The sequence below is a fragment of the Oryctolagus cuniculus genome, chromosome 8 (assembly GCF_051225735.1).
Source record: "Oryctolagus cuniculus isolate XC-2025 breed Fujian yellow rabbit chromosome 8, ASM5122573v1, whole genome shotgun sequence".
NCBI classification, from domain to species: domain Eukaryota; kingdom Metazoa; phylum Chordata; class Mammalia; order Lagomorpha; family Leporidae; genus Oryctolagus; species Oryctolagus cuniculus.
Genome location: NC_142874.1, coordinates 19,004,251 through 19,292,608, shown reverse-complemented (window position 1 = coordinate 19,292,608; position 288,358 = coordinate 19,004,251). Strand labels below are relative to the sequence as shown.

Genomic DNA, 288,358 nt, shown 5'->3' with positions numbered 1-288,358 from the left:
CAAGTTAAAAGCAAAAAGGCCCTTGTTGAGTGGGGCTATAGACAAAGGTTATGAACAATTATTGAAAACAGCTATGGTAAGTGATTTATACCATGGAAACCTTCCCTGGGCCTTCTACTTTTCCCGTAAATACAACATACCATTTGCCTATGTGATACTAGTTGCTTGAAATTTGTTAATAATTTCTCTCTGTACCACTACAAATCAAACTTTATACATGTTGAACATATACATTAAAAAGGTTTATTCCAAAAAAAAATAATTGAATGGAAAACAACGACCATTTAAAGGTTGTAAAGGCTAGGCAGGACCCTAGTGCCTATCACTTGGTGAATGGTTAAAATACTGCAGCAGCTCAGGTGACCACAATGATGCCAGGGAATATGGTGGAGAAGAAAGTGCCAGGAATCTGTTTCCCCACTTGGGCTGCAGTGAATGGCAGAAACAGGAGGGGGTGCTTGGGAACTTTGTTCTCTGGTTGAGTCTTCTTACTTCTCTAGTGTACATAAGTGCATTCCCCATCAGAGACCACATCTTGAACTTAGTAGGCCACCCATTCCAGCCACAGCACACCCCTAGGGAGGATGTGATTTGTTACATTAGTAGGTAATTTTTTATAAAAGATGTGAATGCTAAATTAATGATTAATACTGTACCCAAGGTAAATAGCTTACTTCACTTCTAACTGCTAAGAGATAATTTGGCATCATTTGGGGGTGGGGGCTATGAGCATTGTTAATCAAATAATAGGTTGTTTGGACATTTTTCATGCATTCACTTAGCATGTTATTATAGGAAGTATCTGACATTGTTTCTGTGGATATTAAAGTATTCAAGCAAATGTAAATGTATCATAACAGACTGCCATGCACTTTTGAGGTTACATTTATTTAAAGGTTAACTGCTCTATAAATCATAGACTCAAAATACTTAGGGAAGGTTACACAAAAAAATTAATCAAGTATAAAAAATTGAAAGATGCATATTGTAGCAGTGCAACCAAAGTAGATTCTGACATTTTAATGAAACAAATGTAATTCAAAGGCAAGAGGCAAACATAAACTGTGGACAGTGGATCAGAGCTCATAGACAATTCTCTGGATTATGTTGAACAGATTGATTACACGGGTCTTCAATGACTCCAAAGAGAAATAATAATATACCAGATAATTATCAAAATTTACATTATATGAATGAAGAACAACAGTGATAACTTTACCTTTTAAAAAACTATCTGAAAAATAAAATTTGGGAAGAATCCAACAGCATCTATAAGCAATGCAACTTGGACTTTTGATGTCAAAGGATTTCCATTCTAAATCTTCCCTAATTAGGTGATTTCATAGAAAGAAACCTCATTCCTACTTCTGAACTAGAGCCCCACATCCTGTTGTGGTACAGTCTGATGGAGAAATGTAACATAGTATCTAATATAAACGATTTTAAGTGGACAAAAAGTTACGAACAACAGAACAAACAAAAACCTCAGAAGTCTTGGTATTCTCAGAAATATTGGAAGCCGATAAACTAATTACAGATTGTAGCAGTAACACGAATTGAAACAATCAAAACAGCTAATAATTAGTCACTGAGGGGAGGGGGGCACTGTGGCGCAGGTTAATCCACTGGCTGTGGTGTCAGCACCCCATATGGGCGCTGGTTCTAGTCCTGGCTGCTCCACTTCCAATCCAGCTCTCTGCTTTGGCATGGGAAAGCTGTGGAAGACGGTCCAAGTCTTTGGGTCCTGCACCTGTGTGAGAAACCTGAGAGAAGCTCCTGACTTTGGATAGGCCCAGCTCCAGCCATTGCCAGCATCTTTGAAGTGAACCAGTGAATGGAAGACCTTTCTCTCTGTCTCTGCCTCTGACTGTGTGTAACTCTACCTCTCAAATAAATAAAAAAAAAAAAATAGTCACTGGATATCAAGTACATCTCAACAATAAAATAAAAGGGTCATTTATAAATAGCATTTGATCATGAGTAGAAACAGCTAATGTGAAATAATATTTATGACTTAGAAATATATATATATGTGTATATATACACATACATGTATATATATATAGGGTTAAAAATAAAATTTATAACTTTAGAAGAGTATAGTGAAACAATTTTGTCCCTGATGTGAATGAAAAGTGTCCAAAAGAACATATCATTATTACTAAGTAATTTGCCATTTGGAAGATTCCAAGGTTCCAGTATTTGAGAGACTACATGAGAGCATCTATGACATTGACCTAGCAATGATAGTATACAAATAATATAGAAGAGTAGAAAAACATTTGCATCCACTTAGAGAAATAAGAGATACAATTTGAACTTAACAATAAAACAAATATTCTGAAGATCACATGACCCTCAAAAACATTATTTGGAGGAGCAAATGAAATAAAAGTGTGGCCATGGGTTAACATAATAATTAGAAAAAGCTTGGAAGCAACAGATTAACAGAACACAAGACCTTGGTCACTTGACATACATATTTATTCCGTATTTGCTAAATAGAATGGCATGTTGGGACTTGAAGGCCAGGGTAACAAGAACATAATATAGAGATGCAGCACATGACTGTGTTGTCCTAAGAGCTTAAAACTTTGGTTAACCGTAGCACCATATACCTAGTATACTGCTGAAGTCTACAGCTCCATTTGTAATTTATTTGTATTCAATTAGACTTTTCTTAACTTAACCATTCCATATGCTTAGATTTTCAGCATTTCCATCTTTTTTAAAGATGCATTTATTAGTTTGAAAGGCAGAGTGACACAGGGTAGAGGGGAGATCTTTGGTCTGCTGGTTCACTCCCCAAATGGCCCCAAGAGCTAGGCTGGGCCAGGTCAAAACCAGGAGCCAGGAACTCTACCTAAGTCTGCTTCTCAGACGATTAGGGGGGAGCTGGATCGGAAGTGGAGCTGCCAGGACTAGAATCAACATTCATATGGAATGCTGGCATAGGAAGCGGCAGCTTAACCCTCTGCATCACAAAGGCAGTCCTGTGTTCCCTCTTAAAAACTGACTGCTATCAGAGAAATAAATTGTGAGTTCGCTCCTTCTCTTTGGGGTGAATGCATCAGTTTGACCCATGGTGTTCTATGTTCCCTGGTGTGCTCCTGAGCTAAAAGTCTGAAATCCTTCATTGGGAGGAGGCTGGGGTTAAGGGTGGGAGGGTGCGGCTCCCTGTGCCTAAAACACCGGAGAATCTCTGGCTTGCTGTCAGTTGCTACTTAGGTTGTTGAAAAAAATCAAATGAGTGAAAGCTGCTTTGGTTAAGTGGTCTTTATGTATAATTATATTCTGTGTTTGCTGTTCATGTGTTGATATCTCAAATCTAAGTCCTGACCTTGAGATGTAGTTTTTCAAAATAAAGCCACATTCTGAGCCTATCAAGAAACTGCCAATCACCAAAGTCAACTGCATACCAGAATGAAGTAAGGCAAGAGCAACTACCCAGATTTCGCTGTTATATTGTGCATAACCGGTTTGAGCTATCCAGAAAATTGAGGGACAATATTTTTTGTATTTAATATTCTACCTGTGTATGTGTGTGTGTGTGATTTTTCTTAATATCAGTTTAAAGTTTTGTAGTGGAAAGTGATATAATTATTGCTGTTTGTTAGCAAGACCAATTATGCACACATAGTAGGAGTAAATAATGTAAAATAAATAGCTGATTATTTTTAAAATAAAGAATAGTTAAATGAACTGCTACATGTCTTCAACTATTTTTAAAAAATTTATCTTTTAAACATTTTATTAATATAAAGAGAACAGATTTTATGTATTTCATAGATAAATTCTAAGTAGATAATCATACTTCCTTTCCTCCCTCTATCCCTCCCTCAAGTCCCCTCCTGTCTTCCTTTATTTCTTTAATTTTAGTAAACACATAATCTCAATATATTTTATAATCACAGGGTTAATGTGCCACTAACCATAATAGTCAACAAGTAAAAAGTAGAAAGACCACTGTTCCACGGGAGTACAGACAAGGGTTAAGAACTGTTTTTATCAAGGTTTCAGTTCCTCAGAACAAAGTTCACTCCATTAGACACAAACTACAGACAATTCACACATTTATTTCCCTGTCATAGTTCAGCACATCTGTATAAAAGAAAATAGCATTTGAGTAAATTAAGACTGGGAACTTTGGATTAGGCCAAGGATAGCATGACGATACTGGGTTGTTTACACCTCCTACCACCAATCTTTCCTACAATCAGATCTTGGCTAATGTAGTTAAACCCTGTAGGCCACCCATGTGGAAGACCAGTGGAGTCCCTAGATCCTGGCTTCAGCAGTGCGAGCGTTTGGGGAGTGAACAAGCAGCTGGAAGATCTCTCTCTGTCTCTCTCTCCTTTTTGTCTCTCTCCTTTTCTAATAAAATAAAAATGAGAAAATTTAAAAATTTAAAAGTCAACACAAAGGACAAACGTAATATACAGTTGTATGCATAGATATTTTGTTTCAATAATTGCACGAAGTGAAAATACCAGTTTATAATGGCATATATTCAAGGATATAATAAATATACAATAAACTCAAACTATAGATTACCTGAATTTAAAATATTAGGGCATATTTGAATAAATTGTGATTTGACACAGTAAAATATGATAATGCTGTTAAAGCAACGTAATCAACATCTATGGACCTATATAAATTTGCACAGTGTTTTTTTTTTTTAAAGATTTGTTTATTTATTTGAAAATCAGAGTTACACAGAGAGAGAGAGAGAGACAGAGAGAGAGAGGGAGATCCTTCATCCACTGGTTCACTCTCCAGTTGGCTGCAATGGACAGAGCTGCGCTGATCCAAAGCCAGGAGCCAGGAGCTTTTACTGGGTCTCCCATGTGGGCACAGGGATCCAAGGACTTGGTCCATCTTCTACTGCTTTCCCAGGCTAAAGCAGACAGCTGGATTGGAAGTGGAGCAGCCAGGACTTGAACTGGTGCCCACGTGGGATGCTGGCACTGCAGGTAGTAGCTTTACCTGCTACACCACAGCGCCGGCCCCGGCATTTTTAAAATGACAAAATAAATGCATAAAAATTGCGGAGTGTGGGCTCCCTTTTTGAAACAAACAGCAGGCATGGGCACTGTGGTGTGAAAGTGGCTGTTTCCAGCCCCAGAACTTCTGCTTCTGATCCCATTCCCTTCTAATGCAGTCTGGGAGGCAGCAGAAGATGATCCAAGTGCGTGGGGCTCTTCCACTCACATGAGAGATCAGGATGGAGATCTGGGCTCCTGCCTTCAGCTTAGCCCAGCCCTGGGTGTTGTGCACATTTGGAAAATGAACCAGGAGCAGATGGAAGATCCCTCTCTCTCTGCCTTTCAAGTCTGTGAACATAACTAAATAAATAAACATTAAAAACCAGCAATAATAAGAAGGGAATCCATTTATGTTAGTATATAATTGTGTAACTGTAGAGAACGGTTTGGATTGATCCTGGCCAGGCCCTTGACTATCCTGCAGGAAAGTATTATAGTGAATTGAATAATAATATTAAAAAGAGAAGTAAGAAACAGGATATGCATGGTATATGCCAACAGAAAATAATTTTAAGTATTTGTGACAACACTATGCTAGGTAAACACTGAATAAAGACAAAAAGTAGAAGGCAGAAAAGAAAAATGAATATATTAATTTGATTTTGATTTGAGATGGCCACCAAGTTTAACATGGAATTTTGTTAATTTTAATATAGCTTCTTCAGTAAAGTAATTAGGGCAAAATATCCTGGGGTTTGTATGGTACAAATATCTACTTCTCAGATTATCCTTCAGTTATAATTTCTTTGTAAAACTCTTCCTTTACCACTTCAAATGAAGTGTGTGTGTGTGTGTGTGACTGTGTGTGTGGCTCTGTGGGAATAAGTGTGTGTGTGACTGTTTGTCACTGTGTGTGCAACTTTGTGTGTGTGTATGAGTGACTGTGTATGTGATAAGTGTGTGTGACTGCATGTGTGACTATGTGTGTGACTGTGTGTGTGACTATGTGTGTGTGACTGTGTCACCATGTTGTGTAACTTTGTGTGTCACTATGTGTGTTTGATTCTGTGTAACTATGTGTGGCTGTGTGTGTGTGACTGTGTGTGATTATGTGTGTGTGACTGTGTGTGAGGGTGTGCGAAGACCCATGCTCCTCCTTTTTAATGATACCATGTGGAAGAATGTTCTCCAGTTGACAGTCGATAAGAAAATGAGTTTTTAACTCATGTACATACAAGAGAACGGATTTATTCAGCAACTTCAGCCTACTCAGAAGAGGTTCCTTCCTCAGTAGAATTCAGATGAGACCCCAACCCTGGTGGTCACCAGGATTTCAACCTTGCAAAAACCCAGCTGCCCAGCATCTGCACACCCGATCACAGATTCTGGGTGATAACAAACGTGCTGTTTTAAGACAATAGCTTTGTAGTAAGTTCGTTTTACAGCAATAGTGAATGCTAACGCAGTGACATACAGTGAGACTGGTCAAACACAGTCAAGACAATGGGATCCAGGTTTCCTTTGTCATGGAAGAGAATTAAAGATACAAAAGAATTAAAGATATAAAAAGCATTTATGTGTTTATAAATATGCATATGGACCTAGATTAGAAATGGAAGTATTGTTGTAAGGTAATGGATTTCAGTATATAGAGATAGAGGCAAGAAAAAGAAATTAACATAGACACGAAGTGTTAATGTGCTTGTGTGAACTTAATTTCAGGAAAATATTATGCAAATCCAAATGAGCAATATTTTGCAAAATATCCAGATATAATTTTCAAGTTTAAATACCATGTAAGTCAAGGGAAAACCACCAAAGAATCATAATAATTAAATGCAACATGTAAGCATGGGTTAGAGCTCTTTGAAAGGGTTCTATTGAGGCAACTGATAAAACTTTTGACAGATTGTGATTATGTACAAGAATAGTCTTATAATTGCAGAAAATATAAACTAAGATGCATGAGGGTGATGAGACAGCACACAGAAAACTCAAATCTTTCAAATCAAAAATAAGTTATAGAGGCTGGCATTGTGACTGATTGGATGAAGCCACTACCTATGTTGTTGGCATCGCACATAAGCACAAGTTTGAGTTCCGGCTGTTCCACTTCTGATCCAGCTCCCTGCTCATCACCTGGGAAAAGCAGCCTGGGCCCCTGTCACCCACTGGGAGACCTAGATGAAGCTCCTGGCTCCTGGCTCAGCCCTGTGCTTGTGGCCATCTGGGAAATGAACCAGTGGATGGAAAATCTCTCTGTCTCTGTCTCTCTCCCTCCCTACCCCTCTCTCTGTAGCTCTGTATTTCCAATATATTTCAAAAACTATACATTGTAGTTGTAAAAAAACATACTTACGGCTAGTTCCTAAGTTGAAGACTGATTCAATTTCTCAAAGAATTTAAGCAGTTAATATTCTTTGAGTAACTTACATACATTTTATACTTTGAAATCTCCTCTTTAGTGTCTGTCTCATTCTGTGTAATCCTTCATAAACAGCTCAAATCATACACAGGTTGGCCTTTGCTTCATTGCAGGAGATAGTTTAACCAGGTTTTCATGAGTTAGCTTGGGCAACCAACTTTCAGTCTTCAATATCAGTTTCCTTGTCACTTGCCACTCAAACCTGAAGCTGATGGTAGACACTGTAAGTATTGTGAGAACAACGTGCTGTTTCTGATATCAGTTTCTGTGTTAGTGTATGTAGGCTCATTGCTGTAACAAATGCATCCCGGGTCTCATTTTCTCAAGAAAATAGGTAATTATGTTCTCCCTCAGACCATAGTGTAATGTTGGTTGGTGCCTATCCTCTAGTATATATCTTAGTCCCCAGCAGGGGGTGTCTGTAGCATATACCGGGCACCTGCTCACAAGAGAGTGTATGTGGGGGCCAGCACTGTGGTGTAGTGTGTAAAACTGCCACCTGCAATGTCAGCATCCCATATGGGTACCAGTTCAAGTTCCAGCTATTCCACTTCCAATCCAGTTTTCTGCTATGGCCTGGGAAAGCAGTAGAAGATGGCCCAACTCCTTGGGACCCTGTACTCACGTCAGGGACACGGAAGAAGCTCCTGGTGCCTGGTTTCAGATTGGCTCGACTCTGACCATTGCAGCCATTTGGGGAGTGAACCAAAGAATGGAAGACTTCTCTCTCTCTCTCTCTCTCTCTCTGCCTCTTCCTCTTCCTCTTCCTAACCTTGTCTTTCAAATAAATAAACCAACCTTTAAAGTGAGAAGGAGAGAGAGAGAGAGAGAGAGAGAAACTTTGGGGCAGGGACAAATCATGAACTACTCGTTCCATTTGCTACTTAGAGTGTGGTGGGCAAACCACCAGGACTCATTAGATATCAGACTCTCAGGGTCCACTTGGGGCCAAATGTACCAGAGCTTGTGTTTTCACAAGACCCCACCACGTAATGCAAATGCAAATTAATGCTTGAGAATTAGTAGTGCATAACACTTGTTTGGACATTCTAGTATTTAGCCGACAGTTCAGAGGTCAGAGCTTTTTAAAGGGAAGTCATGAAGTGTAGCCCAGTTCTGAGCCAGAGAAGAGGAAAAGGGTTGTTGTGAAGTCATTCCATTGTCTTCTTTACATTATCTGCATAGACATACAGGATACGCAGTGAGAAAGAAAGCTCTGATTTTCAGAAGATACATTAAGAACAGATACAAATTTTGGAATCCTCCACTTCTGGTTGGTTTTCTAAGCCATAGAATCAGTAAGATTAGAGACATTAAGTAGAAAAATGAAAATATAAGAATACCTAAAATACAATTTAAATTGTTTGAATATGCCATCTAATTTAGAAAAGAAAATGTAATATTTATGTCTGATACCTATGTTGATGAATAATATATTTAATCAAATTTTAACTTCTATCAGATTCTAATATGTGCATTCTTTTATATTTTCACATTTAAACTTCCTTAAATTGCTGCATTTATAATAATTAACATTCTGGATTTATGAAATGTGATATTCATTTTTCACTATGCAAGATTGATTCAATGAACATAAATGCCAGAGTGGGTTTTTTTGTCTTTCTTTTTGCTTTGAGCTTTTGTTACTTCCTTTTTTTATTCATTTGCATGCATCTCATAAATACAACATTAGGAACAAAAGGAAGAACGCTTGAATGATATATCTTTTGTGAACATTTAGACTTAATTATAACTTATGAAACATAAGAATATTTCCCACATAATACACTAAAATGAAGTTATTCTTTCAGATCAAGTTTTATTATTAAGTCTCATATTACAACTCTTTGAGGACCAAGGTTTTGTATGGGAAGTTAGTGCACAGTGACTCCTGTCATACACTCTTATGTATGACATCAATGATCATCCGAGGTTCTTGACATGAGCTGCCTAGACCATGGAAGCCTTTCGAATCCACAAACTCCATCAGTATTTAGACAAGGCCATAAGGAAAGTGGAAGTTCTTTCCTCCTTTCAAAGAAAAGTACATACTTTTTTGGTGGCTGCTTTTGCCACTGGGGTCTCATCCTCAGAGGTCCTTCATATAGGACATTTTTTTGCCACAGTGTCTTGGCTTTCCATGCCTGAAATGCTCTTGTGGGCTTCTCAGCCAGACCAGAATGACTTAAGAACTGATTCTGAGGTCAGAGTGCTACTTAAAGCGATTGTCATTCTATGAGTCAGCTTTATGGACTGCTTCCCACATGGGGCATTCACTCCTTTTTAAGTCTATCTATTATTATTACCAGACATTTAATCCTATCTGTATGATCACTTACTTAATCCTATCCATATGATCACTTTAACACTTAAAATGCTAATTTTTTATCACCCAGCTTAAAGGAGTTTGGGGTCCCATGGCAAGGTTTTAAACTGTACCCTTGGAAGTAAGTCCATAGGAATGTATGCAGAACTATACAGCTTTATAGTTACTAACAACATATACTTCATAATTATAACTGTAGGAACATGATGACTCTTCCACCATGCCTGCCCTCCCAGCTACACTCCAACCCCCTCATATTCCCACTCTTATTTTTTACTGAGATCTATTTTCAATTAACATCAAACACATATGATTAACTCTATGTTGAGTACAGAGTTCAACAAATAGTATGAAAGAGAAAAAAAAATGCCTATTCTTCAACAGTCAAGACAGGGGCTGTTCAAGTCAATGCTTCTCAAAGTGTCAATTTCACTCTTACAGATTGCCTTTTAGGTGCTCTATTAGTTGTCATAGGTGAGGGAGAACATAAGAATACCAGAGTTTTAGACATAAGTGTTGTATCTATAGTTAAATGGTCCTACAGAATATCTTAGACAATGAATATATTTTCTATGCATTTTACTACTTATTTTGTACTATTTCATCTTCCTCATGTTATACAAAGAACAGAATCATTTAACTAGTCAATAAATTATTAATTCTCAATGAAAGATATCTAAATTTTATGCTACATATATATTATATCTTTAAACCACTGTGAGTTTGAATTTTCAAGTTGAACACTCTTTCAATCACATTTACCTGTGACAATCTCAATCTTTGGGAAATCTGTATTTTATAGATGCTACATGATGTAAACTTTAGTATGAAAATTTTTCAGGGAAATTAAAACAGTTCCAATCTGCTCAAAAATAGATCAATAAATGAACTATAAGTTGGGGAAACCATGCATTTATTTATAAATAGTGTCTCAAAATATTGTGTGAATTTTAGGATGTATTGATGAAATGAATGTCTTTATTATTATTTAGCAAAGGAAACGCAGCCACCTCAAACAGAAAGCTTTGTTTTCTTTTTGTATTTATTTTAAAAGTATACATTCTTTGTATCCCATCTTCTACCTATAACTTCAACCACTCTGTTTCTCTTCTAGTTTGAATTCTCTTTCATAAGAATATTTTCCACATAATACACTAAAAGGAAGTTATTCTTTCAGATCAAGTTTTGACAAGTTTTGATCAAGTATTGACAAGTTAACACTGTACATGTGTGTGGGGTACAAAGTGATGGTATGTTTCATGAATACAATGAGGAATAATTAAAGATGGATATCATATTCATTACTTCAAATAATTATATTTCTGATAAGAAAATTTGAAATTTACTCCTCTAGCAATTTTCCAACACACAATACAATGTTATTAACCACACTGACTATATGGCAGATCTCAAAAGAAAAAAATACAAATTTCTCTTGTCTGAGACTCTGTGCCCTTGACCATCATCTCCTGATTCCCTCACCTCCAGTCCCTGCTAATCACCATTTTACTCACTGGTTCTCTGAATTTGATTGTGTCAGACCACCATGCATAAGTAGGAATGTGCCTAGATAATTTCACTTAACACAGTGAAATGTAAAATGCACATAGATTGTATGACACCAAGAGTGAACCCTAATGCCAACTACAGATGATGAGGGACAAGGACGTGTCAATGTAGTTTCATGGACTGCAGCAAACTTTCCAACGTGATCTGGAATTCTGATAGAGCAGGAGGTTGTCCGTGTGTGAGGAGAGGGTGTGTATGGGAGTTTTCAGTACTTTCTGCTCAGTTTTGCTATGTATCTAAAACTGCTCTCAAAATCAAGCATATTAATTAAAATAATTAAACTAAAAAACTATAATATTGCAAAAAGGGCAGAAGTGCTTGCAGTAAATAATGTCCTGTGCCATAAATGACAGCTGTGATCCTTTCATTACCGTGGATAAAAAGCAACAAATACTGTTGGGACTTATCAATATTCTAAGAAGAGTAAATGTTCCTGTTGCTGGAACTCACACGTGAAACTCTATCGGCAGTTCAGGAGCAAACGTACCGGAGCAGACCTACAGACAACAGAGCTCGCCTCTTGCCTTTGCCGCAGTATGAACACTGACTCAGGTGCCAAGGTCACTGAAGACTTCTTGGGACAGGTCTTCTGTTTCTTGAGTCAGCTGGTGTGTCTAAATAGATTGTGTATCCTTATACAAATTTCAGAGTTACTTTTAAAACAACCTACAAAGTTAATTGACTTCCCACATCATAACCCAGCACTTTACTATGCTTATGAATCAGCTGAGAATCTCACAAATTCTTGGGTGGAGCCTTGAGATTCTAGATTTCCAGTAAGCTCCCAGTGATGCTGGCGCCACCTAGAGGTGGAGAACATGTATAAACTTGTATAGCAAGAGACTCAACCAAGTTCAAAGTGTGATCTAAGTATAGCCCACATTAGAATTACCCGTGGTGATCATTAAAAGACCTCGGAGTTCAAGACTTACGAGACATCAAAGAAGCTGCATTTTGAACAAGGGTCCATGTGATTCTCATGGATGATGGTGCATCAAAAGTTTGTGCAACATGCAATTTAAAGTATTGGTTTATTTTAGTGCCAGCACTTAAAAAAAAATCCGTGCTTATGCTTTTCTCATGTATTATGAAACTCATACTCAATTGCAATTTCCACAAACTTTTTAAAGTCCCTGGTAATCAGTCTTCGAGAACCAGAGAATGGCTTTGCACAGCTCTATAAATTAGTATTCCCACTGTAATAGAGTAAGTTTTTCACTTTCCTTTCAAGTTGTATGTTGAACGCTACTTGGGAGTAACTTAGTAAAATATTATCTATTGCAAAGTCATTTAAGCTTTAAAAGACTTATAAAGTAACAGAGAGTATGGGGTTTAAACCATGTTTGTATATATTATTTGATTTATGGTGCTATTTAATTTTTCTGTCATTTCATGAATTTTAAATGGAAAGAAAGGGAATAACTTCGCTGTTGCTGCAGGCAGTGTTTTGATTTGCAAGCTTGATATCTAAACCCTGATGAGAGCTATTGTGCATCTTTATTGCAGTTTGTCTCTTATTTTAGGAAATTACTTGAGAAATAGAATGTGAACTTTTATAACAACATTCCACTTATTAGGAATTGTGCCTTCAGGCAAACTCTACCTTTCAAGCCATAACCAAAAATCCTAAACATCAGCAAAAGCAGCATCTCCAAAACAGAAAGAGCTATCCAAAGGCACTCGCAGACACATTCACACATAGCGGCACTTACTTAACACTAGAGTGGAACTCACTAATCCACTCAAATACTTATTTCCGTAGCATTTTCAAAGAAGTTAAGGGGAGAGGAGACCATAAAACTTCAAGGCCATTAGAAATGAGGATAAAGGTAAAATGAAAATAGAAGCCACAGAATAAGAGCTAACAACTTAAAGTGAAAGAAAACAAACAATTAAAAATTCAAAGACTTTGCTTTTAAATTAATTGCTTTAAGAACGAAGCAGTAGGAGATCCCAAGAAGGCTGAATAAGGAAGAGATGTGCTGATTTTGATCAGGGGAAGATGACAGAAGGAAAGCAGAGGATATGCATTCCTAGGAGAGATTTGGAGAGAAGTTTGCAGTGGAAATTCTACAGGTAGAAGAGAGACAGGTGAAGAAGTGTGGACAGAGGATGCGCAGCAGAAAGTGGGGACACCACACACACACACACACACACACACAGGAATCCCACACCAGGGGGCAGGAGGAGACACCAGCATTGGAGAGCAAGGTGAGAGCAGACTATGGCAGTGCCACTGGTGACACTGCAAGAAGGAGAACCTTGCACCACACTGACTGAGTCCAGCCTAGAGCCCAGCAGGGCACCATGAAAGAAAAGCACGTTTCTTTCTCTCCATCCCCTTATAAGGGCACTCGGCAAATAGCAGGGAGAAGACACCACCTTAATGTTGTAGAGCCTGTAGTGGCTTTCTCATATGTGACCAGGGTCTTTTACCAGAGGGAAGTATCTGTGTTTCCCACTGACTGGCCTGGACGGTTGGCAGGGGGCAGGGCACCACTTGGGAATGTGAGGTGCTCCTATCCTATCCACTCTTTCACAGGTTGTGCATACAAACTGCCAAGGCAGAGCACCCACAGACCCCTGGCTCTGGGAATGTCTCTGCTTTCTCTGAGGCTGGAGCTGCCTCAGGGGGCAGAGAGGGGATCCTCTGCACCCTGTGTTATGGGATCCTTACGTGCTGTGACTGTAGGAATTCTGTAACTGCAGGATAGGGTACTGGATATAGCTGGGTTTCTAGGCAATCACTATGGCTGGCCTCAGGGGCTCAGAGCTCCCTGGTAGCTTGGAGTGGGTCATTTCAGAGGGTTCCTTGCACACTGAAGACTGCACAGATCCTTTGTGCGGTTCATGTGCCTGCAGGGGTGGGGGTGGTAGCCATTGTGGGCTAACCTTGGACACTGACCACCTTGGAAGAGAGGAGATGAGGCCATGATTGCACCGAGATATGATTACCACCACCCCCCCAATGCACATACCACCTCCAAGCTGACAAGTGTCATCCAGGACTCTTGCCCCACCCACACTTGAGCAGTGGTCAGAGCTCCCTGGACCCACACAGCACACATCTCCAGATATCCACTGAAGGACCAGACACTCCACAAAGCCAAAGAGGCATCGTTCAAAGATAAAAGTCATCAGAGGACAAAATCAATAAGTATTTCCACAAATGCATAAAAATAAATGCAGAGTTATAAGAAACAGGAACAAGGAAGACAGTTTGACTCCCCAAAAGGAACACAATAGCACTTCAATATTAGAATGTGAAGATGAAGAGAAATGCCTGAAAAAGAATTCAAAGTATGATCATAAGATTACTCAGAAAGAGAAACAAATTCACGAGATAAAAAATTTCATAAATAATATGGATGAAAGATTTTGCCAAGAGACAAATATATTGAGGAGAAATCAGACTAAAATATTAGAAATGAAGAGTTCAACAGACATCATTATGAAAGAGTGTGAAGGCAGACATTCTCCAAGTGAAGGAAATCTAAAGCAAACAACAGAAATATTCGTAAAAAAAATAGTACCTGTCACTATTTATAGATAATAACTTTGAATGTAAATGGCCCCAAATTATCCAATTAAAAGATACAGACTGAATAGATTTTAAAAAAAGACCCATCTATTTGCTGCTTACAAGAATCACACTTCAACAACAAAGATACACACAGACTGAAAGTGAAAGCCTGGAGAAAGATACTCCATGCTAATGCAAAGCAAACCCAAGCAGGCATAGCCATCTTAATACCATACAAAACAGACTAACACAAAAATTGTTAAAAGAGTTCAAGGAAGACATTTTTAATGATGAAGGGAACAATTCAACAGGAAGATATGACCATAATAAATATATATTCACCCAGTGCCAGGGCACCTGGCTATTTAAAAGAAATGTTAATACAGTAATAATGGAGGACTTCAATACCCCACTTTCATAAATGGACGTATCAATTAAACAAAATCAACAAGGAAAAAACAGAGTTAATCTACACAATGGACCACGTGGACCTAACTGATATCTATAGAACATTTCATCCTACAGTTGCAGAATATACAGTCTTCTCACCAGTGCATGGAACTTTCTCTAGAACAGACCACATACTAGGCCATGAAGCAAGTCTCAGCCATTAAAAAAGTTGAAATCATATCATGTATTTTTTTCTGAATGTAGTGGAATGAACCTGGAAATTAACCACTTAAGAAACTCTAGAAAATATGAAAACACATGGAGCATGAACAATACATTCCTGAATGAACAAGTAGTTCACAGAAGAAATCGACAGGGAAATGAGAAACTTCCATGAAACAAACAAAGATGACAATATAACATATCAGAACGTATGGGATACAGCAAATGAGGTGTTAAGAGAGAAGTTTATAGCAATTAGTTCCAACATCAAGACATTGGAAAGGCATCGGTATATCTCAAGGTCCTTGAAAAAAAAAAAACAATAAACCAAAATGCAAAATAAATAAGAAACAAAGAATTAAAATTAAAAAGAAATAAAGAAAGGTAAAACCAAAAATAACACAAAAGATCAGTGTAATGAAGACCAGGTTTTTGAAAAACTAACCAAGATTTATACACATCAGCCCAATTAACCAAAAAAAGGTGGGGGAGAGAAGACTCAAATCAATAAAATTGCTATAACAATAGAAATAAAGAGTCAGCAGGAATTACTGCAAACAGGTATATGTTGACAAATTGGAAAATATAGAAGAAATGGATAGATTTCTGGACAGATACAATCTTTCAAAATTGAATCCTGAAGCTATGGAAAACCTAAATAGTTCAATAAACAAGATAGAGATAGAAACAGGAATAAAGACCCTCCTAACAATGAAAAGCCCAGTCCTGGATGGCTCCACTGCTGAATGCTACCAAACTCTTAAAAAAAGAACTAATTCCAATTCTTCTCAAACTATTAAAAACAATGGAAACAGAGGGAACCTTCCCAAACTCCTTCTTTGAGGCCCACTATCACCTTAATTGGAAGATTAGAAGAATAAACATCATCAAAATGTCTATACCACCAAAACCAACTTACAGATTCAATGCAATCCCAAGCAAAATACCAACAACAATCTCTTCAGAACTAGAAAAAAATGCTAAAATTCATATGGAAATACAAGAGACCCCGAGTATCTAAAGCAATCATAAACAAGAAAAACAGTCAGAGGCATCAGAATACCAGACTTTAAGATATACTATAGGGCAGTTATAATCAAAACAGCCTGGTACTGGCAAAAACATATACACATGTAGACCAATGGAATAGAATAGAATCCACAGAAATCAATCCAACACATCTACAACCAACTAATCTTTGACAAACAAGCTGAAATCACTCCATGGAGAAAGAACAGTCTCTTCAACCAATGTTGTTGGGAAAATTGTATCTCCACATGCAGAAGCACCAGACAAGACCCCTACCTTGCACCTTATCCAAAGAGCAACTCAAAATCGATCAGATTGAAATCTACATTCTGATACTGTCAAGTTACTAGAGGAAAACATCAGGGAAACTCTGTACAGGACTTTGCATAGAAAAAGACCCCAGAAGCACAGGCAATAAAGACAAAAACAGACAAAGGGCATTCTGTCAAGCTAAAAAACTTCTACACTGCAAAAGAAAAACTCAAAACTAACAGAACGGGTTATGCAACTGATACAGGATTAATATAAAGGATCTATAAAGATGTCAAGAAACTCAATAGCAACAAAGCAAAGCAATCCTGTTAAGGACATAAATAGGCCGGCGCCGCAGCTCACTAGGCTAATCCTCCGCCTTGCGGCGCCGGCACACCGGGTTCTAGTCCCAGTCGGGGCGCCGGATTCTGTCCCAGTTGCCCCTCTTCCAGGCCAGCTCTCTGCTGTGGCCAGGGAGTGCAGTGGAGGATGGCCCAAGTGCTTGGGCCCTGCATCCCATGGGAGACCAGGAGAAGCACCTGGTTCCTGGCTTCGGATCAGCACGGTGCGTCGGCTGCAGTGTGCTGGCTGCGGCGGCCATTGGAGGGTGAACCAACAGCAAAGGAAGACCTTTCTCTCTGTCTCTCTCTCTCACTGTCCACTCTGCCTGTCCAAAAAAAAAAAAAATGCCATAAATAGGCAATTTTCAAAGGATGAAATACAAATGGCCGACAGACACATGAAAAAATACTTGCCATGATTAGACAGAAGGGAAATGGAAATCAAAACCACAATGAGGTGCCATCTCACCCCAGTTAGAATGGCTCTCACTCAGAAATCCACAAACAATAAATATTGTTGAAGATGTTGGGAAAATGGTACCTTAATCCACTGTTGGTGGGAATGTAAGCTAGTACAGCCATTGTGGAAAACAGTATGAAGATACCTCAGAAAGCTGAAAGTAGACCTACCACAAGACTCAGCCATCCCACTCCTGGGAGTTTACCCAAAGGAAATGAAATCAGCATATGAAAGAGTTATTGGTACCCCTCATATTTATTGCAGCTCAATTTACAATAGCTAATATATGGAATCAATCTACATGTCCATCAACTGGTGACTGGATAAAGGACATGTGGTATAAATGCACCATGGAATACTACACAGTCATAACAAAGAATAAAATCCTCTCTTTTGCATTAAAATTAATACAACTGGGTATCATTACACTTAGTGAAAAAAGCCATTCTCAAAAAGACATAATCATGGGGCCAGTGCCGTAGCTCACTTAACTAATCCTCTGCCTGAGGTGCCGGCATCCCAGTCCCGGTTGCTCTTCTTCCAGTCCAGCTCTCTGCTGTGTCCCAGGAGGGCAGTGGAGGATGGCCCAAGTGCTTGGGCCCTGCACCTGTGTCAGAGACCAGGGAGAAGCATCTGGCTCCTGGCTATGGATCAGTCCAGCTCTGGCTGTGGCGGCCATTTGGGGAATGAACCAACGGAAAGGAAGACCTTTCTCTCTGTCTCTCTCTCATACTGTCCATAATTCTACCTGTCAAATAAATAAAAAATAGATTTATTAAAAAAGACATAATCATATATTTTCTCTGGTATGTAATAGTTAATAAAAATATCAAAAAATGTTTAGGAATGAAATTGTCATTTTGGGATATGATTGTCATTTTTAGTCCTTGATCAGTTATTTGACAATTTGACACTGCTGTGTGTTCACCCTATTCTGCTGATATGAATAAAGATACTTGTCTGTAAATCATTTGAAAACAATTCCAGTGACTGAACAGCCTCATAAGGGTACTTCAGAGATTTGTAGAAAAATGGAATAAATAGGTAAGTTATTTTGGTGCAAAAAATTGTGAAACCCAGTCCTCAAACTGTTTATTATCAAGCATATTTTACATCACAATTTTCCACACCAAAATAAATTTAGCTGTTAATTTCATTTTGTGTGAACCTTTTAGGTGCCTCCATAAATATGATTTTCCTAATTAATTCACATTTTACAAAAGGAATCTTCAATTTTTTTTCATTTTATTTGAAAAGCTGAGGAGTAGATTGGGGGAGGGGAGTTGAGATCCCTCTCCAATCTACTGGTTTACTCCCCAAATGTGCACAACAGCTTAGGTTGAGCCAGGCTAAAGCCCGGAGCCTGGAACTACATCTTGTTCTCCCAGGTCAGTGGTAGAGACATAACTGCTTGGCCATCACCTGCTCCCTCCAAGCACCTGAATTATCAGGAAGCTGGAATCAGTAGTGGAACGCGGAGTTGAACCCATGCGCTCTGACACGGAATGTGGCCGTCTCGAGTGACGATCTAACCACTGTACCAAATGCGTGGCCCTGACTTCCAAAATGCGATCAGAGGAAGACTTCATCTCACACAATCTGCAGTCCCTCTTTACTCCTGGAGCAGGAGGACGACAGGCAAGCGCGGCGGTGCGTTTGTCTCCCAGAAACTGCATCTTGCTAAGCAGAGGGGCCCCCGGGTAACTCACAGGGTCTCCTTAATCAGGCCTGGCAGGTCGGGAAAGCAGAGAATCCCAACACTCAGCAGGGTGAGACAGACCATTTAAAATGGTAATGCACTCAATTGTCATCTTATTTCACTCCTGACATCCCCTGGCACTCACTCATGTCAATCGTTTGATACAGTTTGTCAGCTGAATATCAAAACAATCATGACAAGGAAATAAATATGAACGTCTGAGAAAATACACTCTGACAGCAGCCCCAGCTGAGCGTGCACAGCGGGCTCCTGTGATACCAGTGACTGAGCACCTAGAGGGCTAAGACCCTCTCCTCTCAACCTTCTGTGGTCACTCCTGTTTTGGTTTTCTCATATGAAACACACACATGCACACACACAACATGTAATCAGACAGGAAGCACTTCATTGCTGAACTCATCAATCTCGATTGGACAGATACTCCCGTGTGATTTGGGCAGGGTCTGAGACAGCAGCAAGCCGTGGCGTCTTGGTGATCAGACACCCAGAATCAGAAACTCTCATTGTTCATTTATTGCTTAAATAAGTTTCATCAACACACGGGGAGCAGGATAATTCCATTCTGTAAAGAGCCAGCCTCACTTGGAAGCCAGGTCACTGGTTTATTCATATTCTATCAAACAAGCCATTTTAAAGATCAATAAAGTCAGGAGCAGAGACATTAACTTTCAAACAAATTGCCTTGCATTGTTTTTTTGGAAAAGCATCCATCAACTCGAACAGATGATACTTTGATGTGCAGCACATAAGACTCTCCCTGGTGTCTTTTAAGGCACCAGTAATGAAAGGCTAATCTATCTAACACTTAAAATGCTGATTGCTCCCACACATTCGGTGCCCGCCGTGTGCATAATGCATATGTGAATGCAGCTTTCTCTTCACAGGTCAATAAGAGCAAATACTCAATCACTAAATGGGGGGGAAAATCTTTCCTATTTCCCAGTGCTGGAGGATTACGTCTGCCTTGCCGAACACTCCAGGCAGGATCCTTCCTCCCTCGCAGCTTCTCAACTCTGTGGGCTTCCGTGGCGAGCCACGGAGAGTCAGCTCCTCCAATCCCACTTTCTTTGATTTGCAACATACCAGGTTTCTGCCCAATTTAAGTAGAAAATTGCTCAAAATATCACACAGCAGTCAGGTTTTAAGAAGCTCCAAATTCTCTTAAAGTTTGGAAAAACAAACTGGAACAGGTACCCACACACAAATCTAGACACCGCTGGCAGACACAAAGTGCTGTGAAAAGTCAGGCGTATTCTACAATACACATCTTCCTAAATTCTTCTCAGTAGTTAAGAAGAAGTAATGCTTATGTTCCCTGATGAATAAATGTGCAGAAATCATTTCCTAGAATTTATAAAAGCAGTAAATTCAATCAAAGGGTTGCATGATTAGGCACAGTCAGTCTGCTCTGGTACACAGACAACATCTTTTCCTGGGGTGTAATTTACTTCAATGTTTCTATGCTTTTAAAGATCACAAAATTTTTTGACTCCTCTGAAGAGAGATCATAGAGTGCTTAGTATTTTTTTTTTTTTTGACAGGCAGAGTGGACAGTGAGAGAGAGAGACAGAAAGAAAGGTCTTCCTTTGCCACTGGTTCACCCTCCAATGGCCGCTGCAGCTGTTGCGCTGCGGTCAGCACACCGCGCTGATCCGATGGCAGGAGCCAGGTGCTTATCCTGGTCTCCCATGGGGTGCAGGGCCCAAGCACCTGGGCCATCCTCCACTGCACTCCTGGGCCACAGCAGAGAGCTGGCCTGGAAGAGGGGCAACCGGGACAGAATCCGGCAACCTGACCGGGACTAGAACCTGGTGTGCCGGTGCCACAAGGCAGAGGATTAGCCTGTTGAGCCACGGCGCCGGCCGAGTGCTTAGTATTTTCCTTTCAGTTCCAGTGTATAATCTATAGCTAAAGAAACAGTATTTGAAGAAATAATTGCCCCAGAGAAAAGGGATTCATTCTCAATCTGAGCAAAATTTAAGTAAATGTTCCAGATTAAGTAGCATTTCAAGTCCTTATTATCTTGTAAACTCCTTCGTAGGTTGTAGCTACCAGATTTCCTGTTTTACTCATGGGAATTTAGATTTAGTGTTTTCTTCCAGCTTCCATTTACAATGTGCATGAACTAGTTTATATTATTAAAATATATTTGTTAATCTTCTCTCTCTATTGCATGAAAAACAAACTTGAAAAAAGAAAACAGGGGCGGCGCCGCGGCTCAATAGGCTAATCCTCCGCCTAGCGGCGCCGGCACACCGGGTTCTAGTCCCGGTCGGGGCGCCGGATTCTGTCCCGGTTGCCCCTCTTCCAGGCCAGCTCTCTGCTGTGGCCAGGGAAGGTAGTGGAGGATCGCCCAAGTGCTTGGGCCCTGCACCTGCATGGGAGACCAGGAGGAAGCACCTGGCTCCTGCTCTCAGCGCAGAGTGCCAGCATAGCGGCCATTTGGGGGGTGAACCAATGGCAAAAGGAAGACCTTTCTCTCTGTCTCTCTCTTTCTCTGTCTAACTCTTCCTGTCAAAAAAAAAAAAACAGTTTTGGGTGGAGATGAATACATTTTATTTAGGTTTAAAAGACAGAAACATATCTCAAAATCTGTTACATGTTCTCTAAAGAATATAATTCCATGAAGTTATATTACATTTTATATTTTTTATAATTGAACATAAAGAAGAAAAAAATGAATTTTGACTAATAAAAATCATGAAATGTCTCTTGCCTATTTTTAAAAATTCTAAACAAAGAATTTCTTGGAAGAAATATATAGCTTTGTTTCAAAGAAGTCAGTTCTACAAGTGAGATATGAACACATGTCTATCAGACAGGGTTGTTTTTTAACATGATAATAAAAAGAGGACTGGAGGAATCCAGATGATCTAATTATGGCTCTCTATTGGGGCCAGTTTTAGCATAAAATATTTAAAGCATTTTAAAATGAAACAATTAATTTGAGAGGCAGCGAGCACACACATACACACAAAGAGAGAGAGAGAGAGATGAAAAACAGAGAACAAGGGGTACTTCCCAACTCTAGGTCCATTCCCTGAACAGCTGGGGTGGAGCTAGACCAGTGTTAGCTGCTGGAAACTCAATCCTGGTATCCCACATGGATGGCAGGAAACCAACCACTTGAGCCATCTCCTGCTGCCTCCTATGGTCTGCATCGGCAGAAAGCTGCTGTCATGAGCCAGAGCTAGGTAGGGAACCAGGGTGCTCTGTTAAAGGACATGGGTATATTAACTGCTAGGTCAAATGCCCACCCTAGCAGAAAAGAATTTTTATAGTGATGGTATTTGAACCAAAGAAGGAAGTGACTAAGGAAATATGACTAAAACAAATGTAAACATTGCTACAATTTCTTTAAAATAAGCAGGAGAGATAAAAATCAAATTTTTTAAAAGGGGGTTTTGAAAAAAGAGGCAACTCTATGAAATATGAGAATATATTTTGAGCAGAAGCTGCTGGGGCTGGGCCCAAAGAATGGCACTGCTCTGGCATATCGAGACTTAGCAAAGGGGCCAGCTGGACTAGAATCTAGTGAGGGGAATATGAATTCTAAGAGATTGGCAGGGATAGGAACATGACTCCTTACTTCTCAGGGTGGTGAGAAGTCATTGGGATGTTGGAAATAGGAAGTGACAGATCTAACTTGCACTTTGAAATGTTTATACTCAAGTATTGCAGGAAGAACATTGTAGCGAGACAGGAAGAAAGCAGGAAGGTAAGTTACCAAGATAATGCCTTGTTCTAGGTGAAAGAGATGGTGGAGAATTCACTCAGGGTTTATCAGCGAGAATTCTAGGAGCATCTAGGTTCCAAAATACACTAAAAAAAGTATAAATATTTATTTTTGCTTTATTTTTTCTTTATATTTTTATTGTATCTAGTCTAGTTTGTTTACTTTATATTCATAAGATTAAGCCTACACTAAGTAATGAGTTCAACAAATAGTAAAAAGAGAAAAATCACTGACTCAACAGTAGAAACAAGTACTATAAACAATCATGGAGGCTCAAATGTGGATTTCACTTCTATACGTGACATTCTTGGTTCCCTATTAGTTACCACAGATTAGGGAAAGCATATGGTATTTGTCTTTTTGAGAATTGATAATTTCGCTAAGTATAATAGTTTCTAGTGCAATCCATTTTTTTGCAAAAGTCAGGATTTCATTATTTTTTATAGCTTAGTATTCACATTATATATATATATATATATCATAGTTTCTTTATCCAGTCAAAGTTTGATGGACACTTGGGTTGATTCCATATCTTAGCTATTGTGAATTGAGCTACAATGAACATGAGGGTACAAGATAACTCTTTCATGTGCTGATTTCATTATGCTTGGGGGTAAATTCCCAAGAGTGTGATGGCTGGGTCATATGGTAGATATAATTTCAGCTTTCTGAGGTATCTCCAATCTGGCTTCACAATGGTTGCACTAGTTTATATTGCTAACAGCAGTGGATTAGGGTACCTTTATCCCCATATCCTCACCAGCATTTATAATTTGTTGATTTCTGAATGAGAGCCATTCTAACTGGGATGAGATGATACCTCATTGTGGTTTTGATTTGCATTTCTCTAATGGTTAGTGAACCTTGAGTATTTTTTCATGTGTCTGTTGGCTATTTGAATTCCCTCTTTTGAAAATGCCAGTTCAAATCCCTTGCCCATTTCTTAACTAGATTGTTGTTTTGTTGTTGTTGAGTTTCTTAAGCTCTTTATAGTTCCTGGATGTTAACCCTTTATCAGTTTCATTGTTTACAAATATTTTCCTCTATTCTGTCAGTTGCTTCTTCACTTTGCTGTTTCCTTTGCAGTTCAAAAGCTTCATAGTTTAGTGTAATCCCATTGGTCAATTTTGGCTTTGAATGCCTATGTTTCTAGGGTCTTTTTTTTAAGAAATCTTTTCCTATGCCAATGTTTTGCAGAATTTTCCCAATGTTCTCTAACAACTTGATGGCATCAGGTTATAGATTTAGATAGTTGATACATTGTGAGTTGATTCTTGTATAAGGTGTTTGATAGGGGTCTTGTTTCAAACTTATGCATGCAAAGATTCAATTTTCACAGCATTATTTGTTGAAGAGACTTTCCTTTCTCCAGAGACTGATTTTAGCTCCTTTGTCAAAAGTTAGATGGTTGTAGATGTATATATTGATTTCTGGAGTTTCTATTCTGTTCCACTGGTCTACATATCTATTTTTGTCCCAGAATCAGGCTGTTTTAATTATAAATGCCCTATAATATGTCTTGAAATCTGGTATTGTGTTGCTGCCAGATGTTTTTTTTTATTAAGACTGCTTTAGATATTTAGAGTCTCTTATGTTTAAATATGAATTTTAGCATCATTTTTTTCTAGTTCTGAAGAGATTGTTGTTGGTATTTTGATTGGGAGCTCACTGAATCTATAAATTGCTTTTGGTGGTATGGGATTTTGATTATATTAATCTTTCCCATTCATGAACAGGAAAACAAGCACTTGAGCTATCTTCGATGCTTTACTGGGTCATCAGCAGGGAGCTGGATTAGAAGTGGAGCAGCCAGGACTTGAACTAGCACTGGTATGAGATGGTAGCATAGCTGGTGGCAGCATAACCTGCTGAACAACAATGCTGACATCTGCATTAAAATTTTCAAGTTTAAGATGAGACCAAAATGGAGTTCTCAAGTGCATAGTTGAATATAAAGCTAGAACTTAGAGAAAAATTCAGAACTGAACATAAAGATTTGCCATTCAGTGGCAGGTGTTGTGGTGTAGTGGGTCAAGCCGCTGCCTATGACTTCAGCAGATGAAGAGTCCCAACTGTTCCATTTCTGATCCAGCTCCCTGCTAATGCACCTGAGAGAACAGTGGAGGATGATCCAAGTGCTTGGGCTCCTGCCACCCATATGGAAGACCCAGATGAAACTTTTGTGTCCTGGCTTTGGCTTGGCATAGTCATGGCCATTGTAGCGATCTAGCGAGTGAACCAGCAGATGGAAGACTCTCTCTCTCTCCCCTTGTCTGTCTTTCCCTCTGTCTCTATAACTCTGCCTTTCAAATAAATAAATAAATGTTTAAAATATGTTTGACATTCAGAAGAACCTAGTTCTGAAACAGAATAATATCACTGAAAATGAGAAATAGAGGTGGGGAACTTGAAGAATAAGAATTTGTGCAAGGAATAAATGGCCCTTGAAGAGATTATAGTACAGCATTTAATAAGGCAACTGGACAAGTGTGATAGTCAAAAACATAAAAAAGAAAGCATTTCAAAAATGAGGATTTACATTGGCACATGCCATGGAAGAGTGGAGTAAGAACCAAGAGACTGACCGTTGAATTTAGCAAGAGTGATGTGTGTTGATTTTTATCAAATTTATTTTATTGAACTGAGGAAGGGTAAGTCTCATAGAAGAAGACTATGAAGGTAATTGGTGTCGAGAAACAGGCAATAAGTATAAAGACTTCCTTTGTGGATGAGGAAGAATGTTGAAGACAAATGATGGGAAAATGGAGGGCATTTTAGATGAGTACTATCATGGTGGGGGATTTATATTATCTCCCAAGGAAGACATAATTATTTGATGATGAAATAAAGGGAGTTACAGACATTTAGTGCAGTGGCTAAGACACCCTTGGACCACCACCATTCCATACCTGAGTTATTGGGTTTGAGTCTCTGCTCCTCTTCAGATTCAGCTTCCTGCTAATGCACACCCTGGAAAGTAGCAGGTGATGGATGGCTCAAGCTGCAGTTCCCGCCACCAGTGTGGGGAATATGGATTAAGTTTCCAGCTCTCTACTTCAGTCTCAGTCCAACTCTGGCCATTGCAATCATTTTGGAATGAACCAGTGGATGGAAATGTACATACACTCGCTCTCTCTCATCTTCTCCATTGACTAAATATTTATTTTGAATGATGGGCAAAGTTGGGGAGAGGTACAGAGGCAGAAAAGTTTGCAGGAGAAATGGGCAAAAGATGAGATGATGTCCAGAATATTGGTGGAGTTATTGACTGGGGCAGGAGCAAGATCAGCTTTAGGGCCTCACATTGTGGAGCATCAGGTTAGCCTGATGCCTGCAAAACCAGCATCACATATGAGTGCCCAGGTGTGAGTCTTGGCTGCTCTGCTTCTGATCCAGTTCCCTGCTCATGTGCCTGGGGAAGTAGAAGAGGATGACACCAGTGTTTGGGCCCCTGCCACCTACATGAGGGTGTTGCAGCCATTTGGGGGAGAGAAACAATGGTTGAAAGATATCTCTCTCTCTCTCTCTCTCTCTCTATATATATATATATATATACATATACATATACATATATATAACTGTGACTCTGCCTTTCAAATGAATAAAATCAATCTTTAAAGATTTTTAATTTAAAATTTATTTCATTTATTTGAAAGGCAGAATGACAGAGAGAGGGAGAGACAGAGATCTTTCATTCAATGATTCATTTCCCAAATGGCCACCACAGCCATGGCTGAGTCAGACTGAAGCCAGGAACCTGGATCTCCATCCAGATCTCCCATGTGGGTACAGCGGTCCAAGTATTTGGGCCATCTTCTGCTGCTTTCCCATGTGCATTACCAGGAAAGTGGATAGGAACTGGAGCAGTCTGGATTCAAACCAGTGCCCATGAGAGACATCAGTGTTGTAGGCAGTGGCTTAAAACCACTGTACACAAGACTGACCCTAAAGTAAATATTTTTAAGGAAACTTAAATATTCCATTTTAAAACCTCTCTGTGGGTTCTTCCTTGCATTAATACATGTTTTAGCTGCAATCTGTCCTAGTTTTATGTGAGAAGTAAATTAGTAGAAACACAGCAACATAATAGTTACTTCCTACTATTGCCTATTAAGAACATTTGCACAGTGTTCCAATAGCTTCTTCAAATCTAATTAACCAACTGTTAGCAAGCTTTCACACTGTGTCCTGATGACCATCAATCCCAGATTCTAACAATTACTCAGAACTACGATCCTTCATTAGGAACCCTTTTCTGCTAATTCTAAAAGCTGAGAGCCTGAAGCTTTCATCAGGTCATAGCTACAAGAAGATCTACCTTCACCATTGACTGCTGTGTGCTAGCTATACCCTGGATAGTGATCTTGATGTCACTGGGATTTACAGTCAGTAAAAGACGTGGTCCGTGCTCTCAATGCTGACAATATTGAAAATGAGGATTTTTGCCCTAAACTATTTAGGATTTAAGCTTCTTCAGTTGTACACAGATAAACTTGAAACAAGACTGTTTGGTACATACGTGAACCAATTCTACTTAAGAGGTGGGCAGTATGGCCAGCATCATGGCTCAATAGGCTAATCCTCCACCTGCAGTGCTGGCACACCGGGTTCTAGTCCTGGTCGGGGTGCCGGATTCTGTCCCGGTCACTCCTCTTTCTGTCCAGCTCTCTGCTGTGGCCCGGGAGGGCAGTGGAGGATGGCCCAAGTGCTTGGGCCCTGCATCCGCATGGGAGACCAGGAGAAGCACCTGGCTCCTGGCTTCAGATCAGCGCAGTGCACTGGCTGCAGCGCACCACCGGAGCGGCCATTGAGGGTGAACCAGCAGCAAAGGAAGACCTCTCTCTCTGTCTCTCTCTCTCACTGTCCACTGTGCCTGTCAAAAAAAAAAAAAAAAGAGGTGGGCAGTAGCTTCTCCAGCAGCAGTTACTGTGCAATTTTTGCTTCTAGGACTGAGGGGTCAAAGGGTCCAGTTGACCAAATATGCTTTCGACAAACCAGGTATTGCCCTATAATGCAGTTTGTAGCCTCAGAATTGTGTACCATTAGGGCTGAGACTGATGGATTAGATTGGGGGGGAGGGGGGTCACACTATTTCTTCAGCCCATAATGTTCATCACAGAAGCTGTGCTGAATGCTGTTCGTAGAACAATGCCCTTTGCTACAGGTGGATACTCATTGTTAGGCAAACTTATATCTTATTACTCCCTGTTGCTCATTATTAATCTTTATCGTTCAGTGCAACTGTTAAGAAACATGTGATAAAATAATGTGTTATTATAAGAGAATTGCATAAAGTTCCTGTGAGTAGTCTATAAAATAATATGTGCTAGTGGAAAAGAATTACATAAAATTCCAGATAAATAGCCTATCACAGAAATAGCTGAAAAACAAAATCTAAATTCAAGTTAAGCCAGGGCAGATTTTCTCATCGACATATGTGTCTGTATCTTATATCTGAAGTTCATTTTTATGTACCTCTTGGATTTCAGTTAGCAGTCAGCTATTTCCAAATGTAATGTGTCTACTAGTTTCTGAGAACTAGTAGAGTTTATGAAAGAACTCAGAATTTTCTGAGCAGTAGTGCTATGAGGCACACTTAGGAACTTACTTTCCTCTCTAATCCAATAAAACTTTCATACATCTGACACTAGAAGCCACACTGCATGAATTGCAGGTCTCGCATTAACTTCTCAGGTGCTCGATATTTGATTGTTGATATTTCCTGGAGTGAGCACGGGAGACTGGTGAGGACTTCTACTTTCTTGTATGTGCTGTATTTCTTCTGCAGGATTCCACTTGAACTTGACAGCTGGACTTCATGTTTCGTTAGAAGGATCTATTTGCAGTCCCCTCGGCAACTGAGAATTTTGGTTGTCTCTTTAGGTGTCAGAAAGGAAACTTGGATCATCTGCTTGTGGAAGAAGCATTCCTGTGCAAAACGACTACCTCCACTCCAACAGCTAGCCAGGCCTTTCCTGACCTGGGCAGGCAGCCCAAACTCTGGCCTTGCTGATCCCGCGAACCCCCAAATTTTCCCCTCGGCCTGCTGAAAAGGTGCCATTTGGAACTGCTGGTTCTTGCAGGACTCCCCTTGGACCCCTCACTTCCACATCTGCCCAGCAGAGGGCAGCCTAGACCACTGCCCTGAAGTGGCCTGGTCTAAGTCAGAGTCTTGGAGTCTGAACTTGCTCCCCGAAAGGAAATTCAGTCAGTGGTCTCTCTATCCTTAATGGAATTCCTCAGACAAACAGCATGATGCAGAATAAACGCTTCACACACAAAAAGGACCCCAGCCTGCTGGGACAGGTCACCAGGGCAGGTGAGACACACCGAGGAAAAGACCTAAGGCTTTGCAAACTCATCAGGGTGGGTCACAGGTGGGTGGCTCTGAAAATGAAAATGGAACCCAGCGGGATCCCACAGCCTGGAAATGCTAAAGAATCTTCTTGAATGCGTGGCTCCCTTTCCCATCACTGTCAGTACGGGCGTTGTAGAAACCGCGGTAAAATAATGATCTTGCACAGAACAGTGTCAGAGAGTGACGTCAGCAGAGAGTCACTGAGTGAGGCTCCCTGGGATTTGGGCTTTCAATATCTGCTTTACTATTAGGAAGAATTTTTGGAAAGATATTAAAAAGGTGCAAAGCTTTTGATGAAGTTTATTTTAATTGAAAATTCCTACTTGGATCCGTTTACAGAGTGCACTGGTGTTTGGATGAGTGTGTGTGATGTGGGTGATTGCATCAAGCTCATCATTATATCCAGGCCTTGCTTGCTTGCAGTGACGTTTGAAATTTATTCTAAGAGACAAATCTTACAACTGCGCCACCTACTGGGAAGGTGCGCAACTTGTTACTCCTTACAGGTTACATTAGATGGGACAGATAGGGGGTCCATAACTTGCTTAGAGTATGGATTATGTTTCAGATATTATTACATCACTTACATTGTCATTTAGTTTATTTAATGTTTACTTCATTCTGGACAAGGCTGAGGCAGAGAGATAGTAAGCAATTAGTTCAGTTCCAGCTAATAAGGGAAAAAGAATTTGCAATTCAGATCAAAATCTAATCTTATCCTTGTTCCGAGTGTATTTCCCCCAACTTTCCTTTCTGCATTTTATAGAGGAGTGGGGTTCTGTGTGTTTGGAAATAGTATATGATATATCTGGAATCAATTCTTGTTGATAACCATCCCCAACATGCTTAATTTCTTTTTAAAATTCATTTCCTGAAATCCCATGTGAGACTTAGATGAGAAAAGATAAAAATGCCATCTAGGATGTGAGAATGGGGAGAAACATCTTAAGACGGCAGAGAGTGATGCTGACATAGTCGCAAGAGCCATGGATGGAATTTGGGGAAAATGTCCTTGAAAGGCAATCTGAGGAGAAAGACACATCATGGGATCTTATGAGCATGTGACTACTTGTGTCAGGACATGTGTTTGTGAGGGCCTGGAATCTAATTAAACTAGACTAAGCTAAATGGTAGAGTTGTTGATGGAAGCTCAGAGTAGCGAATGAAACAGAGTGTAGAAACTGAGTCTTAGGGAGACAAAAACACAGAAAATCCTCTCTCTCTCTCTCTCTCTCTCTCTCTCTCTCCTCACTTCTTTTCCATTGCATATTCTAGTAAGTGAAATTATATAACTCTGGGTACTTCTCTGTCAATTATAGCTTTTCCTTTTCTCCTCTGTACTACAAAGGTTTACAGACACTTTGGTCAATAAAATTGAAATACGCCCTGCTGTTGTTTCTCTGTTCTCAGGCATTGTCTTGTTCAGAAATCATTATTATGGAGTAGTTAGAGATGTGTTCTACTCAAACACTGACCCTAGGTGGTATCTTAGCATTCATGTTAAATTATCTGCTACACTTTATGTTGGCTTTATCCTATTTTGTTGTCTTGTTAATGATTTTAAACCCAATCATTTACCCTAACCCTCTCTCAACAGAGCACGTGCCTCTCCATGTGTTTCTTAAATGGATATTTCATTAATTAGAATATTAGAGGTGTAGGCATTAGGCATAGCAATTAAGACACCAATTGGGATGTCCATGTCACATGTCAGATTCCTGCTTCCTGCTGCTGTTCACCCTGGGAGGTGGCAGTTGATGGCTCAAATACTTGAGTCAAGCCACCCATGTGGGAGAGCCTAATGGAATTCCTGGTTCCTCACTTCAACCTGATCCAGCTACAGCTGTTGTAGGCATTTGGGAAGTGAACCTGTGGGTGTGTGGGAGGTTCTCTCTCTCTCTCTTTCTCTCTCTCTCTCTCTCTCTCTGCCTTTCAAAGAATTAAAACTAAAGAAAGAAAAATGAAAAAATTAGATTAGAGCTTCTGGGAAAACAATAAACATTTGCCTTACCTACAATAACACAAGATCCCCAAATTAACATCATGCAAACGATGACAAGATTTATTCACATCTAATGAACAGTGTGGTGTGCATACACTGAAGGCCTCGGGAAGTAACTTTGCACGCTAGATTTACTTTCTATGCGAGACACATCACTTTCTCATCATTAAGCACTATTACTTTGGAAAATAAGAGGTTTTATTTCCTTATAACGTTAGACTGTGGAGTGAAGGTTGAAAAAAGACAAACATTTACATGGCTTATTGTTCTTGGCTTTCATATTATGTGCACATCCAATATTTCATCCTTCTCCACAGGTTTATCCACGGGATGCATGTGGTTGTGCGTGTGGTTTTAATTCCAGAAACTAAAACAAAGCCAAGAGCTGTATTTTTTTTCTCTTTTCTGAATGTCAAATTCACTGAATATCAGGCATTTGTCATTTGTCTGTGAAATCTTGAGCATAAAAGACAGCCTGTTGTTGGTCACATGAGAAAAGATTTGAACATGCTGCAACTTACAGCTCTTTGCCTTTATCTGGAGGAACTGAATTTCTCTCCTATCAAATTTAACATGTGCTAGTACATTCCATGTGCCCTGACCAACCTCTAAGTGAAGGGGAAGCATTACTTTCTCTTTCTGTGTGCTTTAGTATTGGCTATGAAGTCATCAAAATCTACTGTGTGTGAGTGAATTCAAATATTATCACATTACTCTTGACCTGAAAACAGGGTAAATGTCAGACACAAGTGCAGAGCAGTAGTTTACTGAGGTGACAAATCCGTTTAGGAGGGAAATCTAGTCAATTCATATCCACTTTACACAAGAACATGTTGGGGCAACCCTGAGGCATCAACTTTTGAAAGACTTTATTTTAACTTTATGCACAACATTTTGTGAAAATCAATGACTTAAATAATGTGAGAAGAGTCAGAGAGTGTTTACACACAGTCCAAGTAGCTTCCTTTGCTTACGTTAAAACCTATATCCAATTTAGAAGGTTTACTGGAAGGCATGAATTAGAATCTTATTTGTAGTCTACGGCCATACCACCCTGAACGCGCCCGATCTCATCTGATCTCAGAAGCTAAGCAGGGTCGGGCCTGGTTAGTACTTGGATGGGAGAATCTTATTTGTAAACATAAATGTAATTTACTTGTTATCTTCATGACGATCAACAGTTAAAGTCCAAAGATAATGTTCAAATTTTCTTGTTTATGTTCATGTTAGTCTAACCTTCTCCTCACATTTTAAAAACAAAAGCATTAAAGGAAGCCAAATTGACTGATGTCTTCTCTCTCAGTGTTTAATCTGCCAAAGTGATATTGGTTAGGCCAAGGAGCCAAAAAAAATAAAGAATAACTAAATTAGTATTTGCAAATCCAAGTAAAATTTCATTCAAAGGTTAGATTCTAAAATCAATTCATAGGCTGAAATTGAAAACACTCAGAATCAATAGTAAGTAATACTAACATTACAATATAAACAATATAAATTCTGGAGAGGCTACGAAGGAAGGGAAGGGAAGCTTTCACGTTTTGCTGTGGAAGTGAAGGTGGCTAGTCACATCTTCATTAGCTGAGAGATACAGGCAGAGTGACAGATACAGACCCAGAGAGGTCCTCCATCTACCGATTTTCAGTCTGCAAATGCTCTCAACAGCCAGGTTTGGATTAGGCTGAAGCTAACAGCCCTGAGCTCAGTCTAGGTCTCTCATATGGGTGGCAGAAACCCAACTACATGGGTCATTACCGGTAGCCTCCCAGGCTGCACATGAGAAGGAATCTTGAATCAGGTGCAGAACCAGGACTCGGATCTAGGCACTCTGATATGTGATGCAGGACTACCAAACAGTTTCAGCCACTGTGCCCACCAGCTAGTCAGTTTTCAAATACATTTCCACTACCTAGGAAGGGGAAATATATACCTAATTATATTAGGACAATATTGGTCAAATATGTTTTCACAACACCAACTGTGTATGAACATACATAGAGGCTTTGTTTTCTATTTTTTTTAAGATTAATTTATTTGAAGGGCAGAATTACAGAGAAGAAGAGGCCGATAGAGGGGGGGAGATCTTCCATCCACTGGTTCACTCCCCAAATGGCTACAATTGCCACAGTTGGATCGATCTGAAGCCAGGAGCTAGGAGCTTCCTCTGGGTCTCCCATGTGGGTGCAGGGGCCCGAGCACTTGGGCCATCCTTTACTGCTTTCCCAGGCCACAGCAGAGAGCTGGATCAGAGGTGGAGCAAATGAGTCCCAAACTGGCGCCAATGTGGAATACCAGCACTGTGGGTGGTGGATTTACCTGCTATACCACAGTGCTGTCCCCAAAATTTTGCTTTCTAATAGCCCCAAATTGGATACTATTCAAAGTCCATCTAATAGAGTACCAAAACATTTAATGTATAGGAGTGAAATTGACATTTTGAGATTTGATGATTGTTTACAGCCTTTGTCTCTACTGTCGAGGAAAAATGTTTTATTCTTCATGCTATTTGTTGAACTCATTATTTAGTGAAGGTTTAATCTTAGGAATATAAAGTAAACTGAAAATTGATCATTGTAATAATTAAGAGAAGGAATAGGACAGGAAGGAAGAGGAAGGGTGGGAGTGGGGGCGGGAGGGAGATCAGTGTGGAAAGTATCACTGTGTTCTTAAATCTGTATATATGAAATAAATAAAATTTGTATGCCTTAAATAAAGTTAAAAAAGTTCATCAACTGTACAATGTATAAATGTATTCTAGAATATTAATTCAGCAGAACACTAGCATGAATAAAAAATAAAAAAAGTGGACTTCTACTACCTTAAACCAACATAGTGTTGAGACAAAGATGCTGGACCCCAAAGAATTAGTACTAGAGGTGTGCTTCCTCCTAGGATACACAAAACTGGGAAACATGTTACTGCCAATCTAAGAATGCAGAAATTCTGAGTGTGGCATCAAACAATCAGTTGGACTGCACCCACTAGAGAGCTAGGTGTGCAGGGTTGCCCTCGTGATCTGAATTCTGAAAAAGGACTGGTGCCTTCGAGAGAGATGTCCCATGTAGGTCGACTGGTCTGTGCAGAGCTCAGGGCACAAAACACCACATGCTCCCCAAATGGGCAAGAACAAGGGAACTAAAATTGCAAGAATATGCTCAAGGCCAAGTGTGGACTACTGTGACAATACAGGACCCCTGGGAGCCTGCAGAACAATAAAACTTCCCTGATTTCTCTCAGTAGTCCTGGAAACAGAGCTCCCCTCCGGAGACAGGGAAATAAATATACACAACGCTAAGATAGGGAATATTGTCCTTCCCTTCCCAGGAGCCTTTTACTCTTTACCTACCATTAGAACTAGATCAGTATCTATTTGTCTAGTTCATTGCTCTGATGATTCAAAAGGATAATAAAACTTCTGTTATTTCTGAAAGTCAGCCAAATGATTACAGCCTGGGCTGTTTCCGTAGGTCAAGCCCAAGGTGCTAGAATGCTTGGAGAGCTCACTCCTTGCTTGCTACTTTCCAAATACTATAAGCCCATATGTCGGAGACCTCTCGAGAAGGCAAAAGCCAGAGATGGGGTGAAGTGGCCCGGGAATGATGTATTTGCATTGCAAAAAGTAAAGGAAGACTCCCGGACTCTTTTTAAAAAAATCTTTTATTATTTGTTTATTTGAAAGGCAGACTGACAGAGAGAGAAACACGCACACTCACACACATACACACACACACACAGAGACAGAGAGACAGAGAGACAGAGAGAATCTTTCTTCCACTGGTTTACTCCCACGATGGTCACAATGGCCAGCATTGGCGAGTCCAAAGCCAGGAACCAGGAGCTCCATTGGTCTCTCAGATGGGAGCAGGCGCTCAAGCACTTGGGCGATCAGATTTTTGTTGCTTTTCCAGGTGCATTATCAGGGAGCTGGATGGGAAATGGAGCAGCTGGGATTCAACTGGTGCTCTGAAGAGGGATGCTGGTGACACAGGCCATGGCTTAACCTGCTGTGCCACAATGCTGGCACCAGTCCAGGAATCTGTCCATTATCTTTAAGGAGCAAACACTTCCACGTTTCTTTTTACACTGTCCTTTGGGGAAAGGAGCTTCCCTTATGCCTTTCCTCTCCTTAAACCAACGTTCATGACTGTGGAAAGAGATTCTGGCCCACTTAGTATTTATTATAAGACAACTGACAAGGGAGCACTGTTGAATGTAAGACGCCTTCTATTCCTACTCAGGAGAATTCTAATACAGATGAAAATCAAAACCCAACAGAACTCCAAACACAGGAGACTTCATGAGTTCTTTTCCTTACAACTTCAAGAGGTGCTCAGGATAAGCAATGTGGCAGTGCAGGAAAACAGAGAGAATTTATGTGTAAGGTGCAAGAGCACAGAAGAGGATTGGAAGCTGCTGGTAGAAAGACACGAAACCTAGCTGACTGCTGGCAAGCAGCCGTTATACAGAGCCAAAGTCTTGAACCACTGGAAACTGAGAGTAAGCCCTGTCACCCTTAAAATGCAGGGGCAGATTGCGACTGGCAGTGCTATAGAGGGCAAACAAACCAAAGCAGAATACAGTCCTGGAACAAGTGTCTTAGAAATCTGCCACCAGTATGGGAGGCGCAAAAAACTCTCAGGCACAGGATCTGCTGTAGACGTTGGGTAACATTTGGCTTCCATGGGGAGCAGAACAGATAAAAGGAATAAACCTCATTCCAGGAACTGCCTGCGATTGTGGCTTGGTATGTCACCAGCCTAGGCACCATCAGGTAGCAACCAATGACCTCACATTGTTTTCAGAGGCAGAAGGACAGCCAGGGTGACTCCCTTTATATTAAATAGATGCACTCAGAAGTTAAAGCTGACTGAGAATCCTGGGGAAAATATTCCAGCATCCCAGTCTCCATCCTGAGCTCAAGGTGATGACAGCCGATTACTAGCAGAATTGAAGGCACAGTAGCAACAAAGCACCAAACCCACTAAGAAACAGATACCTGGAAATTACTCAGATTCACTCCCACCACCAATGTGCATCCCGCAGAGAAAGGATGTCTGCTTTTTTCAGGTATTCACATGATTTATTTCAGTTTCTACTGTACATACGCACACATAATAGTCTTGAAAGCATCAGGAGCAAAAACAAACAATAAGAGACCTGCAGTGAACCAGGCACCAAAACTATTAGACAAACTCTTCAAGTAAAAAAGATTGACCTGTTAAAGTGGAAAATATCCATGAATAGGTGGGAGGCCATCAGAAGAGATGAAATTTTTAAGAAAATGTTAGCATTTTGTAAAGCACTAAGCAAAAATTATTTTTGGGATCTCATAAATAGACTCAATATGGCTAAGAAATTAATGAATGAGTTTGAAGACATGAATAGAGAATGACAGAACTGAAAAAGAATACAACAAAATGAAACTAAACAAAAAATGAGCTGTGGGACAGAGTTAATGGCCAAGAATTTTAGGAAAAATAATAAAAGATATAAAACTCAGGAAACTAAAAACTTGAAAAGAGATACATGTAGCAATAATAAAACCTCAGGACTATCATAATGAAACTGCCAAAAATCAAAAATAAACAGACAACGTTGAGGGTTACTACAGGAAAAAGACACAGCTCCTGTAGAGGGGCAAAGATAAGAAGTATTGTAACTTTCTCACTGAAATTAAGTAAGTCGGACAAAAGTGGAATGACATTTAAGTGACACATCAGGGTCCTTCAAAAACAACAAAGGCCGTTAACAAGAATTATTTTTTAATTATATATTTGAAAGGCGTAATGAGAGAGAGAGAGAGAGAGAGAGAGAATCTTCCACCTAGTAGGTCATGCCCCAGATGGCTGCAATGGCCGGGGCTGGGCCAGGCTGAACCCAGGACCCTGGAACTCTGTCTGGATCTCTCATGCGGGTGGCATGGATCCCAGCACGTGGGCCGTCTTCAGTTGCCTTCCCTGTAACGTTAGCAAGAAGCACAATAGGAAGCAGAGCAGGCAGGACTGGAACCAGCACTCTGATCCGTGAGGCCAGGGTAGGAAGAGACTGCTAACCTACTACGCCATGACACCAGCTCCAGTTTATTCTTTTTCAAGAGGCGAAAGGAGTGGACACACTTTAATGATTTTTTTTTTTGTTTTATTTAGGTTAGCAAAATTAAGATTCACAAGTGTCTTTACTGAGGACACTGCCTACATATTGTAAACACAGAACATCCGATGCTTATGAAACACCTATTTGAAATAAGTCATTCCTGTGAGTATGCTTGTTTACTGTTTGAGGCTGCTATTAGAGTATAGATATCTAATTGTTGAACTAGCCAAAAAATGGTAAGACAAGACTGCATTTTACCTGTGGCCTATTTTTTATCCTTTGGAGGGTATATATATATATATATATATGTATATATATTTATCTAGATCTAGATCTAGATCTATATGTATAGATCTGTACCTATAGATCTGTATCTATATTATATATAATTAACATATAATTAATAAACATCATAATTATTATATATAATATATGATATATTTTATATTTTACATAATAAAATTTTATTATATAAAATATTAGATATAAAATTTATATTTTATTATATAAAATATAAAATACATCATATATTATATAATATATAATGCATATATAATTATGATTATATTATAATTATAATATATCATATTATATATAATATCATATTATATAATAATATATAATATATGATAAATAATATCATTTTATATATAATATAATATGGTATATAATATCATATTATATATAATATGATATATATAATCCTGAGTGATAACTTTTCCACTTTTAAGGCAATAGCTGTTTCTGCCTAAAAAGTTTATTATACTTGTGGGTAAACTCTAAATTTCAGGGAAAATGTCATTGTGCAAGCCAACTGCTGAAGTTAATGGAAGCGATGCTGGAATACTTTTTTGTTCATTCATCTATTCAGTAAATATCTGCAAAGTGCCCACTATGTTCCCAGTGCTGCTGTGAATATTTCCTCTTTATGGAGCCTACATTTTAGGGACAGGTAATCAAAATTCAGTTAAATAACTGTATTGCAGATAGTGTGAACTGTGATGGTGAAATCAAGAAAGATAAGAGTATAGAGAGTGAGAGCCATGCATCTCCGAGAAGGAGCACTTGAGCGAGAGTTGAGTGATGGGATGAACCAGGCGCCGTCTCACTGATACATTTTTAATGAAAGTTTGTTGGCTACATTCAACTAAGCACCACAAAGTTCACAGGGCCAAGGGCAAAGTCTTCGTTGTGCCCCCAAAAACCTGCTCCTCCCCAGACCCCACACTCGCTGATACCTCCTTTCAAATTCTGTACTTTTCATGCTGCGATTCTTGTTGTTACAACATTAATCCAACAACTATTAGATCAGAGCAGTATTACTGGTACAAAATGGAATGAGATAAGCAGTGGTACCTCTTATTATGATGTAAACTCCAAATGCTAAAGGCACTGATAATCATTTAGGACGATCATATATTGATTTTCCTAATATTCTTTTTGAACTTTGTCATTTTATGATTGGTATAGGCAAAAATAAGTTAGGAGGAACTTTTAGTTGTTAAGTTCTCTTTGAAACCTTTAGAATTCACATGGGGGCTGGTGCTGTGGCCTAGTGGGTAAAGCCACTGCCTGCAGTGCCTGCATCCCACAAGGGTACCAGTTCAAGTCCTGGCTGCTCCATTTCTGATCCAGCTCTCTGCATATGACCTAGAAAAACAGTAACAGATGGCTTAGGTCCTTGGGCCCCTGCACCCATGTGGGAGACCCGGAAGAAGCTCCTGGGCTTCTGGCTCCTGGCTTCCGCCTGGACCAGCTCTAGCTGTTGCAGCTATTTGAGGAGTGAAGCAGTGGATGGAAGACCCCTCTCTCCCTGTTTCAACTCTGCCTTTCAAAGAAATAAATCTTTAAAATAAAAGAAAAAATAGAATTCCCATGGACACTGCTTTCTAAAAATACCAAAAGCTCAAAATCTCACTGTGGAAATGTAAATTGCATTGTGAAAAGAACATTTTTAAGGCAACTCAGTCCACATTGGAGTTAAAATTCTGATTTTTTAATATATGACAACTTAGCAATAGCTAACCAATCTAATCTAATAAAATAGATTTTATTCTGATAAAATGTGCTATTTGACAGAAAATATACTGATTGATTTAACATTTATTTGATCATGTTTTAAGAATTTTGATTTGATCATTTTGGCCTTTATCTATTCTGAAACCTGATTGTATGAGGGAGATGTCTTTCACATTCACTTACCGTAAAGCTGGGGGGGGAATTTTTTTAGGCTAATCCCCAAGGCTAAATTTCGTAACACACATTCTATGTCAGCTAAATGCAGAAGCATTAGCAATTTGGTCCATCTCTAGACTGCTAACAAATAATTTATTTCTATTTATTTAAGGGTTTACCTTGCTAAGGAATACACATGCGCACACACACATACAGCTGAACCTTGAATCATATGTAGAAATGTGTCTATAGATAGACTTCAGGACATTTTCATGTTTTCCAATCTGTTACAAGCAAAACATGTTAAATGTTAACATAATTGCTACTACATATTTTGCTGGACTGCCTTAACCAAGAACTCCAAAAGTGGTCCAATTTATAAATATCAGTCCTTTTCTATGGGATCAAAATCAAACCAATGCTATCAAAACTCCATCTCCTAAGGCAGTCTGAGTCAAATCCAACTAATGGCTCATAGTTTCTGCTGTAAATATTTAATAATGCATTCGTTTCTAGCTGGCAGGACACGATGTCCTGTTCAGGCTGTCAATGAATATAAATTAATCTTAAAAATTAATTCTGCCTACATAGTGGCCCTATTCCTTTAATACTCACACATGCATCTTATCTTTAATGCCCATTGTGGCCCTGCTCACCCTATGGAAAAAGAATTTATTACTGAGAAATCAAATATTATCATAACGAAAACATAAAACAGGAGGCATTGATTTGGAGTTGAGATAGTTGGGTGAATAAGTTGCTGGAAAACTGTTACTGTAGTTTTAAAACAAGTTGATGAGCTAACCGTTAATGGAGACTGAAAAAACATCAACTATTGGGTTGGAAGAATAGTGACCCATGTTTGTTGTAGCAGAGCAATCACAGCTGTAATCTACAGTAACCAAGAAAGAAAATTGTCCAATAGACTTAGCCACCTTGGAAAGATTATTTCAAAACAGAGTATATGAAGTATCAGTTGGACTATTTTAGCTGTGTCTACGACAAGGTAGCAATAAGTTGATGCCTGAACTACTCAGAGTGCCAACAGAATATAGTGGGAATAGTAAAGCACCAGGTTTGAGGTCAGTGTTATGGTGCAAAAGGCTGAGCACTGCCTGTGACACTGGCATCGCAGATGAGCACCAATTCAAGTCCCAGTTGCTCTACTTCTGATCCAGCTCTCTGCTAATGTGCCTAGGAAGGCAGCACAAGATGGCCCAAGTGCGTGGGTTACTGCCACCTACACAAGACACCCAGATGGAGTTCCAGGCTCCTGGCTTCAGCCTGGCCCAGACTCTGCCATTTGGGGAATGGACCAGCAGATAGAAGACCCATATCTCTCTCTCTCCCTCTCTCTATTTCTCCTTGAAACTCTACTTTTCAAATAAATAATCATAAAAATATAAAAAAGGATAGCACAAAATGTGATAGATGAACTTATATACTCTCTCTAAACTCTTTAATCAGTAAAAATTTTCCCAAATAAAAAATCAAAGAAGATCTAAGGGTAACAAACACATCCATGGTTATGGCTGCAAGATCTTTTAAAGACTTTTAAAGACTTCTGCTGGAATTACATTGATATCTTACTCCCTTAAACTAGACAAAGGGCTTCTCAGCATGTTATGTGTGTTGCCCCACTAAAGAATGCCATGTCCCTTGTGGAGAGAGGCCCATCTTCAAAAGAATAGTGGATGGAGCCTGGAGGCCATGAAGTACCCCTGAATCAGCTTCATAGAAAGCTGATAAAAATTTTAAGGGAACTGTGCTTGGTGAAAGTATTACAAGTTTGGTTCATAAGACACTGAAACTCTTCAAAACTAAGTTCTGGGCCTCCCACTTTCTATAACCAGGAAGCAAACTGAGAACGCTACCTGTCTTCTGTTTTGTTTTTGTGCCTCTGTTACCTGTATCAATATAATGAATTACTCAAACAAACCTTTTTTTTTTTTTAATTCACTCATGATTTTGTGAGTCAAGAGTTGTGTATCTGGGTGCTTGTTCTGCCCTGCACCATTTAACTGGGACCATTCATTTGCATTCTGTAGATGGCTGTGCTGACCTGGGAAATTCATGAAAGCTTCACCCACAGGTCTCAGACCATGTTGCTCCTACAGGTGGCCTCTCTATGCAGATAGTTTGCTTGGCCTTCCTCACAGGTCATCTCAGAGTTGGACTTCTTATGCAGCCATTGGTTTCTAAGAGGGATTGGTCCAAGTAAGGGAAAAAAAAAAGTGGCAGCTGTATATTCGGCTCAGCCTAAGGCTCAAACAACATTTCTTTTTCCAAACTTTTATTCAAATCCAGTCCCCATATCCAGCAGATTTTAGAAGACAGGAACCAGTTGCTACCTCTCAATGAGAGACTGACAGAATTTACAGCCATCTTAAATTGACCCCAGTTGCCAATGCAGTCCTTGTCTTATGCTATGTGAAAGATTTCTCAGAGGGCAGATTTTAGAAGGCAAAAGACTGAAGCAGAGGGCACAGTGAACGCTGAACTGAAACTAGACAGTCCTTGCCAGGGAACAGGACAACACAGTGGACTGGAAGGCAATTTGGAGAGCTATAAAGAGATCAATGAAGTAAAGAGCTATTTGTTGGAACTAAATCTTGGCCAAACTCTTGGAACATTTCCCGATGCCAAGTACACAGGATTCTGGCAAGAACTGCCCAGCAAGACTGTAGAATCACTATAGCCAGTGACTATATGACTCTGTCTTCCTTCTGTCTGAATAGGAGTGCCTGTCTCATCATATCAGTGTGTTAGGGACAGGTTACTCGCTGATATAGCTCCACATTAAGAACATCCTCACATGCAACCAAATCACAACTCCGATGCCATCTTTGATTAAGTCTGGGAGTTCTGTGTTATGTTTACAGAAGTACAAACATACTTGCATATGGTCAAAAACTGATCACAAAAGTGACGATAAAGGGGCCAGCCCAGTGGCGGAGAGAGTAAAGTCTCTGCCTGCAACACTGGCGTCCCACATGAGCACTGGTCCATGTCCAGGCTGCTCCACTTCCCGTCCATCTACCTGCTAATGCACCTGGGAAAAACACTGGAAGATGGCCCACGTGTTTTGCCCCTGCCACCCACATGGGGAGACCTGGATGAAGCTCCTGGCTTGAGCCTGCCTCAGTCCTGGGCATTGTAGCCATCTGGGGAGTGAACCAATGGATGGAAGATCTCTCTATCTCTCTCTGTATACCTGATTTTTGAAATTAATAGATCTTTAAAAAATTGACCACAAGTTTTTCTCTCCCAGAAAGGGGGAGTGAAAGATCTGAGAGGCCCTATGACTTGCTTTGGCCAATGGTACATTGCAAGCAGGTCATGAGCAGAGGTTTCGAGGGTATGTAGCTCTTGGAACTTCCTAACTTGACGCACACAGAAACTCTTGGGCCATCACCTTGTGAAGAAACACAGGCTGACATGAATGATGAGAAGTATGTGACCCGGTTACCTCATAAACCAAGTAGATAGTGAGACATGTACAGCTCATGTGAGTGAGATCACCAAAACACAGATCTCAGCCAACTTCTTATTTGGAACTCAAAGATACAAGTGCAATTTCTTAAATGGATTATACTTTATTTATTTTTTGTTTTTTTTGAAAAGGAAATATAAATTCAACACTCTCATTCAACTAAAAATAATTCTATCATGTGATTATAATTGTTGAAAACTACATTTCCCGTCACAAAAGTTTACAGCTTACTTATTCTTGTATTCTATGCCTGCTTTTAGCCACTTGTCCTGAAACTAAAAAAATAATGTGTATAAAAATAGAATATTTTAAACATATATTTAATTAATTCAGAAGGTTTATTCCATTATTTTTTTATGATTCTAAAACCAAAATTATTCTGACAGATACTTCACTGGTGTTTTGAAATTCTAAACTATTAGTCTTGTTTAAGAAGAAAAATAGAAGCCAATTTCACTTTGATTTATATTCTTCTGTAGGGTTTTGTTATCTTTATGACTGTCCCATAAAGTTTTTAATATCATATATGCAGAATAACTTTGCTTCCTTTTAAAATTGCTTCTATGAAAGAACAATGATGTCATTTTAGAATTGAATAAAAGTGTGAATAAGTAAAAGAAGGCACCTCGAGTCTTTATCATCCTTAAAATTTCTTCCAGGCTTATATTCTAGAATTTTAGTGTTTTATAGTACAAGATTCAGATTATTTATCATTCACAGTGTTGTACAATTTATGCTCTACAAGAAAAGTATTAACATATGGAATATTGATTATAATAATAATTGATAATAATAATAATGAGTCAGGATACTTATATCTTTGATGCCTGAATACACTAATTTTATTTAAAATGTTTGGCTTTTAAAAAATTGACTTTATTTGAGCAGAAAGACAGAGACTGGGAGAGCTTCCATCAGCTAAATCACTCCCCAAATACCCACAACAACTTGAACTGGCCCAGCCCAAAGCCAGGTGTTGGAAACCCTGTCCAGATCTCCCATGTGAGTTGCGGGGAATCAAATCCTAGAGCCATCATCTGCTCCCTTCCAAGGTGCTCATTAGCAAGAATCGAGAATCAGGACTGGAGCTGGGACTCGAATGCCAGCACACTGATGTGGGGTGTGGGTATCCCAAGGGCATATTAACCACTGCACCAACCCTCACCCACCCCTTATACTTACTTCAAAATGGCTTCACAAAGAGTTAATTCCTTATGACAGATTTTCAAAAGTATACTATCCAATTTCTTTTGCTTCATAATAAAACACTCAGAATTCCATGGTGTAAAACTATTATTGTCCTCTTTGATTCTACGGTTTAGAAAATTTGGCAAATGATAATGGTACCCACGGTCTCAGCTGAAATACAAGATGTTGAGACTAGTGTGTACTTGAGGCTGGGGTTGGACAGCAGCTATAGGCTAAGAACTTAACCCTGGGTGATTGATCCGTGGGCCAGAAGAATATAGAGATAAGTGGGCAATCTCAGGTAAGAAAAACATTGGTGATGCTAACCATTTGTCAGTAATATTACTATATTATCTATATAATAATTATAATATATAATTATAATATTATAATATTATCTATATCTGTATTTATATCTATCTATCCATCTATCTATCTATCTATCTATCTTGCCTGCATCCATATTGAGCTCCAATTCAAGCCTGACTGTCATGAGCTTCTGATCCAGCTTCCTGCTAATGTGCTTGGAGTCTTGGATGACGACTCCAGTACTTAGGTTGTTGACACCCATGTGGAAGACATAAATGGAAGTTCTAGCTCCTGGGTTTGGCTTGGTCTAGCCCTGACTGTTGAGGGCATCTGGGGAGTGAGCCTGCAGACTAAAGAGCTCTCTCTCTCTCCCTCTCTATCCCTCCCTCTTTCCTTCTCTCTATAACTCTTTCAAATAAAATAAAAAAAGAAATAAATATATTTTTATTATTCCTATCTCCCCCCAATTTTCATTTAAAAGGCATAGAAGTAGAATGACACAGAGATATCTTCCATCCACTGGGTCAGTTCCCAAATGCTCACCATTGCCAAGGCTGAGCTAGTCGGATGCCAGGGTTCCAGAAGTCTAACCAGATATCCCATGTGAGTGGCAGGGGCCCAGGTGATGAGTCATCACTTGCTGCCCTCCCAGCACACACACCAGTAGGAACCTTGATCAGAGGCAGAGTAGTTGGGACCTGATCCAGTAACTCTGATACAGGATGCATACATAGCAAACAGCATCTTAACTGCTGCATCGAATGTCTACACTTCATCTGTCCCTTATCTTACAAAATACATTTATTTTATGTCATCAGAATTTCCTCTCAGTTTTCTTCACATTCTCTGGAATTTCCATCATCATGGCTAGAAAGTCTTTCTTATTCCCAATAAGGGAATTTGCTCATGTTTTCATCTTGCTATTGATGTTATGTACCATTTACCAACTAACAAAACATTTAAAACTGGGTGCTCTGATATGGGTTCATAACTTTTGTTTTCTGCAAAGTGCCAGAGTGTAAATACTACAGGTTTTGTGGACTACAGGAGCATTGTCCCTGTCACATTCACTAGGTTCTGTCATCAACCGCCGGCCCCTGGCCAACTCCAGTGCCTTGGTTTCCAGCTGGGGAACCCAGCGCTGTCCGGAGCTAATCACACGCCTTTCTTCTTAGATGAAAGAGCCCAGAAGTCTAAGCCATGAGCCATGGAGAACACTGGGGTACAGGACTGTGCTCAGAGAACAGAGAACTCCCTGGGAGATACAGAGGCCAGTGAATGGGGAAGTCAGTGACTTACGAATAATCTCTTTCTCGATTTTTTATGGGAGGAAAAACATTCTCCAACATTGCATAAAGTAGAATAATACAACCAAAAGGATAAATTACAAGATTGTGTAACTTACACTGTTATGTTAAAGGATTTCAAATTTAATAATACATAAGCAAGAAAAATATGGAGAAATTTATTTTCATTACTGAGTACAAATAATTCAGGTATATTGATTTTAAATCAGTTCTAACAAAATTGAAGTGATTCTTATGAATCCAATATTAATGTATGTTTCACAGAACACAGTATAACACTGACACACAAGCTAACAAACGAAAGGCAAAGTGAGTGAGTCTTCGAGTGAATTGTAAATAAATTTGAATTTAGAAAAATCTAACATAAAATTTTAAGAAATGAGAAATATATTGTCAATATATTAGGAAAGTTATTTTTAGAATTAATGCACACATGTGAATTTGGAAAGATATTTTTATGGTACATGTTCTTCAAATTAATCACAATATTTTTGGGAAAATGCTGTACTACGAATCATATGAATAGAGCATAGTTCCAGGTCATTAATTTTTATATAGGAAATGACTAAAAATTATCTTGGGAGAGATCACAGAAGAATGAGTATTTATCCTGTATTCTTCACTTATAATCCAAAAGCCTAACTAGTTCCTGAATGTCTTCTTGGAATAAAAACAATTTCTGTGATATAGGGGTCTTGGATTACATTTATCCTTTGGTGACTGTGTGTGCATATTTTTGTGTGTCTGTCTGTGACTGTGGCTGGGCCTGAATTGAGAAAGTAGAAGGGAGAGAAAGAATGCAGGGTTGTGCATTTCTCCTTAATAAACTGTAATTTCTGCAATATGATTCTCAGTCTAGTAATTGTTTTGTAGATTTCTATGATGGTATCTTTATTTCCTCAACTAGAGATGACGTCCATCTGCTCACTCAAGCTTTGATCTGACCCAGTTAAATTCTATCGTTAGCAATAACACTTAGCACTGTGATGATTAAACCTTATCATCCATACACAGTCATCAACTTTCAGTTTATAGGATAATCTTGGTGTTAATGGGAGATACTTCAGTTAATTTAATTTTTCTCTTCCAAATTAAGAAAGGTGCTAGCACCAAGTTTTATTCTGATTATTCACCGTGACTAAAATTAAAACTAAGTCTGAAAAAAATAGGAAGATTCCTTAGATTCAGAACCCATTGCTTAAGTTTATTACATGGCAGAAAGAAAGGTAAGACCTCAAGTCTAGCTTGAGGCAACTCCCTTGCTAATGTTATGTTGTTCCTGTGAGGCACATCTGGGACCCACGACACAGGCGTCATTTAGGTATATCTGTGTGCACTTGCCGATGTGGAGTGGCCTATGACTTTGTCAAAGGATTACTGTTTAATGTGACTGAAATAATACAAATGATTTTAAAACAAAAGTCATAAAAATAAATGTTTTATACTAAAATCCAATTATGCTTCAATTCTACTGATACTGCCATTGGTAAAATACTGTTTTCAGTATTTGCTTTAGGGTCTACCAGTGATGTACTAGACAGGATGGGAGCCAATTGTGCACTTCTCTTCCTATTATACCACAGACTTTGGGAAGTGCTACAGATCATGTTCTCTCACCTCTGGAGAGCCCTTTGTTAAAGATTTTTTTGCCATGGCATACCATAATCTGTCAACTAACTCCCTCTCTCTTTTTCTTTCTTCAGCCTACCACCTGTTTATTTTTTTATTTTTTATTTTTTTTTATTTTTTGGACAGGCAGAGTGGACAGTGAGAGAGAGAGAGACAAAGAGAAAGGTCTTCCATTGCCGTTGGTTCACCCCTAAATGGCAGCTGCAGCCAGCGCGCCATGCTGATCTGAAGCCAGGAGCCAGGTGCTTCTCCTGGTCTCCCATGCGGGTGCAGGGCCCAAGCACTTGGGCCATCCTCCACTGCCTTCCCAGGCCACAGCAAAGAGCTGGACTGGAAGAGGAGCAACCGGGACAGAATCCGTCACCCCGACCAGGACTAGAACCCGGGTTGCCGGTGCTGCAGGCAGAGGATTAGCCTAGTGAGCCGTGGCGCCAGCCCTACCACCTGTTTAAATAAGAAGTACACACACTCCTTAGAATCACAATGGGATTACATTCTGATCATTGTAATGTTATCTTTTTAATTACTATATTAATATATAACTATTAATTAATAAATATTAAATTATACATTTATAAAGTTGTGGCATTAACATTAATCTCTGTTGTTTTAATATTCATATCTATTAATATTTAATTAATATTTTAATATAAATTGAAATCCAATATCTCATACAATTGCTGAAACTTCACAACTCAGAAAATTATTAATAGGACCCACAAAGAATAATCCATAATAAGCAAAAACTTTAGTTAAAATTTGATAATTTTCTAACCAATAATCCATATCTAAAAGAATATAATATCCCACAATAAAAAAACTGCATCTAGGAAAGAAGATTTCAATTTCCAATAATATCAGGCATATAAAACTCCTGATACAAAAATATTACAGATTTCATTTAATTTGAGTGTCAATCTATCAAAAACTCTAGTCATCATAATGATACTTTATAGATCTCAGATGCTTTACTGAAAAATTTTCAAAACTCAGTTTAAGAATTAACACATGGAGCCGGTGCCGCGGCTCAATAGGCTAATCCTCCGCCTTGCGGCGCAGACACCCGGGGTTCTAGTCCCGGTCGGGATGCCAGATTCTGTCCCGGTTGCCCCTCTTCCAGGCCAGCCCTCTGCTGTGGCCCGGGAGTGCAGTGGAGGATGGCCCAAGTGCTTGGGCCCTGCACCCACATGGGAGACCAGGAGAAGCACCTGGCTCTTGGCTTTGGATCAGCGCGGTGCGCCGACCGCGGCAGCCATTTAGGGGTGAACCAACGGCAAAGGAAGACCTTTCTCTCTGTCTCTCTCTCTCTCTCACTGTCCACTCTGCCTGTCCAAAAAAAAAAAAAAAAAAAAAGAATTAACACATGGAAAATCTAGTAGAGGAGTCAGATCATATTTCTGTTGTTACTTATTACATTATAGCACGTGAATTTACAAATTTAAATTATTCGGATCTATAAAAGAATGGCAAATTCATGTACTGAAGCTAATCACGGAAGTCAATGTTATAAAGAGGTTGAGGAGCCCTCCTTCTTTTGGAAGGTGGGGAGAGCCCGGACACACTAGCTTACTCCCTAAACGCCCAAACCACTGGGACTGCGCAAAGACCAAAGCCAGGACATAGCGATGCCGGCCCAAGTGTTTGCCCCTAAAGAACACTTTTTAAATTTACTCATTATTTTATAAATACTGAAAACAAAGTTCCTTTTTTGCACTGACCTTACATTGCAGACACTAGGTAGACAATAAACTTGACCTATTGGATTTTGAAAAATCTTAGAGAGGAAAAGAACAAACTTCCAGGCGTTCTCAGGATTCCTACAAGAAGCCCTGAGCTTCCTGAGAGAATTGTGTGTGATGTTCAGAGAATTATTGCCTTCACTTGCCTCAGAAACACCTGCTTCTTCACAAACAACCAGGGCAAGATGGGCAGCCACATTGCTAGTTATTGCCCTGAGCCAAAATGGTAATACAACTTCTGTGATTTTCTAGAAAAAAGCTAAATGCTTATAGCCAGGAATAAGTGCTTAGGATAAACTATAGTGTAACAAGGGGATTGAATATTCTCATTTCCATTCTTAATATTCACATATCTACCAGCAGAGAGGACTAGAACACAGATGTATCTCTAGTTAAGAGAAGCTGAGACAAATGAGACTCTTTGGCTTCTGGATAGTTCATGTGGCCAAAGAATGTGTGGTTATGATTCATATCCTGAACATTTTCAAAAAAGATTTTGTTTATTTATTTGAGACAGACAGAGAGAGAGGGAGAGATGGAGAGAAAGGTCTTCCACCTGCTGGTTCACTCCCCAATTGGCCGCAACAGCTGGAGCTGGGCCAATCCAATGCCAGGAGCCTGGAACTTCTTCTGGGTCTCCCATGCAGGTGCAGGGGTCCAAGCCACTACTGCTTTCCCAGGCCATAGCAGAGAGCTGGACCGGAAGAGGAGTAGCTGGGACTAGAACTAGTGCCTGTATGGGATGCGGGCATTTCAGGGGGATACTTAACCCACCACGCCACAGTGCTGGTCCCCTTATCCTGTACATTTTGAAGGACATTCTTTCAGGAATGGAGGTGAACAATATTTTCCTTCTGCCTTTTAAATTTAAAAGTGAGACTTTTTTAAAAAGTGTATTTATTTGAAATGAAAAGTGACAGATACATGTATGTATTTGAGTCAATTTGTCCATACTTGATTATTTTAAGTGACATTATTTTAAATCTGCATTTCATTAGACATATATGTATGTGTGTATATAACATATGTACTATAAATATATGTATATATATATATATGTGTGTATATATATATATATAGAGAGAGAGAGAGAGAGAGGGAGATCTTCCATTTTCTAGATCATTCCCCCAAATACCTGCAACAGCTGGGCTGGGCCAAGCTGAAGCCAGGAGCAGGAAACCTCTTCCAGGTCTCCCATTGGGTGGTAGAGACCCCAGTACTTGAGCCATCGTGCACTGACTCCCAGGGTGCTGTTTAGCATTCACAGCAGCAGGACGTGGGCATAAGTCACTCTGCAGTAGTGCAGGGTCATGAGGGAGATCTGCTCCGGACTATCAATCTAAGAATCCCCAAGATGATTTTTAAAAAATTACATTTTCTGTTGTGAAGTAAATGCCCACAAGTGCAATAATTTTACTGTCACATTTTAAACTTAGGTGGTTTATAGAATACATAAAACTGGCGAAAACTTTTGTGATTTCCCCCATGATAAAAAGTGTCCCTCATGTTCACTAATGTTAAAATAAAACCTGTGAGCAAGCTGTGAAGTGATTCTTTTAGAGACAAGTTTAAAATTTGTTTACTGTCTTCTTAAGCATATTATATACACTGATCACAGATATGTGGAGGTGGCTGGTCCCATTTAGGTTGGAACTTAAAATTCATGGTAGAATAAATTATGAAATTCATAAAGTATTGTAGATTTAAAACAATATCACTTACAATAATCAGTTACTGAGAAATTGATTCAGATATTCTGAAAGGAAGCTAATACTTGTCCAATACAGCAAAAAAAGGAATGAGATGAACACTGATTCGCATCAAATGTTTGTGTTTCAGTGCTGTGGCACAACTGGTTAAGCCACTGCTCTGGACACCAGCTTCCCATAGCAGAGTGCTGGCTCCGGTTCCGGCTCCTCTCTGGAAGGCACAGGGAGATGGCCTGGATTCTTGGGCCCCTGCCCACCCACGTGGAATACGTGCCTGAAATTCTAGGCTCTTGGTTTTGGTCTGGCCCATCCCCAGCTGCTGTAGCTGTTTGAGAAGCAAACCAGGAGATGGAAAACCTCTCTCTCTCTCTCTCTCTCTCTCTCTCTTTCTCTTTCCCTCCCTCTCTCTCTGTCTCTGTTCTCCCTTCTTCCACCATCACTATACTTTTTAAATAAATAAATTAATAAATCTTTAATAAAAGAGAAGCTGAACGCCCATGTAAATTGCTCCAGATTTATTTATTATTTTAAAGGAATCCATTCCGTGACTGGGCTTTTGCAGCAGATTAAGGTTGTCACAACTCTGAACGAGTGATAACGTATTGCTGTGAAAAACAAAGCTCCGTGATAGGAGCCACTGCTGTGTTTTTCTAATGCTCAGAGCATCCATCTCAAGAATTGAAATCCCAAGCGACAGGACCCAGCTCATTCATTTAAGTGAATTGGCTGCCACACTTCATGAACTTTCTAGCAAAAAACAATCAATTGAGCAAAGCAGGATGGATGCCCTTGGAGGATTACAAAGCAGTTGGTTTGAGCAGCTAATAGTTTTCTCTAATTTTATGTATGAAATAACTCTTCACTTGTCATGACTTTAATGTTAATAATAACCTACAAACCAATATTTTTATGGAAAGCACTCATTACTACACTCAGTTATCGTTTTTCAATGTTTCTCTATGCAGTACCAAGATCAAAGTGCCTTAAAAGCCACCCTTGGTTCCAGCGGTCACCTCTTCACCCCTGCCACGTCCCTACCACATTTCCTATTCTACTAAGTCAGCCACATCCTTTCCAACCTCTTCATCCCTACAAAACCCCCTGCACTCTCCCACACCCAGTGCTTTCTGCAAATTCCTCCATCCCTGAATTCTCTACTCTCTCCTCCGTCTCTGATTCCTTTAAGCTCCGTTCACTACCAAGAAAACTTCTGAGGTCACTGTCAGGTTGATCCCCCCGCAGCGTGCTCACCCTGGACTTACCTAAGCAGGCAGTGCTTAGAAACAGGCAAATGTCCACGCTGCGGACTCGCCTCTATTTAAGGGTAAGACCGCTGAGTGTCAGTCTGACAAGTGAACGCATGGCCTTTGGAAGGATTTCAGGGCTTGTGAAGAGAAGCTGCATCCTCCCCTCCTCCCTCGTGGGGCTGAGGGGCGGGGAGCCTTTTCCTGTCAAGACATGGATGTGTAATGTTCCATTTGCCCGTGCACACCTGCTCCACTGCAGGCTACTGAGCAGCTCCAGAATCGGCAGGCTGCTGGGAAAGAGAATGGTGAAGGGTGCTGTTTCACGTGGATGGCCGGGGTCTACAGGGTAGAATCTTCTCCCTTGGATGACCTTAGAGTTCTGGAAGTTGAATTCCGTGCCTAGGTGACTGTCCAAGATCAAGGACCAGAATATTGTGTGTCGGGGAAATCAATGACTGAATTTCATAAGGACTTGCCAGTGCATGTGGGAGCTTTTGAAAGTAAACATTCATCAGAGTTCATTTTTAATATTCAGTTGTTTGTTTAAAGTTACCGGCGCCGTGGCTCACTAGGCTAATCCTCCGCCTGCGGCACTGGCACCCCAGGTTCTCGTCCCAGTCAGGGCGCCGGATTCTGTCCCGGTTGCCCCTCTTCCAGGCCAGCTCTCTGCTGTGGCCAGGGAGTGCAGTGGAGGATGGCCCAAGTGCTTGGGCTCTGCACCCTCAAGGGAAACCAGGAGGAAGCACCTGGCTCCTGGCTTCAGATCGGCGCAACGCGCTGGCCGTGGCAGCCTTTTGGGGGGTGAACCAACGGAAGGAAACCCTGTCTCTCTCTCACTGTCTAACACTGCCTGTCAAAAAAAATTAAAAAAAAAAAAAAAAAGAAGTTATGGCTACAACTGAGTGTCTAGGGAAATGTGGAGAATTTAAAATTTCTTGCATTTGAGACATTTATGACTACGGTTCCCATTGAAGGTCATGGGAAAGACTTTTACAATAGTTATTTATATATTTATTCTCTCTGAAAGACAAAGGGAGGGTGGATAGGGTGGAGCGATAGAAAGAAACACTTACCTCCCACCTCATGGTTCACTTCCCTAGTACCAACAGTGGAGGCTGTAAAGAGTTGAGTTCACAGCCAGTTCTCCACCCAGGTCTCACACAAGTGGCAGGGACCCAGCTATTTCATCCCTCACCTGCTCTCCTAGGGTCTGCATCAGCAGGAAACCAGACAGGACTCAAACCCAGCCACCTTGAGGCGGCATGCAGGTGTGGCAAGGAGCATCTTAACTGTCAGACCGAATGCCTTCCCCTGAAAAAATTTTGTTGAACTCTGCCAACTTGCAGGTGCATTGAATCAATATTTATGAATTTGTAGTTGATGAGGCAAACAGAAAATCTCTGAAATCCCAAACCACAACACATATGGCCTTCTCCCCTCTGATTATTTATCCAAATGTATAAACATCTAAACATCTCTACCTAATACACTTAGTCACTGACCACTAAACATACTATACCCTATACTCAAATATTATGTGTCAGGGAAACCTAATATCTAACTGCAGTAATTTTAAATGTTGATGATTTTAAGAATTTTTTATTAAACAGAATTGAGACAAGCACAGTATATTTTGGTTTCTAAGTTCTGGGTTCAAGGGAATATTATAAGTTCAAAAAGCCCAAAGAGAGATTTAAACTATACTAATAGGATTCATGTTCTGTACTAAAAGCCATTTCAGTTCCATTATTCTGCCTCTTCCTAGAACAGAGCATATCAACTCCCTAAAAATGAGAGTTTGGAGAGGGAATAGTTTGCTTGTTCTTCTCAGTAATCCTTGCCAAATCTAATATTTTCTTGAACTATTCTATATCAATTTTTTGCAAGATAAATTACAGACCATAGTGCCTAGGTTACCTGTCTCATAAATTGATGGCACAATAAAATGTAAAGATTCAGAAGGGCTCAAATAGATGTAAAATAAAACATAATAGTTATAATAATATCCATTTTCTTTCTATAATTAAACAAGGTGAACTTACAAAAAAAAAATCTCATCATCAACCCCCCCCCCATACGCAGCCCCACCCCAGACTGCCAGATTCAGTTCCCTATGGTTTAAAATGATTCCACATTTGAATGATTTCTTAACGCCTGCACAATCATCATGGTGGCAATAGCCACCATCATCTCTTTCTTTCTGGACATTTGAAAAATCTTAACAACTTATAATATCTCCCCCTCCCACTTGTTGTCACTGTTCCCCTTATTTTTTTTCCTTAACATCTATTACAATATGATACCACATTTCTTATATGAATATAAATCTTTCTCCACTGAAAGAGTTGCATGAAAAAATATTTTTGTTTTTTAAATTTATTTTTATTTGTAGCTGAATCTTCAACACTTGGAATAGTGTTTGAAACAAAGTAAGCATAAAGACACATTTTTTGAATGCTGACTGAAAAACTAAAACATACTTATGAATATATCCCTTTAATAATAGAAATCAAACCATAAAATGAGATCAAGTAATCATTTCAGATTCTGAAGATCCTAGATAAAATAATAAACCATGAGAAATACACATTTACAAATGGTTGTCTATGATATCATGGTTTATTTCTTACATTATCAAATAGCTTGCTTGTTCATAAAATAAAACTCTTCAAGACTGTAACTCAAGATACCAGAGCAGCTCAAGATGCTTTATAAACTCATCAAATGGTAGTTACCTGAAGAAATGAATGAGTGTACAAACCTGTGCTTGACATATGAATGAGTGAACCTGTGTCTTGAGTGCTTCCTTCTTTACAATGATGACAAAATGGCAATAACTTAGAAAGGAAAACAGATATATGGGAATAAAAATCACTCTGTGTTGGTGCTCCAAAGAGTGATTTTCTAAAACTACAGTGTGAAAACACAGAAAAAGGAACAGCAAATGAAGTTTAGATAGCTATATTTAGTCAAACCATTGCATTTCTCAGTCATCAAAACAGATATACATAATTAACTGACATATAAAACTCTATACGATAGAGGATATGGGATGTTTTATTCTTCAAGGTTGTCATGCTCTTCATTTTCTGTGAGTTAACCAATTAAGAGCACAAATGTGATTGACATGAAAGAGAGTAGCACAGGGCCATTTTGCCAAAGACTGTGACCAGTCCTAGGTTTCCCCGGATGGAACTCAGGCCCTAAGGTCAACTAATCATCCTGCTCTTTTCTTCCCATGTCAAACTTTCTTTTCTGTAACATTCTGGATCTATTGTTATTATGAAAAGATTTATTGAAAGAAGATTATACAAAATAAAATTAATTCATAACTCTATTACAGGGAAGTAGTTAGGTATCAAGACACTTAGTGCTAGACTTAATTAAGTCAATGAATCTATTTATATAATACATATGCAATAAATTGATTAGTGATGCTTTTTAAATTTTAAAATGCCACATCGATTTAGACTGAAAATGGAGCTCATATTCTTTATTCCAACCAGTTCCTCGGGACTAAAATTACAAGTTTCCATTCATAAAAGACAAGTGGCTATTTGAAAGGCTGGTCTACAATGTCACCACTGCACAAAATTCGCAATCTTTTGATAGACTTATCCATCACTGCCAAGCTCTGGAATAATGTGATTGCAGCAATAGAATGAAGGAGCTGTGCTCTGGAAGCACCAGGTGGTTTTGCCTAGTGCAGATGAATTACTGCCAACGAATACATTGGTCATGCACAAAGCAACTATATTTTGCTTCCTCTGATTCAGTTAAATTGCACTATGAATCAGTGGTGCTCAAAATTGGTTGAAAGTCCCATCAAATACAGCAGCAATACCAATATAGGCTCCACTCAGCTTGAAATTTGCAAACTTAAGTTAAATGGCTGCTTTTCAAAATAGGATTATTTTAAGGATCTTTGTTTCCTCATAAAAATTCCAAGATATAGTTTAAATTGTCCAGTATTTTATTTAATCCCCTAAGAGCAAATTTCCTGCCACTTCATATGTAGTATCCCCATTGAATAATACTCATTCATTATTTTAAAAATACATAGCAAATATATGCCAGGCACTAGGTAATCTTCTAGTCATTGGTGAGGCTTGTGAGTAAGGCATAGTCCTTGTTTCTCAGCAAGTTTTATTTTACTGGGGGAAAATAGATAATCCTAGTATACAAACCTCTTATAGAATAATAATTTCCATTGTAATTAAGTACCATGGCTAAAAAAACAAGACAGATTAAAGATTAAGAGTGACAGATGCAGATAAAGACCTTGATAAAATGAAGTTCATGTACAGAACTAACCAAATGAGGAGTGGATATGAGTTGATACAGGAGTTGATATGAGAACAGAGAAAAAGCCTGTGTAGCAGGTACACTGTGCTGTTGAGAAACCAGCTGGGCCGGCGCCGCGGCTCACTAGGCTAATCCTCCGCCTAGCGGCACTGGCACCCCAGGTTCTCGTCCCGGTCAGGGCGCCGGATTCTGTCCCGGTTGCCCCTCTTCCAGGCCAGCTCTCTGCTGTGGCCAGGGAGTGCAGTGGAGGATGGCCCAAGTGCTTGGGCCCTGCGCCCCATGGGAGACCAGGAAAAGCACCTGGCTCCTACCATCGGATCAGCGTGGTGCGCCGGCGCACGGCAGCCATTGGAGGGTGAACCAACGCCAAAGGAAGACCTTTCTCTCTGTCTCTCTCTCTCACTGTCCATTCTGCCTGTCAAAAAAAAAAAAAAAAAGAAAGAAACCAGCTGGGCTTGTTCAAAGGTTGACAAAGATGATACCTTGGTGTAGGTGTATGGGGACAGAGAATGGAAAATGATATTGATGGGAAAGATCTAGGACTAGCACAGTAGGGCACTGTACTCCATCACAGTCTAGGGAGGGATTTTCTTCAACAGTGGAAAGAACTACTTTGGCTTCAGAGGATAGGGAAAAAAAAAAACAAAACAAAACAAAACCTAGGAGATCCTTTCATCAGCTTAGAAAAGATACCACAGTCCTGAGAAATGAGTGGGCAGCAGGGGAGGCGGTGAGACATGCTTGGGTTTGGGTTAACCTGAAAAGCAGTTCCAACAGATTTTGCTGATGGCAAATATGCAACACAGGAGACAATGAAGGCACTTTGGATTTGAGTTCTGGATATCTGGGTGAAGAACGCTTTTAAAATATTTCAGTGTATTTGAGGAGAGAGAGAGAGAAAGAGAGCGAGCACACTTTTCTATCTGCACCATTTAAGCCCTTACAACTTATTCTGAGGGTACATCCTTTTCGCATGAGCAGGAAGCTGCAATCAGGATGCAAAGTCAGGTGTTTAACCCGTGTTCGCTGATATATTATGTGGGTATCTTAACCAATGTATTAACCAGCGGCCTCATGAGAATAGACAAATATAGATGGTGGTGCAGCAAAAGATTTTAGAAAAGATACAAAGCAAACTTCTTCATGTTTCAAATAACTAATACATTGACTATGCTCTGCTAAAGTATTTAAGTGAGAAATCAAATAGCAAAAGGTAACAAAAGGAAAAATGCTAGGATATTTCAAAAAAGTTCATGGAAAAATAAACTTAAACATGTTTATTATTTGGGGACAAAAAAGTGTGAAAGCTATGCAGCTTTTTCATCATACATATTTTCCATGAATTTTTTTAAGATTTATTTATTTTTATTTGAAAGTCAGTTACAGAGAGCGAGGAGAGGCACACAGACACACAGAGAGAGAGAAAGAGAGAGAGAGAAAGAGGTCTTCCATCCGCTGGTTCACTCCCCGATTGGCTGCATAGACCTGAGCTGTGCCGATCTGAAGCCAGGAGCCAGGAGCTTCTTCTGGGTCTCCCATGTGGGTGCAGGGGCCCAAGGACTTGGGGCATCCTCTACTGCTTTCCCAGGCCATAGCAGAGAGCGGGATCGAAAGTGGAGCAGCCGGGTCTTGAACCGGCACCCATATGGGATGCTGACGCTTCAGGCCAAGGCGTTAACCCACTGCGCCACAGCACCGGCCTCATCCATGACATTTTGAAAGACCCTTTTTATGCATGGATTTCCTTCACTAAAATAAACATATCTTTTCCATTTTCATGGACTTTTTGAAGTCCATTATAAATCTTAGCATGTAAAAATTCATGCATAAATGAATATCTCATGATAGAATCTCAAATAGAACTTTCAAAATTAGAGGCAAACTGTTACATCAGTAGTGAAATATCAAGACGTGGGCTATCAGAAAAAGTAATATTTGGGAAAAAACTTAGCTATTAATTTAAATGTAATGAAATAGTGTAAAAATCAAATCAAATCAATGAACTAAGAAACTAAATTAAGAAAGCATTATGCTTATTTACTTACAGAAATATTTGGTTATACACTTTTTTCCAAAAATAGCTGTGTGAAATGGCAATTGGCATTTTAAATTATATGTTCTCATTGTTGCTGTGTTTGAAGATCTCTGACATTGCTAGCTGTCTCGGTGTGTACCTCCCAAGAGTTTCAACTGCTATTGTCTGTTATCCTTTTCTCAAACCTAAAAGCTCTCACATATATATTTTAGATACTACTCTCTCATGAGTGACCCCCAAACAAATAACTAATTCCTCTATTTATGAACTGTCTATTCATTCTTTCATGTTGTCTATTGACAGTAAGAATTTTTTAAATGTTTTATTTTCAAGGGTAAATCATTTCCCCATTTTAACATGCTACTTCCCAGGTTTTCATCTAAAGATTTTAAATCTTATTTTGATATTTAGTGAATTTATATCCCTTTGATTTTTTGATGCATGGTAACAAGAAAAGTTTGAATTTTTATTGTCTTTTTAATTTAAATTATTTTGAATTTTTAAACAAAAACTATTTTTCAACTTACTGTTGTATTTGTTATTTTGATGGTAACATTTTTAATTTGCATTATAGTCAAAGGCTTAAAATCTACTATTTTGGTTTTCTATTTACATATGATTAGCAAGGACTGCTTATCACATCTGTGCAAAGCTGGTTTGGTATTCTAAATAAAGTTACCTTTAATTTAGGAATTAGGTGTGAGACTTGAAAAGATAGTCCTTCTCATCTGTTGAGAATTTCTACTTGTTTTGTGAATCTTTCAAAGTATCCATATGTGCAAATCTGTTTCAGGAGTCTTAATTACCTTTTATTAGTCTGTTCATTTATGCTTTACTTAATACCCTACTTTTCACATTATTGTGTCAATTATTTAGCTTTATGGTGTAGCTGATTATCCTAATGAGTAAATGTTCCACATTCTTTTTCTGTAGAACTCTCCTTTCTTGGCCCTTTGCACTTTCTAATATAAAGTTAGAAATTAGCTTTTTTAAAACTTTTATTTAGCAGATATAAATTCCAAAGTACAGTTTATAGATTACAATGGCTCCCCTCCCCATAACCTCCCTCCCACCCACAACCCTCCCATCTCCCGCTCCCTCTCCCATTCCATTCACATCAAGATTCATTTTTGATTATCTTTATATACAGAAGATCAATTTAGTATATATTAAGTAAAGATTGCATCAGTTTGCCCCCACACAGAACACAAATTGCCAAATACTGTTTGAGCACCAGTCATATCATTAATTCACATCAAACTACACATTAAGGACTCCCCTACATGGGGAGTAAGTGCACAGTGACTCCTGTTGTTGAATTAACAAATTGACAATCTTGTTTAAGGTGTCAGCAATCTCCCCAGGCTCTAGTCATGAGTTGCCAAGGCCATGGAAGCCTCCCCCCCCCCACCCCGAGCTCTCCGACTTTGATCTTATTTTGAAAAGGCCATAGTCAAAGTGGAAGTTCTCTCCTCCCTTCAGAGAAAGGTACCTCCTTCTTTGATGGCCTGTTCTTTCCACTGGGATCTCACTCCCAGAGATCTTTCATTTAGGTGGTTTTTTTTTTTTTTTTTTTTTTTTTTTTTTTTTTCCCAGAGTGTCTTAGCTTTCCATGCCTAAGAGTCAAAGGGATCACATAAACAAGACTAGTGTCTGCTAATACTAACTGATAGAATAAAAAAGGGAGAGAAGAATCCAACATGGGAAGCGGGATACACAGCAGACTCATAGAATGACAGATGTCCTAAACAGCACTCTGGCCTCAGAATCAGCCCTTAAGGCATTCGGATCTGGCTGAAATTAGCTTTTTACCACACATAACGTGTGTGTGTGTGCACATGTACAATTTTAATTTGGATTGAATTGAACGTATCAATTCAGAAGGAATTATCATAACAGTACTCAGTTTTCCAATCCCTAAAACTAGATTTACTTAAGCTTTTTGTAAATTTTTCCAATTATGTTTCACATTTTTCTGTAATTGCATGTGTTAGATCTGTTCCCAAGTTCTATGGACTAAATATCTATATTTCTCCTCAGATTCACGTATTGAAATCTAACCACATTGTGATGGTTTGTTGGGAGTGTATAAACCTCATGAATGAGGTCAGTGCCTTATTAAAGACACTCATGGAGAGATCCTTTGCTGTGTGTACCGTGTGAGGACCGGGCTCGAAGACAGACATCTAGGAAGCAGGAAGCCCTTACCAGACCCAAACCTGCAGATGCCTGGATCTTGGGCTTCTCAGCATCTAAATCCGTGAAGAGTGAATTTCTGTTACCATAATGCTGAATTTTTGGTTGTTTGTTAAACAGGCCAAACAGACTAACATCAAGTATCCAAAGGCTTTTGATGTTATTGTAATTATATTTTATCTTTCCTTTTTAAAAATGTTGCTACTGGTATATAAAAATAATGTTGGTGTAGGTATCTCAACTGCACTGATCTCGATAAGCACACATATTCAGTTTTATAACTTATGATTTTTTTCTTGGATTTTCTACTTAAATGATCACATAGGGAACACAAGATTCATATTTGTTTTCTGATTATCATATTCTCCCCCTTTCCTTGATTTATTTCACTGGCTAATATTTCTAGTACAATGATGAATGAGAGTTATAGCAGGCACTTTTCTTATTCTTGATTTCATGGAAAAATATTTAATGTGATAAATTATGATGATTTATTTTCAAATATTAAAGCAATCTTGCATTCTTAAATTATATTCAAGCATGTCATTGTATAATTCCAGTTTGTGAACATTTTAAATAGTCTTATTTATCCTTATGAATAATACAAGTCCACATTTTTATTGCTTGTTCCAGGATCAAGATTTTAGTGTTATATCAAAAGCAATGTTTAACTTTCTATTCATTGCAAGATTTTGTGTAAGATCTGCATTATTCATTTTCCACTATTTATTGTAAATCACTAAAAGAGTCATCTGAATTTGAGGTTTTCTTTATAGAATTGAAATTAATTTAAAAATCAATGTTATATTATTATCATTTAATTGGCAATACTTTTGGGGTATGGTGTGATAAATCAATACATGCATTCAATATGAGATGATCAAATTAGATGAGTTAGCATTTCCATTGTCTCCAATTTTTTTAAAAATATATTCACACTTAATGATTGTACCTATTTATGGGGTATGGTGTAACTTCTCAATAAAGGTATTCAATATAAATGGACTAAAATAGGGCAATATGTTCCTTGCTGTCATTTCTTTATATTTAGAGTCTTACCACTCCTCTCTTCAAACTTCTCAGTGTATATGTGGTAGTTATTGAGAACAATAGCCGCCCCACCATGCTGTGAACAGGAGAATTCATTCATTCTGCCTAACTGTGTGCATTCAACCTCCCTCTGTCTTCCCACCCTCTGCTTTCCAGCCTCCTGTATTCACTACTCTATGTTGTGATTGACGTTTTTCAGATCCCACCTATGACAGAGAATATGGGACATTTTCTGTGCTGTCTTAAACCTTATACAGTGAGTATGTTTTGTTCACTTTATGTCAGTATGTTTCTCCTCCCAAGCATTTGGTCATTTCAGCAAGTTTTGGGAACACACTGGCCTGAATTTATAACTAACCTGTTACTAGTATGGCAACACAGTATGTATGATTTATATAATTTGATATAGGTTGATTTTTTTATTTATGGTTCAGTATGTTGCCATTTTTTATAATTGTTAATTGCGTTATAAGATTTTGTATTCGGCCATTGTTGGTTGTAGTTTCTTTATTAAGTCAATGTCAGTGTTAATCTTGTGTTTGATTTGCTATAATACTAATTTCTGAATGATTATGGTTAAATCCATGCATTGTATTTTTGTTCTTTTAAATCTAATTTATTTTTATTTCTTTGAGAGGTACAGTGACACACACACACACACACACACACACACAGAAAGAAAGACAGAGAGAAAGAGAAGGAGAGTCAGAGACAAGACAAAGAGACAGAGGACTTCCATGTACTGATTCATTCCCCAAATTTCCTCAATAGCCAGGCCTAGGCCAGGCAAAAGCTGCAGCCAGGAATCCATCTGGTCTTCCAAGTGGGACCCAAGTATGCTCATTAGCAGGAAGCTGGGTTGGAAATGGAGCCAGGACTCAACCCAGATACTTCAGTGTGGGATGTGGGTGTCCCAAGTGATGACTGAACCTCTCACACATAACCTGTCCATGCATTGTATTATTTTTTTAAGATTCATTTATTTATTTGAAAGGCAGAGTTACAGAGAGGGAGAGAGAGAGGCAGAGGGAAACAAGTCTTCCATTTGCTGTTTCACTCTTCAAATGGCCACAGTGACTGGGACTGGGCTGGTCCTAAGCCAGGAGCAAGGAGCTTTCTCCAGGTCTCCCATGTGGGTTTAGGCGCTCAAACATTTGGGCCATCTTGTGCTGCTTTCCCTGGCACATCTGCAGGGAGCTGGATGGGAAAGGGAGCAGCCGGGACTCGAACTGGCATTCATATGGGATGCTGGCTCTGCAAGCAGATGCTTAGCCAGCTATACCACTGCGCTGGCCCATGCCATGCATTGTATTTTTTTTCTTTTTATTTATTTATTTATTATTTTTTTTTTGACAGGCAGAATGGACAGTGAGAGAGAGAGACAGAGAGAAAGGTCTTCCTTTGGCGTTGGTTCACCCTCCAATGGCCGCCACGGCCAGTGCGCTGCGGCCGGCGCACCGCGCTGATCCGATGGCAGGAGCCAGATCCTGGTCTCCCATGGGGTGCAGGGCCCAAGCACTTGGGCCATCCTCCACTGCACTCCCGGGCCACAGCAGAGAGCTGGCCTGGAAGAGGGGCAACCGGGACAGAATCCGGCACCCCGACCGGGACTAGAACCCCGTGTGCCGGTGCCGCTAGGCGGAGGATTAGCCTAGTGAGCCACGGCGCCGGCCCATGCATTGTATTTTAAATCTGATGTTTATTCCTCCTAGTTTTACAGATTTCACTTGGTTTTTTTGTGGAGTGTTTTCTGCTGAAGGTCTCTATACTGTTTTGTATTTCATTGAACTTACTGACTATACTTACTTTAAAATTTATATATGACAAAACTCCATCAGCTATCTTGCATGGGATTCCAGTCAAGATAAGTTTTATTTTGAGTCCTGTAATCAGTTGCATCAGTCATGTTCTCTTGAACAGTGCTCCCATTGTTCATTCCTAGATTTCCCATTAACCACATATTAGCTTTTCTCAACATTTTCTATTCCACATACTTCAAAGTCTCATATTTAATGTGCTCATCTCATTTTTATTATTATTTTATTATGTATATTTCATCAAAACCTTACTTTTCATTATACTTCTAAAAAAGTCATATTATGTTAATGCTTCAAATTGACAGAAATGAAAACAATTTCCTTATGATCGCATTATATCTTCCTCCATTATATTTTTTTAAGAAATGCTATATCTTCCTTCTTAACTAAAGTTTACATTATTATTCATTGATATAATTCCAACAAATAACAGAGGAAAATAGTTTTCTGAAATTAGCCAAATAGTATTAACAAGTTCAATGTGAGTCATATGTCATTGTAGCATAGAACATTATATGGCAAAATTTTGGCTCAAGATAATTTAGTTGTTGTTTTTTAATTGACTCAGCAATTGCATATGTTATTTCTTTAAGCTTGTTAATATCTTATTTGTAACTAATCCTTTTAAATGATATGGATCTATCTAATAGTTAATATGAAATGCAAGATAATATAATTTAGATATATATTCTAATTACCGAACTTGTGATAGCTTATCTTAAAGAGTGCACATGGGGGTGCAAATACCTCTTTCATATGCTGATTTCATTTCATTTGAGTAAATTCCCAGGAATGGGATAGCTGGGTCATATGGTAGCTCTATTTTCAGATTTCTGAGAGATCTCCATACTATCTTCCACATTGGCTATCTTAGTGTATATTCCCACCAACAGTGGATTAGGTTACCTTTTCCACACATCATTGAAAACATCTATTGTTTTTTAAATTTTGGATGTTAGACAGTCAAACTGGAGTGAGGTGAAACCTCACTGTGGTTTTTATTTGCATTTCCCTGATGGCTATTGATCCGGAGCATTTTTCCTTGTGACTGTTTGCCACTTGTGTTTCATCCTTTGAAAAATGCCTGTTCATGTTCTTTGCCCACTTCTTAACTGGATTGTTTGTTTTGTTGTTGTCAAGTTTCTTGAGCTCTTTTTAGATCCTGGATATTAACCCCTTAAAGTTGCATAGTTTGTAAATATTTTCTTCCATTCTGTCAGTTCACTTTGTTAAGTGTTTCTTTTGCAGTTCCAGAGCTCCTTTGTTGGATGTAATCCTATTGCCTATTTTTGCTTTGATTGTCTGTGCTTCTGGGGTCTTTTCCAGAAGTCTTTGCCTATGCCAATGTCTTATAGTTTCCCTTATGTTTTCCTCTGGTGCCCCATCCCCATGTTTACTGCAACTCAATTCAATATAGCTAAGATATGGAATCAACCCAGATGTCCATCAACTTATGACTTGATAAAGAAATGCAGTATATATATATACTGTGGAATACTACTCAGCCACAAAAAGAATAGAACCCTGTCTTTTGCAATAAAATGGAAACCATTAAAACCATTATGCTTAGTGAAATAAGCCAGTCTCAAAAAGACAAATATCACGTTTTCTCTATTATGTGGCAATTAATATAGGATACCAAAAAATGCAGAAATGAAATGGATATTTTGGGACATGATTGTCATTTTTAGCTTTTTTTTATACTGCAGGGGAACTATGGTCTTCCTATTTTTCTGTTGAATATTATGATTAATGGCAAATTAATCCTGTGAACATAGAATGGATTAAAATTATGTCTTTGCAAAAACTGCTGGATGAAGGGGGGTTTGAGGGGATCAGAGGAGTGAAGATGGTATGGTTATCTTCTTGAAACTGTACCTATGGACCACATGAAATCTGTTATCTTTATATTAATAATCTATAAATAATGCACATTTTGGAGGCTGAGTGTGTGCTTTCTTATAAATGAACATGTTTAAAACTAGAGATTTTTAAAAGTAATTTGAGCTTTGACATTTCTAAACCAGGATTTCCCAGTTAAGTGCTACTGACAATTTAGGACCTGATAATTCTTTGTTCTCAGGTGAGACATAGCACCATCAATACCACTCCCACCACTTGATGTGCACCATTCAAATATTAACCAAAAATATATGCTGACATTGTTGACTGTGTTCTGGGGGACAGTATCGCCCATGGGTGAAAGAACTGCCCTAGACCAGTGCATTTAGAATTTCACTAAGAAATAGTAAAGGGGAATGTGGTTACAAAATCTGTGATGTCATTGTTAGGTGTCAACATAGTCATGTCATAGTCTCTGGCTATCTGGTCTAACATTGGCCCAGTTCCTGCTGTGAAGGCATTTTACAAAAGTGACTGAAGACCAAAATCACTTTACTTAATCAGAGAGACTATCTTAGGCAATCTGGGTAGCCTGATCTAATCAGTTAAAAGGCCTTGAACAGAGGTTTTCCTGAAGAAGAACAAATTCCACCTGGGAGCTTCCTGGGAGCTTCAGACCTACCTGGGTTGCCCCCACTGTCATGTAAATCGTTTTATTTCCAATATAAATCTCTTACTATATATAGTCAACTCGTACTGATGTTTGCATTCCATTTAGTTGCCTTGAATGCTGAACTAGCAATTACTGAGTTATTGTCCCTATGGGAAATACAAGATTAAGTTCCAACAAGGCCAGATTTTCACTAACAACGCAATCCCTAGACTGCTTACCTGTGTGTTTCCATTTAAAGACTCCTTATTCAATATATATTGTTGATCCATTAACATGGCCAACAGCACTGTAACTCATGCCTGAATGAAGTTTATCTAACATGGATTTTTCCATCAAGCTCTTCTTGTCCTTATGAACAGTAAACAATTCTTTAGCATTATGTTTGAGGGCCATTTCAAGCAGCAAAATCACCAACAAAAGCCCCCAAAATATGAAAAAATGTGCTATTAAATTATGGAGTAAAGGGTGCTTGTTTACAGTTTGAGAAAAGTAAGGAGACAGCAAGGTGTCCCCCACTTTTCACCCCTCTGTAATGTGTATATTAGCTTAGCAAAGCTTTTGCTCTCCTGTGCATGCAGATGTTGGTGAATGATCAGGAAAATATTGTGAATGTTGATGTTTTGGTGATAAATTTTCAGGAAAAAATGTACAAGTATGGAATCAGAGATTTATAATGAGAGTATGTATTATAGTAATTCTGTTACTCTGGTAGCACTCTGGATGAGAGAGTTCCTTTCCTACATCTATATCACAAATAATTTCCTGTGAGATGAAAAAGATGAAAAGGTCTTCCGAATGTTATGCTTTGAACATAGTGGTCCCCTCTGAAGCTCACATTGAAATTTGGTCTCCACTGTGGCAGGGATGAGAGATGGTGGGGTCTTAAAAGCTGCTGAGTCATGTGGAGGGGTTGATGCTTTCTGGGAACTGAATTGTGAACTGATTCTGCCCCTGTGTTCTGCCTCTTCTGCGCAAACCCACTTGCCTTTCTTCGTTGTGTCATGAGTTGAAGCGGTACGAGGCCCTCACTGGTGTCATGCTATTAAACTTCCAGCCTCCAGAACCAAGAGCCAATATAAACTTTTTGGCTCTCCCAGTATGAGGGATTCTGCTGTAGCCACAGAAAACAGACTGAGAAAAAGCAATAAAAATAATTCGTAAGTGCAGCGAGATCAAGAAGCCGAAAATCTAGAATTAGACTAAAGTTATTGATGTTTTTCCTTTTTAAAAATTTTTTGGAGGTGGGCATTTGGTCTAGTGATTAAGATACTGCTTAGGTTGTCTGCATTATACGGAGTGCCTAGCTCCACTCTCCATTCTAGCTTGCTGCTACTGCATACTTGGGAGGCAGTACAGGATGGCTCAAGTAGCTGGGTCCCTGCCACCCACAGAGAGATCAGGATTGAGTTCCCAGTTCCTGGCTTCAGCTCCACCCACCTGCCCAGGTTGCATGCATTTGAGGACTGAGTCAGCAGACTGACAGGAGATCTCCATCTGCCTGTGTCTGTCTCCTTTGTCTTTCTTTCTTTCTTTTTTTTGACAGGCAGAGTGGACAGTGACAGAGAGAGATAGAGAGAAAGGTCTTCCTTTGCCATTGGTTCACCCTCCAATGGCTGCCGCGGCCTGCTTGCTGCAGCTGGCACACTGCGCTGATCCGAAGGCAGGAGCCAGGTGCTTCTCCTGGTCTCCCATGGGGTGCAGGGCCCAAGCACTTGGGCCATCCTCCACTGCACTCCCGGGCCACAGCAGAGAGCTGGCCTGGAAGAGGGGCAACTGGGACTGAATGCGGTGCCCCGACCGGGACTAGAACCTGGGGTTCGCCGGCGCCGCAAGGCGGAGGATTAGCCTAGTGAGCCGTGGCGCCGGCCTCTTTGTCTTTCAAATAAAAGTAAAATAAATAAAAATAAAGTTGTTTTAGATATTATCAAATGTAATTTTTTGTGAGTTCCTTTCCCAACATTAAAAAAATTCAATTAAAAAAAAGAGAAGATATTATTAGATTGATGGGATACACTTAAGTCCCATTTTGTCAGTCTTTTTTTTCAAGTGTTAGAAAGTGACTCAGTATAGCCAAGGAATACCATAATGAATTTGAAATGGTACAAACAGGCCTATATGGGTTAAATAACAAGAGGACATTAGTCATAATCTATTTGTTTTCAATTGGTATCTAATGAAATGATAAAAATAATCCATTAACAAAATGGTTAATAAATTAAATTACCTACATCTCGCCTTTCACATGTGAAAAATCTTCTATATGTTATTATCTCTTGGGCGCCATAGTTAAGCTTTGTTATAATCTTGAAACCAATGATTTTGTCTCCATTTATGAAAGATTTTCAGTAGAGAAACAATTTTGCTCGCAGGCAGAGTTTCAATTGTGATTAAGTTTTTCACACTTAATCTTTAAGCCCATTTATCCTAAGGGCAAAGCTCTTACCAGAGAAGAAATTCTGCTATATTTTTTAGAGTCAGAATTTTAAAGAATATATAAAATTAAGGAAAACTGTGTGATACTATTGCGCCTCACTCCAAGATAATGCTACACACAGGGATCTCTTTTCATCCCCAGAAGAGCACTCCTCATAATCATGATGTCCCTGCCAAGGTCAATCCACATTTTCAAGGTCAAATGAGCACCTGAGCCAGAAGAAGAGAGTGGTGAGGGCAGAAGGCAAGCAAGTCCAGTTGGTCTGTTTCAGTCTGTACCTCAGAGAGAATCAAGAGAGCGCTTGTTTAACACATAGTCAAGAACCACCGAGAATTCAGGGACAAAGTGATGCAGATATCAGGGCTGTTTCATCTTTTATATTTGCTTGTGATTAAACCCATGGGGTGGGTACACCACAGACCTCATTCTGTGGATTTTCAAAAACAAAAAAATTTTTTAAAAAGTTGAAATCTGCACACAAAGAAAGGGTCCTCAAAAAGTCCAAAGTGGAAGTGTGCATTAAAAAACAATTCAAAGATTCCAATAATAATTTATACCATAATAAACTTATGTTTTAATTCCAATTTTTTACTACCCTTGTTTGATATTTATCAAACATATTTAACAGTAACTGGACTGTCATTTATTTTAGATCTGGTATGTTAATTCAGATTTCTTGCACTAGTTTTGTCAAAAATTGGGGAATGAAATCATTAGGCATCCCTAAAATCAGAGTAAATATTATAGTTGAGATGACAGTCATTTTTAGTATTACACACTTTTATATTCAATAACCTTTCAATATTACACTTAGCTTGCTTTGAGCTTATGCAAATAGCCAAAATACTACAGCATACACTTCTTTTTTTTTAGATTTTTTTTAATTTTTATTATTTTTTGACAGGTACAGTGGACAGTGAGAGAGAGAGAGAGACAGAAAGAAAGGTCTTCCTTTGCTGTTGGTTCACCCACCAATGGCCGCCGTGGCCGGTGCACCGCGCTGATCTGATGGCAGGAGCCAGGTACTTATCCTGGTCTCCCATGGGGTGCAGGGCCCAAGCACTTGGGCCATCCTCCACTGCACTCCCGGGCCACAGCAGAGAGCTGGCCTGGAAGAGGGGCAACCGGGACAGAATCCGGCGCCCCGACCGGGACTAGAACCCGGGGTGCCGGCGCCGCAAGGCGAAGGATTAGCCCAGTGAGCCGCGCCGCCGGTCCAGCATACACTTCTAACATAAAATAAATTCAGATTGTTTCAGAAATGACATCTAGTTATTCCCCTGTGATTGGCTTAATTGATGGTATTTATCTCCAAATTGAAAACACTGTATACTAATAATATTAATCTGTCAAGTAGGATAGTTTTCCAATTTCAAATAGATCAAAATTGTATACATACAACAATTGGAAATTAAACAAAAGTTGCAATGTTGTTTTTAAATGGGTGAAATATTTGAGTCCTAATGAAGGGTAATACACACAGCGTAAGAATGAGATCTAAGTCCACTCTTTCAAAATTTCATTATTGTGATAATTTGGTTCCTTCAGGCCATTTTCTAACTGGGATTTCTCAGAGTTAATAAAATCAGCTTTTCAACATAAGAGTACCTCAAAAATTAGTGGAAAATGAGATTTAAAAAATGAGTTTATTTTGGTGAAAAAAAATTGAAATCTATGCAAACTTTTTCATAATTCACATTTTTCACAAATCATTTTTGAAGATTTATTTATTTATTTATTAGAATGGCAGAATTACACAGAAAGGGAGAGGGAGAGAGAGGGGTGGGACAGGGAAAGGAAGGGAGGGAGAGAGAGAGAGAGAGAGAGAGAGAGAGAAATCTTGCATTTCCTTTTTCACTACTAAATGGCCATAATGGTTGGGGATGGGCCAGGCAGAAACCAAGAGCCTGGAACTCCATCCAGTTCTCCCACTTGGTTTCAGGGACTTAAGGACTTGGACCATCTTCCACCTCTTTCCCAGGCACATTAGCAGGAAGCTGCATAGTGCCTAGAAAAATCAGGACTCCAGCCAGTGCCATATAGGGATGCTGGTGCTAAAGGTGGCATTTTAATGTGCTATAGCACAATTCTGGCCCCTCATCAGTTTTTAAAGACCTGCTGAATATTTGCTTATTGTTAAACTTTTACCAAAAAAGTAAAATTTTAAGAGGAAATAACATCTTGAATGTTATTTGATTTTATTACAATTTTTGTCAAGCCTACCCAAAGTAAACATCTTTCAATCCCCAAGTACCTGTATGTTCTGAATAAAAATGTACAATTGCATAAATTTAAAACCATAATAATAAATGTGCTTTCTGTTGTTTCGTATTAAGAATTTTAGAATGTCCTGGGAAAGTTCCTGTTGTGAAAGAAACGAAAGTCTATATTCTCTCTGGGCAATCCAATTCAGTGATTCACTTATATTGTTGCTGCATAATTATCAAGTGCTTTCTTTTTGAAAAAAAAAAGTATTTATTTTTTGAAAGAGTTTCAGAAAGAGAGGGATAGAGAGTAGAGAGAGAACGAGAGAGAGAGAGAGAAAGAGAGAGAGAGAGAGAATTGATCTTCTATCCACTGGTTCACTTCCCAAGACAACCACAATGGCCGGGGCTGGGGCCTCTCTGAAGCCAGGAGCCAGGAGATTCATCCAGGTCTCCCACATGAGTGGCAGGGCCCCAAGCGCTTGAGTCTTCTGTTGCTGTTTCTTAAGTGCATTATCAGGGAGCTGGATAGGAAGTGGAGCAACCAGGACTCCAACTGGTACCCACATGGGATACTGTCTTTGCAGGAGGCATCTTACCCCTCTATGCCACAACAATGGCCCCTCAAATACTTCCTTAAAATAAAATGTATGAGCCTTATTTCAGAAAGAATTCTTAAAATACTTCATAATTGGTTTCAAGAATTTGAGAAGTATGATGGTACCTCCAAAAACTTGTCAGAAAATAGAAATTAAAAAGTGATTTGAAAGCAATGCATGGATCTTCATAATACACACTTACTATTAATGTACTTGGTTACTCCTCCGCCTGCGGCGCTGGCATCCCATGTGGGTGCCGGGTTCTAGTCCCGGTTGCTCCTCTTCCAGTCCAGCTCTCTGCCGTGGCCCAAAAAGGCAGTGGAGGATGGCCCAAGTGCTTGAGCCCTGCACCTGCATGAAAGACCAGGAGAAGCACCTGGCTCCTGGCTTTGGATCGGCGCAGTGTGCCAGCTGTAGCAGCCGTTTGGGGGGTGAACCAACGGAAAGAAGACCTTTCTCTCTGTCTCTCTCTCTCACTAACTCTGCCTGTCAAATAAAAAAAAAAAAAGATATTATCTCATTGAATTCTGATTATATCTCCATAAGTTTATTTATTGTCTGGTCGATTGATTTACCTGTTTGAAAGGAAGAGTATCAGAGAGAAGGAGAGACAGAATGGAAGAAAGAGATATTCCATCTGCTGTTTCACTCCCCAAATGGCTTCAAAAGCCAAGTCTGGGCCAGGCCAAATGCAGAATCCAGCAAGTCCATCCTGGTCTCAACATGAGTAACAGGGGCCCAAGTACCTGAGCCGTCTTCTGCTGCCTTCCCAGTCGCATTAGCAGGGAGTCAGCTTCACAGCAGAGGTGCTGGGACACAAACTGGTCCTGTGCTAAGGGACACTGGCATCATAAGCAGTGGCTTAACTTGCTGTGTCACAGCACGGGCCTCAGTATATTGAGTTTTATCATATCCCTGAGTACAAATAAAGATATTGAGGTTGAAAATGCCCATGCTTACATGGCCAGTCAGTGTTAACCCTGCAGATATTATATATATACTCCACAGTCCAATCATGCCTGATTTCTCAAATGTCTACCTTGGTGTAATTTCCTTCTTGGTGTTAATATCATCACAAAGAATCAATATCAGTGATTCCTTAACACATATAATGGAATATTATAGACGTTATACCATACAAATTTGAGAAACTGTTTTGAGGTAGGTATCATTTTTAATTATACCACATATGGAGATATTGAGGTTTTATAAGGTACCTGACTGGTCCAAAGCCACTCTGGTATATGATTCGGTCTAGATGCACAACCAGGAACTATTGCTTCTCTATTCTTCCCCAATAGGGAAATCTATCTTCCAAGAACTTAATGGACAGTTAAATTTCTGACATTCTAGTTAACTAAAAGCCAATGTATAACTTTCATTTTATTAGAAATAAGTCATGCCGTTAATAGTATTTTTGAGAAAAAGTTCTCAAGAACTTGGAAGGCAAAGAGGTTTTAGTTTACAATAACTGGTACCACAGACTCCATTCTAGTAGATTATTTCCAGTAGAGTGTGAGTGGGTGGGTAGGTGCTGCTGGGAGTTGAGTGAGACCACACTCTGCATGTAACAGAAAGAAAGCAAACACGAAGTTTCCCATGAAGCTAGTGTCTCTAAAGTTTTCATTAAAATTCTGTATCTTCTTATATTAACCAGCAAAAAAGAAGCCACCAAGATTTAGAGTCCTAAAAAGAAAACACTAACTTCAACTTTTATACTGTGAGAAAAGAGTGAGGAGAATGGGTGTGCACCATTTGCTGTTCACTAATTTTAAAGAATGAATGACAAACCACCTAATATTTGATTTGTAGAAGTCATTGTCAGGTAACATAAGAGAATTAGCATGTTCAAACCTATTGATTACTTCCTTGGCTAGTTTACTGTGATGATGTAAAGGAGTAACTCAGAAAAAAAAAAAAAAAAAAAACACGGAAAACTACATATCCTCTTCCATCCTCAATTCTTTCTTGATTTGCAAAGTTGACGGTGGTGTAAAGCTTATAAAGTACAGCAAGAAATGTTACAAAGTGCTTGAAAAGAAACTGAGGCTCATTAGGTCGGAACAGGGACTCAGCTGATATGGTCAAAATCGAGCTTTCTGGAAATGGAAAAGGAAAGGTATAAAACACGATGGAGCTGTGAGTGACAGGGAAGCAGCTTTCACACCATTCATCTATAGGCACTGGACTAACTACAGACACAAAGACAGATACATGATTTTTCACAGAAAATATCTTTTTTTGGTTTAAAATTGCTTGTAGCAATTCAAATATAAAGAGGCACAAAGCCTCCAAATTTCATTCAACTTCTCTTTCAAAAAGTATATTGACTATTTATGTGGATGGTATTCTCTACATGTCTGGAAAGCTAGGAAAGCTAAAGGGTAGCGTAAAGCATAGTAAATACCCATCATATGCATACACACACAGACATCCTACACGTATCCATACGTATGGAGGTACTTATAGAAGTACATAGAGGCCAGTGCCGCAGCTCAATAGGCTAATCCTCCGCCTAGCGGCGCCAGCACACCGGGTTCTAGTCCCGGTCGGGGCGCCGGATTCTGTCCCGGTTGCCCCTCTTCCAGGCCAGCCCTCTGCTGTGGCCTGGGAAGGCAGTGGAGGATGGCCCAAGTGCTTGGGGCCTGCACCCCATGGGAGACCAGGAGAAGCACCTGGCTCCTGCCTTTGGATCAGCGTGGTGTGCCAGCTGCAGCACGCCGCCCATGGTGGCCATTGGAGGGTGAACCAACGGCAAAAGGAAGACCTTTCTCTGTCTCTCTCTCACTGTCCACTCTGCCTGTCAAAAAAAAAAAAAAGTACATAGAACATTGAAAAAAATTGAAATCCATCCACAGCTGACATGTTCCAAGAATCTTTTGAAAGTCCTCTCATGTATACAAAATATTTTATATACAAATACTTTGTCTCTAAATTATGTGTTGGATTATATACAAATTTTCTTGGACATTTGGGCCAAGTTTGGACACGGAAAATACTGCCAGTATTAGACTGAAATGGTAGCACTGACTTTTGGAGGACCAAAAGCCAAGAAATAAGCAAAAACAATTCCACATGCATTTACCTCTCCAAAATAACCATGAGAAAGAAGGCTATGCAATTTAAGTAAAATACGTGATACATTCAATGACTTTTTGAAAAATAAGTGAAAGGCAAGTTTTAGCAAGACTGAAATACACAGGCAGCTGTACTACTCACTTCATTTAATTTTACTCATTAAGGAATCCTCTCTGTCTGATTAGGAGTCCATTATATAAAAGCAAGCCTTCCCGAGGTCTGCACGCTGTCACTGTGTTCTTCATTAAGCTCCACTTGGTGTGGCAAAGACGGAGGTAAGAGTTCTGACAGCTGAAAGGAATTATTCTACCTGCGGATGCACTTGCATCCCTCTGGGGACCGAACACAGTCAATGTTAAATTTATTTCAATGAACTCAATGGGGATTTCAGTGAATCAGAACAAATTTCAAGTCAGTGCTCCAACGTTGGCAACCAGAATGTACAGTCTTGGTTTGCTTCAGCCGATTGAAGGAAAGCATTCCCTGTGTGCTAAAATCTAATATGCTGTATGCGCTAATTACAAAAACTATCATGAACCAAAGTGAAAAGGGGAAAAAATTATCTGAATGTAATGGCAAGATGTGCATCGGGCGTGAACAGTGAATAAGGATATTATCTCATTAAGGCTTGCCCTAAGAAATAGCTTTCCCCTAACAGCTGCTTATTTCAGTCTTAGGGTGGAAGGAAAGACACTTGAAGCTCTCCAGATAAGCTCTGGTAGAATCAATTCAATTATATTATTTCATAGAGAAGATGGAAACTGAGCAACCTCAATTGCAAAACCCCATCTGGTAATATCAACTCAATTTGCCACTCACTGCATTTACAGCTTAGCATTTAACTCCAAGCCATCAAACAGCCAACCAAGGAGTTGTCTGGCAATCATCCAAGGCACTTGGGAATCAACTTTGTTAAAAATTGCAAGACATTACAAAGAGGAACAGGCTAGTGTACGTGTTTTCTAAGGTGATTAAGTATTACACAGACTGTATGTGTATAAATGTATGTGTATGTCAATGGTGCACCTAAGAGCCTATAACTTTTTTTTTTTTTGACAGGCAGAGTGGACAGTGAGAGAGAGAGACAGAGAGAAAGGTCTTCCTTTGCTGTTGGTTCACCCTCCAATGGCCGCTGCGGCCAGCGCACTGCAGCTGGCACATCGCACTGATCCGAAGCCAGGAGCCAGGTGCTTCTCCTGGTCTCCCATGGGGTGCAGGGCCCAAGCACTTGGGCCATCCTCCACTGCACTCCCGGGCCACAGCAGAGAGCTGGCCTGGAAGAGGGGCAACCGGGACAGAATCCGGCGCCCCGACCAGGACTAGAACCCAGTGTGCCGGCGCCGCAAGGCGGAGGATTAGCCTAGTGAGCCATGGCGCCAGACAAGAGCCTATAACATTTTTATGAAAATCCAACCTGAATATGACAAGATAATTTTCAGAGATACTCATGAAATTAAACAAAACAACAAAGAAAAATTCAGAGAGCAGAACCTCAAAAATGAACCCAATGTGGGAGGCCATCCAGTTTCCTCCTTTTGCTTTCTTTTCAGATGAGACTTCCATTGCACTGGCAACCTCTACATTACAGTGTTTCAGTGTCCTGATGCCACAAGCATCACCAGGCTGAGCCGTGCTGTGTCTTTATATGTAAGTCACTCTGCTTACTTAACCACACGCTCTCTTGGTAATCTCCCAATTGATCTGTCTATGTGTACTAAGACTGGGATGATAGAAACTTCCTGGCTTCCCCCAGAGAACCATTTCATCTGTGGAAAAGTCACCATAAACTCAACTAACTTGTCAAGGTCAAGTCTGAAATTGTCCACTTTGCTCAGAGTTCAAGTCGGGTGTTATTATGAGCATGAGATCTCAGGTGTCTTCCGTTTGTCAATGAACCTGGCCAATATATCACATGAAAAGGTTTAAGTAGCTCATCAATCACCCTAGATTCCCGGTCTGAATTCCAAATGACTGAACAATATACAGATGAATCAGGCTACTGGGGCGTAAAGCACTGCTTTACTAAACATAAAACTAATACCAGTTAGGTGACTGGCCTAGTAGTTAAGACACTGGTTGGGACGCCCATGCCTTACATTAGATTCCTGGGGTTTGGGACCCAGATCACTCTATCATTTTTGAGAGACCTGGATTGAGTTACCAGCTCTCTGCTTTAGCCTAACCAAGGTCCAGCCATTATAGCGCATTATCAAAGTGAACCCATAGATAGGAACTCTCTTTCTTGGATCTGTGTGTGTGCATGCATGTGTGTGTGTGAGCATATATGTGCCTTAGTCTTCCTGCCTCTCAAAAACAGAAACAAAATTATGAACCCATGCTCATTATGGACTTGCTAGCCCTTTGCTTGGCTTGGTAAATTTATCAGGTGATAGATATTATCAGTGTAGAACGACCAGTCTTTGTTCTTGTGCAGATTTTGTTTAGTTCCTGTACATGAGAGATAACATAGGTTATTTGTGTTTCTGTGTCTGATTTCACTTAACATGATGTTCCATCCACTCTTCTGCAATGACAGAATTTCATTCTTTTTATGGCTAAATAATATTCCATTGTGTATAAAAGCTACGGTTTCTTAATCCACTCATCTGATGATGGACTCCTTGGTTGATTTCGTCTTGTCTATTGTGATCACGGCTGCAGTAAACAGAGTAATGAATATCCTGGGAGACAAGAGGTGGTAGTTAAAGTACTTGGGTCCCTGACACTCACGTAGAAGACACATCTGAATTTCCAGGCTTCCTGTTCCAACCTGACCCAGCTATGGGCCACTGTGGGCGTTTGCAGAGTGAACCTATGGAAGGAAGATCTCTCTTTCTCTCTCTCTCCCTCCATCTGTCTCTCTGTATCTCTTTTCCCTTCAACCTTTCAAAATAAAATAAAATAAATGAAATGCTTAAAAAATAAAAATAAAATACGTCATGTATTTTACCTTGTTTTTCATATTCATCTAACTTTTTCATTATGATTTGTATCATGACTTCCTGCAGGCCAAGTCATCTAATCATTGTATAACTAATTTTATTTCTGTCATTTTTGCTTTTGTTTGCTGCACTTTTGTCTTTGATGGACAATTTCTTCTCCTGATTATAATTTTTTATGATGTCACCTGGGCTTTTTGTCAGAAGTCAACCTAGGCACTTCACATTCTGTGCTTGCACTGAGTAAGAGATGCACAGGTTCCAGTCACTGAAAGACTAATAGGACAGGTTGATTACTGAGTATGATGAACACTCGCTGATTGCTCAGTGGTTTGTGGACTGAAGAGCTAGCAGTGAAGTTTGTGCTTTATGCAAATACTCATACTTAATACACCATGGGAACGGAAATAGGAACCATGCTGTTGGCAACTGGTGTTATTTAACTAAATTGTGGTAACAAAAGTGCACATATTGGACACATCCAAGAGAGTGCAGCTTGGCCTATATAGCAATGACACCAAACAAACAAGTGAGAAAAAGAGGATTCTAGCCCTAACCTACATGAACTGTCTGACCTGTCTGAAAGTGAGATGCTCTCTGTACTTGAAGACTCTTCCCTTTGGAAGATGGTTTACACAGTGTAGTGACTTAGAAATTTGTTTTACTTTACACAAGTGGAACAATTAGCATTCTCGGGTGCTTAACGATAGATAATGCCTTGTTTACTCTCTGTTATACAGGGTGGCTCCCACAACGGACATGAGAAGTGTGAAGTCTTCTAACTCAAATATTAGCAGCACAGCAATATTAAAAGGTGACATCCTGACACTCCTAACGTGCTCGCCGTCCCACATAGGGTACAAACCAACACGTGTCACATACTTTGCTTTGAAGCCACTTTGATATGGGTTCCAAGAAAAATTTCTTGTTTTCTAGTAACTGAATTTAAAATGTTGAAGCTACATGACAGCAACGAATGGACAGGAGAGAATGATGCATTCTGGAAGTCAACATCCAAGATGCTGACACAGTAGCTGTACAAGTATATGATGGCTTTCCCCTTGATTCTTACTGTTTCCACAGAAGAGACAATTTTTCAGTTTCAACCAGGAGCAAACGACATATGAGAACATTCAAGATTCTTTGCTAACTCATTCCCTCCCCACATCTCCAGAAGGTATAATATATTGGATCAATGAGTTGGGGCAAAGAAATTGAACTTTATCTTTGGCCCCTTCTGGTTTGCGTTTTAAATATTTTACTTACTTATTTACTTATTTGAGAGCATATGGACATGCAAGACAAAAAAAAATAAAAAATTTCCATCTGCTGGTTCACTGCCCAAATGCCACAACAGCCGTAACTAGAGCAGGCTAAAGCCAGGACCTGAACCCTCTGTGTCTCCTACATGGATGGGAAGGACCCAAGTAATTGAGCCATCCCCTGCTGCTTCCTAGAGTACGTGTAAGTGGAAAACTGCCACAGCAGTCAAAGCAGCGAACTGAATCCAGGCCCTCCAGTGTGAGATGTGAGTATCTTCACGGCTGGATGAATTGCACCACAAAGGGACAAAGCTATATTGCAGTTCTAGTGTCATTCATTCAAACTACATTTTGGAAATTATGATGTCCTTTGTAATTCCTAAGAAGCCCCCTAAGAAAATACCTTATTTCCTGACATATGTGGCAAGGCAACCTCTACTCTGTAGCCAAAACTGGTAGGATTAGTGAGTGCCTGGCCAATGCAGAGATTGGTATGAGCTCTTCTGTCCATAGATGAGAAGCTGCCTTATCACTTTCGTGTTACTAATAAGCCAGTGTCTGGGTCTCCAACATTTTCTGAGTCCTATTTCTCAATGGTTCTGAATACAGAAAGAGAAAAAGGATTATTCTTTTGCTACCTAGATCCTCAGCATTAACGAACTTCCTAAAGTCTAAAAAGAAGAGTGATGAGTTAGGATAGCAAAAGGGCTTATTTATATTTTTAGGTTGAAAAATCAAGAAAACAAAAGAAAACTGTCCAGGAAGTTAAGTTTTAAATGTGAAATATTTTGGAGGTGAAAACAGTTCCTTTGGAGTTCTGATTTTTTTTTTCAGAAGGGATGTTCTAAGAGCAAAGGGTAAAAACTTACCATTTTGTTAAAAACTTCCAGAAGAGTGTCTTGTCTCTGATAAATGTGCAATTACTATTGTTGAATCAGCTTATCTGATTTAACAGTTTGTCTTCAACTTTTAAAACTTTTATTATTTTTTGCATATGAATCTGCCTTAAGTGCCTATATTTTAAACTTTTCCCAAAAAATGTACACCAGGAGGATACTTCCAAATTTTTCAGTAATCAAGAGTAGACATTATGTCAGTGTCATTCACATTTTAATGTGCATTTAGATATTGAAACAGATTTGTAATTACAATTCTGCATTTCTTCTAGTGATAATTATACACAAGGTAATAAGCTATAAAAAATGTCCATGTACTTTCTAAATCAAATAAATAAACTGAAAGGAAATGGCTCTTAAAAAAAGTAAAATGGGATTAAAAACAGTATTCAAGTACACAATTTAAAATTTAACCTAGGGCAGAGCATTGTGGGGAAGCTGGTTAAGTCGCTGTTTGGGATGCCCACATCCCATATCAAAGTGCTGCCTGGAGTTCTGATGCTCCACTTCCAATCCAGCTCTCTGCATATGCTCGGAGGAAGCCACAGATGATGGCTCAGGTACTTGGGTCCCTGCCATCCACTTGGGAGACCTGGGTAGAATTCCAGGATCCTGTTGTTGGCCTGGTTCAGATTTGGCTGTAATGGCCATTTGAGGGGTCAACTAGAGGATGGAAGATCGATCTCTCTCTCTCTCTCTCTCTCACCTGTCACTTTGCCTTGAAATAAATAAATAAATAAATAAATCTTTTAAAAAGTTTTTAAAGCTGGTTGTAGAAGGAACACTCCTCAACACAATCAAGGAAATTTATGACAAGCCCATGACCAGAATCCTACTGAATGGGGAAAAGTAGGAAGCAATCTCACTGAGATCCGGTACCAGACAAGGATGCTCACTCTCACCATTGCTATTCAATATAGTCCTGGAAGTTTTTGCCAGAGCCATTATGCAAGAAAAAGAAATCAAAGGGATATACATTGAAAAGGAGAAATTCAACTACCCCTATTTGTAGATGACAGGATTCTATATATAGGGGATCCAAAAGCCTCCACCAAAGGACTACTGAACTCATAGAACAGTTTGGTAAAGTAACGGGATATAAAATCAACACCAAAAATAAAGAGCCTTTGTATACACAGACACTACCAAGGCTGAGATTGATCAATCCCATTCAGAATAACTAGAAGAAAAATCAAGTAACTTGGAACAAATTTAACCAAAGATGTCAAAGATCTCTAAGATGAAAATTATAAAACATTAAAGAAAGGAATAGAAGATAAAAAAAAAGGAAAAAATCTTCCATTTTCATGGACTGGAAGAATCAATATCATCAAAATTTCCATTCTTTTGAAAGCAATTTAAAGATTCAATGCGATGCAAATCAAAATACCAAAGACATTCTTCTCAGATACAGAAAAAATGATGCTGAAATTCATATGGAGGCAGGAGACCTCAAATAGCTAAAGCAATTTTTATACAACAAAAACAAAGCCAGAGGCATCACAAAACCATATTTTAAGACACACTACAAGGCGGTTATAATCAAAACAGCCAGGTACTGGTACAAAATAGATTGGTAGACCAACTGAACAGAATAGAAACACCAGAAACTAATCCAAACATCTACAACCAACTTATATTTGACCAAGGAGCTAAAACCAATCCCTGGATCAAAGACAGTCTATTCAACAAATGGTGCTGGGAAAACTGGATTTCCACATGCAGAAGCCTGAAGCAGGACCCCTACCTTACACATTACACAAAAATCCACTCAATATGGGTTAAAGTCCTAAATCTACAACCCAACACCATCAAATTATTAGAGAACATTGGGGAAATCCTGCAAGACACTGCCACAGGCAAAGAGTTTTTGGAAAAGACCACAGAGGCACAGGCAGGCAGTCAAATCCAAAATTAACAAATGGGATTGCATCAAATTGAGAAGTTTCTGTATGGCAAAGTTCTGTATGGCAAAAGAAACAGTCAGGAAAGTGAAGAGGCAACTGACAGAAAGGGAGATATTATTTGCAAACTATGCAACTGATAAACGATTAATAATCAGAATCTACAAAGAGATCAAGAAGCTCCAACAACAAAACAAACAACCCAGTTAAGGGATGGGCAAAGGACTTAAACAGACATTTTTCAAAAGAGGAAATCCAAATGGCCAACAGAACATGAAAAATGCTCAGGATCACTAACCATCAGGGAAATGCAAAAACCACAGTGAGGTTTCACTTCACCCCAGTGGCTTTCATACAGAAATCAACAAACAACAAATGCTGGGAGGATGTGGTGAAAAAGGTACTATAATCCGCTGCTGGTGGGAATGCAAACTGGTGAAGCCACTATGGAACATAGTATGAAGAGACCTCAAAAATATGAATATACCTACCATATGACCCAGCCATCCCACTCCTGGGAATATTACCTGCACTTCCATGTTTATTGCACCTCAATTCACAACAGCTAGGACATTGAGTCAACCTAAATGCCCATCAACCGAAGACTGGATAAAGAAATTATGAGATGGCCGGCGCCGCGGCTCACTAGGCTAATCCTCCGCCTAGCGGCGCCGACACACCGGGTTCTAGTCCCGGTTGGGGTGCCAGATTCTGTCCCGGTTGCCCCTCTTCCAGGCCAGCTCTCTTCTGTGGCCAGGGAGTGCAGTGGAGGATGGCCCAGGTGCTTGGGCCCTGCACCCCATGGGAGACCAGGAAAAGCACCTGGCTCCTGGCTCCTGCCATCGGATCAGCGCCGTGCGCCGGCCGCAGCGCGCCGACCGCCACGGCCATTGGAGGGTGAACCAACGGCAAAGGAAGACCTTTCTCTCTGTCTCTCTCTCTCACTGTCCACTCTGCCTGTCAAAAAAAATAAAAAAAAATAAAAATTAAAAAAAATAAATAAAAAGAAATTATGAGATACACACTCTATGGAATACCACACAGGGGTAAAAATAAATTAAATCTGGTCATTTGCAACAAAATGGATGAATCTGGGAAACATCATACTTAGTGAAATAAGCCATTTTCAAAGGAACAAATACCCTATGTTCTCCCTGATCTGTGATAACTAACAGAGCACCTGAAACGAAATCTGTAGAAGAAGTGAAAGTGACACTCAGAGAAGGGGCTGACTTAGCTGCTCTTGTCTTGACTGTCAAGGAACAGCTTTGTTTGTTTGTTTTTCTTTTTTTTAATTCATGCTATTTGTTGAACACTTTACGTAACAGAGTTAATCATATGTGTATAAAGCCAACTGAAAATAGATCTCAGTACAAAACAAGAGCCAGAATAAGAGAAGGAGGAGGAAGTTTGCAATTGTGAAGCTGTATATTTCTGCACACATTCCTACAGACTTACTTCTAAGGGTAGAGTTTAAAAATTTGTTATGGGATCCCAATTCCCATTAAGCTTGCTGGTAAAAATGCCATCTTAATTGTTAAAGTGATCATATTAAGTGTTAAAGTGAATATACAAACAGGATTAAGTGTTAAAGTGATCGTATAAATAGGATCGAGTGTTAAGAGCCTCAGTGGTCACTGACATCATACATAAGAATGTCAATTGTTAAATTAACAACAGGAGCCACTGTGCACTAACTCCCCATGCAGTACCTCTGACCTCAATGAGTTGTATTTTGAGAATTACCTATAAAACTAGTTCTCAAACAAGTTTTTTGTGTGTGTATGTGTGTGTGTGCAACTGTTGAAATATTTACTTAGTGCCGGTGCTGAGGCTCACTAGGCTAATCCTCCGCCTTGCGGCGCCAGCACACCGGGTTCTAGTCCCTGTCGGGGAGCCGGATTCTGTCCCGGTTGCCCCTCTTCCAGGCCAGCTCTCTGCTGTGGCCAGGGAGTACAGTGGAGGATGGCCCAAGTACTTGGGCCCTGCACCCCATGGGAGACCAGGAGAAGCACCTGGTTCCTGCCTTCAGATCAGCGTGGTGCGCCGGCTGCAACACGCCAGCCGCGGCAGCCATTGGAGGGTGAACCAACGGCAAAAGGAAGACCTTTCTCTCTGTCTCTCTCTCTCACTGTCCAAACTGTCAAAAACAAAAAAGAAAGAAAAGAAATCTTTACTTAGTATAGAGGTGGTCTTCTGTGTAGAAAGTTAATTAAAGATGAATCTTAATGGAGAATGGGACTGGGAAGGAGAAAGGGGTGAAGCGAAGGTTGAGTGTGGGTGGGAGGGAGAGTATGGTGGAAAGAACAACTATATTCCTAAAGTTGTACTAATGAAATTTGTATTCCTTAAAAAATAAATTCAAATAGAAGTTTTAATCTCTGATTTAAAATCTTTATTTGTGTGAATTTTTCAATATAGCCAAAAATTTTTCTCTCTGTATAGTCTTATTAAAAATAAGACTATGGAGCTCGTCACTAATATACAATCTTAATACTATTAGAAAATTTAAAAATATAAAGCAAAGTTTACTCAGATCTACTTTTAAGTGAACAAGGTAAAGTAAGTTGTATTCAACAATCACAAAAGTAAACGTGTTGCTTGTGAAAATTCTTTGAACATAACAAAAATTGTCACCTTTCTTATCATTGGTTGTGACTCTCTGCAAATAATACAGAAGCTGGGGTGTAGCCCAGGGGATAGCACTTGAATGCTGGTTCTCCCAGCCTGGGGGCCAGGACTGCCCAGTGCTAAGTCAGGCCTCTGATTTCCCTGAATCAAACCAATGGGCAAAATGTTCTCAAAGCAGAGTTTGTTTATTTCGCTTCCACAGAGTCTTCTCCAGACTGGTGTTCAGTGCCACATGGAAAAAAGAGCATCCAGTGGTCCACTTTAACATAATTTTTCCTCCCAATACCTTGGGAGAACAAACGTGATAAAATAAGCATTTATTCAATGCAAGTACTAATTCAATACCCTTCCTGAAAGAGATTAATTTAGGAACTATATTTAAAAGACACACATTTCGTAGAAAGCAGTGAACTCCTATTCATTGTGCTCTGCTTCAAATCCTGCTGTGATTGGGATCTTGATGATGTGTCGTTAGTGTGTGTGTGCTCAGCATTATATATTTCTGATCACATAAATACTTTATAATTCCTGTATTTTTTGACAGGTGGTGATCGGTATGGATTATTTGCAAGGATTTTTTGTTAATAATGTTGGTAATATTTGACCATCTCATTGATTTAGACTCTGAACAGACTAGTGTAAGATCACACCACCATGCTGCATTTCCAAGCAATGAAACAGTGATTTTACGAAAATATATACTCTAACTTATTCCTTTTGTGATATAAAATTGCACATTGAGTGAGCTGACATAATTAAATTGCCTGTGTATCTAGATGACTTTTTAATAATAAGAAGAAAGCCCTGGAGCACTTAAATGATTTGGTACATTTGTTCAAACAAGGCATTCAATAGTATCTATTCAAATTCATTCATTCTTTTGGCTTCTGAACAAAGAAAGGTATTATTAGCTGCTTAGAATGATATTTCATGCAGTGAATTTGTTATTCTTTCTCATTAAAATGCTACTCACTGGTTGTTGCAAGTATCATAATTCCAGAGCTACCTGTATGTTACAGGAGTATTTCTCCTTTCCCCTCACCTCACAGGTAATCATGCCTACATCCACTACCATTGAAAAACAGTCATTCTCAGCTTTAATAACGAATTGGAAACCACTCATTTGATAATTTCCAGCATATGGTAAACCTATAACTCTGCATACTTCATGCCTGCATCCTTAGAAATCTATTTATTTATTTCATCTACAAATATACTGAGTGACTACATGCAATATTTCAGAAGCAGCAGAATAAAATTCTCCTATTCACTAAATTTTTATTATGATAGTATTGACTTCTATTTCTTTATTAGGTTGCATGCAGAGAAGAAATCTGTTATATTTCTTTCCAAAAAAAAATAATATTAATCCACAGAACTGAAAGATTTGTAGGATGTTAAAAGATACTGCACTTAAATTTTTCAAAAAAGATAAAAATTATGTTTGTTTAATGAATCTTACAGACCAGTTATGTGGCCAGAGAGCTGAGCTACTGTTTGCAATGCCAGCATCCCATATCAGAGTGCTAATTTGGATCCTGGCTGCTTTGCTTCCCATCCAGTTTTCTGCTACATCAGATGGTCCTAGTACTGGAGCTTCTCTCAAGCATGTGCAAGACCAGGGTGGAGGGTCTTGCACCTGGTTTTCTCCTGGCCCAGACTTGACAGTTGTGTCCACTTGGGGAGTAAGCCAATAAACAATGGAAGGAACTTCTCTCTCTCTGTTACCCTACCTTTCAAATAGATAAATTATTTAAGTTTAAGAAATTTCAAAATTTTTAACTTACGTCAGCTTAAACACAGTGCATTAACAGTTACTATGCCTATTTTTAGAAGTCCACAGAGAAATCTTTAAAAAATAAATAAATAAAAATTGGAGGCTGGCACTGTGGCATAGTGGGTAAAACCTGCTGCTTGTAGTGCTGACATCCCATATGGGCACCGGTTCTAGTCCTGGCTGCTCCACTTCCAATCCAGCTCTCTGCTCTGGCCTGGGGAAGCAATGGAAGATGGCCCAAGTCTTTGGGCCCCTGCACCCATGTGGGAAACCTGGAAAAAGCTCCTGGTTTCTGGCTTTGAATTGGCACAGCTCCAACCATTGTAGCTGTTTGGGGAGTGAACCGCCAGATGGAAAAATTCTCTCTCTCTCTGCCTCTCCACAACTCTGCCTTTCAAATCAAATAAATAAATCTCAAAAAAAAAAAATTCCATAGACCTCTCAGATAATATATTTTCTATGAAGACTACAATCATTTCTAAGATGAATTAAATTATAGCTTTAAAGGTAAGAATAAAAAACAATATAGTCACCAGGAAAGTGGTGGATAAGGAACTCTGAAATTGTATCCCTCCAGAAAAAGCGTTGTAGACACTGGGAAAAACTAACATTGTCAAAGTGAGGAAATGCTGAATTTTTTCCAGACCTACTATAACAATATGGTTGATGCTTACTCGGGAAACAACTGGATGTTGGTAAGAACAGTGAGACTGGTAGCATTTTAACTTACCCCATTTCAAACTCCCACTTTCCCACTCAGTGGCAGTGTTGAAAAATATCAGCTTCCTTTCCAGTGACAGAGGAACAGATTGGGCATCGCTCACGTCGAAGTGAAGCTATTTGTTTTGACCTTAATGGGGGCTCCTTGGAAGACTGGCTCAGTGGGTTTACCATTCTTTCGCCTGACTCAGAACTTGCCCAGTGCTAAAGTTGCTACTCAGAAAGAAATGAGAGTTTACACATGTTGAAAACATTTGTAGGCAAATGTTTTAGACTTGAGAGAACACAGCTAGGGCAAATAATAGAACGGTGTAAAACTTGGCAGAAATAACTGGGAGGCCGGCGCCGTGGCTCAATAGGCTAATCCTCTGCCTGCGGCGCCATCATCCTGGGTTCTAGTACTTGTCAGGGCACCGGATTCTGTCCCGGTTGCTCCTCTTTCAGTCCAGCTCTCTGCTGGGGCCCGGGAGTGCAGTGGAGGATGGCCCAAGTGCTTGGGCCCTGCACCCCATGGGAGACCAGGAGAAGCACCTGGCTCCTGGCTTCGGATCTGTGCTGAACGCTGGCCATGGCAAACATTAGGGAAGTGAACCAACGGAAGGAAGACCTTTCTCTCTGTCTCTCTCTCTCACTGTCCACTCTGCCTGTCCAAAAAAAAAAAAAAAAAAAAAAAAAAGAAAAAAAAAAAGAAATAACTGGGAAATAAACATGGAGTTTGAAAAATTCTGTACAAAAGGATCAAATTTCTAGAATTGCCAAATTATAATATAAAAATTGTTCAGTATGTAACTGAAAATGAAAGGGTATACAAAGAAATGAGGGATAATGACCCATTTTCAGAGGAAAGAGAGCAATCAATTGGACAAAAACATTAATAAATCTTTTCATGAGTTAAATAACTAAAGAAACACTGTCTAAAGAAGTACAATAATGTATTAGAATAGTATTTCATCAAGGGGGAATGTTAATACAGAGAGAGAAATATCAAAGCTGTCAAGCAGGAGTTATCCAATCCAGAATATATTAATTGATATGAAAAATTTAATATAGGAATTCAACAGTGAATTCAAGTAGAAAGAAAGAATCATTGGAACTGAAGATAGATCTTTTGAGTTCGTCCAGTCTGTGGAACAAAAACAAGAACAGAGAAAACTGAAAAAAGTCACAGATTTGAGTGCCAAATTATGTAGTCTGAGAATTTCGAAACAAGAGAAATGGAAAACAAGAGAAAAAAATAATACTTGAAAAATATTCTGCTAAAGCCCAAATTCATTGAAAAACATTATTTACATTCAGAAAAGCTTATGAAGCTCAAATCAAAATAAGTTCGAAATATATAACTAAATTCTTCACAATCAAATTGTCAATAGACAAAAACAATAGAAGAATCTTGAAAGCAGCGTCAAATAAGGTAATCATCACACACGTTACGTGAGGCTAATTCTCAGTAGGAGTAACAGCTGATTTCACATCAGAAAACCTACAGGCAGTGGAATGAAAAATTCAAGGCACTGAAAGAAAAAAAAAACTGCATACAAGAAACTGGTACTGGGAAAAATGAATTTTCAGACAAAGGAGCAAACAAGATATCCTCATATTAAAACAAAGTTTGTCACTTGTAGATCAACCCTACAATGAAGGCTACAGGGAGCTCTCCAAGATGACATCAACCCAAATCTACATAAGGAAACTAAGAACAACAGTAAAAGTAACTGTATAGGCAAATACTAAAAGATTTTTGCTAGTAAGTCCTTTTTTATATTTTATCTAATTTAACGGACAATTGCATAATGCAATAATTATAAACCTATACTATGGCTACACAATGTATGTAAATAAATTTATAATATAAGCAGCACTAAACAGGGTCAAATCTATACTGTTGGTTTTTTTTTCCCAATTTACTATTGATATTAATATGCCATTTATTCTACTTAGATTGTTATAAATTATGGTGTCATTTGTAATTCCTAAGAAAATAACTAAAAAATTATAGCAAAAACAATGACAAAGGATTAAAATATTGCATTGTAAAATATCTATTTAAAACAATATGAGACAGTTAAAAATGAATGAGGAACCAAAATATATAAGGAATAGACAACAAAAAGTGAAACGAAATAAATAATCCTTTCTACATTAATTACCACATTACATGTAAATAGATTAAATCCTCATATTAAAATGCAGAGTTTGTTGGAATAGATAAAAAAAAATCTAATACATGCTGTATACAAGAGACTTATTTTAGATCCAAAGACGCATAGAGATATTTAAAAAATTGAAAAAATTTATATTCAAACAAAAAGGATCTGTAATGCTTATGCTTAAGTTGTATATAATAAACTTCAATATGAAAATTGTTATTAGAGAAAAAGAAGGGCATTGTTTAATAATACAAAGGTCAAACTATTAAGAAAATACAGCTACTGTAAACATATATGTAAATAACAATATAATCTCAAAATACATGAAGCACAAAATGATAGACATGAACAAAAATAATCTTCGAGGGGCCGGTGCGATGCAGCAGGCATTATTTGCCACACCAGCATCCCTATCAGAATGCCAGTTTGAGTGTTCTGCTTTCAGTCCAGCTTCCTGCTAATGCAGGCAGGAAGGCAGTGGATGATGGCTCAACCGTGTGGGCACCTGTCACCCACGTGGGAGATCTGCAAGGAATTCCTGGCTCTTGGCTTCAGTATGAACCAGCCCCAGCTATTGTGGGCTTTTGAGGAGTGAACCATGGGACAAAAAATTTCTCTCTCTCTCTCTCTCTTTCTGCCTTTCAGAAATATAATTAAATAAATCTTTAAAACTTAGTAGTTGCTTGAGACGCCAATGACTTTTTTTTTTAAATAAGGAATAGAAAAACCAGTATGAAGAGCAGCAGGAAAATACAAGGGATCTTTAAAAACTTTGTGAGAAATGTGTATTATAGAAAACTATGCGGGAATTTCAAACTTTTTTTGCACCAAAATAAAATTTATTTTCCAGTGTCTGTCTTCATGAACAACTGTACTGTCATAGAAATCACCAATCAACAGAGGCCAGTGTTCTGGCGCAGCGGGTAAAGCCACCGCCTGTACTGCAGTGGTTTGAGACCCAGCTGTTCCGCTCCTGATCCAGCTCCGTGCAATGTGCCTGGGGAAGCAGCAGAAGTGGCCCAAGTGGGAGACCTGGAAGAAGCTTCTGGCTCCTGGCTTCAGTCTGGGCCAGGCCTGGTTATTGCAGCCATTTGGGGAATGAACCAATAGAATCTCTCTCTGCCTTTCAAATAAATAAAATCTTTTGAAAAAAAACGGCCAATAATCCATGGAAAGTTGTTCTACATCATAAGCCACTGGGGAAACACAAATCAAAACCACAATAAGATGCTATTTCCTATCTTCCAGCATATATAAATATATATTTATATGTTATTTGTATAGTACATGTATATGTGTGTGTATTTATTACATATATGTATATTAATATATATTTATATATTTATATAAAAGTTGGTGAGTGCACAGAGAAATTGGAACTCTTATACCTTGCTCATGGGAAAGAATAATACTGTGTGGAAAAACAATCAGTGAGTTTTAAAAAGTTAAACATAGAATTACTGTATGCCCAGCAGCTCTGCTATTACTAGGTACACTCTTGAGAGAATATACTTCCGATGTTAACCCAGAAGGCTGTAAATGGTTATTCCTAGAGGTATTTTCTACAGAAATCAAAAACTGAAAATAATCCAATTGTCCATGATCTCAGAAATACACATAGAAAACTGTAATGTACAGCCTTACAATTGAATATCACTCAGTCCTAAAAAGTAATCGCATGGTATGGATAAACCTTTAAAAGTTACACTAATTTAAAGAACTTAAAAGGTAAAATATTGTGATTCCACTTGTATGAAATGCTGAGAACACACAAATTCATGGGGACACAGTTATCCTTGGATGAGGGAAGTTACAGAGGGTGAATTTGGAGCTGATTACATTAGACTGATTACATATTCCTTTTAGAATAATGGGAACACCATGGAATTAGATGTGGTGATGATCACTTAGCATGGTGAGTATACCAAAAAGCATTAAGTGCAGAGCGTTGTCCCTCAAGAGCCATGGAGATTTGTTTAATGTACAGCCTGTACGTGCACCTTTTACATCTATTTGGGATAATCCATTACATACTCTACTTAGAAGTAACTTACTTAGTACTTACTTAGAAGTACTTACTTGGTAGTAAGTACTACTTAGAAGCAATTTCAGAGATGGTAATTAGTTTATGACTAATGATAATCTGTTCCATTTTGTGAAGTTGTATATTTTACAGTTTTCAATAGTCTTAATCCTTTAGGATCAGTGATTGAATTCATTATGAGTCCATGTGTATTCATATCCAATTCACACTTTTCTACTTTGTGTTCATCATCAACATGAAAGACTATTGGTTCTAGAAATACACATGTGAGTATTTTTTTTTGTCTTTTGGTTCATAGATATGTATATATATTTGTTATGCTACAGCAACTCACATATATTTATATGTTTGAGTATGAACTCACTTTTAAAATTTCAGGGAAAAAGATACAATCAAACTGGAAAGTATATGCGATAAATAATTTTGAGGAAAAGTGTCAAATATTAAAGTTAGATAAGAAATAAAAATATGAATCCCTTGAGGAAGATAAGAGATATAAATATTAAGTACTGTAATTAAAATACAATCTTCCCTAAATAAAATTTTTAAATAATTTGGAACTGTACAATGAAAAAGAATCCACTTAGTAAGCATTCTAATCCATAATAACCAATAGCAAAACATATTCAAAAATATTACTGAATGTTAGAAAGGGAAATTGTTCTTTGACAACCAAGCTTATAAGGAAAATTAAAATGAGATTATCTAGCACTTTCAACAGAAATGCTACATCAGCAGAAAAAAAAGTAGCATACTTAAGAAACTCGGTGAAAGAAAATGTAACCCAAGCACTTTATATCCAGGAAAAATTAACTTTTAAGTATAAAGAGCACAGGTGAAATGCTGTGGACATGAAAGAACTCTTTTGTTCCTATTATGTCTCCCTGAGGGAAATACACCAGAGGTATTAGCATAAGGATCAGGGATGAGTGCTAAAGTTACAGTTATTTGAAAACCTAAAACTAAGTTGGGGGTAAGACTGAAAGAACATAGTGTGTAGTGCAGTGTGCAGTGTTTGTATAACACTGAAAAACTAGGTAGAGGAAAAAATGTCAAAAGGCAACAAAAAAGTGACTGGGGCCCACGCGTTCTCCCACTCCCCTTAGTCACGGTCTCAGGTATTGGTGCTGGTGTGAGCAGGCGGTGACGTCCAGGTGAACATAAAGTGTGGGAGTTTGAAGTTGATGGCCATTTATTCATTCCCTAAGAGAGTTTTTCAAATTTAGTTCATACTCAATAAACATCTGTTTAACATCAGTTGTACAGCTGACAATGCTTATTGCTATGATTCACAAAAGAAAATATATCACCAAAAATAAAGCCTCTAATAAAATTAAGTTTAAAGTGTGAGCTGGTCTTACACCTTTACCCAGCAGATCAAAAAATACGAATGGTATTTAGGGTATTAATGAGACTGGCTTTCATTCAGTTAGGCACTGTTCTCTTTTCCTCATAGCATAGGAGGTATCTGTGAGTAGAACATGCCTGACTCCTGTTAGAGCTGGTATTATTTTTTAACGTTTACTTGTTTTTTTTTTTTTTTATTTTTAATTGAAAGATAGACAGACTGAGATTTTGCATCTGTTGTTTCACTTACCAAATGACTGAAACAGGCATGGTTGGACCAGGCTGAAGCCAGAAGCCAAGAACTCCATCCAGTTTTCCCAAATGAATAGCAGGGAGCCGGCGCTGTGGCTCACTATGCTAATCCTCCGCTGAGCGGTGCCGACACACTGGGTTCCAGTCCCAGTCGGGGCGCCGGATTCTGTCCCAGTTGCCCCTCTTCCAGGCCAGCTCTCTGCTGTGGCCAGGGAGTGCAGTGGAGGATGGCCCAGGTGCTTGGGCCCTGCACCCCATGGGAGACCAGGATAAGTACCTGGCTCCCGCCATCGGATCAGCGCGGTGCGCAGGCCGCAGCACGCCAGCCGCTGCGGCCATTGGAGGGTGAACCAACGGCAAAAGGAAGACCTTTCTCTCTGTCTCTCTCTCTCTCACTGTCCACTCTGACTGTCAATAAATAAATAAATAAATAAAATGAATAGCAGGCATTCATTGTCCCATCCTCTGCTGCCTCCCAGAGTGCGCATTCGCATGAAGCTGGATCAGAAGCAGAGTAGCTAAGACTCAAACCAAGTACTCCAAAAAGGGATGCAGTTGTACCAAGCAGAGACTTAAACCACTGATCCTAACACCTGCCCCATACAGCCAGCATTATTAATAGTCGTTTGTCTCAAACTAAAACCTCTAGCCATCCAAATAATTTAATTTAACATATCAAACTTATTCTGGAAACATTTTGATCACTAACTTTTTACATTTCTACAGCTTCATAAGAGTTCAAAGTAGCAAAATAAAATATATCAGAAAGTCATAAGATGATTTCCTTAGTAAAATTATATAAGGATAATAACTGAGTCTTCCTAAGAAAAAAAATAACTGTATTGTTTGGGGAAAGCCCTTGTGAAAGCTGACTTACAATTGGGCCTTAACAGAGAAACAGTACTTTGAATGGTTAAACACAAAAGTAACACATTATATACATGGGACACACTGGTACTTTTCAAATCAGCTTTAGCACAAAGCAGTACTTCAAAAACTCTGTGGAGAAATGAAATTTAAAGATAAATTCTTGGGGCTGGTGCCGTGGCTCACTTGGTTAATCTTTCGCCTGCGGCGCTGGCATCCCATATGGGTGCCGGGGTCTAGTCCCAGTTGCTCCTCTTCCAGTCCAGCTCTCTGCTGTGGCCCAGGAGTGCAGTGGAGGATGGCCCAAGTGCTTGGGCCCTGCACCCACATGGGAGACCAGGAGGAAGCACCTGGCTCCTAGCTTCAGATTGGCGCAGTGCGCTGGCCATAGCAGCCATTTGGGGGTGAACCAACAGAAGGAAGACCTTTCTGTCTCTCTCACTGTCTAACTCTGCCTGTCAAATAAAAAATAAATAAATAAATAAAGATAAATTCTTATGCTGGAAAATAATTTTGGGAGCCAGTGCTGTGGCATAGTAAGTTAAGCCTCTGTATACAGAGCCAGCATCCCATATGGATATCGGTCCATGTCCAGCTTCTTCTCTTCCAATCTAGCTCTCTGTACCTATGGCTTGGGAAAGCAGTGGAGGATGGCTCAGGTGCCTAGGCTTCTGCACCCATATGGGATACCCAGAGGAAGCTCTTGGCTCTTGACTTTTGATCAGCCCAACTCCAGCTATTGATGCCATTTGGGGAGTGAACCAACAGATGGAAGACCTCTCTCTCTTTCTCTATGTAACTCTGCCTCTCAAGCAAATATTTAAAAAAAATTTTGAAATCCACCCATAATGTTCAATTATGTGCATTCCTCATGAACTTTTTGAAGACCTCTTGCATGTATGAATTTCAAAATTTTTTGCATCACAATAAACTTGCCTTTTAAATTCATTCTTCCTTCATTCTTCCGTAAGTTTTTTGAAGTACACTCATAAAATGTAAGCATTGATTTATTTATCATCCCTTAGACAAATACAATTAGATTCATTACTTTCTAGTTAGCACAGTGTTTTTAGATCACAATTATATGACACACAGCAAGTATTTTGTGATTTAGACATAAGGGCTAGAATTTAGTTGCATTGTCTGATTTTTTGCAGTACCAGAACAAAAATGAAAAACAAAACGATTAAAAAAAATCATGGTCCTCTTGGAATTTATTTTCTTATGGAGTGAACAGAAAATCAAATGAGTAAATAAGCTAATGAGGTAATTCATAACTTAACTATAAAACTACAGTATGTTACTTGAGAGAAATATGTGCAGAACAGGAATATGTGCATAACAGTGATTCCTGAAGCATAAAGGAAAGATAAAACAGGACATGGGAGGAGAAGCAGTGATTCGGTCACAAAAGTCAATAGGGTGACTCCGTGACCCCGGTGATCCTGGAATAAAGATATGACACAAGTGAGATAACAGGCCTCAGGAAGACAGAGAATCAAGAGTCAAGTGTTCGGGGGCAGAACCCTGTCTGACCAGGCTCAAGGAAGAGTGAGGAGGCTGGTGTAAAGGGAGCAGGGGTGATAGGAATCTGGGGTGGAGACAGCGGTCATGGTCACTGTAGGCAGCTATTCTCCCCCTCTGGGTACAGACCATGACTTTGATGCTGAGTGAGATGCTGAACCAGAGTACACTATTGAGTACAGGAGCAGCATGCTCCAACCTCAGTGCTAACAGGATCATTTCCTTGCTGCACATGGATGCACTACAGAGTGACAAGGGCAAAGACAGGAGGACCAGAAAGTGAGCTATCACCAGAGGTGACAGCACATGCTGTGGGGTGGCCACACCAGGGGAGAGGTGAGTCTGTTTGCATAACACCCAGCTGCAGATTCACGATGGAGCTGAGAGATTACCTGGAGGGACGCTCCTCTGCACAGGCTCCTTCCGAAGGCGGATTGTGTCCAGAAAGGATCTGTTGGCAGGGAGCCACAGACACAAAAATGTATACATGGGGGCTGTGGGTGAGGAGAGCTGGGCTGGAGGGCAGTGCAAGGTGGAGGACTAAAAAGGAAAGAAGTTTGAGCCATGAATCAGTCTATGAAAAAAAATTTCCGAAGATGAGGTTTGTAAACTTCTGAGTGTAGAATTTTTGTTCTGATTGATACCAAGTCAGAAAATTCCCTCCTGTCGGAGAAGCGTTTGATAGTGCTGCATACAAAACTGTTTCAATTTTATAAAAAAGATCTTTTGATGGAGACAAGTGCTTGGCACAGCTGTTACAAAACCACCTGGGGAACACGTGCCCCAGCACCCCGTATCTGAGTGCCCGCGGTTGGGTCCCTTAGGGTTCCTCCTTCCTGCTAATGAGCACCCTGGGACGGAGCTAGTGATTCTCAAGTACGTGGGTCCCTGTCCTGACGTGGGAGACCTGAATTCCTGGCTCCTGGGTCCAGCCTAGCCCCAGCCTGGCTGTTGCCTGTATTTGGGGAATGAGCCAGTAGGTGGAAGATCTCCATCCCTCTGTCACTCAGATAAAATGAAAATAAATACATAATAAAATTTGCAAACAAATTCTTTAAAAGGAAGAATATGAAATAGAATTTCATATAATTTTTGTGTTTGTATTCAGAAACCTATAGCATTTTTACAAACAGCAAGCATATAATTGTATTTGATCTCATACATTTTACGTATTCACAGGAAATAGTTCAATGAAAATGACGTAATGCACCCCAAAAATAAGGTTACCATTGGTAAATTGGGTAATGAATATCCTCCATTCAAGAAATATCAGAAATTTTCACATGAACATTCAGATGCCTCTAATTTAGTGTTTTATATGAAGGAAAAATTTATGAATATAATTCTAAATTCCAAAATATTATTCTGGAAAATAAGCAATCCAATAAACTTAACATTAAATAGCATTGCCAAGTTTAGATTAGAATCTGGAATTAAAAATTTTAATTTTGAAGCAAAAGATAATTTTAAATTCAATTATTTTGAGGAAGAGTGAACTGTTTTCTTCTCTTTAAAATCAACACTGTGAATTATTAATAAGCATGAAGCCAAAATTTCTAAGAAACAATTGCTATCAAGTTGTGTCAGTGGAACCAGTATTGTGGCACAGCAGGTTAAGTAGTGGATTAGGATGCCAACATCCCTTATCAGAGTGCTGGTTCATGTCCGTTCCATTCCAGTTCCTGCCCAGTTTTCTGCTAATGTGCCTTGGCAGGCAGCAGAAGATCACCCCAGTACTTGGGCCCTTGCCACCCAAGTGGGAGACCTGGATGGAATTCCTGGCTCTTGGCTTTGGCCTGGCCCAGAGACCTGGCTGTTGTGGTCATTTGGGGAGTGCATCATCAGATAGAAGATTCTCTCTCTCTCTCTCTTGTTCTATCAAATAAACAATTTTTTTAAGAAGATATATCAGGTAGTTCCTTAATAAAATAAAATAATTACCTGTGTTTCTTGTCAGCTTTTAAAATCTTATATCATATTATGATTTGTTTTTTGTTGTTGTTGTTGTTTGTTTGTTTTTTTTTTTTTTTTTTTTTTTTTTTTTTTTTGACAGGCAGAATTAGACTGTGAGGAGAGAGACAGAGAGAAGGGTCTTCCTTTTCCATTGGTTCACCCTCCAATGGCCACTGCAGCCGGAGTGCTGCGGCTGGCGCACTGCGCCGATCCGAAGGCAGGAGCCAGGTACTTCTCCTGGTCTCCCATGGGGTACAGGGCCCAAGCACGTGGGCCATCCTCCACTGCACTCCCGGGCCACAGCAGAGAGCTGGCCTGGAAGAGGGGCAACCGGGACAGAATCCAGCGCCCCGATCGGGACTAGAACCCGAGGCGCTGGTGCTGCAGGCGGAGGATTAGCCTAGTGAGCCGGGCCCCAGCCATACTATGATTCTTAATGCAAATAAATATTCACGTATGTACCTAATCTTATTTTCAAAATTTTGCATGTTGTTTCTTGAAGAGACCCACCCAAACAGAAAAGGTTCAGGTTTTATAATATCCAGATACACCCCTAGTACTTGACAGTAGAGCTGGTAAGATTTCCTGTGACACTGAAATGGAGAAAAAGAAAAGAATTAAGAACATGTCCAATCTACAGAGATGCGGGAGAGTGGAAGGGATTGCAGGAATAATCAGGAGTCCTGTTTCCCTTGTGTTAATCTTCAGGGTAACTCTGAGGTATGGGGATGTCAGTAGATGGTGTAGAATCCTGGGCAGAGGCTCAGGTGTGATGCATGGATTTGAGAATCACCAGCTTACTCGTGGCATTTGAAGCCATGAGACTTGAAGAGACAATATCACAGTGAGGCAGCACAAACTTCGATCTGTGAATCTGAATATTAACAGAGAGATATGGGATGGAAATATAAATTTGAAGGTCACAGTATAAATGTTTTTTGTAAGTCTAATTGACATCATGAAGAAAAGAAGATCAACAGAAAAGATTCACTATCTGAGAACTGAACCATGCGTGAGCAAGTCACCTTTCAAAGGTATGGGTGATCACGAGGAGGCACCAGAGAGGTGAGCCACATACCTCACCAGGTGCCAAGGTGCAAGTCAGGACTCCAATTCCGAGTCCAGCTTCCTGGTACTGCAGATCCTTGGAGGTAGTACTTGGTCGTTCAAGCAGGTGGGTCGCTGCCTTGGCCGTGAGTGAACCAGGGGTTTCAGCTTGGCCTAACCCTGGCTGTTATGGGCATTTGGGGAGTGAGCACATAGATGCGCATTCTCCCTCTCTGTCTCTCACAGTCAAATAAAAAATTAAAAGAAAAGAATTATGCAAGTGAAACACCTGATGCCAGGGATGGAGGACAGAATGGCTGGAGGGGCTGGAAGGGATGAGGTTCAAGTTCCCTGGCAGCTGGGTAGAAGGCAGAGTGGAAGGACACAGAGCAGGTGGGAAGCTGGGTGCACAGTGACAACTTGGAGGGCTTGTCTCTGTTTTCTGCTCTCTCTGTGAGATAAGAAATGAGGTCATCAGCTGAAAACAAGGAATGAGGGCGTCAGAATTTTAAGGACAAGAGTAAAAATGAGCACTAGTTATCTTCCCTTTGGTGCTAGATGCTTTGGAATTTATCCAGCCAGTGCATAGAACTCTCTAAAAATGTCTTGTTTCCAGTGATTTTAAATCCTCATCTATAGGAGAAAAAAAAAGCCATTCCTAATGCAGTCCTTCCCTACATCAGGTATTATGACTTAGAAGTGCCTGCATTTGTATTTTAAAGCAAAACTATTCTGGGGCCAATGTTGAGGTGTAGTGGGTTAAGTTGCTGCCTGCGACACTGGCATCCCATACAAGTACCAGTTAGACTCCCTGCTGCTCCACTTCTGATCCAGCTCCCTGCTAATGTGCCTGGGATAGCAGCAGAAGATGGCCTAAGTGTTTGGGCCCCTGCACTAACACGTGGGAGACCTGAAAGAAGCTCCTGGCTCTTGGCTTTGGACCTGCCCAACTCTAGACATTGTGGCCATTTGAGGAGTGAACCAGCAGATGGAAGATCTCTCCCTCTCTCTCTAACTCTGACTTTCAAATAAATAAACTTTTATTAAAAGCAAAACTATTTTGCCCTTTGAAAATACATGTAAAGAAATACTACCTGATTTTATGTAAGATTCTACAATTTTTTTCCTATATTTATCGTCTGGAAGACGATATGAAATATTTAAGATGCTATGCCTTGAAGTCATGACCAGTGGAGGTGCTCTGGGCCTCTGACCTTTTTCATTTGCATGGTTGTTAACCTCCAGACACAAATGATTTTTTTGAAGGAATATCTTCAATTTTATGCAGTTTTTGAAGTTTCTTTCTTTCTTTATTTTTTTACCTGCAGGACCACCAGCTCTGTGTAATTGTGGTTTACATGCTAAAGGTAATATAAATGAACACATAAATATATGTGTACATATTCAAATACATGTAAACAGCCATCATAACCACAGAAAAAAGAAGGAGGTAGGATTTGCCCATTTCAAATGCTAGAAGCATCCTGTATAGTGCATACTAAGAAGTTATAAATTTATAATATGAAGCCATTGTGGCTTGAGGATAAATATTCAGTACCTGGTATTACCTGATAAAGTCATACATATGTATAGCTCCATTTTATGTGATAATTACTGAATCTAGCTTTAGCATCTGCCTTTACCAGATAAACTGAATTTATTATTTTGAATAAGGCAGTCACAATAATTCATGGCCTTGTGAAGAATTGGCAAACAAAAGGTTCATAAGGGAGAGGAAAGGTGAGTAGGAAATTTCATTAGAAATTCCATATAAAATCACAATGGTCCACTTTATGTAAATTTTTGAAATTGTCCATTGCATGTTCAAATTTTTAACTCTCCAGGATGAAGTTAAAATAACGCTCCGTCCAGAGACATCTGGAGGATTGCAGAAGTACCCATTTTAGCCCTTGAATTTTAAAGTGACTTTTATCGTATTTCAAAATAGCTGTGCATCCTCTCTCCACATTACCAGCAAACAACTGAACATGTTTCTCTATTTTCTGCTCAAGTGCTGCCCATCTAAAAGCAAGCAATAAGCAGGAAAATGTATTTTAGTGATGAAAGATAAGCTGGAGAAAGCAGCCAGCCATTCGGACACACGGGCGTAATAAATCCACATGCATCTCCACAGAATTCCTCTGCTTGGAGCCATCAGTTGTCAGCTGAATCTGTAAGCTGCCTATATCATAAATACTGCGTTATTTTTCCTTCATAGAGCTCAAAAACTCGACTTTATCTCAGACATTTTCCTAAAGACTGCCCATGCCAACATTCAGATTCATGATTTTAGCAGAATTTGTCATTCCTTTTCAGTGCTGTCGAATAATATATAAAAGTAAAATAACTGCAAAAAAGGAAAATATTAAAATATTTGAAAAAATAAAGATGAACATTTAATCTTAAAATAGGGATGCTCATTGCAGTTAATCATAAAGACAGAAAAGGCTGTATCTATGAAAATTTATATTTACTAAATATAAAAAGAAAAAAAACTTCCTATGTGCTAGAGACAAAGTTTAACAGGAAGCCAAAAAGGAATTGGAGATATTAAGGATCCACAAAATATATACATAATCTTAATACAAATTAAGTATAAAAGAGAATGAAAGAAAAAACTCCTGAGTACCTTTCTCTGAAGGGAGGAGAGAACTTCCACTTTGACTATGGCCTTGTCTAAATAAGATTGGAGTTGGCGAACTCAAGAGGCTTCCATAGTCTTGGCAGCTCATGACAAAAGCCTAGGGAGATTACTTACGTCATAAATAAGGGTGTCAATTGTTAAATCAACAACAGCAGTCACTGTGCATCTACTTCCCATGTAGGATCTCTGTCCTTAATGTGTTGTACTATGTGAATTAACGATATAACGCATACTGAAACAGTATTTTATACTTTGTGTTTCTGTGTGGGTGCAAACTGTTGAAATCTTTACTTAGTATATACTAATTGATCTTCTGTATATAAAGATAATTGAAAATGAATCTTGATGTGAATGGGATGGGAGAGGGAGTGGGAGATGGGATGGTTGTAGGTGGGAAGGTGTTTAAATGGGGAAAAAGCTGCTACAATTCAAAAGTTGTACTTTGGAAATTTATATTTATTAAATAAAAGTTACAAAAAAAATTAAAATGTAAAAAAACTCCTAAAAAGAAGAAAATTCTCTAATGAATATTTAACTTTTTTCATCAGTTCATTAAAGACATAAAATTTAAAGTAAGAATGCTTTTTTCTTATTCCTTCAACAGCATTCTACAAATGTGAACATTAAAATACACAGTGTTCATTTGTGGTCCAATGACATATTGGTAACAATGCATAATGTCAAAACTTTTAGACAAACAATTTTCCAACAAGTCTAGGAATATTGTGATCTTTTGGACTAATAAGTATATTTTTTGAAGTTTAGTTTATGGGAAAATAATAGACACACACAAAAGATGGTATCTCATGGTAGCTTTTAATCTATATTGGGATATAAGTCACTGTCTTGTCAATTTCCTTTCTCTCTCTAAATATATATATATATAACTGAATTACAGACAAATACAATGTAGGTAAAGAAATGTTATGTTCTTTGCAAGAAGAAATTGAAAATTAGACCTTTCCACCATTTTGAAATCTCTCTATTTCCTTCAGAAGTTCCAGACAAGGTGTCAGCCTTTTGAATGCTCTTGGTTTTGCTTGTTCATTTCAGGTGTTCATTTATTTGTGTCACTTACTGTATGCCAAGTACTCTGCTAGGCATTGGCAATAGAGCATCAGGTTGGACGAGCTGGATCCTTTTCCTCCTAGATCAGACATCTCCATATAGAACAGAGGTTGGAAAATCACAGCAAGTGAAGGATGACTATGAAGCAAAAGTTCCAAGTGGTAAAGTATCACTAAATAAGCGTAAGTGAGGTAGTGATGGTAGAGGGAACTACAGCATGAAGAAACTGGGCTTTAAATAGGGTCTAGGGAACACAGGTGGCAAAAGCTGAGAGGGTGATGAGAAAAGAGACATTCCAGACAGAGGGGCTGGCTCTAGGCTTTAAGAGTAGAAATGAGAAGAAATTAACGGAAATCTGTAAGGTTACGTCTTAGGGGGAGAAGGCAAGGGGCAGTAAAGCTCCCCCAGCGTCCACAGACAATCAAGGGCTGTATCATATATGACCTAAGCCATGAGGGGTTTGGCTCTCACTAAAATTTTTAATGAGAATCCACTGGAATACTAATTATAAGAAATTCAAAGTATTTTTAAAACTGTATTATAAAATATTTCTTTTTTCAGAATTTAGGAGACCAATAGTAACTTAGCTCAATAGTCCAAAGGCAGAATGATTGTGATTTGGGCCAATGTGATGGAATTGTGAATGGTGGAGATAGACTCATATTTAGAGGAGTGACAGGGGTACTTCCTTTTTGTACAGGTGGAATTACAAGCGATTGACAAATCAAGCAGGAATGAGAAGGTTATCACTGAAACAATTGTATATCTGTAAGCGCTCTTTAATGTGATATGGAAGATTGGGAGGGGTAATAATTATTAAGAGCTCAATTTCAACTATATCTGCTCTTAAATGATTGGAAAACATGAAAGGTTGAATTCCAAGAGTGAAGCCTACATGCAATGCAAAATAAGTTTGGGTTGGAGGTATGTATTTGTGACTATCAGCATTTTTAGGAACATGAGTCTGGATAGGATCATCTACAGTGAAGATGGAAAAGGAAGTGTTACAATGGATACTACGGAAATAAAAAGAATCATCAGAAATTACTACAAACAGCTATAAACCAATGAATTGGAAAGTCTAGAAGAAATGGATAGATTTCTGTACACATATGATTTACCAGAATTTATATAGAATATTCAAATAGAACAATTGCAATACAGATACCGAATCCATAAGAAGGACCCAGAAAAGTACAGGACAGAAGGGCTTCAGTGCTGAGCTATGGAATGAAATCCCTTCATTTGTAGTAAAATGGATGCAAGTGGAGACCACTATGAAATAAGCCAGTCTCCAAAGGACAAATAACACATTTCCTCTGGTTTGCGGTAACTAATACTTAGAGTATAACAATAAACTCAAGTTTTAGGAGCGAAATGGACATCTTGGGATGTGATGATTGTTTGACTACACTTCTGCAGGATGGCCGTCTTTCTATTTTTTACTTGTTGAATCTTTTTTTAATAGGACAGTTAAGCCTGTGCTTATAAAATAAATTTTAAGAGAAAAAAGAATTCTGTTTAAAAATGTACAGTACTTAGATCCTAAGTTCTGTAACTCTGGAACCTATAGAAATACAGATGTGTTATCTCAGCTCCAAGTTCCCCATGTTGTGGCCTGTGCTGTGGCACAACTTGTTAATCTGCTGACTGGCATGCTGTCATCTCCTGCGGGGGTGCTGGTCCCAACTCCTCTGCTTCCAATCCAGCTCCCTGCTAATGCTCCTGGGGAAGCAGCAAATGGCCCAAACGCCTGGGCCCCTGACACCCAAAGACGAGACCCAGAGGAAGTTACTGGTCATTTGGGGAGTGAACCAGCAAATTGGAGCTTCCTCCCTCCTTCCTCTCTCTCTCTCTCCCTCTCTCTCTCTCTTTCTCTCTCTCTCTCCCTCCCTGTCTCATCCTCTCTGTGTGTCACTCTACCACAAAATAAATGCAAGAAATACAATAAATCTTGTATTAATAGCCCCTACCCTCATAGCTTGACTCCTAAATATGAAATATTTGTAATAGTGAAATATTTTAATATTTCTTACTTTAAACTATATATAAAACAATTAAAACTTAGCTAGGTTGACAAACATATATATTAAATATCCAATGCAATCTACAGATTCAATATGATCCCCTCAAAATACCAAAGATATTCTTCTAACATAGAGAAAAATGATGCTAAAATTTATATGGAAACACCAGAGATCCAAAATAGATAAAACAATCTAAAACAACAAAAATAAATCCCTAGGAATAACAAAACTAGATTTCAAGGTATACTAGAGAATACTACTGGCCCCAAAATAGGCATGTGGATAAATGGGGCAGAGTGGAAACCCCAGAAATTAATCCACACATCCACAATCAACTAATCTCTGACAAATGATCTAAAATCATTCCCTGGAGAAAGGACAGTCTCTTCAACAAAATTGTTGCAAAATTTCATCTATGCATGCAAAAGTATGAAACAAGACCCCTACCTGAGAGAGAGAGAGAGAGAGAGAGAGAGAGAGAGAGAGAATCTTCCATCCTCTGGTTCACTCCCTAAATGGCTGCAATGGCTGGAGCTGGGTCACTATGAAGTCAGGAGCCAGGAGCTTCTTCTGGATCTCCCATGGGGTTCAGGGGTCCAAACACCTGTGTCATACACTGCTGCTCTCCCAGGTGCATTAGCAGGGAGCTGGATCAGAAGTTGAGCAGCCGGAACTCCAACCAGTGCCCTTATGGGATGCCAGCACTGGAGGCGGTGGCTTTACCCGCTATGCCACACGCTGACCCCATTATTGTGTTATTTCAAAAGACTTTTCTTTATGTTTGAATAGTCTCTTTTCTGCTTGGTACAGTCTTTTATTGAGGCTTTCAATTCTGTTTTATATTTGACTTACTGATTTCTTCATTTCCAATATTTTTGCCTGGTTCTTTGTAAAGATCCCTATCTCTGTACTGAATTTCTTATTCATAGCATGCATTGTTTTCTTGATTTCATTCAGTGCTCTCTCTGTGTTCTTTTGATTTCTTTTAGCATGCTTATAATCATTCCATTTGATTCTTTATCATCTTTTTCACCAATTTCCTTTTCTTTTGGAGTCTGTTATTAAAGTATTATTCTAAACAAAAATTGAAAATAGAAAGTGACACAATTTTCATTTAGCAGAGATTTTAATCGTTCAAAATAAAACATTTTGAAGGACTATAATTAGTAATTTAGAATGTGGACAAAATGGATGCCTTATTATAAAGGAATTAATGACCAAATATTGAATAGATTAATAATTAATATATGAATTAAAATAATAGTTTAAGATGTCGTGAGGTCTAGTTGGTTTTTCATAGTTTTGTTAAAATTACAATTGGCAGTGGGCTCTGTTCTTTATAGATTTTTTCATATGTTGAAAAAAATGGGACATCCGAGGCCGGCGCCGCGGCTCACTAGGCTAATCCTCCGCCTAGCGGCGCCGGCACACCGGGTTCTAGTCCCGGTCGGGGTGCCGGATTCTGTCCCGGTTGCCCCTCTTCCAGGCCAGCCCTCTGCTGTGGCCCGGGAGTGCAGTGGAGGATGGCCCAGGTGCTTGGGCCCTGCACCCCATGGGAGACCAGGAAAAGCACCTGGCTCCTGGCTCCTGCCATCGGATCAGCGCGGTGCGCCGGCCGCAGCGCGCTGGCCGAGGCGGCCATTGGAGGGTGAACCAACGGCAAAGGAAGACCTTTCTCTCTGTCTCTCTCTCTCACTGTCCACTCTGCCTGTCAAAAAAAAAAAAAAAATGGGACATCCGTTCATGCCACTTTAGCAATATGCAAAAACATTAAAATTAACTTTTGACAAGTACAGTAAAGGAAGATCAGGTTGTGACATTGTTTGTGAAAAAAGATGAGAAATTCTAAATGAAGAACAAGCATATCTATTTCTCTTTTTTCAAGGTACAAAAATTAGTTTTATTATTAATTTCCAATAAATGAATGAAATCAAGGAAGTAACTGCATTTACAATAGCATCAAACAAAAGAATAATCATTTCTTAAGTAAATAACAGTGATGACCTACCAGCATGAGGAAGATTTCAATCCTGAAGCAGTAGTTTGCAGGTGGTTTTTCCCACTGCATTTAAAAAACTCCACAGCATACAGGTTATAAGACCCTGTTTGTGACTATAATGCAGTAAGTTGAAATCTATCAGGATTTATCAGGGATGTATTTTCAGAATTTAGGAGAGGCACGTTGGCCCTTGAGGTTTTATAAACAGCATGACTTAATTTTTAAAAGATTTATTCATTTATTTGAAAGGCAGAGTTACAGAGAGGGACAAGGAGACACAAACACACAGGCACAGACACAGGGTGGGGATGAGAGAGAGAGAGAGCGAGATCCTCCATCCAGTGGTTCACTCCCCAAAGTGCCCCAATGACTGGGGCTGGGCCAGGCGAAATCCAGGAGCGAGAAGATTCCTCCAGGTCTCCCAAGTGGGTGCAGAGGCCCAAGGGCTTGAAGCATCGTCTGCTGTTTCCCAGGTGCATTAGCAGGGAACTGAATCAGAAATAGAGCAGCCAGGACTTGAGCTGGTGTCTATATAGGGTGTGACAGTGCTGGCACTGACAGCATCATTTTGAGTGGCATGAGCCAGTCTCTATCCTGACCAAGCCTTGTCCTGCTGGCAAGCTTTATACTCACAGCTGTAGGATGTGGAGGAAGCTTGGTCTTCACCCTGTGTCCTCTCTTCAGCAGTCATGGTTGGGGTAACTCTGGAACCTTTCTTGAGGTGTCCAGGGTCTGTGGCCCAAATCTTACAATTGCAGCTTTGTGATAAAATGCACAAACATCTTTCAACTCTGCTCTGCCATGTCAGCATTCTACCAGGACTAATTACCCTTCACACTGGATTTTGCCAAGTTTTATGGGAAAAGTTCACAAATGATCCTCCTCTCCCAGAAACCAAACTTGTTTCAAAGAAGATGGCTTGCAAGGAAATAATTTTGGATAAACCAGCCATTGTCTTTCAATCTATTGCCCTTATTTGACTCAGCTCCGTATAACCACAGCTCACTTTATCAGTACCTCCTATCATGTCAATCCATTACATATACAAGCAAATTGCTGACATCCTGAAGAAAATGCAGGAAGATGAACTGATAGGTACATAGGACAGGAAGTACTGTAATTAAGACCTGGAACTCTCCCAATCACGTGAGGACCATCATGCTGGTATCATAAAGCACTACGACTACTATTCAACACTTAGTAGTTTTGAACATCAGGGCTGAAGGGTGGTCTCGAGAACTGGTCCCTGGATGACTTGGAGTGGCTGAGTGATCAAGGTCTGAAACATTCGTTCAAAACTCCTCCCAAACCTAGGGAATTCTTGCCGTTCTATTCCGTGGGAGAACCCTTCTGCCAGGAATGCTTCGTTTGAGGATTTGAAGTCTGCTGTTAGTGTTCATTTGATTCACAGGAAAGATGGTATAACCTGAGAGTGCCAGGAGGCTGGTAAGACCTAGAAGAAAGGTTACACTTTGAAAGGGTGTTGGCATGGCTACAGCTCCCCATCACCTCATGGAGTATCTAAGGAAATTACAACATTATGATATGCTAGTAAAAAACGTCAGTCTCTAAGAGGGCACACCAAGATAATTTTGGAAGGATTCAAATGCAATAATTAACATAGTTAATATAAGGCTACCTCAACAGGTTCATGGAAAATTAAATTAAAAGGTAAGTATTTTGGTGCAAAAATGTTGAAATCTATGTATAACAAGGGTTTTTGAAACCCTTGGGTTTTATACATAGATGTATAAAAAACCCTTGTTATACATAGATTTCAACATTTTTGCACCAATGATGAAAAAACTATACATGCGTTTCAAATTCTTGTGCCAAAATAAATGTATCTTTCAATTTCATTTTATCTTTGCCATATATACAACTCTCCTTCCCTTGATCTTATGTTTCGTCTAAAAACATTTATTTCTAGAAGCATCATAACTTCTGAATAATTGCCTTGGATGTATCTAGAAATCATAGTCACATTATGCACCCACATGGTCCTATGGTACTTGGAGTCCATTTATTTTGTACCTACACCACAGTGATGACACAAAACATAACCACATTGGCTCAGAGCACCTGCAACAAGATAGCTTAAAGGTAAAAGTAGAGCCTTAGACTGGAGCCATAACAGCTAGGAGAAGACAATGACTTACAATTGATATCACCTATCTCTTGACACACTATAGAGCTCAAAATGTTCCCAAATTCCTCAGAAAAGCAAACTGGAGGGAAACCAGCAAGGATAGACTCATGATATGCACCCTAGTCAGGGTTTTGCCATTTCTCCACTTCCCTTCTCCTGGGTCCCTGTGAGATAGTAAAAAGCAGAGGAGCACCTGCGAACAACAGCACCATTCAGAATGTAACGATAGTGCAATCCTATCAGTGAATAGTGAATGCAGGGTCAGGACAAATGCTGTTGCCAAGTTCTAAATCTCATATGTTTTGTGGGTGATGTTAAGAGAGTAGGCACTTCACTCTGTCTATTTGGATGATGCTTCCTTGCACATTCCAAGAGTAATCAGAGTCATCCCTTCAAGAGATTTCAATGAGATTTGTAGATGCACTGTCGTTGCTTCCACAACTGTATCTCCACTTCCATACGATTCCTGGAGTCTTAAGGCAGTTGGCTTGAACAACCCTGGATACCACAATCTGGAAATATGTACTAGACCTACACTAATGCCAGTGATACCAGACATAATGTAGGGATGTTAAAGGATTTTGCAGATGTAATTACAATTTCAAATCATAAGACCTTGTAAGATATTATCCAAAAGGGATAATCACATGAGCACGTTAAGCATGACTTTAGAGTTAAAGAAGAGTCCAAAATCTGAAGCAAGAGGAGGGCTTACAGAGCTGTTGCTGGCTTTCAGACAGTGGACGCCATGTGGCAAGAAATTACGGCAATCTCAAGCTGCTGAGAGCAGCCAGCAGCCAATAAGTAAACAGGCACCTCAGTTCCCTGCACAAGCTTAATTCTTCCACATACAAGAACAAACTTGGAAGCAGATTTTCCCTGGAGATTCCAGATAAGTCCAGGCAACACCTTGACTTCAGCCTTGATGGAGAAACCAGGCATGCCATGCCAGATTTCTGATCTGTGGAACTGTGAGCTAATAATGGTATTGCTTTAAGCTGATAAGTGAGTGGTAATTTGTTCTGTAACAATAGAGTACCAGCACAGTACAATATCACAAGGATGGTATCACTACTCAAACTTCAAATAAGTTGCAATTCCAATTAAATTCTAAACATATAATTTAATAATACTTTACAAATTAAACAATAGAATGAAAAGCTAGGAAAAGGCAAGCTAAATTAAAGGAGAAAAAAATCAGTCAGTTATCAAGAACTATTGTAAAGCTATAATAATTAAATTGTTATATTGGAATAATAGACAAGTATTTGTAGGTAGCATTGCAAAGAACCCTCAGGCAGAGAAATATGTATACACGAATTTAGTATACACAGAATTAACACACATATAAATGAGTTAAGAATAAAGTATTTTAAAAATATTGTATTAAGCAAACTGGATTTCAATAATGAAGAAAAAGTGTGATTCAACCCTCAAACAATGTATAATAAGTTCTAGTTATTTTAAATATTTTCATTTAAAAATCAAAGCCTTATACCCCTTACTAAAAATCTAAATACACTTTATGGTCTCCATGGGATAGGAAAACATCCCCTCTCCCAACCCAAGGAAATTATATATATATATATATATATATATATATCATGATATAAACAGCTTGTTAAATATTACTATATTAAAATGATAATTTTACAAGAATGCTATCAATCAAAATCATGAGTAACCAATATCTAAAATAATAGTTAACTCCAAAAATTACTAAGCAAATGGCAAAAAAATGCAGGGAAAGCAGGAATGGTTAAAATACATATACAGAAATACAACAAATAGTAAGTAGAAAACTGAAAAATGAAATAACAAGAATTACTTTTCACATAGCAGATAGAGAAAAAAAATCTAAAAATGCCAAAGATTCATAACAATGACAGAATCTTTAGATTCTGTAAATGTAGGAGAGGTGCACATTGTTGTACCTTTTTGCAATACAATGAGATACTTTTTAACAAAATTAAAGTAGTCACGATTTATGATCTGGTAATTTATCTCCTAGGTTTAAAATTTTGAGACACTTCTACATGTACTCTAAAACTCTTCAAGAATGGCCATTGAAGTGTTACTTCTCATAAACATTTATCCATAATCTAAACATTGAAAGAAAAAGCAATACATAAAATATCAACTATTTATAAATGGGGTACTACATAACAGTAAAACAAAAACATAAATAAACATGAATTAATAAACCTTGCATATGTCTTACAAATAAGTTGATGAATGAAAACATCAAAATTAGGACTTCTTGAAAAAATGGTTGATTCTATGGCACAAGAGTTGAGGATACTTCTAAAAGTTTGTGGAAAGTGAAATTAAAAGATAATTTTGTTACAAAAAATTTGACATCCATGCACTTCTTTCATATTACACATTTTTAAAAAGTTATTTTTTTCATTTGAAAGACACAGTGAGAGAAAGAGAAAGAGAAAGAGAAAGAGAAAGAGAGAGAGAGAGAGAGAGAGAGAGAGAGAGAGAGAGAGAGAAGCCATCTACTGTTCACTCCCCAAATGACTGCAACAGCCTGGGCTGTGCCAGGGTAAATCCATGAGCCAGCAGTCCCATCTGTGTCTCTCACATGGGTGCAAGGAACTTAAGTACTTGAGCCCTCCACCACTGCTTCCAACACACATTAGCAGGAAGCTGGGTCAGGACCACAGTAGCCAGGACTTGAACCAGCACACAGAAACAGATTGTGAGCATCCCAAGAGATGGTTAACCCACTGTGCCACCATACCTACCCCTCATACAACACTTTTGCATGTGAACTTTGCAAAAATCCCTGTGTATATGAAATGACCCTGGAACACCTTTTAGTGCCAGAACATTATGGAAGCACCACACAAAAAGAAAGACATCCATGACAGTGAAGTTAAAACAAAGGGACACAGGAGCCAACTGAAAGATTGGCCCCAGTTCAAATATTAGGAGTAGCCCAATAGTTTTGGATTGTATCTAAAATATACAATCCATATACACTGGCATAAGAAATCATTGAATATATACATAGAGAAAAAAAGAAAAACCTGAATTGCAGCAGAAGTACAAAATTTATACTACTAACTTATTCTCAAGGAGAGAGAACTAACCTCTACATTGTAGCTGTGTGTATTAGTCTGTTTCATGAGTTTAACTTCTTTGAAAGGAAAGGTTTATTTCAGCTTACAGTTTACAGGTGGCCCATTGCCCACCATCTCTAGAGGCTGTTCATGGCAGGTATGGAGGAGCAATCACATGGTAAGCTAGAAAGCAGAAGGAATAGCCAGGCAGAACTTGAATTCAAATAATCAATCATCCCTCAAGGACAACCCTCTGAGGGAATCCCCTACTCCCACGTCCTGAAGACCTCCTACCAGATCCAGCTCTCTGTTGCACAATTAGATCAACTCTCCATCAACTCTTACCATCAACTGTTACCACTAAGACCCCTAATCCACCAGCTGTTACCACTAAGACCACAGGGTTTAAACTTCTGCGTGAATTTTGGGGAGACAAATTCTCCTCAACCCTTCACGCTGCACGTAAGAACTTCCATCCAAAGAAGGGTAAGTATGGAATGGGAAAGGGGGGTGGGTACTCTCTCATGGAAAGAAGAATCAGATGTGTCACTCCCTCAGCCAGGTGGCTAGGGTGCAAATAATGTAGGAAACTGGGTGAGATTGTTCTGAAAACATTCTGCATTATTTTATCAATTTTCTGGTAAATATAAACCCATTCTGAATAATCAAATGTGTTTCTTTTAAAAAATGGAAAAAGAAGGCCAGCGCCACTGCTCAGTAGGCAATCCTCCACCGGCACACCGGGTTCTAGTCCCGGTCGGGGCGCTGAATTCTGTCCCCTGAATTCAGGTGCTGAATTCAGGTGGCAGCGCACCTGCTGCATCTGCCATTCAGGTGGTGAACCAATGCAAAAGGAAGACCTTTCTCTCTGTCTCTCTCTCTCACTGTCCACTCTGCCTGTCCAAAAAAAAAAAAAAAAAAAAAAGGAAAAAGCAGAATAATTGAATATGGTTCTATTTTTAAAGAAAACACATGTATTATAACATGTAAAAACTACCAAAGTGGAGACATGTATATTACCTTAAACATTTTATATTTCATTATTTACATAATTTCCTCTGTCCTTCCTTGCATTATTTAATTCTTATAATTAAAATATAGGTCATGTTTGAAGAAAAAGGAAGCTCTGCCAGATATCCCATGAATAGGTAATATTGGCTAATTGTTGACCTGAACCACCACCAAATTACTGACCTGATTTACTGATACATGTTGTCCAATGATGGCCAGAGCATGCAAAGCAGGAACTGAGATGGAAGCAGAGAACAAAGAATGAGTAAGGACATTCCCTACAAGAACAGGGAGCTCATTTGGGGCAACTTACAGACTACCATATCAAGGCAGGTGGGCAATCTGATCAACAATACTGTAGAAAGGGCTGGGAGTTTGCTTCAGTGTTTAGAGTGCCACTTGGAAAACATATTACAAGTCAGAGTCTGTGTTCAAGTCCAAGCTCCACTTATGATTCAGATTCCTGCTGATTCACATCTAGGAGGCAACAGGTGATGACTCAGGGACTTGGTTACCTGACATCCATGTGGGAGACCTGGATTTAGTTCAGGATCCTGGATTTCACCTGACCAAAGCCCCGCCTGTTTTGGACATTTCAGGAGTGAACAAGGGGATGGAAGATTTTATGTGCATATGTATGTATATGAATATATGTACATGTGACTATATATGTACATGTATATATTCAAATAAACTTAAAAACATAAATAACATGAAAATAAACTTAAATATATAAATAAAACATTCAAATAAATAAACTTAAGCACATCAATAAAATTCTAAACACTTAAAGAAAAGGAAGCTATGGCGAGATTTTTTCCCCAAGAGGAAGTAGATGGAGCAAATGTCATGCATTCAAATTCCACAGGGAGCTGATGCTATACTCCCTCACATATGCTTTAGGAGCTAGCCCCTTAGGCATTCTCGTGGGCTTTCTGACTTTATCAAAAAGAGTTATTACAGCACTTAAGCCTTATGACCTGGGAGCAGTGCCAGCTAGATCAGCAGGTGGTTTGTGTCCTTCTGAATTAGGAAGAGAGGTCAAAGCCGCGTGAGGAAGATGGCATCGCTATGGTTTGCTGTCACACATGAATGTGTTCTTTTTCTTTCACATCCACTGACATTGTGGCAAGGAATTTAAGTAGCCCTGTTTAATAGTTAGATTTATATGTAATAGTTATGACAGCGCTGCAAATTTTGACCCACTACAGCTTCATTGCTTTGTAGAATATTTACAAACCGAGCAACTGAGACATTAGGTTTTGGGGTCTGCATTGTGGAATAGCAGGTTAAGCTGCCGCCTGCGACAACGGCATCCCATATTGGGATGAAAGTTTGAGTCCCAGCTGCTGTACTTCAGATCCAGAACTCTGTTAATGCCCCTGAAAGCAGGAATGATACAAGGGTACTTTGACGCCTGCCACCCATGTAAGAGATCTGGATTGATTTCCAGGTTCCTAGCTTCAGCCTGATTCAGCAAAGGCTGTTGTAGCCATTTGGGGAGTAAACCAGCAGGTGGAAGATTCCCTCTTCCTCTCTCTCTCTCTCTTTCTCTTCTCTCTCCCCATCCCAACCCCCATCCCTCTGCCTTTCAAATAAAATAAATAAATCTTTTTTTAAAGACTTTTGGTTTGCAGATCCTTTTAAGTAATTTTTGTCTATCTATAAAAACATTTCAAGCAGTTGAAATATTACCAGTATATGATCATTTGTAAACACTCTGTTACAGGTAATCTGACTGATTTTCTCCACCTTATCGCTATAGAGCTCAAGACTGTACAACCTGAAGTGTGGAAGAAGTAAACATTTTCTTATATCCGCCACTCAAACTCACTTTCTAACATAGACTGCAGAGAACAGCTCTGTGGTTAATGGGCCATCCATGTAGTTTTCTAAAAGCTTCTGAAAGCCTTTTGAAAAAAAACAAGATAGGAGCAAGGTGCTTGTATTTTGTCAAGAAAAAAGGAACCTGAGAATCAAGAGAAGGAAGGGAATACAGACTGGGATTACAAAGACGGCTCTGCAGAATAGACAACCTGTCAATTATTTAAGACTGCTCTAAGTGGACCTGACAGGTCATTACTAACGACTTTCTCATGGTTAAGTGCCCCTGGGGAATATGAATAAGCTGATGCAAGTCATTTGTCTAAAACATCTGGTTCAAGATCATTGTTATCTGACCCAACTGGAAAATACTATTAATTAAAAGCCAAAGGGATGAACACTTCTGTACATTACCAATGCAATATGATAGCAGGATATTCTAAATGTGGAATTAGCTTCATTGGGTCAGTCTCATCATGTTTTGCTCTAGTCTTATTAAGAAATTAGCTTTGGGGCTGGTGCCATGGCTCACTTGGTTAATCCTCCACTCATGGCACCAGCATCCCATGTGGGTGCCAGGTTCTAGTCCCAGTTGCTCCTCTTCCAGTCCAACTCTCTGCTGTGGCCCAGGAGGGCAGTGGAGGATGGCCCAGGTGCTTGGGTCCCTGCATCCGCATGGGAGACCAGAAAGAGGCACCTGGCCCCTGGCTTCAGATCGGCACAGCGCTGGCCATGGTGGCCATTTGGGCAGTGAACCAACAGAAGGAAGACCTTTCTCTCTGTCTCTCTCTCTCACTGTCTATAACTCTGTCAAATAAATAAAAAAAAATAGCTTTAAGAACATATTGGATGAGGGGGAGTCAATTTTCTAAAGCAAAGTTTTGTGCATTTATAAAGAATCAGGAAAGTATATCTTTTGTCATGACAATGGTTCTTAACCTTTTGGTAAAAGGTGATAAATCTGTTCAAGAATGTGATAAAAGATATGGTAAATTTCCATGTTGACTATAACATGCAAAGACATGCAGGCAGTGTTTTACAAACAATGTCTTTGTGGCCAGGTGCTCCTGAAGATGAGCAAGGATCTCAGATTAAGAGTGTGTTATAGAGGAACTTGTTGTGGTATAGCAGGTTAAGCCACCATTTGCTATGCCAACCTCCCATATGGGCTCATGTTGGCATCTCAGCTGCTCCACCTCCGATCCGGCTTCTTGCTGATGCACCCAAGAAGGCAGTGAAAGATGACCCAAGTTCTTGTGCCCTTTCATCCAGAGGAGAGAGCTGGTCTGCAGCTCCAGCTCCTGGCTTCAGCCTGGCATAGCCTTGGCTGTTGCAGCCATTTGGGGAGTGAATCAATGGGTGGAAGTCTCTGTCTCTACCTCTCTGTAACTCTGCTTTTCAAATAAGCAAGTAATTATTTTTAAAAGTGTAAGATTTTTCTGAGTTGTTGAATTCTGGAATCTATTGTAGGCAATGAATGTTTCTATGATGGCATACAGGTATATAAATCTTAAGTAAAACAATTGTGAATATGAGCACAATGCTGCATATTATGTCAAACCTTCACATGAAACATTTAGACACAAAATAAATAAATTTAGCTTTTAAAAGGAAAGAAATGTTGGTTCCATGATAGAGAACAACAAGTTGTACTGAAGTTCTTAAGGGACATTGTTTTAATATTTTACCTTGAAAATTTTTAAAAAGATTTATTCATTTATTTGAAAGGCAGAGCTACAGAGAGGCAGAGGCAGAGAGAGAGAGAGAGAGAGAGAGGTCTTCCATCTGCTGATTCACTCCCCAAATGGCTGCAATAGCTAGGATGTTAAACTGATCCTAAGTCATAAGCCAGGAGCCTCCTCTGGGTCTTCCACACTGGTGCTGGGGCCTAAGGATTTGGGCCATCTTCCACTGCTTTCCCAGGCCATAGCAGAGAGCTGGATCGGAAGTGGAGCAGCCAGGACTCAAACCAGCACCCATATGGGATGCTGGTGCTTCAGGTCGTGGCTTTACCTGTCACAGTCCCGGCCCCTTATTTTGAGATTTAATGTGAATGAGAGTAAAAGGTTTTCTAAATAATAAATATACAAAATATATATGAGGATATTTAAATAGTCAACCACATATTAGATGTATAGTCAATGTATATAATATACTTGTATTTATTATTATACTTTTATTGTATTTATTGTATTTAATATAATTATCTGTCAGAAACAAGATAATTACATTAATTTTGTTTAAGAGATTTTAAAACATCATAAGAAGCAAATTTACAAGTAGGAGACTGAACCAAAACAGAAATTAGATGTCAAAATCGATCTTTATAGCTATATATGCCTATACCTAAAAATATGAGTATGTCTGTCAGAATGAAAGATTTCAATCTAAGTATTGTTCAGTTCCAACAATATTAAAAGTATTTTATTCCTCACTTGACAATGTCCATGGGAAACTTGCAACTTGTCAGACACTGTACTAGGAAAGGGTGATGCAGAATTAACCTAAGCAGGCAAGACTCCTTTCTTCATGGAACTTGTGTGGAGTTCCATGTTGGAGGAGGTGGTAGAGCTAAGCTTTGTGTCACCTAAGCTTAACCTATTTGTCTAAACTTTTCTTGAACCCTTTGCCTTAGCCATTGTTCACAATACCAAGCACACACAAGCCTTCTTTATATCTTGCCTTTTTAAGTTTCTCCTATTTGGTGTTCTTGGGAAACATCTTTTCACGCTAACCTGACACCTACCCATAATCCTATGTACTTCTAGCTAACTTCAGTTTTTCAGGTCTTTTTTATATTTTGTCCTCAAAATTACTTGAACTTTTATAGTCTATAAACTTTTTGTTTTTGACAGGCAGAGTGGACAGTGAGAAAGAGAGACAGAGAGAAAGGTCTTCCTTTTTGCCATTGGTTCACCCTCCAATGGCTGCCGCGGCTGGTGCGCTGTGGCTGGCACACCGCGCTGATCCAAAGGCAGGAGCCAGGTGCTTCTCCTGGTCTCCCATGGGGTGCAGGGCCCAAGCACTTGGGTCATCCTCCACTGCACTCCCGGGCCATAATAGAGAGCTGGCCTGGAAGAGGGGCAACCGGGAAAGAATCCGGCGCCCCCACTGGGACTAGAACCCAGCGTGCCGGCACCGTTAGGTGGAGGATTAGCCTGTTGAGCCAGGGTGCCGGCCAGTCTGTAAACTTTAAATAGTCTTTACGTTTCAAATTATTTGCCCAAAGTCTATTTTTCATTGAGTTCTTAATCCATAATGACATGGACCCAAAGGCCTAGAGAAATTCTAGGAACAGAGTGGTTATTTGATAAAGGCCTAAAGAATAAAAAAAGGAGACTCTGGATAAGTGAGTGATTATGTAACATATTATTGTGGGGTTGTAATTTGTAGGAGCTTTGAAAGCTTTGTGCAAAGGGTGAGACCTCTAACGGGAATTCAGAGATCTGTAGGAGATAGATGACATTGCTGTCATGACTAGCAAAACTGAATGCAGTGCTGTATATTAGATGTCATAAAAAACACATTTGCTTGATGCTTCCACTCATCCATCCATCCCTCCATCTATCCATCTATAATTTACATTCATTAGAATATATTGAATGTCCAATAAATAAGAGTGCAATGTTCTTTCTTTTTTGTAACATTTTCTAGGAAACAACACAGGGGCTGCCCTATAGCAGAGATTTGACAATTTATTTAACTGGATGAATGGTTACACTAAGTTAGAACGATAGAAGTGAATAAAAAGAATAAAGTCGAAGATCAGGGTAAAGAGGATTGCAATGCTGTGTTTTCTAAAATACAACTGTTTTGACCAAAATAACCCATGTTGAATATTTACACTGTATAAACAGGATGGCATTTTTAGAAGTCAGTCTGTTGTTCCCTTCACTAGATATCTTCACATGATAATGTAGTTCTTAGTTTAAATATGTTGAAAATACATACAAATAAGTAGCAACATAGACTCACACATTTGCAAACATTTAAAATCAAAACAGAAAAACAGTCATCATCTGTTCCTTTCTCATTATACCTTAATTTGGTATGCAAATTGCACGGCTTCTACCCATACCTAAATTTTACATGGCAATTTGCTAATCCAGTTTATGTAATGTAGCGCAGACATAGACATTTATAAATGAAAATATAATAAGATCTTATTATGATTCCTGATATTTTATTAGCCGTTAATGAGTGTGATAATTTTCCAAGATAAGCAACCATTTTGAGATATATATATATTTATATATATATATATATATACACATATTATTTGACAGGTAGAGTCATAGACAGTGAAAGAGAGAGACAGAGAGAAAGGTCTTCCTTATGTTGGTTCACTCCCCAAATGGCTGCTATGGCCAGCGCTGCGCCTATCCGAAGCCAGGAGCCAGGTGCTTCCTCCTGATCTCCCATGCAGGTGCAGCCCAAGCACTTGGGCCATCCTCCACTGCCTTTTTGGGCCACAGCAGAGAGCTGGACTGGAAGAGGAGCAGCCGGGACAGGATCCAGTGCCCCAACCGGGACTAGAACCCAGGGTGCCGGCGCCGCAGGCGGAGGATTAGTCAAGTGAGCCATGGCGCCGGCCCTTAGATCTCATTCTTGTGCTGTGTGCATTGACATTCATTAGGACTCAAATATTTCACCCATTTAAAAACAACATTGCAACTTTTGTTTAATTTCCAATTGTTGTAGGTATACAATTTTGATCTATTTGAAATTGTAAAACTCTCCTACTTGACAGATTAATATTTTTAGTATACAGTGTTTTTAATTTGGAGAGAAATACCATCTGGAGATACCATTTGGAGATAAATACCAGGCACCCACATGGGATGCTGGCGCCACAGGCGGAGGATTAACAAAGTGAGCCACAGCGCCGGCCCCTGTGTTTTTTGATATATAGTATATGGAAAGTCTCAGCTCCATCCACCAGGATGTAAGCTGAACAAAATCAAGATTAAGGTAACAGAACTGGTTCAAATCAGTTAAATCCAAAATGGTGTCCAGATTATGCACTACCTTTCCTCCAGTCCCATTATACCCTCATTGTGATGCATTAACAGAGTAAAAACCTCTCCCCCTCCTGCCATCACAGGTTACAATTGCCATGACAACCTACAGAAATGACCACATAAGGGGAGAAAAAGAGGTGGATCCTTAGTTCTGGAAGTTGCCCCCCACCCCTTTTCCAGAAATACAATGACTACTCAACCCAGATAATAACTTAGCTTTCTGGACCCCATAAACTTCATTTGTAAAGAGATTGCCACGCTAAGAAGAGAGCTACTGCCAGAGGTAACTTGCCCCACAAAGCTTCTGGCTTGACTAACGAGACAACTCTACTGCTCATTTCCTGCCTTCCTTTTCCCAAACTTGATTTTCCCACTCAGAGGACCCACACCTTTTCCTTTTCTTAGTCCAAGACTATCTAGAAACCTCAGTCACGTGGCCACCGCCTAGAAGGACATTCTTTGTGAACTCTTGTGTGTGCATATATACCTAAAACTCATTTTTCTTATTACCTGTCTCATATTACATGTGATTTGTAAGCCATAACCACTGAAGTAGAGGAAAACATTTTTAACCTCCTCTATATGAAATATAGTCAGAGTCTCAGTTCTTCCTGCTAGATTGATCACAAAGCATGTGAGTGTGCCACATGCCTCAACTTGTCAAGGAATTGGTAATAGTAAGGAACGGTCTCAATAAGTGGTTGGAGGAGTTACTGTAGAACCCCCAGACTGGAGATGTCTGCCCCACATGCAGAAAGCCAAATCACTGGCATTGAGATGCTAGGAGAAAGGAGGTACTTATTGCAATGTTCATAACTAGGAGCCAGGCTGCTGTAGCTCAAGTTGCAGGCTCCTTGTGGGGAGAAGGACAAAGCTTCTTATAGATTTAAGTTGGGTCTTGAGAATGGATGTTCAGCTCATACCTAAGTTTCTGGTTGGTCTGCAGTGTTTGGGCTTTAGCCATTCTGAGGACAACATGCAGATGGTAATTACTTCCTGCCATGGGCCTGGAATTTCCCTGAGAAGATACCCTTTGAGACCATACCAGCCATCGAGTTGGTAATCATTGGAGAAAAAAATGACCACATGAGTCCAGTGATGGCTGCAGTACTCCCTCAATTCAGTAAGTTAAATTTAGTAAGAGGCCAACTTGCAATTAAAAAAAGGTTAAAACAACAACAACAACAACACACACATGCACACACAACACAGGACAAAGACACCTTACACTAAGGGAGAGAGGCTGAGAGGCAGGGGCCTGGTGGTATCCAACATTTGCATTCAAGGCCATGTATAGGGGTTCAGTTTCACTAACAGGTCAATGTAATGTTTGACGTAGCTTGACTGCCAGTGTGAGATAGTAATAGGAAATACATATATCTTGGTCTCTGGTTCCAGCCCTGAGCACAGATCACCTAACACCTTTGTAGTTTTCTGAGTGATAGGGGTGCTAGAAGAATCTTTGATCCCAATATTTTATTCTGGCCCAATCTCCTGAGTCACAATTCCTAATACCCTACTAGATGGGGGCACTAGGAAAATCACTTTGCTGTAATACTTGGCCTTTGACCCCAGTTCTTGACCCAGAGTTCCTAAATCCTTTGGAATTTACTGGACACCTTTTTTTTTTTTTCCTAATGAAACAACTCATAGTGGGCTCTTGACTAAGGTCTGGTCACCAGAACGAGATAACCATGATTACAAGAGTAGGTCATTCAGTTATCCCGCTCCTATTCTCCAGAGATGGAAGAGACACTGGAAATAAATAAAACCTCCATAAAGTTCTCCAAATTTAAGGGTTCAGAGAGCTTCCCAATTGTCAAACATATCCTTGTGCTGGGACAATGGTCATCTCAACTTCACAAGGACAGAAATTTCTGTGCTTAGGACTTTTCTAGACCTCACATTGTGTAGCTTATCTGGCTTTTTTATTCTTTCTTACCTTCCCTATCATTCAACTGCTACATGTAAGCAAAGTATTTCCCTGATCTCTGTGACTGATAGAAAATTAATTGAACCCAAGGGGAAGGCAGAAAGACCCCTGATATAGCTGGCTGGTCAGAGTATAGCTGATGATCTATTACTTATGATTGGCATCTGAAATGGGGAGGGAGCGGTCTTGTGGAACTGAACCTTCAACCTTTGGGATTTGACTCTGTCTTAGAGTGTTGGAATTAAGAGGAGTTATAGAGTGGAAGTATCACTATGTATTTCATACCACTATGAACTACATGAAATTTGTTCAACTTATATAAATTTAAAAAAGAGGTGTTACAATGTTCAGAATTTAAGAGGTTCATGTTCTTATCTCTGACATATGAAAGAACTCAAGGACAAGACATAGATAAAGCTTAGCAGAGGAATTAGATTTACTAGCAAAGTGAAAGTACACACTTAGGAGGGAGTAAACCCTTTCAGGAATGGACAAACATTTCCAGGAATTTGCTGACTGGACATTTTCTGGCCTTTATAAGAAGTCTTGGAATTTTCATGGCATTCATGGCACAATGGGAGTGGGAGTGTCAGCCATGGTAATTTTATTATAATGGAATTATAATAGGCTATAAGTTGTCAGTGCGACACAGTAAATAGCCATGTTGATATTTTTGGCTGGTGCTATTTCTGGGCAGCAGCTTTGCTATAATAGCAATTTCAAGTTGCCATTCATGGGATGAGTTTGAGCGGCAACCCTAGCAGGAATGGTATTTCCTCCACCTCTTTCTTGGATACATATCTGTCTCTATAGCTATAGCAATAGGACTCCCAGCAGGCATTTTCTAGAAAATTATTGGGAACTGGGGAAGTACTTTTCCACATCAGATGTCGGAAGTGTTATTTTAAATGGTGAGTCAGAGTAGAAAAAACACTTTGTTTTTTCTTATATTTCAGAGCCAAAAAAAGGCACCTTTTCAACAATAAGAATTTAGTCTGATGTTTAAACTGTGGCTTTAGGCATCTGCCTTATGGCTTCTTTTTGCTTCTGTATTTTATTCTGTAAAATGGATATATTAATACTGTCTTTGTAAAATTGTGACAAAAAAGTTAGATAATAATATATTCAATATGGTTAATACTGTTTCCAGTCAATGACAATCACTAATTGATATTTAGTTTATATTAGGACTATAATTAACTTTTGCATTTTAGGCTTTATAAAGACCTTCCATAGATTTACATAAACCCCAACAAAATTAACTTATTTGTACAATGACTATTGCTTTCTTATCTCAAGGCTTGTTGTTAGAGAAGGAGCTATTCCATGACAAGTTGAATTTATGTGACTCCTCTGCTTCTGCTCCTAGAAAACAAGGAAGTTTAAAGGAATCCCAAACTTGCAATAAAACCCTCCCTTTTCCTATAGGACATGGACAACATCCATGCATTCCCCATTCTTTCTTTATGAAAAGATCATAACACAGAAACCATGCAAATGCCCACTCTTTGGCTCATAAATGACTAATTGAATTGCTTTTTACTGCTTCAGAATATAACCCATGATGTTAAAAGAGGTAAAGAAGACTGTAATCAAGAGGAGGCCATCACTATAGGTGTGGAGTCCTATGAGGTGTTGCAGTGGGAGAGAGAGGTGGAACCCAAGCCTATGCGTGTGACCCTTTCTAGACAAAGAGCAAGGCAAGGGCAGTAGTTGGAGAATTACTAAAAGGAACATCAGGGTCAATGGGGATTCTAGCTGAAGGCAGGCCAGGGAGATGAGGCATCATTTGGAAGATGGTGGAGGATGATGAAACTGATCAGACGATGAGGATGATCCGATATTGTTGATGGGGAGTTCTGCTGAAACTGGTGTAACAGGAATCTTCTTCCTAAAAGCAGATAGCGCAGTGGTAGACAAGAAGACCAAAATCTGAGCCTCACTGAACAGTGGATTCAGAAGGAGCCTAGTGCAGGTTGGTCAAGGAAAGAATATGGATCAAAGGGAGCAAAATGCTTGTAGACAAAATTTGGTTGGCTTCCCTCCTTCCCCCAAGCCCTTGAACTCAGGTCAATCTCAATTGGAAACAGCAGATAACTTCCACTATGCCCACGTTAAGGGCCGCTACCAGAAAATAAGCTGGCCACAAGGTAAAACACTCTTTGACCTACCATCCAATCAAGACACTTTTAAAACCTTTCTTCTCCATAAAACAAAGCCTCTCTCTGGCTAATTCTTGAGACTTTTGCAGGTCTGTAGCCACAGTGTTTTTCCTATTGCAATAATCTCTCCTGTATAGGGCCTCCACCATCTGCCTAGCAATGATATTTTAAAAGAAAATCTGTCCTTTCTAAGTATGAATTTTTTTTGGTTACCTGTTATAAGTGTGGGTGAAATCAGACATGACCCCCTAATATCTACACAAAAATGTGGCCCTTTAAAGTTTCCCAGAGTGCTATCTGGGGTGCCACATATGCTACCGAAATTTGGGGTGCCATATGATTTCACCATGAGCTTATTAATAAATCTGCGATATTAATAAGCCCAAGAGTGTTCTTGCCTAATATTTAGAGGAGAATTCTAAATACTGGCACAGATAAACGAGGCAGCATAGTACATTTTAAGCTTTTATTTAGTGAGGAAGGTTCATAAGAGAGTGAGAGCTTTATTTAAGAGAGAGAGGTGAATGGGGGTTCATACTGAGCACCAGGAACCAGCCACGTGGATGAGTATCTAGGCCAGGAAGCCTAGGGCACATGGCCTGAAGGCCATGAGCCCTGGAGGCACAGGGCTACAGCAAGCCCGCCTCCTGCCAGACACTCTGTGCCCCAGGCTTTTAATCTACTTCCAAAGGGGAGTGGATAATTAACCTGATTGACTGGTTGGCACCCAGGTCTGGCCAGGTAGGGGCATGAGGTCACACAGGGGCGTGGCGAAGGCTTGGTCTTCCAGTTCACAAATCTAATCAATTTTAGCCTGTATGCCTGCCTACTTCAAGGGGAAGTAGGGCAATTTTCTATAAAATAAACTAGAAAATATACATACTTTATTTTGCTTCCTCTTATAAGAGAAAAATATGTTTTCATGGCCAAGACAGTATCCACCTTTAAGTTTTGAGTTTGAAAGAAGGAAAATGCAAGATGGCTTCTCCATACAGAGTCGCGCTATTGCTCAGAGGGCTTCTAATGTTCTTTGGTTCTTATCACCTGCTTTTAAAGCATATGTGACGTGACTCTTGGCTCACCCTTGGAGGCTGGTCTCACTCTTCCCTTCTACCAGTGTGATGGGCATAGGTATTTTCATCTGTATTCTAGGTTCTTGTCCCCACAGAGATAAGAATCCAAAGCACAAGCATCCACATAGTGCCCAAGTGAGAGAGAGCAGGATTTATTTAAAATAGAGACACAGTGAACATACATTCACACATGGAAAGATGACATCATGAGTGGGCCAGAGAGTTGCCCACGAGAAGTAAGGGGGAAAAGAGGAGGCCTGAGAAGGATCCCCAAGCATGGCAAGTAGCAAAATAAGGCATCTCGCCTGTTATTAGTCTATTTTATGTGGTGGTGGGGAGTGGCTTATGAGAATTTCTGGGATCTATATAGTCCTAAACACGGAGTTTAACTTCCATGTGGCCATGAAGGCATCTCTTCCTTGCTGGTCCCCAGTGAGACACAGGTGCATCATGGGAAGGTGGACATATTAGATTGAGAAATGAAGGGATAAAGTTACAGTGGAGGACTGGTAAAAATTCCTGTTGTCTGGCGCATAACAAATTTTCCCAGGCAGACAAATCAATTAATTCACAGGATTTTTTTGGGATTCCGCTTCCGGGCGAGGTTCACCAGTCCCAACAGGGCGGGGGGAGGGTCTGGGGAAGTTGCATGTCAAAAGTTGAGAGGGCTCCTTTTATAGATTCGGGGGTTAAAGGTTGAGGCAGGTCTGATCCTCACTGGTTGACCTTTAGGCACCGTGGGGACCTTGACAAGGACTTTTCTTCCCCAGAAGTGCGGATAGGGACTTTCTATTCCCGGAAGTATTATAGGCCTTCCCTCCTTGTGGATCCCAAAGCTACCACCTAGTAGTACCTAACTCCCTGCCTAATTTCACAAGGACTAAGACAAGAAATACACAGGGTGTTACTTAAAGCAACTGTCAATGAGTCTGCTGTTTAGGACAAACATTAAGAGTGTCAATTGTCACTGTGCACTAACTCCCCATGCAGGACCTCTGTCCTCAATGAGTTGTTATTATGGAAGTTAACTGTAAAACTAATTCTCAGTTTTTTTGTGTGTGTGTATATGTGCAAATTGTTGAAATGTTTACTTAGTATAGAGTTGGTCTCCTGTGTGCAAAGTTCATTGAAAATGAATCTTTATGGAGAATGGGACTGGGAAGGGGAGAGGGAGGAGGAGAAGGAGTGGGAGTGTGGGTGGGAAGAATAACTATATTCCTAATCTTGTACTTATAAAATTTGTATTCCTTAAAAAATAAATTAATCAATTAAAAAAGAAGTACATAGGGACATTCCAGAAAAAAAAAAATCTGCCCAATAGGTAGCGTTACTGCAGATGTTTCCTGAAAATGTGAGGTATTATAGAGGATTCTAGTGCCAAGAAGCAGTTTAATAAAAAAATAGATATCAATTTTTAGAAGATTCTCTCTCCCATCTTGTTCCTCCTCTACATCCCTTTCATTTCTTTGAAGTGCACACTTTTGCTATGCAGAACAATTCAAGAGTTTCTTATCCCTACCACAGACTCAACTCTGGGAATCCCATACCTATGCAACTCATTAATGGTCCTGCTAATCTGAGATCTATTTACAGTAGAGTTAGTTCCAACCTTTAGCAACACAAAACACTGGCAAAATGCTTTGAAAGTACAGACTCCCAAACATATTAGGTAGTAAAGAGGCAGAATCGTTAAATAAGCTAGGGGCCATTGGCCTGAGGCTATCTCCATATTTTCAAGTTTCTACATGACAAGCTGCACCCTCTTTTTAGCACAGAAACTCAAACCTAACTTGGGAGAATGCTATTGTAGCAGAAAGCAGAGGCTCAGTCAATCATAAGCACCACCGTTCAGTCAATGACAGACTGATAAAACGATGCCAAGTAAGGCACTTGCTCTTTGAGAGAGAAAGCAAACTATTTATGCATTTTACCTCTACCTTCACACTACAAAAACTCACTGCTTTGTTGCCTCAGAGCCACTTCTGGATTTGAATGCTGCTAAATTTATGAATCTTTTCATGCATGTATAAACTCAGCTCAATCTATTTTGTCTACAGTTTTTCCTTCAGTGGTTTTTGGAATCAGAATTGATATCCAAAGGAGACTTTCCTCTTCCCCAACAATGAGTAACCAAGAAGCCCATCGTACTCAATGCTGAAACCAAGCCCTTATGGCCTGGGGGACTAGGCTGCCTCCGGCCTTCTCACCAGGAGTACCTCCTCCTGGGGTTGGCTGCCCTCATTCCTACCTGTACACTCACAATCCCACTTTAGATAAATCCTGCTCTCATTTTTGCACATTATTTATGCCTCTGCTTTGAATTCTTATCTCACATGGGACAAGGAGTTGGAATAAAAACAGGAGACACTTTCCTAAAATACTTACCCAGTGCCTTGAATTCAGGTGCTAAATACTGCCAGATCCTACTCTACCATGGTCTCAGTCTCCTTCCTTCAAGTATTCCTTGCCCTGCTTTCATTAAAATTAACTCTGAGTTGAGGGTGTGGTGCAACCAGCCCTCCAGGATCCCTAATCCCCTGTGGATAGCATCTTGATGCTGGGCCTTGTCTTGAGGAGTTTCTTTCCCAGGAACTCCAGGCCTGTAGCAAAAAGTAGCCACCACCTCCACATTGCCCCCAGACTGACTGAAGGGTGCTTTGCCATTATCAAAATTCCCGGGGAATCAAAGCAAGGTCATGAGCACAACCTTAATTCCAGCCGCACGCTCTCTCCTTCTCTCTCTACTACTCTCAGCCTGCTAACCTTTTAACTCACTTACCTTCCCACCTCATGACGAAAAGAAAGCAATACAGAAGCCTTCTAAAATTAGGCCCTTAGAACAACTAACTCTGCTTCGTTAGCCTTCTTTAGGCCTTGGTCATTATTGAGTTCACCACAACAGTGAACATTTTCCCTTGCACGGGAAAGCTTCCTCTGCTACCCCAGAAATTTTCTGAGGCATTTAGTACTTTCGTTGGAAGGCAGGATCTGGGACTTCCTGATCTTTGAAGCCAGATTAGACTCCAATATGTGCCTGTCTGCCTTAAGAAATATTTGCAGCTACTTATTTTAAGAAGCTTTTGAAAGACCAAATTTACATCTATAAAAGAAATTTCCATTTGTAAGGCTGCTTGCCCCTCTGCACCAGGAAAGCAGGACAAAATTACTACAAATATTCCTAAGGAGCTGATGGGCTAAAATCTGTAGGACATGCCTTGCCTTTGTTTAAGGTGTTTTCCCTGTCTGTAAGCTGGACTTTTACCTGCACATTTATTTCTTTATTTTGGAAAGTAATGGTTTTTAAGTTTGAAATCTAAGTTCTGTGTATTTGAGATGTGAATTTTCTATGGTCTCCCACCTAAGGCCGTCAATTTGAAAATGCAAATTTGAGGGAGATGACTCATCACAAGAAAGGAAGAGAACTATTTGGAAAGGAGCAAGCAAAAATCTCAGTATTTTTCAGAAATCTTAGTGTTAGTCATCTTGTTCCTGAAAACCAAAATAATGGGGACAAAGTCTGAGGGTAAAGAAAAGACATAGAGGGTTAGCAGACCCTCCAGTCTCCAGATCTACCACCATCCTGAATAAGGGTGCTCTGGGATGTTTAGGAGGCCACAGGGAAGCAGAATTCAGGAATAAGGGAACAAAGGACACGCGCAGCAGCAGCATGTTGGCCGGTGGCCAGGTGATAAGGGGCTAGTTGGAGCTGCAGTGCTTATCCAGTCCAGTTACAAGGTCAGCTCAGGTCCAAGTTCCTCAGTGGTCAGCAATGTCATACTCTTCAGAGATTTTGATAATGGCAAAGTGGGTCTCAGGGCTTTCTGTCTTGCACCCAGAATTCTCCTATAGAACATTGTTCATGACAATGCTGTCCACAAGTGTCATCTATTATCTCATGAGTCCAGCGATTAGAATCCTGTAGAGCCATCTCCACCACTCTCTCAATTCAGTGAGTTAAGCTAAGAGAGATTGGCTGGGAGACTGGGGCCTGAGGTTTTTCATTCAAGGCATTGTTTGGGAGCTTGCTTTTAACCTAGAAAGGTTATTTTTTTTCTTTTGTCCAGAAACACAGTTCAGATCTAACTATTCTTCTAGAAACTAGCAGGTTTTGTATTATTATACATAGCCCCTGATTAACAATTTAAAATGGAGGCGATAGCATCTTTGTCTCTGTGTGTACGTCTATAGATGTCTGTGTATGTTTCTGTATGTCTATATCAGCATGTATGCTATTTATAGCTTGCCTACCATCTGTGTGGGTTTCAGGTCCTTGGATTTAAGGAACTGTGGGTCCAAAATATTTTTTTTAAAAAGATGCATATCTACTGACCATACATACATATATTTTTCCTTTGTAATTATTTCCTAAACAACACAGTGTAACAAGTATAAGTGTATTTCAAACAGTTTGTGGAAAATAGAATTAAAAGCGATAACAGACTTCTCCATTCAGCTCTGTTTTCTCAGGCAGCTACTGAAAGCATGTCAGTGAGAGCAGGTACACTCAACTGGTCTTCCCATTCATGTTCAGACGATTACTGTTGTAAGAACTCTCCATTCAACTCTGAGAAAGAGAACATTCATTGCTCATTATAGGTCTGTAGGAGAAGTGGCAGATCACAGTGAAGCCCAAAGCAACCTCTCCATTTCGAAAGAGATTTGTAAATTTTTGGAGTTAGGCTAATTGGGGGAAGAACTGGACAAAGCAGTGACAGAACATGACAGGTGCAGAGGAAAGGGATTGGGGGTGTTGTTTGAATAGGTATTGGCAAGTGACAATTATGGGCTATTAGTATGTTAGACAGCCCCTAAAGCTTACCATGAAGCATGGAGAGAGGGGGTCCTCTGTTGTCTCTAGTTTCAACAGTATTAGATTTCAACAGTATTGTGTGAGTGAGAACAAGCTGTCCCTAAATTGCCTGTGTAGTATTCAAAAGAAACATCTAGTGAGCATTATCTGAGAAGTGGTGGAACACTTTTATTTATTTATTTTGTTAACTATCAGGTCAGTTTGACACAGGGGACATGCACAAAGGTATGTTTTGTCTTAGCCACCTGCAGCAAACTGGATGACTCCTTTGCTCTGTTTTTCTACCTCATCATGCATCCCTAAAAATGTCCTCCTTAAAGACAACGAGCACCCTTCTTGTCAGCAGCCTCTTTTCAGAGACAAAACCCTCGTGTCTCTGACAGTGCTTGTAGACAATCATATCCTAAAGGAAGTAATCTCTAACCATTGAGAAATTTTCCCCTGGTAACCCAAAGCTACTTTTCAAGCCAAACCAAAGTATGCACATTGTGTATTGAAATTTGGATGCGAATTTGACCACTTTGGAATACTTCCAAAGACTCATTGTAAGTTGTTGGACTTGGGTTTCCCACGAATAGGTCACTCATGTTCTACCCTGAATAAACTTCATATTAAACTTTTTTTCAGATCCTGTTTGTTTTCATCGACACTGTCCTGATTGATTCTGAGTCCCTCTAATCAGAACTTGATTTGCCAGCATTTTTACATACAAGCCCCCTCCGACCTAATCCATAAAATCTTTCCCCAGGCCCCTTATCAGACTCCTTACCTGATCTCCTTGTAATAGCTTTCTCTCTGCAAAATAACCTGGATTTGGTGATTGGTCTTCTAGCCTACAAATACAAATACACCAAAAGACAAAAGACAAAAAATACACCAAATGCCTTTGGTAACACAATGGCACTGCTGGCAGAACAGGAAGTCCTTCCTAAATGTTTGCCAGTGATACACCAGCCCCAGTCAGAGAGCTGGACACAGCCTGTGAATAAAGCAGCTCCAAGCATGTAGCTCAGTGATTCTCCAAGGCTTTCACCTCTGGTACAGTGGTATTTCTCTCTCTGTCTCTGTCTCTGTCTCTGTCTCAGTCTCTGTCTCTCCCTCCCTTCCCTCCCTACCTCCCTCTCTTTTTTTTTTTATCTTTTATTTAATGAATATAAATTTCCAAAGTACGAATCATGGATTACAATGGCTTCCCCCCCCATACCATCCCTCCCACCCACAACCCTCCCCTTTCCCACTCCCTCTCCCCTTCCATTCACATCAAGATTCATTTTCGATTATCTTAATATACAGAAGATCAGCTTAGTATACATTAAGTAAGGATTTCAACAGTTTGCTCCCACACAGAAACATAAAGTGAAAAATAATAGATGATTTTTTTTAAATGATGATGAAATCAGATCAGACCTATTGTCATGTTTAATCCCAGTGAGAGTCAAGTTGGGAATTGATAATTTCTTTTTTTTTTTTTTTTTTTACAGAAGATCAGTTTAGTGTACATTAAGTAAAGATTTCAATCGTTTGCACTCCCATAGAAACACAAAGTGAAATATACTGTTTGAGTACTCATTATAGCATTAAGCCTCAGTGTACAGCACGTTAAGGACAGAGATCCTACATGAGGAGTAAGTGCACAGTGACTCCTGTTGTTGACTTTACAAATTGACACTCCTGTTTATGGCATCAGTAATCTCCCTATGCACCAGTTATGAGTTTCCAAGGCTATGGAAGCCCCTTGAGTTCTCCGACTCTTATCTTGTTTAGACACAGTCATGGTGAAAGTGGAGGTTCTCTCCTCCCTTCAGAGAAAGGCACCTCCCTCTTTGAAGACCTGTTCTTTCCACTGGGATCTCACTCACAGAGATCTTTTTGCCAGAGTGTCTTGGCTTTCCATGCCTGAAATACTCTCATGGGCTTTTCAGCCAGATCCGAGTGCCTTTAGGGCTGATTCTGAGGCCAGAGTGCTATTTAGGACATCCGCCATTCTATGAATCTGCTGAGTATCTCACTTCCCATGTTGGATCACTCTCCCCTTTATTTATTCTATCGGTTGGTGTTAGCAGATACTAGACTTGTTTATGTGCTCCCTTTGACTCTTAGTCCTTTCATTATGATCAATTGTGAACTGAAATTGATCACTTGGAATAGTGAGATGGCATTGGCACATGCCACCTTGATGGGATTGAATTGGAATCCCCTGGTATGTTTCCAACTCTACCAATTGGGGCAAGTCAGCCCGAGCATGCCCCAAATTATACATCTCTTCCCTCTCTTATTCCCACTCATGTTTAACAGGGATCACATTTCAGTTAATTTTCAACACTTAAGAATAACTGTGTGATAATTACAGAATTAAACCAGTCATATTAAGTAGAACAGACAAAAAAAATACTATGAGGGATAATGTATTAAGTTGTCCATTAGCAGTCAGGGCTATGCTGATCAAGTCACCATTTCTCATAGTGTCCATTTCACTTCAGGAGGTTTCCTTTTTGGTGTTCAGTCAGTTGTCACCGATCAGGGAGAACATATGGTATTTGTCCCTTTGGGACTGGCTTACTTCACTCAGCATGATGTGTTCCAGATTCCTCCATTTTGTTGCAAATGACTGGATTTCGTTGTTTCCTACTGCGGTATAGTACTCTAAAGAATACATATCCCATAATTTCTTTATCCAGTCTACCGTTGATGGGCATTTAGGTTGGTTCCAGGTCTTGGCTATTGTGAATTGAGCTGCAATAAACATTAGGCTGCAGACCGCTTTTTTGTTTATCAATTTAAACTCCTTTGGGTAAATTCCAAGGAGTGGGATGGCTGGGTCGAACGGTAGGGTTATATTCAGGTTTCTGAGGAATCTCCAGACTGATTTCCATAGTGGCTTGACCAGTTTGCATTCCCACCAACAGTGGGTTAGTGTCCCTTTTTCCCCACATCCTCGCCAGCATCTGTTGTTGGTAGATTTCTGTATGTGAGCCATTCTAACCGGGGTGAGGTGAAACCTCATTGTGGTTTTGATTTGCATTTCCCTGATTGCTAGTGACCTTGAACATTTTTTCATGTGCCTGTTGGCCATTTGGATTTCCTCTTTTGAAAAATGTCTATTGAAGTCCTTGGCCCATCTCTTAAGTGGGTTGTTGGTTTTGTTTTTGTGGAGTTTCTTGATCTCTTTGTAGATTCTGGTTATTAACCCTTTATCTGTTGCATAGTTTGCAAATATTTTTTCCCATTCTGTCGGTTGTCTCTTCACTCTCCTGACTGTTTCTTTTGCAGTACAGAAACTTCTCAATTTGATGCAATCCCAATAGTTGATTTTGGCTTTGACTGTCTGTGCCTCTCGGGTCTTTTCCAGAAACTCTTTGCCTGTGCCAATATCTTGAAGGGTTTCTCCAATGTTCTCTAATAACTTCATGGTGTCAGGACATAGATTTAGGTCTTTAATCCACATTGAGTGGATTTTTGTGTAAGGTGTAAGGTAGGGGTCTTGCTTCATGCTTCTGCACGTGGAAATCCAGTTTTCCCAGCACCATTTATTGAATAGACCGTCCTTGCTCCAGGAATTAGTTTTAGATCCTTGATCAAATATAAGTTGGCTGTAGATGTTTGGGTTGATTTCTGGTGTTTCAATTCTGTTCCATTGGTCTATCCATCTGTTTCTGTACCAGTACCATGCTGTTTTGATTACAACTGCCCTGTAGTATGTCCTGAGGTCTGGTATTGTGATGCCTCCGGCTTTGTTTTTGTTGTACAAGATTGCTTTAGCTATTCGAGGTCTCTTGTGCCTCCATATGAATTTCAGCATCATTTTTTCTAGATCTGCGAAGAATGTCTTTGGTATCTTGATTGGGATTGCATTGAATCTATAAATTGCTTTTGGGAGAATGGACATTTTGATGATGTTGATTCTTCCAATCCATGAGCATGGAAGATTTTTCCATTTTTTGGTATCCTCTTCTATTTCTTTCTTTAAGGTTTTGTAATTTTCATCGTAGAGATCTTTAACATCCTTGGTTAAGTTTATTCCAAGGTATTTGATTGTTTTTGTAGCTATTGTGAATGGGATTGATCTTAGCAGTTCTTTCTCAGTCATGGCATTGCTTGTGTATACAAAGGCTGTTGATTTTTGTGCATTGATTTTATATCCTGCCACTTTGCCAAACTCCTCTATGAGTTCCAATAGTCTCTTAGTAGAGTTCTTTGGATCCTCTAAGTACAGAATCATATCGTCTACAAAGAGGGATAGTTTGACTTCTTCCTTCTTGATTTGTATTCCTTTGATTTCTTTTTCTTGTCTGATGGCTCTGGCTAAAACTTCCAGAACTATGTTAAATAGCAGTGGTGAGAGTGGGCATCCCTGCCTGGTGCCAGATTTCAGTGGAAATGCTTCCAACTTTTCCCCATTCAATAGGATGCTGGCTGTGGGTTTTTTATAAATTGCTTTGATTATATTGAGGAATGTTCCTTCTATACCCAATTTGCTTAGAGTTTTCATCATGAAAGGGTGTTGAATTTTATCAAATGCTTTCTCTGCATCAATTGAGATAATGATATGGTTTTTCTTCTGCAGTCTGTTAATGTGGTGAATCACATTGATTGATTTGCGAATGTTGAACCATCCCTGCATACCAGGGATGAATCCCACTTGGTCTGGGTGGATGATTTTCCTGATGTGTTGTTGTATTCTATTGGCCAGAATTTTATTGAGGATTTTTGCGTCTATGTTCATCAGGGATATTGGTCTGTAATTTTCTTTCAGTGCTGCATCTTTCTCTGGCTTAGGGATTAAGGTGATGCTGGCTTCATAGAAAGAATTTGGGAGGATTCCCTCTTTTTCGATTGTTCTGAATAGTTTGAGAAGAAATGGGATTAGTTCTTCTTTAAATGTCTGGTAGAATTCAGCAGTGAATCCATCTGGTCCTGGGCTTTTCTTTGTTGGGAGGGCCTTTATTACTGTTTCAATTTCTGTTTCAGTTATGGGTCTATTTAGGTTTTCGATGTCTTCATGGTTCAATTTTGGTAGATTGCATGTGTCCAGGAATCTATCCATTTCTGATAGGTTTTCCTGTTTGCTGGCATACAGGTCCTTGTAGTAATTTCTGATGATTCTTTTTATTTCTGTGGTGTCTGTTGTTACGTTTCCTTTTTCATCTCTGATTTTATTGATTTGGGTCTTTTCTCTTCTTTTTTTAGTTAGTTGGGCCAATGGGGTGTCAATTTTGTTAATTTTTTCAAAAAACCAGCTTCTCGCTTGGCTGATTTTTTGTAATGTTTTTTTTGGATTCAATCCTGTTAATTTCTTCTCTGGTTTTAATTATTTCTCTTCTCCTACTAGATTTGGGTTTGGTTTGCTGCAGTTTTTCTAGGTCCTTGAGGTGCGCTGAAAGCTCATTTATTTGGTACCTTTCCAATTTCTTGGTATAGGCACCTATTGCTATAAATTTGCCTCTCAATACTGCTTTTGCTGTATCCCATAAGTTTTGATATGTTGTGTTGTTGTCTTCATTTACTTCCAGAAAGTTTTTGATTTCTCTTTTGATTTCTTGAATGACCCAGTGTTCATTCAGGAGCATGTTGTTCAGTCTCCATGTGTTTGCATACTTTCTGGGGTTTCCTGAGTTGCTAATTTCCAGCTTCATCCCGCTGTGGTCTGAGAAGCTGCATGGTATGATTCTAATTCTTTTAAATTTGCTGAGACTTGCTTTATGGCCTAGTATGTGATCAATCCTAGAGAAGGTTCCATGCGCTGCTGAGAAGAATGTGAAGTCTGTAGATGTAGGGTTGAAAGTTCTGTAGATATCTGTTAGATCCATTTGGGCAATAGTGTTAATTAAATCTGCTGTTTCCTTGTTGATCTTCTGTCCGGATGATCTGTCTATTTCTGAGAGTGGAGTATTGAAGTCCCCCAGTACTATTGTATTGGAATCTAAATCTCCCTTTAAGTCCCTTAACATATCTTTTAAATAGACCGGTGCCCTGTAATTAGGTGCATATACATTTATAATAGTTACATCTTCCTGTTGAATTGAACCCTTAATCATTATATAGTGTCCCTCTTTGTCTCTCTTAACAGTTTTTGTATTAAAGTTTATTTTGTCTGATATTAATATGGCTACACCTGCTTTTTTTTGGTTTCTGTTGGCATGGAATATCTTTTTCCAATCTTTCACTTTCAGTCTGCATGCCTCTTTGTTAGAGAGATGTGTTTCTTGTAGGCAACAAATAGTTGGGTTGTGTTCTGTGAGCCAGTCAGCCAAACGGTGTCTTTTAACTGAAGAATTCAGACCATTAATGTTCAATGTGACAATTGATACGTAGTGACTTTGCCCTGCCATTTTCCCGAAAATATTTTCTAGTATATGCTTTGAGCTTCCCATGCTCTTTTACTGGTAGGTGTTCTTCCTTTCCCTTCTTTCATATTGATGGCCGTGTTTCTGTGTTTCTGAGTGTAGCACATCTTTAAGTATCTTTTGCAGGGCCGGAGGAGTGGCCACAAAGTCTTTCAATTTCTGTTTGCTATGAAAGGTCTTTATTTCACCTTCATTCACAAATGAGAGCTTGGCAGGATATAATATTCTGGGCTGGCAATTTTTCTCTCTTAGCACCTGTGCTATGTCTCGCCATTCCCTCCTAGCTTGTAGGGTTTCTGATGAGAAGTCAGCTGTGAGTCTGATTGGAGATCCTCTGAGAATAATCTGACGTTTCTCTCTTGCACATTTTAGGATCTTTTCTTTATGTTTCACTGTGGTAAGTTTAATTACCACGTGTCGTGGTGAGGATCTCTTTTGGTCATGTTTATTGGGGGTTCTATGAGCTTCCTGTACTAGGATATCTCTGTCCTTCTCCAAACCTGGAAAGTTCTCTGCTAGTATCTCACTAAAAAGGCCTTCCAATCCTTTCTCTCTCTCCATGCCTTCAGGAACTCCTAGAACTCGAATGTTGGTTTTTTTAATAGTATCCTGTAGATTCCCAACAATATTTTTTAGGTTTCTAATTCCCTCTTCTTTTCTTTGGTTTGACTGTATGTTTTCCTGTGCTCTATCTTCTAAGTCCGATATTCTCTCTTCTGCTTCACCCATTCTGTTTTTAAGGCTTTCTAATGTGTTTGTCATTTGATCTATTGAGCTCTTCATTTCATTTTGATTTCTCTTCACTATAACACTTTCCTGTTCTACTAGTTTCTGAGTTTCATTTTGACTCTTCCTTAAAATTTCGTTTTCACGAGAGAGATTTTCAATCTTGTCCATGAAGGATTTCTGTAGTTCAAGGATTTGCTTTTGAAAACTTCTAAATGTTCTTATCATAAATTTTTTGAAATCCGTATCTTGCATTTCTTCTATCTCATCATCTTCATACTCTTGGCTTGGGGTGTTTTGCTTATTTGGAGGCATCATAGTGTCATCGTTGATCTTGCTCCCTCTATTTCTGTGTTTGTTACTCGGCATAGTTAATTCTTCTTGCGTCACTGTGCGTTTTTTTTTTCTTTTTTTTTTTTTTTTTTTTATACTGTGTCCGTGTTAAGTGGACTGCCTGCTGTTGGAGGAGCCTTGGAGGCTTGAGATGGGTGCGGCCTGAGAGCTCTGCCTGGTTCTTCCTGGTTAAGGGTGTGCAAAGGTGACACCCTCAGGTTATGCGTGGTAAATCTCTCTCTTTTTATTTATTTATTTATTTTATTTATTCAGGGGGTAAGTAACACCACAGGGCAGGGCTGTGCAGAATTGATGGTATTTAGCTTCCAGTCTTTGGCTCCTCTGGACTCCCACTGGGTTGCCTAGGCTACTGAATTGTAGTGACTCAGTTCCTTAGCTCTCCCCCATTGATATGTAAATCCAGAGAGGAGGCCTGCTCTTCGTCTCTTGGGAATTCTTCAAGCCTTGCAGCCTTGTAACCTTTGCAAGGTTAGGGGGAAGATAAACCCCAAAGCTTTTTTTTTCCTTCTTTCCGGTAGTGAGTTTGCTGCACTTTCCGGCCCCCCTCTAGATTCTGACCCCCGTTTCCCCACCAATGTCTTGGGTTATTGAGCTCACCTCCCCTTCCAGCGCCGATGTGTGGACTCGGAGCCCTGAGCATCCCAAGTCTCCCCGCTGTTGTCTGTGTGGCATGCACTCCCCTTGGAGCACTGGCGTGCAGACCCTGGGGCTTCTGCGGCTCGGTCCCGCGACTTGGCTTCCGCGCGGTGGGCGACCTTGTTCTCCTCTCTTTTGTTTGCAGTAGAAAAATGTCTCCAGGTGAGTAATCTCGAAAGGCCACTTTATCTCCTTCCTTGACTTTGTATGCCCCTATGTGGGTCCTGTCTAACCCTCTATGGGTTCTGTTGGGGTAAATCCCCAATCTCACTATTTGAGGCAGGACTGGGTTTCACGGTGGTGAGAACACTTGCTGAGTCCTTCCAGGACCCTGGTTCTATTGTACTCCAACCTTTGGTGCCTGTTCTTTGTTTAGCATCTGCTACGATTTGTGCTGTGTTAAGTTGTGTACTTTTTATGGAATCATAAAAAGAAAATTCTAAGAGCGCTTAATTGACTTCATAGCCCCTCCTCTCTCATCATGGCCCCAGCTGCACGGCCTTAGGTAGCTCCTCTGTTTCACTGTCTGCTACGTGGCAGGGTGGAGCCAGTGGTGGAAGCCTGGCCTAGTTTTCCACTAATGGATGATGTAGAATAACAAAGTTAGGTAAGATTTGATGTGTACGTGTGTGTGTTATATGTGTTGCATTAGTTACATATAATATTTACATGATAAAATACCATAAAGAATTATATTTTGAATTGACTTACACATCAATGAGTGCTCACATAAATTAAAATTGCTAAATTAGTCCAAATGCCTTTTGGCTCATGTGACTTAAGTAAATCTTTGACAAATAAATTTGTAAATTTGTTGGTAAAAAGAAAGTGCAGTTTTTTTTTTATGATCATTAACATCCATTTGTGTCTGGGGTTGATAACCTAGAAAAATGATGCTTATCAAAGCTGTTAGATATTTAAAATCATAAAAGCATAATTTTAATCTAAACACAAATGACGGGGATGAAAGAGCAATGTGGTTGGTGTTCACTGTTTCCTGGGAATCAAGTACCACAATTCAGCTTTGGGGATTTTCTTTTGACAGGGACAGATCCTGGGTTTTGGTCGCTAGACAACATTGCTCCTGGCTTGGCCAGTTCAGATAAATTCCTTTACCTCACAGCTCAAATCATTGTCTCCCTGTTTCCATTGGCATGTGTGCTAAACAAGAACTCTTGGGTTTTCTGCCTCATTATAAACACACGATGGATGCTGGTGTAGGTGGCATTGTTCCACCTCTGGGTGGTACTGCCAAAGTTAATTGGTTAAAATTAGAGCCCTCTATTTAGTTGGCTTCAAAGAAAAATATGCATATATAAACTAACTATCCTTTAAACTGTTAAAGTGATGGAAACTGAACTAAAATATTGCAAGTTTACATGATCTGTGATAATCTTCAGTTAATAAAAACTAGTGAAATTCTGTTTAATCAGAACAGGTCTATATTCAGAGTTTTGGACATCAAATATGCACACACACAATTTTTAATTTATATCTGGGTTGATTAGTTATGTAGGTTTATGCCATCTTTTTTTGAGGTTTAAAAATACAGAACTATACATTCTACCTAAGAATAAATGTTGTTAGAAGAAATACACTTATTCATGTATGTCAAGCACATTTTAAAACTAAATCAAACAAAAGGATTCATATACAGGGTTGTATAATAATTGGAAAATATATGTTGTGAAAAATCTATGAATATTTTTCCAATTTTTTGCACCAAAATAAATTTATCTTTTAATTATTTTTTTACAAAATCTAATTACTTAACATTCAAATAAGGTAAAAATGGCTAAAAGATAAATAAATTGATCATTAGCCTTTTTTGGTGTGTTAACACGTATACTTTAAAAAAAGTACAAAAGTGAAAAATGAGCTACATAATTTTCTGTAGCCTTTGAAGTCTCTCTTTTGATTATCACTTTGGTTACATGAATAGTGTTATTTAAAAGTGATTTGTGATGCCATTTTAATCAAGTGTTTTGAACTTTTGATATTGATAAACTTCCCCAAATCGAGATATAAGTTAAATCTTTTGACCTCAAACTGGTATAGGGAGCTTGCAGATGGATCCCTGATTTATAAAAATAGAGGCAGAAGGAGATTAAAATAATTCAGCATATTTGATATGTTAAAGTGCATGGAAACCATTGTCAAATAACATGTAATACTGAAACTTCTTTAATTCACATTGTATGGATACATTGTTAATGTACTTTATATATTACATGAAATTCCTAGAAATCTGATGGTTCTAATATAACCCATCAGTCATAATTATAGTTGTTATCTTAAATATTGTCTGTCACAGAAATAATGAAATTTCTTTGTCAATTGCCTTATAATGATCTCTCGTCAAACCTTTAATTATGGCCATTTTAAGTCTTGTCATCCATAGACAGTTAATTATTTTACTCTGATACTTGCATGAAAGCTATTGCAAGCAATTATAACCGAAAGTGTTTCATCTTATGAAAGACTCAAGGAAAGAATTCTCATAAGTATAGGTTTCTGATAACTTTAAGATCAAACCATGGCACTAAGGATTCCAAAACTCTAATGACTAAACTGACTGACTTACAAAACCATTATCAAGTAAAACATGAACTAACTGAATACCCAGAAAATTCTGTGGTAAATTTCATGTTTAGTAAAGCTGGTACTGAAATGTGATGATAGGCAATCACAAATGAAATCCATACATGGTGCCCTTTTGCATCACTATCATTCAATATAATTCTGGAAATTTTAGTCAGATCCATTAGTCAGAAAAATAATCAAAGGCATACAAATTGGAAAAAAAGATGACAAAAATATTCCTATTTTAAGATAACATAATTCTTTATTTGAGGAATCAAAAACTCCACTATTAGAATTCATAAACAAAAGTTGATAAAATTTTAGGATACAAAATCAACTTACAAAAATCAGTAACATTCTTATACACTTACAGTGCTCTGGTTGACAAAGAAGTTACAAGTTCAGTCTCATTCACAGTCATTACAAAGCAATTAAATACCTTGGGATCAATTTAGCAAAGGATGTGAAAGCTCTCCACAACTGAAATTACAAAATGTTAATGAAAATTATAAAAGAGACACAACAAAATAGAAACATTTTCCATGATCATGGATTGTAAGAATCAGCTTTATCAAAATGTCCATACTACCCAAAGCAATTTGCATATTCAATGTGGTTCCAATCAAAACACAAAGGAAATTCTTCAAATATCTAGAAAAAAAATACTAATGTTCATATGGAAACAGAAAACACCCTGGAAAACAAAAGCAATTCTAAAAAATTTAAACAAAGCTAAAGGCATCACAATACCAAATTTTAAAGCATACTATAGGGCTGTTATAATCAAAACAGCCTGGTATTGGCACCAATTAGACATTTAAACCAATGCAACAGAGTAGAAACCTCAGAAAATAACCTACCACAACCAACTAATCTTTAATAAATGAGCTAAAATCATTCTCTGGAGAAAGGACAGTCTCTTCAACAAGTGTTATGAAATGATGAACTTCCACACACAAAAGTATGAAACAAGACCCATACTTTATAGCCTATACAAGAATCAATTCACAATGGATCAAGGATCTAAACCTGAGACCTAAAACCACTAAATTACTGGAGGGAAGCATGGGAAAAATACTCTAAGACACTGGTGTAGGCAAAGACTTCTTGGATAAAACAACAGAAACGGAGGCAATAAAAGTAACAATAGATAACCGGGATTACATCAAGCTAAGAAGATTCTGCACAGGAAAGGAAACAAGCAACAAAGTGAAGAAGTAACAGATAGAAAGACAATATTCACAAACATCCAATAAAGGGTTAATATCCAAACTATACAAGAACCTCAAGGAACTCAACAACAACAAAAAGCAATCAAGTCAATAAATGGGAAAAAGATATGAACAGTCATTTTTCAAAGGAGGAAATCCAAATGGCCAACAGACACATGAAAAATGCTGAGGATCACTAGCCATCAGGGAAATGCAAATATAAACCACACCTCACCTTAGTAAGAAGGGCTGTCATCAAAAAAAATTAATAACAATTGCTGGCAAGGATGTAGTGAACAAGGTACCCTAATGCACTGCTAGTGGAAAATAGCAGCACAATTATTATGTAAGAATAGTATGGTGACCCCTTCTAAAACTGAAAAAAAACCACCAGATCTACCATATGACCCAGCCAACACACTCTTGGAAATATATCCAAAGAAAATGGAAGCAGCATATTGAAGAGTGACCTGAAATCCCATGATAATTGCAGCTCGATTCACAATAGCTAAGATATGGAACCAACTTAGATGTCCATCTAATTGGGTAAAGAAAATGTGGTATATATACATGATGGAATGCTACTCAGCTGTAAAGAATGAAATCCTGACATTTAAAGTGAAATGGATGCAACTGGAGACCATTATTCTAAGTGAAATAAGTCTTACCCTAAAAGAAAAATACCACATGCATTCTTGTTTTTAATAGTGAATATAGAGAGTATAAATACTATGTGGATGTCGTATAATTTGAAATATAGTTATAAATTGTGTTTCACTGAATCATACCACATACATGATGATACACTTTCACATGTTCAAAAAAATAGAAATGTGGAGAATAGTTAGAATTCTTGAGGTATCATTAACCCTTTCTTAGTTTGAGTGCTGGATATGAGTGTGATCAGATGGCAAAAACCTCATTCATTTGTACACTCACGTGCATTTCTTGGGATGTATATTGTACTTTGATAAAATGCTTAAAAATTAAAGGGCTTACTTTCCATAATTTATCACGGAACAAAGTGATACAAATAACTGGTTTAGTGACACTTGTAAAATTGATAAAAATGGTTATAATTAATGTATTGTTTGTCAAACATATAATTCTAGCAAGATAATTGGAACTGCAGATGGTATATTTTTGCTACATGATCTATGATTTGAGCATTTACAGATGGATTTCATTCAATTTTCATCTTCAATGGGTTTTAACACAGTCTTTTAATAGTTTGTAGGTTCTCCAGCAGGAAAACTTGTGCTAGGACAATGGTTACCAAATTAATAACAAAGGTATTTCATTTATGGGACATTGCTGGAGAAATCTTCACTGATAGGCAAGCTATTTTATGGACAAGTTATAAAGCAGTTAGGTAAGGTGTTACAAACATAATAATGACATTATCATTATCCCGGTTACTCTCACTCTTCTGTAAAGGTCAAATGGACAAATGGCATTTAAAAATTGAAAAAGTTAATTGAATTGATTGTATTGGTTTGGCCAAAGGTATTCCTATAGGCCCCGATGGCAATTAGATCCACTCCCATTGGGAAATATAGATTTACTCCTTATGAAACAGTTACTGGAAGGCTTATGGACTAAGAACATATTATCATGTTATACAGTTCTTGGCTTCAGCCTGTCCCAGCCCTCACCATTGCAGCTATTTGGGGAGTGAACCAAGATGATTTCTCTCTCGTTCTCTCTCTCTTTTATTCTCTCTCTTTTTCAAGTAAATAAAACAATTCTTTTTAAAACCATCATTTAATTTGATTTTCCATGAACTTTTTAAGCATTCATATTTTTCAGTCTTATAAATTCTGATAAAAAGTTTCTTACCAACCCTACCTCATTAAAACTTCAATACTTGGGAACTTGATCACATACATATCAAGAAAGCAGATCCGGACTCTTGAAAATGTACGCTGTTGAAGTCATAAGGTGCAGCTGACCAGGTAAATCTTTCCCAGAATTAGATGGAATCATGGATGTGTACAACGTTCCAAAGATCAACAACCAAGTCTTCCCTTCTCTGCCATCATAAAAAACTTATCATTGTTCTTTGTTTCTTGCTGTCACAATCCTGTCACTTACTTTCTTACACTCACTGAAAGTCATATCCCTACCTTTTAAGCTGATAACAAAACTCTAACCAAATCCTATCTGGATGATGCTTGTGGAAAGTTTATTATGCTTCCCAGTATCAGGAACCCAAAACCTGGGGGCTATCTATGTGGGGTCAAGTAATTGCTTGTATAATATAACTGGGTTAATTCTGCATGGTCCCTTTTCACAAAATGTGGTTATACACCCTTACAGCCTGCCACAGAAAAGTCAATTTCTTCCCAGACCTTGTTTCAAGAAGTGTGCTGAGAAATAGGCTGACAGATTTAACTGATCTAAGCTCAAATGCTATTATGTAGCCCTCTTTTCCATTCCCTGAGGATCCATATTGGATCTGAGGAGAGTTTGCCTGCTTTGTTCTGCTTCCCCACTAGTTTGGATCTTATTTTCTAGCTTGATTCCCTCCTGCCTTCTGAATCGCTTCTCCTATTGGTCTATACAATACTTGCTATAAATAGAAGCCAAAATGACCGTCAGTAGAAATTAGCATTAACCCTGAAACAGATAAAAATAAGCTAATGTCAGCTGGAGAAAAACTCCAAATGAAGGCTCACTCTTGGTGGTAATGAGGTGCCAACTGTGTGGAATTTGAAACTAATGCATAAATTGAGAGAAAGTCAGACTTTTTGACTAACTGGAATTCCTAGGGTTTTGTATAGGTAGAAGTCACCCTCCAGAAGGTGTATGACAGCATATGTGTTCAACAAAAGTAGTTACTGAATATTATCAGGCATCTTTAGATTTCCTAGGGACTTGCATATGGCACTGAACAAATCTAAATGCACGTATCTTTCCACTTATTATGCTATTGTTTAAAGTTTAATTCAAAAGGTGGTAATACCACTTTTTCTTTAGGCATTGCCAACAAATGCATTGAAGAAATTCTTTTTGGAAAAGGAGTACACAATGTATTTGTGATACTGGATGACAGTTTGAAGGCATTCTAAGTGGTGGCTAACTTGCCCCCAAGTTTTCTAAGCTTAAGGCTTCCTCAAGTAGGTGTCTAGGTCACTATGCTTGTGTTTCCAAGCTGATGACAAACACGGTTGCCTCTTTGGCTGGGCATTTGGTGCAGCTGTTAAGATGCTTCTTGGGTTCTCTGCATTCTATGTCACAGTGACTGGGCTGCAATCCCAGCTCTGTTTCTGACCCCAACTTCTGCCTATGCAGACCCCAGAAGGAAGTAAGTGATGGCTCAAGTGGTTGAGTCCCTGCCACTGGATCGAGTTCCAGAATTAGCCCTGGCTGTTGTGGAATTTTGGGGAGTAAACCACCAGATGGAAGATTTCTGTGTGTGTGTCTTTCTCTCTGCCTTTCAAACAAACAATTTAAGAAAAGATTCCTAGGCAAATCAGATCATTCTACAGTGGATAATAATCCTTAATCACCACGAATTCCTAAAGATTGTGACCAACCAGACTCAAATACTGTTAAACTACTTACATAGCCGGAGATTTGATTTTTTTCAATTTGATCAGTTGAGCTCCGTTGCGTTCTTGTGAAGCATTGCACTGTAATCTCCTGGAATCACCTTCCTGCTAATCATCACAGTCATCTCTCTGGTCAACTCTGTCCCCTCAAGAGTCTTAAAGATTTGTGTGCCACCATCCAGTGTACATTAGTCTCACTTTGACTAGAATGGAAAAAACAGGAGTCATGCAACTGACCTAACCTCAGGACTTGTGACCAAATGAGTCCATTATGATGATGACAGGGAGTGTTACCAAGCTCCAAGCTTCTGAACACTGCCATTGGACAGAGTGCCCAGTGCTTTGACATTCTACATATTGGACTGCAACCTAATTTAGGAAGCTAACAAACCAAAGTCTAACTTAGAAGTGCTTTAAAAAAAAAACAGAGAGAAGAGTATTGGACGATTACAGGCTTCACACACAGGCAGCCAATGATCATGCTATTAGTCTAAATAAGACAAATACCTAGTGATAACTAATCAAGCTGTTTCTCTATTCTATTTAGACTACAAAAACTTACTACCAATAATGTGGAATAGAGTTCCTCATTCCTCTGCAGGTTTTGTATGCTGCATCATTCACTAATCCTTTAACAATCAAACTACTCAATTGGTCTATGTTTTTCTTTTAATATAGAACTCATTCACTTCCCTTTCATATAGATAAACACAATTATTGGTGTAATATGCGTTATTTCAATGAATTATTTCACATATTTGCAATTTCCTTTTTCTTAATTTTTAATTAAAATCATTCTGCTTATTTGACTGTATATATTTTTTACAAATTTATCTCAAATTTGAAATAAATTAATTTAAGCTGAAGTAGGGAATAGTAATTTTCCAATGATTAATTACACCTTGTATTTCCTTTTTTTTGAGTTTGAATATTAATTTTTTATTTGACAGACAGAGTTAGACTGTGAGAGAGAGAAACAGAGAGAAAGGTCTTCCTTCAATTGGTTCACCCCCGCAAATGGCCACTATGGCCGGTGCTGCGTTGATCCGAAGCCAGGAGCCAGGTGCTTCCTCCTGGTCTCCCATGCTGGTGCAGGGCCCAAGCACTTGGGCCATCCTCCACTGCCTTTTTGGGCCACAGCAGAGAGCTGGACTGGAAGAGGAGCAACCGGGACAGAACCGGCGCCCCAACTGGGACTAGAACTTGGGACCTATATGCGATGCCCGTGCAGCAGGCGGAGAATTAACCAAGTGAGCCATGGCACCGGGCCTGATACCTTGTATTTCCAAAGTAGATTTTCCATTTTTTTCTTCACTGAATTTGACTTTTCCAGGGTCTGTTGGAAAAGGGATGCCTCCTGATTCAGGTGAGTTCCTGGGGGTAGTCAGGCTGAAAGGACCATGGGAACATAGAGGAGCTCTAGCATTGCTAAAAGAAGATTCTCGTTTTCTTATCCCACAGACTCCATTCTCAACCTGTGCGAAGTTTTGGCTGTGTTCCTCTTCGACAGCTATCGGATTCTGCTTACAATCACCTGATCTTGCGTCTCACAGATACTTTCTCCCCTGAACTGAACCAGAACATCTTCATGCGCCCTCTCCTTATGCCATTCTTCCTTCCTACAGAGCTTCCTTTAATTCATTTTCTCTCTAGTTCCAAAACTTACGTTCCATAAATTAATGTGTTTCTAACATTTAAATCCAAGGATCAAATCATAGTATTTTTTCTTTTAAGTCTTTTTAAGCAATTTTCATTTTCCTTTTAGCTCTGCCTGTTTTCTTTGTGGTTATATTATACTGATATTACATACATATGGCATCTTAGATATACGTGGAACATCCCTAAATTATAATTCTCGCTATGCAGAGAACCCTGAACTACAATGTAATGTGCATGTAGAAGGTAGTACTTCTGACTCAGGCTATGGATTACAAAATAGATTTATTATTTCTGGAGTCTTTACATTATATACCCAGATATACTTCTTTGTTTTCTAATTAGTGAGTTTTAGATATATTTGTCAGGTATTTGTTAAACCTAACAGAAAGCCCAGATATATGATTTATGTCATATGACTTATTATCTAATTGTAATAGTATTTCCTTTTAATTTATAGCAGCATCCCTCCACCTCCCTCCATTCAGATAAATTAGATAATCCTATAGCATTCATCTGTAAAATTTGCTTAAGAAATTTCTTAGCACTAGTTTTCTCTCTACTCTCCAATAAAATTGTTATATTTAAAAATAAAAATTGTGTTTTTTTCAGATAACCAAATATATGAATTTCTTTTGCTATCTCTATTTTCTTGAACTAGACACTCTCCAACTTTATTATATTATTTTGCAAAAACCAAATGGAAAATAAATGAATATGGCATTATAATAAAACTGTGCTTGTATTGTTCTTATGGGTAATAATCTTTATTCACAGTTTGGCTGTGAAAACTTATCTTGCCACTCTGCAGAGAAAAATGATAGGAAACAGTAGATAAGATGTGTTTCTAGAGATAAATCTTCCTTATTCTCAAGCATTTGCCCCTCTCCAATGTCTGTCTCTGAATTGATCACTTCATAGCTCATCATCACTTCATAACTCATCTGTGAGAGGCATCACAAGAAACTTAATTGCTCAAAATGTGAATGATACTAATGGAAAGGAAAAGAGGAGGCTGTGTTCAAGCCATTAAGTCTTCAAAAAGCAGCAGATGCTGCCAGCAAAAAAATACTCTAGAGACACATTTGACAGTTGTGCTCAGATCACAAGGAGGTTCCTCTGAATCAATTTTGCAGAGTCCTCATATAAATTGTAGAGAGATTGCATATTAACAAGTGGGGTTGACATTCGGCAGAACAGGGACAATAATGTTCCATCTTTACAATCTTAATTTACTGATGTGAGCAGAGCTGATTCCTGTATAAGATGTCTCACCCTTATCAAATCTTCACACTCCACATGAACCCAGTTGCCATGACTTGCACCACTTTATCTACCCTATCAACCCCTTACATCTCTGGCGATCTTACTACTCCAAGTGCTCAGTGAAGTGAGAACAAGAGGGGAAGACTGTACATGTGACAGTAGCATATTCCCAGCTAAGTCCAGATCTGTGGCAAAAGATAGAACTGGAGAAAGGAATAATGGAACTGAATGCCAACACAGTCAAGAATCAGGATGATAATGTGTATGCTGATGGGGTTCAGGAGTGCTGCCACAAATACTCACACTGACAATTGAGGAACTGCCAGAAGCAGAAAGCACTCTGACCTTCTCCCATCATTCTCCCCAGTAGAAATGAATTTTCAGAAAAGAATTTTCCGATGTTCCTCTACAATGGGTCTTTAATCCCTCATGGACTCTTCCTATCCCTAGAATAAAGGAACAAAGACAAGGAGATGCAAAGAATAATCTGAATAAACAGGATTTGATAATCCCCCCTTAATTATTTTTTGTTTTTGATTTGTTGTATTTTAAATGTAATTCTTTAGTTGAAAGGCAGAGACAGAGAGAGACAGATATCATTCATTAGCTGGTTTACCCTCCAAATGCCTGTAATGGCTGTGGCAGGGCCAGACCAAAGCCAAGACACCAGAAATCAATCTGGTTCTCCTATATGGATGGCAGGAACCCAAGTACTTAAACCATCACCACTGCCTTCCAGTGTCCACATCAGCAGGAAGCTGGAAGTGGAGTCAAAGGCTGCTATGGACCCCAGGCAGTTGGATACGGGATGGGTCATTCTAAGCATCTTCTCAACTCCTGGGTCACATGTCTGCCTTCCTCAATTTGTTACCATTAAGTCATACCCTTTAGTCTTCCAATATTATTTCTGCATGACTACCCATAAAAACCAAGAGATTTTAAGTGTCTTTGGGTCTTCATTTATGATGGCTCCATGTCATATCAAACTTAAATAAAGTTACGTGTTAGTCCTTGTTAATATGACATGTGTTATACTTGGTCATAAATCTTGTGATGGAAGAGAAAATGTCTACTTCTCTGCATTTCCAACTTGTATTAGAGAACAACCTGCTTTAGTAGATCTGAGTTAGTAGAAGGGACTTCCAATAATGTTCGCAATTTTCTAATTATGAAGGCACTTTAAAAATTTTAAAGAAAAAATAATTTAGAAATGAACTTATTTTTTTACAAAAGTATTTGAAAACCAAGTCTAAGTTCCTCATAATACATATTTGCCATGAATTTTTGAAGCTCCCTTGCATCATCACATTGAAAATGAAACATGAACTCTACACAAAAGAAGCAAATTATAATTATTTTCCTAAAATATTCATTGCAGCCTTTTGTTCAGTGCTGTATTAAATGCTGAGGACTTTGTAATGAACAGAATTGCCAAAAATCTCTATCTCTTTGGTACTTATTTATATCTGGGTGTGGGTTAGGTGCACATAAGTGCATGTCTGTCTGTTTATCTGTGTATCTATCATCCGTCTACCTATATCTGTATCTATCAACTCCATCTTTCTAGTATCTACCTATCATCTATGATGAGTACTATTCAAAAAGTCAACCAAGCATAGAATGAGAAAGTGTGGAAATGTGAAGGATTATGGCTGGATCTCATTTCTAAATGGGCCTTGAAATTGATCTCACTGAGTTGGTTACATCTCAATGAAGGCAGTGAGGAAGTGAGTCAGAGCCATAGCTGAGGAAAGACCACTCCAACTATAAGAAATAGGAGGCTCAAAGGCCTTGAAGTGTAAGAACAGCTGGTATATTCCAAAAGTCACAGAAAACAGCATAGATGAAACTATGATTTCAGAGAAGGAATTAAGCCCATTGAAAGATTTTGACTTTTATCCTAACTGATCTTTAAGGTGTTTATTTAAAGTAGTAAACTTGTCACTGAAATTTTCGTAAAAATAATTTATTCCTGTGGGGTTTTTTTAAAAGATTTATTTATTTATTTGAAAGTGTTACACAGAGAGAGGAGAAGCAGAGAGCTAGAGAGAGATGTCTTGCATCTACTGGTTCACTTCTCAATTGACCACAATGGCAGGAGTTGTGCCGATTTGAAGCCAGGAGCCAGGAGCTTCTTCCAGGTCTCCCACGTGGGTGCAGGGGCCCAAGGACTTGGGCCATCTTCTACTGCTTTCCCAGGCCGTAGCAGAGAGCTGGATCAGAAGTGGAGCAGCTGGGTCTCGAACCAGCGTCCACACTTCAGGCCAGGGCGTATAACCCGCTGAGCTACAGTGCTGCCCCTGATTCCAGTGTTTTAAAAGGACCAAAACATTGTAGGAGTATGAGAGAATTTCAAAGAGTTTGTGGAAAATGGAATTAGGTAACTATTATTTTGGTGCAAAAATGTTTGTTTTTTTTCATAGTAGTACATTTTCCATGAACTTATTGAAGACTGATCATGTATGTCCATGAGGTGGGGGAGAAAAGTGTTAAAGGCTTAAGGAAGGAAAAATATTAAACAGAAGGAAACCTAGAGAGGAGCTGGCATCTGACATAATGATAGGATGCCAGGTGAGACACCTGTATCCCCTATCAGAGCGCCTGAGTTTGAGTCTCAGATCCAGTTCCTGATTCTGGTTCTTTGCTAATGCATACCCCACGAGATAGCAGGTAATGATTCAGGTCGTGGACTCCCTGTCACCCATGTGGGAGACATAAACTGTGTTTCTGGCTCCTGGTTTCAACCTGGTCCAGCCCTGGCCATTTGCAAGCATTTGAAAAGTGAATGAGGAGATGGAAGCTCTCTCTCTCTGCTTGTCTCTCTCTCTCTCTCTCTCTCTCTCTCTCTCAGACTCTGCCTTTTTTTCTCTCAAATAAATTGATAAAATTTTATAAAAGATAGGGAAAACAAGAGACCGAATGAACAAAAAAATATATTGCAGAACTCTGTTATGTTGCTTTGATTTAATCAGCATATATTTGAGATGGGATAATTCAGTGTTGTGCTGTTCTCCAGCCATATTAGGCTGAGAAGGTGCAGGTGTATTATAGGAGTAGAGCTGCATTTAATCAAGATGAAGATTTTCTCAGATCATTAGCACAAAGGATGAATTGTGATGAAGTCAAAGATTTATATAGAGGATTATCAATAATAATCTCCTATAGAAGGCAAATAAAGAAAGGGAAGGAAAGCCACAAGATATGAGAAACAAAAGGGTAACAAGATTCAAGGATTGTGGACCTGTTAACAGAATCAGCTGAGAGCTGGATTATTGGTAACAGACACTGTTAACACTAAGGGAGAGACAACCCTCAGCACGTAGGATGCTTGCAAGTGAGATTGTAGTGTGTGAGGTATAATTACCTGAGAGCTTCCCGTAGCGTGGAAGACAGGCTCATTAAAGGAGAGTGGGCCAGGACACTGGTGGGTTTGGGCTACTTTCTCTGCTGAATGATACCCTGTGTTCTTTTAAGAAACTATGCTTCTACGTCTTGATAGCTGTAAGATTCTGGTAGAATTGATTTCTTTCACACGTGTAGGGATGGCCCTCACGGTCATCAGCCTCCATGCCATGGTAGTTATTTCCATTTCCAATCAGAAATAATGCAAATGACAATAAGTGCTCACAAAATTTTGTGGGGAAAGGAAGCGTTAACTCTGTTCCATAGTAACTACAAGAGCTTGATATGAAGGTGCCGCTGCAGAATTTAGACCAACACGAATTAGAGAATCTGAATCCTTGGGATCCCTGGACTGAACCCCTGGACCAAGCCTTGCCTGAGAACCATCTCTGAATACTTCAGTCATGACAGTCGTATATATTGTATATATTCTTTCCAGTATTAAGCCAATTCGTTAGCCTGGTGATGAGAATTTTCTGGAGTGTGTGAAATTTTCATTCTGTAGAAGTTGTATGGTATCAGCTAATGTTACCCTGAGCTAAGAATAGAAGATGGCTTCAAAAATAGTTTTAAAGAATCAAATTATAATGTATGATTTACTAACAAGTTGAATCAATCACTAAGCATGTCAGAAGATAAAAATTTAGAAACAAAAAATTAGACTGCATTGGTAATGATAAAGGAAATAGGAACATTATGCATTTCTTGGCATAATGATTAAAGTAACATTTTCTTCCCGTTTGTCCAGCCAGTTAATTGGGAGTTTGGAGAGCAGTCTGTTGATATAATTATTTCCCTGTGAATGGATATCTTTTTCATCCTTTTAGAAATAACATGGTACACAGTATTATAATATGAAAAGGAGAAATGAGTACAAGACCATCCGAGAACATGAGCATTTATATTTAAACATGAATAAACCCAAGAATAGTGACGTACTTATCAAGGAAATGTTAGGAAGTGACCTTGGCTGTAATCTCTAATTTTGTGAATACCGCTGCAGTTATGCCCATACATGAGCATTGTGCAATTAGCCTCATTGTGAAGCATTCCTTTAGGAGTAAAATTTCAATTCATATCATTTCTTACCTGTTGTTACTTTTACCACCTGAGATTAATGGCGGGCTTTATTTAATATATACGAGCAATATTGTTAAATCAACAACAGGAGTCACTGTGCACTTGCTCCACATGTAGGACCTCTGTCCTTAATGAACTCTACTATGAGAATTAATGGTAAAACTTGTCTTCAAACAGTACTTTATACTTCGTGTGTCTGTGTGGGTGCAAACTGTTAATATATTTACCTAGTATAGAGTTGATCTTTTGTATATAAAAATCACTAAAAATTAACCTTAATGAAGAATATAATGGGAGAGGGAATAGAAGGTGGGACGGGAGTGGGAGTGGGAAGGCGAGTATGGGGGGAAGAACTGCTGTATTCCAAAAGCTGTACACATGAAATTTATATATATTAAATAAAAGCCTTCTAAATATATATATATACATATACATGATCAATAAGATAACCTTTTCATCATTTTGCTGTAAATGATTCATAAATCCTTAATAACTATTAGGAAATATTAAATAATTATCTTACCAAAAAAGATGAAAATCTTTACTGGTGAATGTGGTATATGCCAATATATTAAACAGTGTCCTGTATAAAGTATTTTCAGCTTTTGGGTTTGATCAAAGTTTCATATCAGTTGATTATGTTGACACAATGCACTACAGAAAGGACAGTGTTAGCTTGTGAATGAAAAGGTGGTGCTAAGCTTAAATCATAAAATTAGAAATGTCTGAATGACTATGTAGATATTTGGAAAATATTTTAATAGATAATTTTTATAAAAATTAAAATTGCTACCTTTCACTTGTTATATTTTTAATTTATACAAGGTGAGCAAATGTCATGTATTTCATATATACAGACTAAATGGCTCTCAAAGTATTGGCGACTCTTAGCTTTCCACAAATGATGTTTGGTAGTAGACGTTTTATGACAGTCTTACCAGATACGGCTCTAGCCATGTAAAAGGAGGTCCTTGGTCGCTGTCTTGCCTTCCCCTTCCAACGAGTCTGTTCCCCAGCATGCCTTTGACCAAGGACAGAAACAGACCCAGGCCCACCCCCACCTCGAGCTGAGCTCCTCCAGGTGTCCTTCCATTCACAAGACTCCTCAGAAGAGTGGCTGTTCAGGGGAAGGCCATGTTAGGAGGTTTTATGTGATGAAACCAACTCTCATCCTCATGAGAGCAAAGTCTGAAATGATGGGGAGAATATTACACAAAGTGTGTAGTTTTTATTCCCTCCAGATGAATCTAATGTTCCTATAGTCTCTCACCTCACTTCTGTGCACACAGCAAGTCCTGAATTGATGAGGCAAGGATTTCAGACAGAGATATGACATGATATGACATGATATGATATGACATGACATGACATAACATAATATATAATATAATATAACGTAATACAATGTATATTCTGCTCAGCCAATCTATTCCTGCTTTCCAAAGATCTGTAGCTAAAATACATCTCTGACATGCTTTCCAGGTACTAATATATATAGTTAGGCTGTTTCCAGGAACATGAAATGGTCTGTAAATAATTCTGACTGGCAGGAGCTCAGGGATCTGAAAAAATTCAACACATTCCACATGACCATAAAGAAAAAGAAAAAAATGTGAAAATGAAAAAGATAGAAGAAAAAGATCAGTTCAAATGAATTGCTCTGAAAAAAAGAAAAAAGAAAACGCCCATTTGAAAGACGTGGTGACAAAAATGTCTCGGCATCATCTGCCAATCCCTAATCCTAAGGACAACCACCCAGCCCATCACTGCATCAACCTGACAGGATCCATAGGGAGGGAGAGTGTGGTGGGTGACATGGAGGGAGGAGTGGGGTAGGATTAACAGCTCTTTCTGCCCCTTGGACCCAGCACTGACATAATTGTCTTGGAAGGTACACAAACTCCAGAGAGCAATTTAATTTTGGAGTAAGCAAGAAGTCTGTCTAGGATGCACTCATAATTTTCCAGGAAACTGATTTTTTTTTCCCTAGAGGGAGCTCTTTCCAATGAAAATGGCCCAGCAGTTCAATCTGCTGGGCCTTTTGGGGATCATTCAATTCTGTACAATTCCTGTTCAACTCATTGTTTGTAATACACGAATCACACTGAAAAAACACATCTCTCTCTCTCTCTTCCATGCACTGGTCCATTCCCTAAATAGCCACAACATCCAGGGCTGGGCCAGGTCAAAGCCAGGAGCAGGAACTCCATCCAGGTCTTTCACATTGGCTGCAAGGGATCAAGTTCTTGGGCCATCTCCTGCTGCCTTCCCAGGTGTATTAGCAAGAACCTGGATTGGAAGCAGGGCAGCCAGAGCTACAACTGACACTCCGATGTAGAATACAGCAATCATTGGCGGCAGTTTAACCTGCTGCACACCAATGTGCCCCACCTCCTTTTTTCTCTTATATTCCCAAAAATATTCTGTAAACCTGAAAATAGTTTTGTAAGGCTCTTACATCCATTTTTCTGGTAGGTGACACCTGTCCCAACCTGACCTGCTCCACCACCTCTCACTTCACCCACTTTGAAACTGCAATTCCAGCAGCTCAGGGCTTGGGAAGTATGTGCAAATAGGGTTGTGTCCTCAGAAATTCAGTGTGAAACCTCACTGGGTTCTGAAATACCTGAAGACAAGGACACAGTCACAGGATGTTTTCCTGCTAAAATTCCAGTAAAGATATTTATTTTTATCACTGATAAGGTCCTACTTTTTCTTCATGTATCAAATACTGTATTTCCCATGGGCTGAGTGCTATGGACACAGATGGAACAGCCAGCTTCGCCGCTCTCGGAGGGCAGCTGAATCTGCAGAGGAGACACAGGCACACAAAGGATGGCATGGCCGATAAGCTTAAGGTATATGAACAAATTATGCTTCCACCAATGGTACAGCAGTTATTATAGCACTTAAAATCTGGAAAGGGTACAAATTAATCATTTTTACTTCTTCGAAAGGTTCTAAAAATGATGCATTCTTAACAGCAACCACAGATCAGAAGCAGAAGGACTGTCCGATGTGATGTGACGGCTGCAGTTATCAGTGTAGGCGGAGTAAGTGCTGCAGAGAATTCAGTGAGTCGGGGCCTGTGTATGTGTGCACCACCTGTCACTCCCTTAACAGCTCTGATCTCAACCAACTCCTTAGAATATTATTGCACCATTTTTCAATCTCTGCCTGTGGAAGCTTAATGCAGTCACTGATGCTTTTTCCCCCAATCTGAGTTAATATAGACAAGCATTTTTTAAAGCAGCCCTAAGGCCAAGGAGAGTATTTATATCCACCACTATTCAGAGAATAAAAGAGCCAATAAAGCACTCGATAGATTTTGCACTTTTCCCATTATGTTTCTGGGCTTCCTGTGGGTATTCTATGAAAGACTGTGGGTGTACTTAATCAAGGAAAACAGCATATTTCTTATACCACTGTGTGCTAGCAACGTTTTCATTTAAACAGATTTCTTGTCAAGTGATATTGAAGTTTCTAAAATATTTTCTTTGTCCACTGGAACATGTACAATGACGCCAATGTATTGGTATTCATTAGCCACATTCAATTAATTTTGATAGACTGGGAAATGCATTGAGGTTTTCAACACAGAGCTTTTCCTCTTCAATATAAGAATACATGAAACAGAGGCACGGCCAATACAGCTCAAATGCAAGTGCTAGGAAAGCTCTAAGGGAACATCGGAAAGCAAGTTTCCCTAACTGTGGGAGCCTGGATTGTCCCCTCTGCTGTGCTTCTCATTGGTTACTGATTTCCTCAAGTTCAGTCTGGAGGACTTTTTCCTCCTGAAGCCTCCTGGCATCCTTGACCTTCATATTTCCAAATCAAGATAGACATAGAAGTGATAGACAGATGATACATTAGGTAGATGATAGATCAATATAGATTATAGATGGCTAGATGTGATAGATATATGGTACATAGAGAGATGATAGCTAGCTAGCTAATAGATGGATAGATATGATAGATAGATGATAGATACAAAATAAGGAAAAACTAAATGCTGAATGTGTCAACATCTACAGAATCAAAAGTACTTATAGAATTTGTTTTTATGCAACCAAAAACGCTTAAAGAATTGTTTAGGTAAGGAATTCCTTACAGTCTCACCCAATCACTAGCAATAATGAAAAGAAAAAATGATATGTCGGGGGAATAAAAGACAAACATTGGAGAGCATAGAACTCACATATTTCTATGCAAAAACATTACAATTCATAAATCTGCTTTGATTTATGTAGGATCAGGGAAACTATTTTCTGAAATACTCATTTCTTCCTCTGCTTTTCATCTTGAATTGATATGATGATTCCAAAACAGATAACTGGGCCGGCACCGCGGCTCACTAGGCTAATCCTCTGCCTGAGGCCGGCACACTAGGTTCTAGTCCCAGTCGGGGAGCGGATTTTGTCCCGGTTGTCCCTCTTCCAGGTCTGCTTTCTGCTATGGCCCGGGAGTGCAGTGGAGGGTGGCCCAAGTGCTTGGGCCCTGCACCCACATGGGAGACCAGGAGAAGCACCTGGCTCCTGGCTTTGGATCAGCGCAATACACCGGCTGCAGAGCGCCAGCCTTGGCGGCCATTGGAAGGTGAACCAATGGTAAAGGAAGACCTTTCCCTCTGTCTCTCTCTCTCTCTCTCACTGTCTAACTCTGCCTGTCAAAAAAAAGAGAGAGAGAGAGAGAGAGAGAGAGAGAGATCTTCCATTGACTAGTTCACTCCACAAATTCCTGCAACATCTGGGCTCACTCAGGCTTATGCAAGGAGCCAAAAACTCCATCCCAGTCTCCCCCATTGGTGGCAGGGATTGAAGTACTTGAGCCATCACCTTCTGCTTCCCAGGTGCATTAGCAGGGAGCTGGATGTGAAACAGAGTAACAGAGACTCTCACCAGGCACTCAAACTGAAGATGCGGATGTCCCAAGCAACAGCTGAATCCACGGCACAACACCTGCCTCTAATTTATTCTTTATGTGCAAACCTAATGTAAGACAAAGAGAAAAACAGGTCCTGCTCATTTGACTTAGAAATTTATAATGTTGCTGTTATGGTGAAAAGATGACACCAAAAAGCCACCCCTTTCATAAAAATGTATACTTTATTTGGATAATATTAATTAGGTTATTAGGTTAAATTTTCTAATATGATAACCTTTTCCTCTGAAAATTTTAGCAAACAGAACTAAATACAAGTCTTCCCAGAGGCTATGTGCCTTCAGTTACAAGTCACAGAAAAGTGACAAAGCTTTCCTACGTGACGTCCCTAACGGATGCTTTTCATGGGTGGTTGGCAGGAAGATAAGGAGAGGGACATTAACAGCCTCTCCTCTATTGGTTTTAGTCACTGATAAACACAGAGGGGATATGACAAGTAATCCTTGCAGTCAAATCCATCGGACTGTGGAAAAGTGAAAGCTCTCTTCAGAAACAGAACTGAAGTTGGAAAATTTGTTGAGTTTTGCCAAATTCAAATATTCATTTTCCTGTCTCAGCTTTTTGAAAACAAAATTAAACATCATGTGTTAATCTGGGCATGTTAAGGGAGAGAAGACATGATTATGATTTTCAGCTCAAGAAACAGGCTAAATTCTGTATGAAGAATGAAATACCTGCACCAACCTTTGCATTTAGAGAATAATGCAAGGCATAAAGTTAGCTTTCTAACACAGGGAAAAACATTCACGTTTATGAGAACAAACAGTTTGTTCTTCCATCACCAACTCTTGTTTTACTGTATTTTGAATATTGTGTTTAATGATCCAATGTGATTCACTGGACTCAGCAGCATAACAAACTTCGTTTCATCTGCAAGTCCAAGTTTCATAATGGCTCAGTATTCAAGGGCATCTTCTGTCTAAATAATGGGCATGCATTTAAATTCCATGAATGTTTGGTGTCAAATCCTGATCAAAGAATTATAAAAAAAATTCCCATGGCCTATACCTTAAAATCAGTACGAAAGATTTGAATTATTTAAAAAGAATTATAAGAATAAAAAATGAATGTTTGCAAAATATGAATAGCAATAAAATGATAGGATTGTGGAATTGAGATGCTTAAATAAAACAAAAAGAAGTAAAAAAAAATAGACATTTACAACACTCTGTTGGTCTAGTACCAAGGAGAATCAGTATAAGTGGAGAGAAAACAACCTCATTATATACAGCAGAGCTTGCTTTTTAAAGTCTGATTTATTTATTTATATGAAAGGCAGAGTTACAACGAGAAGGAGAGAGAGAAAATCTTCCATCTGCTGGTTTACTGCCCAATTTGGCTGCAACTGGTGAGATAGGGCCACACCAAAGCAAGAAGCCAGGACCACCATCCAGGTCTCCCACATGGGTGCTAGGGGCTCATCTTCTATGACATTCCCAGAGCATTAACAGGGAACCGGATTGGAAGTAGAGCATCCGGGACTCAAACCTGCACTTGTCGCAGGTGGCTGCTTCACCCACTGCAGCACAGCCTTGACCCTGAATCATGTGTTAATTATTCTCTCAGTATTTGCAGAAGGCAACTGTATGCATCAATCATGCTTCATTCGATGTCAATGATTCCAAATGTCACCTTCCTGTCCCGAGAATACAACATGCTTATTCTTTTATATGTTTCTTGTGTTTTCCTCTGTTTCTCAGTCCCTCAGTATCTGCCAGATTCCTCATCCTCAGCCATCTCTTTCTCTCTAGCTACAGTTTCAACAATACAGTCAACAGATGGTAATTCAGCACTTGCCACAAGCTCCAGTCAATGAAAATTCAACATTACAAAAAAGTCCCTGCAGTCATGGAATTTATATTGAAGTGGCAGAAAAATGAAGTGAACAATAAGCATTTAATTTGAGTTACTGATGGGAAGGAAAAGGTGGTGGTTTATGGAAATAAAGAAAGAGTAGTGAAAACATGAGGGCACTATGTTTATGGAAGGTTGATCTAAGGAAAAGAGGAAGTTGCCCGTCTCCGATCTAGAGGAAGAGTGCTCCTGGCACCTGGATCAGCAAATACCTGAGCCTGAGGTAGGACAAGAGCTAGTACCACAAAAGAGGACAGGGAAAGCGCAGTGCAGGGTCATGGCTGTTGGATCACTGTACCAAATTCAAGTTCTCAGAGACCTTACTATAGTCCTCAAATATGGAAGGGGTCTTGCCATTTCTTTTTGCTCTGAAACTACCAAAGAAAATTCTTTCAAATTGGAATCTAAATTTTAAAATAATCTGAAAATGATATTCTAATGATAATAATCAAGAGATTACTGAGATTAGTGGTATAATCTTTCCAGGAAGTCGTATTTGGAAATGATACATATTCATTGATTAGCTCCATGGACACACAATACATGACATTAACATACAGATACTGGCACTGAAAAAGAATTATAGGATAAAGTTCTTGTTCTAAGATAAATTCCACCAAGAAGAACTTTACCAGGTAAGCGCATTTTCTGAGGGAAAATCAGACAGGCACTGAATCTCCCTTCAGACATGTAACACAGTCCATTGAAATAGTTGCTGGTAACCCTTTTCCCTTCTGTTATGAGACTTGTAAGGTAAAAATGTGCCCTGGTTCATGGGTGTGTGCCTGCCTCAGAAGAAGGGAGAGCATTTTAAAATACAGCAAGCATTCAGTAACTACTTGTTGAAAGAATGAACCCATTAGAAAACAAAGCTATGAAAAATAACGACTCCGATTCTGTCTTACAAGTATGGTGGAACACTCTGTTGGGCCCGGCGGTGATGCAGAAGAGCGCTGAGGCTGCAGCTGAGCAGCGTCTTGAAGGACCCAGAAGAGTTAGTGGGAGAAGGGAGGACATGGCTTCTGTAAAGCACATGGTTTCTAGAACACAGGCTACTCCAGGGCATTTAATTCATTCTCTGTTACTTGAGCCAGGGGAATCTATAAGAAAATGATTTGTGATCAAGAATCGGTTTACGTGTCATGACAAGGAGTTTGCATTTCATACAGAATGCGACAAGGATTGATGGAAGAAATAGTACCCTTGCTTTGCCAGTTCAGCAAGACCAATCTAGTGGGAATAAAGAAGATATTTTGGAGGGGCTTGAACCTGCTTAGGAAGTGTTGACAGTTACTCCAGATGAAAATCACAATGGGGAGCCTGTGTTTGTCCTAGCCCTCAAGACGCCATTTAAAACAGCTGAATCCCACCTGGATTAAATGCCCCCTCTCCAACCCCTGTGAAAGCAGACACTCAGAGGCAGGGGTGATAGCTCAAGTTGTTGGGCTCCTGTTCCTGTTACCCACAAGAGAGAACTGAATTGAATTCTTGGATCCCAGCTTCAGATCAGCCCAGCCCCAGCCGCTGGGAGCATTTGGGGAGTGAACCCGCGGTTGGGGGTTCCCTGTCTAGCTGTTGATCTCTCTTTCACTCTCTCTGTGTCTCTCAAATAAATATATTTTTAAAAACAATAAAATAAAGAAATGGAAATAATAAGGGTGATGATAATGGGTGGAATGAGCAGAAATAAGTTTAAAGGACACAATCAGATGTGATAACTGCATATTGAGATTAAGGGGACAAGGGAAAAAGTTGTCTGAGGTGATTAGCAGGTATTTATTCCTAGTTTGCCCTGGATTTATCTCCACGAAATGGAGAGAAAAAGAAATCATTTCTTTCTTGACCTGTAAACGCCATTTAAAAAACATTTAGAATCTCTATGGTCAAGCACTAGCTGTTTGTGATCAAATCTCTTACCTTCATTTTCTTTTGTATCTATTCATTGAATTGGGAAGAAAATCAATGAGATGATGGATGAGAAAGTTAATGTTAATGTTAAAAGTCACAAAAGCTACAAATTTGAGTGCCTTTATCACTTCATTATTTTTCTCCACTACTTTTATTGTCTGTCCTATCTTGTAAATTTGGTTTTTAGTTAAGCTTTCTCACAGTGGTCTGCCTATATTTTTCTTCCTTTTTCTCTCTTATCCTTTCTCTTGCTTTTAACACAATTCAGATTAAGCTAACAAAGTTTTGATGGTATCTTGAGTAATTTTTCCTCCCTACCAGTGAACAACCTCAATATTTAGAAAAAGTTGCACTAAGTGCATATTAGAATATCTTAGGCCGGCGCCGCGGCTCACTAGGCTAATCCTCTGCCTTGCAGCGCCGGCACACCGGGTTCTAGTCCCGGTCAGGGCGCCAGATTCTGTCCCAGTTGCCCCTCTTCCAGGCCAGTTCTCTGCTGTGGCCAGGGAGTGCAGTGGAGGATGGCCCAAGTCCTTTGGCCCTGCACCCCACGGGAAACCAGGATAAGTACCTGGCTCCCGCCATCGGATCAGCGTGGTGCACCAGCCACAGCGCGCCGGCCACGGCGGCCATTGGAGGGTGAACCAACAGCAAAGGAAGACCTTTCTCTCTGTCTCTCTCTCTCACTGTCCACTCTGCCTGTCAAAAAATAAAAAATAAAAAAAGAATATCTTGTGCACCATTATCAAGAACACAAGACTATATGTATACTAACAGTCATAATAGTCATACAGACTGTGTCACACAGCATGGATTTTAGTATTAGTAACAATGATGACAACAATAATAAAGTAATATTTTTGGATTGCAACATTGTAGGTACTTCGCATTTTTTCATTAAACTCTCATGGTAATCTACGGACAAGTGATATTGTTTTAGTTTCATTTAGGTAACAAATCTTTGAAAAATGTAGATAGTATACCTAATACATGAAGTGAGGATTAAATTCATGTATGAATGTCTCCAGACATCCATAATAATAAATGCTTCTAGCATATATTTTCAGCCACAGAAATATTCCTACTGGGTCAAAAGGATATTTTTCTTAAGTTATTCTCTTCCTTTTCCTAAGTGCATGAATTCTGTAAATATTCGTTTGACTTGGGATTCTGAAAGATGCTAGCAGAAAGCAACAACACAAAGATATGCAATTAAGTACCAAACAAAGGTATATAAATTCTGTGTAAATAAATGCAAAGTATTTACGTGAGATGTATTCAAATAGGAGGAATGCAGTGCCATTCATGTGGGAGACATGGATTGAGCGAGTTCCCCACTCCGGCTTCAGCCCAATTATTCCAGGCATTTAGAGAGTGAGCCAGCAGATGGGATCTCTCTCTCTCTCTCTCTCCCCCTCTCTCTTTCTCTTTCTTTCTCTCCCTCTGTTTATCTCCCCCCCCCAAGTAAATAAAAATTTTAAATGAAACCAGATGATTTTGCTGGACTAAAACATAAATGCACCCAGTTACATAGTATGTTCAAAACAAACCAAAAAATTCAGGGCGATGAGAACACCACTCTCTTCACCGTGGGCAAAGCACGTCCTGAAGACTCCTCAAAGGTGACAGGGGCCTGCCCGTTTAAATCAGGGAGTCTATCAGAACCACCTGCAGGACCTACTGACACCCTGTGCCCAGAGTTTCTGACTCAGCAGATTTAGGTGGGAGCTTGAGAGAATTCACATTTCCAGAAGGCCCCTGGCCAATGCTGCTTTTTCCTGAACACTCCATGCTAACACCTTTTATGCTAACCAGTTTCTAGAGTCTCACTTTTCATTTACAATAGTTCTCTAGAAATATGCTTGAAAAATTGCCTATGGTGGAAACCTTTAACTTCTCATTTCCTACCTCTGTCCTCATAATTGCCTTTAGTTTACTCATAAAAATGGAATGTATTCCTGGGTTCTTCCTGTGGTTTGTTGTCTAAGATTTTAAAATTTCTATGGCCCCATATAAAAGAACAGTTACAGATATCAATATTGAGAGAGAGAGAATGTAAATTAATTTATTCATACCAGGTTTTGCAAGTAAGGTAATCCCAAATTTTATTTTCTACAAAATGAAGGAGAATCTGATGAAAAGTCACCTGATGAATTTTTAAAATTAATTTTGGAGGACAAATATGAAGTCAGCAAGAAGGAATTCAAACTTCTTTAGCAACACTGCTATATTTCTCTTTATCTTGTATCATCAAAATTTGTCAGTCTATTTTTATACAAAGAAAAATAATAATAGAACTGGTGGAGACAGCATTGTGGCACAGCAGGTGAAATTGCTGCTCTTGACACATGCATCCGACATCAAAATGTCCGTTCAAGTCCCATCTGTTCTGCTTCAGATCCAGCTCTCTGCTAATGAGTCTGGGAAAGCAGCAAAAGATGACCCAACAGCTTGAGCCTCTGCCACTTCTGTGAAAACCCAGAGGGAGTGCCAGAGTCCTGGCCTTGGCGTGACCCAGTCGGTAACATTCAGAACCTTTGTGGAATGAAGATGGAAGATTCTCTGTGTCTCCCTCAACCCCCACCCCACCATGCCACTCTGCCTTTCAAATAATAAATAAAAGTCAGACTTATAAAGAGTGATGGGGACACACACACAGAGAGAGAGAGAGAGAGAGAGAATCTTCCACCTGCTGGTTCATTCTGCAAATGGCTAGATCAGGGCTGGTTCAAGCTGAAGCCAGTAGCTGAGAAATCCATCTGAGTCTCCCACATGTGCAGCCTGGGCCCAAGTTCTTGAGCCATCCTCCACTGCCTTCCCAGGTTCATTGGCAGAGAGCTGGATCAGAAATGGCATAATTAGGACCTGAACTGGCACCCATATGGGGTATTGGCATTACAAGTGGTAGCCTAACCCACTGTGCCACAATGCCAGCCCCATGTCAGGGTCTCTTGAAGCAAAGCATTTAAAAAACAATGCAAGTTCTATTTTTCTTCTTCATATCTTCTCCCTCATCCCACTTCCTGCTAACATAGACAAACTCTGCTGCTCAAAGTTCGAAAATGTAGTTTGGTAGTGGATATTAGAGAATGTCTTAATTGTGTTACCCATAAAATCAGATGAAATCCTTTATCACACATCTTGCATTGATCCGGATTTTTCTTGACTTCCATGAAATGAAGGGCACCATGAAGCCAGTGAAATATGCTAGGCCGGCGCCGCGGCTCACTAGGCTAATCCTCCACCTGCGGCGCCGGCACACCGGGTTCTAGTCTCGGTTGGGGCACCAGATTCTGTCCCGGTTGCCCCTCTTCCAGGCCAGCTCTCTGCTGTGGCCCGGGAGTGCAGTGGAGGATGGCCCAAGTGCTTGGGGCCTGCACCCCATGGGAGACCAGGAGAAGCACCTGGCTCCTGGCTTCGGATCAGTGTGGTACATTGGCCGCAGCGCGCCGGCCACAGCGGCCCCTAGTGGGTGAACCAACAGTAAAGGAAGACCTTTCTCTCTGTCTCTCTGTCTCACTGTCCACTCTGCCTGTCAAAAAAAAAATATGCTAAACCTCCACTGTAAGTATCCTCTCGTCTTACCTTCGGCATAACCCTGATTCTAGAGTCAATTCTCACTGCGAAAAGGCCAGGTTGATGCACGAGAAAGATTATTATCTTTACATAACAGGAACTCTTTTGCAGACTGCTTTCCAACATTGTATCTTCTCCACCCCCATTAAACTGCCTTCCTGTGCATTCATTTTCTGTAGCCAAAAGAACAGCTGTCTGCAGCCTTTGTGACTCGAGGCAGCACACAGTTAGATTTTGCTGCTCTGTAGATCAGAAGTCTGCCAAGCTAAAATCAAGGGTCTCCAGGGCCTGGGCTATTCTGGAGGCTCCACAAGTCCACTTGTTTCCTGCTTGTTGAGGTTTTGTCTGAATTCACTCCCTTGTGATCAAGGTCTCTGCTTTCTTGCTGGCTGTGAGTAGATATCTGTCCCCAGCTTCTAGAGGGCACTGAAGTCCTTGGATCATGGCCCCCTTTCTTATCTCCAAAGGATGCAACAGATAGTAAGAGAATCCTGTCACACCTCCTTGTCCAGCCCTTCTGCCTGTCCTTTCTCCTTTTAGAAGCCAAATGTTTAGACTGGGCTCACTGGGGTATGCAAGAATAGCTCCCCATTCCAAGGCTTTTATCCTTAATCCTATTAACAACATAAAATTTCCATTAGGCACATATGCAATTTAATCTCAGACTTTCAGGGTTAGGAAAAGGTGCCATCGCTGGGGTTTTCAAGGTTGTACCTTCAACCACAAATCCGAGTTTTCTTACCTTTTTTTTTTTTTTAAGATTTCTCATTTATGTTCTTTGCAGTAACTCTGTATATTAAGGGTCTCTTCCTGCACAGTGGACAGCTTACTGAGCCAATGGGCAGGAATTCATGTACTTTCTGCCAGGAAGCACCTCATCTTGTCTCACAAAGGAAATGCATCAACCCCAATTATAGTCAACGCTTCCATCCCAAGCCACAGTGTGAGAAGTGGGCATTGCACAAACCATTGTGAAATCATTCCATCAATATTGCAAGAAGGGGGATCCTTTAGCAGCCATTAATCTGTACAATCTACTTCACTATGGGTGAATTCAGGACTATTTAGACTTGATCACTTTCTGGGACTTAGGTTCCTAAGGTAGGAATGACTCTCTGGAGACGGGCATGTGGCACAGCTGCTTAAAGTCCCCACTTCAGGCACCGCATCCCACATCAGAGTACTGGGTGTGAGTCCAGGCTGCTTTGCTTCTGATCAAGCATTCCTGCCAGTGTGTGCCCGGGAAGCAGCAGATGATGGTCCAAGTGCTTCCATTTCTGCCACCATGTGGGAAACCTGTACTGTTGCTGTGAACATGGTGGCACAGGTGTGTATAGTGTGTTCATGTCTTCTGGGTATATACCCAGTTGTGGGAGTACTGGATCATATGACAACTCTACTTGCAGTTTTTTCTTTTTTTTTTTTTTTTTAAGAAATCTCCAAACTGTTTTCCACAATGGCTGAATTAATTTGCATTCTCACCAACAGCGTAAGTGCTCCTCTTTCTCTACACCCTCACTGGCATTTGTTACTGTCTTTTGCAGTTCAGCCACTCTGACCAGGGTGAGGTGATATCTCATTGTGGTTTTGATTTGCATTCCCTGATGGCTAGTGATTGTGATAGTGAGCATTTTTTCATATATTTGTTGACCATTTGTATTTCCTCTTTTGAGAACTGTCTTTTGAAGTTCTTTGCCCATTTTTCAACTGGATTGGTCCAGTTTGACAAAATATGAAACAATGTTTGGTAAAACTATATTTGCAAGAATACTGGTACACACAGACATTTCTTTCTGTTTTTGCTTTTTTTTTTTAGGTTTAGTTTGCACATACAATGACAAACTTGCATTATTCATCTTTGTTTCCAGCTTATTTCACTCAACAATATGTCCTCCCATTGCAACCATTTTGATGCAAAAATGCACAATTTCATTCTTTTTGTAACTGAGTAATATCCCATTATTTATGCCACATTTTCTTTATCCATTCATCTGATGATGGACACTTTGATTGATTCCTTATTTTGGCTATAGTGAACAATGCTGCTATAAATATGGTGATGCAATTTTTTTTGTATATACAATGTGTTCATGTCTTCATCTAGTTGTGGTTTTGCTGGATCATATGGCAATTGTCTTTCTAGTTTTCAAAGAAATTTCCACACTGTTTTCCACCGTGGCTGCACTAATTTACATTCCCACCCACGGTGTATGAGAGTTCCCCTTTCTCCACATCATTTCCAGCATTTGTTACTTTCTGTCTTTTGAGTAATAAGAAATCTGTCTATGTGTATTTCTTTTATTTCTTCTAATCATTTGCTTGAAAATTCCAATTTTCATTTGTTCTGAGCATTTGTAATTGTTGGAGCATTTTTATATTTGCCTTAGAATACTTAGGAGATAATTCTAATGGGTTATTTTAGTTTGGATGTTTTAAAAATTTTTACTTTCTTATTCAAATTCAGATTTTTTTTCCTGGTTCTTACTAAGTTGAATATTGGTGGGTTGTATCTTGGGCATTGTGAGTGTTAAGTAGTGAAATTCCAGTTCTTATTTAAATCTCCCTCTTTAGCAACTAGACAACATGTTAGGGTCAGAATCTATACCCTGACTCACTTTGTGGACTGTGGTTTGAATGTCGATTTGGCTTTCAAAATCATTGCATGCAACTCTGGCCTGTTCCATTATGTGCTGTTTAGAGGTCAATCTGTAAACCTGATGTTAGATAATAAAGTGGTTCAATTTGCAAACTTTTACTCTATTGCATCTGGTAGGTTTCACAGTTGGCCCACACAGAATTCTTACCAGGACTTCATATCTAAGTTTGAGTCTAGATCCTTAAGACGTGTAGGATTTGTGTTCTCTTCTCCAATAAGAAAGTCCATACACTTTTCATGTTCATTATTTCTTGCAGTGATTACTGGGGAGTCTTTATGGATGCTCTTCTTGCTTTTAAAATTTCCATGCTTCAGTCTACAGCTTACTCTTAAATCAGATTGATCACTCTTAAGACATCTGATCATAATACTCATTTACTCCAGATCCTTCAATGGTTTCCCACTTCAATTTGGAGGATCTCAATATAATTTACATGATAGGGAGGATGGGGAACCTTTTTTCTGCCAGGGATCATTTGGATATTTATAGCATCATTCTCAGGCCATACAAAACTATCAACTTGAAAATTAGCCTGCAACAGACAATGTATAAATACATATATTGTAAGCAAGAAATGTCATCCAGCTCCTCATTTTCTATTTTCTAGACAATTTGCTAACACTTTATATAAAGCTCCTAGAAAACCACTTCTCAAGGAGGTAATTTGTTTAGGTAATTATATGATTTTGCCATCTCCTTTAGTTTTTCCCATTAAATACAGCTTTCCTCTGAGAAAAAAAAAATAGAAGCTTGCTATAGATTTATTCAATTTCAAGCCCTGCCTAGAGTTGCCCTAACAGGGTCAGATCAAATGACTTTGCAGATCTTATATGGCCCACAAACTGGATAGGCCCCTCTCCTGCATCATTTATCATCTAGGCTTTCTTATTTCTTTCACCCCAGTCCTGTTTTCCTACACTTTATCCCACCATAAGGAGCTACTTTTCTCTTTCTAACGTGCCATAGTTTTGCTTCTCTTTGGCACCCACCCATAACTCTCACCTGGATAGACACAACTCACCCTCCAATTAAAGTGGACATTTCCAACTCCAGAAAAAGTTATCCCTAGCTAAGTGTTCCTGTTAGTATTTCTGGATAACACATAACATAGCACTGTAATTTAATTTAAATAATGCTCATCCTTGATAAATATTGCCTTTCCTAATAGACAATAAGCTTTAATGAGAAAGTTATAATTTCAGTATATTTATCACTATATCCCAAGAATCTGACACATCAGGAATCCAAAAAGAATTGAGTGAATTAATGCATGAATGAAAAAGGATTCAGCCTGGATGATTGAGCATGTAATGTGCCACTGCCTAAGTAAGGTAGCCAAGTAGGGGATGACTTGATGATTTGACTGGGGCAATGGCATGTAACCATTTGAAATAGGCATGAGCACTCTGCACCTAACAAAGTTTGCCTTCAAGGGAAACCATTTTCACCAAGGTCTAACTTGGGGATTTTTCAGAGCCTAACTGACCTTAGGTTTGGGAAACAAGCTCTCCTATCCCACCTAAAGATTCAGGGAACTGACCTGTGAGTCGACATGCAAGAGGCACAGAGACACTGAAAATGAGATTTAATCATATACCTGACAATGCAAGTTCTTTCCCCATCTTGCCAACACATAACTGACATCCTATTTATAGCAGATTTTTTTTTGTCAATGCATTTTGTCAAGCGTTAAGCAAAAAGCTGAAAGTTGTATTAAAACTCAAAAACGGTTTGAAGAGTAATAGCCAGGCTCAGTTATATGGCAGGAACTTTTTAAACTATGATTAATTTGCCAAGCGCTCTAGTGGATAAAGTAGCCAGCATGCAAGAACATAGCAACAATGCAAGCAGAGAGATGGAAGACACAAAAAGGAATACTAGAGATAGAAAACATTGTAACAGAAATGAAGAGTACCTCTGGCAAGCTGCCAACGAGATTGCCTACAACTGAAGAAAGAATAGCTGACCTTAAGGATAGGTCAATAGATACTTCCAAATTTGAAACGCAAACAGAAAAAAAAATCTGGAAAAATACAGTAGAGAATATTGATGAGTTGGGAGACAACTACCAAAGGTATAACAATACATGTAACATAAATTCCAGAAGGAAAACAAAGAAAGGAACAGAAGCAATATAAGAAGGAATAATAAAGGAGAATGTCCACAAATTGTCAGACACCAAATCACAGATCCAGGAAATTCAGAGAGTATCAAAGAGTGAAAACATCAAAAATAATACATATAAAAATAATATTCATTTTAGAAAGGTAATGATAACAGCATAATCTTTTTTATTTTTTTGACAGGCAGAGTGGACAGTGAGAGAGAGAGAGACAGAGAGAGAGAAAGGTCTTCCTTTTGCGTTGGTTCACCCCCCAAAGGCCACTTGCTGGCGTGCTGTGCCCATCCAAAGCCAGGAGCCAGGTGCTTCTCCTGGTTTCCCATGCGGGTGCAGGGCCCAAGCACTTGGGCCATCCTCCACTGCCTTTCCGGGCCACAGCAGAGAGCTGGACTGGAAGAGGGGCAACCGGAACAGAATCTGGTGCCCTGACTGGGACTAGAACCCGGTGTGTCAGTGCCACAGGCGGAGGATTAGCTTACTGAGCCGTGGCGCCGGCCAAAAGTATAATCTTGAAAGAAGCCAGGGTACAAAAATCAACATACCTATAGTAGGGAAAGGATAAAAATTATATCCGCCTTCTCCTAGAAACTGTCAAGTACAATCAGAGGGGAGTGAAATATTTAACGTTGAGAGAAGAAAAGACACCCACCCAGAATTTTGTGTCATGTGAAATTATTCTTCAAAAGGGAAAGAGAAATAAAGATTTTCTCAGATAAAAATTGAGGGAGTTTGTTGGCCAGGGACCTGTCTTGAAATGAATGTTAAAAGGATTTTTTTAGAGAGAAGGAAAAGGTTGCAAGTCTGAAACTCAGATCTACACAAAGAAAGGAAGAATGTCAGAGAAGGAAAGTGAAATAAAAAAATCTCATTCTTTGAAAGCAGAGAAATTGGGGGTGGAGAGCGAGAGAGAAAGAGAGAGAGAGAATGAGAATCCCCCAATCCCTGATTCATGCCCCAAATAAACAACAGAAGAGTTGGTTCACAGTGAAGCCAGGAGCAAGAACTCCATCCAGGTCTCCACATGGGTGGCAGGGACCCAAGCACTTGAACCATCACCTGTGGCCTCCTAGAATGCATGAGCAGGAAACGATTGGAGGCGGAAGTGCCAGGCTTTGGTTCGATGCTCTGGCGTGAGATGCAGGCTCCCTGAACAGCAGCTGAATCCCTGCTGAAAATGAGCAGCAGTGTGTGCTGCATGCCCATCTGTTTTTCTTATTCATTTAAAAAACATGTATTCATTAGTTTAGCAGGGGAGAGGGGAGGGAGGGAGGGAGGGAGAGAACTCTCTCATCTTCTTTCATTCCTCAATTGCCTGCAATGACTGGAACTAGGCTGGTGCTGAAGCCAGCAGCTAAGAACTCTGTCCAGGTCTCCCACGTGGGAGAATGAGCTCAATTATTTGAGCCATCACTGCTGCCTCTCAGGGTGCACATTAGCAGGAAACTGGAATCGGAACCAGGAGTTAGAGCCAGGAACTGAATCCAGCACTCTGATGTGCAATGCAAGCACCTTAACCGAATAAACAACATAACAACTCATAGATTCATTAATACTTTAATGAGCCCAGCTCAAACTCATCTAATTCTCTCAAGAGACAAATAATTGACTGATGTTTTCCAACCTCCTAATGTTAGAAATTAAAATATGAAAAATGATGTTATAATTGGATGTGGCCTATAGATAATGATAATCTCAAAACTTTGCCTTTGCTGTTCTATGGAAAATTAACCTGCAGCTGGGGCTGTGGCGTAGCAGATAAAGCAGCTGCCTGCAGTGCCAGCAGTGGGGCCTCTGAACCCACGTGGGAGACCCGGAAGAAGCTGTTGGCTCCTGGCTTTGGATCAGTCCCGCTCCAGCCGTTCTGACCATTTGGGGAGTAAACCAGTGGATAGAAGACCTCTCTCTCTGCCTCTGCCTCTCTGTAACTCTGCTTTTCAAATAAATAAATAAATAAATCTTTTTTTAAAATTAACCTTTTAGCTAAATTTGTGTTCTTATTGTTTATTCTTTCTTTTTTTTAAAAAAAAGATTTAATTTATTTATTTGAGAGGTAGAATTATAGTCAGAAAGAGGGAGAGAGACAGAAAGAAAGGTCATCCATCCGCTGGTTCACTCACCAAATGGCCACAATGGCATTGTTTCCCAGGCCATAGCAGAGAGCTGGATTGGAAGAGGAGCAGCTGGGACATGAACTGGCAGCCACATGGGATGCCGGTGCAGCAAAGGCTTAAACTACTGAGCCACAGCACTGCCCTAACCCCAAGGTTTTATTACCCAAAGTTATGAGACTGGGTAGCTTGAGCAGTAGGTGCTGAGCAGTGAGGATTCTCTGAGCATGTCTTCCTTAGAGGAAGATTGAGACCACGGATAAAGTTACTGGGGTATGGGCAAGACTTGGTCTGTCTAATACTGGGCTCTTCCAAGGTGTGAGGCGGCTAGTCTGCTAGTGGCTGCTACATTCCTTTCTGCAAGTGCTTTGTTTTCCTTAGGCCCCTCACACACCAAGTAGTTTCTAACTTCCTACTTAACTAAACTGTCAAATAACTTTGGACATTCTCTTTGTCATGGCCCTGTGTGTAGACCATATAGCCTAGGTGTGTAGGAGGCCATATCACCTGGGTCTGTGGAAATTTGCAACTGTAAAAAAAAAAAAAGAAAAAAGTACAAACTCTGATGCTTGCACAATGATACAATCACCCAGCATTGCATTTCTCAACACATATTCCCAGCATTAGCAGACACTTGGCTAAGTGTAAGGATACTGGCTTAGTAAGAGCAAAAGAGCTGTTACCTCTCCAAGACCCAGAAGTAATTTAGGGAAGACGCTGGTACAGAGCATAAAGGAGACACTGCAAGCAGTAACTTTTGGCTCAGCAGTACAGTGAGTCTCAGGTTCTTGGGAGGGACAGAGCTAAAGCAATGGCAATCTGGCCTCATGTTCTCCCTCCCTCCTATTTCTTCACTGAGGTTTTCCACTGGGAATCAACCAGGTCAACTTCTTAGGGCGTGGTGAAGAAGGGTGGAAAGAGCAATTAGAAGAGAGGTCCAAAGACAGAACACATGGCTGCAACAATCTGAGTGACTTCAGTATGCAGGGCCTCCAATCAGCCATTAGGAAAAATAGATCCACAGTGACCTTCAACCAGACTTAGCAGGGTGTGTGGTTGTGTGTGTGTGTGTGCGTGAGTGTGTGAATAGGAAAGAAGGAAGGCACAGCTAGGAGTTCTCACACTAAAACCCGTAGGATTGCACACATATGTGGTCACACACACGGGAAATAAAGAGAAAAAGTATGAGTGGAGTTTAACTCTTTTTTTTCCCTAAATATGCAGATGTCTGGTGTGATTTGATCCAGGATCTAAAGCTGCCTTACAAGTTTATTGAATATTTCCAGAAAACAACAAAGATACCAAGACTTCATCCATTTGTTTGCCAAATCGTTGTCTATAAATAATTAAGTGGGGAAAGGTTTGAATGCAGCTGTCACAAGTTGAAAAAAAATGGTATTCAGATTGGGAGGATATCTTTTGCCCAAAATTATTACTACTATTTTTTATAGCTTAGCATATTTTAGAGAGTAAGGGGAATACACAGGAAGGTGAGGGCTTTATAAAAGGGAAAAGGGGTTTAGAAAAGTGAGCTAGGCAGAGAGCAGGCCAGGAGCCATGTATGAGAAATCCACAGGCTGGAAAAGTGGCATGAAATACAAACTATGCAAGTAATATTAATGCCTATTTTATCTGATTGATTGATTGATTGATTGATTTGGAAGATAAAGCTTAAAAGACAGAGGGAGAGAGACAGAGACAGAGAGAGATAAAGAGAGACAGAGACAGAGAGACAGAGACTATCTTCCATTTGCTGATTCATTCCTCTAGATGACTGCAAATGCCAGGGCTGGGCCAGGTCACAGCCAGGAGCCATCTTATCTGGTTCTCCCATGGGTGCAGGGGCCCAAGCACTTGGGCCATTTTTGCTCTTTTCCCCAGCTCTTTGCAGGGAGCTGGACTGGAATTGGAGTAGTCCGGACATGAGCTAGTGCCCATATGGGATGCCAGTGCCACAAACAGTGGCTTCACCCACTATACCACAACTCTGGCCCTGTACAATGCCTCTTTTAATTCTTGTATTTCTTTTGCAAATATTTATTAAATACTTTAAATAGATTAATGACTTTTGCTTGGAAACATAATGTCACCTAATTATTCTTTTTGCTAACTGCGATATCCCAAGTTGTTTTTGAGTATTATTCTCTCTGTTTATCATAGTCAGGAAAACTTAGGAGAAACTTTGAAATAGGGGAGAAAGATTACTAAGTAGCTGTCTTTTAGTTATTTTTCCTTTCATGTTGTCTGAGATATTTTGTAACTCTGTGAAATTATAAAAACTGAAAATATGGCAAATATTTTGTCCATAGGTATATAAATAAACTCTGTCCAGTGGAAAGCAATTAATCATTTCTCACAGATACTGACCAACTTTGCCCATATGGTATTTGCAAATCCAGTTCACCATTCATCAATACCTACTACTACATGTGTACTTCAAAACCTTCCTAGGAAGTTGGTTGGAAATATACTTATACAGCTACAAATCTGTTGAGATCCATGCCCAGTTTGTTCCTAGTGCACATTTTTACATGAATTTTTAAATTTTTATTTGTTTAGTTGAAAGGCACAGAGAAAATGACCTCCCACCCTCTGGTTCACTCCACAAATGCCCGCAACAAATGGGAATTGGATGGGGCTGAAGCTGGGAGCCTAGAACTCACTCCAGGTCTCCCTCATGGGTGTCAGGTCCTCACTCAGTCACCTGCATCTTCACCACTGCCTCCTAGGTCTGCATTCGGAAGCTGAAGTCAAGGAACACAGCCAGGCACTGAATCTGGACCCTTAACACTGGACAACTGTACTCTAATCAGCGTCTTAACTGCAAAGACAAATGTCTGCTCAACTTGAACTTTTTGAAGACCGCGTATGGTTTTGTGAATTCTCCTTGAAGCCAGTCGCTAAGTCTTGCTGTTAATTGATGTGCTCAATGAAACCTTTGACATGTGTCTAGTTTGTGTTTGCAAGAGTGTTATCATTTTGTTGCTTAAAGAAGTATCCTTGGCCGGCGCCGCGGCTAATCCTCTGCCTGCGGTGCCGGCACACTGGGTTCTAGTCCCGGTCGGAGCGCCAGATTCTGTCCCGGTTGCCCCTCTTCCAGGCCAGCTCTCTGCTGTGGCCTGGGAGTGCAGTGGAGGATGGCCCAAGTGCTTGGGCCCTGCACCCACATGGGAGACCAGGAGAAGCACCTGGCTCCTGGCTTTGGATCAGTGCAGCGCCAGTCATAGCAGCCATTTGGGGGGTGAACCAACGGAAGGAAGACCTTTCTCTCTGTCTCTCTCTCACTGTCTAACTATGCCTGTCAAATAAAAAAAAAGAAAGAAAGAAAGAAAAAAAAAGAAGTATCCTTCACTGATAGCCTGATTAAAGCCCAAGCTTGTGAGTGAAGTGGAGAAGACACATTGGTTTCTCAAGCAGCTGCAAAGGAAGGGGCTGATTCCCTGGAGGGTGAAAGAAGGATTGCTCAGCGGCAGTTCAGTAAACATCAATTTAAGCACCATAGGCTTTATGTGTCAAGTTGATAAAGGAAACAACTTAAAACGACAAACACACACAATGCTTCTTAACTTGATCTGTGGTTTTTATGATCAACGGCGGTACTTAAAAAGCCTGCTGTGTAGTACTTCGAAAATACCTCCGAGAATGACAGGGTATGATTTCCCTTCTCTTTTTATGATACAGAAAAAAGTAATTTTATTGTTGTTTGAATATTTTTATACACATCCTTCACGCTTGGGCTCCCTTATCATGAAAATTGAGGGTTTCCTACTGTTCCATACTGTTATCAGGTTAAGGAGAAAAGGTTTACATCTCATGCAAGATTAATTAGGTCTTTGCCAAGTTTGAACGTGTTGTCTATATTGTGTAGGCTTAGAGAGAACTTGGCAGCATCGTCAATCACTTTCCTATTTGCCCATGTACAAGAATGTATAAAAAATCTGAAGGCTAGCTTGCTTTGTGTATAGTTACAGCAAGAAATATTTTCCTTTGAAATTTTTTTGATTTTGTGTAAAATTAATCAACAAGTAACTTTGATAATACTCCAAGGGTTCAATCTATATGGAATGTCAATATTAAAGTAAATAAATAGGTCCCACACTGTGGTCCAGTGGATTAAGCTGCTGCCTGCAACACTGGCATCCCCTAAGAGCAGCAGGTCAAGTCCCATCCAGAATCTTAATAGTGCACCTGGGAAATCAGCAGGAGATGGCATGGGTGTGTGGGCCCCTGCAACCGATGTGTAAAAATCGCTTGAAGCTCCTGGCTCCCAGTTCTGGTTTGGCCCAACCTCAGCCATTGCAGCCATTTGGGGAGTGAACCACCAGATGGAAGTTCCCTCTCCTTCCCTCTCTCTGTCCCTTCCTCTTTCTCTGCCTTTCAAATAAATAAGTAAATCTCCTTTAAAATGAGTTAATATAGTCTAATCTGTGTTCTTTAACTCATGTATTATGTTTAATGACTTAAATTATACTTAGCTGAGATGAGCAATTACAAATAAAAACTTAGATACATTCAAAGATTGTTTAGTAAATGGCACTTGGGTTTAAATAAACAAAAACCCTAATACATGGTTTGGATTGAGATCTGATAACCCATTTGAATAGACATAATATTGAAGGAAATTATATCATTACATGCTAATGACAGATCTTGTTAAGCATGTCAGTAGGGGGCCGGTGTTGTGGCCTAGCTGGCTGGGATGCCACCTGCAATGCCACATCCCATATGGGTGTTAGTTGGAGTCTGACTGCTCCACATCCACTCCATCTCCCTTGGGATGCACCTAAAAAGCAGCAGAGATGGCCTAAGTCCTTGGGCACATGCACCCATATGGGAGACCTGGAAGAAGCTCCTGGCTCCTGCTTACAGGCTGGCCCAACCCCGGCTGTTGTGGCCATTTGGAGAATGAACCAGCAGATGAAAGGTCTCTCTGTCTGTCTGTCTGTCTCTCTCTCTCTCTCTCAAGTAAATAAATAATTCTTTAAAAAAAATTTCAATACAGCAAAAATAGACTTTCCTCATAGCTTGGCTGCTAAGGAATAGGACAAAAACATCATTTCAATCTCATTTCCTATAGACTCTGAAATTTTGAATTTATTGGCTGATGAAAATAGGCATAATCCCTACCATTTATCATTTAAATAAATTGTGATTTATTATGATTGACCCCAAAGGACATAGTGACCTATCAAAATATTTTCAGCTGCCAGATATGCAAAGCCAAGACACTCTGGCAAATAAAAAAAATGTCCTACATAAAGGACCTCTGTGGGAAGACTCCATGGAAAGAAGTGGCCACCAAAGAAGGTTGTACTTTTCTCTGAAAGAAGGAGAAAACTTCCACTTTGCTTATGGCCTTGTTGAGCTACTGGATCCAAAAGTTTTCCATAGTCAAGGCAGCTCATGTCAAGAGCCTTGGGTGATCACTGATGTCATACATAAGAGTGTTATTTGGTAAATAAACAAGAGTCACTGTGTACTAATTTCCCAGGCAGGACGTCTGTCCCCAAAGAATTCTATCATGAGACTTAATAGTAAAACTTGTTCTCAAGAATCACTTCCTTTTAGTGTATTCATTGAGAATATTATTATGTCCCATAAGTTATAGTCCTGTCTATAAGCTCACAAAAGATGTATTATTCTTGGGTTCTTTTTTAAAGATAATTAAGTTTTTAAAAGGACAAAAGGGGGAGGAAGGAAGGGAAAAGAAGGGGAAAAAAGCAAAATCACCTTCGAGAAGCAATAAATTGAACAGCCTTTGTCTAGACTGCTGAGGAACAGTTTTCTTAGTTTTTTTTAATTTTCTTTTTTTATATCTTTCTTTTTCCTTTTCTTTCTTGGACTAAACAGGAGAGGCAGGAGGAAGAGGATGGGAGAGTGAGCGGGAGGGTGGGTATGGTGGGGAGAATTACCATGTTTCTAATGTTGCATTTATGAGATACATACAAAAAGCAAAAGCAAAGTGAATGAAAACAAACAAAAGTATTCTCAGCACCAGAAAATCATTTCAATTAATAGTGTCGTAGTGTAAGTGCAGTGAACGGTAGCAACTTTGTTCCATTTCTTGTGTGGATCTCAATGACTCCCAGTCAGTTCTGAGTGCAGCCAGGAATGTAGGAGCATTTGAGGCTGATGAACAGGGAATGAAGAACAAATAGCTCTGATCTGTTGACTCTGTTACTCAACTTTTCTTTGCTTGGGCCACACTAATAGTTATTCTCAAACTGGAAGACTATGATTCAGAACAAGTCTTATCATAGGGTAATCCAAACTTAAAGCATAAAGCACATATGTTTACTGGTAAAGGAGAAATAGGACATCAGTCTCCAGCTAGACTTCAGGCCAGAAGGTAAGTTTGGGATTGGCTGTTTCTATTTGTGATATTCATCGATGTAAAATTGAGCTCAAAACTAAGGTGCTAATTTAGCCAAAACCACAATTGTTTAAGAATAATAGGCCACTGATCTCCATTATAAATGGAATAGTCCCCCACCATCTCTTTGGACAGATGTCCAAGGAAAATGTCATGGTTTCTGTTTCCAGGGCAAAGTGTATATGTCTTCACAAGCATTTAAAAATTTCAGATTCCATGATTTGGTGTGCATAGTTCAATACAAGGCTAAGTACAAATGACAGATCTATTTTAAATATCATTCATCTCTTACCACACACATTATCTTAGTATACATTAAGTAAAGATTTCATCAGTTTGCACCCACACAGAAACACAAAATGTAAAATACTGTTTCAGTACTAGTTATAGCTTTACTCCACATTGGACAACACATTAAGGACAGATCCCACATCAGAAGTAAGTACACAGTGACTCCTGTTGTTGACTTAACAATTTGACACTCTTGTTTATGGCGTCAGTAATCTCCCTAGGCTCTAGTCATGAGTTGCCAAGGCTATGGAAGCCTTTTGAGTTCGCCAACTTCGATCTTATTCAGACAGGGTCATAGTCAAAGTAGAAGTTCTCTCCTCCCTTCAGAGAAAGGTACCTCCTTCTTTGCTGGCCCTGTTCTTTCCCCTGGGATTGCTCACAGAGTTCTTTCAATTAGGTCTTTTTTTTTATGGGGCATGTACTCTATAGAACACTATACAGCAGTCAAAAACAATGAAATCTGGTCATTTGCAACAAAATGGAAGAATCTGGAAAACATTATGCTGAGTGAATTAAGCAGTCCCAAAGGGACAAATATCATATGTTCTCCCTGATTGGTGACAACTTTATCCCTTTTAGTTTTTTGGTTTTTTTTTTGTTGTTGTTGTTCTAGTACTATTGGTTGAACTCTGTAATTAACACACAATTATTCTTAGATGTTTAAATTTTAACTGAAAAGTGATCCCTGTTAAATATAAGAGTGGCAATAAGAGAGGGAGGAGATGTACAATTTGGGACATGCTGAAGCTGACTTGCCCCAAATGGTAGTGTTAGAAATGTGCCAGGGGATTCCAATACAATCCCATCAAGGTGGCATGTACCAATGCCATCTCACTAGTCCAAGTGATCAATTTCAGTTCACAATTGATCACACTGATAGGTCTAAGAGTCAAAGGGATCACACAAACAAGAATAGTGTCTGCAAATACTAACTGATAGAATCAAAAAGGGAGAGAACGATCCAACATGGGAAGCGGGATACACAGCATACTCATAGAATGGCAGATGTCCTAAATAGCACTCTGGCCTCAGAATCAGCCCTTAAGGCATTCAGATCTGGCTGAAGAGCCCATGAGAGTATTTTAGGCATGGAAAGCCAAGACACTCTGGGAAAAAAAAAAGACTTTATCCAACTTTTAAAACATGTATGCATTTATTTAAAAGAGCAACAGAGAGAGAGAGAGAGAGGTAAAGAGAGAAATAAAGGGAAGGAGGGAGGAAGCGAAGGAGAGAGAAAGAGAGAGAGAGCAAGAGAGAGACATTGTCCATCCATTGATTCACTCCCCAAGTGACCACAACAGCCAGTGAAGGGCTTTGTCAAGAGCCAGGCACTCCATCTGGGTCTCCAATGTGAGGAGTAGAAACCCAAGCATTTAGGCCCATTATCCACTGCCTTCCCAAGAGCATAGCAGGAAGTAGGTTTGGAATCAGAGTAGCTGGCACCCAAACCAGCACTATGATATGGTTTAAACAGTGGCTTAATAGGCTGCACTGCAATGCCAGCCCCTTGTTCAATTTTTGGTAACATTTTCATGCCATACAGAAGTACTTGACATTGATCCTTTCATGTAAGATTGGATTATACCTTATCAATAGGATTTCATTTAAGAACATATAGAATAGATATAAATTAGCTATAAACAAAATGGTTATATATTTACATCAACATGGAAATATATCTAATACACACTAATTGAAAACAGAAAGCAGATCTTAGAATGGGTGTCACAGGATACTCAAATCATTCCAGCTGTGTTTTAAATTGTATTGAAAGAAATGAAACAGTAAGCACAGATTTGTCCACGACATCCTCTGCGCCTGTCACACTCATTTGCTCCGTCCCTTCTCTCAGGCTGTTTTTACTCTAAGCATCTTTCAGGTGAGAGGAAGGAATCCCGGCAGCTCTGCAGAGTGATGCTACTTTTTGTTGAATGACAAACTGCTGCACTGCCCTTATGAAGTTGGCAGATAATATCTAACCCACCACAGATGCTGTGATTGAAAGCTGTCTGATGGTCAGACATTTAACCTCAGGCAATAACTTTCTCCCAAAACGTGTTCCCCACCAGCGAGCTACAGATTGATGGAAGCCTAATAATTGCAATCAAATTTTCCCCAGGGCAGGCTGCCAACACCACTCCCATTTATACCCAGATTATTTACTGACACCTGTTATAATCCCCCTCTGAGCTGTTGGGCCTTCTGATTGACTGAGGGCCTGCTTCCCGGCTCAAACTGCATTGAAGGAAAAATGACTTTAAAAAATGTCTTTAGAAATGGACCATATTTAAGGCGATGAGTTACATGGCTGAGAGGAGGCAATGATACCAAAACATTTGGTAAACGTCCCCTTTGTGTATTCTATTTGGCTTCTTGCCTTCTTTTTTAAAAATTAATTAATAAGTTATTTTACATGCAGAAGGCTAGGGCATCTGTCTCCTTTTTTAAAGATTTATTTATTTTGAAGGCAGAGTGTCGGGGTGTGTGTGGGGGGGGTGAGCTTCAATCTATTCATTCAGTCCCCAAATGGCCCTAACAGGCAGGGCTGGGCCAGGAGTCAGGAACTCTATCCGGGTCTCCCACATGGATTGCAGGAGCCCAAGCACTTGCATCATCTTCCACTGCTTTCCCAGGATACATTAGCAGGAAGCTGGATGGGACATGGAGTCGCCAGGACACAAATGGGCACTCCAATATGGAATACAGGTGACCAAAGCAACAGCCTAACCTGCTGTGCCACAATCCTGATCCCTGGTAGGGCTTATTCCTCACTAGCCAGAGGAGTTAGGAGTTTATTGGTGATTTTAGTGAAAATGCCTTCAACAATTCTCTTCAACGGGATGAAAAGTAGCTAACAGATGCTTATTAGGGAAGAGTTAAACTTCGGGATATCAGGTGACTCACCAAAGCTGGAAGTCCACTGTTTTATTGTGCTTCTCTCTCCTTTGTAATAATTATACACTTGGAGTGATATATCATCTACATATGTGTCAACAGCTCTAAATATTGATGTCCTGTGAGTAGCATGTGACAATATGTAGAGTGTTTTGTAGTTCTAGCTATTTGGCCTCTCCTTCTACCATACAAGTGTTTAGCTTGTGATCCTCCGTCTTCAAACCTGCATACTTTTTCCATGATCCTCACTGTCAGCACAAGATCTTGCTTGCTCATGCACCGAAAAAGTAAAGGAAACTGAAGGAAGTTTTCATGACATCCTACAGTCACATCTTCCCACCTGTGCCCACTGTGCATCTGTTACTTGTGGCCATCCATGGTAATACAGGTGTGTTCCTCTGTAAAGCCAAGATTTCCATCGTGTCCCAGCTTTCATTCCTCTTCTCTACTCAGGAATATTCCTCAAAGTGTCTTCTGCATATCTTGTGCGTCATGGATTTTTTCTTTTCGTAAGATTATTGAAGTCAGCATACAGTCAAGTCTTAACTTTCTCAGAAACCAATGAAATATCTTCTTTGGATCACACATATGCCTAAGTGTCCACACCTTCATCAGATCCTCTTTGATATTTCTCTGTAACCCAGCCCTTCAATGCTGTCTAAAATCCATTTCACCTGAGTTTTTGGGCTTCTTATTCCAATGCAGCTGTTTCCTTCTGATTCTCACATTACTTCCAGATTCCTACCTCAAGGGAAAGTCACAAAAATATCATCATATTTGGTCTAAGAGCAGCATTTGGCTCAACTAAGTGGTCCTTTGGAATTCTTTCTTCAGTGGAATTCCAGGATGATATCCTCCTCATACAAATAAGGTTGGAGCTGCAAGAGTAACACTGTAGGAAAATTAGATGGGTAGATGGAAAGGATCTTACATGCTTCCTTAAGAAACGTGGATTTATCTGTGAAGCACCTAGCACAAAGGAGAATTTTAAGCATAAGATGACACAATAGGACTTGTTTGAACGGCATGATTTTAAGTGTAAAAAGAATTTTATTTGAGAAATGCATGCACATGATTAGGCATGCAATTAACTTTCTCACTTTCAACCAATGGATATAAAATTAATGTGTTGTGAAGTCAGAAGACTCAAATGTGTAGATGAACACAGCCATCTTCAATAGGGCTCAAAACTGAGAGGGAAGCCAAGTATAAGAAACCGTGAAAGATCCATGGAAATACATTTTCAAGTCAATACACTGCTAATTAGAGTAATAGAATAAGTATTTCAACAATTATGTCTACATTGTTTCCAGATTCAGGCTTAGGAATGGGCATACATTCCTGCTAACATTGTTCAAGAAACTGATGCTCAAACTTTGGTTTGAATAACATTCAATTTAGGACTAAAAATTTTGAAACTGTGCTTGGAAATTACAGATTTTTTTTCTTAATATTTAAAAACCAAGTGTCCAAATAACGATATATGAAAGACCAGTTTATTTTCTGAATAACATGAAAGATTAGTTTAGTATTAGAAGACAGTTTGTAGCTCATTCAAAAACAATTCAATTGACTCCTTTGCCTATCTTAAAAAGGTAAAAATTCATGAGGTCAGTTGAACAGATTTCATGGAAACTTTATTATGAACCCATGTTACCTGCCTTACCTCCTTTAATCCTTGTGGTATATATTATTTTCATTTTCCCTCTTATATTGCTGACCATGAACAGTTTTCCCAAGCTCATATAAGAAGATGGGGAGATAGAGTAAAATCTAGATCTCTTTGCTCTTTATATATAATCTGCATCTATCAGACAGCACAGGCATTCATCCATGAATATAGCATAACTTGCAGTTCATGGATTTTATATACTGCATATTGTGAAAGAAAGACTGCCAAATGTTAGTATAGCAGACTAAGGATTTTTCTCAAGATAAACTGAAGATCCAGTATTTGAATGGTAAAGCTCAAGCTAGGAGTTATTTACTGTAGTGATAGCCACTGAACTGCTTAGAGAATGATTTCAACCTGATCCTCTCTCTCTCCTCTCAATACACACACCCCACTCGTCTCAGCCACTATTTCTCCATGACCGTGTGATTTCCAGGGACATCTCTGTCATCCAGCGTGACCGGCCCATGCACCATAAGTAATCGTCTGTCTCTGGCTATCCCAGGCCTGTGCCACAACAGTCAGAGTATGGTCCCTGAATTTTGTAGTTTGGAGAAGCAGACCTAAGAAAGTTACACAGTCTCCCTTGGAGTTGAAGCTGTGGTTTGTGAAACATGAGAGTGTCGGTCACGTAATGAGAAATATTGGTCACGTATCACTTAATGTTGTTTTATTAAAAAGTACTCTTCTGCCTCAGAAACAAATGTAAATAAGAGGCCCTGAAAAACAGGGAAAAGAGAAGCCCTGGTGTGACTTATGGCTCTGGTTCCAGTTGTTTCTGTGTTTCCTGTGGCTTCTCTGAGAAAATTTCAGAAAGCTGTTTTCTGAATGTAATTAGGATAAATGTGGAACACTTACTACTCACACATTGCAGAGTGGGTCCTAAGAGTTAGAGGTTGGAGATAAAACACTGGGTCTTTCACAGCCCAGAAGAGAGAGAGGCCTTGAAAAAGAAGCTAGGACTACACAAATGCAAATGAACTGTTGTGGGGAGTAATGGACATTGCACCTTCATCTAGGCAGTGGGCAGATTTCTTAAAAATTCTCATCTTCTAAATAGGCACCTGTGGCTGAGGATGAATTTACTTCCTAAAACACCAGTTAATGGAAAGGCATCAAGACGAGGATAAAAAGAGTCTCCTGTACACGCACAGATATATTCCAGGCAAGAATTCCCATGAGTCCACCCAGTAGTGAGGAGCACGACCATAAATACACAGCCATAGTCTTTATGCTGATTGGGATTATCAAAGTTTCATCTCCCCTGTATAAAGCAGATACTTAGATATTAAAATAGAGAAATCTGTACTCATGTATGTATGTATGTGTGTTTCTTTCATAGGTGAGTACCTTAAAAACGTTTCTGGAAAAATAGAAATGAAACATAAGTTTATTTTGTTATTAAAAATTGAATCCTATGGATAATTTTTGTAATATAAATTTCCAAGAAGTTTTTTAAGATGCCTCATATCTATGCACACTCATCCACACAGTCCTCATGAAGAAGCCTGACACAATGAGAAATAAAGCTTGAGAACTTGACAAGGAAAAAAACTGGTGAATAAACTGTCCTTACAAAAATCCTTGGATTTGTGTCTGACATCAGTTTGATTTCACACTTGGAAACATATACACACTGAGTGACACAACACACTAATTGTTCAACAAAGCTTTCTAGTGTGTATTTATAGTTACTTAAAATTGACTTACTAACAAGTACTTGTATGAAAAATGTATTTGAAAATTTGTCCCTACTGTAAAGCCAAATATTTTGATTTTCAACATTTTAAACTAATGTTTTATGTGGGAGCTAAGAGAGAACTTCTGCTTTGACTATGGCCTTGTCTAAATAAGATTGGAGTTGGTGAACTCAAGAGGCTTCCATAGCCTTGGCAACTCATGACAAGAGCCTCGGGTGATTACTGACACCATAAATTGTTAAATCAACAACAGGAGTCACTGTGCACTTACTCCTCATGTAGGATCTCTGTCCTTAATGTGTTGTACTGTGCGAATTAACAGTAAAACTGCTACTCAAACAGTGCTCTATACTTTGTGTGTCTGTGTGGGTGCGAACTGTTGAAATCTTTACTTAGTATATACTAATTGATCTTCTGTATATAAAGATAATTGAAAATGAATCTTGATGTGAATGGGATAGAAGAGGAAGTGGGAGATGGGATGATTGCAGGTGGGAGGAAGGTTATGGGGGGAAAGCTGCTATAATCTAAAAGTTGTACTTTGGAAATTTATATTTATTAAATGAAAGTTGAAAAAAGTCAAAGAAGAAACAACAAAAAGGAAAAAAGGAAAAAGGAAGAAATTTCTGGGTGTATCAGTACTGGTACAGTTTTGTAAAAATCTGTTTTATACTTTCATAAAACCAGTGGTTAAGAATGTTATACCACTATAGTTTTTTTTTTTTTTTTTTGACAGGCAGAGTGGACAGTGAGAGAGAGAGACAGAGAGAAAGGTCTTCCTTTGCCATTGGTTCACCCTCCAATGGCCGCCATGGCCGACGGACTGCGGCTGGTGCACCATGCCTATCTGAAGGCAGGAGCCAGGTGCTTCTCCTGGTCTCCCATGGGGTGCAGGGCCCAAGCACTTGGGCCATCCTCCACTGCACTCCCTGGCTACAGCAGAGAGCTGGCCTGGAAGAGGGGCAACCAGGACAGAATCCGGCGCCCCGACCGGGACTAGAACCTGGTGTGCCAGCACCGCAAGGCAGAGGATTAGCCTAGTGAGCCGCGGCGCCGGCCCTTAATGGTCCTTTGATTTGGGGCTGGCACTGTGGCGAAAAGGATAAAGACCTCCACTTCCAATCCAACTGTGTTATGCTCTGGGAAAGCAGTAGAAGATGGCCCAAGTCCTTGGGCCCCTGCATCCCTCGTGGGAGACCCAGAGGAAGCTCCTGGATCCCAGCTTCAGATCAATGCAGCTCCAGCCATTGCGGCCATTTGAGGAGTGAACCAGCAGATGGAGGACTTCTCTCTCATCTCTGCCTCTGCCTCTCTGTAACTCTTGCTTTCAAATAAATGAATAAATAAATCTTTTTTTAAATCCTTTGATTTGGCACCACTGTGGGCCTTTCTGATATTTAACAAAAGTGTCTATAAGTCACATTGCCTGGCAATGCCCTAGATTCAATATTGGCTCAGAAGCCACTTCTTAACTTGGATAGCACCTGCCACCTGGAAAAGTTAAGAATGTTCAGAAAGACCAAGTCTTGGCCCTCTTCTAACAGTCCTTCCTCAATTCATCTTCCACTTTCACATTTCTCTCTAAGTAGGACAAAGGAATCCCTGGTCATAGTTCACACTTTCCTTGGGAAGTTCCGTGGCTGGGTCACACAGGGGATCAGGCACATTTCTACTTTGCACTTTAGAGAAGGCAGTCATGCTGCTCATCTTTTGAGTATCCAGGCTTGCCTCCCTGCAGTTTCCAATAATACATTCCTGGCCTCCTTTTGTGACCTAAGAGAGACACTGTCCTTGGTGTTCAGAATTCTAATTGTCTGATGAGGCCATGCAAGTTTTCTAGAACATTCTTCAAATTCCTTCTAGACTCCACTCACTGCTTGCTGATGCGAAGGTCACCACCACATTTAGGTGTTTGCTGGGGAAGTAGCAAATCTGCCAGTGCTAAAATTACGAGTCGTTATCTGTTGTGGGATAACAAAACGTTCCATACCCTACCAACTTAAACAAGCAAACAAACCTACCAAAAATGTCTGGGCAGGCATTGGACGTGCCATTAAGATGCCTATTGCGATGCCTGCATTCCACAGAGGAGTGCCTGGGTTTGGTTTTTGCTCCACTTCTGATACTAGATTCCTGTTCCTGTGTACCTTGAGATGCAGTGGTAATGGCTCAAGAAGTTGGGTTCCTAAAGAATAAAAATGCTGATATCTGCCTACTACTATTGCTGTAAGTGTTACACCATCCTGCATATCTGACCCAGGAAATTTTGTCATCACCCAGTATTCAAGAAGCTCTAACAGACTTCTCAACTGAGAAGAATCTCAGGCTCTTCATTGTTTTGATAATAGTTTTTGCAGATCTATTAAATTTTGATAAAGTCCTTTTTGTAGCGCCACTATTTGGATGTTCTTCTATTAAGTTTCCCATCCTTCATCTCCTTTTGAGGTAAGATGATATCTGATTCGGTTGTTTTAGACTCCAGTGACTCAGAAACCACTGAGTGTTCCCACTTAATGTGTTTATGCATGTCATTAAATGGAAATAAAAACAAAAACTAAATTGTCATTTGAGAAGTTTTCTACTCCTATTGGTGTACTTTTTATTCTACTCATGTTCCCCTTCTAGAAAACACCAGCGATTTAGATCATGTGGGAACAACTTACACATAAAAACATTCTGTGTGTATTCTCTGAAGATTTGGAAAACTGCCATTTACTTGCAAAATATTTCTGTACTGAGGAGCACCTGTGAATCCTGGAGCACAGCCTGAGTGTCCCTACAGGTCCTGTACACCCAGTGAACACCTGTGTGCTCGGCCATGAAGCCAGTGACCTTGTGCCAAAGGATGGTGAACTTGGCAGGAAGATTGCCATTGTATGACAGAAGCCTGGTGATGGCTTTGAGAAATGATTACAGAGGTATTCTGCTGGGAAGTTCTTTTGTAGGTGAGCATGATTTTTATCTGCTACACATCCATTCACTTAACAGAGATTACCATTTTATTGGTATGGTTCAGTTGAAAAAAAAAAAAAAAAAGAACCCACCCTAGGCATTCTGAGTAGAAAATAGAGAATTAAACAGGGCTTCCAAAGCCACTGGGAAGGTAGAAGAATGAAATTCAAAGAAGTCGTTAGGAATTCCCAAATGGTAGTGGTATCAAAGTCACTATCACCAATGGAACTAGTCACCAGCAGAGAAGATGCCCACACCACAGATAAACATTTATGTCTGCCATCACCCAATGCTGACAGACCTGCCGACAGCAGCATAATGGCATTGTATTTCTCTTCTGCCTACCAAATTTTGCACAATTACCTCGACAGGATAGATTCTAACCTGATGTCCAGAGAATCTAAATCTCAAAGTTTCCAGACTTTATATTCCTACAGCATAAGGAACAACTTAAAAGAGTGAGGATAGTAGTATCAACAAATTATATCTAATGGAATCTAATTTTTGTCATTCTTACAAACGTTATTCAAAAACTAAGGGTGTGGCCCCTGTGGTGCAGTGGGTTAAGTCTCTGCTTGGGATACTGGCATCCCACATTAGAGTGCTGATTTGAGTCCAGCTACTGTTTCTGACCCAGCTTCTTGCTAAAATGTCTGGGAGCCGAGATGATGGCTCAAGTACTTGGTTCCTTGCCACTCACATGGGAGACCTAGATGGAGTTACTGGCTCCTGATGTTGGCCTGGCCTAGCCTCTGCCATTGCAGCAATTTGGGAAGTAAACCTCTCTCTCTCTCTCTCTCTCTCTCTCTCTCTCTCTCTCTCTCTCTCCCTTTCAAATAAATCAATGATTCCTTTTAAAAACTATTTAGGGGGAAAATACCTAGATTTTTTTTTTATGGGATCAGTGTTTCACTACTGCTCCACTTCTCATCAAGCTCCTTCTTAATGCACCCAGGACAAAAGAGGAAGATGACCCAAGTACTTGGGCCTCTGTCACCCACCCATGTGGGAGACTAGGATGGAGTTCCTGATCCTGACTTTTGGCTGGTGCAGCCATTTTGGCGTGTGAACCAGCAGAAGGAAGATTCTCTCTCTCTGTGGCTCTCTCTTTCTCTCTCTCTCCCTCTCTGTTCTCTGCCTTTCGAAAAATAAATAATCTTTAAATAATTTTTAAAAGAACAGCAATAAAAATGTTTTGAAAACAATTGATTATGCATAGATTTGATATTTAGTAATGACAAAAGATAAATACTAATAAATAGGAGGTATGAATCCTATCATCTATGAAGTTTTGTATAATAAAATTCAAATTATGTATAAATAGAATAAGATTTTATACTGTTTCTTTCTTTTTAAAAGTATTTATTTATTTGAAAAGCAGAGTTGCAGAGACAGAGGGAGACAGAAGGAGAGACAGAGACATCTTCCACCTGATTCACCCCCTAAATGGCCACAAAAGCCAGAGCGAGGCCAAGCTGAAGCTAGGGCCATTTGGTGAGCATCCCCTTGGGACACAAATATCAACTTAGACTGTTCTGAAAACTCAACCCATTACATTTATCCCATATTTTTGGTTATCAGTCTTCTTATTTGTCTTCCCAGATCCTGGGTTATATATAAATAACTACTGGTTCTTTACATCCAGCTATCTCTATTTTTAGGAAAGGGGAGAAATAAACTGTTCTGCAATCCTTCCTCATGGAAGTTACCTTAGCCAGTGTCCTTTATGGCTCACACAAATGAGGCTATAATATGGAAGTAAACCATTTTCAATTCATTTAAACATACCATGCAGAATTTTCTGTAAGAAGCTTCATTTATATCTATCTATCTACCTATCTATCTCTGTATCTATATCAACCTATCTATATATTATACTATTTATATTTTTATACTACGTGTATATATATATATATATATGTCTATTCTTTTAGTTAATGGTGAGCCCCCCCCCCCACAAATACATGTGTATATTGAGACAAGCAGTGGACCAGATCTCTAGTTAAATCACAGAGTATACCAACAAATTTTTATCCTGAAACACACTTATGCCTTGAGTATCTATTTGAGATAGATTTCTTTGTGCATAACTTCTTGAATTGTAGAATGCTCCCAGGTGTTTCTGGCTCTGTGTGAAGTTGCACAATTTTGCAGTGTCATTTGCTTTGATTTTCTATTCCAGGCTTCTATCATCACTATTCAGCACCTCAATCACACCATAGGTACATCAAACACCATAACACCTATTGAGTCACATGGGTGAATGGAAAAACAATATAATTTACAGGGTTAATACCAGTTATGTAACCATTTCTTTCTTTGCATCCCTGTGAAAGTTGGCAAATATGGGTCAATAGTAAATTAGGTTAAGGAAGAATTCTAAAATGTTACATCTTTATTAGGAAAAGGTGATGCAAATCATTAAAAGGACTATCAGGAACAAGTGCATTGACAAATTACATTGATAATTACAATGACAGGATTAGAAAGATGAGAAAGGAAATGTTTGGAAAGTCATTTAATTAGGCCAAGTAGGAAATGTTAGGGTTTATAATGAAGGCCATGGAAACAATAGTTGAGAAAATGAGATTCAACTGAGAAGAGTTAAGATGAAGAATAACTTGACATAGTGAGTGACCAATTATGAAAGGAGAGAGAGAGGTGTTGAATACGATGTCTAGACCTGACCTCATGTTTTGACAATTGATTGGCTAATGGTGTCCTTATCAAAAACAGAGAATGTAGTACAAAGAGATTCCAAAGCAAGGCTGAAACAGGGAAGCATTACATTTTTTTACAAGACTTTGATGTTTTAGGGGACATTTTCTAGTGATGTGAGGCCAGAGGAGAGAACTGAAGTTTGAACTCTTGACTTAGAAGTCAACAGTATTTGACTATTGGCTATTAAATCAGCAGAAGTTAGCAGCATATCCTTTAAAACTGCGAAGCTGCTGTTGATACACATTTAATACTAGTGATGTAGATGTTGTTGGAAGTTTATTGACTCTTCCCATTATTACTGATGATTTCATCAATGTCTTCACCTTCATTTTAATATACCAGGAGATTTGTGGGTCAGGGATTTGGAGAGGGCTCAAATGGGCAGTTTTTGTTATCTCATGCAGTTACAGTCCATTCTAGTTATGTGAAGGCTGTGCTGTGTTGATGTCAAAGTTGGCTCACTCACATGGCTGCTGGCTGGAAGCTCTACTGTGCAGTGGACTTGTGAAATCTTGTTCACAGGGTTGTGGCCTCAGGGTAGTTGGAAATCCTACATGATAACTGAATACTCTGTGTGTAATGGTACCAGCACAGGGCAGAGTTCCTGCTGGTTACATTCTATGACCTAGAGTGAGACTCCATGCAACTTCACTGTCTTGAATTTATGACTATAAATGAATCACAAGTTTCAGTATAAATACCAGAGATGACATAGGTCCTCTTTGCAGTGGAATAAAGGTCAAAGATGTTGGAGATATGAAGGGTGTTCAAAACATCCTTGGAAAACATATACTGTGAAATAATTCTACAGGGATTTCAAAATGTTCAAATACATTTACGCTTTACTTCCATTTTGCACAAACTTTTTGAAGTACTTTCGCATGTTTTAAACCTGGCAAATTACCATCCCACATGGGGCTTCTTCTTAGTCCTCTTACATTAGTTTTGTATTAGGTGGTAACGATAGCCCAAATTCAATGGCTTGAAACATAATTATCCCACATTTCTGGAGGTCAGGCAGCAGTGACCACAGCTTGTGTTCTTTCTTGCTGCCATCACAGAGACTCAGTTCCTTCCTTTCTGCCTTCCAGAGGCCTCCCACGGCTCTTGGCCACATTACCATGACATCGGTGTCCTGTTTCACATGCCCTTCTCTGACTTTGACTCTGATTCTCCCGCCTCCTCTGATAAGAACTCTGGTAGTTATATTAACCTTCTGGTTACTGCAGGGCCATCTCCTATCTCAAAGATTACAATAAAATACGTAAAGCCCTTTTACCCCATAAGTTAACAAATGCACAATTTCTAGGAATTAGGATGTGGACACCTCTGGGTAGGATCCTTGTCTGACTCATCACACCCATCGCTGAGGAGATTTGGACTGTAGCTCTCCATTCTCTTCTCATCTGCAGGGTTTCTGGTGGGAAATCAGCTGGAGATCCTCTGAGAGTAAGCTGGTGTTTCTCCCATGCATACTTGATAATCTTTTATGCTTTACCATTGAAAGTTTGACTATGTATGTGTCACGGGTAAGATCTTTTCTGATCATGTCTATTAGGATTTCTATGAGCTTCCTGTATTTGGATGTCTCTTTCTTTCTTTAAATTAGGGAAGTTTTCTTCCATTGTTTTGCTAAATAGTCCTTGTAATCCATTCTCTCTTTTCATACCTTCAGGAACTCATAAGACCTGTATGTTTGGTCATTTGTATAGTATCCTATAGTCTCAAACATTATTTTCAATATTTCTAAATTTTTCTTCGTTTTTGTTTTTGTTTGAGATATTTTCAAGTATTTGAAAGCTCAGACATTCTTCTGCATAACCAAGTCTGTTTTGAGACTTTCCATTGTATTTTTAGCTTGATATATTGAATTCTTCATTTCTAATATTTCAGTTTGATCTCTCTTTAATATCTCTATTTCTGGGCAAAATTTATCATACATATCATGTATGGGCTTCTTTTTTAAAAAAAGATTATTTATTTGAAAGGCAGAGTTACAGAGATGCAGAGGCAGAGAAAGAGACAAATCTTCTATCCACTGGTTCACTCCTCAAATAGCCACAATGGCTAGGGCCAGGAGCCAGGAGTGTCTTCCAGGTCTCCCACTTGAGTGCAGAGGCCCAAGGAATTGGACCACCTTCCACTGCTTTCCTAGAAAGGGAACTGGATCAGAAGTGGAGCAGCTGGGACTTGAACCAGCATCTACATGGAATGCAGGCATGGCAGGCGTTGGTTTTACTGGCTACGCCACAGCACCAGCCTCATGTATAGATTTCTTTACCTCATGAATTTGTTTCTTTGTGTTTCTACATAATCTCATGATTAGTGTTTTGAATTCTGTTTCAGGCATTGCATCCATCTCTTCACCTTCACATTCTAATACTGAAGTGTTGTTGTGTTCCTTTTTGGTAGTCACACTCTCTTCCTTTGTGTAGTTCTCTGTTTATGTTTAGGTATTTGTGGAAATGTTGTTGGTTTTCTCCAGTGATGTTTTTATCTCTGAACCATGCCCCCGGGGCTTAGCAGAGTGGATATCCAGAGGCGTGTGCTTGCTCTCAGAAGTTGGCTTCTCCTGCGGTCCCCAGCTGCAATGATCGCGGGTGGTGTCTCCTCTCACTGCTGTGTGCTTGTGTTGTCCATGCAGCTCCACAGTGTCTCTCAACTGCACACTTCTCTCCAGCTCCCCCTTGGGATTGCAGTTCCTCCATGCTGGTCAAAATCAGCATGTCTCTCTCCTAATCAATCACCAGTCTATTTTCAGTCTTTAACAACGTATCATACACTGTTTCCTATTTGGATTAAATCTGAGTACTTTGGTGCTCAGTATAAATGCATACATCTTTTCATCTGGGTTTATTTCTAAAGGACTAAAACACTTGAATTGGCTGAAGCTGCAGAATCCACTTATTTTATATGTTTTTAATTTAGTGTAGTGAGTCTTCAGTCATGATGCAGTTATATACTTCTCTTATTTAAAAGAGATTATTGGATCCATTTGCATTTGCATTCACCCAAAATAATTTTCTCTGTTTATAACAAATGGCTTAGGGACACCTATCTTATTTCTGCAATAACAAAAGTGATGGAAGTTGAGTCCAAGTTCCACAACCACAGAGTGAGCTAACGGTACTTCTTTCATCTCATAGTATTGCTGTCAGCATCAATGCATAAGGTTTGAAAAGCCGGTTTGTAAACTGAAAAATGCCATATGAGTAGTAGACATTATCCCTAGTACCACTTTTCTTTCAGTGCAACTAATTTTCCTGCTAATCAATAAAGTGTCATATTTATGTCTCAGTGTAAACACCACTCCCAGGGATAACAGCCTATGCTTTCAAGGCACAAGAAAAGCCTAATGCCATGCACACAAAAGAATAGGGCTCAAGGACTGACATTATCCATGTGGAGAGGACGTTCTGAAGGTCATGACAGAGCAGTGATTTATCACACACTCAGCCTGCTTTCTGTCTGCAGGGCACAAGCCATGTTTGTATCTCATTACCTTTAGCTACACTCTCTTGTCTTTGGGTCTTTCATTCAGGGTGACCTCTAGCTGCTTTCACCCTGGGGAAACTGATAAACTTGTTAAAGATACAGATTTCTGTATTCCAGTCTTGGAGACTTGGATGGAGAGGACTGTGAGGAGGGAACAGCAATCTATAATATTGATCTGCACCCGGATGATTCTGACGCTGTCAGTAGAGGCACCGGGAAGCAGGCTCCCATTAGTGCCATCACGGAGTCTCCTCTTAGTGTACTCATAAAAATAGAAGTAAAATTTATTTACAACTCAATTTATGGATCTGGGTCAGTTGTCTTCATGCAATTCCTACACCACTTTGTGAAATGTTCTTAAGTATATTCTTTCCCTAAGGGACCTGTCTCTGAAAGCATCATACTAGAACTATTTTTTCTCCAAGTTTCTCTATTTGTGTATCTGTGTGTATTATTTCTTATTTTCATTTCTATAAATGTATTTTTTTAAAGTTCGATAGCTTTTTTTTTTTAGCATTTTGTGACATGTACTTCATAGAGTAGGACATACTGTCATGGTATGATTCAATGAAACAATATTTAAAACTAATGGCATCATCACAATTTTTATATTCTACATATTAGCTACCACAAATAAGAGATAACATGTAAATTTTCTTATTTCACTTAGCATAGCTATTATTTACTAAATGTTTCCTTTGTATTACTTTAAATGGTAGGTGGACTTTAAGAGAATACTATCTTATCAAGAAATAGAATTTTTAACATCTCTATATGGTTTTGCTAGAATTCTGTTAGTTATTCTATGAAATATGTGGTTAGTCTTTAACATTTTTTCTCCATGGAAATCTTTAGTAAAAGGTGAAAGATTTTAGTATATTTTCTAATATTCATGTGTAACTTACTTTCAATCTGTATCAGTATCATATATCAGTGTGTATATAACCACATCAGTGGTTTTGGGAAAAAGAAGTAGGAATATATTTTCTATATAATTCTTTAGTTTCTTGCACAGAATGTATGGATTTTACATACCACCACTTTGGCAAGGTATAAGCCAATTATAACTACTTGCAAAGAGTTTCAAATATAGGCCAGCGCCGCGGCTCACTAGGCTAATCCTCCACCTTGCGGCGCTGGCACACAGGGTTCTAGTCCCGGTCGGGGCGCCAGATTCTGTCCCGGTTGCCCCTCTTCCAGGCCAGCTCTCTGCTGTGGCCCGGGAGTGCAGTGGAGGATGGCCCAAGTGCTTGGGCCCTGCACCCTATGGGAGACCAGGATAAGTACCTGGCTCCTGCCATCGGATCAGTGCGGTGCGCCGGCCTCAGTTCGCTGGCCGCGGCGGCCATTGGAGGGTGAACCAACGGCAAAGGAAGACCTTTCTCTCTGTCTCTCTCTCACTGTCCACTCTGCCTGTCAAATATAGAATCTCACAATCTTTCTACAAGGTAAACATTACTTACAGAAGGGAAATTTAGCCCCAAAATGGCTATCTTGACAAAATTCACACAGAATGTTAAGCCACTCATTCTCTTACCAATTTTGCCTATAGCAAGTGTCCTGTAGTGGAGGGATGGTTTGGAGCCAGGAAGGCTGTGCCTCTTCTTCCTTTTCTTTTTTTTTTTCTGTTTTGCCATCATGATCACTTTATTATTTTTTTCTTTTTAAGGAATTTATTACTAGACTAAATGTTCAGGACACAACAAATGCATGATAGTTACTACAGTACAATTTTCATCAATTCTCACGTTAATGTTATATTTAAACAAAGAGAACAGAATCAAAGTAGCCCATAGGTACAAGTCTAAGAATACAATGATAACTCCTTTCCTCCCTCTTTCTTGCTTTCTTTAAATTTGTGTGATAGCATATTTTTAATTTACATTATAGTCAACAAGTTAGTACTCGACTAAATAGTCCAACAGGTAAAACTTCAATAAGGATTTCAAGAGGTGAAAAACCATAGCTCCATAGGAATATAAGAAAGGGCTATCTATAAACAGCATTCAAATGAAACGATGTCCATCTGACTCGTATATAGTCAAACTGAAAATAATCACAGATCATTAAGACTATTTTAGTATATCATTTTAAATCATTGGTTTCACAAACACATAAAACAAAGCTTGACAAAACTATACTTTCAGCAATATTGATACAGATGGCATTTCTTCCTTTTCGGGGGAATATTATTCAGCCATAAAAAAGAATGTAATTCTTTCATTTGCAACTAGAGGATCTCATACTGAGTGGAATAACTCAGACACAGAAAGACAAATATCGCTTGGTCTCCCTCATGTGTGGGAGCCAAAATTTAAAAAAGAAAAGCAAATCTCCTTTTTCTTTCTTTCCTCTCAGCTGGGTAAGCTTGTATGCAAATCAATGTACTCACTTCCCCCATCTAGGCAGGGGACGATATTATAAAAGGAACATTAAATGCTGAATTAGGGAAGCCCAAGGTCTTCAGCCCTCTGCCTTCTCTTAAATATCCTTCTAGCCACACACAGGACAGGCATATCCTTTCCTCATCTGTATCTCAGTGGCCTGGAAAACAATCACTATAAATAGAGTTTTGCAGTCTCTCAAGACACAAAACTTTATAAAATGCAACTCTATGTTTAGCAAGTTGCTGTCTTGCTTATACACTAATATTTTTTTTCTTTTTGACATATTTATTTATTTGAAAGGCAAAGCGACAGATTTTCTATCTGCTGGTTCACTTGCCAAATGGCTGCAACAGCCAGGCTTGGATGAGGCTGGGACCAGGCTGAACCAAGACTCAAGCAGTCCTTCCAAGTCTCCTACATGGCTAGCAGGGCCATCTGCTGCTGCCTTCCAGGGCATATTAGCAGGAAGCTGGATTGGAAGTGGAGCATCCGGGACTCGAACCCACACTCTGAGAGTGAATGTGGATCACCAAGCTGCACCTTAACCCTCTGCACCACAGTGCCCCTCCTTACACAGTAAGACTCTAGGACCAGAAGAATTCATTAAAGGAATAGTTGTAGTAACAAACTGCATCACTGGGTATTAATGTAGGAATGATCAATGTCTAACAGTCACAAGATAGTCAAAGCCATGAGCCATAAAATGATAGAAACATGCAATTTGAAATAGGTAGTTGAGTCACAGTTTGAAATCAATTCGGAATAACCATATAATATATGGATTAAGCTGATTCTCTGTGCCCTCAAAAAGCAAAAATGAAAACAAACCCAAAAAATCCAAATTCACATTTTCCTGAATAAGAATTAAACAGTTGGAACAGTCAAGTGATCCATCTACTTAACTCACTCCAAAAAAAAATATATATATATAGCAGTAACCATAGTCTCTACACCCCAAATATTTAATAATATAGAGCAGAGCTCCTTATCTGAACTAAATTAATGTCTGCTGGATGTGATGACCTTTCTATCACATTTTGTTATGTGATCGTCCTTAGTGAAATTTTTCTGATGTGCCTATACCTTTCAAACTGCAGAGGAGGAGGCCGGCGCCGTGGCTCAATAGGCTAATCCTCCACCTTGCGGCGCCGGCACACCGGGTTCTAGTCCCGGTCGGGGCGCCGGATTCTGTCCCGGTTGCCCCTCTTCCAGGCCAGCTCTCTGCTATGGCCAGGGAGTGCAGTGGAGGATGGCCCAGGTGCTTGGGCCCTGCACCCCATGGGAGACCAGGAAAAAGCACCTGGATCCTGGCTCCTGCCATCGGATCAGCGCGGTGCGCCGGCTGCAGCGGCGGCCATTGGAGGGTGAACCAACGGCAAAGGAAGACCTTTCTCTCTCTGTCTCTCTCTCACTGTCTAACTCTGCCTGTTAAAAAAAAAAAAAAACTGCAGAGGAGGAAAAAAAGCCGACAGGAAAAGGTCACAGCAGAGCTGGTGTGCAGCTCCAATTTCAAGGGGATGTGAAATTCACACACTGAGTGCCTCTGGATGGCGTCCATGAAACTGTCAGGAGAAAGCAGGGGTCTTTAATGATCACAGGCCTCTGTGTTCAATTGAGTGTGACTAGATGAAGCCAGAATTCAAACTCCGTCTCCTCGGTGAATCGTCTACTGATTGAGATGTAGCTCAGAGAGGGGAAAATCGTCCCGAGGGAGGGCGATTCTGCCGAGAAAGCAGGAGCAAAGCCTGCTGTCAGGCTGGGGAGTGAGCCTGGGCTGGGAGCAGTGCGGAATCCTAATGCTGTCAGTGAGGAAGGAGAGGTGTGAGAGTGCTCAGGTGCTTTCCTCTGTGTGTGCCAGCTGTCCCAAATACTGGATAGGAAACACCTTTATTTCCCAAAACTTCAACAGAAAGTCATTTTCATTTCGGCAAACCATGGCATTTCTAGAAACTTCTCATCTTTTTATTGGACCTAACATTCCCAATAGAACACATTACATAATTCTGAACAAATCAGTTCTCACTGAACTAGAAAGAGACAGAAATGGGCAATACTAACTCACCTTGTTTCGGAGCATATGTTGTGTGTTCATAGTCAAACTCCATCTCACCATGGAACCTCCCGTTTTGCTGATAAAGATGCCAGGAGTGCTAGAGCATGAAGGTCATCTGATCCCATGCATTTTGTCAGATGGGAGGACACTAGGAGCCTAACGTTCATTGTAAAGAACCGGCACATCAGACACAGGAACCCACGTGTCTTTCCTGCAAATCTAATGGTTCACCCTCCAATGGCCGCCACGGCCAGTGTGCTGTGGCCGGCGCACCGTGCTGATCGAAGGCAGGAGCCAGGTGCTTCTCCTGGTCTCCCATGGGGTGCAGGGCCCAAGCACCTGGGCCATCCTCCACTGCACTCCCGGGCCACAGCAGAGAGCTGGCCTGGAAGAGGGGCACCCGGAACAGAATCTGGCGCCCCGACCGGGACTAGAACCCCTTGTGCCAGCATCGCAAGGCGGAGGATTAGCCTATTGAGCCCCGGCCCCGGCCACAGGGTTTCATCTTTATGCAACCTTGTTGGAAGGTCTAGAAAGAAGACCATGTCAGGGCGCGTACACAAGTCATTGGCTCCAGAAAGGGTGGTCTCCCTGCCTACAGCACCAACTGAACCTGGGGACTTGTTAGAAACGCAAATTCCTGGGCCCCCTCACAGACTTACTAAATCAGAAACCTTGGTGGTTGATGTCCAGAAATCCGGGCTTAGCACCTCACCTCCCCAGGTGATAGTAATGTGCACTTAAAAAGCCTTTTAGTGGAAGTGGTTTAAAGAAACAGTGTTTTGAGAACCACTGATACATGCAATAAAGCTTGTTACCCTTTAGACTTTCGCTCTTTCCATATAGATTTTACAGTCAACTTGTTAAATTGTCTAAAAAGGAATTACTGTTGTGCAACATTTAAATTGGCATTGCATTGATCTATTGATCAACTAGAAAACTGACCCATCTGATATTTGGCATTTCTATCCAAGAATATGGGATACATCCCATTAATTTAAGTATTGCTTAGTGTTTTTAAAAAATAAAGTTTATGCAATTTTATCCATAATAGTGTTGCCAAAGGTCTGTCAAATTTGTTGCTATGTACCTTGTTTCTTTGTTTGTATTTAACATATTTTCTATCAGTTTGTACTCACAATGTTTTTTATAACCTAACCCTAAACTCGGAACACTTCCTTAAATCTCCAAGACATTCAAACTATTTACTGGCTATTAAACCCAGTGATGTCTTGATTAAAAATGATAATAAAAATTCCCTCTTTTGGATTTTATCCTTTTAAAATAAGATATTAATTATCTTGAGAGGTAGAGAGATATAGAAAGATAGGTGAGAGAGAAAGAGAGAGAGCTCTCATTTACTAGCTCACTGCCCAAATACACACAATGGTCGGGAATAGGCCAGGCATGAGGCCAAAGCCGGGAGCTTGGAGCTCAATCTAGATCTCCCATGTGTGTGGTAGGGACCCAACTATTTGAGCCATCATTATTGCTTTCTGGTGTCTGAATTAGCAGGAAGCAGGACTTGGGAATGGAGTTAGGACTCGAATCTAGGCACCCTAGGAAGCAGATGTCTCAATTGGTATCTCAAGTGCTAGATTAAATGTCACTCCTCCAAATCTTGATTTTTAAAAGAAATGCCTCTAAAATTTAACCATTATTAACATTGTTAATTCTAAGTTGGGAAGGGAATAGTCTTCTCAGATGAAGTTGGCACCTATTATCATGTAACTTTTTAAAAGATTTTATCATAAACAATTCAATATTCTGTTTTATTTGCCTTAACCAAATACTCAGCCTATGTGGCTTAACCAACAGAAATGTACTTTCTCACAATTCTGGAGGGAACAAGTCTAAGCTCAAGGGTTGGTGGTGAAACACGTTCTCCTGGTTTGATGAAGACAGCACCTTCTCCTAGCGTCTTCACAGATGATTCTCTGTGTGTGAATGGAGAGACCAAGAGATGCCAGACATACCCTCTCTGGTTTCTCTTCCTGTTCTTAAAGGACCTTAATTCCATTGGATTAGAGCTCCACCTGTATGACCTCATTGACCTTTAAAGGCCCAAAACAGTCACATTGGAAATTGGGACTTCAGAACATGTACTTCTATTTGGTTTGTTTTCTAAATATTTCTTTAGTTAAAAGATAGCTAGGGAGAGGGAGAATGAGAGAGAGAGAGAATCCTCCACCTGCTGGCTCACTCCCTAAATGGCCTTAACCTCCAGAGCTGGGCCATTCTGAAGCCAATGTCCAGGAGCTTCTTCCAGCAATTTGGAGGCCCCAGAGGGAAAAATGCTATGGGTTGAAAGATCTTTCAATGGATCCCATGTGTTCCGTTCTCCCATGGAGGTGCAGGGGCCCAACTACTACGGTCATCCTCTGCTGATTCCCAGGTACATTAGCAGGGAACTGGATTGGAAGTGGAGCAACCAGGACTTGAACCCGTGCCCATATGGGATGCACAGGTGGCGGCTTTACCAGCTACACCACAATGCCTGGCCCAACACATGTATTCCGTTGAAAGATCTTTCAACCCGCAGATTTTTCCCTCTGGTCCCCCCAAATTGCTGACTTTCTCACTTGTGAAAGGCATTGTCCCCCACCCCAAGAGTCTTAACCCATTTTGGCATTATCCCAAGTCCAATGTCCTTTCTAAATGGCATCTAATTCCAATGTGCATGAGATTCTGGGTATGATTGATGCTTTCTGAGGCAAAATTCCTCTCCAGCAGTGAAATTAGACAAAATCTAGATGATAAAGCCATGGGGCAGACATTCCCACTTGATAAGGGAGAAAGAAGAAAGGGGGGATGGGGCCCCAGCAACATTAGATTCCATTCAATTTAATCTGATCTCATCTAGTTCCATTAGATCTTGGGCTCCAGAATCACCTTCTCTGGCTGGTTCTCTATTCTCTGGGCCCACAGGAGCAATCTTGTCACCATGAGGCCCTGGGCAGCAGCTCAGCCTCCTTGGCTCTGAGTGGTGGCCTTGCCTCTGGGGTCTGGGTGGGGGGCTGCTTGGCCTGCTGAAATTGAAGAGCATGTCCACCCTCTTAATCCTAGGAGAGAACAGTCTTGCACCCCTGGTCTGAATACTCTGTGTCTCTGGTGGCCATGGCAATTGTTATGATCCCTAAATCACCATCATTGTCATTGTTCCTGTTGTAGACAACTCTATTGTCCATCCTGTAGAATCTTTGAAGTCCAAGTCTTTGTTTCATTCATCCTGTCTCTGTCCCCTTTAGTTCAAACTAGCAGTGTCTCTGCTGACATAAGCCCATCTCTGTTCCTGGCTTCTGCCAAGATGGCTGATTAAAATCATGGGTAGGGAGTAGTGGCCTAGTGGTTAAGATGCCCGTCTCCACATCAGAGTACTTGGGTTTGATTCCTGGCCCTGGTTCCTGACTCTAGCTTCCTACCAATGCAGATCCTGAGAGGCAGCAGTGATGGCACGAGTAATTGAGTTCCTTAAATCCATGTGCCAGACCTGGATTGAGTTCATGGCTCTTGACTTTGGGCTTGGACTAGCCCCACTCTTTGTGGACACTTGAGGAAGGTGAGTGAACCACTGATGCCACCCTCCCCCATTTCAAATATAAAAATTTGAAAGCTTCTTTGTGTCGCTCCCCCTCTTCATGGAGGAACGACACAGGACCCTGCGCTGTTCTTTCGTCTGCTCGGCCCTCCCCGGGTTTGCTGCTGGTTCTTCCCGGGTTGGCTACTATCCCTTCCACCTCCGTGGAAGGGCAGTTCCCCCTGGCCACATTCCCCACTTCCGCAGGGGAGCGGCACACCGCCGGCCGGCTCTCTGGGGGCTGCACAGGTGTTCCCCTTAGATGTTCCCCTTAGATGTTCCCGGTGCATGCCGTCTCTCTCCTCCTTTATAGTCCTCCTCCGCCAATCCCAACTCGGCTGCCCACACGCCGAGTACGCTGCTCTCCTCCAATCAGGAGCAAGTCCTACAGTTTATTGGTTGAACTGGAGGCAGCTGTGCGGAAGCTGTTTACTTCTCTCCCAGTGCCATATTGTGGGAGAGCAGATGCATAGAATAAGTCCTAATTCCAGTAACTCAGTCTAGTCCGGTTTGCTCCCCACACTTTGAAATCATGGTACTTTTCTATATGGAGTGACTGTCTACTACACCTTGGTGTTCATCCCAGATCACACATCCTCATTTTATAATATGAATAGGCTCGGATTCTTCATATTCTGGTTCCTTTTTTGCTTAATGCTGCCTTCCATGTATCTCTCACTTCTTATATTTTACTATGAAACATAAGGAGGAGACAGGATGCAATTTCTTAAATTCATCGAAGCTAAATATACAATGTCATTGCTTGCAATCCTTACTTTCCACAAACACTGATAATAGAACACAATTCAGCCACAATCTTTGTCTCTTTGTTACAAGGACCACCTTCATGTGGTTTCTGAAATCCTATCTCTCATTTCCATTTGAGATTTTTACCAGCATATCCTTTAATTTTCCTATTTCTGCCATAATCAGTCCATGATGATGTATGCATTCAAGATGATAGGAGATTTTTTAAAATTCTGTTTCTTTCTCAGATTTCATTAAAGTCATCTTTAATTTTGATGTTTCAAGAAACATCTCCATCAGTGCAAACTAGGCTTTTTCTACCGTGACCCTCAAAACTCTTCCACCTACTATGTACCACCTAATTCCAAAATCACTTCCATATTGTTCAGTATTTGTTACAGCAGGATGCCACTGTCAGTTAGAAAAATGTATATTGTTCAGGAATCTTGGAGAAACAGAACCAATCAGCAAAGAGGTTTATTGTAAGGGACAGGCTCATATGATTACAGAGTTTGGCAAGTTCAGTGTCAATGTCCAGGAAGAAGCTGTTGCAGAATCAGGAAGATCTTATGTCCAGTTTGAAGGTCATCAGCCAGGACAATTCTCTCTTGCTTTGTGGAAGGTCACATTTCACACTGTTTAGGCCTTTGACAGTTTGGATGAGACTCACCCAAATCATAGAAAGTGATCTTGTTAATTCACCTTATCAACTTCAGTGTTAAACTTCTGCAAAGACACCCTTACAGAAATACCCAGAATGATGATTGACCAAATGTCTGGAAACAGTGCAGTCCAGTAAAGTGGACATATAAAATGAATCACCAAAATGATTTCTTAGTGGGGGCAGGGATTGAGCCACAGCAGGTGAAGCTGTCATATGCAACACTGGCATCCCAAATTAGTGCCATTTTGAGTCCTGCTTGCTCCATTGCCATCCAGCTCCCTGTTGGTGCACCCAGGCAAGCAGCAGAAAATGGCACAAGTACTTTGGTCCCTCCCATTCAGGTGGGAGACCCAGATGGAGTTCTTGTTTCTTGTCTTCGTCCTGGGCTAGCCATAGCCATTGCAGCCATCTGAGGGAGTGAATCAGCAAATGGAAAATATTTCCCTCTCTCCCTTTCTTACTGAAACTCTGCCTTTCAAAGAAATACATAAATCTCTAAAAATGATATCATGGAGCTGGCGCTGTGGCTCAGCAGGTTAAAGCCCTGGCCTGAAGTGCTGGCATTCCATATGGGTGCTGGTTCTAGTCCTGGCTGCTCCTCTTCAGATCCAGCTCTCTGCTATGGACTAGGAATGCAGTGGAAGATGGCCCAAGTCCTGGGGCCCCTGCACCCATGTGAGAGGCAAGATCCTAGTTTCTGACTTTGGATCAGCTTAACTCCGGCCATTGTAGCCATTTGTGAAGTGAACCAGCATATGGAAGACTTCTCTCTCTCTCTCTCTGTCTCTGTCTCTGCCTATCTCTATAATTCTTTCAAATAAATAAAAATAAATCTTTAAAAAATATATAATATTCTTTTGTAACTATTTAGAGAAAAATAGTGTTTTGTATACACTATGGTTAGGAATTATATTGATATTGTTTTTATTATGGAAATAAACTTAAATTATCCATACTATGTTATCTTTTTGAATACTTTTGGGTTTATTTTGTCACACAGATTTCATATAAGAAAAATTTAGGATGCATTTTCCCTTTTTCTTTTTCCTCCTCTTTAATTTCCTTCTTTTGTTCTTTCTACAAGAGTTTACATTAACATTGGCATTATCTGTGTTTGAAAATTTTCATGTTTTTATTAGAAAAGCAACCTTGAATGTTGGTTTTGTTTTTGGAACATTTTTAACTTTTGATTCAGTTTATTTAATCATTAGTCAATTATCTAGGTTTCTCATTTAGCTTTAAGTCAGTTTTGCTGTATTTTCTGTAATTTTTTTCTAAATTTTCAAATGTATTACTGAACCTTTATTTGTAACATTTTCTTAACTTTTTAAACATGGATTTATTTTTATTTATGCTTATTTAAAATTTTCTTAAAGACTTATTTACCTACTTGAGAGGCAGACTGGCTGAGAGAGCTTCCATCTGCTGATTCACTCCCCAAATGCCAGACACAGCTGGGACTGGGCCAGGCTGAACCCAGGAGCTTGGATCTCCATTAGACTGTCCTGTGTGGCTTGCAGAGATCCAAGGATTTGGGCCACCATCTGCTGCCTCCAAGACCCATTAGTAGGGAGCTGAATACAAGCACAAGCTAACCTGTACTGGAACCAGCCCTCTAAAATGGGATGAGTGGCCCTACGGGCTGCTTAACTCACCGCATCACAGTATCCACTCCCATATTTTTACTTGTGTTCTCTGTTTTAACATTCTTTAAATTACACATTTTGCTTTTTGTTAATTATATTTTTACTTTTATCCTTGTTTTCAGTATAATCTTTGTTTTGTAATTTATTAGCTTTATTTCTTTGCTACTTCTTTCCTTCTGTTTTCTTTGTTTACCCTGAAGTTGCATTTTCAAAAATCTTGGGATGAAGAGTTTTGCCCAATTATTTTTAGTTTTTTTTCCTAGTATAAAATTTTAGAGTTGTAAATCTCTCTTCCATTACTTTTTATCATATTCCATACATTTATTATAATATATTTAGTTCAGCTGCTCTAAGTTAGTCTTTGTTTTTTAAGATTTACAATTTACTTATTTAGTTGAAAAGCAGTTACAGAGAGAGAGGGAGAGAGAGAGATCTTCCATCCACTGGTTCATGCTCCAGATGGCCACAAGGGCCCAGGCTGGGCTCCTCTGAAGCCAGGAGCCAGAAGCTTCCTCCAGGTTTCTCACATGGGTGCAGGGGTCCATGTTCTTTTGCCATCCTCTACTCCTATCCCGGGCACATGAGCAGGGAGCTGGACTGGAACTGCTAGAACTGCTGCCCATATGGGATGAAGGTGTTGCAGACTATATCCTCAATGCCACAACTCTGGCCCCCTAAACTAGTCTTTCACTAATTTCATATTTGACTATCAGATATTTGTATGGCTAATAAGAGAGTGGTTCATTAATGTTTTCCTGTCATTACAATCACTTATTTATTTGTTAAATTTTTGTTTGCTCATTTTTATTTTTCTTAAAGGCAGGGTGACAGAGAGAGCGCTCATCTGCTGATTCCTTCTGGGGCTGGGCCAGGCCAAAGCCAGGATCCAGGAACTATATCCAGGTCTCCTACGTGGGTGGCAGGGGCTCAAGTACATGAGACATCAGCTGCTGCCTCCCAAGATGTACATTACCAGGAAACGGAGACTGGAAGTGGAGGCACAGCTGGATTCTCGGTACTCTGTTATGGAAAATGGGCATCACAATGTCTGCTCCCCTGCTTTTATTTTAATACTAAGTTTTGATCTGCCTATGCGGTCAGGGCAAAGGGAACTATGTTACATGACTTAAGCCTGCTTTTATCAGAGCTTCATATCTGAGTATTGGGCGTGTACTAATCTATCAATGGATTGCTGTTTTTCCTATCTTAAAGCTATCTTGAGATTCCTGAAAGAAGGATGATCAACATGATTGAATACACAGTGCTACCAAGTCCTAGATCATCACAAAAATAAAGTAATACCAGATATTATTCCAGATGCTAACTATTTTCAAGAGAAGAAAAATAAAGGAAGCTGTACTACTCAACTTTTGTCTTCTGCACTGGAAAGTGTTATTAAAATTTCAAAATTTGGAAATAAAGCAGGAGAGTGAGTGTGTATCTTTCAGTATCACCAGTTAACACGTGCCACAGAAAGATTATATGTTTGTCTGGCAGAATGCACCCATGCTTGACTTTAATTACTGTTTTATTGGAACCCATACAGTCTGAAGTTATTTCGTAACTTCAAGTTCTGCCTGTTAGAGAAGATAACCATGAAGGTTCCAGCTTACTGCCTTACAAGACATTAACCAGCCTTGCATCTATCCCAGCCAAATTTTTCTAACATTATTTCTTTAAATTGCCTGAAGTATTCAGGTCTTATCAAAACCAGTTTTAACATTGTAAAACTTCCCTTACTTATAAATGAACTGAACAAAGAGGGGGAGGGGGAGGAAGAAAAGCAGAGAATGTCATGTTCTTAAAATTGTATCTACAAATCACACTGAGTTGGTTAAAATTGAATTAAAGAATAAAATAAACATGTTTAAATATTTGGTGTGCTTTAATACAGAATATATTTTATATTTCTGGAAACATACTGTCAAGGATAAACTTATACCCAAGATTTAGTCAGTGATGAAAACCATAGGTGACAAAAATTTGGGGAAAAAAAGTCCCAAAAATATCTTTCCCACATCATCACATAAGCATTAAAAAACTATGAATTGAAATTAGATAGCCTGATAGATACAAATTAAGAAAATGGAAATTAAAAGTGGCGTTTAGAAGAATGTTGGGTGCACCTGTGGTAAAACAAGTGCTCAGCTGCCCTGTGAAAGAAAAGCTGCACAACTATGCAGACACCTATGCAGCAAAGCACGTTTTCATAAAACTTAAACACAAACAGGCTGTCTTTTCCGGATGTAGGATGCCAATGTCCTTTTAAACCTTTCTTGCTGTTAATTTCCTGAATTAAGACCTCAAAGTTAGGGTCATAAAATTCTGTCACATAGATGAAAGTCAGTACGTGGAGCAGAGGTTACAAGAGTATCATGTTGTTACATATTACTATGAAATGTATTTCTGCTCTTAATGATGAAAACCAGAGATTACATTAGTGGCTTTTCTTTCATAGCTCCCGTCCGTCAGTGTATGATCATTCAGGGTTTTCGTCTTCACACGACAAAAGTAGCTATATGGGAAAGATCTTTGGTTTTAGTGTAAAATTTAATATAAAATACTATTTTAACTTAAAAGTATTTTTGAATGAGTTGCCCAAAATAAATGGATTGGATAACTTGCAGACCCTCTGTGCGATCTGGTAAATATAACAGTTAATTTTGGGGAAAGAGGTTTGGTGCAGAGACCATGATGTAGTTGGGATGCCCACATCCAACATCAGTGGCTCCAGTCCTTGCTCCTCTGTTTCTGTTTCTGTTCCCAGCTCCCTGCTAATGTGCACCCTGGAAGACAGCAGGTGGATGGCTCAAGCACTTGGGTCCCTCTGCTGACATGGAAGACCCACACTCAATTCCTGGTTCTGGCTTTGGCCTGGCCCAGCCCTTGTTGTGGGCATCTAGGGAGTAGGCCAACAGAATGAAGATCTCTCTCTTCCTCTTTCTGACTCTCTCTTTCCCTCTCTGCCTTTAAAATAAATGAAAATGAAAAATAAATAAAGATTTTAAAGTCAATCCTGTGATTAATATCTGATTTTTTAAACTTGCAAGTCCTGGGCTGGAACTGACTTTACAGGAATTCATCATTTCATCACTTGGATTATCATTGACATATTTAAAACATTTTCAAGTAAGATGCGAAATTCAAGGAAGTTACATTAGTAAGTAGTGTGATCATTTCAAAGCAAGGGAAAGATAAGCAGTCAAATAGAGAATAGATATTATGGATAGATGTAGTTTAAAAGGCACTAGTAGATATTTAGAGATGCAGTTATTTTCAGTGCCCACTACTGTTTTTATAAATAAAGTTGTACTGGAATCCAGCAGAGTCCATTAGTTCACATATTGTTTACAGCTGACTTCATGCTGCGGTGTCAGAACACGGCAGGAATAGAGATGATAGTTTTATTATGTTATATACTGTATCATATTGTCACTTAATGGAGGCACAAGTTCCCCCCATCTTTCAAAATCTCACTGTAGGTCTGCCACCCACTAGTTTCTTATGTTTTTAAAAGATTTATTTATTTAATTTGAAAGGAAGAGTTAAAGAGAAGGAGAGAGAGAGAGGGTGAGAAAGAGAGAGAGAGAATCTTCCATCTGCTGGTTCACTCCCCAGATATTCACAATAGCTGGGGCTGGGCCAGGATGAACAAGGTGCCTGGGCTCCTGATCTCAGCTGGGCTAGAGTTCTTTCTTCTCACACTAGATGAAATGCTTCTTTGACTCTCTCCACACCTCACAGCCTACTGAGGTATACTGAGGTATTCTGAGGCAGGAGTGCTCTTTGGTAACCTGGATGTAGTAAATCCTAATATCTGTGATTAATCTTGGGTGGACCACAATAACTTAGGCACATGACCAATCTTGGTATATATGAACTATATTCGGTGGTAGGGGACTTATGTAGAAAGAATAATTGTAATTGTGTATTTGTTTTATTCCTTGTGAATCTACAGTGTCTTGCATCCTCAATTTTAACTGGGAATAAAAATAATTTACTCACCACATCAATGTTTGCATTCTCAGTTCTTGGTGTCATAGACAAAATTGGAGATATTATTGGTTGAACTTGTAGTAATCTATAGTTATGCTGGCAAATATCTTTACTATGAAATGTCATCTTGCATTGGGGTCACTCTGTCCTTCACCTGTCATCATTGAAATGGTCCTCATGGGTATCCAGACAATAAAAAATCCAGCTCCAAAATCCCACCTTAAATAAATTGTTGTACCTGGATTTCACAGTAGCAGGTGCTGAGACAAATTTGCTGCATGGTATTGAGGATTAACACCTGCACAAAGAAGTGGAAGTAATCAGAAATAAGTGAGGAACAAGCTGAACAGGCATGTGATCTGAGAAAGGATTGCTCAACCCAGTGGAGAGCTGTTGAACAAGTATTGCCCATCGGATCATTCCTTGTTAAGACAAAATGGGACTCTGTAACTTCGACTTTGCCCAGATGCAACATTCAGGCTTCCCTGGGAAGACTGCAGTATCATTTAGTTCTCTTTAGTTGAGTCAGATTCTGAAGAAACTGTTCACTGCCTGTACTCCCCACAACTGGCAATGCGTCATCCCTTGAGGAGGGATTGGGGCCATCTCTGTATCCTCCCTGGTGGTCACGTATGTTCTAATGCTGTCTGAACATCACTCACCTGAAGAATCGTTCCAACCTTTCTAAAGAGGAGAGAGCCCACTGAAGCAACTGCATCCATTTCCAGGCACATATTTACTGGGATGCTTATCAAATATATTGTATTATATGAGTAAAGAGTGAAAGATAAATACATTCACCCAGATTTGTTAACTACTTCCTTATCAATTTTCAAATTTTCATTCACTATCAAAAAATAAATGTGTCCATTAAATAATGCCTGGAGTGCATATAAATATACAAATACACACACAACACACACATTTATTTATTTCAGGGAATAGGACATCCATTTTCGGGAGCGGACATGTGCCTGAGTATTTCTTCTCTGTAGCTCATCTATGTTACCTCAGCCAAAACTAAGAGAACAGGAAAGGCCTCATCTAACATATTTATGCAGAAAGATGAACTATTTCCAGCCATGGAGATGTATCAGGATCCTCACACTGATCATCTCTCGAAGAAGAAAGGTAAAGTTAGAGGTAGAAAATGCTTGGATTTCACAAAGAGAAACTGGACAAAGAAGAACTTTAATTACAATATAGATTACACATAAGTAATTTAAAAGGTCTATACATCTTTCACTTTTTTTTAAAGATTTATTTTATTCATTTGAAAGACAGAGTTACAGAGAGAGGTAGAGACAGAGAGAGAGGTCTTCCATCCGCTGGTTCACTCCTCAGCCGCAACGGCCAGAGCTGCGCTGATCCGAAGCCAGGAGCCAGGAGCCAGGAGCCAGGAGCCAGGAGCCAGGAGCCAGGAGCCAGGAGCCAGGAATTTCTTCCGGGTCTCCCATGTGGGTAGGGGCTCAGGGACTTGGGACATCTTCCACTGCTGATGTAGGCCATAGCAGAGAGCTGGATTGAAAATGGAGCAGCCAGGACTAGAACCAGCGCCTATATGGGATGCTGATGCTTCAGGCCAGGGCGTTAACTTGCTGTGCCACAGTGCCGGCCCTGAGATCTTTCACTTTGAAGACATCACGAGATGATAAATGTACAAAACACTACATAAGTCATGACTTGTCCTATTATCTGATACCACAACATCCATGCAAATGTAGTCCCACAAAGACCTCTGTGTTTTGGACGAGGAAACTACATTCCCAGATTTGCTCATATTTCCACTGCTAGTAATTCACATTCCAAATCCAGGTACACTGGAGTACAGAGTTCAAGCATTTTTAGTAGCATTTCCAGTATTTAGGTGTGCTCAGCCAGAAGCAGAAACTAAGGGGCCTACTTAATTTGCTTACAATCACTTATAGATCTGGTTTTCTGATTTCTTTAAGCTAACATGTTTGTTTTTTTTTTTAATTTTTTTGTTATTTTTTTTCTTCTTTTTTTAATTTTTTTATTTATTTTTTTTATTTTATTTGACAGGCAGAGTTGACAGTGAGAGAGAGAGGCAGAGAGAAAGGTCTTCCTTTGCCATTGGTTCACCCTCCAATGGCCGCCGTGGCCGGCGCACCGCGCTGATCCGATGGCAGGAGCCAGGTGCTTCTCCTGGTCTCCCATGGGGTGCAGGGCCCAAGTACTTGGGCCATCCTCCACTGCACTCCCTGGCCACAGCAGAGAGCTGGCCTGGAAGAGGGGCAACCGGGACAGAATCCGGCGCCCTGACCGGGACTAGAACCCGGTGTGCCAGCGCCGCAAGGCGGAGGATTAGCCTGGTGAGCCGCGGCACCGGCCCTTTAAGCTAACATGTATTATACCTCTCACATTTTAGCACCTGGGTATTAGTTTGTTATCCGAGATTGGAATTGATAAACTGAAAAATTCTGTGGGTGATGGTAAAGTTCAATATTAATCACCCCACAATGCAGATGCTACACAATGATTATTATTGACTCTAATTGGTGGTTGACAAAGGAGACACACACACACACAACATACAATAGGCCCTCCTGTTTGAGGTTTCATTTTCTGCAGATTCAGTCATTTGTGGTCAAATGCAGTTAGCAAAAATAGTGGAAAATCCCAGGATTACACAATTAATGAGTTCTAATTTGCACACCATTAATGTAGCATGATGAAATCTTGTACCATTATGTAATGCTTTATCCATTTTAGTATTTTTTTGTTCTAGTACCATTGGTTGAACTCTGTAATTAACACACAATTATTCTCAGGTGTTTAAATTTTAACTGAAAAGTGATCCCTGTTAGGAATTTGGAAAACATTATGCTGAGTGAAATAAGCCAATCCCAAAGGGACAAATACCACTTGTTCTCCCTGATCGGTGACAACTAACGGAGCACCAAAAAGGAAACCTGTTAAAGTGAAATGAACACTATGAGAAATGGTGACTTGATCAGCCCTCACCCTGACTGTTGATGAGCAGCTTAATATGTTATCCCTCATAGTATTTTTTGTTTATTTGTTCTACTTAATACTTTTGGTTAAATACTGTAATCAATACACAATTATTCTTAAGTGCTGAAACTTAACTAAAAAGTGATCACTGTTAAATATAAGAGTGGGAATAAGAGAGGGAAGAGATGTGCAATTTGGGACATGCTCAAGCTGACTTACCTCAAACAGTAGATTTAGAAACATACCAGGGGACTCCAATTCAATCCCATCAAGGTGGCATGTACCAATGCCATCTCACTAGTCCCAGTGATCAATTTCTGTTCACAATTGATCTAATGATAGGACTAAGAACCAAAGGGATCACATAAACAAGAATAGTGTCTGCAAATACTAGCTGATAGAATCAAAAAGGGAGAGAATGATCCAACATGGGAAGTGAGATAAACAGCAGACCCATAGAATGGCAGATGTCCTAAACAGCACTCTGGCCTCAGAATCAGCCCTTAAGGCATTCTGATCTGGCTGAAGAGCCCATGAGAGTATTTTAGGCATGGAAAGCCAAGACACTCTGGGAAAAAAAAAAAAAAAACTAAATGAAAGATCTCCACGAGTGAGATCCCAGTGGAAAGAATGGGTCATCAAAGAAGGAGGTACCTTTCTCTGAAGGGAGGAGAGAACTTCCACTTTGACCATGGCCATGGCCTTGTTTAAATATGATCAGAGTTGGTGAACTCAGGGGGCTTCCATAGCCTTGGCAGTTCATGACAAGAGCCTAGGGTGATTACTGATGCCATAAACAAGAGTGTCAATTTGTTAAGTCAACAACAGGAGTCACTGTGCACTTACTCCTCATGTAGGATCTCTGTCCTTAGTGTGCTGTACATTGAGATTTAATGCTATAACTAGTACTCAAACAGTATTTTTCACTGTATGTTTCTGTGTGGGAGTAAACTGTTGAAATTTTTACTTAATGTATGCTAAACTGATCTTCTGTATATAAAGAGAATCGAAAATGAATCTTGATGTGAATGGAAGGGGAGAGGGAGTGGGAAAGGGGAGGATTGTGGGTGGGAGGGACGTTATGGGGGGAAGCCATTGTAATCCATAAGCTGTACTTTGGAAATTTATATTCATTAAATAAAAGTTAAAAAAATAAAAAAATAAAAAAAAAGAAATCTTGTACCATCGCAACACCCCCTGGATGTGAATCAACCATTTTCCCAGCATATCCACACTGTGTCCACTACCTAACTATTAACCATTTAGTACCCTTCTCAGCTATCAGACCAACTATTGTGGTGTCCCTGTATTTCTGACTAACACTCAGCTTATGTAATACTGGCCCCAGATCCTTAAAGGAGTGATCCCAGTAATTTGAATACACACAGAGGGTGCCATGGAATGTTTCTTGCAAGTCAAAAGGTGATGATCTTGACTGAGCGAGAAAAAAATCATATGCAACGTTGCTAAGATACACAGTAACAATAAATATTCCATCTGTGAAATTAGGAAGAAGGAATCTGTCTTAGCTTTGCTGTTACACCCCTTAGTGTTAGAGCTATGGCTATAGTCATGGTAAATACCTAATTAAGATAGAGAAAGCATTAAATTATAATGTTCACTATTACCTTTAGTTTCAGGCATCGACTGGGAATCTTGGAATGTATCCTCCATGGATAAAGGACTACTGTATGTTATTACGTAGTATAGGGGAAGTTTATATGTATATATTCACATGTATGCACATATACATATATGTTCACATATTTCAGTGTAAAGAGAAAATGCACTTACATAAGGAACTTGAACAAAAGTGGGAAGATAGAGAACATTATTTAGATTGCTAAAATGGAGCATATATGCCCTTGCTATTCAGTAAGCCAAATCATAGGAAATATTTTAAGCACATACTCAAAACAGGTGATTAAAAAACTCACATTTTCTGTCATAACGTCTTAATTTGTATCAGAATAAAAAATGAAGAGAATAATAAAACTATGATTGGTGTGTGCCGATTCTCACTTCTACTTAACACACAGCAGTAATCACAAATAATTAACAACCTCTCTGTTCACTTGTTTTTGTGTTTATAAATATTTAGCCATTTATTCTTCATTGCTTCTTTATCAAGAACCAATTTTAGGCTACAAAAAGAGTATTCCTTCAGTAAGCATAAGCAATTCATTAGAGTGGATATTGAATGATCAAAATATGAAATTGATCAAGTTATAACCTAAACACCTGTCTTATCCAAATTAGCTTAGTGGTTTGGACTAGCAAATAACATTTACTTGGCCAAGATCCCTTAGATTGCATCCCCCCGTTGCTAGACATATGGTAAAAATCTATTTATCATATGGATGGGGTTAGATCACTTATTAACATTTTTACTATTTCTTATTCAAGAGTTTACTCTGGGTTGTAATTGAGCCTGGGAAGAGACTGGGTGAGGGAAACTTGTATTACTTTAAATTGAACCTACGAAGGACCGAAGCATTTGTGTTCTGACTATTTAGCAGGCTCAACACGGTGAGACAGCTAGTTCATGGCTGCTGCTGTAAACACTGGCACGGATTCTGTGATTCCAGCCAACGAAGCAAAGCCCTGCTGCTGTGCCTTGGTCAGAGGGGTCTCAGAGAGAACCTGGCTTTCCCAGCAACGACCTGCAGAGGTTTCCACACACAACACGGAACTGTAGATTTAATGAGAGCCAGTTGGGGACACTAAGCAATAAGATACAGGGAATCTTTGGAAAACTTCTTCTCCATCCCTGGCCCAGAAAGAACCCTTTTAAGGTCTATCACTTGACGTGATTGCTTGGAAAGTTTTCGAAGAAATTGAGTAGCTTGCTACTTCTTAGTGGGTATGGAATATTATCAGACACTATTTCTTTAAAATCCCTACTGATCTGATGCAGAGTTACCCACTTGCTTTATTAATTAAAAATACTCTGCCATTTTCTCCATTACCAAATCTTCCCTTTCACTATCCATGTTATTTTATCTCAGAAGTGTGTATTAATCAACTTCTGTATGTTAGTAAATATTCAGGATACAGCAACAAAAATACTCAGAAAACTTACATTCTAGCAACAGAGCAGAAAATAAACAAATGAGTATATATACTTTTATGTAGTCATAGTGAAGAGCAATGAATTCTGTGTAGAAATTCTCAAGGACGTGACCATGGACCTTTGGCCTAAATAAATCAAGGGAATGGGATGAATGACTATTAGAAGGGAAAGACAACCAAGAGGAAAGAGCTAAGCAAAGGGCCTGTGGCATCTGTACATTTCACATTTCCACAGGAGCTCCTGCTCCTGATGTTCTTGCTGTAGAAGTGCATATTAGGGGCCAGCGTCGTGGCACAACAGAGTAAGCTGCCGCCTGCAATGCCAGCATCCCATATGGGCTCCCGTTCTAGTCCCAGCTGCTCCACTTCTCATCTAGCTCCCTGTTAATGCTCCTGGGAAAACAGGGAGGATGGCCCTTAGACGTGGGCCCCTGTATTCATGTGGAAGACGTGGATGAAGCTCCTGGCTCTTGGCTATAGACTGGCCCAGTCCTGGTCATTGCAGCCATCTGGGGAGTGAACCAACAGATTCAGATTCTCTCTCTCCCACCTTTCCCCCTCTGCCCCCTGTAACTCTAACATTCAAATAAATAAAATAAATCTTTATTAAAAAAAGAAGTGTATAACTAATGCCTAAGGACAGAGAAGAGAAAACATAGGCAAAATGATAGCCCAATTTTTCACAAAGGTCCCATTAATCTTTTTCAGAATGAGCTTCTCACATCTCAAATACAGTCAGCGCATCACTAAATTGCTATGAGCACATATATTTCTGCATAGCTGATTAAGCTATATTCTTCCAAAATATTTTCTTATATGCACATCTCTTTGTGACTGAGAAAAAGATATGATAATCTGTGGTTCTCAAAAAGTAAATGTAGCAAGTTTCTATTAAATCTGCGTTACTCTTACAACAGGCTGAAAGTATTTGCCATCCGGCACTCCCTGGACACGAATGCCAATGTGGTGTCAGTGGAGCCATGAGTGGTTTATAGGCAGTAGAGAGGGGGCCAATACGCATACCCAGTGTATGTATTTCCTGCTTGACAGCAGTGATTACATGGTTCCCTGTTCGGATGTTTCTCTCTAGTCAAGTCAGATTTTGTGATTTAATACATATTTATTGTGTGCCTGCTGTATGCCATGCACTATGTCAGACCACGGGGACACAGTGGCGAATGGCACAGGAGAACCTCCGCCTCTGGGAGGGAGCTCTGTGAGCTCCATGTTTTGTTCTTGCGAGTCCACACCAGACAGCAGCTGTGATGGGAATCTATTTTGTAAAGTGATAAAAATGTGCAGATTTATTAAATGTCAATTTTAGGCATAGAGATAGGAATTAAGACAGCCACTATGGATTCAAGAATTCAATTTAAAAGATTTATGCTTTTTCTCTTTCCATATGAATAGCAATATAAAATGCCATTTTTCAATAAAATGGCATACCATTTTAATAAGAGAAAATATTTTTATGGATAGACTCATTCTAAGTTGTAAAACAGTGTTTTCATTGTGATGCTCAGCATATCCTAACAAGCATTAATTTAAGCCTTTTGTTTACAGTTCCATTACTATGCCTACTGAAATATTTTTCATTAGCAAATGTTTCTAATTGGCAATACAGTAACTCTGTATTGCTTTTTCAGAAGTTAAATAAATCTACATTGGTTTGTTTATTTTCTTTCATTATTTTTTCAGGCAGCCTTACAAAAAATTTTATGATCAGAGATCATTTATGATCACAGATCAGAGATGCCTGTGAATTCTTGGTAAATCCACTGCAGAATCGAAAAACTAATTTCAACCCTTGTCTCTATTGTTGAGGAACAGTGTTTTTTCTTATTATTATTTGTTGAATTCTTTACTTAGTGGAGAGTTAAGGTTATGATTATAAAATAAACTGAGAGTAGCTGGTGCCATGGCTCAATAGGCTAATACTCCACCTAGCGGCGCCAGCACACTGGGTTCTAGTCCCAGTCGGGGCCCCGGATTCTGTCCCGGTTGCCCCTTTTCCAGGCCAGCTCTCTGCTGTGGCCAGGGAGTGCAGTGGAGGATGGCCCAAGTGCTTGTGCCCTGCACCCCATGGGAGACCAGGAGAAGCACCTGGCTCCTGCCATCGGATCAGCGCGGTGCGCCGGCCACAGCACGCCAGCTGTGGCGGCCATTGGAGGGTGAACCAACGGCAAAAGGAAGACCTTTCTCTCGTCTCTCTCTCTCACTGTCCACTCTGCCTGTCAAAAAAAAAAAAAAAAAAACAACCTGAGAGTATGTCATTGTAAAAATTAAAAGAAAGAACAAGAAAAGGAGGAGAGAGGATGTGAATGTGGGTGGAAGAGAGGGTGGAGTGGGAAGTATCACTGCTCCTAAATCTGTGTATATGAAATACATGAAATTCGTTCACCTTATATAAGTAAAATATGAAAGAATAAATAAAAAGAAAAAAGAAACACTAATGTGAGCCAGCTAAACAAGGTAAGCATTGGAGTGAAATTCATGGACATTTTCTCAAAGAGTTAAAAGAACTTGTTTTGCATATTCAAAAGGATCATTCTGGGCTACCTTCCTCTTGACTTTATCAAATTTTGATATTAAGAAATGTTATTTCAGCATTTGTTTTAGAGTTGGCTGTTCTCCAAGAAATTGCTTCTCTATTTGTTATTTATTCAACTGATGTTTAAAAGGTACATACTCTGTTTGGGGCACCAGGACTATAAATGAACAAACAGATTACATATGGTTTTTATCAAACTTCCTCTGCTGAGACAGATTCATGAACAAATAATTACACTGATAAAGGCAGGTACTACTACAGTCATATACTTTTGTGAATCAAATGCATTTTTATTGGGTTAGATTATGATGCAAATCCTATGGTCAGAAACATTTTTTAAAACATAAATGATGTTCTTAAGGAATAAAAGAAACAAGCAGTTGGAATATCTCAAGAGCACAATATGGAGGCATACTCTCAGTGTACCTTAACAAGAGAGGAGGGCACGGTGTACCGTCCAGTTCTCAGAGGATGCCATTTCCAAGTCGAGTCATCCAGGGCGGAAAGCTTACCAGGTGAAAAAGCAGAAGGAAAGCAATTGCAGCAGATGGAGCCCTCCACATAATAGCACAAAAGGAAGAGGCTTGGGACGTTCTGGAAGCTACAGGTTCATCTGTATGGCTGCAGAAAGGGAGTGTTTTTTAGCCAGTGAGCCTTTTACTCTAAAATAGTTTTTGAGGGAGCTGAACTGAACAGAGGGAGAGAAGGGAAGCAGTTGTGGTGATCCAGGAAAGAGATAATGATGTCCTGACTTATTACAGATGTACCGGTACATCAAGAAAAACAAGTTAGGAGATAATATAGACAAAGAGTACCTCATACTTGGTTAGTAGTAGGTAAGAAACAGAGATTATCAGGAAAAGTTCTTAGTTTTCAGGAGCTGTTCCTGGAAAAACTGGGAGCACAAAGGTATAATTTCTTGAGTTATAAAATTTTCAAAGTGCATGCATTTTGGATATTTGATATATTTTAATAGGGAGACTGGAGATAAGCAAACATTAAGAGGAAGCAGGAAAGAAGGAAAATATGGCTAACCACACTGAATACAACAGAACAAACAGGTGAGTGGTAAGAAGCTAGAAATTAGGCCTTGCATTTCCCAATTAGGACTCTTTTTTTTGGTGAATTGTGAAAAGGAAGTTCAATGGAGTAGTGAAGAAAAATGTAAGACTGTACTACAACTTCAAAATGTATACTGTCTTTTTGAAGCCTAGTGGGTTTTATGGAAATCAGGAAGTGAATTCTCTACATATTACATTTTTATCTAAATATAAAATTTGACATATATTAATCTTAAAAAACTGTGGCAGAAATTCAGTGTAAAGATGGGGAAAAGCTGTGAAGCTAGGGGAAAGCATTCAAAGCATAATCAGAGTAGGAAGGGGGGATTCAACTCTGCCTGAACAAGTTGATGAGTGCTTCAACTATCTAGTCCATGTATCACCTTTAAAACTATTTAGTAACTTGGGGCTGGCACCTTGGCTCACTTGGTTAATCCTCCACCTGTGGCACCAGCATCCCATATGGGCACCGGGTTCTAGTCCCGGTTGCTCCTCTTCCAGTCCAGCTCTCTGCTGTGCCCTGGGAAGGCAGTGGAGGATGGCCCAAGTGCTTGGGCCCTGCACCCATATGGAAGACCAGGAGGCGGCACCTGGATCCTGGCTTCAGATCGGCGCCGTGGCAGCCATTTGGGGAGTGAACCAATGGAAGGAAGACCTTTCTCTCTGTCTCTCTCTCTCTGTCTATAACTCTACCTGTCAAAAAATTTTTTTAAATATTTAGTAAATTGCGACATAGTCAGCTTTGTTTGCCTTCTTTTGCTTTTCCTGTTAAAATGTGAGGTATTACCTGTAAAAATGTGAGGTATTACCAGGGCAGGATCTCTCTTGTGTTGTCCTTTGCATCGTGTGTCTAATCCTGCCGCGTCTGGCCCAAGTATATCCACTTGTGACACAATGAAAGACTGGAAGACCCAGATAGGACATCAAGCTTCCCAGCTTGCAAGTTGAACCCAATAAATTCTACTTTCTACTGAAAGATCCAAGTGCTAACAGCGCATGAGTTTTCTATCCTCTCAACTCAATCCTGGTAATTGGCTAATGACAAACAATGAGTGAATACTAACTTAAAGAAGGAGAAAGAAGAGGGCAGATTTCGTGTGCTTACTGAAGGGGTAGAATGTGGGCAGGGTTTTAGAGTTTTGTCTGATTCAGCATCCTCCTAAGAATGCGTCCTGAGCTACTCTCATCCCACTCATTAAACTGCTCCTCAAGTAAACACCTACTTTATGCACTTAAAAGGAAATGTTCCTCTAAAGCAGTTTCTCTCTCAGGTCTTTTGGACTGGTATCTTCATTAGATGGAATTCATGTCAGTCTTCATTAAGTGGTAATTAGTGTTGGATGATAAAGGCATCATGAGCAAGATGGGGCAACACAAAAGAGATTTCATTGTCTTAAAACTTTCAGTGTCTGTAATGGCGTTAAAACACATTTACGTCTTCTTTGGTCATCTACAATCAACAGAAGGAAATCGATCATCTTCACTTGAATATGAGATGGTCTTAGAAATAATTATAACCAATAGTATGAGGTGGAAGTGATGCTCCATGACTTTTCCTAAGTCATAAAAGGTTATTCTGTTCCCACTGACTTTCTCTTTACTGTTGAGATGGCCCATGAAATGTAGTCATCACATTCCACAAGCACAAGCCAGTCACATGTTCGTGTCTAGCAATGCCTTAGCTGAGATTTCAGCTGATGAACTACAAGAACTACAAGAAAGATGACCCAGTGATGGCAGAGGTGATTCTGGTCCCCAGCCTCTGTCCAGCCCCAGCTAATGCCGAGCAAGCTGTCTGTATTAAAGCTTTGTTGCACTGCAAGTTCACAAGCAAAATAAATGTCATTGTTTAAGCATGGAATTTTGGAGACATTTGTTAATGAACAATAGATATTTGCCTTCCATTAGCTAATGATATAATAAGATTTGCAAGAGAATATTCTGGGGTGGGTGTTTGGTGCAGTGGTTAAAACACAGCTTAGGGCATCTGCAGTATGTATCTGAGAGTCTGGTTCAAGTCCTTCCTTCTCTGTTTCTGATCCAGCTTCCTGCTAATGTGCACCATGGAAATCATAAAGCAATGGCTCAAGTTCTTGGGTCACTCCCACCCACATTGGAGATCTGGAGTGAATTCTGGGCTCCTGAACTAAACCTGTCCCAATCCTGGCTGTTGCGGGCATTTCAGGAGTAAACAATCTCTGTTGGTCAGTCTTCTGATCTGTTTCTCTCTCTCTCTCTCTCTCTCTCTCTCTCTCTCTCTGCCTTTCAAAACAAATAATTTATTTTGCTAGGAGGAGTAAATTATACATTATTTTGTAAAGCTATTTTCTTATCCATTCTTTTTCTGTAAGCATCACACAGTAGTAGCATACTGTAGGGCAAAGTGAAGGAACTAAGCCTTTTCTTTGTTCTGAAATTTTTGAATTAGTAATTTTTTAAAAACTTTGCTGTGTGTTATATGGGGCTTTTAACTTAATATGTCTACCATTTTCTTCCATGAGTTTCAAGAATTATAACACTAAAATGTTGCATTCATTCAACAGCCCAGTTACTTCCATTGCATTGAATAAACACACACATACACACATTGTTTTTTCACTTTCTCTTTTGTTAAGTGAGACTTGGGTAGAGAGTATAAGTTATCCCAATGTGATGTTTGGATTTATTGAGAGAATTTTATGGACAAAATAATCCAAGAATATCATAGACACTGTATTTTATTTTATTTTATTTTTATTTATTTATTTTTAGGATATCCAAGGCTTTATTTTGTAATGCAGAGGCCACACCATGGCCCCAACCCCACTTCCCACCCTGCACTTCTTAAATGTTTATCACTCTAGGAGACCCAGCAATCCCCTTCATGATCTTTTGAAGATCATTGAACTGGAAAATTATACCCTTATTTCTCTTAAACAGATCAATAGCATTACTTACAGAATTCATTTTACATAGATAGCAAAAGTTATACTAAAATTTTCACTAAACTAATTTTATATTTTCCTTGCTTCAGTTTCATTGCTAAACATCATCACAATGCCTTCTGGTTCTCATTTTCTTGCTGCTCACAATGTCCTTATCTTTCTCTGGATCTTCTGCCTGTCTCGTGATCCCTCCTGTTACTCTCTGCTCAGATTTACGCTCCACAGAGTCTGCACCAGGCTTGAGATTGGTCTTTCTGGATCTCAGACTCATCACCTCTGTATTTCCAGTTACTCCTTTCTGATTCTTCATGGAGACTTCTACACTTCTCCCCTCCACTTTCACTTCTGTTGTGTTATGCATGGGGGACGCATTCTCTCTTCCAGATCTCAAGCACATTCTGTTTTTACTGACTTTGCCCCTGGATGTAAGTTTCTTGGCTTCATCATCTGGTTTTTGTAGCTCCTGGCTTTCAGAGACCTCATTTTTCTTTATTTTAATAATTTCTTCTGGTATTAGAAATGCAGGTCTTTACCCTTCTTCCACATTCGTTTTATTTTGGCATCTGCAACGCAAGGACATTCCCTTATTGGGAGCAATCGAGTCTTCTTCATGTTCCTTTTTTGTAGCTTTCATGTTTTCGCTGTTCAATAGGAACTGTATTTTAAACCAACAAATAGTAAATATCTCCATGAAAATATTGGATTCTGCCAAAGCCAACTTTTTTTCACCTATGTAAAAGAGCATAATACAGTCTTTTAATATCATGTGAGTCTCATTCTGCATTGGTTATCAGCAACTTTCCACCCTCACACATACATTCTTCCATGAAATTATATACATTTAAGATGTTATTCTGCCTTTGCTCTTAAAAAGTATTTTTCTTTTGAATACGGAATGCCCACAGCACAAGGCCATTTTCCAATCTCGATTTCCATTTCACAAAGTCACAGTGATAACAATAAGATTATACTTCCTGTCCTGTTTTAGAGCCTCAATTTAAGTTTACTTATTTCCCATCCTCTGTGTGGTGGCTTAGAGATGTTGAATCCATAAATATACTGAAATGATAGAACCTTAAGCCATGGTTCTGAAATCCAATTTCAACTCACAGATGGTGTTTTCCAACACAGACAGCTCCTTATAAATTTTGTTTTCTTGTCTATAGACTCCAAGCTCTAGGATAGTCTTTTATGAAGTTGAAAACACTATACAACAAGAGTTCATTAGACCTATTGGTCTATCCTATGTTTAAGACTAAGATTACTGAAAGATCACACTATTCATTGTTTTTATTTTTTCCAGGCATTAAAGATTCACTTTCTTAACTTTAGTAAAATGTTGTAGCTTGTATCTGTGCAAGTTATATAATGTTTGTACAGTGTGATATCAACTAAGAAAGAATACTACTTAAGACAAAATAATTTTATATTAATAAAATGGAATCCTTTTATGTTACTATTATTTATAGGGCACCCATGATTGAAAGAGGAAAATGACTTATCATGATGGAACAAAGAATCAATTTTGTTAAAATCTAGGCAGTATATTTTATGAGAAGTCAAAAGATAATTAGCTAAATGGATTGATGAAAGGACAAATATAATTATAGTAATATTACATGCGTAATATTCCAAAATCGCATTCCTACCTTTATCTTTCTATCAGCTCTTAAAACATCTAAAATATTTTGCAGAAGCTATTGTAACCTTAAGAAAATTATTTTATTAGTTGGAGAAATATATGTTGAATATCTCTTGTAACAATTTTTTTCCATAGGAAATAAAGAATAAATAGGAAAATTCCCTGACATCCTTAAAATACATTCCAGTAAAGGATATAGAGAAAAATGTATAAATGAGTTAAGAATGTAATTTCAGGTAACATTAAATTCTGAGAGACAAACACACACACACACACACACAGAGACAGAGAGACAGAGAGAGAGTTAGTGAACGAGTACCCAGGACTTAGGTTTGCGGTTGTGCATCATGGGGGAAGGCAGCAGCCACAACCCATCCAGACAACTCATAAAGCCTATGGCAAAAAATGATAGCTGAACACACATTTAAATCATGTGTAAAACTAAGCTTTGCAACAAAAACATTGCCCTTTAAGCAAAGAGAGAAGTTATTGATGTAATAGAATGGCCTTGAGTACAGATGAAGCCAAAAAAACAGCCACCAGATTGGCAGCAAAAATGGAAGCTGGGAAAATATCTGGAACACAGCATGGCATTAAGCACAGGGCCTGGAGCCAGCTTAGTCCCAGCTCCACTATTGTGTAAGGCTGAGCAACCAGTTTAACCCTTCCGAGTGCTGCTGTTCAGTCTGTCCTTTGGAATCAATGGTCCGCCTGCCTCCCTGGGTCATCATGGCGAGGGTGAGGAATGCATCTAAGAGCCTCCAAGGACAGAAGGTGCAAGAACGCTCTGTTCTGCACCAGTGATGGATGAGGTCATAGAGTTAGGCAAAGACCAGATTATGCAGTTCCTTGTGGGCAATGATAAAAAGTTTGTATTTTTATTCCGGATGTAATAGCATTAGCAATTCCAAGCATGTGATGAATGTGATTTGATTTACATTTTGAAAAGATCGCTTCTCTCTGTGTGTGTGCTGAATAGAGAAGACAATATGAGGTGTGGGGTTGGAACAAGAAGCAAAAACACTGTTTCAATAATCAAACTAGAAGTGAGGCTGGCTTATGCTCTAGTGAAATTACTCTTCAGGTTTCTATTTTCTTGGCCATAACTTTGATTCTAGGCTTGAAAAATATCTCCTGGACACGGAGATCAGTTGTCAAGGAACAATGGAAAAACATGATTCTTTAAAGCATAAGAAATCTATCTTGATTTGGGTCCTACACTTGATATTAGTACTCTGTATTAATTTAATATTTATAACATATAAATATTTATACAAAATTGGTCAGTTACATGAATGACAATGGAGGTAGTCTCTAGTTCTAAAACATTATGATAAATTTTATTTGGAGTTTTCAAGTACATTAAAATGTAAAGAAAGAGATAAAATGTTATAGATTATTTTGTAAAAATAGACTTGTAAAATGGTCAACTTAAATTTAGCTTTGATATCAAAAGATTTTTTATGTTTGAAATTGAAACTTCATGTCCAATAATTACTCTTTATAACCAAGTGATTTTTTTCATGTTTAATAAAGCATACATAATTTCTTAATGCTAGGGTCATGTATTGGATAAGAAACCAAACATTTCCAAAATTTGCAATCAGCAAATTGAATTGTTCAATTGCTTTTAGAATGACATGCTCAGGATGACAGCCTCCCAAGCCTGTCAGTGTTGAATATCGATGTGAATTTACTCCTGAAGCCCGCAATCCCTCACTGGCATCTGCAGCCCATCGCTCCTTTCCCAGTACAGCTGTCACACTGCTTCCTCCTCCCACTTTGTTCTCCATCTCTACCTGCTTGGCCAAGACCAACAATGCATCCTTCTACATCAATTGCCTCTGGTTTGTTCTTAAAGTCATCTCTTTGTCTATTGATCATTAGGGTACTTTATGGAAATATATGAGCACTTTAACCTTACTAATAAAAATAATTTAAGACCCCCCTGTATATTAGAGGTGCAATTCCTTCTGAGGCTTTACATTTCCTGGTTTCTCTGATTAAACCTCAGTATCAAAGATATATTTCACCAAATATACAGACATTTTTCATTTTATTGCATGTTTCATGCTTTATGCTTTTACTCAATGATTACATTAAAATTGTAGCTATAAAACTTTTAGTATTGCACCATAGTTATTTAAAACACTGAATTGTCAAAGGACATTTGAATCAGAAAACCTAATATTAGGTTACCCTATTCTGAGTAATGAGTTATTGAATGGTGATCCATGTTTAATGTTACATAAAATATCAAATCTGTTTTCTTCCCATGGTACTAGAGATGTTGATGAGTAGTAGGAAACATACAATTATTAGCTTTATCTGAACAGTATGTATATTTTACTTCTATTATCATGTTTACTACTTTTTTAAGTGGTAAAGTTAACTGTATTCATTGTATAAATCATTTCTAATTATAATCAAATATATTTTTAGGAAAACATTCATGATAATCTTTTTAACCAAAAGTACTCTTGAAGAAAAATAATAGATACTATTAACATTCAAAAATGATTGTGAAATAAAATTTATGAGAAAGCATGGGCATTAGGGTCATTTTAAAAACATATTCCAAAAATTTTCTGAGTGTCATTAGAATAAATGTGTTAAAAATAAAATGATAGAAAAGAATCTATAATACTTTTTGTAAATTAAATTGAAATAAAGTAATACCATTATTATAATACTCCATAGAAGATTTGAATTGTGCATTTTTTGAAATTGCAATATAGTCAAGCTAAAACTATTTCAGTGATATCTATTATCATGTTATCTTGAATACTAAGAGGCAATTTTGGTCCCTACTATGAAGAGAACATTCCTGGGTATATTAGCACTTCTGTCTTACGATAGAGGGTGTGATTACTTTCCCAGTTTTATATACTTTCTCCTCCTTTGCTAAAGTAGACTATAAAATAATTAGGCAAGGGACAGAAACCTCAGAGGCAATTTTTCTAAGTGTGAAACAATGGCATCCACAAAAGTTAGAAGAAATAGAGGCAGATGTCATTGTGGCACAGAGGGTACAGCTGCCAGCTGCAACACAGGCACCACATATGGTGCTACTTTATATCCTAGCTGCCTCACTTACTATCCAGCTCCTGGCTAATGTCTTGGGAAAAGGCCTGAAGATGGACCAAGTGTTTGGACCCCTGCCAAACATGTGGGAAACCTGGAAGAAGCTCCTGGCTCCTGTCATCTGCCTGGCACATATCTGACTGCTGTAGCCATCTGGGGATTGAACCAGCAGATGGAAGATTCTCTCTCTCTCTCTCTTTCTCATTCTCTCTCTCCTCTCTCTGCTGTTCTCTTTCTCTCTCCGTAACTGTGACTTTCAAATAAATAAAATGCATTTCTAAAAGAGAGAGAGAATCTTTATCTGCAAAGTTTATAGAAGATTCTCCTCTTGGGGTGGACATTTGACACAGTGATTAAGATGTCCTCATCCAATATAGGGGTGTCTGGGTTCAAGTCCTGGCTCTGCATTCAATCCCAGCTTCCTGCTAATGCACACCCGGGGAGGCAGAAGGAGATGGTTTAAGTACCTGGGTCTCTTGCACCCCATGTAGGAAACATAAGATTGAGTTCCATGCTCCTGGCTTTGGCCTGGCCCCATCCTGGCTGCTGCAGGCATTTGAGGAGTGAAAAAAACTCTCTATAAATAAATAAATAAAATAGCTTCATCTCATTTTTTGGAAATTATTTTGCTTTCAAGTTTTAATAATATTTAAACTAGTTAAAGACTGTAAGTTAAACTATATATAAAATATTACCTTTCACCTAAGCTTATTCTCTGCAGATATCAAATTACAAGCATCGGCCGGTGCTGTGGCTCACTTGGTTAATCCTCTGCCTGTGGCGCCGGTACCCTGGGTTCTAGTTCTGGTTGGGGTGCTGGATTCTGTCCCCGTTGCTCCTCTTCCAGTCCAGCTCTCTGCTGTGGCTTGGGAAGGCAGTGGAGGATGGCCCAAGTGCTTAGGCCCTGCAGCCACATGGGAGACCAGGAGGAAGCACCTGGCTCCTGGCTTCGGATCGGCTACCCGTTTGGTTGATAGTTTTTAAAATCAGAGCAATTACCTACCAAAACACAGAGATCATATTAAAATGGTGAAACTCCTTAAGCTTGTATTTAAACTTATTTTCATAATAAAAGCTCCTGAGCAGAATCTAAATGATGAACAGGTTTGAACATGTGTGCATGTTTGGATAAATAATTCTGAATTCATTTAAGGAAAAGAACTGTAAAACATTAACTGTAAATCAATGTTGCATAGGTTGTCTCCCTTACCAAAGTGGAAATTGCTACAACATTTAAAGCATAAAATTATACTAAGGAATAAGTGTGAGATTATGGACTGAAGTTTTGTGTAGCTCCGCATTAGTGCAAAATTGTCTAGATGCAAATGGGTTTGTGTAGATTAGTGGAGGTGCTAAGCTTGTTTACTGATGATAAGATTTAGAAAAGTGCAAGCATAAAACTCCTTGTTCTACTTATAGCACAGTCAAAGCAAAAGTTGCCCCAAAGTTAACAGTCAGGAAGGACTTTCTTGAAGCTCTTGCAATAGGGCACAGAGGCCACAGCTCAGTCTCAACTCATCTCAGCCGAAACAAAGGGCAAGAATTTTAAAGGGCCAGCGTAGGAGAAGGAGGTAGGATCCCAGGCCATCTGCGTTTGCTAATTGGCTTTACCCAAAGGAAAAGTAAACTTTCTCTTATCTTCATAAGATGCAGTTTTATAACTCGGAGCAAGGTATCCACAGAAGTTCAGCTGCTACCCAACCGCAGGACCTGCGAGACAGGTGCACCATCGTCCTTGATGATTACATTTCAAAGCCATGGCTCCCAGGTACTTGGGAAAGACAGTCCTGGATTATAAAATTGACAAGAGCCTTCAAAAGAGATTTACATCTCAAAGTGGAAGGAATGAATTTACAATTACAAGATTTTCTTTAAGGTAAAAGCTCCAAGAGAAAAGAGTCCTGGGTCTAGCATGAGAAGAGATGGTGTCTAAAGTTTGGTCAAGCTGAAGGAATTGCTAAGGACTCCGGGGTTAACATGCACACATGTATTTGCACACACACACACATGCACACATGCACACATCTGTTCCAATGTATTTATAAAACAATGATAATAGCAACGGCTAGGTGCTGCACTTCCACTCTGTGATGTACTAGTCTAATCCTCAACTCAACACTAACTCGTGTGCATCGTTATTCCCATTCTCAAGGTAAGAAAGCAAATCGCAGAAGCATTAAGACACGTGTAATTTGCCTTCAGACACCAGGCTTGTAAAAATTAGGTGTCTGTCGAAGCACCCTTGACGGCAGGTTTTGTTAGTTACCTTTGTGTATCTCTAGTGATGACGGAGGCCTTTTCTGTTGGTTGAGAAAGCAACGACAGAAGGGAGGCCTTCTGGAAGCTGGAGTAACTTCTGTGTCTTCCTCTCCAAGCACATCGAGAAGGAACAGCTGTGTTCTCCTTCCACACCTTTGGAGAGGAGGGTGCTGCAGGGCGAGCACAGGTGAAGAGGGAAGGACTCTCTGACACGCACCTCGGTGAGTCCCTAGGAGTAACCAGGAGATCTGGATGAGCCCTGAGGAGTCTCTCACATTAGGGTATTGGACACTCCCATCAGCCCCTTCTTAAGCCTGTTAGGCTAAAGAAGACGTTACTGGTGGCATGCAGGGAAATCATTGGCTGGCTTTACTCAGATTTCTACAAATGATCATTTGTATCCTTCCTCCCTGTGATGCAAGAGGTTCATCAGCGTTTAGCCAACTGTATTCTTGTTGGAGATTAAAAGGAGTGCAGCTCTCTAAGGGTGAAATGAACAACTGAACCAGCTTCAGCTGGAGAACCTGTACAGGGAAAACCCTAGAGGTCGCTCTGCAGCCAGTCCCGCAGCCTGCCTAGGGCCCCGCTGCAGCACAGGGAGTTCACAGCTCCCACTTCCCATCAGAGGGTTTTCTTCCCGCTGTTCTTACAGGGAGCACTGTGGGAAGATTAGAAGATGGAACAAGAGAGAAGCTAGGAGATTTCCTTACGTCTTTTCTCCCTGAAGAAGGACTGCTGGTGGATGCCTGGTCTCTATGGATTGAAAATAGCAGGTTGGGGAAGAATTCACCCATGTATAATCAGGAGGTAAATATCATAGAACACAAATATAAAACTGAAGCAATGAAGACAGAATGGGAGAAACAAATTGTAGAACATTTGCCAGAAAGTGTTGCTATGCAGCAGGTAAGAATGTTTAAATACAAAACACTATGACTTTGTTTAAATACAAAACACCATGACTTTTTAAAAACAGTGAAGTGAAATGGTATTTCGCTCAACAAGAAAGACACCAGTGCTCCATACTGGAGTACCTGTTCTGGAATCCTGGCTCCATGCTCCCCAGGTGGGCGACCTGGATTGAGGCTGTTGTGAGCCTTTGCAGAGTGAACCAGCAAATGATGGCTCTTTGTTGCTTTGTCTCTTTCTCTCTGATTCCCAAATAAATTTTGAAAATTAAAAAAAGATAGTATTGGAATTACCTTTACTTAAGATTAAAAACAGGTGCAAATCAGTGATATATAGATTCTGAATCCAAAGTAGAGATGAAGAAACAGCAGGAGGAGTAGAAACAACACACTACAGAGCTCAGCAACAACACACTACAGAGCCCAGGAACTAAAGGAAATAAAAATAAAAAGCATGGCGAATTTAAGAACATGCTCCTTTTTAAAAATGTTTATTTATTTGAAAAGCAGAGAAACAGAAATGGTGATCTTCCATCAGCTGGTTCACCCCCTGAGTGGCCACAACAGCTGGAGTGGGGGCTGGCCCTGGCCAAAGCCAGGAGCCAGGTGCACCATTCATGCCTCTCACACGGATGGTAGGGACCCTTCAGCCATCTCCGCTTCCCCCAAAGCTGTGCATCAACGGAAGGCTGGGTTGGAGCTGGGGGCAAGAGTTGATCCTAGGCACTCCAAAATGAAATGCAGGCTTCCCTAACAAAAGCTTAATTCACTATTCCACAATGTCTGTCCCAAGAGCACATTTTGTGATTCTGAAAACTAAAGGGAACACTGCATTAAGAGAAAGTGAATGTAATATAACTGAAATGTGATCCCTGTTAAACATAAGAGTGGGAATAAGAGAGGGAAGAGATGTATAATTTGGGGCATGCTCGGGCTGACTTGCCCCAATTGGTAGAGTTGGAAACATACCAGGGGACTCCAATTCAATCCCATCAAGGTGGCATGTGCCAATGCCATCTCACTATTCCAAGTGATCAATTTCAGTTCACAATTGATCATAATGAAAGGACTAAGAGTCAAAGGGAGCACATAAACAAGTCTAGTATCTGCTAACACTAACCGATAGAATAAATAAAGGGGAGAGTGATCCAACATGGGAAGTGAGATACTCAGCAGACTCATAGAATGGCGGATGTCCTATATAGCACTCTGGCCTCAGAATCAGCCCTAAAGGCACTCGGATCTGGCTGAAAAGCCCATGAGAGTATTTCAGGCATGGAAAGCCAAGACACTCTGGCAAAAAGATCTCTGTGAGTGAGATCCCAGTGGAAAGAACAGGTCTTCAAAGAGGGAGGTGCCTTTCTCTGAAGGGAGGAGAGAACCTCCACTTTGACTATGACTGTGTCTAAACAAGATAAGAGTCGGAGAACTCAAGGGGCTTCCATAGCCTTGGAAACTCATGACTGATGCATAGGGAGATTACTGATGCCATAAACAGGAGTGTCAATTTGTAAAGTCAACAACAGGAGTCACTGTGCACTTACTCCTCATGTAGGATCTCTGTCCTTAATGTGCTGTACATTGAGGCTTAATGCTATAATGAGTACTAAAACAGTATATTTCACTTTGTGTTTCTATGGGGGTGCAAACGATTGAAATCTTTACTTAATGTACACTAAACTGATCTTCTGTAAAAAAAAAAAAAAAAAAAAAAGAAAGAAAGAAATTATCAATTCCCAACTTGACTCTCACTGGGATTAAACATGACAATAGGTCTGATCTGATTTCATCATCATTTAAAAAAAATCATCTATTATTTTTCACTTTATGTTTCTGTGTGGGAGCAAACTGTTGAAATACTTACTTAAGGTATACTAAGCTGATCTTCTGTATATTAAGATAATCAAAAATGAATCTTGATGTGAATGGAAGGGGAGAGGGAGTGGGAAAGGGGAGGGTTGTGGGTGGGAGGGACGGTATGGGGGGGGGAAGCCATTGTAACCCATGAGTCGTACTTTGGAAATTTATATTCATTAAATAAAAGATAAAAAAAATTAAAAAAAGAAAAAAAAAGAAAGTGAATGTAATATAAACAAAACAATCATCTTCAAATTAGATTTTGATAGAAATTTGGATTTGAAGTATGAAAAGCACTTTGGCTAACCAAGTAGAGAGAACAAGTTACCTATAAAGGAGAAAAGTTTTCTGCTAGAAATTTCTTTCTCCCAGTGATTAAATGTTAGAAGGCAGAGGGAGAACTCCATAAATCTTTTAAAAGGAAAAAAAAAGTCTATTACAGCACTATTCACAATAACCAAGAAATGAACACTAACTGTCCATTCACCAGTGAACAAGTAAAGAAATGTATATATACATAGTGGAGTATTACTTGATTAAAGAAAAGGATGAAATCATGTTATTTGGAACTGCACGGATGGAACTGAAGATTATGGTGTCAAATGAAATAAGTCAAGTACATAAAGACAAATATCACACAATCTCACTCTTATGTGGAGTCTAAAAAAAGATGTGATCTTATAGAACTTAAAAATATAATGGTGATGGGATGGGTGTTGTGGCATAGCAAGTAAGGCAGCTGCCTGTGATTCCAGGATCCCACATGGGTACAGGATTGTGTCCCAGCTGCTCCACTTCAGATCCAGTAGATGGAAGATTTCTGTCTTCCTCTCCCTCTCTCTATGTAATTCTGACTTTCAAAATAAATAAATAAATATTTTAAAAATATACATAATAGTGGTTACCAGAGGCTGTGGAGGGAAGTGTGAAGAGGGGGGAAACTGATTGATGACTACTAAGTTATAGCTAAATAAGAGTAAAAAGTTCTGGGGTTCTATTTCACAGTAGGGTAACTGTGGATAACATTAATGTACTCCATATTTCTCTATTAAAAAACACAGGATATAGGCTTTTGGATGTTTCCATTATAAAGAAATGTTAAATTCTTTAAAGAATGAATATATTTACCATGACTGAATATTACACAATATAGACATGTCATAATCAACATCTAGAACCCCATAAATATGCACAATATTGTCTGGCAATATTTTAGATCCTCTACTGTAATAAGATAATATTATTTTGAACTAATTTTAGTAGCATCTCAGAACAGAAATATCAGAGGTACATTTTCATAGTAATATATAAGGGGCATCAGAAAGGTCATGAAAATGCATATTCTCTTTCAATTCCACTTTTTTCCATAAACATATTGAAGCCCCTTGAAGAGACTTTAAATAGTAAATATAAGCGATTTTCCAAAAAAAAAAAAAAAAAACGGAAAGTGTGTTTTATGAAAAATCTGCATGGATGTCAAAACTTTTTTACACTAAAATAAGTTTATGTTTAATTCCAAATCTCCAAAAACTTAGTGAAGAACCCTCATATAAAATTTGAGAAATCTGGCTCAAATAGTTTCGAGGAAATACTTGAATGACAATATCATTGGGAGATAGAATGTGGCTCCCCAAGATGGCAGCACAGCAACAGGACGAACCAAGTCATGTGGGGCAAAATAGATAGTTACAAAAGAGAGAAGATACACCCTGGAGATAGGCCATGGGAAATTCAAGATGGGAAGCCCAGGAGGCCAACACAGACTGGACAGGTCCACCCTGAAAGAGAAAATAAGAAAGAGAAGCAGAAGAGACTCAGTGCAGGCATGGGTGCCAGCCTCCAGCATACCATGTTAGGCAGGAAATTGTGGATCCACAGAGCTGCGAATAGCAGCAGGAGGGGGAGATTGGTGAGCTGCTTTTGAAGTTCCACACGGGAAAAAAAAAAGAGAGGGTATAGAAAAGCAAACAGGGGTTGGCGCTGTGGCCCAGTGGGTTAAAGCCCTGGCTAGAAGAGCCGGCATCCCATATGGGCACCAGTTTGAGTCCCAGCTGCTCCTCTACTATAGCCTGGGAAGGCAGTGGAGGATGGCCAAGTCCTTGGGTCCCTGCACCCGTGTGGGAGACCTGGAGGAAGCTCCTGGCTCCTGGCTTTGGATCAGCACAGTTCCAGCCTTTGTGGCCATCTGGGTAGTGAACCATTGGATGGAAGACCTCTCTCCCTCTCTCCCTCCCTCCCTCCCTCCCTCTCTCTCTCTCTCACTCTCTGCCTCTCCTCTCTCTTTGTAACTATGACTTTCAAATAAATAAATAAATAAATAAATCTTAAAAAAAAAAAAGAAAAGAAAACAGAAAGGTCGTGCACTCCCAGTCCATCTCCTTCCTCCCCTCCCCAACTCAGACCTGCAGCCTGCCAAGAGAAGCCATCTTGAATGGTTACAATTATGAACATAAGCCTTAGCCTCCTGAGCACACACCCATTAATTGCTGGGGCCACCCCACCACACCCCCAACCCAGGAATGAGGTCCACAACATTTCAGAGTAATTTCTTCCACACCACACAAGTCATACAACAAGGAAAAGTCCTGAATATTGAAAACTTGAGCCCATTCCATCAACCATTGAGAAGCCAGCTGGGGTCTCAGCAGTGGGGGCTAAGTGCACCAAAGTTCATACCTGCCCCCTATGATTGAAGGTTAAGCAGGGCTCCAGTAGATGGCTCTCTGTGCTTCCACTTGAAGCCCACAAACACATAGCAGCTCATAACAGAGAGAAACCTCACAAGAGAAAATTCCTCAGATAGATACACACACACACACACACACACACACAGAAAAACAAAGCAAAAGCCCTAAATAAGAATAAGGAAGATACTATGAGCCCCCAAAGGAACACTCTTCAATAATAGAAGGTGAAGATGAAGAGATTGAGGATATGCCAGAAACCGAATTCAGAAAATTAATCATCAGATTACTTAGAAGCAAATTCAGAATCTAAATGAAAAGTGCTCCCAAGAAATTGAGATATTAAAGAGAAGTCAGAATGAAATACTAGAAATGAAGACTTCAATAGATCAAATAAAAAATGCAGTGTGAAGCTTAACAACAGAATAGGTGAAAGAGAAGAAAGGATATCAGAACTAGAAGACAAATCTCTGGAAATATTACAGTCAGACAAGAAAAAAATAATAAATTTAGAAAACTAAAAAACAAGGTTGGAGATCTACAAGATACTATCAAGCAACCCAACATACGGCTCCTAGGAGTAACAGAAGGAGTGGAAAGAGAGAAAAGACTAGAAGGCCTTCTTAAGGAAATAATAACAGAAAACTTCCCCAATCTGGAGAAAGAAAGAGACATCCAAGTACAGGAGGTACCTAGCACTCCCAATAGACACGACCAGAAAAGATCTTCATCACACACATTGTAGTGAAACCCACAGAGCACCTAAAAGGATACTTGTAAAAGTGAAATTGACACTTAAAACAATGACTTGAACAGCCCTTGTCCTGACTGTTGAGGAAGTTTACTTTTTCATTTTATTTTCTTTCCTTCATAATACCATTGGCTGAACTTTTACCTAACATAGAATTAATCATATATGTATAAAGTCAATTGAAAATATAACCCAGTAAAAAGTAAGAGTGGGAATAAGAGAGGGATGAGGAATTTTATAACTGTAAAACTGTATGGTTCTGCATACATCCCTTTGGACTTACTTCTAAGGTTACAGCTAAAAGCTTCCATGGGACCCCAAATCCCATTAAGCTGGTTGGTAATAATGCCATCTTAAGTGTTAAAGCGATCATATTAAGTGTTAAATTGATCATATAAATAGGATTAAGTGTTAAAGTGATCATGTAAATAGGATCAAGTGTCTGGTAATAACAATAGATAGAATTAAAAAGGAGAGAATGTTCCAACATGGGAAGCAATCCACACAGCAGACTCATAAAATGACAATTGCTCTATATAGCACTCTGACCTCAGAATCAGCCCTTAAGGCATTCTGATCTGGCTGAAAAGCCCATGAGAGTGTTTCAGACATAAAATGCCAAGATACTGAAGCAAAAACAAAAACAAAAACAAACAAACAAACAAAAAAAAAACAAACCCATGTCCTACATAAAGGATCTCTGTGAGACCCCAGTGGAAAGAAGGGGCCATCAAAGAAGATGTACTTTTCTCTGAAGTGAGGAGAGAACTTCCACTTCGCTTAGGCCTTGTCTAAATATTGACAGAGACTGTGGATTCAAGAGGTTTCCATAGCCTTGGCACCTCATGTCACAAGCCCTGGGTGATCACTGACATCATACATAAGAGTGTTAATTGTTAAATTAACAGCAGGTGTCACTGTGTACTTACTCCCCATGTAACCTTTGTCCTCAATGAGTTGTACTATGAGTATAAACTTTAAAACTTATTCTTTAAGAGATTTTATATTTTGTATGTGTGTGCAAATTGTTGAAATATTTACTTGGTATAGAATTGGTATTCTTGTATAAAGTTAACTGAAAACCAATCTTATTGTAGAATGGGACTGAGAATGGGAGAGGGAAGAGCAAATGAGGAGGAAGTAGGGTTGGGAGGGCAGGAAGAAACACTATATTCCTAAAGATGTACTTGTGAAGATTATACTCATTAAAATAAAAGTTTCTAAAAATAAATAAATAAATAAATATTGAAAAAATATCAGGGGCTTGAGAAAATTTGAGAATGAGAAAAGGTCCTGACTTACATACTGATGAGTTAATAATTTAATCAGATAAAGGTATTATTGCGCAGATGAGAAAAAACTTATTTCAAATAGGTTGTTTTTAAGGAATTTTTTATATAATTACTTTAATATTCTTATTTTCATATGCAAAAATTATTATAATAAATAACAATACTACCTTGAAATTATAGTAGCCAATCATTTGAGACCTGATCAACCCAGATGTATGCTGCCACTTGTGATATTCTCATATATCAAATCACTGGTGTTGGTTGACTCAGCTTCTATACAAATAAAATTTTTATTCCCTTATTCACGTGACCAGTGTTGGATAATTTGACAGCCTAGCAGATACACAAGAATATTTAGGACCTTGGAGATCAGCTTCTATCAGCACTACAAAACAAATACTAAGGAAAAAATTATCATCAGAGTTGAGAGTCTACTTATAAATCAGAGGCAAGGATAATTAAATTAAATGCAAAAAAAATAGATAAAGAGTCTCTACAAAACCAGATTTGGATGTAATAGCCAAATTACCTAATTTAATAATTTTATGTTTGTTTCCTGTATCATTTTAGTTATATCAATGCTCCAGGAAATTATTGTATTGCTGTAAGTATAATTTTGCTTTCTGTGAATGGTACATGTTTTGCCTAACAGCCCCATATTCTACGCCTGGTAGCTTTGTTTTGAACCGCTGTCAGTCATATGTCACATGAAATTGTTATATGAAGAAGCATATAGCCTTCATGAATTTGTTAGTATCTCTGAAGGGGATCATTGTGATTTAATTGACTTTGGCGGCCTTTTATAAACTGTGAAAGGAAGTAGAATGATAATGAGGAGAGATCCCCAAATATCTCTTGGGTGCTTAATTTTTCAGACATTAAAAAAGGGCCCAGTGGAATTAACTTTACTAAATGCTTTATTTTTCCAAGAGGGGGAACTGACAGGCCAACATCAACTGTGAGGATCTGAGGTACTATCCTGAAGGCAGGCATGAGCTTTTCAAGATAACAAATTGTGTTCCAGTTGTCTAGAAAGAACCAATCACTATTTTGTTTTTCTAGAGATCTATTTAGGATATGGTGGACAGGCCCAAAGGTGACACCTAAAGAATCTCACCTGCTGATGTTTGCAACTTTATGGGTAACAGTTGTTGACTTAACGTCTGTTTTATCTAAGTACAATGTTCCTTGGTGTCTTGGTTTCCATTTTCATAGAATATGTTTTTCCACATATTCTTTTTTAGCCTTTGTGTAAGTCTTTAAAGTGAAAGCTAACATGAGCCTTTTAAAGGTAACATTTTTTGGATGATTTTCTTAACCAATTTTGTCACTTTGTGTCTTTGGATGGGAACTTTTAGTCTATTTACATTTTTCAAATATTTTTTATTCACTTGAAAGGCAGAGTTTCAGAGAGACAGAGGGAGAGGTCTTCCATGCACTGGTTCATTCCCCAAATGGTCACAATGGCTGGAGTATGGCCAGTTCTAAGCTAGGAGCCAGGAGCTCCATCCACGTCTCCCACGTGGATGCAGGGGCCCAAACACTTGGGCCATCTTCCACTGCTTTCCCAGGCCATAGCAGAGAGCTGGATCAGAAATGGAGCAGCTGAAACTTGAACAGGCACCCATATTGGATGCTGGCATCACAGGCAGCAGCCTTACCCACTACGCCACAGTGCCTGTACCTATGTTTATATTTAAATTAATTATTGGATGATAAAATTTACTGCTATAATTTTCTTGTTTCCTAATTGTTTTGTGGTTTTCTGTGTTCTATTTTCCTTGGCTAGTCGATGATTTTCTATAGTGGTATGTTTTGATTCTTTTTTCTTTATTTTTTCATGTCTTTATATGGTTTTGCTTTGCAGTTACCATGCAGGTTACCTATGGAGGCTTAAAGTCAATCACTCACAAGAACCCTACATTTTTGTGTGTTAACACTCCTAATTTCATTATTGATATCATAATTTACATCTTTTATATTATCTACCCATTACTTTAGCTATATAATTAGCTGTCACTACTTTAGTACTTCTGTTTTCTATCATTTGCTGTAGTTATTATACAAAATCACTACATTATTAGAGTACTCTGAATCTATTTACCAGTTTTACACTTCCATAAATTTTCATGTCTATAAATGTTCTCTTGTTTCATATTGAAGAACTTCCCTTAGCATTTCCTGTAGGTCTACTGGTGATTAACTCCCTCAGCTTTTGTTTGCCTAGGGAAACCTTTGTTTCTCCTACATTCTTGAAGGGTATCTTTAGTAGTAAAGTATTCTTGGTTGGCAGGATTTTCCTTTCAATTTTGATTATATCATCCTACTCTTTCCTGATCTGCAAGGGTTCTGTTAAGAAATGCATTCATAGTTTAATGTATATCCTATTGTATGTGTTGAGTCCTCTTGCTGCTTTTAAAATTATCTTTAACTTTTGACAATTTCATTATAATGTATCCTGGTGTTGTCTTTTTTATTTATTTATCTATTTTTCATTGAAGTTCTTTGTGGACTTTGGGGCCTTGGAAACTAGATGACCAAATCTTTTCCAAGATTTTGGAAGATTTCTTCCTTTTTTAAAAAAATAATATTTCTGCCCTTTTCTCTTTACCCTCTCCTTTTGAGACTCCTATAAACTATAATTTGCTTATTCAGTGATATGTCATAAATCTTCTAAGTTTTCATCACTCTTTTTTATTGCTGACTTAATAATTTTAAATGGGTGGTCTTTGAGTTCACAGATTCTTCTGTTTGATCAAATCTGATGCTGAAGTTCTCTGTTTAACGTTTCTCATCACTTGTTTTACTTTTTCAGCTCCGGAATGTCAGCTTTTTATGATTTATTTTATCACAGTCTTGTGTTCATTATTGTTGCCCTAACTTTCTTCTCTAGCTGTGTTATTTTTTAGCTTGATGAGGTTGCTTAAAACAGTCATTTTGAATTCATCAGAAAATTCATAGATCTGCAGCTCCTTGGGTTTTGGTATAGGAAAATTCTCTTTTGGTGGTGTCATGTTCTTGGATTACCTTGCTTCTTAATGTCTTGCATTGCAGAATTCTTTTTATTTGAGAAGCACTCACTCACCAGCTTTGGGAAACACCTTAAGCAGTCAGCCCAGACAGCAATGCTAAGGTTCTCTTAAACATTTTCTCCACGTTTCTTGGGAGGCTGATTCTCAAGACTGTGTGACTTTATTGCAGCTTGCAAAGCTAGGCTGGGGAATGAGAGTCTCTGCTTGTTTGTCATGGGGTGATTCCTTGAGATGTTTAACACTGTGTACCTTCTCCTTTTCCACAAAGTTGAGCTGTCCTACTGCTGCTGCTCACAAGTCATCTTCAAACATTCACACTTTTTGGGGAGTGTAACTGCAGCAGCCAGTACAAGGGGAGATGAGGTGAGGTTTGCAAAGCCTTAGGAGGGGAGGTCTGCAGGAGACTCAGCCCAAGTGCGGATCTCCTCATGGAGACTGTAGAGTGATTATTAGGATACACGTTCCTCTGCTGATTTTTAAGACTTGAGAACTGAGTCTCTGCCTCTTCCTTGATCACAGCCTCTCCCAGACACTCAGACTTGAGGATCCCTCTAGTAAAAGAGAGGTAGCCATGTCTACAAAATCAACACAATGAGGATAGGTGATGGCAGAAAACTCCTGTTCTCCCCTTGCGCTGACTTCACCTTGAGGGAGGTCCTATTTTGGAAAGATGGTAGGAATAGGAAATATTTTCTGGAGTGTAACAATTATCAATACTCTCTGTCTTCTGATTTCTTGCAACTTTTCATGTGCTTTCTTTCTCTTTCTGTTTAGTGTTAACCATAAACAAAGATTTAATGAGCTTATGACTTCATTTTCTCAGTTTATACCTACTTCTCTAGACAATCATTAAAATAACTAAAGAAAATTACATTTTAATTCTCCTTGCCCTAGATTCAGTGGGAGGTTTCCAATCAGAAATGAATTTTGTAGGAAGAATTTGTTATTAGTATGATGAAGCTTTAATTAAAGACAGTAAATGAAGACTGAAGATTCTATTGTTATAGTTCCTTGTAAGTATATTGATAAAATATTATCTCACATGGAAATATATACCCTTTGCTGTAAATAACACTTTATTTTTAATTAGAAAATTTATTTTAATGGTGTTGTGTATATATTATGCATTTACATTTTATGGCATGCTGGTTGTTATAGTTTTATTGCACTTTGTAGTGGAATTTTCAGTTTCATTTCTCTATTGTCAAGTAGAATGGCTTACCCAGCATTTTAAATGAAAATGTTATAGAATGCTATGAACTATTACTAGAGAGAGCTAATTATCTCAAGTTCATAATCATTTATGTCACAGGTCATCTACAGTAATTTGGAGAGTTAAGAATTAATTATAACTTTCTAACTTTTTGCAGATAAATACTGTAACTATTGACCTCTTGGTGGTATTATAGTAAATTATTTTTTTTTTGTTTTTAAGCATGTTACCTGGAATTTCAGCTATAAGCAGGATAAATTTTGTATTCATGAAATCCTTACCATCTGGTGGCTATAGTATTTTCTTTTTTTTTAACTTTTATTTAATGAATATAAATTTCCAAAGTACAGCTTATGGATTACAATGGCTTCCCCCCCATAACTTCCCTCCCACCCCCAACCTTCCCCTTTCCCATTCCCTCTCCCCTTCCATTCACATCAAGATTCATTTTCAATTATCTTTATATACAGAAGATCAGTTTAGCATATATTAAGTAAAGGTTTCAACAGTTTGCACCCACATAGAAACACAGAGTGAAAAATACTGTTTGAGTACTAGTTATAGCATTAAATCACAATGTACAGCACAATAAGGACAGAGATACTACATGAGGAGTAAGTGCACAGTGACTCTTCTTGTTGACTTAACAAATTGACACTCTTGTTTATGGCATCAGTAATCACCCTAGGCTCTTGTCACGAGTTGCCAAGGCTATGGAAGCCTTTTGAGTTCACCCATTCTGATCATATTTAGACATGGTTGTAGTCAAAGTGGAAGTTCTCCCCTCCCTTCAGAGAAAGGTACCTCCTTCTTTGATGACCTGTTCTTTCCACTGGGCCACTGGGACCTCACTTGCAGAGATCTTTCATTTAGCTCTTTTTTTTTTTTTTTTTTTTTTTTTTGCCAGAGTGTCTTGGCTTTCTATGCCTAAAATACTCTCATGGGCTTTTCAGCTGGATCTGCATGCCTTAAGGGCTGATTCTGAGGCCAGAGTTCTGTTTAGGACATCTGCCATTCTATGGGTCTGCTGTGTATCTCACTTCCTATGTTGGATCGTTCTCTCCCTTTTTTATTCTCTCAGTTAGTATTAGCAGACACTAGTCTTGTTTATGTGATCCCTTTGACTCTTAGTCCTATCATTATGATCAATTGTGAACAGAAATTGATCACTTGGACTAGTGAGATGGCATTACCTAGTGTTATTTACTCAAAAATATAATGAACTTTATTTTGCACTTAAGATTTTGGGCTCTTAGGGAATTTTGATTTGTGACTTTTTTCTCTGATTTTGGAAGAAATGGCAAAAGATGTTTGTGCTGAATTGCGAATTTATGTTTTTTTTTTTCTTTTAGCACTTCTATGTGGTTAAGTCATTGGGCTGATAATAAATAATGGTAAAGAATAATAATATTTATGGATGGGTGTTTGGCCTAGCAGTTAATAAAACAGTGAAGGTACCCATGACCCATATGAGAGTTACTGGGCTCAATACCTGGCTCTGGCTCCCAATCACAACTCCCTGCTAATTCAGATTCTAGGAGGCAACCTAGTGAAGGCTCAAGCATTTGGTTTCCTACCACCAACATTTTAGAAATGGATTGAGTTCTAGTTTCCCAGCTTCAGCCCAGCCTAATCCTGTTGTTGCAGGCATTTGGAAGGTGAGCCAGCAGATAGGAAGTCTCTGTATCAATTCCCCCGCTGTCTCTCTGGACCCTAAATAAATAACATTTTAAAAAAGAATAATAATAATATTTGGCATCTTGTCTTTTGCCTCTCCCTATTCTTTCTGAACCCTCTCAGCTCCGAACTGATTATAGGTCATGACATTGAGTCCGTTAATTGACAATTTATGTATAAACCCTGAATGTAGTTTGGTTTTTCATATCATAACCAGCCCATGATTATAAGAATTTTGTAGTTTAAATAATTTGTCACCTAATAAAAGTTGATTTTTAATATTTCAAAGCTCTTAAGCAAATTCATTAAGCTGACAATTGTGACCACTACCAGATCAACTTTGTGCATTCTATACTTGCTATGGGTTGAAGTGAGCTATTAATCAAGGTTTAAAGTTCAATCATTAGTCAATGTGTTTTTTCTATGTGTTTAGGAATGCCTATAAAATTGTTTCACTTTAACTTCTTTTCCAATCAACTTCATTTCTCTGAATAAAAGCTATGGAGAAAGCACTCTCTAAAGGAATCGTTAGATCAAAATGTGTAGCTGTTAAAGAAACTAAAGCTGATCACTCTCAAGGGCACACAGTCCCATTTTCCCACAACCGTGTGCTTCCATAAATGGGTAAAATGCTTTGAATTTTTAATGATGACATCTATGGAAGAACTCCCAAAGGTAGCAAGCACAGAGTGACACAAGCTGCAGGGTCTCTATAGACATATGCGGGGACAAGACATCTGTGAAAGATGCTTTTCTCTAATACCGTGGATGTGATGACCTTTAAAATGCCTGCAACGTGAATTTTAAAATATATGCTGAGAAACAGAGAGTGAAAAACAAAGTCTGGACTTACTTTGGTCTCATAAAGTCAAGAAAAGTGCTCTCTTACAATCATCTCAACACGTTCTTGTTGACTCTGTTTATGGCTTAGATCTGTCCTGCACAGTGATCAATGCAGGAAAAAGTACAGCAACTCTGTGAGAAAGAAGTAGACTAGTAGGGCTGGCATTGTGGCATAGCCAGTGAAGCCACCACCTGCAACATCAGCATCCAAATAGGCACCTGTTAGAATCCTGGCTGTGCCACTTTCAATGCAGCACCCTGCCAGTGGAAAAGCAGCTGACGATGGCCCAAGTGTTTGGGCCTCTGCACCCATGTGGGGTACTCGGAAGAAGCTCCTGACTCCTGGCTTTGGTCTGGCCCAGCCCTAGCCATTGCGGCCATTTGGGGAGTAAACCAGTGGATGGAAGAGGTCTCTCTTTCTGTCTCTCCCTCTCTCTGTGTAACTTTGACTTTCAAATAAATAAATAAACCTTCAAAAGCAAAAAGAAGTAGACTGGTGTGGATATTGTAGCACAGCTGGTTGGCTTGGAGTGCCAGTGAGTGTTCCAGCGGCCAGACTTCCAATTAAGCTCCCTGCTAATGCATCCTGGAAGACAGCGGATGATGTCTGAAGTGCTTGGGCCCTGATACCTGTGTGGGGACCAGATTTAGTTCCAGGCTCCTGGCTTTCACCTGACCCAGTCCTGGCTGTTTCAGGTATTTGGAAAGTGAAGCAGCAGATGGAAGGTCTCCTCTCTCTCTCTCTCTCTCTCTCTCTTTCTCTGTCTCTATTGTTCTGCCTTTCAAGTACATGAGAATAAATAAATAAACCATTTAAAAGAGAAGTAAAGAGTTACTGAAATGGCTTAAAACAATAAATCTCAAGAAATACTGGGTAATGTCAAGAAAAAGTGTTTGAATTGCAACATTTAAAAATAAATAAAAAGACTAGAAGCCATTTTAAGACCTTAAAAGTCAAAAGAAATACATTTTTGAAAGCCAAACTTCTTACTGTATTTAAAATTACAACTGACATCTTAAGAGAAATGTCCCTGACTTTCAAACACTTGACTTTCATATAACCCACACTTTCATACATTAAACTTTGATGCTTAAAATTTGCATATTCATGAAAAGTGTTGTTTTTCACACATCGTTTGGAAAAAATAACAATTTAAACCCTATCTGCCAGCCTCTGCTACTGGAGAAAAGGCTTGTGTCTCATTCAGAAAGAAAAAAGGTACTTGTCAGCTGTTGATATGGCCAAGAGGCTTGCGTGTGGTTTAAGCCCCCCTATGCCACTCACCCGTCCTGGGTGTGTGTCATAATTTTAAATCACACTTTTTATATGGTTTCAAGTCTGCCATATATAAGTCCTCTCACAGTCTAGTTATAAATAATTCGATAGAGCCAGCCTTTAGTTTATAAATGCATTAAATACAAATCAGAAGCAACCCTTACAAATGCAAATCAACCCTGGCTAATTTGAGTCATCATATACTTTCATCTAAAAGGTATTTCAGGAAGTTTCTCTCTTTATACACTTCATGAAAATACTTTCCATAGAACACCAATTATAGCTATTCCTTATAACAGTAACTACTTGCCCTGACTCCATCACCTACCACTCATCCAACAATCATGTCATAATAACCATGGACTGTTTTGTTTTGACACTAATAAATGGGATATGAAATTTTCACAAATCACAAACATTTTCTTTGTCCAAAGTACTAAGGAAAACGGTGTCTTCTTATTATTTTGAAATAACAATATGCTCTGGATTGGTTTCACTTTAAAAGAATCCTAATAGTAACTCCACACACACACCTGCAATGCAATGGATTTGTACAAAATACTTTCTTTATTCTTATGCTACACTAATTCGATGGTTCTGAGTGTAAGAACTTTCATTCTCTCCCTCCAGTGCTTAATTCATTGCTTCCCTTATTTTATTCTGTCCATACTTTTTCCTCAAATTCAGAACTGATATTGTTTCTCTAAACCCTTTATGAAATATTGATGGAACCCTCCCCACAATGTTTCTGAGAGATGCAAGCTCCCAGTTAGTTGGTGAATTTAATCTGCATTGCTGATTGCCAGAGGAACCAGTCATGGGAAACAAGAGAATCAGCCAGCCAAATGGGACCTAGGCTTCTCACAGGAGCTATGTCCTATCTTTACTGGCATGAAAATTGAACAAAAGCCTAACCACCTGATGTGAGAGATAATTTTATACGTACATTTTTCTGGAAATCCCAACTGCAGGCAAAGTCCTTACGCTCCAGAGAAGTAGCCCTGAATTGCCAGCACTGGGAGCCAATCAATGCCCTGCAGATGCCAGAAGTCTACTATCCACCAACATCCCGCCTCATCCCATCTGTCAGGGGAGCGGAGATGTGGGAGCTTTCCAGCCTTGTGGACGCAATGTGCTTAACGTTATGTGACGTGTTTCTCTCTCTTCCATCTGGGGGAGTTAGGGAAGGTGGTTTCTCCTTCCCCAAGTCGAGTGAATGAGAAATTCTGCACAAATCCTTCTCCTCGAGGGTGAGAGTGATACAACATTTTCTTGGTGGATTGTGCTGACATAGGAACTGAAACATCCACCCATGGCCAACAGAGAATGCAGAATATGAAAGAGCTCATGGGAGAGTTGGGATTGTTTTCTGCACCCAGCCCAGAAGTTAGTAAGAGTGGCATGTTTACCAAGGGTTATTAAATTTCAGGTGCACAAGTCAAGGTAAAGTCCAATGCCATCTTCCATTCTACAGCTGTCTGAAGGCAAGTGACCTGTCTTCAATGGCCCTGCTAGCCCTCCCTAAGGAGCCATCTGTCATTCCCATCTTAAATTATATGCAAAGAGGGCCTGGCATTCTTGCAGCTTTTCTTTAAGGAGCCTGGAAGATGGTGGTGAGGAGGAAGCCACATGTCTACACAGACAGCTACAAATTCAAGTGACTTTTAGGCCCATTTTGGAGAAGGATGACGTCTACATACCTGTGAGAACAAAGGGACCCAGGGAGTTACTCTTTGGGAAATGAGGTTCTCAGGCCATGAAAAGCAAAGCCACACCGGTCTTTGAGCCAAAGAACTCAATTGCATTAATTCATAGACGCTATAGCATAGTCAAAGTTCTGAACATTACACAGATGCTGACAGAACCAGAGAAAGACCGTGGACCTCTTCCCAACAGCACTTCCAACTCAACATGAGAAGGCATCTCATTTTTTTCACACCTCCTCTCAACTTCAGATACGTAAGTCTAGAGAACACAAGAGCAAATATCTTGGAATCTGGCTGTACCCATCTTTCTGCCCTTCAAGCAGCTGAGGACATTGTTAGTCTTCCCTGGGGAAAAGGGTGCAGTCAGACTTGATTTGAATATGAGACCAAAGTTAGAAATGAATGAATCTGAGAATAAGCATAGTAATCAGACTAATTTGTCCTAATAAATCTGGAGACAAGATAGTTTTTAAAAAGCCAGGGAATAAAACAAAATAAAAGGGGAGATGGGTGACAAGCACAGGATGAGAGAGAGAAGCAGTGAGGACAAGAGATAAAAAAGAGAGCTGAGACGGGTTACATATGTAGTAGAAATTTAACACATGGATTTTATCTGTACTTTTCAGAATTTCTGGTCCCTGTTAAAAATCTTGTTCAGATAGTAGCTCTGGAAGGAATATGTATTGGGATTTTTGAAAAAGAAATGAAAGAAGTAGTCTAGTAACAGTGTACACGGTTCCGGAACACTGGTCTTACAGATTACACAGAACTAGAGGATTTGCACCATAATCAACAGTCTGGTAATGCCCCACCCTGCCAGGTGCTGGATGCATTTGGAAGGAAAGGAGAAGACCCTCTGTGCCGCTATGATCATATTAGCTCCCTCTCACCAGGCAGAGAGGTGGGACTATTAGGAAAGAGCCTGTGGAACCCAGGCTGTCATTAGTCAATTCTCTCCCAGAGCCTACTCCGGCTTCCTTAGCCAAGTTTTGCCTCAAGTCCTGAAGCAGCAGAAGAAGGAAGTCCTGAGGCCATCATCACATTTGCCATGTTTCGTTCCTTTGGACATTTGCATTCTATTTGTATGCTCTGCCTGCTTTCTGTGATCTGCTATTCTAGTAACTCTGCCCGAAAAAAAAAAAAATGAGATTATTGTGACATGAATTTGCACTTCGTGTGCCCATGCTGGGTCCTAATGAATCTGCCTTCCTCTCCTAGGTGTGCACAAATCATCCGTTTAATAATTGGATTTAGAATTGTTTGGTGAATTGATGTCAAGGTCACGGACATGTAGTTTACACAATGCACCTGCCTTCCTCCTCAGAGGATCAGAGCAGCCATATCCAGCACTGCTGCTTGCTGTGACTCCCACAGAGCCTCTGACAGTGATCTCCCTGCAGAAATGCCCCAGTGCCCCAACAAGCTCTTGTGTGCACCTGGAGAGATGAACTCACTTAAAATTGAAATTCTTCATCCACCTCAAGTTTAAATTCACTTTCCTCAATGTTCCTTCAAACTTTTTTTATCATTAGACTTCCATTCTATTTAGAGAAGAGGGATGCACAATCAATATATTGATATTCACTTTGTTGAAGGAGAGATTGTAAATCACATAATCTGCCAATTCATCAAGGCTTGGGGATGTATTCAATTATGACTCCCCGCACCTGCTGCCACACGGGACTTTGCTGATAAAGAGTCATTTGTTACTTGGCTTTGTGAGATCCAACTTAACCAGAAGGATCCTGCTGATGCATATATGCAATGCTTATTGATACATATTTTTATAGACAATAAAATGAGTATGCAAAAATTTCAAGTTTAAAAATCCACTTTCATATACTCAGATATTAGTCTTACAAACATGTGAAAGAAAATGAAGTATGATTCAAAGTCAATCTTTTTAATTGTCTAAAAATTTTGTCTAGAGCAGGCATTTAGCTCTGTCCTGGAGCATCCCATATCTGAATGCCTATTTGAGTCCTGGCTGCTCTGTTTCCAGTCCAGCTCCCTGTTAATGTGCCTGGGAAAGCAGTGAAAGATAATCCAAGTGCCTGGGCTCCTGCCACCTATATGGGAGACCCACATGAAGCTCCGGGCTCCTGGCTTCAGCTTGGCCCAACCTTGGCCATTGAGGCCATCTGCAGAGTGAGCCACTGGATGGAAGATTCTCTCTCTCTCTCTCTCTCTCCCTCTCTATCTCCATCTCTCTCCATCTCTCTGTCACTCTGCCTTTCAAATAAAATAAATTTTTAAAAAGCTCCCTTCACTATTTAACTTTCATTTCTTTACTCTGCTCAGCAGAATTTTTCCTTTTTCTTTTTCTTACACTTCATGCATATCAGTGTTGTCTCTTTTGGTAGAATTTCCCGTAACATCTCAGACTGCGCAATATGGTTTGATAAATAGACTGAGCCAGCTTTTTCTTTTTGCTTTATCACATCCAGTGTGGAGTTGTAATGGGAGATTGTATTTCTATCCATGGAAGCTCCAGATGTTAAAAACATGTCCCAATATTGACTTAATAGAGTGATAGATGGTGACTGCACCAACTCATCCATTCAAACTCCTCCCCTCCTCACCTGGAAACAAGAAGCTGTTGCATAGCACTTTTTAAATAAATTACTTTGCTTTAAAAGCTCATTAATTTTAAAAGAATTGAGAGTTTCAAATTTTATAAAATTAAAAACCCACTGCTCCCTGTTTTTATTACATTTTTATGGTGGTAAAAGGAAAAGTCTGACTTTTCATATATTTAGTTCATGCTTTGGAAAATAAAACTCAAATTATCAAGTGAAAAAAAAGCAAGAGTATACTACCTATACTGAGCTTCTCAAATAGTCAGATATAATAAATTCTTTAAAGGTTAGGGGTGAGCATTTGGCTTAACATTTAAAATGGTGATTGCCAGCTGGCGCCGCAGCTCACTAGGCTAATCCTCTGCCTTGTGGCGCTGGCACACCGGGTTCTAGTCCCGGTCGGGGCACTGGAGTCTGTCCCGGTTGCCCCTCTTCCAGGCCAGCTCTCTGCTGTGGCCAGGGAGTGCAGTGGAGGATGGCCCAAGTGCTTGGGCCCTGCACCCCATGGGAGACCAGGAGAAGCACCTGGCTCCTGCCTTCAGATCAGCATGGTACGCCCGCAGCAGCCATTGGAGGGTGAACCAATGGCAAAGGAAGACCTTTCTCTCTCTGTCTCTCTCTCTCTCTCACTGTCCACTCTGCCTGTCCAAAAAAAAAAAAAAAAAAAAAAAAAAGGTGATTGACATACTTCCACCCATACTGGAATATGGAACATGTGAGTGAAAGTGCCATCTCTAATTCCAGTTCCAGCTTCCTACTAATGTGCGGGGGGGGTGGGGGGGCAGCAGGTAGTGGTTCAAGTAGTTGGGTCCCAGTCACTAATGTGTGAGGCCTAGTTTGAACTCCCACTTCTTGGCTTGGGTCTGAACCAACTCTACCATTGTGGACTTTTAGGGAGTAGACCAATGGAAAGAGCTCTCTCTCTCTCTCTCTCCCTCCCTCCTTCTCTTTCTCTCTCTCTTTTCCTCACTGCCTCTCAAATAAATTTAATTTTTAAAAAAATTTTTAAAAGTCAAGCAAAGAAGATAGATACTAAGCTGATTTATAAATTATAAGCTATAACCTGATAATTATTACAAAGTTGAACATTCTTATCACTTAAAATGCATTTGAAGATATGAAAACTTGACATAGATATAACATATGGCATCTAAAAATTTGTATGGAGTAATGAAATTGAAAGGCTTTTTCCTCATTAATAATTTGCAGTAACATCTGCCTGTCTTTTCTAAAGTCTTAAACATGACATACAAATATCTCAGTTTTCTTCATGATTTATCTAGTGTAACTTCAGGTAATGGATATAAAATACCAATCAAATGAAAGACAATTTGTCACTGGACTATAAATCCATGTATTTATAACATCCCCAAAATGGGAACATTTTAAAATATTGATGACTATTTAAATGCATTTCAACAAGTTCATGGAAAATTCAATTGAATCATAAGTTTATATTGGTACAAAAATTTTTAAATCCATACATAGTTTTTCCATAATACATCTTCCACAAACTTTAAAAAGAAAGATTTATTTGTTTATTTGAAAGAGAGAGGACACACAGAGAGAGACAGAGACAGAGAGATAGAGATAGAAAGAGAAAGATCTTTCACCCAATGGTTCACTCCCAATCTGGCCACAATTGCCAGTTCAGGGTCAGGCCCAGGAGCCCAGAACTCCATCTTGTTCTCCCATGTGGGTGGCAGGGTCCAAGTACTTGGGCCATAATGACTGCTTCACATGCATAAATAAAAGAAGCTGTATCAAAAGCAGGATAGGAGGGCCAGCACTGTGACATAGTAGGCTAAGCCTCTGCCTTGCAGTGCTGGCATCACATACAGACATGGGTTCTTGTCCCAGCTTCTCCACTTCTGATCCAGCTCTTTGCTATGGCCTGGGAAGGCAGTGAAAGATGGCCCAAGTCCTTGGGCCACCACACCCATGTGGGAGACCCAGAAGAAGCTCCTGGCTCCTGGCTTCGGATCAACTCAGCTCTGGCCACTGCAGCCGTTTGGGGAGTGAACCAGTAAATGGAAGACCTTTGTCTCTGTCTCTCTCTCTTTCTCTGTAACTCTAACTCAAATAAATAAAATCTTAACCCAACTATACCACAACACTGGCCCTTTCATGAAGTTTTTGAAGAAAACTGATATTTTTATGTATGCTTCCTCGTTATTTAAGGTCTCTGCTGAATCTCATTCTTTCAGATATATTTCCATCAACAACCCCATTTTTCCTTTATCTTCATTTTTCTTGCTATTCAGTAGTCTATTAGGCAGTTTCTTTTTTTTTTTCTGTTTTAATTTCTTCCCATCAGTATATGAGACCTGAGAGTAGTGGATTCTTTCCTTGTGAAATGAATACAGAATCATTTTTAAAGTGGGTGCCATGGACATATTTATTGAATGAATGCATAAATGTATATTAGTTGTAAGAATTATCTTAAAACATTTTGTTTTATGTTTTATTCAAAGTCAAATTTCCACCTAAGGCAAAGCTTCTAGCAAACATCTCTAATTATATTATAGAGGTCCTTGCAAGTGGGTAAGACGAACACTTCTGTGCTATTAAATATAGGATAAGTTTTGTGCTACACAGCAGACTCATAGAATGGCAGATGCCCTAAACAGCACTCTGGCCTCAGAGTCAGCCCTTAAGGCATTCGAATCCAGCTAAAAAGCCCATGAGAGTTCCTCAGGCATGGAAAACCAAGATACTGTGGCAAAAAAAATGACCTAAATGAAAGATCTTGGAGGAGAGAACTTCCACTTTGATTATGGCCTTGTCTAAATAAGGCTGAAGTTTGTGAACCCAAGAGGCTCCCATAGCCTTGGAAGCTCATGACAAGAGCCTCGGGTGATTACTGATGTCATAAATAAGAATGTCAATTGTTAAATCAACAATGGGAGTCACTGTGCAATTACTCCCCTTGTAGGATCTCTGTCCTTAATGTGTTGTACTATGTGAATTAATGGTAAAACTAGTCTTCAAACAGTACTTTATACTTTGTGTTTCTGTGTGTGTGCAAACTGTTGAAATCTTTACTTAGTATATACTTAGTTAATCTTCTGTATATAAAAATAATTAAAAATGAATCTTAATGAAGAATGGATGAGAGAGGGAGTAGGAGATGGGATGGTTTGTGGGTGGAAGGGTGGTTATGGGGGGAAAACTGTTGTAATCTAAAAGTTGTACTTTTGAAATTTATATTTATTAAATAAAAGTTTAAAAAAGAGAAAGTTTTGTGCTAAAAAGTGTATATACATTAATTTATTTAATACAATAGTTGAATTGAGTAGATAGTGTTGAGATTCCCCTCTTGCCAATAAAAAGAAAGCACTAATGAGGTTAATAACTTGCTTAGCTAACTGAGCCAAATGGCAGAACCAGAATTAATACTTCATGTTGTGAATAACAATACACAGACACAAACTATGTCCCAGTCCATCCTACACTTTTCAAACCAATTCAGCTTTCTCAACCTCTCCTTATGGTCCAAAAGCACCATTTGCAGGTACAAAGACAAAACATGATAAAGAAACTTAAAAATCTGACTCACTTAATGCCAGATCAAACAGTTATGCGTATTAGCTAATGAATAACTAAATAAAGTTCTTTAGATCCTCCAAGTAATGTGTTTCAGATAGAAATTAGCGAAAGCATTGCCAAGTTGCTGGTTCATTTGTCTGAGCAATCAATTTTTGCTATTAGTAACCTGTATTCCAGGTATTGAAAGCCCTTAAAAATCAATGGATATTGCTTCATTTTAATGGTCAGGCTTTAGACTATCTAGCACAACTTAATAGACTTTCAATAAGGTGATAATTGTGGACAAAATTGCAATGGAAATTTACTCAGTGATGATATATTTTCATTATGTCTGTGCTCACCGAGAATTGTTACCAGTTCCATTTTTTTTACATGTAGGGCTGTAGAAACAGGAGATTATAGGTTGGAGTTAATGAGCTATTAAAGTTTTATGACAATAATAAACCATGTTCCTATTTAAAGGGCAGAGTTTCGATATTCAAAATACCACTGGCCTGGAGAATCTGATTATATTCTTGGTCATGTTTTTTCAAGACTTGTGTAAGAAAGAGTTTATTCCTGACTTCTATGCATTGAGAAATGCAGTTATCAAAATCATTACCAAAATATAAGTGCCGTGCATATGTTAGGAGACTCTGGGACCCATGTCTAATTTGTCAATTCAAATTATCACCAGCAGAAAGACAAAGACAAGTCAATGATTAAAAGAAGGGTGGCTATGGTGAAAAAGAAAAGTAATTATAACTTTTCCCTTGCTTTGAAAGGATTTGCACATAGAATTAGTCACCAAATTCTAAGGACAATAATTCATAATCTCTCCCAAAACAAGATGAGGTGCTTCTGCTTTAGCCCTGTATACTAGCTCAACCTGGTTGAACTTACAGGTTGGTTGTTTTTAATATTTGCTTATTTATTTTAAAGGCAGAGTTACAAAGAGGGAGAGACAGAGAAAGGGAGAAATCTTCCATCATTGGTTCACTCCCCAAATGGCCACAGAAATTCTAGGCTGAAGCCCAGAGCCTGGAACTCCATCTGCATTTCCCACATCAGTGACAGGAGCTCAAGCACTTGGGCCATCACCTACTGCCCTTCCAGGTAATTAGTAGGAAGCTGAATTGAAAGTGGAGCAGCTAAGACTAGAACCAGTACTCATGTGGGATGCCGCCATCACAGGCAGTGGATTAACCTCTGCATAACACCTGCCCAGAGCTACTTCTGACCTTGAAAATGTTGGTTTCTTATTCCTTCTCTAAGCATTTCCTTCTGTTCTCTTTTTGGACACAATACCATACTAGTTTTCCTCTTAGCACCTTGTATGATTCTGTTTGTCTTTTGAAGTCTTACCCTTATATAGTCATTAAATGCTGAAATTTCTCAAGCATGGCTCCTAGAACTTCTTTTCATTCTATTTACTCTTTCTAGACCCACGACATCAACATCTACCAATAAACTCACTATACAGAAATATACATCCATAGTTCACAATTATCATATCTTTAGCATAAACTCACATTACAACTTCTTACTGGATATCTCTTTTCTGACGACTCACAGGCAATCTAAATTCTATTATTCCAGGAGTGAACCTGTGATCTTACTTCCAAACCTCATCAACCTCCAGTAATATTCCTCTCAGTAATTAAAATCACAATCAATCCTGTCACTTGTAATCCTTTTACTTCTCCCTCTAATTCCTCATATTTGATTCAGCCCCATGTTGTACCAACAACCAAGATGTGCTACATCTTAGATTTATTTCATTGTTTCTATCAATATTGCAGTCATCCTAGTCAACTCTCTTCTGATCTTTCAAAACTGTCTCCCAGCTGTTAGCAAACACATCCACAGGGATTCTTTCTTCTAATCTCTTATCACCAGTGCAAAGAATGGTTATTCCAGAACACAGATCAGATGTCAGCAGCTTGCTTAATACTCTTCAATGGCTTCCCTATAGGATCCACTTAGGAAATCAAAAAATTGTCATAGGCCTTTCAGAAAAGATTTGCTGCAGGAAACTGGTTATGGTAGTATTTGAAGACTAAAAGTGAAAAGCAAATTGAGAAAAATCCAGATTTTAATGACTAAAGGAAGCATCCAATACCTCTAGAACCTAGGAAATACAAGGAGAGATTTAATTGTGTGAGAATTTGAGGGCTCAGAGGAGTAGTCCTATTGGGCCCTTGGTCACACCTCTGGGAGGAAGCTTCACTAAGCTCCTCTAAACAGTAACAGCAGAAACACAGGATGGGGCCCAATGCTGCTGCTGTTTCCTAGAGCACAGGAAGAATGCCGTATCTTCCCTCTTGCTACCTTCCAATCTCCCTCTATCCTGCTTCCTTAATTGCAGAGTCTAGAATCAAAAGGCCTCCTGGCAACGCAGAGTAGGCAGAGAGAGGGTATTCCATTTCTTTCCTTTTTTTGAGATTTATTGATTTGTTTGAAAGGCAGAGTTGCAGAGGGAGAGAGGGAGAGAGAGAGAGTAGAGACAGAGAGAGCTCATTCATCCACTGGTTCATTCCCCAAATGGCCTGGCCAAAGCTAGGAGCCTGGAGCTCCTTCCAGGTTTCACACATCGGTGCAGTGGCATCTTCCACTGCTTTCCACTGCTGTCCCAGGTCATTAGTAGGGAGCTGGATCAGAATCGGAACAGCCAGGACTCAAACTGAAGGCCCATATGGTATGCTGTTGCCACAGGAGGCAATTTGACCCACTGCACCACAGTGCCGGCCCTGGGATGTTCCATTTTTAAGATTAAAAACTGCCTAACTGTGATACTGATAAAATATTTTAATTATTTATATTAAAATCTGATACAATGCAGAAAGAAAGAAAAGACACCACGATATTTGTACTCTTGAACAAAACTAGTGAGTGCCCTAACATGACCACCTCTACAACAAATATCTTATTTGAGTCATTCTTTCCTCATGTTAACTAAAGCCCATTATTGGAAACAGCAAGTCACATATCTTGTCTTAATGTATTTGGGGATAATAATATATGATCACCCAGTGTCTTTCAATAAAATAAAATTGTACTCAAGGCCTGTATCTATGACTGACTTTATCTGGTCTTGGAACTCTGCTTTTCTTGGCTTGGTTCCCATAGGGCAAAGGCAAAAATCTCTTTATTTAGAGATGACACAATATACAATCACCTTCATTTTTCTGGAGTTGAATCTGAGTCTTAGTGATATATGACAGTTTTCATTCCTGGAAGCAGTGGTTAATAGATATAAAAATTAAATTATTTCTAGCATTTTACTTGATAGCATGAAAATTTAATTGAAGAAAATTTTACATGGGATAAAAAGCAAAATTATGCTGGAAGGTAAGATTATTAATAACATTTTTCTCATTAGAAAGCCAGAAAAATGTTATAATTATATAATACAAAAGTCAATTTAAAGATTTTCCCTTTGGTTATATCACCAAGGTACAAAAAGAGGTAGACATTAATTGTACTCTCAGCAAAAAGTGTCATTAGAAAGATTTGTCAAAGGGAGGTTTATATCTTTAGTACTCAATCACATTTTTAATGAAGGATTGTAACGGTGGCTTATGAAAAATAAACAACTCTATGTGGATTTAGCATGGGTCAAATCATTTTGACCGAAGCATTGATGATTTAAGGATTTTAGGATTTAAGCTAGTCACTTCCTTGTGCGTATTGAGATTGTTTTGTGAGACCTTCATTAAATTTTACTTGCAGCATTAAGGAATCATTTACCAAAATAATTTTTCCAGTGTCTGCAGCTATGTAGGGATTTTCCCTTTGAATTTGCAGATTAGAAATCTTTTCTCCCTCTTGTTATACCTGAGAACAGATTCATCTCAGTTAACACCGCTTTCTTGTTGCACCAAAGCTGTTGAAGCAATGATTACCTTAATATTTTTTAGGACATAGTTCTTTTTCTCAAGACTCCCAACAATGAGTTTACTTAGGCACTGCCTGTCACAGTTCTCATATTGACAGCATTATATATATGTATGCATATATATACACATATGTATTACTATTCTTATTTTTAAGATTTATTTTATTTATTTGAAAGGCAGAGTGACGGCAAGGAGGAACAGATGGAAACAGAAACAGCCCACCCATCTGCTGGTTCAGAGGCCCAATCCCACCTGAATGGTAGGGGCCCAAGCACTGAGGCCAGCTTCCACTGCTTTCCCTTGCACATCAACAGGGCTCTGGGCTGGAAGAAGAGTGGCCCAGACACAAATCAGGGCTGCATTTTGGATGCTGGCATCACCAGTGGCAGCTTAACCCACTGCACCCCAATACTGGTCCCTAGTATTCTTTTCTTTAGAATTGGATAAGCCCTCAAAAGCCTTATTATTCTCAATTGTTGCTTATGTTTCAAGAGCAATCATTTACTTTATTAATCAAGATTTTTAGAGAAGTTATTGAACATGTTTGCTTGGGTCTGGCATTGTGGCATAGCAGGTTGAGCCACCACCTGCCACACCAGCATCCTATATGGTCTCTGGTTCAAGTACTGGCTGCTCCACTTCAGACCCAGTTCCTTGTTAATGTGTCTGGGAAAGCAGCAGAAGATGGCCCAAGTCCTTGGGCCCCTGCACCCATGTGGGAGACCAGGACGAAGCTCCTGGCTTCTGGATTCTGCCTGGCCCAGCCCTGGCCATGTAGCCAACAGATGGAAGATCTCTCTTTCTCTATGTCTCTTCTCTCTGTAACTCTGCCTTTTAAATAAATAGATCTTTTTTAAAAAAAAGAGTATGTTTTCCTTTATAAATATGTAAGCATATATCAGATACTAAAGCAAAAGATGAAATAAGATAAAATCCTAAAGTAGATAATGGTTCAGTGACATGTACAACTTTGGGACCCCAGTAATAATGATTGGATTCAGACTGATCATGTGATTTAACAATGAGTCAGTGTCTTCTTTTCCAAGTAGAAGAATAATTGTAACATATTCTCTTCTTTTAACATATTGTGTGTGTGTGTGTGTGTGTGTGTAAACTGAAAGCCAGGGTGACAGAAAAACAGAAAGATCGATCATCGATTGGTTCATCCCCCACAAATGGCTGCAACAGCCAGTCCTGGGCCAGGCCAAAGCTAGGAGCAGGAATTTCGTTTGCGTCTCCCACTTGGGTGGCAGGCCCTGCTGTCTTTCAGGGTTCATGTCAGCAGAAAGCTAGAAATCAGTGCCAAGCTGCATTTCAAATGCAGGCACTTTGATATGCTATTCAAGTTCCCAAGTGGCATCTTAATCATGCGGCCAAATGCCCACCCCAATGATAACATAATATTTCTGCTATTGAAGTTTCTCTTCTGTAATTGGTCTTGAATGGCAGATGACTCAGTGTGCATTTGTAACACTGGTTTTCACTAAGTATGAGACATCTGCAAATTGTCTGCTGGGTTGGCGTAGTAACTCCATCAGTCTAGACATATCATACATCTGCCATCTTTCATCATCTAAACTGCTGGAAGAAGGAACATGCATTTATGTTTCATAATGAAAAGGAAATGTCTGAATGCCAACAAGAACACACAAAAGATTACTATCAGAGATGCCAGGCTTGGATTGTCTGACTTTAAATGTTTTAACAGCTAATTCTTATGAATTATTGATGTTCTCACCATTTAGCAAATGGATCACATCACTATAGTAATTAGCACCCTGCCCCTTCTGCTTATCATAGTTAATGTGTCATGAAAGAGCTCAGAGCAGGACTTTTTTAAAAAAAAAAAAAATACATGGTGGGATGTGTTTGTGTTCCACTGCTGAACAGAAGATAATAATCTAGGACTTAGGGATAATATTGAACAGATTTAAAGGCACAACATGGTATGCATGAAGCAATTCATTCAGGAATTCTTTATTTTTTTAAAGATTTATTAATTTATTTGAAAGACAAAATTATAAGCAGGGAGAATGGGAGGAACAGAAGCAGGGGTGGGGGAATGAATCAACCTTCTAGCTGCCTGCTCACTCCAGAATGGCCTCAATGTCCTGGGCTGGGCCAGGCTGAAGCCAGGAATATGGAAGTCCATCCAGTCTCCCACATGGGTAGTAGGAGACCAGGTACATGAGCTATCTACTGCGGCTCTCCCAGGCACAGTAGCAAGGAGCTAGCTTGAAAGCGGAGCGACCGAGAGCCAAGACTGTGCTCATGTGGGATGCGGGCATCACGGGTGCAGTGTAACCTGTTGAGCCACAATGCAGACCCCTTTAGGCATTCCTCTTAGGCATCCGTTCTTTTGGGAAGACTATATTTTAGAGTACTCCCAAGTTGCCAAAAGTCACATCATGTCTATTAGTGCAATTGGTTGTAATTAAGCAGAGAGAAGTAATTTTTAGAATTTCTACCTCCCTATATCATGAGCATTTTTATCTATTACTGTTCTATATTGCTGATCATTATGACTAGAAACCCTGTACCTAAAAATACTTTAATCCTTACCCAAACAAATGTTAAATACATAAGAATAATATTGCTGTTTGTGGCGATGTGCTACCTTTATTCTCATTTTGATTTTTAGCCCCAATTGTCAAAGCTTCAAGCATCATTGTCATGCTGATTACACTGGAAATTCTCAAGAAGAGAAGAACAGTAGTGATTTAATTACCCTTGAAGCTATTTTAATATTCAAAGTCCATTTTGTCATAATCATAAAATTTCTTATTGTACTTGATAGTGGAAATGATTCCATCTTTACAAAAGTCTAGCCTCCAAACTGCTCAAGTGATTTTGGCCTCAAACATTCTCTACTAAGAAATTGAGTTATGATTTTGGCTTCAAACATTCTCTACTAAGAAATTGAGTTAATCCGGAAATAAAAAGCATGTTAGCTGCTCTGATTGCCTAATTGAACATCAGAAATGAAGATGTAGAATTTCTCACAAATAGGTCTCCAGCAGTTTGTCCATTGCTACTGGCAATGGAAATGTTTCTGATTGTCAGCCAAGTCATTGTACAAGGTTCTAGGTGCTGGGGTTCTGGAACTGTGATGAACCAGAAGCCAAAGGGCATATCCAGAAAATATCTTTTACCTAGATGGCCCCTTCTGTCTCCTTGCTTCTGATTGTCTACACAGAGATGAACTCTGCATCCGCCTTCTGTCTGTGATACCTGGATACTGGGCTGCCAAGACTACAAGAGCCACTGGAGCAAGAAGTTGCTTTCTTGACTGATGATAATTATGCCCTTATAGCTTGAGTGGGTGTGTGGACCTGTAGGGAAGCAGTATATGGAAATTGTCTTTTCCCTGTAAAGGCTGAAATTTAAGGCAGCCGATGCTGACCCTGGCTATTGAGGAAGACACATCTACATCATGAATCCCAGTGTGGAGCAAGGGGGGAAATGCATGTGCTTTTTATGAATTAATAGTAAGTCCCTCTCTGTAAAGCTGAAAGCAGTGACTGTGACCTCTGGGATACAGTAGAAGGCTTTCTTTTCCAAGACAATGTTCAGTGATACTACTCAGCACTCTGATTTCCCAGGAGATTTCTCTTGCATCAACCCTCGAGTATCCTGCAGACCTGGAATCACCAGGTCTCTAACTCTCCATGGAATGACAGCTTGTGATTGCATGAAAACAATTCTGCATCACAGTAGGATGTAAAAACTTCAGGCAAGTTAGTCTCTTCCAGAATTTACATGTGAACAAATCCACCTAAACTCTGTACAATTATACAAACTCCTCAAGTAACTCACGCTATTGATTCAGATAGTAATATTACCCCCACCATAATCATAACAACACATACAGAAATGCACACACCTACACACACACACACAACCAAGGAACCACAACTTTTCTACTCTTTAATAACATGTGCTTATCCCACATTCATTGTGAAATCTGTGTCATTTTAAGGACTTAGAAACATTAATTCTTCTATTTCACACAACTGTAGATTATAAGATTCAGCACAGAAATAAAAATAAAATTCTCTTCAAGGATATAAGCTAGGATCTTTGAAATTGTCAATAAGTGAATATATCTTTGCTGGAGAGTATTATATGCAGAACTATGTGTTGTAGGCTCAGTGACTTAAGTCATGAGCAAGAGGTGGTATTTGGTGCAGTGATTAAGCTGTGGGTTAGGATACTTGTGCCCCAAGCCAGCTCCATTTTCGATTCTAGCTCTCCACTAATGTACACCCTAGGAGGCAGTGGTGATGGCTCAAGCAATTGGGCTTCTGCTCTCCCTGAGGGAGACTTAGATTGAGTTCCTGGCTCTAAGCCCCCATCACTTTAGGGATTTGGAGAGTGCACCAGCAGAAAGGAGTACATGATATTTCTCTTCTTCTTCAATAATCAAATAAATAATTTTAAAAACTTAAATAAAAATAAATAAGTAAACAAGACACAGAATCTCTGTCCCAAAATGATACTCTGCTTCGTGTCTCTTCAGAGGACTCAGGTAAGAAATGCACACCAAGTATGTAAAAAAAACCATTTGGGTACTACCGTGAAGATATCATAGGATGTGTAATAAAATACTGGGGACGTGGGGGTACACTTTGCCAATATTTCAAGGGGAGTCATTTGGAGAAGACATCTGAGAAGGACGTAGTCACACAGAGATTTGGGAGGATACCACAGTGAGTAGAAAGGAGAGTGAATGCGAAGAATGTGGCATATGGATGAGCACGTTGTGTTGAGTGAACAGAAAAGAGCAGATAGGGCTGGAGCGGAGGTCAGCAGGGGGGAGCAGAAGATATACCGTGAGAGGCGGTCAGGGTCCTAACGACACAGGGCGACTTCTGGTCAGGAATTGATGAAAACTTTAGACTGAGTCCTGGGCCTCAATGGTTTGTGCATTTATTCCTTCCCCTTACATCTTTTGAGCAGGCGGGGTTCAGCTCCTCAAATACAGATTCGATTCACTAGAGGAGTAGCTTTACAGAGAGGTCTGTCATGGTCCTGGAAATTTTGGAGCTCACCTCCCGTGGATTTCAAGTCTGTTTTTCCCTGAACTACCAAGGGTAAACACTGAGGCTGCCTTTAAAACTTCTCTAACATGAGTTAGCAGACAGAGCAGTCAACGACATCTGGTAACATGAACTCACATGTCAATATAACTAGATGTCTCAGAATAAAAAGCAAACACTGTAGAACATAGATTATGCATAAGAAGTAGGGCTACTTGGAGAAGAAAAAAAGCATGCAGATAATCCCAAAATATTTCTGAAGTATTAAGGAAAATTTTAGCAACATGAAACCATGTGAGAAATAATGGTCTACAAAGATATAGTAGTTCCATTAAAGTAGAACTGAAACTGGGGAGTTGGAAGAACGGATTGAAGAATTCTCTTAAATATCTTCCAAATGGAAGTAGAGATGATATACATATAATATATACAGAATACATATATTATTATGCTATATATTTTATGTCATATTAAGTATGTTATTTATATATTTCATTATTTATATATGTGTGTGTATGTAATAAAAGCCAACAATATATAATATAGAAGCAGCATCAGTAGCATCATGAAAACAGAAGTCTTAGGAAATGGAACCTAAAAATAACTATCTGTAAATACTAGAGGAAATAATTGAGATATATTTCCCAGTTCTACAAGTAGTTCTCAGGTGGAAGGGGTCCCCAGTGTCCCACACAAAACAAAAAGAACAGGCTAATAACACCCAGGCTAATAACAAATTTATGAGAGTTAAAAACAACTAAATTCTGGAAGCTTAAAAATGAGAATAAGGTTATTCGTGAAGGAATACACATTTGATTGACATCAGAATTTCATTAGTAACTTTGGTTGCATAAGTTCTGACCACAGAGCAGTCATTACTAGAGGTATGGAGTGTAGATGGGGAAAGAGGGAGTCTGGATGACAGGGACCAATCAGAATCAGCTAGAAAAGAATGAGTTCCTAGTGTCATGTGGCACACCATGGGGACTCCAGGTCATAGTAAACTAATAGATATTTTACGAACAAATAGAAGAAGGGAGCTCCCAGCCTCCAATCATAAAGTAATGTAGAAGAAGGGGAAACACTGCTTACTCTGATTTAATCAGTACCTATTGCTTACATGGATGGAAATGTCACATTACAGCCCATAAATATGTACAACTGTTGTTTGTAATTTTTTTACAAGCTGAAGGGGAAAAGTTTGATCCTAAAATTTTATATCCTTCTAAGCTACCATATACATGTGAGAGTATAATAAAAATATTTTCAGGGCGAGCATTTGACCAAGGGTTTAAGACGCCTGTTAGGACATCCATGTCCCACATCAGGTTGTCTGGGTTCAGTTCCTATTCCAGCTCCCTGTTAATGCAGGCCCCAGGAGGGAGCCATGGGTGCTCAAGTGTTTGGGTCCTGTCCCCTTGTGGGAGACCTGGATTGAATTCCTAGCTCACAGCTTTGCCCTGGCCCAGTCCTAGCCCTCGCTGGCATTTGGATGTGAACAACAGATGGGGGCTCTTTCTTTGACTCTCTCTGCCTCTTGAAATCATAAAAACTAAAAATTAAAAAGATATTTCAGGCATGACTGGCCTCAGTAAATTGGCACATCAAAACTCAAATTCAAAACTTTTTTCTAAATAGTATATAAACAAGAAAGTTCAATATGTTGTTAGAGATAGGAAGTTAAATATAATCAAATACATTGGTAATACTATTTGTCCTAAAGAAATGTTAGGTCCATCATGCCAAGCAACTTCATTCCATTGTGGCAAGTAAAAGATGCATGTTATGCTTTCATAATTTTTTTAATTTGCTGATACTTGGTTTATAGGCTGGCATATCAACTATCCTAGAAAGTCCCATGGATAGATGAAAAGAATGTGTATTCTGAAACTGTGGGGTGAAAGGTTCATTAGATATCAGTTAGGTCTATTTGATCCATAGGATAGATTAGCTCTGTTGTTTCCTTGTTGATTTTCTGTCTAGTTGATATTTCATTGATGCAAATATTATGTTGCTGTCTATGTTTCACATTAGATCCATTAACAGTCATTTTAACAGTCATTTTAAACAGCCAGACTCACTGGCATTGGATGCATATATACTTATTAGTCACATCTTCCTTTAGAATTATCCCTTAATCATTACTTGGTGCGCTTCTTGTCTCTTTTAACAGATTTTGTGTCAATGTCTAGTTTATCTGATATTAGGATAGCTATACCGGCTCGACTTTGCTTTCTGTTAGCATGGAATTTGTTTCCATCCTTTCACTTTCACTCTGCAGACATCTTAGTTGGTGAGGTGTGCTTTTTGTAGGCAGCACATAAATGGGTCTTGTTTTTTAATCCATTCAGCCAGTCTGTATCTTTTAATTGGAAAATTTAGGCCATTCACATTAAGGGCTATTATTGATAAGTAACAACTTGGTCTTATCATTTTTGTGTAAATATTCCTATGGTATGCTTTGGATTTCTTTTGTACTTCTCCTAAGAGATTTTCTACCTGTGCATTCTTTCACAATAGTGACTATCTTTCTGTGTTTCTGTGTGTAGCACATCCTAAAGCATCATTTGTAAGTCTAGATGAATATTGACAAATTCAATTTCTGTTTGTTATGGATTGCCTTTATTTCACCTTCATTCATAAATGAGAACTTTTTAGTGTACAGTATTCTGGTTTGATTTTTTTTAAGGCTTGGACTATATCTCTCCATTCTCTCTTAGCCTGTAGAGTTTCTGAAGAGAAATCAGCTTTGAGTTTTATTTGATATCCTTTAAAGTATTCTGACATTTCTCTCATGAAGTTTTTAGAATCTTTATATTTTATTGTTGAAAATTTGACTACAATATGTCGTGGTGGAGTTCTTTTCTGGGCATGTCTGTTAGGAGTCCATGTGCCTCATGTTCTTGGATGTCTCTTTATTTCTCCAAATTAGGGAAAATTTCTATAATTATTTCACTAAAGAGGCCTTCTAATCAATTCTCTGTTTCTACACCTTCAGGAGCTCCTAAGACCTATATGTTTAATAGTGTTCCATAAATTTCAAACATTGTTTTCAATTTTTCTAATTTCTCCTCTTGTTTTGGTCTCACTGATGAATTTCCAAAGATTTTTCTTCTAGCTCAGATATTTTTCTTCTGCCTCATCAAATCTGTTGTTAAGGCTTTCCCGTATTTTGATTTCTTTTTAAATCTCAATCTCATGGGAAAATTTATCCTCCAAGTCATGTGTAGATGTCTTTAGCTAGTGAATTTGCTTCTCACTGCTTCTGAGAAAACCTAAGATTATTCTTTTGAATTCCATTTCAGGCATTTCACCAATCTCTTCCTCTTCACATTCTAATATTGATGTGTTGCTTTGCGCCTTTGTGGGATTCATATTGCCTTCTTTATTATTCTTGTTTCTTGAATTTCTGTACTTATTTTTTAGGCATTTGCGGAAATACATATTGGTTTTCTCCTCTGATGGGTTTTACCTTTGAACTATGCCTCTGTGACTAGTGAAGTGTCTGCTCTTTTAGTGAATGCTCACAGATGCGTGCTGGCTATGGCCAGGGAGCTTTGTTCAGTGTTCCAAGATGGGGCAAGTATCCAGGTTACCATCCAAGTTGGGCATGGTAGATTTCCTCTATTGTCAGCAGAGGGTAGGGTATGGTCACTTCTGTTGTCCTAATTACACCCTCATCTCCTCTTTTCCAAGATCATCAATGCCCAGTGTTAGCCCACAGTGGGTGTAACATTCACTTTTGCTTTCAAATGAACCATACAACCTCTGCAGTCCTCAGTATGAGCACAGATCCCTCTGCAATGACCTATAACAGGCAAGCTGGGAGCTATAGTCCTCTGAAGTGGCACAGTGGTTACCCAGAGACCCAGCTACACTCTGGGTCCTATCTTGTCATCACAGAGTTCCTACAGTCTCAGCACACAAGTCTACCACAGTCACAGGGTACAGAGGATCTGCTCTGCTATCCTGTCCATTATATGAAGAGAGCAGAGATGCTCCTAGAGCCAGCTGTTTGTGGGTGCTCTGCCTTGGCAGTTTGAGCCCCAGAGCCTGTGACATGTTGAGATGCTGGGGCATCTCTATGTCCTACACAGATGCCCAGCCCCATGTCAAACCTTCCAACCAGACTCAGTCAATGGGGGACACAAATGTTTCCCTCTGGTGAAATCCCCTGATCACACGCATGCACTAGAACCATCCTAGATGCTACTGGTGTCAAAATATCACCTTCTGCTCACAAGTTGCTGGGCACTTTTGTGGGGTATGGGGGAAAGAAATGTGCTTTTCTTTTACAGTTCAAGTGGGTACCCCACCCCTGTTAGGGTTGCAGGCTGAACTCAAAGGGAGTGTGATCTGCAATGCTCTTCCTCAGGCAGTATCACCAGTGGCATGGGCTGCTGCAGTCTCTGCACTCACCGTGTTCTCCAAAGCTTGTGTATCTTCCCACTCACGGCTGCAGGGATCATGTTTGGTGTCGTATTCATTGCTGCACACCCTCATCTTAAATGCTGATCCACCTCAGCCCTCTTCCTTCTGTAGAATATCCACTGCCAATTTCTCTCCAAACTCTCCCCTGGGCATGCACTTCCTATGCTTTGTTCCTGCTATTTCCCCCCTAGTCTAAAGCACTGTATTTTTTCCCTATTAAGCCATCTTGAAATCCCCAGAAAAATCTCTTTTTACTGTCAGCCTGCTTGCCAGATGCCAAGTCTAATGTAATTAATATAATATTAATTACAGAAATCTCCATAAATACAAATAAAATTTTCAGGGACAGAAGGAAAGAGATTGATGTAAAGGATTACTTAAACTGATGAAGAATATATAAGTCACCCCTAGTTATCCCTAAACTAAAACATATTGTGGGGGCAGGTGCTTGGCCTAACAGGTAAGATGTCAGTGTCTCACTTCAGAGTACCTGGGTTTGATGCCTCGTTTTGCTGATAACTCAAAACTTCCTGCTGATGCCAATCCTTGAATGTGGTAGAATGAGAAGGCCATGCCAAGATGGCCACTGGCAAGTGAGTACCAGTTACTCAGGAGTGGCTTCAGAACACACCTGGCAATGGAGTCTGCCTGACAACAGGCAGTGATTTGTTATGGCATAAACCGCCCCTTGACTGGATTGGCTGCCTCGGCAATATAAGCTGTTGCACCAACTGAAATTAATGAGTCTGTAGGCTGCTCGCTCCTGGCCCACTTTCACCTAACTCCTGGTGTCTGTGTGGTGACAATGCGCCTCTTGCCCCCACCATGCTCCTCCTCTCAAAATGAATCCACAGCAACACTTGAAGGCAGTAGTGAAGGCTAACATAATTTGGTTCCTGCCACCCACACCAGAGACTTGATTTGGTATCATTTTTAAGATAAGGCAACTGTTGCACAGAGTAAAATAGAATTCAAAACAGATTATCAGAAGAAAACAATCATTCTACTGAAATTGTAGTATGACAAGGGGAAAAACAAACGAGAGCTGTTAATGGCCAATTAGAACTAGTACACCAAGAATAAGTCTAAGCTATAACAACTAAAATAAGATTAAATTCACCAGCTAAGAGGATGAGTCTCTAAAACTAGATTAGAAGACAAGATCAAACAACATATTGTTTACATGAGATGCACAAAGAGACTTAAAAATTTTGAAAATGAAAAGAATGAGAAAATGTTTAAGAATCAAAATCCAGGGGGGCGGAGCCAAGATGGCGGAATAGTGAGGGCGCGCACCGATAGTCCGGGAAAATTTAGTTTAATAAAAGGGGAGTTACGGTAGCCTCAGAAAAAAGAACCAGGAAAATATTGCAGACAAAACTCTTCTGGATCCAGTGGGCGTGAATCGGAGGACCTACTGGGAGAACTAGGTCGCCCACCGCGCGCGAAAGCCGAACCGCAGGACCGAGCCGCGGGACTAAGCTGCGCAAGCTGCAGGGTCTGCACGCAAGTGCTCGAAGGGGAGTGCAACAGCGGGGAGACGGGAAGTCCAGGGCTCCGAGTCCACACATCGGCGCTGGAAGGGGAGCAGACCTGCGTGGAGAGCGTGGGAGCCCACAGTTCGGGACATCAGCGGCAGACTCAACACACCAGCGCTGGAACGCGAGGTGAGCCGAACCTCAATAGCCCGAGACACCGGCAGGCAAGCGGAGAGAGGAGACTAGAGGGAACGACCCCCGGGGGGGGAAGTTCACAAGGCTAACTGGAAGAGAGAGAGAGAGAGAAAAAAGGGTGACTAGTACGGACACGGGTTTCTCTCTCTCCGCTCACCTCTCAAGGGCGAGCAAGACAAAGAGCAGGCGCCATCTTGGACATACGTCATAAGCAGAGCGACCTCAGGTCTGCACCGGCCCTGAGCCTAGCAGAAAAACCTGACTCTGGGCGGGGCGAATTAACAGGAGATTAGGAGCTAGTAAATTTGTGGTGCTACTGAACTGAGACTGTGAAAAAAGAGACGGTGGGGGAGAGAACTCATGGAATTCACGTGAGCACTCTCCAGAGACGCTACAATTCCATAACTTTGGCAACCCAGTGGGAGGCTGAAGGAGAATTTGAGCCCACTCTGAGAGCCGAACAGATTCCCTGTGGGGATCTTGGGAAAGAGCTTCCGATCTCTGGCTCCTGTGGGTATATCATTTGCCTGCTAACTACCTCCAACTTCGTTCAGCTGTGCGGAATTACTTCCCTTTTGAATCAAAAAAAAAAAAAGAGAGAGAGAGAGAGAGATTTACCACGCCTAACCTGGGAGTGTCACCTTTGGCACACCAAACAGAGCTCTCAGGCCACACCCATCTCAAGCCCTAAGGCTCCGTCAAAAACAGATAGTCCACTTAATCTAGAGTCATAGTATAACAAGAAAAAGAACCACAGTGAAGAAACCAAATATCTCCAATATGCCAAATAACAAACGCAAAAACCGAGGTAATAAAAACAAGGAAGTCACCATGACGCCCTCAAATGAAAAAGACACCCCAATTCAAGATTATGAAGATGATGACATAGAAGAAATGCAAGAAGCAGATCTCAAAAAATTGATAAGAACATTAAGAAGTTCTCAAAAACAAATTCTGGAACTACACAAATCCTTAATGGACAAGATAGAAAATCTCTCTCGTGAAAATGAAATATTAAGGAGGAATCAAAATGAAACGAAACAACTAGTACAACAGGAAACTGTGATAGTGACTGAAGTGAAGAATTCAATAGATCAAATGAAAAACACAATAGAGAGCCTTACAAACAGAATGGGTGAAGCAGAAGAGAGAATATCGGACTTAGAAGACAGAGAACAGGAAAGGATACAGTCAGACCAAAGAAAAGAAGAGGAAATTAGAAATCTGAAACATATTGTCGGGAATCTTCAGGATACTATTAAAAAACCCAACATTCGGGTTCTAGGAGTTCCTGAAGGCATGGAGAGGGAGAAAGGATTAGAAGGCCTTTTTAGTGAGATATTAGCAGAAAATTTCCCAGGTTTGGAGAAGGACAGAGAAATCCTAGTACAGGAAGCCCACAGAACCCCTAATAAACACGACCAAAAGAGATCCTCACCACGACACGTTGTAATTAAACTCTCCACAGTGAAACATAAAGAAAAGATCCTAAAATGTGCAAGAGAGAAACGTCAGATTACTCTCAGAGGATCGCCAATCAGACTCACAGCTGACTTCTCATCAGAAACTCTAAAAGCTAGGAGGGAATGGCGAGATATAGCCCAGGTACTAAGAGAGAACAACTGCCAGCCCAGAATATTATATCCTGCAAAGCTATCATTTGTGAATGAAGGTGAAATAAAGACTTTTCATTGCAAACAGAAATTGAAAGAATTTGTTGCCACTCGTCCAGCCCTGCAAAAGATGCTTAAAGATGTGTTACACACAGAAACACAGAAACACGGTCATCAATATGAAAGAAGGTAAAGGAAGGAAACCAAGGAAGGAAACCTCACAGCAAAAGATCACAGGGAATTCAAAGCATATATTAGAACTTATCTTTGGCAAATGGCAGGGCAAAGTTACCACTTATCATTAGTCACTTTGAACGTGAATGGCCTGAACTGTCCAGTTAAAAGACACCGATTGGCTGATTGGGTTAAGGAACAAAACCCATCTATTTGCTGCTTACAAGAAACACATCTTTCCAACAAAGATCCATACAGACTGAAAGTGAAAGGCTGGAAAAAGATATACCATGCCAACAGAAATGAAAAAAGAGCGGGCGTAGCCATCTTAATATCGGACAACATAAACTTTACCACAAAAACTGTTAAGAGAGACAAAGAGGGACACTATATCATGATTAAGGGATCAATTCAACAGGAAGATATAACAATTATCAATGTATATGCACCTAACTACAGGGCACCAGTTTATCTAAAAGATTTATTAACGGACTTAAAGGGAGACTTAGACCCCAATACAGTAGTACTGGGGGACTTCAATACTCCACTCTCAGAAATAGACAGATCATCCGGTCAGAAGATCAACAAGGATACAGTAGATTTAAACGACACTATAGCCCAAATGGATCTAACAGATATATACAGAACTTTCAATCCTACAGCTAAAGATTTTACATTCTTCTCAGCAGTACATGGAAGCTTCTCTAGGATTGACCACATACTAGGCCATAAAGCGAGTCTCAGCAAATTCAAAAGAATTAGAATCATACCATGCAGCTTCTCAGACCATAAAGGAATGAAGTTGGAAATTACCAACTCAGGAATCCCTAGAGCATACGCAAACACATGGAGATTGAACAACATGCTCCTGAATCAACAATGGGTCATAGAAGAAATCAAAAGAGAAATCAAAAACTTTCTGGAAGTAAATGAGGATAACAGCACAACATACCAAAACTTATGGGACACAGCAAAAGCAGTGTTAAGAGGAAAGTTTATATCAATAGGTGCCTACATCAAGAAATTGGAAAGACACCAAATAGATGAGCTTTCAATTCACCTCAAGGATCTAGAAAACCTACAGCAAATCAGACCCAAATCTAGTAGGAGAAGAGAAATAATTAAAATCAGAGAAGAAATCAACAGGATTGAATCAAGAAAAACATTACAAAAAATCAGCCAAACGAAGAGCTGGTTTTTTGAAAAAATAAACAAAATTGACACCCCATTGGCCCAACTAACTAAAAAAAGAAGAGAAAAGACCCAAATCAATAAAATCAGAGATGAAAAAGGAAATGTAACAACAGACACCACAGAAATAAAAAGAATCATCAGAAATTACTACAAGGACTTGTATGCCAGCAAACAGGGAAACCTATCAGAAATGGATAGATTCCTGGACACATGCAACCTGCCTAAATTGAACCAGGAAGACATCGAAAACCTAAACAGACCCATAACTGAGACAGAAATTGAAACAGTAATAAAGGCCCTCCCAACAAAGAAAAGCCCAGGACCAGATGGATTCACTGCTGAATTCTACCAGACGTTTAAAGAAGAACTAACTCCAATTCTTCTCAAACTATTCAGAACAATCGAAGAAGAGGGAGTCCTCCCAAATTCTTTCTATGAAGCCAGCATCACCTTAATTCCTAAGCCGGAAAAAGATGCAGCACTGAAAGAGAATTACAGACCAATATCCCTGATGAACATAGATGCAAAAATCCTCAATAAAATTCTGGCCAATAGAATGCAACAACACATCAGAAAGATCATCCACCCAGACCAAGTGGGATTCATCCCTGGTATGCAGGGATGGTTTAATGTGCGCAAGACAATCAATGTGATACACCACATTAATAGACTGCAGAAGAAAAACCATATGATTATCTCAATAGATGCCGAGAAAGCATTTGATAAAATACAACACCCGTTCATGATGAAAACTCTAAGCAAACTGGGTTTGGAAGGAACATTCCTCAATACAATCAAAGCAATCTATGAAAAACCCACAGCCAACATCCTATTGAATGGGGAAAAGTTGGAAGCATTTCCACTGAGATCTGGAACCAGACAGGGATGCCCACTCTCACCACTGCTATTCAATATAGTTCTGGAGGTTCTAGCCAGAGCTATTAGGCAAGAAAAAGAAATTAAAGGGATACAAATTGGGAAGGAAGAGCTCAAACTATCCCTCTTTGCAGATGACATGATTCTTTATTTAGAGGACCCAAAGAACTCTACTAAGAGACTATTGGAACTCATAGAAGAGTTTGGCAAAGTAGCAGGGTATAAAATCAATGCACAAAAATCAACAGCCTTTGTGTACACAGACAATGCCATGGCTGAGGAAGAACTTCTAAGATCAATCCCATTCACAATAGCTACAAAAACAATCAAATACCTTGGAATAAACTTAACCAAAGACGTTAAAGATCTCTACGATGAAAATTACAAAACCTTAAAGAAAGAAATAGAAGAGGATACCAAGAAATGGAAAAATCTGCCATGCTCATGGATTGGAAGAATCAACATCATCAAAATGTCCATTCTCCCAAAAGCAATTTACAGATTCAATGCAATACCAATCAAGATACCGAAGACCTTCTTCTCAGATCTGGAAAAAATGGTGCTGAAATTTATATGGAGGCACAAGAGACCTCGAATAGCTAAAGCAATCTTGTACAACAAAAACAAAGCCGGAGGCATCACAATACCAGATTTCAGGACATACTACAGGGCAGTTGTAATCAAAACAGCATGGTACTGGTACAGAAACAGATGGATAGACCAATGGAACAGAATTGAAACACCAGAAATCAACCCAAACATCTACAGCCAACTTATATTTGATCAAGGATCTAAAACTAATTCCTGGAGCAAGGACAGTCTATTCAATAAATGGTGCTGGGAAAATTGGATTTCCACGTGCAGAATCATGAAGCAAGACCCCTACCTTACACCTTACACAAAAATCCACTCCACATGGATTAAAGACCTAAATCTACGACCTGACACCATCAAGTTACTAGAGAACATTGGAGAAACCCTTCAAGATATTGGCACAGGCAAAGAATTTCTGGAAAAGACCCGGGAGGCACAGGCAGTCAAAGCCAAAATCAACTATTGGGATTGCATCAAATTGAGAAGTTTCTGTACTGCAAAAGAAACAGTGAGGAGAGTGAAAAGACAACCGACAGAATGGGAAAAAATATTTGCAAACTATGCAACAGACAAAGGGTTAATAACCAGAATCTACAAAGAGATCAAGAAACTCCACAAAAACAAAACCAACAACCCACTTAAGAGATGGGCCAAGGACCTCAATAGACATTTTTCAAAAGAGGAAATCCAAATGGCCAACAGGCACATGAAAAAATGTTCAAGGTCATTGGCAATCAGGGAAATGCAAATCAAAACCACAATGAGGTTTCACCTCACCCCGGTTAGAATGGCTCACATGCAGAAATCTACCAACAACAGATGCTGGCGAGGATGTGGGGAAAAAGGGACACTAACCCACTGTTGGTGGGAATGCAAACTGGTCAAGCCACTATGGAAGTCAGTCTGGAGATTCCTCAGAAACCTGAAGATAACCCTACCGTTCGACCCAGCCATCCCACTCCTTGGAATTTACCCAAAGGAATTTAAATTGGCAAACAAAAAAGCGGTCTGCACCCTAATGTTTATTGCAGCTCAATTCACAATAGCTAAGACCTGGAACCAACCTAAATGCCCATCAACGATAGACTGGATAAAGAAATTATGGGATATGTACTCTTTAGAATACTATACCGCAGTAAGAAACAACGAAATCCAGTCATTTGCAACAAAATGGAGGAATCTGGAACACATCATGCTGAGTGAAATAAGCCAGTCCCAAAGGGACAAATACCATATGTTCTCCCTGATCGGTGACGACTGACTGAACACCAAGAGGGAAACCTGTTGGAGTGAGGTGGACACTATGGGAAATGGTGGCTTGATCAGCATAGCCCTGACTGTTAATGAACAACTAAATACATTATCCCTCTTAGTAGTTTTTTTTATCTGTTCTACTTAATATGACTGGTTTAGATCTGTAATTGATGCACAGTTATTCTTAAGTGTTGAAAATTAACTGAAATGTGATCCCTGTTGAACATGGTGGTGGGAATGGGAGAGGGAAGAGATGTATAATTTGGGACATGCTCAGGCTGACTTGCCCCAAGTGGTGGAGTTGGAAGCATACCAGGGGATTCCAATTCAATCCCATCGAGGTGGCATGTACCAATGCCATCTCACTGTTCCAGGTGATCAGTTTCAGTTCACAGCTGGTCATGGTGAAGGGACTGGGAGTCAAAGGGAGCACATAGACAAGTCTAGTACCTGCTAACGCTAACTGATGGAGTAAATAAAGGGGAGAGTGATCCAACATGGGAAGTGAGAATCTCAGCAGACTCATAGAATGGCAGATGTCCTAAATAGCACTCTGGCCTCAGAATCAGCCCTAAAGGCATTCGGAGCTGGCTGAAAAGCCCATGAGAGTATTTCAGGCATGGAAAGCCAAGACACTCTGGCAAAAGATCTCTGCGAGTGAGATCCCAGTGGAAAGAACAGGCCATCAAAGAAGGAGGTACCTTTCTCTGAAGGGAGGAGAGAACCTCCACTTTGACTATGAGCTTGTCTAAACAAGATAAGAGTCGGAGAACTCAGAGGGCTTCCATAGCCTTGGAAACTCATGACTGGAGCATAGGGAGATTACTGATGCCATAGACAGGAGTGTCAATTGGTAAAGTCAACAACAGGAGTCACTGTGTACTTACTCCTCATGTAGGATCTCTATCCTTAATGTGCTGTACATTGAGATTTAATGCTATAACGAGTACTCAAACAATATATTTCACTTTGTGTTTCTATGGGGGTGCAAACTGTTGAAATCCTTACTTAATGCATACTAAACTGATCCTCTGTAAAAAAAAAAAAAAAAAAAAAAAAAAAGAAATTATCAATTCCCAACTTGACTCTCACTGGGATTAAACATGACAATAGGTCTGCTCTGATTTCATCATCATTTTAAAAAATCATCTATTATTTTTCACTTTATGTTTCTGTGTGGGAGCAAACTGTTGAAATCCATACTTAATGTATACTAAGCTGATCTTCTGTATATTAAGATAATCGAAAATGAATCTTGATGTGAATGGAAGGGGAGAGGGAGTGGGAAAGGGGAGGGTTGTGGGTGGGAGGGACGGTGTGGGGGGAAAGCCATTGTAATCCATAAGTCGTACTTTGGAAATTTATATGCATTAAATAAAAGTTTAAAAAAAAAATGTAAAAAAAAAAAAAAAAAAAAAAAAAAAAAAAAGAATTAATGACAAAGAATTTCCAAAATTTTAATGGAAACTTAGATCATGGAAGGTATGAGTATTTATAGAAAATTTCAATCAACCCTGTGTGAATGTGCAGAATATATTTCCTTAACCTAATTAAAAGTTTCTGACTTTCTAAAAATGTTATTATGTTCTTTTTAAAATATATTTTTAATTACTTGAAAGACATCGTTATGGAGAGAGAGAGAGAGAGAGAGAGAGAGAGAGAATGACAAATAGAGATAGATCTCTGGTTCATTCCCCTAGATGGTCACAACAGCCAGGTCTGGGTCAAGCTGAAGCCAGGAACCAGGAGCTTCTTCCAGGTCTCCATGTGTGTGACAGAGGCCAAACACTTGGTCCATCTTCCACAGCTTTTCTCAAGCCATTAGCAGGGAACTGGATCAAAAGTGGAGCGGCTGGGACTGGAACCAGCGCCCATGTGGGATGCCGGCACTGCAGGCGTTGGCTGTACCTGCTATGACACAGCATCAGTCCCTGTACTTTTCTTAATCACATAAATTAATCAATTTGGTCTGTTCATTTTGAAGATTGTTGTTTTCAAATCTGAGTACAACTTATATTAATCATTATTATTTAATTTATTAAATGTGTAGATTGTCCTCCAAACATTTTTCTATTTCTCTGAAGTGCTTTTCATGTCATTTTCTTTTACTACTACCTTATACCAGGCTTTCTTTTAGTCTTTCAATCGTTTAGTTGGAATACTGCTGTAGCTCATCTACTATATCTCATTTAATATGCTCATAATTTTGTTCTTAATTTACCTAAATACTCTTCATATTACCCAATCTGTGGGTGTAGGTCTGTCTAGAAATGTTAATTTTACTTATTTAAGTTACTAGGTTTTGTTTGCAATTTCTCTTTAAACAGTTCAAATAATTTAAAAAATACTTCAATGAACACACATAGATGTAACAATTTTCAATATTTTCATGTTCACTTCATATATAAATATTGTACACATAGATATGGATTTTAAAGCAAGATGGATGTATTAATATTGGAATGCATAGGATTCATGACAGCCAGTTGAGTCTCTCACATCCAGTGCCTCACACTGACTGCTACCCTATCTGACATGTCAGGGTGCTTGTGTTTACGCTGGGCTCAGCTGCAGTACCCAGGGTATTATTTCATGCTCTGCTGATTACCAGGCTTATGTGAAGTGTGGCTGGATGCAGATTAAGAAAGACTAAGTAGACTTGATATACACCAGTGTAGTCTGTATAAATTAAAATACAAAGAAATAACAAACAAAACTCGCAGTAGCAGTGGTTCGAGTACTGACTGCTGCACTTCCGATCCAGCTCTCAAGTATGGCCCGGGAAAGCAGTGGAGATGGCCCCAGTCCCTGCACCCCCATGGGAGACCCAGAAGAAGCTCCAGGCTCCTGGCTTTGGATTGGCACAGCTCTGGCCATTGCAACCACTTGGAGAGTGAACCAGCAGATGAAAGACACTTCTCTCTCTCTCTCTCTCTCTCTCTGCTTTCACATCTCTGTAACTTTGCCTGTCAAATACATAAATAAATCTATAAAAATAATGAAAAAAAGAAATGGAGTACAAAAATGAAACAGAAACTTGAGGTTAACCAACTTTATAAAAGGAGCCTGCCTTCGTTAAGTTTAAATGCATGAAAAAGGCATCTAATAAGGCATAACATATGCAAATATTGAAAGAGAATACTAACATCACAGGCAATGCTTGCAAAGTGCCTAAATTCTATTTTCTAACTGTAGTTTTGATGAAGAGATCATTACCAATGTTAAGTTATACAGTTAATAATTGTTTTCATTACAGAGAATCCTTTTGTACTATTCTGTACTTCGGAAAACTGCTGTATGAATTAGAGAACAAATAAATTTACAAATTAAATATTTCAGGAACTAAAAACAATGTAAAAGGCTAATGATAGTAATACAATTTTGAAAATGCCTACATAGGAATTCCAGCACTCTTTCTCATTCCCTATTTATAAGGTGTTTATACTTAGAGGTTATTACTGATACCAACAGTAAACTAATGTACAATTTAAGCAATAGTGCTAAAAGAAGTTCAGTAGCTCAGAGTTCCTTCCTTGCTTTTGTTCACAAATGTCTTCTTGAAAACACAAATGTTTGAATCACAACTTGAAGAATGTGGTAGATCTAGACAAGTTGAAGTGATCAATGGAACTAATATTCAAACATAAAATACGCCTCATAGTCAGAAAAACACCATTTAGGTGGAGAACATTCCTTGTTTTCTCCTGCACCCATTCACTCCTTCTCATTTAACCCTTGTTTATTCCTTCATCTCTTGTCTTTGATGGCTATTCCAACACATTCAATGAGATTTTTATAAACCGCATTGTACCCTCATGGCAAACAGAAACTCCCTCTATATTTAGTAAGGATAAAAATAGTTCAGTGGGTGCTATGGTTTCAATGTGTCCTTTAGAAAAGTATGTGTAGAGAATTTAATCCATAATTCAACTTTGTTAGTAGATGGGGCCCATGGGGAGGTGTTTACATCTTGGTCCATTCTTACAAATCAATTAGTGTAATTTATAAAGGGGCTTAGAGTTGCAAGTTCTGTCCCTTGATATCTTTTGGTATTTGGTCCTTCTACCATGATTTCTTAGGAAGAAGGCCCATGCCAGATGCTGGCTTCTGTAGACCCATGAGCCAACAATCGCTGTTCATTACAAACTACCCAATTTGTATATTATTGCAGCAGCAAAAAATGAACTAAGACAGTGTGGTTTTGCGGCACCCATCCAAACACATTTCCATTTCTTGTAGTGTGCAACGTGGCTCAGTAGATCAAATTGTGTTTGCTGATACTCAACATATAATTTTTGTTCAATGTCAGTTTGAACAAGTATCATGATGATGTTTAAAGTTACCCTTACTGATTCTGTGACTGCTTCTTCTATCAGCTTGAGACAAGATTGTTCAAGTATCCAAATATAAATGTATATCTGTTCTCCTTCGTGTTTTGAAGCTTTCACAGTAAGTGAACATACATTTAAAACTGCTGTGTTGAGGCCGGCGCTGTGGCGCAGTGGATTAAAGTCACCGCCTGCAGTGCCAGCATCCCATATGGGCGCCGGTTCAAGTCCCAGCTGCTCCACTTCCGATTCAGCTCTTTGCTATGGCCTGGGAAAGTGGTTGAAGAAGGCTCAAATCCTTGGGCCCCTGCATCTTCGTGGGAGACATGGAAAAAGCTCCTGGCTCCTGGCTCCTGGCTTCAGATCAGCTCAGCTCTGGCCATTGTGGTCATTTGGGGAGTGAACCAGCAGATGGAGGACCTCTCTCTCTCTCTCTCTACCTCTCTACCTCTTTGGCTCTACCTCTCTTTGTAACTCTTTCAAATAAATAAAATAAATTTTTTTTTCAAAAAACTGCTGTGTTTTCAGTTGACTTCATCAATACGTAATGTCCCTCTTTGCAAACATTTGTAATTTTCCTTATTCTGAAATATAGTTTCCAACATTAACCCAGTAGTATATTTTTACATCCTTTAACCTTTGCTTTGTCATTATATTTAAATGGTGTGCCTTGTTGAAAACACTTATCTGAGTATTTCCTTGTTATTCAGCCTGATGATATTTTGACCTCTGATTTGGGGGGTTAGACCATTTACATATACTTACAGTGATGTTGATGATTGATTTTGAATGTAGTTTTATAGTCTCTATTTATTTGTATTTTTCCACTTTTCCTGCTTTCTTGCAGATAGAATCCAAAATCCAATTGCTTGTGATTCTTTCTCCATTCATGATTTATTACACATTAGATTTAGTTTTTTATGGGTTACACTTGTGTCTAGAATATGCGTCTTTTTTCATATGTTGTCTTCACCTGACAACTTCATGCATAGCTCATCCTTCCATAATCTGCTTCTTATGTGCTATGGTTGACATACATTTTCCTTCCCATTTGTTATAAAGCTTATAATGCAGTATCAGTACTTTAGATTTCAGTCAATCATTATCATTTAGAGTGATAACAGTAAGCTAATGTTGTTGTCCATAGTCACATTTTTTAAAAAAGGATTTATTTATTTATTTGTTTATTTTAATGACAGAGCAACAGAGGGAGGGAGAGACAAGACTGAGAGAGAGAGAGACAGAGAGAATCTTTCCATCTGTTTTTTCTCATCTAAATGGTCACAATAGCTAGGTCGAGCCAGGTGGAAGCCAGGATCCAGGAACTACGCAGGTCTCCAACATGGGCGGCAGAGGCCCAAGTAATTGAGCCATCTCCTCCCACTTTCTCAGGCACATTAGCAGGGAACTGGGTCAGAAGCTAAGTAGCCAGGACCTGGGCTGGCTTTCCACCATAGGATGATGGGCTGCAGCTGGTGGCTTAACTCACTGAGCCACGACTCCAGCTCCCTTATTCACTTTCACCTGTACCATATCTCGTGCATTTCATTTGTGTGTGTGTAGATCCAAATTTCTTCCAGCTATCTTTTTCCTTCTATCTGACGATGATCTTAACATTTTTGGAGGCGCATCTTTTGTAGCAATTTCCCTCTACGTTCATTTGTCTGAAAAACTCCATTGCTAGCTATTAAAATCTACAGTGGGCATGTGTGTTTCCCTCAGAATCTCAAATTGTCACTGCATTTTCTTCAGGCTTCCATTGTTTCTGATTAGAATTCTTGTGTAATTTGTACTTGGTGTCTATGTGTGCAGTGTTTTCTTCTTATCCCTACCAACCAGAATTTCTTGATTACTTTAGTAATTAATTAATGAGTTGTATAGGTGTGGTATGGTATGGTATAGTGTGTGTGTGTGTGTGTGTGTGTGGTTCCTAGGGTCTCAGGGGTTGTAGTATCTGTAGTATGCTATACTTCAAAAATTGGCAAATTCTAAGTCATGAACACTTTAGTTGATCTTTTCCCACTTTGTCTCTTTTCTTTTCCCAGGGCACCTGTTATATATTTGTGAGATCTCTTGATATTGTCCCATAATCACTGCTTGCTTTACTATAGTTTTTTTAAAGCTATTTATTTATTTGAAAGACAAAGCACAGTGTGTGTATAGTGATGGGGTACAGAGAGAAAGAGAGAGCTCCCATAAGTTAGTTTGCTCTTCAATTGTGTGAATCCTAAGGAAAGACCCAGGTGAAGCAAAAACCTGGAGACCATTCAGTCTCCCATATTGCTGGCAAGGACCCAAATACTTGGCCATTACCTGCAAGAATACACACCAGCAGGAAACTGGAGTAGAAGTTGTGGAAGTGGGATTCAAACCAGGTACTCCAATATGGAATGTAGGCATCCCAAACAGCATCTTAACGGCTGCAACAAACACCCACTCCTGCTCTGAGTTTTGTTGATGGTTTATTTTAATTTATACAGACTACACTGATGTATATCAAGTCTACTTAGTCTTTCTTAATCTGCATCCAGCCACACTTCACATAAGCCTGGTAATCAGCAGAGCATGAAATAATACCCTGGGTAATGCAGGTGAGCCCAGTGTAAACACAAGTACCCTGACATGTCAGATAGGGTAGGAGAAGAGTCAGTGTGAGGCACTGGATGTGAGAAAGACTCAACCGGCTGTTAGGAAAGAACCAAGAAGGAAGGCAGGCAGGCAGGTGTCAGAAACTGGTAAAGAGAAGGAAATCAATTTTTTCTCTAGCATCTCTACAAATAAGACTTCTAACACCTAATAATTTTAGTCCAGTGAGATCCTTGTACATCTGGGCTCCAGAACTATGAAATAATAAATGCTCATTGGTTTAGGACACTGAGTTTCTTGTGACTTGTTAACATCAAGAGTGGTTTGAATGTATGCACTGCTTTTCCGACAAAGACAAAGGGTTTTTACTTCTACCTCTTCTCCTGAAGTGCAAGATCAGTTGGACAGACAAGAACAACAACAATAAAAATGTATATTATAGATAGGCACCACAGGCTTTTCTACTTCCTGTATGCATTCCTAAGTGTATTTCATGAGAAATGATGACACCAACTGATGTGGTTCAAAATATATAGAGAGGAAATATTTAAGACAAAAAAAAAATGCTACTAACTGGGGAACATAAATTTAGGTAAAGAGGGTTATATTTCTTTTCTCAAACAAGTAAAATGATGATAACATTAGACTCAATCATGTATATATTATGTAATGCCCAGAAAAAAACTTTTATTAAAGTTATAAAAATGAGGTTCTAGGCCGGCGCCACGGCTCACTAGGCTAATCTTCCACCTGCGGCGCCGTCACACCGGGTCCTAGTCCCGGCTGGGGCATCAGATTCTGTCCCGGTTGCTCCTCTTGCAGTCCAGCTCTCTGCCGTGGCCCGGAAAGGCAGTGGAGGATGGCCCAAGTGCTTGGGTCCTGCACCTGCATGGGAGACCAGGAGAAGCACCTGGCTCCTGCCATCGGATCAGCGCAGCGCCAGCTGTAGCGGCCATTTGGGGAGTGAACCAACGGAAGGAAGACCTTTCTCTCTGTCTCTCCCTCTCACTGTCCACTCTGCCTATCAAAAAAAAAAAAAAATGAGGCTCTAAAAAATGTACAAATAAACAACAGGAAAGTAAAACAGAAAATAAAATCATAAAGACAAACAAAATAAAATGACAGATGTAAGTCCTAACACATCAACAATTAGAATAAATGCAAATGATGTGAAAATATCAATTAAAAGTAGATATCAACAGGGTAGTAAAAGCAAGAAAGCTTGATTCCATTATATGCAGCCTCAAGAAATCAGATTCAGAAATGTTGATAGAAGGAAGTTAAGAATGAAAGGGAGAAAAATAATTATACATCATGCCAATACTAATAAAAGAAAATTTGAAGTGGCTGTATGAGCATTAACAGAAGATAAAGTAGATTTCAAAGCACAGATGATTTCCAGAATCAAAGAGTGACATAATATTGAAATAAAAATCTCGAGGTCGGAGCTGTGGCCTAGCAGATAAAGCTGCCACCTGCAGTGCCAGCATCTCATGTGGATGCAGGTTTGAGTCCCAGCTGCTCCACTTCCGATCCAGCTCTCTGCTGTGGCCTGGGAAAGCAGTGGAGGATGGCCCAAGTCCCTGGGCCCCTGCATCTGTGTGGTAGACCTGGCTTTGGATCTGTGCAGCCCTGGCAGTTGCAGCCATCTGGAGAGTGAACCATTGGATGGAAGACCTCTTCTCTCTCTCTCTGGACCACTTGGGCCACCTTCTGTTGCTTTCTCGGGAGCATTAGCAGGGAGCTGGATCAGAAGTGGAGCAGCTGAGACTTGAACCAGTGCCCATATGGGATGCTGGTACTGAAGGCAGTGCCTTAACCCACAACAACACAATGCCAGCCACTAAATACCTAATTTAAAAATGTATTTACTGGGGCTGGCACTGTGGTGTAGTAGGTTAAGACTCCACATGTGGTGTCAGCATCCCATATGGGCACTGATTCAAGTTCCACTACTCCACTTCAGATTCAATTTCCTGTTAATGGCATGGGAAAGCAGTGGAAGACGGCCCAAGTGCTGGGGCCCCTGCCCCAGCAAGAGAGACCTGGTAGATGCTCCTGCCTCCTGGCTTCAGTGCGGCCCAGCTCTGGACATTGCGACCATTTGAGGAGTGAACCAGCGGATGGAAGACCTTTCTCTCTGAGTCTCTCCCTCTCTCTAACTCCACCACTCAAATAAATAAACATAAAAAAGTTGGTTTATTTCTTTATTTTCTTTTTTCTAATCGTTGGTTCACTTGCATAACAGCAAGTAGTGCTGGGCCAAGAGAAAGCCAGCAGCCCAGACTCAATCCGGATGTCCCATGTGAGTGCAGGGATACAAGTACTTCAGGCATCATCTGCTGCCTTCCAGGGTGTGCATTAGCCGGAAGATGGACCAGATGCAGAGAATCTACAACTAAAACCAGTACCCCAGTCTAGGATTCAGGCATATGAAGTGGCAACTTAACCACTGCTCCAATCATCTGCTCCAAAACAAGCACTTTAAGTGATAATCTACTCACTAGAATGTGAACTACTTTGATGACAAGTATATTTTTCACCATTTGTAATTATTATGGAAATTTCAAAAATTGGTTTAGTTCAAATGGCAATCATTAACTTTTAGTATCTCTAGCCACAAACATTCTCCAGCACTATGTTTAGTGCTATATGATCTCAACAAACACAAAGTAACACTTCTCAACACAGATATTTTAAAACTAGGCATAAAGCATATTATCAAAACAGGTGGCATAATGTAGGGAGCACCAGAATATTTGTCCCAGACCTTGATTTGAACCCTATTTCTTACAAGATACTGCAAAGCTGAGTTGTATAAATTGATGTTTACAGAAATTATACTTTATTAAAAATATAGTTTAGGGAATTTTTCAGCAAGAATTTATATATTACATAGCTACTGTTGATTAAATAATTCCATCAGTGAAGCCATTGACTCATTTATTCTATATATATATTCTATATATAGTCTACACACTTTTCACTATGGTTTTTCTAGAAGCTAGAGAAAAACCAATATAAGAGCATTTTTAAAAGCTTGTGGTAAAATGGAATTAAAAGTTAATTTTTGGGGGTAGCCAAAATATTTTTTGAAATCCAATGCAAATTCATAATTTGCATTTTAATAATACATATTTTCCATGAACATTTTGAATATCCCCAGTAAGCATGAATTTGCCCCACCAAAAAAAAAATTTACAACAAAACAAACTTATTTTTAATTCAATTTCACACAAACATTTTGAAGTACCCACATATAGTCTTGGCTATCATGGAATATACAACTTGGACAGTAGACAAATTGATCAGTGGCTACATGCAGAATACCAAAGGTGATAAATGCTGTGAACAGAGTTTCTGATGCTATTGTACCTGCGAGGGAGATAGGCCATTTGTGCTGCTATAAGAAATATCTTAGACTGGGTAGCGACAGAAAGGGATTTCCCACAGTTCTGGAGGATGGGAAGTCAAAGAGCACAGTCCTGGAAGGTTCAGGAGTCTGTTGAAAATCCCATCCTTGCTTCCAAGATGGCGCCTTGCAAGTTGTGTTCTTATGAGGGACAGCAGAACAGAGACAGGGCAGAAGGGACACATGGCTCCTTCAACAAATTTTTTTTCTATAAAGACATGGCTTGTTTTTAGGCCAAAAAACTGCACTGGTGACCTAATCACCCCTAAAGACTCTCATCTCTTAAGCCTATGATATTGGTGATCAAGTTTCAGCAAACGAATTTGGGTGGATACATTTTGACCATTGCAAGGGGTTTGACCAGGCCTACTCACATTAACTCCTTCTTATATGGCTTTAAGACAATAAGAAGTTTCAATGGTTTGGCAGATGAGTCTCTGTCTGTCTCTCTCTCCCCTCTGAATCTAAAAGGCAGTATACCATCCTGCAATGTATTCTATCTTAAGGAGATTGTTGCTTAAACTGTTATAATATTGGTTATGGCTTTGTTGCACGCTTTATGAATCCCAGTTCAACATCAATTTCCCTGAACTGTCTTGCTTTTGCACTGTCCATTCTGTCATAGATATTTCTCCATTTGATTTGACTGGTTTTCACAGTAGCGTGAAATATGTGTGCCTCACTAAACCTAACCAGAGTTCTCAGTAGAAAACCATTATGGTTACAAAAATTGTCAGAGGAAATTAAGTCATAGAGAAAGTGATGATCCATTTGGGAAAACATGTTTTACAATTTGTTTCATTTTGTGTGACTTAACATAATTCTAAATAAAATAAATATTTGTTCTCTTTAGAAAAATGTATGAGCACTATAAAGAATGACAGTTTTGTAAAAAGCTATCTCTAGCTAAATGATATCTACTTCCAGACTTGAAAACAAATGAACAGTGCATTAAAGATTGATATAAAATTTATTATCTTTGACTACTATATAAACATGTGAGTAATGTGATTTCTTTAAAAGGTATGTTTAATCTCATTGCCAAGAATGTTCATGAGAAAATATGGTTAAATATCTGACACTACCTCTCAGTCACAAATTCTGCACTCACATTTATCACTACATAGAAAATAAAGGCAGTGAAAGACAAAAAGAGGACTATTAAGTTTCCACGATTAAATCATTTTTCAATTTCAGTATTCGAGATCATACATTAAGACCTGAAGGTATCGGTATGGATACCCGACTTAAAATGAAGTAAGAGCTTTTGGCCGGCGCTGCTGGCTCACTAGGCTAATCCTCCGCATTGCAGCGCCGGCACACCGGGTTCTAGTCCTGGTCGGGCGCCAGAATCTGTCCCGGTTGCCCCTCTTCCAGGACAGCTCTCTGCTGTGGCCCAGGAAGGAAATGGAGGATGGCCCAAGTGCTTGGGCCCTGCACCCCATGGGAGACCAGGAGAAGCACCTGGCTCCTGCCTTCGGATCAGCGCAGTGCGTTGGCCGTGGCAGCCATTGGAGGGTGAACCAACGGCAAAGGAAGACCTTTCTCTCTGTCTCTCTCTCTCACTGTCCACTCTGCCTGTTAAAAAAAAAATGAAGTAAGAGCTTTTAAGTGTGGAATAAATTATATATTGTTGCAAAAATTCTAACAATGATTATCAACTTAAGACACAAAGGGCATTCAAAGCTTTCATTCAATGGCTCTATCTTTGTGCTGGTGTTCATTGATGAAGTGTAAAAAGGAGAGTCAAAAGAGGCAGCCGAGAAGGGTCTAGAGAACACAGATTTGGGGACTAGAAAAAGCAATCTTTAATGTTTTACCATATCAAGTGACTAAGGCAAGTACAGCTGGTCTACCATATAGCAAGTACACTGAAGCATGCAACTATTCTAACAGTACTAGAGCAACTGTAAGCCTTTTTTGATTCCCCAAACAAAAATAAGAACAATGCTTATCTTCCATGGTTGTGATGGGGATCTAAATAAGATGATGCATAGGAAGTCCCTAGAACAGTGTTTGGAACTGAGAAAAAAAAACAATAAAAGACAGCATTTTATTCATCAACAACATTATTATCTAAAGGAATCTTGATCAAAGCTTGACTGAGCATTTAAATCATTGCAAGAAACCAAAATCCAAAATGTATTCATGGGAAGTCTTTAAATATCCATCATATTCAAAGTAGCACCTACTGGGACCAGTGTGCATTTTAATAATACATATTTTCCATGAACATTTTGAATATCCCTAGTAAGCATGAATTTGCCCCACCAAAAAAAAATTTACACCAAAACAAACTTATTTTTAATAAGTTATATATATAAGTTATATATATAAGTTATATATATAAGTTTTATATATATATATATATATATATATATATATATATATATATATCTGAGTGCTGGTTTGAATTCCTGCTATTCCACTTTGATGCAGCTTCCCGATTATGAGTCTGGGCAAACAGGGTGATGGGTCTCCACCATCCACATTGGAGATCAGCATGGAGTTCCTGGCTCCTGGGTTCAGCATTGCCCAGCCCTGCTAGATCAGAAACAGAGTAGCTGGAAATCAAACCTGCACTCTAGTAAGTGATGCAGGTGTCCCATGTGGCAGCTTAATGAGCTGCATCACAATGTCTGATACCAAGTTTTTGACAGATATGTTCGTCCGTCTATCCCAAACCCTATAAAAACAATGGCATTGCCAGCAAATACAGCATTGCTTCTAAATACAAGGCATTGTAGTAGAGACCATATGGAGGGACCGAACAAGAAGACTGCCATTTTTACCCAGAGATGACAGGAAATCAAGGTGTTACAACAAGACAAAGCCATGTCCAAAGATCAGAGTACAGAATCAAAGCATTCTCACAAGAACCGAAAGGGTACTGGCAAACTTATGTAATAAGGGACAATCTCAAGCCCAGGAGTCCAAATTCTGAAGAAGCAGCAGACATAAATTACCTCCATTTTCACCTCCCTCCCTCGTGTGACCAAATCCAGGACTTTTTGAAACCCAAACAGTGGCTCCAGGAAGTCTCGCCACCTTATCCTGTTTGGCAGTACCTTCAGCAACTGCAATTGTTTTATGAAACAATGAGGGCCAAATGTTACCTGTTCCTCGTTCCCATTTGTTTTCTCCTCCAAATGCAATTGTGGTTTTCAGCTTTAAAAGCCCAACCCTTACCTTTGCTCAAGGTCCAGAGATCTTTTGGTGTGAGCCTGCTCTCCACCTGATCAAAGGGCCCCACCCTGAACAACCCAGTCTAATCCAGTCGCTTCCCAATCACTTTCTGCATTGTACTCGGGTTAAGCCACCACCCTATTAGTATCATCATTTCATGATTTTGAGACTCCAACATCTGAGGAGTCACGTCTTGTTCAAACTATAGCCGTCTGGCATTGAGAAATTTCATTATTAGCCTGCATAATTTCTACAACTTCATAACACTTCCACCATGAATTAAGGAAACAGCTTCCTTTGTCACTCACCAAATCTTAAGAGGCTGAAATGTCCACACCAATGCTAAAAACTTCTAACTAGTGTCTGCAGGAAGAGTTGCTTTTCTGTAAATTCAGATGGTACTTCATAAGCATATCTACCTGTTATCCCCTGAGATCCTCCAAAGTCACTACAGGAACACTGTTTTCACATATCCAGACAGTGCAGACAATGAGGACCTCCCCTGAACCCAGAGTTCCAGGGTTACACTTCCCAGAGGTAAGGAATACTTCAGCAGTGCTCAACTAGCAAGCATGTTGTGGGTGATCCTGTGCCTGCCTGCCTTGCCCATGCAGGAGGTTAAGAGGGTGTGGCACACCATGCCTCCAGAGAAGGACCCTATCACTGCGGGCAGGTGGCAGGAGCCCCAGGCTCATTTACCGGAACCCTGCTTCCTGTTAAAGGGCCTTGTAATTGCCAATCAAGTAAACAGCTCCTGGGTGTGGCCAAGACCCTTAAGTACCACCTGGAAGGCTACATAGGCTACATGACCTTCAAACTGATTGGAGAAGCATAGCGGTGCCAACATCAGCTTTATCCTATAGAATTAGTGTTGCCCTGAACTAGCTATGGCCTCTGCCTGTCCCAGTTATTGTGTAAATTTGGGAAAGGATCCAATCAATGGAATCACACTCACTCTCTCTCTGTCTCTCCTTGACATTCTTTCAAATAAATAAAAATAAATAAGTAAAGTAAAAAGAATTGTTTCTGATGCAGTTTTCAAAGTCATGCTACAAATACATTATCCTAACCTTGTCTGTGATATAAAACAGAATACGGAAGAGTGACTCAGCTCAGCCCATTTACTTGAATCATTTGTCTTTTCCAATATGAAGATAAGAAAATGACTCTGAATCATTTTCCATAGCTACCTTTAGTCTTCTCAAAGGTATTTTGAAAAACCATCCATTCCTGGAGATGATTTTGCAGTGCATCCTCGTAGGAGTTATCTGGAAAAAAAAAAAAAAAGTCAAGTTGATTAAAGATCACTGCAGCAATGAAAAGAGGTGCTGATAGTCTGTTTCTTGGTTTTGGCATGATAGACACCGCACTTCATCTCTGTAGTCTTCTTCCTATACCCTAAATACAGTCTAGTCACAGGAACAACACCAGACAAACCCAAACACAGGGACATTGAAAAACCACCTGAGGGGAATTCCTTAAAACAGTGAATGTCACAGCCCAGAAGAACCTAAGGAGCTAAGACTCATAAATGTAATGTGCTCTTTTGGTGGGATCCTGAAAAAGAAAATGGACATTAGACAAAAACGAAGGAAATCCCAACATTGGTTAATAATAATGTGACAATCTTGGTTCACTTATTGTAATAAGCTTGCTCATACTAAAGTAAAATGGTATTAGAGGAAAGTACATTATCCTCACAGTTTCCTACAATTTAAAACTGCACTAAAATAAAGCCATTTCTTTCAATACATTGAAAGAGCACAGATATTAATCTAAAAGACCTTCCAACATCCTAAACTGGAATATTTTGAGCAACAAACATTGCTGCAATGCATCAAAAATGCATATTCATAGTAATATAAATGGATAACTGAAAACAAATATGGGAGAAGAGATAGCTTTCCATTAAAGAATCCAATTTAACAAATGTAAGAACTTAGAAAATTACATTAGAACAGTACAATAATAATTGCAGCATTGTCAAGGTGCTAATATTAATAGGCAACATTATGAGGGGATATAGGGTATTTGCAAAATCTCTTAGTAGCTCCCCCAAGATACGTATTGATTGCCAAAGGGAAATTATTATTTTAGGGTAGGTAAATCTAGTAAGCACTGCCTTATACCAATGATGAAGGCTCATATCAATAACGAGACAGAGCAACACTGTTTGCTTGCAGATACGGTAAATTCAAGGAAGGCTCATTTTTGTGACTAAGTAGCACTGGTTAAATCTTGGGGAGAAAAAATCAAGCAAGACCAAGCTGAGAGACTGCTACAACAGGAACTGATCAGCATTCTTGAAAACATCAAGACCACCATGGAAAACATGGAAGCAGAGCTGCATCTCAGTCTAATGGAAAAGCGGAGAAATCTGAGACAACACAGTCAGGGCACACAGCCTGATGTATTAGTCTGCTTTTGTTCCTACAACTGAAATACCCAAGAGAAGCTTCTTAGGAGAGAAAAAGTTTATTTCAGCTTACAGTTTAGAGCTTACATTTCAGGATCAAGTGGCCCCATGGTCTGTGCCCCTTGGAAGCTCATCTTCACTGGTGCAGAGGAACGACTGCGTGGTAAGCCAGCAATCAGAGAACAAGCAGGCCAAACCTGAACTCAAGTCAATCTTCTGGAGACAACTTCCCTCCCAGACTACATGACCTAAACACTCCCCGCCAGATTCACCTCTCAGGTGCCATCATTAGATCAAGTCTCCACCCTGAATCCACTAAGACATTAAAGTTTAAACATCTGTGTGGGTCTGGGGAGACAAGTCCTACTCAACCTACAGCACCTGGCCTGGATGGAGTACTGAGTGGTTGTTTACGAACAGTAGTTAGGGAAACCTGGATCCAATCACAGTGAGCACAGTGAGTGACGGAAGGTGGCATGTGACTGGACCCTGAATGAGAGAGGTGAGCAGAGAGCCAGTTGCTATGCAGTAGATCTGTTCTGGAGCCTAATAGGCCTGGATTTGAGTCCAGCTCACTATCTCCTACCTGGCAAATTTCCTTTAAAAAAAAGATTTATTTATTTTAAAGACAGAAATGTGAATATGTTCCCTGGGTGAACTATGCACAACTCCCCACTTGGATCCATAATCCATCAGTTATATTTCACAGACCAACTTCTAACTGATGAGTTGCACCCAGACTATCTGCCAGTGGTTGAATGCAAAGACTATATCCTCAATGTTAGCACACTCCAACAGGGCCTGGTCTCACCATTAGCTCCTTAGCTGTCTTGGCAGTTCAACCTATTTGGTTGTACCAGAGTCATGAAGTCAAGTAAAATCACAAGAGCATTTCAAAAAATTCCCTTGAACCAGTCAACCCCTTGTGAAATTCTGTGCAGTGTGTTATTCTGTAAGATCCCTTTGACAAACACTGCAGGCGTGAAAGGCAGACCCACATGCAGTGTAAGTGCCAATTCCTGTGAACACTAATTACCAACACCTTCAGAGTAGAAAAGC

General features: G+C 39.5%; 2 long non-coding RNA genes across 16 annotated transcripts; both read right to left on the bottom strand.

Moving 5' to 3' along the window:
• Positions 1 to 154,047: 154,047 nt before the first annotated feature.
• On the bottom strand, positions 154,048 to 197,847 carry LOC149124870 (uncharacterized). Of its 2 annotated transcripts, XR_016212519.1 has the most exons (4): positions 197,742 to 197,847; positions 197,089 to 197,235; positions 156,273 to 156,362; positions 154,048 to 154,181 (listed from the first exon to the last, which is right to left on the bottom strand). It is a non-coding gene; the product is annotated as an uncharacterized LOC149124870 (long non-coding RNA). The 2 variants fall into 2 exon arrangements; XR_016212518.1 differs by lacking the exon at positions 197,742 to 197,847 and having other exon boundaries at positions 197,089 to 197,356.
• Positions 197,848 to 207,983: 10,136 nt separating this feature from the next.
• On the bottom strand, positions 207,984 to 287,713 carry LOC138843591 (uncharacterized). Of its 14 annotated transcripts, none has more exons than XR_016211656.1 (7): positions 287,387 to 287,713; positions 286,074 to 286,151; positions 227,286 to 227,507; positions 226,631 to 226,806; positions 225,715 to 226,018; positions 225,487 to 225,596; positions 220,152 to 221,022 (listed from the first exon to the last, which is right to left on the bottom strand). It is a non-coding gene; the product is annotated as an uncharacterized LOC138843591 (long non-coding RNA). The 14 variants fall into 14 exon arrangements; XR_016211657.1 differs by having other exon boundaries at positions 220,153 to 221,022; positions 226,631 to 226,729; positions 287,387 to 287,712; XR_016211653.1 differs by lacking the exon at positions 226,631 to 226,806 and having other exon boundaries at positions 220,156 to 221,022; positions 287,387 to 287,711.
• Between the last annotated feature and the right edge of the window lie 645 nt (positions 287,714 to 288,358).